The sequence below is a fragment of the Maniola hyperantus genome, chromosome 25 (genome assembly GCF_902806685.2).
Source record: "Maniola hyperantus chromosome 25, iAphHyp1.2, whole genome shotgun sequence".
Classification (NCBI taxonomy): Eukaryota; Metazoa; Arthropoda; class Insecta; order Lepidoptera; family Nymphalidae; genus Maniola; species Maniola hyperantus.
Window position 1 is genome coordinate 2269734 of NC_048560.1, and position 288358 is coordinate 2558091.

The window sequence follows — 288358 nt, forward strand, 5'->3', positions numbered from 1 at the left end:
AGAGACGAGAGAAGTGATGCGACGCGTATTATATAATACACTAAGTATACGAAATTCAATACCTTGAAAAACAACTGAAAAAACCTAGATTCTAAATCCAATTTCCATTAAGTATTTATTTATTTACTATATTATAAGTATTGATTTGTAATCGAAATCCGTACAAAAATGTAAAGGTCCCTCAGACGCTTGTCAAAGTATTACACAGTTACTGAAATATATATACCTTTTCATATGCTTGCAAAACTAATAAATACACGTCATAATAATAGTATATAATGTATTGATTTACTGCACATAGATAAGATTATTTAAACTATGACAAATGTTTACGTTGCAAAATGTAGATGGTAAATTTTGTTATACACAAAACTTTTCTTGATTAAAATTGGGAACTAAAAATGTATTACTATATGTAATATGTGTGTTGTAACATAAAATAATAGACACAAACGCTACGGGCCTTCGCACATTAGAGAACGGGATTTTTAATTATAATTTTAAGTAATCTCTTTTGGCCTTCTGTTATACCTAGATTTAAATTTAAATAATAATTATGTATTTACGCTGTTGATTACTTTCAAATAAACAAAATAAAATATAATAAAATAAAATCAATTGAATTTAATATTTATCCAATAGAAATAAGGTACATATTTCAATACTCGGTTACCTCTGAGCATCGCAGCTCAGTTTTCTCTGGAGCACCGAGCATTGAAATAGGCATATTTTATTTCGATTGTATAAATGTTAAATTAAATTGATAAAATTAAAATCCTCTGCTGCCCCGTCCTCCAATGTGCGCAGGCCCTAAGTTGCTGTTTTATACTATTAATTTGTAGTATAGACAAAGGACGCTCTTAAGCATAAAGACTCCTTAAGAACATTTGCGTACTACGACATTTTTACGCGCGTCATAAGCGTTACAGCTGGATTAATCTAACATAAACAAGTACTTCGTTATCAATTGGATTTATGAACATATGCTAATGCTAACAAGTAGAGGGCTTTTAATTGCTCTAAAATAATTTGAAGTCTTGTGTATAACAGAATAATAAAGCTGTGCGAACATCTTCGTGTGTTGTATTGTAATTTGGGATAACAACCGACCAATCGGAGCGCGTCTCGACAAATAATAGTGTGTAGGTCTTATATATGACTCTGATCACTTTCTGTTGCGTCACGATCCGGACAAAGGGAATGTGTTTGTACCCTAAGTAAAAAATGTGTTGCATGAGAATTAGCACTATACTTTATTGCAATTTGCTGACAACTTAGTTATAAAATCATCTTTCCTTGTATCTAGCCCATGTAGCCGCAATTATTATTATTTATATGTAAATCTAAATTATTGACTAATATTGTATTATTGCAATTACGCGAAATTATCTCAATACTATAACTTAAAAATAATTATTTCATGTAAATATCTGAATAAAGAAAATGGAATTACTTTTTCGTTTTATTTTATGTATAGTCAACGACAGGTCGAGATGGCAATCGGGGTGGGGACGCCCCGCACAGCCCCCACGCTAACCAGGTGCGGGCGAGCGCGAGTGGCGTGCGGGTGTACGGGACGTCCTCCCACCTCATACCCCTATTGCCATCTCGACCTGTCGCGTACTATTGTTATACTTCTGCACAATACTTTTTCATGTAACTGCGCAACGTCATCTGTATGTATCGACTCGAGTGTCATATGGCGTGTCCATCAAGTCAATATTATTCTTGTTTCCCTTGGACCGATTTTGATGATTCTTATAATAATAGGATTGTCTCAATCTTCCAAGTCCACTTAGATCAAGGGCCCCACTAGGTCGACTGCAATCTCACTTGGTGGTAAGTGATGATGCAGTCGAAGATGGAAAGGGCTAACCTGGAAGGGGTATGGCAGTTTTTATTATATGCCCCTTTGGTTTCTACGCGGCATCGTACCGAAACGCTCACTTGGCGGCACGGCTTTGCCGTTAGAGATTGTTAAGCTTTAAGGGTGTCTGGCAGAGAGTTGAAACGACAACGTTGTCTGGCAGAGAGTTGCCACGACAACGTTGTCTGGCAGAGAGTTGCCACGACAACGTTGTCTGGCAATGCATGCCGTGATTTTTAATACTATTCCGAAGATTTTAAAACAACTAGCTGATGCCCGCGACTTCGTCCGCATGGAATTAGTATTCACGCGGACTCTTCAACTATCTATTCAACTATACCCACTATACTAATAATGGGTAAAGTTGAAGACCTGGAGAGTAACATAGGCCCGAAAACCCCGGAGTTCTCGCAGGGTTTTTAAAAACCTAAATTCACGTAGACGAAATCGCGGGCATCAACTAGTGACTAATATTCCCCTTTCCCCTCTCCAACTAAGCGTAAAGCTTGTTCTAGGAGTAGGTGCAAGAATAGTGCAACCGGTGAGGTTTGAACCACCGACCTTTCAGAATTCAGTGGCTGAGGCTTAAATTGTTAAAACTGAAAAATTGAAACAAATATTTACAAATTGAATTTATTTCTTGTAATCAGACTTCTTTTTAGAACTTCTTTTGTCTGGATATAACATTTAACATACACTTTGTACACATTCTTTAGCAAATTATACTTAGGTAGAAGTAACAGCGATTACACACTACACTTCCGTCATCCGTGAGAATACCGATTATCTACGACATAATGTCATAAGCTCCCATACAAAACAAAAAGGAACGTATTTTCACGGACTCGGATCGGATAAGTGCGTAACGGTCGTAAAAGGTTTAACAATATCCGATTCATAAGAATCGTTTTTAATTTTATCCGCTGTAAGGGTACAATCGATAAATACCGTATACCGGTCTCAATATAACTTTATCCGTGTTCACACGGCAATAAAATTATTGACGAGATCAGCCCACCGATTGTATAACAAAAACGTATTCATCGTTATCGTAATCGTCAAAAAATTCCGCCCTTTGATTGGTTGATTCGCTGTTTACATTTTTTCACAGCCAATCAAAGGGCAGAATTTGTTGACGATTAATACGTTTTTCTTACACAATTAGGGGTCTGGCTGGTTTCACACGGCATCGTACGTTAAGGCATTTATGGTTAACTTTTTTTCGTGGATAGACTAGTGCGGAAAACAGGATCGTTTGTGATTAGTTGGTCACTCAAAATGGTTAACGCCCACTGACTTTTTGTCTTTATCATTTGTATGGGATTATGTAACAGAGAGAGCCCTATATTAACTTCTATCTGTGGATAGGGTATAGTAGAGGGTCATACTACGTACGTACATATACATAATATACTCGTAGATACAAGTTAGCCCGTGACTGCAATCTCACCTGGTGGTAAGTGATGATGCAGTCTAAGATGGAAGCGGGCTAACCTGCAAGGGGTATGGCAGTTTTTTATTAAACACACACCCCTTTGGTTTTGCTAAATCGCTTGGCGGCACGGCGGTAACTAGCCACTACCGAAGCCTCCCACTAGACTAGACCAGAAATTTAGAAATTATAAAATTCCAAACCGGGAATCGAACCCGGGGCCTCCCACTAATAAGACAACAGCGCTTACCACTGTGCCAGGGAGGTCGTCAAGCGCCATGTACATACAAAGTTTTATCCGTGCAAAAAAATATACAGTGAAACCAGTCTCACAGATAAAGCTATATTTTATTGACAGTCTAAGGGCGCGTTCTCACTCTGTCGTGACGATAAATAATCGTACAGTTTACAGCGTCATGGGTTGTGTATTTGAATGGAGATGTTCACATATAGGACGACACGACTAACTGTCGTCCATGACTCTTTCATACAAAACGACAACGATAAATTACGGTGACGACATAGTGGGAAGGCGCCGTCAGAATCCAGTTAGAACGGGACAGATTTATGCCAGCAAGATAACGCTATCTCGTTTTAACAGTCCTAAGTGTCTATAGATCTCAACATAAGCACTGACAATGATTTTTATGTGATATTGATAAGATCGAAACGCGTAGAATCTATTCTAATATTGCTCAATGAAAATAACTTATAGCCGAATGGCGAATACTCAAACCTCACTGAATATTTGCGAACACTTTAAAATTGGTGAGTTTTTATTTTATTCTATACTCTATAGCGCTCTCTCTGTTACGTACTCCCATACAAATGACAAAGACAAAGAACTTAGTAGACGTTAACCATTTTGCGAACCAATCTCAAACGAAACTAAACTTTTCTGTGCTACACTATTTAGAGTAACTATGTTTTCGAAACACATTCGAAATTCAATTCGTAAACATATGGTAGTTTCGTTTGTGGTTGGTTGGTGAATCAAAATGGCTAACGCCCACTGAGTTTTCTGTCTTGGTCATGACTAACTTCTCTCCGTGGCTAGATACAGTGGTATGAAAAAAGTCAAACTAATGTGCACTTGTATTTTAAGAAAGGTTTGAATATTCGGGGATAAGTACAGTGCGACAAGGCTTTCTTGGAACTAACGTTGCCGTCAAGTATCCTCTTTGTTCTTGTTTAAATATTCTAAGCCTTTATTCTCCAACAGCGCCCCCCGGCCCGCTGTGAATGTCATTCAAGTGCCAAAAGAGCCTTGTCGCACTGTCAGTGGCACTTGGGCCTTGTCACACTCTTTTATCACTTGAATGACATTGAAAGGGGGCGCTGGGATCATATGACGGCAACGTTAGTTCCGATTTTTGCAACGCGCCAAGATAGCTTTGTCGCACTGTATATGCTTTTTTTTTGACGCAATGATCTAAATTAGAGATGAAATGATTTAGTTATCGATATTAAGCGAATAGTGGTCGAAACTATCGATTATTTGTTTTATTTAAAACAGTTGCAATCGTTATTCATCACTAAAATCTATCGCATACGTAGGTTTACATTTAAAAGTTCAATTTTTGTATTTTAAACAGTATGTAGGTATTTTATAACGAAAAGTTACGTACGCGTGGTGCGTAATAAAAAAATCAAGTTCACACGACAACGAAATTATGAATGACGCTGTACTTTCAGACCGTCTGAACCATCACACATGTTACTTTATAAACATAATAACTATTACGTTAATACGAAATAACGAAAAAAACGAATGCATGCAAAAATACTTCGCCCAGCCTAATTGTAGAATCTTAATTGACATACTGAGAAATGACAAAAAGGATGTTCAATAAAAAAGATTAGAAAGGATATTTTGAAAAAGGCCATATTGAGAAAAGAACATTCTGAGAAAAAGACACTCGTCTGGGCGGGGGCACTCGTGTGCCCCCTGATTCTGGGAAATGACAAAAAGGACGTTATTAGAAAGGATATTTAGAGAAAAGAACTTTATGAGAAACTAGCTGATACCCGCGACTTCGTCCGCGTAGATTTGGGTTTTTAAAACCCCGTGGGAACTCTTTCATTTTCCGGGATAAACAGTAGCCTATGTCTTTCCACAGGATGCAAGCTATCGCTGTACCAAATTTTGTCAAAATCGGTTGAACGGATGGGCTGTGAAAGGCTAGCAGACAGACAGGCACACTTTCGCATTTATAATATTAGTATGGATAGTATATAGTATCTATAATATAAAAATGAATCACCAAATGTGTTGGTCATCGCAAATCTCGAGAACCGCTGAACCGATTTCGCTAATTCTTTTTTAATAATATTCCTTGAAGTACGAGGAAGGTTCTTACGGAGAGAAAAATTTAATTCAACCTCCCCCTCAATTTTCTAAACTCCACCCGAGCGAAGCCGGGGCGGTTCAGCTAGTAATAGAATAGAAGACATTCTGAAAAATGACAAAAGGGACATTTTGAGAAATGCCAATTTTGCGCTGAGACGCCGCGCCGTTCTGCCTGCGGGCAGAATTTGGTTACAGTCATTTGGGCACTCGAATACGGGCTTTTGCTACGATGAGGCTGGGTGAAATATATAATATAGAAAATAAGACTATTCGTATTCCATACACACTAAAAAAACAAAAAAAGAAAAACAAATAACTAATTATTCATTTATTAACCTAACGAACTTATCATACAATATATCTAGACTGGTAAACAACTCAAATGCACGAGGATTTGTTATACAAACAGAAAACGTAAAAATTGAAAAAAAAAATTGGTCAAGTGAGAGTCGAACTCGTACACGAAGGGTTCCGTACCATTGTACAAGAACCACTTTTTAATTTTTTTTAATTTTTATTGGCAATCATTTTGAAATTCTTATTATTTGTTGTTATAGCGGCAATAGAAATAAACATTTTGCGAAAATTTCACCTTTCTACTTTTTTATCTTTATTCAGGTACAAGTTAGCCCTTGACTGCAATCTCACCTGGTGGTAAGTGTGATGCCGTCTAAAATGTATGGCAGTTTGTCAGTGAGATTTTTTATAATATGTTAATAGGTATTTTTTTTTTAAATATATTAACTTCAACATTTTTTAGGTGAACACATACTCAAACGGTTATTAGATGCTTTATTAGATCATGATTTTCAGGGTACCCAAAGGGTAAAAACGGAGCCCTATTACTGTCATTCTGCTGTCTGTCTGTCTGTCTGCGTGTCACAGGCTCGTTGACGAAATGAGTAACAAATCTGAAATTTTGGTTTTTGATGTAGAACATTCACCTGGAACCGAATATTGAATTAGAAATTAAATTAAATTAATTAATTACTTTTTGGGGCTAAATTTCTATAAACTCTGTGGTAATAGCTATTTTTTTTTAAATAAAAATGGCGAGCAAAAGAGCAGGTGAATCACCTGATGTTAAGTGATTACCGCCGCCCATAAGCATTTGCAGCACCAGAAGAACCGCCAATGCGTTGCCGGCCTTTCAGGAATTTGCTGGTCCGCCCCTTGATAACCCCATGTTGTAATCTAATGGGAACACCGCTGAAGCCATTTGGATAACAAATCCCATGCAAACCGTCATACTATAAAACATAGCACAACAACAAAAAAAAAACTAGAATATATACTTACAAAATAATTCAGGTATCATAGTCTTCATCTATCTGTAGGTTCCCTGAATTTAGGTGATCTATATCGACTCTGGGAGGCATTAGGGGTTTAGGTATTTCTATTTTTTTGACTTCAGACTTTTTGGAGTTCTGTCGGTGCAACTTTTTTTCTTCTTTGGGAACGCCTACAATACTAGCTACGGCAGTGTCTAGGACTTTGATCTCAGGCACAGCGAGGTTTTTGGAGAAGTCTATGTTTAGTATGGGTGCTATGTCCTTGCTGGGGGCTACGTAGGTTGCTACGGGGGGGTAGGGTAGCGATTCACTCCTATTCATCACCCTTTTGAAACCTGCGGAAACAGAAATAATTTTCTATATTGCATCATTTTTATAGATATACTAGCTTATGCCCGCGATTTCGTCCGCGTGGAATACACAAATTTCAAACTCCTATTTTACCCTCTTAGGATGTTGAATTTTCAGAAACGAATGTTCGATCCAGTGTTGGGGACAATATGCAAAGAAACTTTCAGCTTTTATAAAATATCGAAGGTCTGGCACGCGCTGGCTCTCTCTCTCTCTCTCTCTCTCTGTAAGCTCTGCGTATGAAATGACAAACGTAAATATGCCAAACATGTCACTTGAACAGCTTGGATTTGGATCCGAGATCATATTAGTGCATAAGCAATATACGAGTTTGGTCGGAGTTTTTAATTTCCGTATTTTCACGGACTGGGATTGGATGAGTGCGTAATCGCTCTAAGGGTTCCATTTTACCATTGTGGTACGGAACCCTAAAATAAGTATTACCTGCGTAATGGGACGTGGAAGGCTGAGGGCTCGCATACGTAGGATTTAGAGTTATGACACTCTTATGTTGCACTTCTACATCCACTGTCTGGGTCTCTTGGTAGAAGTTGGCTGTTACTATTGGCCTGCCTTCCAACTTCTTTGTTAAATCTATAGAAAAAAACCATTAGTAAGTATAAGGTATACGCACGGTTTAGAACAGAATCAGTACCCTTATTATAAATGCGAAAGTGTGTTTGTTTGTTGGTTTGTCCTTCAATTACGTCGCAATGGTGCAACGGATTGACGTGATTTTTTGCATGGGTATCGATAAAGACCTGGAGAGTGACATAGGCTACTTTTTATCCTTGAAAATAAGAGTTCCCACGGGATTTATAAAAAAATCTAATTCCACGCGGACGAAGTCTGATCAGCTAGAACATAATAGTTTTTTATGTATTTGATATTGTAGCTGCAACAGAAATACACATCTGTGGTTTTAAGTTTTCTATAACCTATTATGGTTCACGAGATACAGTCAGCTGACAGACAGACGGACAGACGGACGGAGGCTTAGTAATATGGTCCCGTTGGCACCTATAGGTTACGGAACCCTACAAATCAAATAATTGTTTTACCTATAGCCTCTGACGTGATAGTTTCGTTCTTCGGTCTGTCTGTATCTAGGGAGATAGCTCGGCGGAGGTTGTCTTTGGCCGTCGCTTGCACTCTGACGTCGGAGCTGCTCGAACTGTTCGAGTCTTCTCTGACTACCCTCCGAGGGGCGGTTGTGTCCGAGACCCTGTAAAAAACAATGTCAAAGTGTAACTGCACTACTAGTAATCAGAGTCAGACTCGCGCACTGAGGGTTCCGTATTACAATCGTATTTTATCGACATTTTGCATAATAAATCAAAAACTATTATACCTAAAAATAAATAAAAATCTGTTTTAGAATGTACAAGTAAAGCCCTTTCATATGATACCCCACTTGATATAGTTATCTTACTTCGAAAATTGAAAATACTAATTATTAGTGCATGACCACAATATAATTTTTTTTGTTTGATCTAACCTTAGGGTTATTCACGGTTTTCAGATTTTTCCCCAAATGTCAGCTATAATATATACCTACCTGCCAAATTTCATGATTCTAGGTCACAGGAAGTACCCTGTAGGTTTCTTGACAGACAGACAAACAGAAAGTGATCCTATAAGGGTTCAGTTTTTCCTTTTCAGGTACGGAACCCTAAAAATGCATTAAAAAAGTGGCGTTGGACTTAGTATCCCTTAGCACGAGGGGGGAAGGACATGGGGAAGGGGGAGAAGGGAGTGTCACCTACCCCTCGACACCACTCCCATGACAAGGTAATGCACCGTTTTTTTCTATGATTTTTTAAAAATCTCATTTTGAGGTTATGTTTTTGTATATTTTTTTGATATCATGAACTTCATTTATGGAGGGGGGTGGGGAGGGAAGAATTGAAGGCAAAAGGACTCCAGGTCGCCAAAGGCGCAAATGGTTGGACGATATAAGGGGGTGGACAAAAGCTTTTCGCATGATGACCTCCGAACTTCGTTTCGATGAAGGCACACGATGATGATGATAATGGAGGGACCCCCCCCACCATAGGGGGCGGTCTAGAATTGCCTGTCGTGTAAATCGCAGATTCTTATGTATCTGAAATTAACAAAAAGCGCATGTGAATCCTATGGGTTATGATTACCTCGTAGAATTTGGTGAGCCCTCCCTACTCATCATTTCTTTTTCTTCGGCTGCCGTTACGTCAGGGATGTTTTTCACCTAGAAAGAAAGTGATTGTACAATATGCGGCAGAAAATAATGTCACGATCACAATCATCTCTGTTAACGCTTGCTTACTATTGGCTACAATGCATTGTTGCAAAGAGAATCGCACAAATTCAGCCAATCAGAACAATAGGCTACTTGACAATTTTTTTAAGTTGGTCTTAAATGGTTAATATTTGTCCTATTATATCAAAAAAATTAACACTATATTTTTTTGCGCCCTAAAAACCGTAAAACTAAAAGAAAAATATTTTTTTAAATTAAAGTTTTACGGTTTTTAGGGCGCAAAAAAATATAGTGTTAATTTTTTTGATATAATAGGACAAATATTAACCATTTAAGACCAACTTAAAAAAATTGTCAAGTAGCCTATTGAGATTATAACGATGATTGATGCAGGTTTTAGACAATCGCCCTACAGATTTTAAATTGAGGCTTAGGTACATCAGCGAACTTTAAATCGCGAGCGAAGCAAGCACGTTTTTTCACTTTTTCTTCCATTTTAGTGTACTCACCAGGTCTCTAAGGAAGTCGAACCGCGACTCCGCTAGTATGCACTGCTTGACATGCGAAGGGCTGAGGGTCTTGGCATTGCGCTGCATGGTCACCTGCATGGCCTTCCCCAGGAGAGACTCCACAAACAGCTCCAGAGTACGAGGTGTTGTGGTAAAACCATTGAGTTAAGTTCATATTGAAATATTTAAAGAAATTAATGATTATTGATTACTAGCTGCCCCGGCGAACTTCGTACCGCCTAACAGTCAATTCTTTTTCAGGATTTTTTAAATTTTCTCTCCGTAAGAACCATCCCTGTACTTCAAGGAATATTATGAAAAAAGAATTAGCGAAATCGGTTCAGCTGTTCTCGAGATTTGCGATCAGCAACACATTCAGTGATTCATTTTTATATATAGAGATTATCTATCATTCTAAATTTAAACTTATATTCGCATAGAAGAGTACTAATATTATAAATGCGAAAATGTGTCTGTCCGTCTGTCTGTCTGCTAGCCTTTCACTGCCTACTCCTATGTCACTCTGCAGGTCTTTATCTATACACATGCAAAAAATCACATCTATCTGTTGCACCGTTGCGACGTGATTGAAGGACAAACCAACAAACAAACACACTTTCGCCATTTATAATAAGGGTACTGATCTTAAGGGACAATTTTGACGATGAAAATAATGCCATATCGCGGGTCACTCATTGGTTTACTGTCAACAATTTACTTTTAAATGCAAAGAAAACCAAGTGTGTTATATTTTCTCTGCCCAATACAAAGGCGACCAAGGACATTAACTTAATGATAAATAATGATATGTTAAAAGTGGAGGAGACCACTGTGTTCCTGGGAATCACGTTAGATGCAAAGCTTCAATGGAATGCCCATATATCAACACTTGCTGGTAAACTCAGCTCTGCTGCTTATGCTGTTAGAAAGATTCGACAGGTAACTGAGGTGGAAACTGCAAAAATTGTGTATTTTGCCTATTTCCACAGTATTATGTCTTACGGAGTCTTGCTGTGGGGTAAAGCGGCAGATATTGGGAAAATATTCATATTACAAAAAAGGGCAATACGTGCAATTTATAATTTAAAACCGCGCGATTCCCTACGAGAGATATTTAAGGAAATAGGTATTCTTACAGTAGCTTCCCAATATATTTACAATAATATAATTTTTGTACGACAAAACATTCACAGTTACAAAAAAATCAGTGATCTCCATGATAGGCAAACTAGAAACAAAAATAAGCTAGCTACTCCTGCGCTCCGCCTCTGGAAGGTGCGAAAGTCATTTGTGGGAATGAGTGTAATATTTTATAATAAAATTCCACAAGCAATTTTAGACTTACCTTTACACAAGTTTAAAAAATGTGTTAAAAGTATGCTCCTAAAAAAAGCATATTATACAGTCGCAGACTATGTAAACGATAAAAAAGCTTGGATTTGACTCACTCCAGCAATGCACGGGGCTGCAATGGCTTGTATAGTACGGTATAATAACATTGTAAATTGAAAAATTAAAAAGAGCAACCGCCGAGTTTCTTGCTGGTTCTTCTCGGTAGGAACGGCATTCCGAACCAGTGGTAAATTAAACCTGACTATTCATAAGCACTTTTAAAAAGTTTACATGAATAAAAAACATTCTATTCTATTCTATTCTATTCTAACACCTGCTACTTACTTACCTAATAGGTAAATGATACTTCAGTGATTTGTTATTAGAATAATATAACCGAAATCCAGTAAACAGTGAAGCTACTCATTTGCTAGATAGGTAAAAAGTTAAATTTAATCAACTGATTGAAAGAAACCCCATATACTACTTATGCAGTTTTCATATTAAACAGAATATGATTCTCAGTTAAAAACCTGACAATAGTGTTACCAAAACAAACATTACACATCTATCCAAATATTTTAACTGTAACTGGGTGCGTATTTAAATAACTGCGTCAATAACGTCGAAAAACACAAAGGACAACAAAAGTACCTTGACTATTTATAATAATGTAACCAATTGAGCTCATTGATCCAAGTATTGTTTGTTAAATGCAATCGAGAGTTTTAATTACAATCTCATTAAAAAGGATATAGATTATGATTGGCACGGCCTGAGCCACCTTCCCGACTTCCTCGTCAGTCTGCATTATCTTCTTAATTCGCCCCTAAAAGCAAACAGTGTCATCATAATAGCCAAACGCGTAGAATCCACAAAAACAACACACAATTTCTTGTTTATATCCCAGCTTTTGGCCATTAAAAACTTACGGCTGGGAACCTCGCATTGTATTTTCTCTTCTTCGACGGCATAGTCACAATTTGTACACTTTAACACTGTTTTTAGGATTAAAATAAGCTCACTTTGCCATAGCACTGTAATACTTCTCGCGCATTTTTGAGGTTATAAAAGGGGGACGTTCGCAGTCTACTTCATTTATATACGAATCTGTCAGTTTTCCACCTCTTTTTACAAACAACTTTTCTTTTCGATAGTTAAATATTTGATTAGCAGATTGTTAAAGATTTTCAAATAAGTTTCTTAAGTTATTTGTTCATCAAATAGAATATTTTTTATAAAAAGTAATTGAAATATAATTATGAATTTTTGATTAATTAATATAGGTTGATAAGTGGTACCTAAAATAAAAGTAAATTTTCGAACGATAGTGATCTGTGGTTGGTTGGGATGTCATGATCTGTGGACCAATCTGTGGATGTATTGGTGGATGTCATTTGTCAAACAAAATGGCGACGTTGTCGAGGTGTGTTGTGTTTATTTAGTATTTAATTTTTAATTTTAAGGGCATATGGATAATGAATCGACGAGTTTCAATAACATAATCACTCCGTACTTTTTATTAGATTAAGAATAGTGTTATCCTCAAAACTGTGTCAAACTTTAACGAAGAAGCTTTGTTTTCTTTTCTTTATTTTGAGCTGTTTAGAATTGACTTTGGTGTGAATTATTTACATTATTTAGAAGGTTACACGTCCCTGTATTACTATGTACGATTAATTAACTATATCTTTAAAATTTGTACACTTAAAAACGTATATTTTAATATAACCTTACCACATGCTAAGTGATGGTTTTGTATCGATTTTCTTGAATTTGTAGCTTGCTGCCGGCTCCGGTACAACAAGTATGGGACCGTGATGACGAGCTGAAGGCAAAGCGCGTGGGCAGTGCGCTGGTAGTGTCCCAGACAAGTGTTCCGCCTTACGGTCAGAGGAAAGGATGGGTGCCGAGGGCAGAGGAGGATTTTGGAGGTATTTACAAAATTGCATAATTACAATACAGCGACTTCGTTCGCGTGGAATTAGGTTTTTAAAAACCCTGTGGGAACTCTTTGATTTTCCGGGATAAAAAGTAGGCTATGTCACTCTCCAGGTCTTTATCTATACCCATTCAAAAAATCATGTACCGTTGCGCCATTGCGACGTGATTGAAGGACAAACCAACAAACTAATACACCATCTAACAAACACACTTTCGCACATTGATATAAATGACAAGATATGGTCAAGCAAACAAAATTTTTCACAGTTTAGAAACCAATTAAATCAACGCCACCTCTTAGACACTAATGAACCACATCACTGAGTCGGTGCCATTTTCTTTGTTCAATAGCCCTGTCCATACGAAGTAATATATAAGTTGTAACGTGTACCTAGACGGTCTCGTTACACCTTTATTATAATTGTTTTCCTTTTTATTTTGCAATAGAATTTTGACACTGACAGGCATTTGTTTACATCGGTAACATAACCTCTACCCATTATTATCTTCAAGGAGACCATAGATCAGTGTTTTGACAGTTGTTTTTTTTTTAAACGAAATTTATAGTAATTGATGGAAGACATTTGACATGACTAATGACTTGTCACTTTTCTTCCAAAATTCGTACGTGGTATTCGGCTCTCTCCGGATTTTTATGAAATATGAGACGTTTTGTGGCGAAATGCCTAGAAAGCAGTAATTTCGGCCTTGAAGGCTTCACCTTAATATGGATATTATGAAATAACAGCGCTAATGCGCTGTTCCCCAGTGTTCCCCCTGTGTTCCCCTGTGTTCCCCATGTGTTCCCCTTGTGTTTCCCTATTTATCGCACTATGAGGTGATTTGCTTCAAAAATATGTGTTTGTGGAACCTGATTAGAACATGGTGTTGAAATGTCCTTTCACACAAATCGGCCTGCATCCGAAGATCTAGTGCGTCGGTTTATAAATCTTAATCAGGGAACTCTTTAAAATATCCTCCGGTGCGTGGCGAACGATATATTTTATTAATTTTAGTACAAATTTTTCATAACCCTAGGTCTAATATTTAATAATGTAAAGGGTACCTATATTTCGTAGAATTAAGATAAGGCAAGGAACGTAGGGACGCTATTAATAGTAATTTATTTTAAATAGAAAATTATATTATAATTCAAAAACTTTTACAATTTTTCATTGTTTTGATCCTCCAAAATATTTATCTGACATTTGTCGTCTCGTGAGAGAGTCCACGACGGAGTAGGCCCGAAATCCCTGCCTTGAGATTAAAGGTTCAGGCCTCTGCTCGGCTATCCGTGCGTCGTTCCTCCGGCTGGCTGGCGCCCGAATCTTATCTTATACTGTAGGGGAAGGCCATCCTTCTCCTACCCCTTATTTGCCCGCTGGGAGGAAAAGGTAAGTATTCTCCACCTTACCTCACCATATAAATAAATTTCTTTATTTTTGTAATTTTTTTTAATTTTTCACCTGCGCATTGGGGGTGAAAAATATTTTTTATATGACATTTGGCGCCCGAACAGGGACTTGATTCTTTTTTGGGATCCTAGTCGTGTTGATTCTCATGGTTTGGTGGATCAATATTTTAATTGCCGTCGTTCTTGTCTTACTTAGTGTTTTGTAATATTTTAAGGTGTATTGTATCCGTGTAACCTATTTATTGTATGCCTAGATACTAAGATGTTTGTCCTAGCATAGCTAATTTAAGTGTTCTTTCATGTTAATCAAGCGTAGCTTATTTTGAGGTATATTGTGTATTACTTATTATCTATTACGAGTGAAATTTAATGATAAAGCTTTGTATATCTATAGATTTTGTAAACATTACCATGTTCGGTCAAGATTCTATTAGTATGTCTGGAACGGAGTATAGTTCATCACAAATTGTAAGTAATTATTATGTAAACAAGCATTTCAATCTTCAAAATTTAACTTAACATATTTTCTTGGTAAGTCTTTGTCTTTTAGAGTTCTTAATCGTATTGCCCTTAATGCCAACTACCTAAATAGGTATATTTCCTCTTAGGAAATTTAACCTTAATACTATATAGGAGTCGTCGTGGCCAATTTTCTTGGAAAATGTAAGGTGCACAGCGACAAATAACAACTTTAATATTTTATTGACATCATCCTTGGTTTTGACTTTTATATTATTTTGACATTTTATCCAAATTTAAAAACGGAGAATTTCATTGTTCATTTACAAGAAAATGATTTCTTCCTTTCTAAATTTTATACTTACCTACTTATTTTACTTTTTTTTTTTGAATTTCATTGACTAGACCATGTTTGTAGTCCTAGGTCGTGGTTGTTTGGATTCGTTAGGATGTCATTTGATGTGATAAATGCACCGTCGAATTACAAGACTTTCTGATCGGTTATTTGGACAGATTTTGATAACAAACTGTTTTGTCACATAGATTTTATTATTACAGATGATTTATTTCGAACTTTTTACCCTTAACTAAATTAATTAACGTTCTGATGCAAGATGATGACTCATGTCAATAACATCCTATTGCCTACTTTTCTAAATTATTATCTAAAGCCATACCTTGTATAAATATGTCAAGCCTAAATCTATTTTAAATCAAAATTTAGCTTGGAAAATAGTAATACCTAGAGAAAATATTTTAGAAACTATTAGAAATAATCATGATGATTTAAATTCGGTTCATTTTGGTATTCACTTTGGTATCTTTTAAACACTTTGCTAAAGAATATAACATTCCAAAATTATTTTATAACACTTTGTATACCCCTCAGAATAACCCAGTTGAACGCTTTAATAAGACTATTGAAACTTGTATAGCATGCTATGTTGAGAACGATCATAGAACCTGGTCTAAATATTTGCCCCATATACAGGCAGCTATTAATGGCACTATTAATCTAGTTACCGGATACACACCTAATTTTCTTATGTTTGGTAGGGAAGTTTTCCTCGATGGGTCCCTACATAAATTTAATTCTATCTCTGATCCTTCAGAGTTAGTTATTGGTAGTCGTTCTGATTATTCGGACGCACTTCTTACTTTGAGTAATATTTTTGATAAAACTGTTAGTAATTTGGCTAAATCATATAGACGTAATGCCAAATACTACAATGTGGGAAGAAAAGTCATTTCTTATTGTGTTGGAGACATAGTTTGGAGGCGCAACTTTGTGCAATCCAATGCTGCTTCGTTCTTTTCAGCTAAATTAGCTCCTAGATTTGTTAAATGTAAAATAATAAAGAAAATTTCAGATACTGTTTATATATTGAAAGATTTGGCAAAGAATAGTACAGGTAGATACCATATAAAAGATATTCTTAAAATTTGACAAAATTAAAACTTAAAATTAATTTTATTTTGAAAAGGACTAAACAGAAGCTAACACAATAAGGACTAATCATTTTGAGTAGGATTCTTTGACACTCCTTGTCAGTCCTACTGATTTTATAGGATTTTTGGCTATTTTGTCAATCCTATCCTTTTGTAGCTTGCGGCTATGCAGTTGCCCCGCACTACCTTATGTGTATATATTGTACATTTTTATCTTTGTAGTTCTTTTATAAGGGCTCATTTTGTATAGGATTTTTGGCTCCTTTGTCAATCCTATACTTATTTTTGGTTGCGGTTGTCTTTGTTTGCACCGTATTACCTTATTTTGTTGTAAATATGTACAGTTGTTTTTATGTGGGATTACGGTTTAGCACATGCCCCGTATTATCCTCCTGCTTGTTTCTGTTTTAATCAGTCAAGTAGTTTTGTACATATGTACAGCTCTTTTGTGGGATCATGGTTGGCACATGCTCCATGCTATCCTCCTGCTTGTGTCTGTTTAACGGGCAAGTGGATGTAAATATTTTCTTTTGGATGGGTCTTTAGTACTCATATTCAGCCTTGTCTCACACATGTGGACATGTATGCTATGTCCTTGCTTAGGCAGGACGGTGTTTTGGATGTCGCTCTTTTGTAGTGCATCATTTTGGGTGGTTCGACACTGCGCGGCGAGGGTGCCCAGTGCTTTGTCCAGTTGCAGACCATTCCGAAAACCCTTTAGCTAGGTTAGTTCGTCAATGCGCGGCGAGGGTGCCTCAGCGGGTTGAACGGGTGCAGACTAACTCTAGACTCTTTTTGTTTAGGCTAAGTGTTGTGTTAGATTGGTTTATCATTTCACGGCGTTAGTGCTTAGTGATCTGGTCAGTAGAATGCCAATTCTAATCACACACTCTTTAGAAAGTTTTCTTCTCTTCTTCGCTAGTTTGGCTTACCATTTCACAGCGTTGGTGCTACGTGTCTGGTCAGTTGAATGCCAATACTATGCAATTTTAGTTTAAGATAATTTTTTTTGCTTTGAAGGATTGCTTCTCAATCCGTATTTATTAAAGATTATTTGGTCGTTTTGGCTTGAATGAATTTAGATATTTAATTCTTCTTTTGTTTGGTAGTTCCCTTCGTTTTTGCCTTACAGGATTGTTAAGGGTAAAGAAAAAAAAAAAATTTTTTTTTCTTTTTCTCTAGAAAGGGGAAATTGTAACGTGTACCTAGACGGTCTCGTTACACCTTTATTATAATTGTTTTCCTTTTTATTTTGCAATAGAATTTTGACACTGACAGGCATTTGTTTACATCGGTAACATAACCTCTACCCATTATTATCTTCAAGGAGACCATAGATCAGTGTTTTGACAGTTGTTTTTTTTTTAAACGAAATTTATAGTAATTGATGGAAGACATTTGACATGACTAATGACTTGTCACTTTTCTTCCAAAATTCGTACGTGGTATTCGGCTCTCTCCGGATTTTTATGAAATATGAGACGTTTTGTGGCGAAATGCCTAGAAAGCAGTAATTTCGGCCTTGAAGGCTTCACCTTAATATGGATATTATGAAATAACAGCGCTAATGCGCTGTTCCCCAGTGTTCCCCCTGTGTTCCCCTGTGTTCCCCATGTGTTCCCCTTGTGTTTCCCTATTTATCGCACTATGAGGTGATTTGCTTCAAAAATATGTGTTTGTGGAACCTGATTAGAACATGGTGTTGAAATGTCCTTTCACACAAATCGGCCTGCATCCGAAGATCTAGTGCGTCGGTTTATAAATCTTAATCAGGGAACTCTTTAAAATATCCTCCGGTGCGTGGCGAACGATATATTTTATTAATTTTAGTACAAATTTTTCATAACCCTAGGTCTAATATTTAATAATGTAAAGGGTACCTATATTTCGTAGAATTAAGATAAGGCAAGGAACGTAGGGACGCTATTAATAGTAATTTATTTTAAATAGAAAATTATATTATAATTCAAAAACTTTTACAATTTTTCATTGTTTTGATCCTCCAAAATATTTATCTGACATTTGTCGTCTCGTGAGAGAGTCCACGACGGAGTAGGCCCGAAATCCCTGCCTTGAGATTAAAGGTTCAGGCCTCTGCTCGGCTATCCGTGCGTCGTTCCTCCGGCTGGCTGGCGCCCGAATCTTATCTTATACTGTAGGGGAAGGCCATCCTTCTCCTACCCCTTATTTGCCCGCTGGGAGGAAAAGGTAAGTATTCTCCACCTTACCTCACCATATAAATAAATTTCTTTATTTTTGTAATTTTTTTTAATTTTTCACCTGCGCATTGGGGGTGAAAAATATTTTTTATATGACAAAGTCAATGACTGTAACACATACGATCAAAAGGGACCACCACCATCCCACCACGCTACCATGAATATTCCTGCGCTCATTGAGCCGGCAGGGATTAGTCGGGATGATGGCAGCTGACATGAGTCGGTGCCATTTTGTTTGTTCAATAACCCTGTCCATACAAAGTAATATATAAGTCAATGCTTTCGCATTTATAATAAGGGTACTGATAATGTCTTACCCATAACTCAACAGATGGTGGTGCGTTTCCGGAGATCCATGTTGCCCAATACCCCCTGGGCATGGGGGCACGTGGAAAGGAGAGCACGTCAAATGCCCTGGCTGTCCAGTTAGATGAGTCGGGGAGGGTCAAGTACTCTGCTATTGCTAGACAGGGCCACAGTGCTGATAAGGTATGTAGTTATAATTAAAATAATCACAAAGTATTAATCACCAATCATCTAAATATATAAAAGGAAAAGGTGACTGACTGACTGACTGATCTATCAACGTACAGCTCAAACTACTGGACGGATCGGGCTGAAATTTGGTATGCTGTTAGGTATTATGACGTAAGCATCCGCTAAGAAAGGATTTTTGAATTATTTGAAGGAAATAATTTTAAATACATATCAAAAATTGCGGACTGGCTTCTCCTGGGATCGCGCCCGACGCTCTGACCGCTAAGTTGATGATGATGTGTAAGGTGATTACTACTTTACAATATTTCTTCTTTCCCAGATAATCTACTCAAAACTAACAGACCTACTACCATCAGAAGTCCTAGCAGAAGATGATACAACTCTCCAGAAGCCAACGGAAGATGACATTCAAGACATCACGGAAAAAACCAAACAGGCCCTGGAGAAACTCACGAATGCCAAGATATCTGCTGCTATGCCTGTCAAGGCTGCTCCTAAAGCTGTGAGTTGAACATAATTTTATGTAGATAACGGGTACCATACCACGATTAGGATTTTTGAACTTATTTTGTGCGGACTATACACACGTTTGTGTCTTGGAGCTTGAGGTTGGACCAAGAATATGATACTATGTGTCGCTCTGATAGTACACAATGTTTGCAGGCCCCAGCACAGTACATTCGGTACACGCCAGCGCAGCAGGGAGGTGCCTTTAACTCTGGAGCCAAGCAGAGGGTTATCCGGTGAGTATATTGATGGTTCAATTTTTATTCGGGGGAGGAAAAAATCCCTAAGGACTTCTGCCAGCTGGCAGCGTGTGTCCAACTTGCCCGAACTAAAATAACCTCCCCATGTCTACAAAGGTGAGCACGGAACTGCGTAAGCATTACTTCTTGCTGACCTCCTAAATTTCTATCTTCTTCTTCCCTCTCTTCTCTTCTTATCGTTATTATCTATAGGTGACATAGGCTATATTTTAATTTAAAAAATAGAGATCCACACAACAAGCGAAAATTTATAAGCTACCAGTGCGAAGCCGGGGCGGGTCGCTATTAATTATACAATTTAAAGTCTTCAAAATATAGGAGGCTTTATCTTTTCCATGTAACTAAAGTATGGTGGAAGCGCAATCGGATCCGATGGAGCCGCCGCGGTTCCAGATAAACCGCAAAATCCCCCGCGCGGCGCCCTCTCCCCCCGCACCGGTTTTACACTCCCCTCCGAGACGAGTTTCAGTCAAGCAACAGAGGGACTGGAAGGTGCCACCCTGTGTGTCACATTGGAAGAACGCTAAGGGTAAGACTGAAATTAAATGAAATAAAAGGTAAACGCGGGCACTGAAGTATGGGAACCCACCAAAAGGGGTCCAAAATGGCCAATAACCTTTATTCATTTCATTCATGACATGTCAATCGCGGTTCGTAAAGCAGATTCTATTGAGAATTCTCTATTTCCCCAATTTAATTTACTTTAATAATTTTTGCTAATAAAGAGCTTTATTAATTTTTTTTATTCTGCCATCTTTTTTCTTTAAAGAACCAAAACAGCTGTATTTTATTTTTTATAATTTTTTAGTGTATTTTAGTAAATTTCCATGTCTGCTCTCGGTACGTTTGCTGGAACCTAGAATTTTGCATTTGCGATCTTCGACAATTCACGTTTTTGATTAACAAAAATAAAACTAATTATAAATTAATTTAAACGTCCCCAGGTTACACAATACCTTTGGACAAACGTCTAGCTGCAGACGGCAGGGGCTTGCAACAAGTTCACATTAATGAGAACTTCTCCAAACTGGCTGAGGCTTTGTACATAGCTGACAGGAAGGCGAGAGAAGCAGTGGAAGCCAGGGCTCAGCTGGAGAGGAGATTAGCGCAGAGGGAGAAAGAGAAGAAGGAAGAGCATTTGAGGGTGTTGGCGCAGCGGGCCAGGGACCATCGAGCCGGTGAGTATAGTGTGCATACTACATAGCTAACAGGAAGACGAGAGAGGGAGAGCAGCAGTAGCCAGAGGTAAGCAGGAGAGGGGACTAGCGCAGCCCTAGGGAGAAAGAAGAGGAAAGAGTAGAGTTGAGAGGTCTAAAATTATTTTTGTTAAGTCTGAAATTGTTTCCAGGTATCCGCAACCCTGAGGATGAGGTGGCGGGTGAGGAGGGCTCCGGTCCCGTACCAGAGGGCGAGTTGTCAGCCGCGGAGCGCGAGAGACTGCGCACGGAGAGACATCGTGAGCGGCAACGCGACCGGAACTTAGCGCGCGCTGCTCCTGATAAGAGGTAAGTAACTTCGCATTAACCAACTAGATGGCGCTGTGCGTATTTCAATCGCGCTAACGAAGTCTATTAAGGCTGAAATCTATAGAGCACACTTTGACTTTGCTCAGACTTAAACTCAGATTGAGTTAAAACGAGACAGATTTATTTGAGAGATATTTATAGGTCTGTGTTGTGTTAACTCTGTCTTAAGTCAGAGTGCGCTCTATAGATCTCACCCGAAGAGGTTTTCCAACGCTGTGCCTTCCTGTCGATTACCTGTTATCTCTCAAAGCCACTATGATCCAAACTTCATAGACGCTGATCGTTCCTCCCTGTGTTGGGGACAATACGCAGAGAAACTTTCAGCTTTTATAAAGTAATGAAGGTCTGGTACGCGCTGGCTCTCTCTCTAACACATGTGTTTAGTTATTTATTCTTTGTTTCAGGTCTAAGCTAGTAAAGGACAGAGAGCGAGATATATCAGAACAGATCGCTTTGGGTATGCCCGCGAAGACCACACAAGGGGGTGAAGGGATGTTCGACCAGCGACTCTTTAACAACAGCCGAGGAATGGATAGTGGTAAGTATTATCTGATGCCCGTGACTTCGTACACTTGGAATTAGTTTTTTTTAAATTCCCTTTTGAATTTTTTAATTTTCCGGGACAAAAAGTAGCCTATGTCACTCTCCAGGTCTTTATCTGTACCCATGCAAAAAACCGGCCAAGTGCGAGTCAGGCTCGCGCAATTAGGGTTCCGTACTACAGTCGTATTTTTTCGACGTTTTGCACGATAATTCAAAAACTATAATGCATAAAACCAGCCAAGTGCGAGTCAGGCTCGCGCAATTAGGGTTCCGTACTACAGTCGTATTTTTTCGACGTTTTGCACGATAATTCAAAAACTATAATGCATAAAAATAAATAAAAATCTGTTTAGAATGCACAGGTGAAGACCTTTCATATGATACCCCACTTGATATAGTAATCTCACTTCGAAAGTTGAAAATACTAATTATTAGTTCATGACCACAATTTAATTGTTTTTGTGTGATCTAAGCCTAAATTCACGGTTTTCAGATTTTTTCTCCAAATGTCAGCTATAAGATCTAACTACCTGCCAAATTTAATGATTCTAGGTCAACGGGAAGTACCCTGTAGGTTTCTTGACAGACAGACAACCAGACAACAAAGTGATCCTATAAGGGTTCCGTTTTTCCTTTTGAGGTACGGAACCCTAAAAATCACGTCAATCCGTTGCACTGATGCGACGTGTTTGAAGGATAACCCAACAAACAAACACACTTTCACGTTTATAATAAGGGTACTGATAGCACGTATTGTGTGCAGGTTACGCTGACGATGAAGCCTACAACGTATACGACAAGCCGTGGAGGAACCAAGACACCGTGGGCGCGCACATCTACCGCCCCACCAGGAACGCGGACAAGGACAACTATGGCGGGGACATCGACACCATCGCCAGCACCAAGCGGTGAGTAGATTCCCTACGAGAGATATTTAAGGAAATAGGTATTCTTACAGTAGCTTCCCAATATATATACAATAATATAATTTTTGTACGACAAAACATTCACAGTTACAAAAAAATCAGTGATCTCCATGATAGGCAAACTAGGAACAAAAATAAGCTAGCTACTCCTGCGATCCGCCTCTGGAAGGTGCGAGAGTCATTTGTGGGAATGAGTGTAATATTTTATAATAAAATTCCACAAGCAATTTTAGACTTGCCTTTACACAAGTTTAAAAAATGTGTTAAAAGTATGCTCCTAAAAAAAGCATATTATACAGTCGCAGACTATGTAAACGATAAAAAAGCTTGGATTTGACTCGCTCCAGCAATGCACGGGGCTGCAATGGCTTGTATAGTACGGTATAATAACATTGTAAATTGAAAAATTAAAAAGAGCAACCGCCGAGTTTCTTGCTGGTTCTTCTCGGTAGGAACGGCATTCCGAACCAGTGGTAAATTAAACCTGACTATTCATAAGCACTTTTAAAAAGTTTACATGAATAAAAAAAACATTCTATTCTATTCTATTCTAGACCACGGAATATCCACGGAGAGAAGTTAATATAGGGCTCTCTCTGTTACGTAATCTCATACAAATGACAGAGACAAAAAGTCTCTCTCTCTCTCTCTCTCTCCGTACCGGAGTGCGGTAGCTACCTGCAGCCCACTCCGACACCCAGTCGAGGCCACGAACGCGATAGCCCCTGCAGTCCGTTCTTCCGCCTCCAGCTTAGGTTATTGTTCACCAATTTTATATTGTTACGTGTATTGTGTACTACTGTATAAGTGGAGAATACAGATTTACTACTCATCCTCGAGTTTTACTTCTACCGCACCTTATAAAACTAATTTAGATTTTTTTATTGCAGCTTCGTGGCCGACAAAGGTTTCGCCGGCACCAGCAGCAGCAACACCCGCTCTGGTCCCGTCAACTTCGAGAAAGACGCGCCCAGGGAAGAACCCGTGAGTAACTACTTTTTATAAATACAGGGTGTAACCAGAACGCTAGCAAAAACTTAGTAATGTTATACTAACTACCTAAACACACCCCAATACCAATAACCATTTGCCTCGTTTTGTAATTTTAGTGATTTAGTATTTTTCAAACCCGCAATGTATAGCGTGCAAAACTCGGGTCAATGCCCCGCTTACGACGCGGCATTGCCCTACTGACGTAATGTTCGTTGACCTCTGGCGTCAGTCAGATATTTTATTTGCAATATATCGTAAACTTTTACAAAATAACAGGATTTTTTATTTATTTTTTCGCGTTTTTTTTTGTGGTATCATATCACTAGTCATCAGTACTATCACCTGTTTTCGTTTATTCTAGCGTTCTGGTTACACCCTGTATAAAAGAAAACGCACAAAATGTTTTGCGTCATCATTTCCTAAGGTTTGGAATACTCTTCCACAATCTGTTTCCTACAAATTACAACCCGGGTATCAACAAGAGTGAATAGGCATTTAGACGACTTTTAGAAGGAGATAGCAGATTTGTAGAGCATTGTCTCTGTCGTTGAGACCGACAAACCGTCATATAGGTATGAGTGACAGAGACCACGCTCCACAAAGCCAAAATGTCATTCTAAAGGCCAATGTACAGTGCGACAAGGCTATCTTGCCGCGTGGCGAAAATCGGAACTAACGTTGCCGTCAAGTGTCCCCTTTGTTCTTGTTTGAATATTCTAATTTCTTTGTTCTCCAACAGCGCCCAATGTCATTCAAGTGCCAAGAGAGCCTTGTCGCGATGTACAATTACTTTCTGCCGCGTACTGTAAGGCTGAGATCTATAGAGCGCACTTTGACTTTGCTCAGAAGATTGAGTTAAAAAGAGACAGATTTATGTAAGAGATATAGCTCTGTCTCGTTTTAACTCTGTCTTAAGTCTAAGCTAAGTTACCTCACCCTTAGTTTGTCGTTTGTTTCGTCAGGTCCGTAACACCCAGCCGGAGGCAGACTTCGACCCGTTCGGTCTGGATCGGTTCTTGAGCGAAGCCAAGCGAGCCGACAAGTCCTCGCGCAAGAGAGACCACCACGAGCCTCACGCCAAGAAACGACGCGATTAGAATTATGGTTAGTATCATCATGATCAACCCATCGCCGGCTCACTACAGAGCACAGTAGGGCGATTGTCTAAAACCTGCATCAATCATTATTACAATCTCAATAATTGTTCTGATTGGCTGAATTTGTGCGATTCTTGTTGCAACAATGCATTGTAGCCAATAGTGAGCGAGCGTTTACCAATCAGAGATGATTGCGATCGTGACATTGTAGCTGTCAAACAATCGCGGTAGGGCCACGGGTCTCCTCTCAGGTTGAAATCTATAGTAGAGGACACTTTGACTTTGCTTAGACTTATGTTTTAGTTAAAACGAGACAGATATAAGCCAGCGATATAGCACAGTCTGCTGGCCAAGTGCGGATTAGGGGTGGGTATTAGAGATTATAAGTCCCGCAAATTGCTAATGCGTGTAATGCGCTATTTTAGTGACGTCAGCTCTATACTGAAGTTTCGTGCTGATGGTATATTTTTATTTCGGCTGACCTCAAAATGACATCAATTCGATGTTAATGAGACATCTCAAAACAAGGATTATTAGAAGTAGCCCTATTGTGACACTTACAGTTAGAGCGAGATAGCTAAATGCATTTAAGCTCTTGTTAGAACGTGACTAAATGATTATGTTTTGTCCTTATCACCGTGGCCACTTTTTTTTGTTTGTCAAAATGTATTTGTACGTGAGTATTTGACAAACAACGTGAAGTGTAGAAGGAATGACATTTCACAAGTAAGAAAATCTGCTTGAGCGAGAGGGACTGAGGGGGCCACGCTAGTTGCAAATCTGTCCATATCTGTGATTTTAGTGCTTATTTTGAAGCACAATTGACCCACAAAGTTAAAATAGAAGAACGTGAAGAGTCTTTTTGTACGGACTATGCGAACACCTTTATTGTTATGAGAGCCGTGACCCCATACTTCAAAGTTAATCGTCCTATATAAAACTTTTATGAAAATGAAAAATTATACATTACAGCCAAAATTAAATACAGGCTTAAAATACGGACAAATTGTAGAATGCTTGTCGGCGGGCTGAACGACTTTTCATATCTAGTTGCAAATCTGGACATATCTGTGTGAGACATGGTTCACACACAACATGAGACGTTCGCTTCGGCTATTGTAGCCTAGTATACTGCAACCCACCATTGTACAATAACTTCAAAAACAACAAAACAGATCAATTATTTCTTACTTCGTCAACATAACCTCACTTCACGTTGTTTGTCAAGATCTCACGTACAAAATACATCATGACAAACAAAATAAGTAGCCACGGTGATAAGGACAAAACATAGTCATTTTGTCACGTTCTAATAAGAGCTTAAATGCATTTAGCTATCTCGCTCTAACAGTAAGAGTCACAATGAAATACATGAATTAAAAAATATTTTCTACTGTTGCAGTTCTAACCAAACTTTTTTTTTCAGGTATGTCTGAAGTTTGTGTTCATTCGTTGCCTTTTCAATAGTTATTTAGCAATTAAGTTTTTATACTCCATACACGGAGAGAAGTTAATATCGGGCTCTCTCTTACGTAATCCCATACAAATGACAAAGACAAAAAAGTCAGTGGGCTTAACCATTTTGAGTGACCAACCAATCACAAACAAGACTATGGTTTCTGTACTACTCTTACCACGGAAACAAGTAAGGAAAACATAGGCTCGTTTGTGATTGGTTGGTCACTCAAAATGGTTAACGCCCACTGACTTTTTGTCTTTGTCATTTGTATGGGATTAGCTTATGCTCGCGACTTCGTCCGCGTGGACTACACAAATTTCCACCTATTTCATCCCCTTGGGGGCTCAATTTTCAAAAATCCTTTCTTATAATAGCTATCTGCATGCCAAATTTCAGCCCGATCCGTCCAGTAGTTTGAGCTGTGCGTTGATAGATCAGTCAGTCAGTCAGTCATCTTTTCCTTTTATATATTTAAATTACATAACAGAGAGCCCGATATTAACTTCTCTCCGTGGATAGAGTGTAATGTACGTTATAGATAATAATTAGGTTGGTATAAGTCCCGCAAATTGCTATTACACTGGAACCATGTATCATTAACATCGAAATAAAAATATACCTACATCAGCTCAAAACTTCAGTCTAATGCTGACGTCACTAAAATGGCGGCCTCGCGCATTAGCAATTTGCGGGACTTATACATATAGTATGCTTATGTTTGTGACTATTCCATCAAAGAATTTGTTTCTTTAATATTACCAAGAAACCACTACAATAGGTGTATGACATTTTATTTTGTATATTTTATCAATAACTAGCTGATGCCCGCGACTTAGTCCGCGTGGATTTAGGTTTTTAAAAATCCCGTGGAAATTTTTTGATTTTCCGGGATAAAAAGTAGCCTAATTATGTCACTCTACATGTCTTTAACTATATCCATGCAAACAATCACGTCGGTCCGTTGCTCCGTGATTGAAGGACAAACCAATAAACCAACAAACAACGCAAAATAATGTGGGTAGAGATATTAAATACCTTTTTCTTAATAGGAAACATTAAAACTGTTTTTGTTATAATATAATGAATGAATTGTATTGTAATAATGGCCAAACACGTAGGTAGTATTGTAAGGTTTTTAGTTAATAATTGTAAATTGTAATAAATAAATAGTAATTTGTGTAAATTGTGTTGTTTTATTTATTTCAAACTAACTAGATGATGCCCGCGGAACTCTTCGTGTGCTAGTCCGACACGCACTTGACCGGTTTTTTAAATAAAAGAACACTCAAGGAATCTCTGTACAAAAAATGAGATTTTCTGAACACTCTTTCCTATTTGGTACTAGCTGATGCCCGCGACTTCGTCCGCGTGGATTAGTTTTTTATAAATCCCATGGGAACTCTGATTTTCCGGGATAAATTTGCCATGTCAATTTCCGGGACGTAAGCTATTCGTGTACCAACTTTAATATAAACCGGCTAAACGGATGGGCATTAAGTGGGAACTCTTTGATTTTCCGAAAGTAGATAGATAGATAGAAATACTTTATTGCACACAAAAAATATTACAAAACTATTACAGAAACTAAAACAAAAAATAATTGTATGCAAAGGCGGCCTTATTGCTCACAGCAATCGCCACCAGGCAACCTTTGGTGAAAGGAGAAACTAGGTGTGTTGGATAGTACTTACACACAATACAGAGAAATGAAGTAGTATAATATTATATAATATATAGTAGCCTAGGGATGTAAGCTTACTCTGTACCAAATTTCATCAAAATCGGTTTAACTGTGTGTCCAGCAGTGGACGCAAACAGGCTGATGAATTGGATTTACCAATAGCTCAACAGGTAAAAGGAGTGGACTGAAAACCGAAAGCTCGACGGTTCAAACCCCGCCCGTTGCACTATTGTAGTACCTACTCCTAGCACAAGCTTGACGCTTAGTTGGAGAGGAAAGGGGAATATTAATCAATTAACCCAAAAAATTAAGAATTTAAAAAAAAACCGGCCAAGTGCGAGTCAGGCTCGCGCAATGAGGGTTCCGTACAACAGTCGTATTTTTTCGACATTTTGCACGATAATTCAAAAACTGATGCATAAAAATAAATAAGATTCTGTTTTAGAATGTACAGGTGACCCCATTTGATATAGTCACTCACTTCGAAAGTTGAAAATACTAATTATTAGTTCATGACCACAATTTAATTTTTTTGTGTGATCTAACCCTAAATTCACGGTTTTCAGATTTTTCCCCAAATGTCAGCTATAAGATCTACCTACCTGCCTAATTTCATGATTCTAGGTAAACGGGAAGTACCCTGTAGGTTTCTTGACAGACAGACACAACAAAGTGATCCTATAAGGGTTCCGTTTTTCCTTTTGCGGTACGGAACCCTAAAAATGGCTAATCTTTAAAAAAAAAAACTTTCCGTGGATAGGTAGGTATGTTTAAAATAAAAGAGCAACGATTTAAGTAAGATATTTTATTCAAGTAACAATACTTCAACATACAATACATACAGGGAATAATAGTAATACGAACATTGGTATGTACGCGAAAACTTGTGCACAATGTCTACTATATCTACGTGCTAAATATATTCATTAAAAACTATATTATTATTATCATAGACTAAAAGAGTAGACGGAACCACGCGAAGGCTTAAAATTGAAGCCAGAGTCTGTGGCACGAGACTGACATAGACAAGTATGGAGTTAATTTGGTATACAGAGTCTACAAACTTTTTAGCCTAAGGGCCACACTGATTTCTCCACTAAACCAAAGAACAGTTTAGTTTTATTTGATTTCCCTACATTATTTTAATATAATGTAGTCATAATAAACTATGGCGGACCGGATATCAGGCATTTATAGGTCGCTGTCGCAGAATGGTTTTGGCCCACGGGCCTTTGTTTAGAATCTAAAACTTTAGATGATCTCCATACTAATAAATATTATGAGGACAATGCGTGCCACAAATTCTAGCTTTATCATGAAGCCACTGAAAACACTTTTTATGCATCGGCAAGTTATTGTGCTACTCATCACTTAACATCAGGTGACCCACGTTTGCTCACTATCCCTATTAAAAAAAACTTGTAGATATATCAAACTTTTACAAGCTAGATTATATTATACTGTTTTTACTTTTAAATAAAACCTACAATAATACGAGGATTACGTAAAAAATAAGCAGAACAATAAATAAATTAAATATCTTCTATTTAAAGTGGCTTCATATTTTGTTGATTGTTTACCATCTACATTTTCCCTTTAGTCTGAGATTATTATAAGACACTTTTCGGCTACAAATATATCTCGGTGCAAATATTATTAATTATTATGTTGTTTTATTAATACTTTAGTTGGGGTCTTTTTTCATATTTATATACAAAAGAAAGAAAAAAAAGTTTTCTTCTCATATAGGTACATTTGTTATAGGACTCTTCCAGTGTCTTGTTGAAATAAATAAATAAATTAAATATTGCAAACAAAATCAAATATTATGCCTTGTAAATGCATTAAAAAATTATTAAAGTAATGACAGACTGGTCATATTTTATTTTATTTTGATTTCGACTTTTTTAAACGTTTTTATGAACTCACTTTCCTGTTTAAGTTTCGGATTGACTATGCTGCGTAGGCCCAGCCGTGGATTTCAACACAGACTGGAGGAATATATGTCACAGATAGGATGTGAAAAATCATATGAAAAACTGCTACTTAATATTCACAAACTGCTGCTTCTTCAGGGTTCCAGTACTATTAAAAATCACAGTGAAATCTCAGGTACCTAGTTATTACGCTCCATTCCGTATTTTAAACTTCGCACGTACTATGAATGAAATAGTGTTGACTATCGCAAACTTAGAGCTTACATTGCTGGAACTTGATTTCCTGTAGCAAAGTGTACGAAATTTGAACCGTGAAATCACTGTGACGAAAAAATCATCAAATGAAAATTTTAAAGTAGCAATAATTTTAAATCCAGTCTGAGTTGCTGCATGTACGATCTAAGAACACAATGGCCTCACAGATGACAGAGTACGAACATTGCCTCCATCTTATCATGTCAAAAATATCATATTTCAGTTGCATTACATAAATGTGGCCAGTCTGTCTTCACCTTTATTGTATACAACTTGGACTTTCACTAGAAAGGCGCGAAAGGCTACCTTATAAATATTTTATTATGTAAAGATAGATTTCCATTGGCCAAGGTAGATATAAATATAATATAGCTAACAACTATACCCTATCCGCGGGAAGAAGATAGCACTCTCTACGTAAACCCATACAAATGATAGAGGCTAAACTGTTTTTCCATTTTAGCGTTTAAACTATCGTGAGTGATTTCCATTTTATATCTCACACCCGGCTTTACTCACGTGTTTAGTCGACGTTAGCCCGACTAGTTTCGAACCCATCCGGGGTTCTTTTTCAAAGGGAGTTAAGTCCTTTGAAAAAGGACCCCAGATGGGTTCGAAACTAGTCGGGCTAACGTCGAGTTAACGTCGACTAAAAACGCGAGTAAAGTAGGGTGTGAGATATATATTTTTTTTATTGATTTTCCCATCATTATGCGAGGAATACGATACAGATTTCTTAGTATTGTCGTATCGGCCCATGGAAATCTACCTTTACTCTACATATATTAGCAGATAGTATAAAAAATGCTTATCAAATAAAAAATCCGTCAACATATAATGCACTTGGTAAATCCGCCAGCGGTCGGCGTACATACCGCCCGTACTATGCGACCGAACTAAGAATAGGAACGACTTTCGGCCATATTGTGATGTATAAACTGACAACATACTGCAAATGCATGCGATCTGTCAGCACGACAACTGTAATTTGACACTTATAGGCGTATCTATAGAGTACTTTGACTTTACTCAGACTTAAGACATTGTTAACTTTTTTTAAAAAGAATGCCAAGCATGATGACTAATATTCCCCCTTTCCCCTCCAACTAAGCGTCAAGCTTGTGTTAGGAGTAGGTACGACAATAGTGCAACGGGCGGGGTTTGAACCGTCGACCTTTCGGATTTCAGTGCGCTCCTTTAACTGTTGAGCTATGAAATAAGACAGCGTTATAGGGCTGGCTTCTCGTTTTAACTGAATCTTAAGTCTGAGCAAAGTCAAAGTATGCTCTATAGATACGCCTAAAGTGTCAAATTATAGTCGTTATGTTAGTTCCTAGTACGCTCACATGTCCCACTGCTGTTATCAGCGACAAAATAGCGATAATCAAGTTGGTTTGAGGTGGTTTGATACAACCAGCCGCAAAAATTCAAATTTTAGTTAGTTTTTCGAAAATAGTAGACTAATCAGACATCAAAGACTTATGGTAATGAGTTTTGCGGGCATAACATTTATGCGTCTACATGTTTTTTCATAAAAACTTTAGTAGAAAATACTCATTTACTTCATATTTGTTCCTGACAGAAAATTTTCTGAATTTTCCCAGATTTGCACAAATATGAAGTAAAGAGTATTTTTGACCAAAGTTTTTATGGAAATACATACATGTAGATGCATAAATGTTATGCCCACAAAACTCATTACCATAAGCCTTCGATGTATGATTAGTCTACTATTTTCGAAAAACTAACTAAAATGTGAATTTTCGCAGCTGGATATCAAACCACCTTAAAAAAGGTCCGCAAAATCCAGCGTACTTTTATTATTAGAGGTCAGTGACTCACTCAAAAAACCCAGAGCAGTAAAGCTAGTTGAAAAAAAAAAAACTTTTCCAATGACAGTTGACAGGCCTTTGAGTTTCCTATTCTTAATTCGATCGCATTGTAAGTTTCAAGTGTTTACTTGAGTTTCAAGATGGTGTTCTTCAGTTTCTCCACGTTGGCTCCGGAGAACTCCTCGATCTTCTTGGACGACTTGACGAAGACGAAAGTCGGCATTGCGTTTATGTTGTACTCTGTTGCGATGTCTTCGCACTCATCCACGTCGACCTGGGGATTGAAAAATTAAATAAATAAAAGTTTATTTAGCTCACAAAACAAGAAAAAAAACAAAACATCCGTACCCTTATATAAATGCGAAAGTGATTGTTTGTTGGTTTGTCCTTCAATCACGTCGCAACGGTGCAACGGATTGACGTTATTTTTTGCATGCGTATAGATAAAGACCTGGAGAGTGACATAGGCTACTTTTTATCCCGGAAAATCAAAGAGTTCCCACGAGATTTTTAAAAAACAAATTCCACGAAGGCGAAGCCGCGGGCAACATCAAATATTGAAGCTAAATTAGACATGCTGTGTAGTGTACGCTGGCCTTAATAAAACCATAATATCGTATGCAAGTCATAAAAACAATCCATTTAAGTACTAATCAGTACCAGACACGTACGAACATATATTTATATGCACATATATAATATGTTATCGGTGATTAGAAACATTAGGACCTGTTACAAATCAAAGCCTCTTTGGCCTTGCTATCCTTTATCGCTTTGGACGTGACTTTTTATGTAAACTCCTCCATTAGAGTTAAAGTTTATAAATTAACCAGTAGTATTATAAAAGCTGTGATAGCCTAGTGGTTAGGATGTCCGCCTTCTAATCGGAGGTCGGGAGTTCGATCCCGGGCACGCACCTCTAACTTTTCGGAGTCATGTGCGTTTTAATTAATTAAATATCACTTGCTTTAAAGGTGAAGGAAAACATCGTGAGGAAACCTGCATGCCTGAGAGTTCTCCATAATGTTCTCAAAGGTGTGTGAAGTTTACCAATCCGCACATGGCCAGCGTGGTAGACTAGTCTCACTCTGAGAGGAGACCCGTGCTCTGTTATGAGCCAGCGATGGGTTGATCATGATGATGATTATAAAAGCGGAAGTATAATTGCAAGTCTCCATAATGTTTTCAAAGGTGTGTAAAGTCTACCAATCTGTATATCTATAATCTTGGGACCAATCATCTTGCAGGGCCCGCACCGGGTCGCCATGAAGTCGATGACGACCAACTTCTAGCTGGTTTCTGACAGCCTAGTACCTTACCTTAAGTACAACGATGGAATCAGCCAGCTCATTAGCAAGCTCCTCAAGTTTGGGACCAATCATCTTGCAGGGCCCGCACCAGGTCGCCATGAAGTCGATGATGACCAACTTCTCGCCGGCTTCTGACAGCCTGGTCTTCAGGTCATCCGAGTCTTTGATGTGGATGGCCATTTTGACTGGAATTTTGAAAAATATAGTTATTACTTGAAACTTCAAAAGGTTATTACATTTGTTTTAGGGTTTTTTTTCTCTGGACAAGATATCTCCTGAAAAAAAAGGACTTTGTTGTCTAGACAAATATTATATTCTCTTTGATATTCTCTTGCCGGTACTTCCCGTTGACTAAGGCCGAGATCTATAGAGCGCACTTTGACTTTGCTCAGACTTAAGATAGAGTTAAAACGAAACAGATTTATGTGAGAGATATAGCGCTGTCTCGTTTTAACTGTCCTAAGTCTATGCAAAGTCAGAGTACGCTCTATAGATATCACCCATAGAATCATGTTAGTCAGTCAGTCAGTTATGTCAGACTCCTTTTTATGCGACACCAACTGTACCGCGGTGCGCCGCTTCCGTCGCACGTTGTGTTTATCCAAGTCTTTAATTTCGTGATAGCTCGTTATCAGAATACCTATAACTGTTTATCGTATTTAGTTCAGCTGAGGTTTGTTTTTTGATAAAAATGATTTACAAAAACAACTTTTTATTTGCGGTCTAAAACCACTGCATTCGGGTTGATAAAATTAATAATAAGTAATTATTTTTATCATTTTTAGAGTTCCGCTGTCCGTCCGTCCGTCTGTCAGCGAGCTGTATCACATGAACCATAATCGTTAGAGACTAGAGAGTTGTCAGTGTATTTATTTCCAATGCCGCTATAACAACAAAAAAAATCAAAATGGCCGTAATTTTTTGTACGATGGTGCAGATAACCCTTCGTGTGCGAGTCCGACTCGCACTTGTTTGGATTTTAGGGTTCCAGGACCCTATTACTTACTCAAGATGAAAGCGGGCTATCTTGGAAGGGGTATGGCAGTTTCATTAAACCCACATCCCTGATCGGTTTCTACACGGCATCGTACCGGAACGCTAAATCGCTTGACGTCACGGCTTTGCCGGTAGGGTGGTAACTAGCCAAGGTCGATGTTTCCCACCAACCGAACAGAAGGTTCGACTAAAATCTGAGGCACAGGTAAAAAACTTCATTAAGGTCGATTATGCAATAAAGCGTATAAAAATCGGCCAAGTGCGAGACGGACTAGTACATGAGGGTTCCGTACCATCGTACAAGAAATAACACTTTTTAATTTTCATGACGGCCATTTCGTTACATTCGTTACTATATAACAACAATTATTGTTGTCATAGCGGCAATAGAAATTACACATTCTGTGAAAATTTCACCTCTCTACCTGTTACGGTTCACGAGCTATAAGTCCGCTGACAGACAGACGGACGGATGGGCGGACGAAAAGCTTAGTAATAGGGTCCCGCTAGCACCCTTCGCGTACGGAACCCTAACAAGTATATTCGTAAATCGTAGCGACCTTGTCTCAGGGTCATCATAACACATTATAAGTACCTAACCACTAACTTGTAGCACTTACCTAGTGAACACTAAAAATTAACACTAGAAATCCCAAATTTTCGTCTCGCTGCAGTATCTTTGCACTAAAATATTAACTATTATCAGATTTATGAACAATATCTTTGACGTTTGATATTTTTATTTAATTAAATTAACAAATCGCTCGTGGGACCTCCTTTCGGTATGGCGTCCGGCGATAAACTGAATAGTGAATAGCAAAATACGTATTGTTTGTGTACATACATAGTGACTATTGTATTAATTGTATAGGTACCTACTTGTATAGTATTGAAATAAGATATGGGAAAACTGGCTTATAATATAATTGCCTTCGGTCGTAAAGGCACGCGCACCCTATGGATTTTCATCATTAATATATAAGCAGTCAAAATGAGAACTTACATCTTTCTTGAATTGCAAAAGATCAGAAGTGGGATGAATCGATAATTTAACTAACATTGGGGTGGCTTTTAGGGGAAAACTGGTACCTTATAATAAAGCCCTCAAAGTCCTATGCGAGCGACTTGGCTATCTGAGAGTCGAGTACGAAAAAAAACCGGCCAAGTGCGAGTCAGGCTCGTGCAATAAGGGTTCCGTACTACAGTCGTATTTTTGCGACATTTTGCAGGATAATTCAAAAACTATGATATATAAAAATAAATAAAAATCTGTTTTAGAATGCACAGGTGTCTGTCTGTCTCTCTGTCTGTCTGTCGGTCTGTCAAGAAAACTACAGGGTACTTCCCGTTGACCTAGAATCATGAAATTTGGCAGGTAGGTAGATCTTACAGCTGATATTTGGGGAAAAATCTGAAAACCGTGAATTTGTGGTTACATCACAGAAAAAAAATTAAATTGTGGTCATGAACTAATAATTAGTATTTTCAATTTTCTAAGTAAGATAACTATATCAAGTGGGGTATCATAATATGAAAGGTCTTCACCTGTGCATTCTAAAACAGTATATTTGGCAGCGCAATTTAATGACGGGCATAGTTTTTCTCGCCCTATCTAGTGTGTGCTAGCCTTTATACTTGGCACGGACCTTCGCAAGTGAGTCAGATGGTAGTGACGTCACCGTTGTAAATAATCATGACTATCAATCGATGCTGTAGGAACTTGGGAGGAAGTTAGTGAGAATTATGACCTACGCTTCGCAACTTTTCGATATTGCATCATATAAAAAATATACTAGTCATAAAAGGCAAGTCATCTAATGACTACCTGGTATCTTTTTAGATGGAATCTTAAAAGTTACATGACTAATCCTTTTTCTTTCCTCCTCGGACAGAGTTGTCGTGAGTAGCATTTTATTACAACTACTACTAACTTTAAATTAAGACTACAGTCGAATACACGAGCAAGCGACTAGCTATCGACTATTTTCTCGCTCAAGAAACATACAGAATGTATGATTTTACGTATCATAGCTCGCTAATCGTCGATGATGGGACAAGTGCCTAAGTTTTAAAATACATCTATTCAGTCGTTAGAGCCGCAAAAGGCATGTTTTTAGAGTTCCGTACCTCAAAATGAAAAAAAGAACCCTTATAACTTTGTTGTCTGTCTGTCAAGAAAACCAATAGGGTACTTTCTGTTGACCTAGAATCCTGAAATCTGGCAGGTAGGTAGGTCTTATAGCACAAGTAAAGGAATAAATCCGAAAAACATTAATTTGTGGTTACATCACAGAAAAAAAAATTAAAATGTGTTCATAAACAAATAGTTAGTATTTTCAATTTTCAAAGTAGATAACTATACCAAGTAGAGTATCATATGAAAGGGCTTTACTTGTTCATTCTAAAACGGATTTTTATTTATTTTTACGCATAATAGTTTTTGATTTATCGTGCAAAAATGTCGAAAAAAATACCCGAGTACGGAACCGTCGGTGCGCGATTCAGACTCGCACTTAACCGGTTTTTTCTTTAGTCACGAAACCCAAAAACCAGAATCCACACACAGCTAGAATACAATAGATACTCAAATGACAAACAAACTGGCTTGACCTACATAACAAAGTAGGGCAATTACTACAGAACCAGACATTGGTACCTACTGATTCTGAGCACACCTAAATTTTAGAGTATTTGCATCCTCTTCTTACTAATGTATTATGAAAAGGACAGACACAGTTTGACAGTTTTAAATTCAATTTAGAGCCAGTCGCGAGCCTACTGTTTAAATTTGTAGCATGCACTAAAATTTAGTGTTTAAATGTAAAGTTCATGTTCCGTCCTTTTTTAGCAATATTAAAAAGAGAAAGATGTAGCTATACTATATATTTAGTTTAGAGAAAGACAAGAGAATCGGCGCCATTATAGTCCAATATTAATAAAGACAATTTTCAAACAAAAACTGCAGAACCAGAATACATACTTGTATATCTACTAATGACCTTTTGAAAATCTGTGACAGGATGGAATTTCCAAACCTTGAAACATACTTCATTTTTAACTAAATCCCCAAATATCAATTTTCATAGACATAACTCTAAAAAAACCTGTCAAGTGCGAGTCGGACTTGCACAGGAAGGGTTCTGTACCATCGTACAAGGTATACCCGACACTTTTTATGTAGAACACTGCAAGTTAATGGGCTATCTATGTATATGTGATTTACTAAAGTAAAGTAAAATATTATTTATTGTACATCAAAACCAAAACAAAACAAATATAACAAAGATGTTTGTAGTACAATAGGCGGCCTTATACCAATTTTTTTTTGTGAACACAATTTGATTTTTGATGTGATGGAACTTTTTAGATGGAAATGGAAAATGATGGAAAGATTTTTCCTTTACTTGTGCTATAAATATGCCAAATATCATGAGCCAACAGGAAATACTCTATAGATTTTAATTTCCATGATCCGCCTGACACAACAGACAGACAGACAATGAAATGATCTTATAAGGCAGTGTTTCCCAAACATTGTTCTGCCATGGCCCGGTAATTTTCACATTGCCCCTTCGTGACCCACTTAACACTTCCCAAGCTGGTTCCATTAGGTACCCCGGCGAACTTTGTACCGCCTAACAGTCGATTCTTTTTCAGGATTTTTTTAAAAATTTTCTCTCCATAAGAACCATCCCCGTACCGTACTTCAAGGAATATTATGAAAAAAAAGTTAGCGAAATCGGTTCACCTGTTCAGCTGTGTGAGATTTGCGATCAGCAACACATTCAGCGATTCATTTTTATAGAAAGAGATAATATTATCGATATTTGGTAATATTTTTAAAACAATGCGGGAATGTTGCGACCCGGGATTTTATTTTGATGGCCCGGTACTAGGTCGCGACCCGGCAAATGGGAAACACTGTTATAAGGGATCCTTTTCCCTCTGGAGATATAGAACTGTGAATATCCAGTAATGTCCAATTTAGGAAGTTTTTACAGTAACAAGTCTACATTATAGTTCATCATAGGCTAAAAAAGGCCTGTTCTACTTAATAGTTAAATTGGTTGCCACTCATTCAGTTTAAACAGATCATATTTATCAAACTAACTAGGTGTACCCACCTACTTGACAAGTTATCGTGACACACGTTTAATCTACTCACTTCTTTTAAGTACAAATTAAGTACCTATCTACCTACCTACTATTGTCATATAATTATTATTGTGTAGGAACGATCACTTTCTTAGTTTATCTTACACTTCATTTCAATCTAATCAACTCAGATCAAGTTATCATCTCATTAGAATGCACAGAAAAGGATGCGGAATAAAAAAAATCGATGGAAGTTCTAAGATCTACGATTCAAGGTCATCTATGAAATAACGCTATCGAGGCAAAGTTGTAAGGCTTATAATATGATTTCTAGACTAGATGTACAGTAAATATTATAGCAGAATTAAAGAAAAACATACCTGTTAAAAGTTTTCAAGGAAAATTGATAAAGTATTAACAAGCGGAACACGCTGCTGACAAGAAACGCCAAAATTTTATGATTTTACTTGATTTACGACTGAATCAGTGTTTCCACTTATGATTTTAGTTTTACCCTAGTTTTTGTATTATTTCAAAATAGGTACCCTGATTTAGGGTCTATAATTTTTATTATTTCACATTAACTACATTCATAATACATTCGGTGGGTATAAATTAGTTACAACCTAAAGTTTGACTTTAATCTAAATTACCCCAATTAAATCCTTGTCAACATAAAAAAAAACACCTTAAGCCGTACCTGTTATTAGTCGTTTGCCCTAAAATAGGGCAAAATTGCTAAAGTGAAAACACTGAGCACAATAGAAATAGAAAAATAAAATTGATTAGTTTATGATTTCAAGGACATAGGAGAATAATAAAATTGCTAATAGACTAAAGTGCTACCTATTTCCTTTACAAAGTCCAAATCTATTAATTCAGCAATCATTTATATAATGGCCAATCACATGAGGACAAATATTGTTTCACTGTCAAATAATTTCATTTGAGAACAGCTTATTTTGCAAGTGCAGTGCTGCCATGTATATTGTACACTAACTTTTCACCTGCGAGGTCATCTACTTGGATTTTTGTTTTAAATGTTAAAAGAACTTTTTGATTTTCAAAAAGGTCGGCTTCGAAGACGTAATTTAGTGGGTCAACTTTAAGATTACAGTTCGCGACAGGTCGAGATGGCAATCGGAGTGAGGACGCCCTGCCCATCCGCACATCCGCTGCGCTAGCCCAGTGTGGGATAGCGCTGGTGGTGTGCGGGTGTACAGGGTGTCCCCCCGCCTCATACCCCAATCTGTTGCGATTGATTGAAGTCAACTTTCGTAACCTTGAAGTTTACTGTCAACCTCCGATATCTCGAAGTCAACATCCTTAAGCTTTTCAGCTATAAGTCCCGCAAATTGCTATTGCGCTGGAACCATGTCTCATTAACATCGAAATGATGCCATTTTGACGTCAGCCGAAATAAAAATATACTATCAGCTCGAAACTTCAATCTAGTGATGACGTCACTAAAATGGCGGCCGCGTGCATTAGCAATTTGCGGGACTTATAACGGAGGTCAGCTTCAGGGTGACGGATGTCCACTTCGAATACATAACTACTATATTTATTTTGTGAATTTCTGGGAAAACGTTAATGAGATCTGTCAACCCTGATGAAGATGTCATGTCAATGGGGATAGAAAAAAAAATGGCGATTTAGCGATTTGACGTTTAGTGTCAATGCTGTTCGATTATTGGCTTAGAATCTCAGAATATGTGCTTAGAATATACAGCTATTGGCCACAATCATATCTACGGATTGTTGCAAGAATACCATAGGCTCGAGGAACTGACAGCCATCTGACAGATATAATAAATGACAGATGACATTCACACTTCGCATTTCTGCACAATTTTTGGTTTAGTTTTGAAAATTCTTGTTTGCCGCGTAGTCGTATGAAAATAAAAATTTAAATTCTAACTTATTTTTAAAGTTTTCTTCGACGATAAAATATCAAATAACAAAGTGAAAATGTCGGTTGATCTATCTGTGATCGGTGCACACAAAGTTAAGAGCATACCGTGCGGAGAGGTAAATCTTTTAAATATTTAGTAAATAATCTAGTAATAAAAAAATAGAAAACCGGGAAATAGATAGCAAGTTTCTCTCGATACAAATCGGAAAGTTCTCGTGTAGTGTAATACAAAGTGTTGTGTAAATCTATTTGCGAAATATTTGTTTGTACTGACCTAAAAAATTACGAAGCTTGAAATCTACAAACTAGTTAGAGAGTTCTGTGTTGAAATTCTAATAAATCCATATCCACCTTTTGTCGACCTCCCTGGCGCATTGGTGAGCGTCGGGTACCGGGAAATTAGGAATTTTATAATTTCTAAATTTCCTCTGGTCTGATCTGGTGGGAGGCTTCGGCCGTGGCTAGTTGACCACCCTACCGGCAAAACCGTGCGGCCAAGCGATTTAGCGGTTCGGTACGATGCAGTGTTGAAACTGCCATACCCCTTCCAGATTAGCCTGCATCTACATAATATCTTAGACTGCATCACTCAGTCACCACCAGGTGAGATTGCAGTCAAGGGCTAACTTGTATCTGAATAAAAAAAAATATGGTTCTGTATCTCCAGAGGAAAAAGGAACCCTTATAGGATCACTTCATTGTCTGTCTGTCAGTTGTGTCTGGCAAGTCAGTCATGGAAATCAAATCCTATAGAGTATTTCCCGTTGACCTAGAAAGCGGAAGGGTGTTCCATATCCTAGCGGTTCGGAATAGAAATGAGGAGGCCTATCGCTTGATACGTGTCTGTGAAATTCCGACTAGGCTCGATCCCGGGCATGCACCTCTTACTTTTCAGAGTTATGTGTGATTTAAGTAATTAAATAGCACTTGCTTTAAGGGAAACATTAAGGGTTACCTCACGAGATAACCTGCATGCCTAAGAGTTCTCCATAATGTTCTCAAAGGTGTGTCAAATCGCAGTAGGCCAGTGTGGTGGATCATGGCCTAAACCCTTCTCATTCTGAGAGGAGACTCGTTCTCCGTAGTGGGCTGCGATGGGAAAACTAAAGTATACCCAAATTTAAAAAAAAATCTGATGGTGGTAAGTGATGATGCAATCTAAGATGGATGCGGGCTAAACTGGACGGGGTATGGCAGTTTTTATTAAATCCTTTTAGTTTCTACACGGCATCGTACCGGAACGCTAAATCGCTTGGCGGCACGGCTTTGCCGGTAGGACCAGACCAGAAATTTAGAAATTATAAAATTCTAAACCCCTGCCGGAAATCGAACCCGGGACGTCCTATTAACAAGACCACAGCGCTTACCACTGCGCCAGGGAGGTCGTCAAAATGTAAAAATCCATACAAACAAAGTTGTGGACAAATTTTTTTTTAGGTAGTTCGATGTAATTCAATATGGTATTAATATTGGTTTGGTATTATTTTTTGTTTATTGTATTTTCATTTGCATCTAAAAATAAGTAAAAATTTTAATAAAAAAAAGTTTAATCGAATAAAAAGTATGTTTTATTCAATTAAACTTTTTTTTTGAGGCTAGACTTGGCTAGTAAGTAGAGACAGGGCAAGTCGTTATAAAATTATTTTGTTGGCAATAAAAAGAAGTTGATATGGTATTACACATTACAATATTATCAGATAAAGTAACATACGGATATATTATTTTATCATCCGAGTATCATAGATCAAGGCTCTAAATCTAAATTATCGATCATCGGTTATGCATGGTATCGTAAAAATTGTATGTGCATACCTAACTAATAAGATAAGGAATATTATTTACTTAACTAGCTGATCCGCGTGGATATCAGTTTTTGAAAATCATGAAGGTATCTATTCTTTTTACTTTTCAGGATAAAAAGTATCCTATGTCTGACCCGGATACAAGATATCCAAATTTCCATACCAATAAATTATAAATACGAAAGTTGTTGGTTTGTCCTTCAATCACGCCACAACGGAGCACCTGATCGGCATGATTTTTTGCATGGATATAGTTAAAGACTGGAGCGTGACATATGCTATTTTTATCCCGGAAAATTAGAGTTCCTACGGGATTTTAAAAACCTACATAAATCTACGCGTCGCGGGCATCAGCTAGTTAGCTATATTTATAATAACTAGCTGCCCTGGCGAATTTCGTTCCGGCTAACAGTCGATTCTTTTTCAGCCAATTTTATAAATTTTTCTCTCCGTAAGAACCATCCCCGTACTTCAAGGAATATTATAAAAAAAGAATTAGCTAAATCAGCAACACATTTAGCGATTCATTTTTATATATATGTATAGAGAAGATAGGCATCTCTCACGAGTCTCACGATAGTTTAAACGTTAAAAAAATCATCATTACTCTATTTTCAGGTAGTGGAATTAAAGAGTTTCTGGCAAGACCAGGACGTGGCGATCATTTTCTTCCGCCGCTGGGGGTGCATATTCTGCAGACTGTGGGCTAAGGAGGTATATACATAATTTTTAGGATTCCGTACCCAAAGGGTGTCAACGGGACCCTATTACTAATCTCCGGTGTCCGTCCGTCCGTTTTTTTTTAAATTTATAGACTAGCGCTTGTTGGCGCATCACGCCGGGATTGGAGTGTGTTTTATTTAACTTAAAGACTTGAATACTTGCTTTAATTTAGGGTTAATTACAAAATTGAATGCATTTACATACCTATGCTTTACAGTAGAGCGGAGCGAGACCAATAATTAATCTATGGATTTACATTAATCTTAAATTCTTCCGACAAAACCAAAACGTCAAGGGCACGTCACAGAGCGATGACTTTTTCTACACCATTGACCATGTGCGCCACAGAGCCAGCGACTATAGATGGATTATTGTGCGCGCACAGCGCTTGGCTGCAATCAAACCTGGTGGCAAGTGATGATGCAGCCTAAGATGGAGCGCGCTTGCCTAAAATACCACTTTTGACTTGAAGGTACCCATATTATAATTGGAGGGGAAAACTGGTGCTGGAAGGGTGTTCCAGATCTTAGCGGTTCGAATTAGAAATGAGGAGGCAAATCGCTTCGTTACGTAGGTATCCATGGAATTTCGACTACGTACGGGTGCAGACCTTGGCGATGCCTTTGTCTGTCTGTCAGCGGCTGGTATCTCGTAAACCGTAGTAGGTAGATTGCTGAAATTTTCACAGAATGTATATTTCTGTTGCCGCTATGACAACAAGTACTAAACATTTCAAAATGGCCGCTATGAAAATTAAGAAAAATTTTAAGTTTTATTTATTGTACGATGGTACGGAACCCTTCGGTGCGAGTCCGACGCTCATTTCAACGATTTTTAAGTACAGAGGTCGATTCTCTTGTACACAATCTCTAAACTAAATTATTAACATCTAGTGCTATCCTTTTCCACAAGCAACATTATGAAAGGGATGGCAATAGATTTAGACGTGTAATTTTAGTTTAGAGATTGTGTACAGCGGAATTAGCCATATTACATCGCTTTTTAGGGTAAATTGTGGTCATGAACAAATATTGCAATTTTCAACTTTCAAAGTAAGATTACTATACAAAGTGGGGTATCATATAAAAGGGCTTTACATTCTACATTTCTATTTATTTTTAGGCATAATAGTTTTTGATTTATCGTGCAAAATGTCGATAAAATACGGTTGTAGTACGGAACCCTCAGTGCGCCAGTCTGACTCGCACTTGGCCGGTTTTTTTTAATGTGGAGTGCTCTGAGAAGATAGATCTCACCCTAAGTCACGGTCGCCGTGGATTGTGTCGTAATGGGTCTTACAGAGCCTAGTGGTTAGGACGTCCGCCTTCTAATCGGAGGTCGGGGATTCGATCCCGGGCACGCACCTCTAACTTTTCGGAGTTATGTGCGTTTTAAGTAATTAAATATCACTTGCTTTAACGGTGAAGGAAAACATCGTGAGGAACCCTGCATGCCTGAGAGTTCTCCATAATGTTCTCAAAGGTGTGCGAAGTCTACCAATCTGCACATGCCAGCGTGGTTGACTATGGCCAAACCGCTTCTTACTCTGAGAGGAGACGCATGCTCTGTAGTGAGCCGGCGATGGGTTGATCATGATTATGATGATAATTAATTAACTTACTTATATGTTTCAGCTGGGTGAAATAGCATCCATCCTAAAGAAGAACAACGTAAGATTGGTTGGCATAGGCCTGGAGACGGCTGGTTCAAAGGAATTTATCGATGGCAAATTTTTTGATGGAGGTATGTTCTTTTTCGACTAGTGTCAATTAAACCATGAGTCTTTGACCATATTATCGGTTCATTGGTTTTACCAAAATAATCTAAATATATGAAAGGAAACTGAGACTCATGACTGACTGACCGATCTATCAACACACAGATCAAACTACTGAACGGAACAGGCTGGGCATGCAGATAGCTATTATGACGTAGGCATCCGCTAAGAAAGGATTTTTGAAAATTCAACCCCTAAGGGGGAGAAATAGGGGGTTGAAATTGGTGTCGTCCACGCGGATGAAGTCGTGAACATAAGCTAGTAAATAAATAAATAAATAAAAGTTTATTCAGCTCACGAAACAATACAAGAAAAAAAATATACAGAGGATAATAAAAAACCGGCCAAGTGCGAGTCAGGCTCGCGCAATGAGGGTTCCGTACTACAGTCGTATTTTTTCGACATTTTGCACGATAATTTTATTCAAAAACTATAATGCATAAAAATAAATAAAAATCTGTTTTAGAATGTACAGGCGAAGACCTTTTATATGATACCCCACTTGATATAGTCACTCACTTTGAAAGTTGAAAATACTAATTATTAGTTCATGACCACAATTTAATTTTTTTTGTGTGATCTAACCCTAAATTCACGGTTTTCAGATTTTTCCCCAAATGTCAGCTATAAGATCTACCTACCTGCCAAATTTCATGATTCTAGGTCAACGGGAAGTACCCTGTAGGTTTCTTGACAGACTGACAGACAGACAGACAGACAACAAAGTGATCCTATAAGGGTTCCATTTTTCCTTTTGAGGTACGGAACCCTGACAAAATGCCACACCCCTTCGAGGGCAGCCCGCATCCATCTTAGATTGCATCATCACTTACCACCAGGTGAGATTGCAGTCAAGGGCTAACTTGTATTTGAATAAAAAAAAGACATACTCTAGTATTCATAATATTAACTAGCTGATGCCGGCGACTTCGTCCGCGTGGAATTAGGTTTTTAAAATCCCGTGGGAACTCTTTGATTTTCCGGGATAAAAAGTAGCCTATGCCACTCTCCAGGTCTTTATCTATACACATGCAAAAAATCACGTCAATCCGTTGCACCGTTGCGACGTGATTGAAGGACAATCAACAAACAAACACACTTTCGCATTTATAATAAGGGTACTGATTAAGTATGGATTATCTCAATAACTCGCTTGCGTGTCTCTAATGTATGTAGGTATATTAAATACTAATTGGCTTGTTATTTATTCCTAACCAACATAATTGTAGGAAAAAACTTAGCTTCAGTAGTTCCCATAGAATTAAAAATAAGTCGAGATTGTCGTAATGGACTAACAGCCGTACTCCGAGTCGCTTAATCGTTACTTAAGTTTAGTTAAAATAAGACAGAGCTATCTCTCACATAAATCTGTCTTGTTTTAACTCAATCTTAAGTAACGATTAGCGACTCTGAGTACGGCGGTAAGAGCCAGCGCGTGCCAGACCTTTAACTACATCCATTTAAAAAATCACGTCGAACCGTTGCTCCGTTGCGTCGTGATTGAAGGACAAACCAACAAACCAACGAACAAACACTCTTTCGCATTTATAATATATGTATGTATTGATGGTGAACTATGATTTAAAGTTTAGGCCATAGTTAAAAACTCTTTCGCATTTATAATCTGGGCATTGACGGTGAACTATGGCCTAAACTTTAGGCCCGTTATTTCGATTAGAAAATTGCTCTGACATTGATTTTAATTCTTCAGCATACTGATTACTGAGCATAAGCATTATTATAGAAAATTGATTAGAAAATTTCTCTGGCATTGATTTTAATTCTTTAGCATACTGAGGATAAGAATTATAGATAATAATCGATTAGAAAATTGCTCTGACATTTATTTTAATAATTCTTTAGCATACAGAGCATAAGCAATTTAGAAAATGGATTAGAAAATTGTCCTGACATTTATTTTAATTCTGCAGCATACTTAGGAATATATTTTTCAAGCCACGACCGTTCTATGATATTCAAAAAAAGTAATTGTGGTTTTCAACTTGTTTGTTATTCATTGTATGTATATATACACACCGAAAAATTGTATGTACGAAAAAGTGCTTAAAACAAGCAGTGGACAAGGACATCATCCATACTCCATACTTTACTATACTAATATTATAAATGCGAAAGTGTATCTGTCTGTCTGCTAGATTTTCATGGCCCAACAGTTAAACCGATTTTGGTGAAATTTGGTACAGAGTTAGCTTACTCGTACTTCCCGGGGAAGGACATAGGCTACTTTTTATCTCGGAAAATCAAATAGTTTCCACGGGATTCTTAAAGGTCCATCTGTTTAACCGATTTACATGAAAATTGGTACAGAGGTGGCTTGCATCCCGGAAATTGACACAGGCAAACTTTTATCCCGGAAAATCAAATGGTTCCCACGGGATTTTTAAAAACCTAAATCCACGCGGATGAAGTTGCGGGCATCCTCTAGTAAATCATATGTCACTGGTTATGACGGTGTAATTAGTTATTAGATACCTACTTGGATTCACGATTCGGTGGAGTAATTTGACATATTAAATCGCACGCAAAAATGATGAATCATTTTGACTTTATACATGAACTCGCCAGCGATTGCGATTTGATTTAAAGGTTTTTGTGTATTTTAGTGAGTATTTAGTCCCGTAAATTGCTATTGCGCTGGAACCACGTCTCATTTAGATCGAGATGACGTCATTTTAACGGCAGCCGAAATAAAAATATACCATCAGCTCGAAACTTCAGTCTAGTGCTCACGTCACTAAAATGGCGGCCACGCGCATTACTAATCTGTCTGATTTCTTTTCACGGCCCATCCGCTTAACCGTTTCAGACGTTTGGTTAGATATATAGCTTGCATTCTGGAGATAAACAGAGGCTACTTTTTATCCCGGAAAATCAAAGGGTCCCCTGGGTTTCAAAGAGGGTTTGGGTCAAAGAGACTTTAGGTTTTACAAAAAAAGCCACGCAGACTAAGATAATAATTACTTAGTACAATAAATAATACCCGGCTGAGTTTGTTGTGGGCTCTTCTCAGACCCTGGGCGCGTTTGGAACCCTCGTAGCTTTAGTTGTAAGTTTGCGTAATAATTATCACTACTACATCTTACAAATCCAACAATTGACAATCGAAAAGATAACTTATTTACATTTAAAGATAATTTATTACCTTTTTTAAATGAATCATTTGACTTTGACTCTAAAGTAAGACAAATATAGTTACTAAATAAATAAATAAAAACTAACTGTTGTTTAGTGATATGTATTTGTTATTTGTATATATTTATATTATTTATATTTTGACATGGTCATAAGACATGGTCGCTAACTATGGGCCTCATAAGAAAGCTCAGATTCACTCAGCGGGCGATGGAGAGAGCTATGCTTGGAGTTACTCTACGTGATCAAATCAGAAATGAGGAGATCCGTAGGAGAACTAGAGTAACCGACATAGCTCAACGGGTTGCGAAGCTGAAGTGGCAATGGGCAAGGCACATAGTTTGGAAAACAGGTCCCGAGGTGCTGAAATGGCGACCTTGCCAGCAGTGGACGTCTATCGGTTGATGATGATATTTATATTTTAATTTCCAGATCTGTACTATGTGGAGGATCTGTCAACCTACCAGAGCTTGGGTTTCAAGCGCTTCAACGTGGTGACCATCCTCACATCGCTGCTGTGGAAGCAGTCCAGGGAAGCCATTGTCAAAGGGAAAAGCTTGGGTTCGTTGATTTTTGACTATGATTGACAATGGTACTGATTCTGAGCACAACTAAATTTTAGAGTAATCGCATCTTCTTCTTACTGATGTAATATGAAAAGGACAGACACAGTTTGACAGTTTTGAAATTAATTTAGAGCTGTCAAACCTCGTGACTTTAGATGCCAGTCGCGAGCCATTTGTTTAAGTTTGTAGCGTGCACTAAAATTTAGAGTCTATACTCTCTAAATAAAAAATTCATGTTCTGTCCTTTCCTCTATCTGCATCTTTTCCTTTTTAATATTGCTAAAAAGGACGAAGTGAAATTAAAAAAAAACCGGCGATGTGCGAGTCAGACTCGCGCATCGAGAGTTCCGTACTACAGTCGTATTTTTCGACATTTTGTACGTGAGATTTTGTACAAACAACGTGAAGTGAGGTTATGTTGACTCAAGTATTTTTAAAGAAATATGTAAAGAAATATATAATAATTGATTTGTATTCAAAATTGAATACAATATTTACTTTTGAAGTTATTGTACAATGGTGGGTTGCAGTATACTAGGCTACAATAGCCGAAACGAACGTAAAATAGAAGGAATAACATTTAACAAGTACCTCTGCTTGAGCGAGAGGGACTATAGGGGTGACACTAGTTGCATATCTATTAGGCTAAGCGCGCACAACGAAAATAAATCGCAAATCTTTGAACCATCAAAATACGCACTGCGAAAAAAAACCGCATGCGATTAATATTCGCAATTGCGGTGCGATGCGAATTCGTAAGTGTGTTTGTGATATGGAAAAATTAAGTTCCGCGCACTGCGGAAAAAATAGCAATCTTTTTATGTAATACTAGCTTATGCTCGCGACTTCGTCCGCGTGGACTACAAAATTTCAAACCCCTATTTCACCCCCTTAGGAGTTGAATTTTCAAAAATCCTTTCTTAGCGGATGCCTACGTCATAATAGCTATCTGCATGCCGAATTTCAGCCCGATCCGTCCAGTAGTTTGAGCTGTGCGTTGATAGATCAGTCAGTCAGTCAGTCAGTCAGTCAGTCACCTTTTCCTTTTATATATATAATATAAGATAAGATAAGATTAAGTAGTAAATTATGCATATTTTCTTTTTTGAATCCATATTTAGATGTTCACTCTATTTGGTATTTATTAAATGTTCGTCTAACGTCTTGTTTTCATGGTGGTACAGTATTCACTGATTTCGGCTCCCTGTCTTTCGTGGTGCGAAAATAAATCGTGGTGCGCGTAAGAATAATATTCGCATTGCGATTAAATTTCGCATTGAACATGCGGAAAAAATCGCATCGCAAAAATCATCGCAGTGCACGCTTAGCCTTAGATGTGTGACACTGACAAGGGCAGAATAGAAAATGATATAGCAATAAAACCACATTTTTTAAAAATAATTTTTATGATAGTGTTTTTACCTACACTTCAAGAAAATTGTAATATGGGCCTTTGAAAGTAGTTTCGATAACTGCAAAGTGTCGCTAATAGATGGCATTAAACAGTCGCTTCAGTACTGAGTGAACATACATATCACTAATTTCGTCACTGCAAAGCGAAACCGTGGCCGAGTGGTCAAGGCATCGGGCGCGAACCCAGAAGATGCAGGTTCGATTCCTGCCGGTTACGCAATTTTTGATAATAAAAAAAAAATTTTGGTAATAAAACCACAGGTCTACACAGCGATCTGATTGGTGACGGGTTACAAAATGGCGGCGCGCTGTTAGTAAAACAAAGCGGAGAACTATTCCTACATTATCCACAAGACATACCCGCTGATTGGTTGACTAATATGGAATTATGCAAGGTTTACTTAATTTATACTATGTTGTTTAAGAAAAGCTGTGATAGCCTAGTGGGCAGGACGTCCGCCTCGTAATCGGAAGTCGGGGGTTCGATCCCGGGCACGCACCTCTAACTTTTTTTAATGTGCGTTTTATAGAGCCTCAATAGCTCAATGGTTGAGGAGCGGACTGAATTCCGAACAAAGTTAACGGTTCAAACCTTACTCGTTGCACTATTGTCGTACCTACTCCTAGCACAAGCTTTTCGCTTAGTTGGAGGGGAAAGGGGAATATTAGTCATAATTAACAAGGCTAATATTCTTTAAAAAAAATATCACCTGGCGTTTAAACTATCGTGAGTGATTTCCATTATAAGTAAAGATTATTTCGGCTATACTTACGTATTTCACCTTACGTCCAAGCTGCTGGACTGACGACCTTAAGAAGGTATCGGGAAGTGGGTGGTTTTGGAAGGCGGAGGATCGTGTGTGGTGGCGTGCTCTTGGGAAGGCCTATGTCCAGCAGTGGACGCAAACAGGCTGATTGATTGATTGACTCACGTATTTAGTCGACGTAAGCCCGACTAGTTTCGAACCCATCCGGGGTCCTTTTGCATAGGGACGAAGCTCGCTACGCGTCGCGGTTGAGACTGCGAGCCGCTCGCTAACTACGTGACTAAATACGTGAGTATAGCCGGAATAATCTACACTTATAAATATCACTTGCTTTAACGGTGAAGGAAAACATCGTGAGGAAACCTGCATGCCTGAGAGTTCTCCATATTGTTCTCAAAGGTGTGTAAAGTCTGGTAGATTGTGGCCAAAACCCTTCTCACTCTGAGAGGAGACCCGTGCTTTGTAGTGAGCCGGCGAAGGGTTGATCATGATGATGATGTTGTTTTCTATCGTGATTAGGAGTGGGTGGGGATTTGAAGGGAGACTGGGTGCAGACTGGAGGGGCGCTGCTGGTGGGGCAGGGAGGGGAACTCTTACGACATTTTACTCAGACTGGGCCGAGCGACCATTTGTCTAATAAGGAGATTTTGCAGGTCAGTTTAATATTAACCAATCGATGGGGCTGATTCCCTTGTACAATACGCGGACGAAAGTGATGAACATCGGCCTTTATGACACTAGCTTATGCTCGCGACTTCGTCCGCGTGGACTACATAAATCTCAAACCCATATTTCACCCCCTTAGGGGTTAAATTTTCAAAAATTCTTTCTTAGCGGATGTCTACGTCGTAATAGCTATCTGCATGCCAAATTTCAGCCCGATCCGTCCAGTAGTTTGAGCTGTGTGTTGATAGATCAGTCAGTCAGTCACCTTTTATATATTAAGAAGATTTCAGCTTTGTAGAGCGTTGTCTCTGTCACTCATACCCATATGACGTTTTGTCGGTGTCAACGACCGAGAGAGTGCTCTACAAATCTGCTATCTCCTTCTAAAGACCGATGTTCAACACTTTTGGCCGCGTACCGTACACAATCTCTAAACTAAACTAAATTAACAAGTCTTAAAATCTAGTGCTATCCTTTTCTGCAGGCAAAATTATGAAAGGGATAGCAATAGATTTAGACGTATCGTTTTGCACGCTATACATTGCGGGTTTGAAAATACTAAATCTCAACCAACAAGATAAGGCAAATGGTTATTAGCATTGGATTGTGTTTAGGTGGGTATAGTAATAACTAATAACCCTAAGAGCCAGTTCCCACTAGTCGGTTGTCGGGCCCAGATGTTAATAGGATGTTCCAGTGGTAGAACGTTTTTTATGAAGCTTTTCACACTTGTCTGAAACCGATTTTGTATCAAAATGTTCTGCCAATGGAACATCCGCTGCGCGATTGCGGGAGAATGACGGCTACAATGTCACGATCGCAATCATCTCTGATTGGTTGACCCTCGCTCACTATTGGCTACAATGCATTGTTGCAACAAGAATCGCACAAATTCAGCCAATCAGAACTATTGAGATTGTAATAAATAATGATTGATGCAGGTTTTAGACAATCGCCCTACAAATTAAAATCCGGAACCGACAGTCGACAAGTGGGAACGGATTGTAAGTTTTTGCTAGCATTCTGGTTACACCTTGTTTGACACAGGTCATAAACACAATGAGGCATTGCTTACCAGTGTTTAGTGATATTGAAATTTAATAAAAAACCAGCTATTTCAAAATAAAATTTAATTTTTCAGTTATTCGACTTGGAAAGAGAATACAAGGCTGAAAAAATGGCCAATAGGAGACGAGAGGAGATCGATTGTAATGTAAGTACAGTGAAAATTATACCCTACATACTTCCATCTATCATCATCAACCGATAGGCGTCCACTGCTGGACAAAGGTCTTTTGTAGGGATTTCCACACGCCACGGTCTGAATCCAGCGGCTCCCTGCGACTCGTCTGATGTCGTCCGTCCACCTAGTGGGGGTCTTCCAATGCTGCGCTTTCCGATGTGAGGTCGCCATTCCAGCACCTTGGGACCCCAACGTCTATCGGTTTTACGAACTATATACTTCCATAGTAATACTTTATTATATAAATGCGAAAGTGTATTTGTCTGTCTGTCTGCTAGCTTTTACAGTCCAACAACTTAACCGATTTTGATGTGGTACCCTATAGGATCCTTGACATACACAACAGACAGAGACAACAAAGTAAACCTATAAGGGTTCCTTTTTTCGTTTTGAAGTCATCATCATCATCATCATCATCAACCGATAGACGTCCACTGCTGGACATAGGTCTCTTGTAGGTCTCTGGATCCACGGCCGAAAACTTCCACACGGCACGATCTTGCACCGCCTGAATCCAGCGGCTCCCTGCGATTCGTCTGATGTTATCCGTCTTTTTGAAGTACGGAACCCTAAAAATTGTAAATATTGTGGTTTTTTTTACGCTAAATGTTTCGTAGTTAGTCGGTAACTAATATAAGTATGAAAACCTCCTTGGTTTCCAGACAGAGGCGACGCCCTAAGCCGTGGCTGCAGCGCCTGCACCAGTGTCCTCTGACCCCTATCCACCACATATGGGCCGAGAGGCTGTGCAAGCAAACCCGGCTGTAGACCATAGTCTTATTATACAGGGTGTAACCAGAGCGGTAGCAAAAACTTTGCGTTGTTATTTTACTACCTATACTCGAATTTTTAATTAAACAACACGTTTTGACATTTACTAATGTCAAATCTAAAAATACCATAATATTTTGTAAAAGATCACGATAGATTGCAAATCAACGAACGTTGCGTAAGTAGGCCACTCGTCCCAACTACGACGCGTTTGCGCGTTATACATTGCGGGTTTGAAAAATACTAAATCACAAAAACTACAAAATGAGGCAGATGGTTATTGATATTGGATTGTGTTTAGGTATTATAACAATAAAGCTAAGTTTTTGCTAGCGTTCTGGTTACACCCTGTATACTATATTATATATAGTTGTCGTAGAAAAAGGGTAGCACTATTATTTAGAACTGTTAATTTAGTTTAGAGATTATGTACAACAGAATTAGCCACATGTCTACTATTAAAGGAGATGGTCCACATCCCAAATAACTGGTCAAGTGCGAGTCGGACTCACACATGAAGGGTTCCGTACCATCGTACAAGAAACAACACTTTTTTTTGTAGTGTAACCACAAATTCACGGTTTTCGGATTTTCCTATTTTGCTATAAGACATAGCTACCAGTCAAGTTTTCTTTCTTCCATTTGAGATACGGAATCCTAAAAATGTTACAAATATTGCTAATTCTAAATAATATCTGTCCCGGCTGTACTCACGTGTTTAGTTGACGTTAGCCCGACTAGTTTTGAACCCATCCGGGGTCCTTTTTCAAGGGAGTCCGTTCACGCACGCGCCGCGGTTTTGACTGCGGGCCGCGCGTGCCGCTGCCCGTAGAGCCCTTTGTGAGGGTGGCTGGGGTGGTGGCTAACGTCGACTAAACACGTGAGTAAGCCGGGACAGATATTATTTAGAATGGAAATCACTCACGGTAGTTTAAACGCTAAAATATTGCTAATACCGCTAAAAAAACGCTTAAAAATGTCAGCCACCAAAAAAAGAAATTAAAGATTGCGATGATTACTATTATTTTTACTCTCAACTCGCGACTTCGTTCGCGTGGACTACACAAATTTTAAACCCCTATTTCACAATCTTAGGGGTTGAATTTTCAAAAATCCTTTCTTAGCGGATGCCTACGTCATGATAGCTATCTGCATGCCAAATTTCAGCCCGATCCGTCCAGTAGTTTGAGCTGTGCGTTGATAGATCAGTCAGTCACCTTATATTTAGATAACTATGATATATTTACTTTTCTTTTGCGCCGAGCATGGATGGGTACGTTTTGGGCCATCTCCTTTGCTGACTTTGATTAGAGACCAAAAGACTTTGTAGAGACAAAAAAGACAAAAACGACAAAAAAAAAATAGTTTTAGGTATGCGTTTCAAATTAGAAATGCGTCACCAAAGTAGGTATTTGTTTCGTCACGCTAGATTGATTTAAAATTCGAAATCATAAATACAAAAAGTACGTATACTTAGTATATACTCTATCTGCGCAAGAAGTTAGTATAGCGTTGTCTTTGTTACGCGGTGTGCTATGTGAGCGACGAATACGACGCGACGCGACGCGACACGACGCCACGTAATGCGGCCTATATGGCAGTCTGCGTCTGCCCGCAGACTGCCATATAGGCCGCAAGCACGGTATGCCGTTGAGTTGATCGCGTTCGTCGCGTTCGCAGCGTCGCGTCGCGTATTATTCGTCGCTCACGCAGGACACCGCGTTACGTGATCCCATACAAATGATAGAGGCAAAAATCTCAGTGGGCTCTAACCATTTTGAGGTACCAACCACAAACGAAACTATGCTTTCTAATTGACTTTCGAATGTTTTTTGATTTTCATTTTTTCTAACGTTTTCGAATTGAATTATGAATGTTTTTTGAAAATATGTTTTGTAATTGCTTGGTGTCCCAAAATGGTTAGTGCCCACTGAGATTTTTGCCTCTATCATTTGTAACAGTGAGAGCGCTACACTTACTTCTTTGCGCGGATGGGGTTTAGTTGTAGACCTATACATAAAACATTTTACGTATATCACGATTACTAGTTAGTACACTACAAGCAGAAAGAAGTTAGTATTATAGCACTCTCTTTGTTACGTAATCCTATACAAATGATAGAAGCAAAAATCTCAGTGGGCTCTGACCATTTTGAGTCACCAACCACAAACCAAACTATGTTTTCTAATTGAATTTCGAATGTTTTTTGATTTTCATTTTTTTCAAACGTTTTCGAACTGAATTTTGAATGTCATTTTTAAAACATGTTTGTGATTGGTTGGTGGCCCAAAATGGTTAACACCCACTGATATTTTTGTCTCTATCATTTGTATTGGATTACATCACATAGAGAGTGCTATGCTTCTTTCCGTGGATGGGGTTTAGTTGTAGACCTATACATAAACATTTTACGTATATCACGATTACTAGTTACTACAATGTTATATACATAAGATGTTGTAATTTGTTTTTAAGTTTCTTTAAAATTCAATTATACAAATTAACCGCCAGATTATACAATTTACTTAAACTATTACGAATTAAACTAAATTATGAAAATGTTCGTATTTACTCTTGGCATAATTGCATATACGGTGCTGGTAATTTGAAACTTACCTAATTATACAAATCTGATTCAACGAAATTATACCTACACTGTGCTAAGTTGTTATTTTTATGTTTTCTTATGTTAAAACTTTTGTATAATATAGTACGTTTTTTTCTTCTAATTATATTTGTTATTGATAATGTAGGTATAATTTGCAAATTAAGTAGGTACCTGCCTTTTTATGACAGATTACATTGAAAAAATAAAAAGAAAGTCATAATTATTACGTAGGATAGTGAAAAAAAAAAACAGACAAATGGTTAAAAATATTGTTACTTAATTATAACTTTGAAAAAAAAAATGAAAATCATAATTATTAGGTATCATGAAAAAAGACATTATGGCTAAAAATATTGTTACTTAATTATAACTTATGAAAAAAGAATTAAAATTATGAAAAAAAACCCATTATGACTAAAAAGTTGTTATAAACCTAGGTAAAAAAGGTGTATATAAAAATAAAAACATAAAAATGTATTAAAATTATATTTTAATTGTTATTTATTATTGTTAATATTTAATACAGTGACCTTGATGTTTTAATAAATTTATCTATGCTAAAGCCTGACCAGAAAAATAAAATACGTTGCCATGACTTGTGGAACTAATCTAAACAAGACGTGACCATAGACCATATACTAGTGGCGCCCCCAGACCAAGTTTTGTATATTTCTAGTCAGGCTATATATTATATGTGGCCCACGGCACATGAAGGCACGGCATAATGTAATGCACCGTAGACTAAGAGAGCATTATTAAAGCACGCAATCAAAAAACATCTTTTATTAGTCGGGCGTCACATATTATTTGATTCATCATCATCATCATCATGATCAACCCATCGCCGGCTCACTACAGAGCACGGGTCTCCTCTCAGAGTGAGAAGGGTTTTGGCCTTAGTCTACCACGCTGGCCAAGTGCGGATTGGCAGACTTCACACACCTAGGAGAACATTATGGAGAACTGTCAGGCATGCCGGTTTCCTCACGATGTTTTCCTTCACCGTTAAAGCAAGTGATATTTTAATTACTTAAAAACGCACAAACTCCGAAAAGTTAGAGGTGCGTGCCCGGGATCGAACCCCCGACCTCCGATTGTAAGGTGGACGTCCTAACCACTAGGCTACCACGGCTTTATTTGATTAGGGAGTGGATAATATTTCTGAGTATACACTCTATAAAAAGCTGTGATAGCCTAGTGGTTAGGACGTCCGCCTTCTAATCGGAGGTCGGGGGTTCGATTCCGGGCACGCACCTCTAACTTTTCGGAGCTATGTGCGTTTTAAGTGACTAAATATCACTTGCTTTAACGGTGAAGGAAAACATCGTGAGGAAACCTGCATGCCTGAGAGTTTTCCATAATGTTCTCAGGTGTGTGAAGTCTACCAATCCGCACATGGCCAGCGTGGTGGCGAGCCAGTGATGGGTTAATCATGATGATCATGATACACTCTATATTCTTTCCGCGGATAGAAGTTGGTGTCTCAAAATGGTTATTGGTTAGTGCCCACTGAGATTTTTATCTCTATCTTTTGTATGGGATTACGTAACAGAGAGGGCGCTATATTATGTTCTTTCCGCGGATAGAGTATGTGGAGATGTAGAGTAGGGTGGATGATCGAAATAAATCGTCAAATTAGTTAAGAGATTATATTGTACTAGCGACCCGCCCAGGCTTCGCATGGGTACAATGTAGATACTAAGGTGGTGTCAGTGAGGAGTAATTCTTCCGTCATTTTGTTCAAATATCGTCATATTTCAACAAATTAACACAAACCAATATTAAACTATACCTATAAACCTTCCTCTTGAATCACTCTATCTATTGGTCAAAACCGCATTAAAATCCGTTGCGTAGTTTAAAAGATCTACGCGTTCATACATACAGACAGCGGGAAGCGACTTTATTTTATACTATGTAGAGATGTACAACAGAATTAACCACACTTCGCGACGTATATATAGTATGCGACATGTAGAGATGGACATCAGGTCGGGAATGTCCCGCACACCCGCACAGCCCCCGTGCTAACCCGGTGCGGGCGAGCGCGGGCACTGTGCGGGGCGTTTCCCCGCTTCATACTCCGATTGCCATTTCGACCTGTCGCGTACTTTAGGTATCTGTGTAAATTCTATTGCCTATTTGGTCTAGTAGTCATGTTCAACTGCAGATAACGAGGTCCTGGGTTCGATTGCCGGGTCGAGCCAAAAATAGGTATTGGATTCTTCTGTTAAGAAATTCTTCTAGCGCGGAGTTAGGAAGTTGGTGATGTTTCACCCCCGTGCCTCGGAGGGTACGTACAGCCGCCGGTTCTGCGCCTGATCTCTCTCCAGTCGTGTCGGATTTCCGTCCCATCTGGCTAACTTCTATGGAGATTGGCCGCCGTGGCGGAACCCGATCGGGAGGACATTGTTATCTTACTGGTTTTGTTTGTATAATTCGGTTCTAATATTCCGGTCTGTGAAAACCGAATCACATTATTTCTATTAGATTTTCTCACAACAAATTTTCTACGGGCTTTACCAACTCCTCTAGTAGTCACCGTACATCTACTTAGTACAGGTGATAAGTAGTATAGTATTTTATTGGTAGACTCATAGAAAACTATATGGTTATCCCCGTCAAATACAACTTTGAATGCTAAACCCCTTTTAAAAGCACCAACTTCTTCCAAGTTTTTATTTCTATAATTAATTTTATATATACCCCTAGTGTAAGGTTGGATAAAATACGCTTCCCCATGTTTGTCTGTAGTTAAAAAGTAAATTTCGTCTTGGAAAAGCTCAGCCTTTTTACTACCATTTCTGAATACGTATATCGCAGAATTACTCATGAAATATACATCCCCACGTTTATCAATTATAAAATCATCTATTTGATAGTTATTTAACTCGGATATCTCAACGGATTTTTTCTTATTGACACTGTTCACAGTAAAAAGTCCTTTATGTCTGAATTCTGTATAATAAAATTTGTCTGCATATTGCATGTGCCATATAGTCTTGTCTTTAAGTCCATATAATTCGGTAATATTGTCTAAAGGATTGTATTTATAGACCCCCTTTTCCGCTGATAAATACAAGTCTCGTGTAGATTGATCAACTGTTAGAGCAAAGGTGAAGTTAAGAGGTATAAAAGTTGAATTTGCTCTGTTCAAATCGAATGCTTTAGTGAAATCCCTTCCGTGTTCTTGATAATGGTAGTAGATAGTGTTTACAGTTCTATCTATCGCCAACTGGCCGGATAGCTTTTGGTCTCTGAATATCTTGTCGTAAGGGCTGTAGCACACTGAGTTTAGGCAAGCGTAGCAAGGTAATCGCTTGGCTTGAGCTGTGATGATGGCATATATTGTAAATATGATAAACTTCTCCATTCTGTAATGGTAAAGTAATGTTTTATTATAGAAACCACCATAAACTGTCTAATGGGGGTCTAATTGGGGGTATGGGGTTTAAAAAACCCCGTACCCCCAAACCCCAAACATTTGATTTATCATTTGGACTTAGTCCGCGTAGACTACACAACCCTTTTATCCCCTTAGGGGTTGAATTTTCAAAAATCCTTTCTTTGCGGATGTCTACGTCATCTGCATGCCAAATTTCAGTCCGATCCGTCCAGTAGTTTGAGCTGTGCATTGATAGATCAGTCAGTCAGTCAGTCAGTCACCTTTTCGTTTTATATATTTAGATTTTTATTTGGAAGCTATAGTAAGAACAAACAATTCTATTAATTAACTCAAATCTAAATTAAAAGTACAAAAAAATATTAAATTAAATCTAAAATAAATTAAATTGGGAGAGAAATCTTTCTCTGTTTCAAATTTCTTCAAAATCGGTTAAACGGATGGGCCGTGAAAAGCCAGCCAGACAGATAGACACACTTTCGCATTTATAAGTAAAACGTATTTATTATTTACCTTTATGCGATTCACATATCCCAAATTCCCAATGTCAGCTGTTATAAAAACACTATTAACACTTTTTCATAATACTCGATGTCTGAGAAAACTAAATAAATATATTGTAGCTTATTCGATATTATTTTGTCATAAATATTTACTTAACATTGTGACCCCTAACCTTGTACCGACGGTTTATCTATGTAGGTACAAATACAAATAAATAAAATTGAAGTGTTTGTCTGTGATGCCCTTTATTATCATGCTTTTTAGGATTTCGTTCCCGAAGGGTTTTGACGGGATCCTATTACTAAGCCTCCGCTGTCTGTCTGTCCGTCCGTCTGTCAGCGGGCTGTATCTCATGAACCATAGGTAACAGAGTTAATAATTTCACAGAATGTGTATTCTGAATATTTCCGTAAGCGAACCGTAGCTTAGCGTTCAGAGCGTCGCGATCCCAGGAGACGCGAGTTCTTATCCTACCGGTCCGCAGTTTTTGATATGTGTTTAAAATTCTTTAGAAATTTCCTTGAAGTGGAGGTAAAACACTAAAAATTATAAAAAATAATAAAATATTAAAATGGCCGCCATGATAATAAAAAAACAATTAAAAAGTTATTTCATGTATACGATGGTACGGAATCATTCGTGTGCGAGTCCGACCCGCACTTGAAAGAATTTTAGACGTTATCAAAACTCAACCAGCCATTTTTTATCTGACTAAAATGGCTGAACAGATTTCGGAGAAACTTTTGACCTGATTCCTCCTCCACCTTTGTACTTACTATCGTACCGCAAGGCATCGTCAAGGTCTCTACTCGCAAGTAGTTCAAATTCCACGGACACATCTGAAGCGATTAGCCTCCTCGTTTCTAATCCGAGCCGCTAGGATATAGAACGTCCTTCCGGCATCAGTTTCCCTCATCCATACTTAATATTATAAATGCGAAAGTGTGTCTGTCTGTCTGCTAGCTTTTCACGGCTCAACCTTCATCCGATTTTGACGAAATTTGGTACAGAGGGAAGGACATAGGCTACTTTTTATCCCGGAAAATTTAAGAGTTCCCACAGGATTTTTAAAAACCTTAATCCACGCCTCCCTCCAATCCTCCCTCCATTTCCTATTCCGTGCCTCTTCAGGCCACGTAGGTAACTGTAAACTTATCTAATTCATCACGCCAACGTCGCCTCGGCCTACCACGCTGGCGTTGATGATTCTGGGGAGTCCAGAAAGGAGCAGATTTTGCCCATAACTCATCTGACCTGCCCAGTCCCATTTGAGTTTTTCCCATTTAGAGTTTAGTCTATAAATTAAAAAACCTAGCTTATTCGGTTGGAGTCATGAGGTTTCTGGTTAGAGTTATTACATTTCTGGGAGTAAAAGACAAAATACAAGGTAGGTATATAAAGTTAATTTAAAACACGCAAAGCTAATTGAAATATGCAAAGTTAATTGAATAACAGGCAGGGAGGTTGGTGGTCGGGGTAGAAATACGATTGGAAAAGTTCTACCTTGAAAATATGTGGCTATGTTTAGCGAGAATAGGGTGCGTATGCGTTTGTATTTTATGTCGACGTCTTATTTTTTAAGCGATAATTTCTCTATCGCTTAAATATTATCTTTAAATATATAAAAGGAAAAGGTGACTGACTGACTGATTGATACCAATTGCCTGACTGATCTATCAACGCACAGCTCAAACTACTGGACGAATCGGGCTGAAATTTGGCATGCAGATAGCTATTATGACGTAGACATCCGCTAAGAAAGGATTTTTGAAAATTCAACCCCTAAGGGGGTGAAATGGGGATTTGAAATTTGAGTAGTCCACGCGGACGAAGTTGTGAGTATAAGCTAGTAATATAGATAACTGTCATTCTCTAAAGACAGTTGGTAGGTACCAAAACAAATGCGAGTTATCGAGTGAAGGCCTATTGGAACTCGATATTTTTACTGTTTTTTTCTTTTCCCATTTATTCGGGGTTCCGGGATATTATATTTTGAAGAAAGTACTATGAAAATCGACTAATCGTGACGTTTGATGCTTGCTTTAACGGTGAAGGAAAACACCATATGAGGAAGAGGTCTTCATAATGTTCTCAAAGGTGTGTGAAGTCTGCTAATCCGTAATTGGCAAGTATTGTGGAAAGAGGGTTTTGTACTGTAGTAATAAAATGAAGTGATTTTTGTATAGCGGTAGTTTATGGGGCTAGTAATATATACAAAACATCACGTCATTTTATTACTACGGTCCAAGACCCTATTCTGAGAGCAGATGGATGCAGTAGTGGTACCGGTATTGGGTTCAGAATTCTGATGATGATAATGATGAGACGTACTAATTATTAATATAACTTAGACCTATTCAGTAAAGATTATATTTAATTTAATTTTGTGTAGAGTCGTTGTCTGTCGTCGAGATCGACAAAACGTTACATATGTATTAATAACAGCTACGAAGCTAAAATCTCTTTCTAAAGGTCGATTTTATTTTCTTTAGGTCACCCTACTTCGAGGAAAAGTTTGGCAATCAAATTAATTGGACATTTTCTCTTGGTCTGTACATTTTTACAGTAATATTTTTGGACAGGAAGGTCGGACTTGTACCTATCAAGTGCACTCCATTTTGTGACTTTTAATTAATTTATCCTGTGTTTTTTAGAATTGAAGGAATTTGTAATTGCAAGTGGCTTTAGTAATTGCATTAAAGCTTTTCATAAAAAGCTTAGGAATAGAACATATTATTAAGTACCGACTTAAAATACATTTTTTTCCTTCAAATTAACTTTCACAAAGTGCCATCAAATCATCAAATGAATCGACTACTATGATAGTAGAGAGATACGTTTCTGGCAATGCATGACGTGATTTTATACGTCTGAACTCTTTACCATTAGGTCCCTTCTATTCGGGAGGTCAGACGTTCGATCCCAGGCACGCACTTCTAACTTTTCGGAGTTATGTGCGTTTTAAGAAATTAAAATATCACTTGATTTAACGGTGTAGGAAAATATCGTGAGGAAACCCGCAGAGGCTGAGAGTTCATTATAATGTTCACAAAAGATGTGTGAAGTCTGCCAATCCTTACCGAACCAGCAGCGTGGCCGACTATCGCCTAAACCCTAAACCCGAGGAGACCCGCGCTCAGTAGTGTGTCGACGATGGGGTGATCATGATGACGATGAAGTTTTCTATAACGAAGGCTTTAACTTCGTTGCCTTGGTGATGACACCTTACCATTTTACCTTTCCTTTACCCAAAAATAGAACGCTACCAAAACACAAATATTCAAATCGCGGTGAGTAAGCGACGCTATTGACCTAGACGAGTGCAGAATCAGTAATCGAACCTGCGCCCTCGCACCTTGGCAGCACGCGCCGACCGAATCATGATGTCATGTGCATCTGATGGTGTAAACGAAAATGTTTACGAAAACACCCTGAATTTAAATTTTTATGACCTTTTTGTGTTTAGTACCTACCTACCTACCTTTGTGATTTGAAAGATGAAACGAAAAAATGGCACTAAAGAGATAAACAGATTAGTACGTACGCAACAGGTCGAGATGGTAATCGGGGAGGGAACACCCCGCACACCCGCACAGCCCTCACGCTAACCCAGTCCTGGCGAGCGCGGGTTATGTGCGGGTGTGCGGGGCGTCCCCTCCGTCTCATACCCCGATTGCCATCTCCACCTGTCAGATCTGTGTTCAGTACTGGGTCAGCGATGGGTTGACATGATGATTATGATGAAACGTACCCAACAGGGAGTCAAACTTGGGATACCTATCTCACTAAGCAAATACCTATTCGATACAGCGAGAGATTCTTCCAATATTCCTTTCATTCAAATGTGAAGAAGTATTTGCTGATAAACATTTCGAAAATGTATTATTTTAATCAACGAACGAGACAAAATTAGGGTTGTAAATCGGAGGAAGCAGAAAAAACCGGCCAAGTGCGAGTCATACGCACGTTTGGGTTCCGTACTACAGTTGTATTTTTTCGACATTTTAGACGATAAATCAAAAACTATTATGCATAAAAATAAATAAAAATCGGTTTTAGAATATACAGGTAAAGCCCTTTCATATTAGACCCCATTTGGTATAGTTATCTTAGTATGAAATTTAAAATAGGTAGGTACTAATAATTTGTTTTTCCAAAGTGAGAACTCTAACTTTGCTGCAGAATTGATCGCCATTGATGAGCTAGGAGAGCTGAATGATTAATTAATTTTTTTAACAACTTTCTCTCCTTTTTTAGGCTGAGCGAAAAAAAACAAAACAAACAAAAAAAACCGGCCAAGTGCGAGTCAGGCTCGCGCAATGAGAGTTCCGTACTACAGTCGTATTTTTTCGACATTTTGCACGATAATTCAAAATCTATGATGCATAACAATAAATAAAAATCTGTTTTAGAATGTACAGGTGAAGACCTTTCATATGATACCCCACTTGATATAGTTATCTCACTTCGAAAGTTGAAAATACTAATCATTAGTTCATGACCACAATTTTTTTTTTGTGTGATCTAACCCTAAATTCACGGTTTTCAGATTTTTCCCCAAATGTCAGCTATGAGATGTACCTACCTGCCAAATTTCATGATTCTAGGTCAACGGGAAGTAGGTACTTACCCTGTAGGTTTCTTGACAGACAGAGGGACATACAGACAGACAACTAACTGATCCTATAAGGGTTCCGTTTTTCCTTTTGAGGTACGGATTAAAAACCTAACCTAACCCTAAAGTTGTATGGTTTAATTTACAACAGTACCTACCTAATGAATTTTTGTCCATTAACTATTATGTAGTTTATCCTTAGAACGCTACATTGATATTTTGAACAGGTAGGTTTTAAGTAAATAACCATAATATGTGCGACAACCCTAAACCAGATTCCCTTGGCTATCCTCCAAACTGTCTGGCACTATTCAAGCACTAAATAAATAACATGAAGCCTTTCATGACGAACATTCATTTACTTGACTTACATCAGAGACTCTCACATAGTAAACAACTAGGACCTAAATAAAAGCTTATTAAATACAGTCATATAAGCTGTGATAGCGTAGTGATTAGGACGTCCGCCTTCTAATCGGAGGTCGGGGGTTCGATCCCGGGCACGCACCTCTAAATTTTCGGAGTTATGTGTGTTTTAATTAATTAAATATCACTTGCTTTAACGGTGAAGGAAAACATCGTGAGGAAACCTGCATGAATGAGAGTTCTCCATAATGTTCTCAAAGGTGTGTGAAGTGTACCAATCCGCACTTGGCCAGCGTGGTAGACTATGGCCAAAACCCTCACTCTGAGAGGAGACCCGGTGCTCTGTAGTGAGCTGGTGATGGGTTGATCATGATGATGATGATGGTATACCCCTAGTATGTACTGTATCTACCTATCTAACTGATTAAGGACCGAAATTAATTACTACCCATATCACTATTATGCGAAAGTGTGTTTTTTTTTTTTTGTTTGTTTGTTGGCTTGCTCTTCAATCACGTCGCAACGGATTTACCTGTTTTTTGCATGGGTACCTTTAGTAAAAGATCCTTTTTATCCCGGAAAATCAAAGAATTCCCACGGGATTTTTAAAAACCTAAATCGACGTGGACAAAGTCGCGGGCATCAGCTAGTAATGAATAATTAATCAATCCATCTGTAATGTGTCGATAAAATTTAGTGTACCTACACTAAATTTTACCTATACAGGATTTGAAAGATACTAACTCACTAAAACTACAAAATGAGGCAAATGGTTATTGGTATTGGATTGTGTTTAGGTAGTATAACAATTAACGCTAAGTTTTTGCTAGCGTTCTGGTTACAGTCTGTATATCGGCGGGTGTAAACTAGACAAAATTATTATTTGCAAAAGGTTTCAATTCGCATTATACGACCTGTAAATAATTTCATCGCCCCGTTTTCACATCTCCATTTACCATTTTCTCGTGTGGTTAGTATAAATTCGTGCATGCATTAAACGTCCCATTATAAAAGGAACATCCACTGGGCGGAAATCTGACGTGAAATTCACAGTTTTCAGTTGAGTGGCCGCACATAATGCCCTACGGAGAACGGGACGGGATACATCATGTCACTGTGTACACTACAATAGACAAGAGTGTCCTTTTGTAATCTAAATATATAAAAGGAAAAGGTGACTGACTGACTGATTGACTGACTGACTGACTAACTGATCTATCAACGCACAGCCCAAACTACTGGACGGATCGGGCTGAAATTCGGCATGCAGATAGCTATTATGACGTAGGCATCCGCTAAGAAAGGATTTTTGAAAATTCAACTCCTAAGAGGGTGAAATAGGGTTTTGAAATTTTGTAGTCCACGCGGACGAAGTCGCGAGCATAAGCTAGTCTTCTTCTATATATATAAAAGGAAAAGGTGACTGACTAACTGACTGACTGAATGACTGCCTGACTGACTGACTGACTGATCTATCAACGCACAGCTCAAACTACTGGACGGATCGGGCTGAAATTCGGCATGCAGATAGCTATTATGACGTAGGCATCCGCTAAGAAAGGATTTTTGAAAATTCAACTCCTAAGGGGGTGAAATAGGGGTTTGAAATTTTGTAGTCCACGCGGACGAAGTCGCGAGCATAAGCTAGTCTAAATATATAAAAGGAAAAGGTGACTGACTGACTGACTGATCTATCAACGCACAGCTCAAACTACTGGACGGATCGGGCTGAAATTCGGCATGCAGATAGCTATTATGACGTAGGCATCCGCTAAGAAAGGATTTTTGAAAATTCAACTCCTAAGGGGGTGAAATAGGGGTTTGAAATTTTGTAGTCCACGCGGACGAAGTCGCGAGCATAAGCTAATCTATCTAAATATATAAAAGGAAAAGGTGACGGACTGACTGACTGACTGATCTATCAACGCACAGCCCAAACTACTGGACGGATCGGGCTGAAATTCGGCATGCAGATAGCTATTATGACGTAGGCATCGGCTAAGAAAGATTTATTGAAAATTCAATCCCTAAGGCAGTGAAATAGGGGTTTGAATGTTATGTAGTCCACGCGGACGAAGTCGCGAGCATAAGCTAGTAATCCATATAATGCGTAAAAATTACTTCACACGCGCCATTTTAACTCTATAGATCAACTGTCATGTCTAAAGTACGGTTCACCTAAAACCGTAAATGGCGCGTGAGGTGTCATTTTTTACCGACTATACCAACTTAATATTTTCCTATATGTCCTTCCCTGGGATGTAAGCTAACTCTGTACCAAATTTCAGTGGTAAATTAAAACTACCTGACTATCCATAAGCACTTTTAAAAAGTTTACACGAATAAAAAAACATTCTATTCTATTCTATTCTATTCATCAAAATCGGCTGAAAGGATGGGCCGTGAAAAGCTAGCAGACAGACAGACAGACAGACACACTTTCGCATTTATAATATTATATTATAGATAATGGTAATGTACTTAAATGGATATAGGTAATGTACGTATGGGTTTTATTTTATTAATCTTTTCTAACATAGAAAAATACTTACCTACCACAGAATGAAATATTTTTCACATTATCTGATATGTCTCGTGATTTAGTGCGTAACTTTGATAGAGTCAGTGGAGGTTCCGAGTTTCGATGTTTTTATCTGTTTTTCACTGGGAATTTCTAACAAAAACATATTTTTATCTTTTAAAAGTATTTTTTGTTAAAAAACTATAGTGATTTGTGACTCTACTGATAGAAAAGATTAGTGTACTTTTCAAAAAAACAGACTTCCATAGACACCCCAAAGTAAATAAAAAACCGGTCAAGTGCGTGTCGGACTTACACACGAAGGGTTTTGTACCATTGTACAAGAAATAACAAGTTTTAAATTTTTATTATCAATTGTTGTTATAGCAGCGATAGAAATACACATTCTGTGAAAATTTCAACTCTCTACCTATTACGGTTACCTAAATAAGCACAGCCCGCTGACGGACAGACGGACGGACGGACGGACGGACGGACGTACAGCGGAGGCTTAGTAATAGCTAGGGTCTCGTTGGCACCCTTAGGCCACAGAAGCCTAAAAAGTATGATTAGACGGTACTCAAATATTTAACTTTGTAGTGTAGGTAAACGTACACATAATCAAACTAGCTTATATTATGCTCGCGACTTCGTCCGCCTGGACTACACAAATTTCAAACCCCTATTTGACCACCTTAGGGGTTGAATTTTCAACAATCCTTTCTTAGCGGATGCGGAGCTTTTATTCGAGTCATAATAGCTAACTGAATGCCCAATTTCTTTCCAGTAGTTTGAGCTGTGCGTTGATAGATAGCGTATAGATCAGTCGCTCAGTCAGTTAGTCAGCTTTGTTTTTTTTATTTATAAAGAATATTAGCCATGTTAAATGACTAATATTGCCCTTTCCTCTCCAACTAAGCGTCAAGCTTGTGCTAGGAGTAGGTACGACTATAGTGCAACGGGCGGGGTTTGAACCGTCGACCTTTCGGTTTTCAGTCCACTCCTCTACCCGTTGAGCTATTGAGGCTTAAAGAAGAAGGCTTTTAGAAGAAGATACCTACCGAGTTATTATTTTATTTGTAGTGCAATTTATTCCATACCTGTACAAACATCCTATTGATTGAGGCTTACATTTCAATACGAATCTATATCTACAATAAAGCAACATATCTTTCATGTACATGAATGCATCTAAAATATCCTTATTGTAAGCCTTTGGTTATGACAACTATATTCTTACTGGTACAAAAAATACACCCAGTTCTTATCGTTTAGATAATAAGGTTGGTATTAGCATCATATAATTTTTTAGGCGCCGTTTTCAAAAAGGCAGTAAAGGTCGATAATGCGCGCGTTAGGAATGTCAATTTTCGGACCTATTGTCTATAAAAGCGATGCGCACACGCATGGTACAAGCGAAAGTGAACGAAAATGAAGGTGATTACACGCTTTTTTTGTGTAGTTGGTTAAGTGCTTGTGTGGTGGAAATCGTGTTTTCAAAAAAAAAAAAAATATTTGCGCTTGATTATACGATCTAAGCTGTGATAGCCTAGTGGTTAGGACGTCCTAGCTAGTCCTAGTAGTTAGGCTATCACAGCTTTCTAGGCTATCACAGCTTTCAATCATACCATGGGTTATCCACGTTTTCCAGGAATTTTTAACATTGGTGTCCTTGCTGTTGAGCGGTGTGGTGGCAGAAGGTCCGTACGCACCAAGTGGCTGGAGACCTGATGGACCTGCTTTTGTTATACCGGAGAGGACACAGTTTGTGGTAAGTTTGTTTATTTTTTAAATTTTTTAATAGAAAACTAGCTTAGAAAACCGACTACACAAATTTCAAACCCCTATTTTACCAACTTTGGAGTTGAATTTTTAAATCTTCTTTCTTAGCGGATGTCTACGTCATAACAGCTATCCGCATGCCAAACTTCAGCCTGATCAGTTCAGTAGTTTGAGCTGTGCGTTGATGGATCAGTCAGTCAGTCAGCTTTCCTTCTATCTACACTAATATTATAAAGAGGAAAACTTTGTTTATTTGTTTGTTTGTTTGTTTGTTTGTACTGAATAGGCTCAAAAACTACTGGACCGATTTTAAAAATTCTTTCACCATTCGAAAGCTACATTATCCACGAGTAACATAGGCTATATTTTATTTTGGAAAAAAATAGGGTTCCGTAAGATATTTGTGTTTTTCGGACACAAGGTGTAAAAAATCAACCAGAAAAGTTACTTATTTTGCGTACGCTGCCTAAACTATAAAAGATAGAACCATAAAATGTTCTAATTAATTGTAGATCTTATAAATATCTACAAAAAAGTCCGCGACACACTATACCCATCTATGTCGAGTGAGGCACAGCAACCATTTGTTTATTTAAAAATCTTGAATTTTTTTTGGACTACATTTAAACGCGTTTATTTTACTCATGCTATTAATCCTTATCAAAATAAATGATTTCATCACTAAGAACAGTTTATGGAGATAATATTTGGTCTTTGAATGATTAAAATTGGACGTTTGGTTTTGAAGTTATGGCGAAATTAAAATATTACGATTTCTGCTGCACGGCCCGTGGTAGGGGGTAATCTTTAGAACTACTGAACCGATTTTAAAAATTCTTTCACCAGTAGAAAGCTACATTATTCCTGAGTGACATAGGCTATACGGGATCTTTAAAAACCTAAATCTACGCGGGCGAAGCTGCGGGGATCAGCTAGTATAGTATATAGATAGAGATAGCGAGCAAATGGGTAAGTGGTATCTATAATTTGGCCGCCTGCACAAGCTAACAGATATGCGAACATTATAAATACACACTACCCCTAATCTATTCCACTATTTTGTTTCTCAGAAACACAGTTCACTACCTATAGACGTCTAATAGCCGGACACCCCAGATCGCCAAGCTTAGGCACAAAAGTCGACCCACGCCCGTTTGGTACCCTCATTCCACACAGTGTCTTGATTACGTGACTTTTGAGTCCACCAATCACAACAAAGCATTCTCCCCTGTCCCCGCCAACATTTTACGGTTTTGTTTTTCATGCAAAACCTTGTATATGCGACAAACGTACTCTTGAATTTGAATTCTCTGTGCTCAGAAAATAAGTAACGGCTGGAGGGTTTGGGCTCTAAATATTTGATCACCAGAAGATCAACTTTAAAAATAAGTTCCATTTCAAGCGGATTACAATTTCTTATCATCTGATGGTTAGCTTAGCATCAAGATAGTCGCCTTTTCAGTTACCGTTATGAAGAATTAGTGTTCTTTAACCTGAATTTATCTACTAAATAGCATAAATTTTTTTACAGGCACCCCAACAGCAACAGTATTTACCACCAGTGGACCCGAGAAGACCTCTAACACCGAACAATTTCGACGAAGGCGACGTGTCAGTTCAAGGCCTGCCCAGCATCGAACCTCAGGCAATATTTGAAGTGTCACCAATCAACGGCCAGCAGTACACTGGACCGAGCATCAATGCTGATATTGGAAGGTTAAACCCCAGTTTTCAACAAGCACAGGTATTTATTGACTTTTCTATTATTTGTGTGTTAAACGTTTCTGATACGAACTGTTGAGGTATGGTAAAAATCTTTTAAACAACGAGCTCCTTTCTGTTTTCTATCTAAACACTTATCCATACTAATATTATAAATGCGAAAGTTTGTCTGTCTGTCTGCTTGTCTATATGTCTGTCTGCCTTTCACGGCCCAACCGTTCATCCGATTTTGACGAAATTTGGTACAGAGTTAGCTTGCATCCCGGGGAAGGACATAGGCTACTTTTTATCCCAGAAAATCAAAGAGTTCCCATGGAATGTTTAAAAACCTAAACCCACGCGGATGAAGTAGCGGGCATCATCTAGTAAATCATAAATATTGGTAATAGATTAAAGCACTCGACTAAAATAACTGAAATTTACAGTACCAGCAACAACTAGAAAAGGCACGTCAATTCGCAAGGCAGAGAGAGTTTGAGAACAGGCTAGCCAGGGTCCCAAACAACGGATTACCAAACCAGCAATCACCAAGACAATTCGCTTCACAAACAACTACTACTACAACCTCAAGACCTGAATTTAGAACAACCCAAGCTGAAACAACTACTGAGGCTTTAAATTTGAATGAAGGAGAAATTTCAGACGATGAAAGGAAGGTTGACACAAAATACCAAAAAGACAAAGTCGCTGTAGAAGTTACAAAACAAAACCTGCAAGAATATCCACCTGAGATATTTCTAAATCCTCTGGCTCAGTTGAAATTACAGCCACAGTTCGTACCTTTGCAACAATTTGGCCAACTCAGAGCACCTTTATTTTACCAACCTGCCCAGTTACAAGATGGCCGATCAACAGGCTTTGATGGACCTGCTCATCTAACAGCCTTACCGTCAGTGTTGGCTCAGCGAGAGTTATTGGCGCAACAGGCTCAAAATCAAGGCCAAGGCTTTGCCCAAAATCCTATAATAGTTCAACAAGGACCTGCTTTTGTTCAGGAACCGATTAATCAATATCGACCTGTCCAACGTGTACAACCCGTCCTACCTATCCAACCGGTAGACCCTGCTCAAAACGAGGAACCTGATCAAAATGATGAACGTGATGTTGAACCTCTGGAAAGACAACCTAAACAAGGTCAAAACTTCCCCAAAATTCAAGCGCAGAAGGTCATTTTACAGCGTCAACAAATTAATCAGATTCAATACCAACAGCCCCAATTTCAATTCCAACCTCAACCGATACAACTGCAACCGCAAGCGGTGCAACCAAATCAATTCCCACAACCTCAAGTTCAATATCAACCTCAAGCACAGTTCCAAGTTCAACCACAATCAGCCCAACCTAATCAATACCCACAGCCGCAATTGCAATTCCAACCTCAACCGGCTCAGCCAGATCAATTCCAACAACCACAGTTACAGTTCCAACCTCAGCCTATTCAACCAAATCAATTCCCTCAAACGCAGTTGCAGTTCCAACCTCAACCTGTTCAACCAAATCAATTCCCACAGCCACAATTGCAGTTCCAGCCTCAACCGCAGCCAAAGCAATTCTTACAACCAGAACGACCAAAAGACGTTGAAGAAATCGAACCAACCGATCAACAAGTCGTCTACCAAAACTATCAACCTCAGTTCTACCAAGCGCAGTTCCAACCAAATCAATATCAGAGTCCTGAACAACCTTTATTTGTAGCTCAACCCCAGCAACAAGTTTCTTATCAAAATCAAGAGCAATTTTACCAAAATCAGTATCCTCAGCAGCAATATCCTCAACAAGCTCCTCCTCAAGATGGCCAACCTTTACAAAGTGGTCTAGATATTAACCAACAAGGAAATGACATTGAACAAGCAGAAGAACAAGATAATGATCAAGAGGAAGAAGGTCCTAGGGTTACTGCGGTCGCCACAGCCTTCGGCACAAGGTTAGTTTACTATTTCCTTCTTTCTAACATATTCGTGCCTCCTTTTCGTCAAACAAAGTTTTGATTGTTATAACGCCAATTATTGTTATGATTGCCTGAATTTACAGTGTTCTGCAACTGTATATTTTGTGATATTTTACCAGTGATTTTACCCAACAGTCAACACGTCATAGTGAGAGCGAGTGTCAGTCAATTAAAGGTGATTGCAATCGTCACATTTCTGCTGTCTAACAACGAAGGTAGGCCTTCGCTCTGCTTGTGATTGCTTGTGATATACTCGCATTGCATTGCAGCTTCGTAACCTGATGTATAGGAGAACCAGAGTAACCAAGTGGTTCTTCTACGGATCTCCTCATTTCTGATTTGATTACGTAGGGAAAAACCAAGAGTAGCTACAATTAATCGCCCGCTGGAACTCTGAGCTTTCTTATGAGGCCCATTCTAGTTTGCGCACCCATCCAGTTATTAATTAGGGTAAAAATATTCGTACTAATAAACGTAAATTACGACAAATAGCAAATACGACCTCCGTCAGCTCATGATTCAGGGGAAAATAGGCCGAAAAAGAACATCGTGGCTAAGGAATTTACGCCAGTTCGACGGAAAGAGTACCCGATCTCTTTTCCGCGTAGCAGTGTTCATGGTGCAGATAGCCCTGATGATTGCCAACCTTCGATAGGAGACGGCATTTCAAGAAGAAGAAGAATAAACGTAAACGTCTTTTTGGTTGATATACGCTGTCTCAACTAGGTCACAAACTCTCAAGGTCAGCTTACTCTTCGAATTAAAATTCCTGCGCCGTATTTGGTAATGTTTTGACTGATTAAGTCAGACACATTGTCCCATATTATGCAACGTGTGATACGCATATTGATGCTCAGTTCAATGCTTTGAAATGTGTGATAGGTATATTAAGGGTATTAAGGAAAATAATAGGTACACTCGTAATTATTTGTGTTTATCGTGTGTTGGATCAACCAATAAATGTATTTCTATTCTATTCTATTCTAATCTATACCAATGCGAACATCATTGAAGTAATGTAATCTAATAATCATGATCAACCCATCGCCGGCTCACTACAGAGCAGTCGCCTTTCAGAGTGAGAAGGGTATTGGCCATAGTCTATCACGCTGGCCAAGTGCAGATTGGTTTGCACACACCTATGAGAGAACCATGGAGAACTCTCAGGCATGCAGGTTTCCTCACGATGTTTTCCTTCCTAAAATGGCGCGTGAGGAGTCATTTTTTATGAACTATAAGTATGTAGGTATATTTTGTCACTAGTGATTTTGGAATGTTTTATTTTTAGAACCCAGCCCCGTGTGTTCGCTCAGTACGGAGCTCCGATACCTAAAGTGCAGGAAGATCCTAGGTACCAGACTACCACTGAATCAGCAGCACGGGAAGAAGTAAGTTTCAAAAATTAGACATACCTACCTACTTATTAATTTTATTTTCATTGAGTAATTTTTTTGATTACAAGCTGTAGTAGCCTTGGTTAGGACGTCCGCCTTCCAATCGGAGGTCGGGGGTTCGATCCCGGGCACGCAACTTTTCGGAGTTATGTGCGTTTTTAAGTAATTAAAATATCACTTGCTTAAACGGTGAAGGAAAACATCGTGAGGAAACCTGCATGCCTGAGAGTTCTCCATAATGTTCTCAAAGGTGTGTGAAGTCTGCCAATCCGCACTTGGCCAGCGCGTGATAGACTATGGCCAAAACCCTTCTCACTCTGAGAGGAGACCTGTGCTGTGTAGTGAGCCGGTGATGGGTTGATCATGATGATGATGACTAGATAATGCCCGCGACTTCGTCCGCGTGGATTTAGGTTTTTTTTTAAATCTCGTAACTCTTTAAATCTGTTTTAAGCCTCAAAACGAAGATGCACCAGCAGTGGCCCAAGCAACAGCTGTAGCTACAGGGAGGAGAAACGCAAAACTCAGGTGATTGATAAAAATATACCTAGGTACTTATCGCTGACATAAATCTGTCTCCTTTCAACATTGACTTATATATTACTTCGTATGGACAGGGTTATTGAACAAACAAAATGGCACCAACTCAGTGGTGTTTTAGCACCAATGCAACCTCAGTGACGTCTGGATTTCAAACGGGTCGTTCATTAGTATCTAAGAGGTGGCGCTGATTTATTTGATTCCTAAGGCAATGGTCCGACCGCCGACGATGAAAGAGAAACGAGTAGAACTAGAAACTTAAAACGAGTTGGCGATCAGCGGGAAGCGAGTGTGTAGTTTCATAGTTTTGTCGCTAGGCTATAAGCGAGTATGCAAGTGCGACGAGCAAATTACGCGCGCCATTCGCCCGCGGTTGCTCAGTTCTGTGCAAACCTGCGCGCGCGTTATACGTGTTCAAGCGAGCGAGCATCGCTGAACGAATATCGCTGTGCGAGTTTATTTTTGAAAGCTCGTCGCTCAGCGACAAAACTAGTAAAGCGAGTCGTCGCCGGCACGGCAGTGTGAACAGTTAGAGAGCAACTTTTGATATATGCATATCTTTCGTTACCACGGAATGTAGGTACATTTATTATGCATTTCTTGAGAGAAAATTTTCTCACCGGCGGCGGTCGGACCACTGCCTAAATGTCTCGTTCCAGTCACTGAAACTTAAATCTGAGCAAAGCCAAAGTATAGTCCGTACAAAATGACTCCTCACGCACCATTTTAACTCTATGGGTCAACTGTCATGTGAAAAGTAGTTCACATTTAAAATAAGGACTAAAATTGCACTTTTGACATGAAATGTTAAAATGGCGCGTGAGAAGTTAAATTTTACGCGTTATACGTCTATATTATACCGTTGTTTCAAATATGAATCCGCATCCGTAAAAGCTTCGCATTAATTGATGCGGATGCGAATGTTAGCATTTTCGGATGCGGATGCGAATATCCGTAACAACCCTCTACTGTAAACAGCAAATCTTTTCCACGGGCTCGATGACAGCGGTGGGCGGGGCGGGAGCGCTGCGGCGGCGAGAGCGAAGCGATTATAAGTGCCGTCCAGCGGGGTAGGTGATTCGCTAGCTTTTCTATTAGTGATGATCGCTGTAGACACTAAATGAAACACGGTTTTCGGATTTTCCCCTTTAGGAACTTGTGCTTTGCTACCTGCCAAATTTCGTGATTCTAGGTCAAAGGGGAAAGACGGACGGAAGGGCAGACAGGACAGAACGGAGTGATTCTATAAAGGATCAGTAGGAAAAACGGATTAGAAACACACTAGGATGAAAATTAAGAGAAAATATTGAAAGTTAAAACCCTATGCCTTGTAGGATGGGTCAATCCATATGGCATAATCCTCCTGACATAAACAGAAAAAATCACAGGTTTTTCGCAAAATACATTCAGGAAGATTTAGTGAAATCTTATTTTTGTTTCTTTTCAGGAGCCGCCGAGTTCGACCGATTTTCACGTTGGACCGATCTGGACATTTAGTGCTAGCCCAACAACAATAAATTAAGACTAATATTATAAACCCATGAAATGTCCAAAAATTAGTCAATCTAGAACATATTTCCAGTCAAAATATTTACACATGCCTAATTAAGTATAGCAGCCTTTTTAACAACTTGTCCAAAACAAACATTTATGGTTTCATTGAATGAATGCTAATAGACAAATTAATAATTAATTTAATATAAATATAAAATTCCTTCTAACACTTCTTTTATTATTCCTCTAACTTTGCATGAGACTTTTGCACCTAAGCGGAGCGGGGAGTCGTCGACAGTCGACCAATCAGATTTATAAAAGATGATGTGATATTTTTTCACACCATCTATTAAGAGTCTGATTGGTCGACTGAACACATCTCCCCGTTTCACTTAACTGGAAAGTGTGATGATGCGAGTGAGTGAAAGAAGTTGCGAGCGAGGGTAAGACAAAGGGTAGGTAAAAACAAAAAAACACAAAAGATAACTCGCCAAAATCACATTAATAAAAGAAAAAATCGGTACACAAGAAATATAAAAACAAAAAACGCCGGAACACTTGTAATCACGAGCATGTTTGCCTTAAAGAAATGAATGGGAGCAGACACACACTTCACAAGACGATTTTGTCGTCGAATTTCACTCAATTTTTCCACTCTAACACCTTCAGAAGATGAAGTCAACAAGGAGTCGCCTTTTCCCTTTCCTATAGAAGTACAAGTTCTAACAGGAGACTTGATGATCTCGAAAGAATCATTAACTTTCGTTATTTTTACCCGACTCTTTAATGATTTCAGTGGAAACTCCTCAACAATAACAGCATTCCCTTCAACTTTAATTTTGGACATTAATTCGTCGATAAGTTCGTTCTGCACAAAAACACATTGCATACTTTCATCAAAATGCGTTAAATGCCCTGATTCCATTTTGCTTACATCACTTTCATTTATCTTATTACGCATATTATTGTTTCTTAAAAAATCATGTTGCTCTAATGGGAACGGAAAATATTTGTCAAATTTAGTTAATGATTCTTTTAACTCGTATCTAATTTGTTTCACTAGTGAATCTTCCAATCTTCTAATTCTCATATCTAAGTATTCAATCAACTTTTCCCATATATCTAGGGGCGGAACAAAGTTACGAAACTCTTCGGAGCATGATTTCTTATTTGCGTTCTCTGTTTCTGTTATAATTGATCTGATTGTCTCTTCGTTGGGTAAGTTGATATTTTTTGGGCGATCGCCGTCATTATCTACGCTAATTGATTTTTTAATAACATTTTTTGAATACTTATCTGTTGCCTGTACTTTATTTGGAAATGGAATTTTTCCTAATTCATCGATAATTATGACATTATTTGAATTTCCCGTACTATGTTCATTGTCTGAGCTAGTAATAGGCGTTTTAATAATACCTACGTTAATAATAGTGTCCAATAATGTGGACTTAACTTCTTCTCTGTTGCGAGTTGGTTGGTAATAAATGTTACATGGTTCTGTTTGATTGATTAATTCAGATGAAGGTGTGAGAGTTTGATCTGAGAATACAATTAAAGAATCGGAATTGTCTTTGAAATTTCCTAATTCATTGGTAATTATACCATTATTTGAATTCCCTGTACTATATTCATTCTCCGAGCGAGTAATAGGCATTTTAATCATTCCTACGTTAATAATACTGTCCAATAATGTAGACGTAACTTCTTCTCTGTTGCGAGTTGGTTGGTAATAGATGTTACACGGCTCCGTTTGATTGGTTAATTCCGATGAAGGTGTAAGAGTTTGATTGGAGAATATATCTAAAGAATCGGCATTGTCTTTGGAATATGAACTTGTTTTCGGAATAATGATTGTATCACTACTGATCTTGCCAAAAGTGTTAACCATGTCAGTAAGACCTATACAATTTTTATCATTATTGTTTGCTAACAAATGATTATTTTTTGTATCCTTTTCAGTTATCTGTAGGGATGATGTTATTTTAGCAGTATCTGATGGAGTATTGAAACTTTTAGCACTTGTAAGATTTTCCTTATACAACATTTCTTCTCGACTTTGTTCGTTACTCATATCTGTTTTATATTTTAAAATAGATGTGTCATTAATTTGTGCCACCGCTACGCTAATAATATCAGTTTTGATTATTATTTTATGTTTTGATTCTTTTTTATTGTTATTTATGGGATACATTTTATTTTCATTAATACGAGTTGTTTCGTTAGATGTCTGAGACAACTCTGGAGTCTCATTTTGAGTTTGTATTAAAGTATGTGCTGATGTTGGTTCTTTTGCAGATATTTTAATAGGAATTTCAACAACTGAGGGTATGGTCTTAGTGCTAGTACTATCATTTTGTGATGATTCACTATTTATGCGAGTTAAAGTATCATCGCTAGCATCTATATCCAATGCTTTATCTTGGTTAATGTCTTTGTGAAATGTGTTGCCAGCTTCATCTAAAAGGTTTGCTTTTGATAGAACTTTCTTCAAAATTCTTGTATGAGAGACAACTCTTAAGACGGAATTGGATCGGAGTTTTTGTTGGATTTGCCTTGGATGAGAACAATTTATTTTTGTTCCTTTATAATACGTTTTTAATTTTCTTCTCATATTTTCCTCTGAATGTTTATATTTCAATGGTTTTCTACGTAACTTCTTACATCGTTTGGGCGCAATAAATACTAATTCTTGGGTTTCAGGAATCAATGCATTATTATAACTTTCTTCAATTACATCTTTGAGAAATACAGTTAAGCTGTTTGTAAAAGTTTTATCACTGTTATAGTTACATACGCTTACCATATGCCTTGAACATTGGTTTGAATTTGATAATGTTACATCTGACAATATGACTGACGATTGCATTCCACGATTTCCTTCAAAGTTGGTTATTTGACTTATAATAGGCGTTTCACCGTTTACAGGCTTTTGCTGTGGTATTGAAGTTTTTATATATTCGTCCGAATTTATATTTATCATGCCCGTATTATTGTTTTCAATACCAAAATCCATTTTTAGTTTACTTTGTTAAACTGGTGTTAACTGTCTGGGACTCTAAAACAAATACAGTTCTCGCAATTCACGAAGGCTTCTGAACTTTACTTGTGGTAACGTCGTTTATATGGTCATTGCGTAAGTGTGCGTGCATGTCGGATCAATCAGTCGCGAGCAACGCTGTCAAACGCACACATTTAGTGTATCTTACGTATACCTATACGACTTAAACACAAGAATGAGTCAGTGACCTTCGTGAAATGCAAGAACTATACAAATTAAATATGAGAAGTTCTACAACGTTCCAGGATTTATTGTTATAAGTAGAGTTGGCTATGAATGACATATAGAGTTGAGAAGAAACAGTAAAAAGTTTGGAGCAAAGCTTATCTTGTGATCAGTGGTCACGACAAGTATAATTATGTAAAAAATACATGTTTTATTAATATCTCAGTATGATGGTGTTTAAATATTTAGTCGTTAGTGACATCTATAATCATATACTTTTACTTACATAATGTAAAACTATTGAGAGTATAGAGAGTAAAATAAAAATATGTAACTCTTCTGTATATTTTGATAAATAGAATAGAGCTACTAGTTACAAGAATCACTTTTAACATAATATTAAGCGTTTTTAAATATAAAACACATATATTTTTATCAAAATAATTAAAACCCCAAATCGGCAAGTGTAAGACGTAAATTTGACTCATTAATGTAATCTCTCTTCAATCTTAATAATCTGCGTAGCGAAAACTCTTCTGGTAGATAATGTTTCAAAACATATTCATGGAATAACCATAAAATTGCAAGTATTGGAATCCAAAGCAAAATGCAATAACAACATCCCTCGCAAAATCTTATTCCAGTACGATGTCGAATAGTAATTTTCTTGCCATGTGTTTTTGTTTTTGGTTCGATGTCTATGAAAATAGTTGAGCTTTGCTTCTCGTCATCGTTGCGTTCTACTGATTCTATGTTTTGAGTGCATTCTAGTTGTTGTTCAACTTTTGTGTTACCTTCGTTGCATGGTGGTTTTACATACTGCAAAGTATCTCCATCTGGAGTATGAGGTTTATTTTTACGTTCACAAACATTGTAAACATACTCTTGTAGATTCATCATCTCATCGCAGTTAATAACTGATGAGTTTTCATCACATTTACTACAAGATACTTCGAATAATGATTTTGATTTTGGCAAAGAACAAGTCAAAGCTTTATCTACTCTACTTCTGACATTAGTTTCACCTTGAGCTGCGGAAGTCATATCAGTGACTTTAAGTATAGATTCGCTATCTATAATGTTATATGAAGTACTTCTTTTAATAAGACGGGGATTATATTCTCTGTGTTTCTTTTTGGGGTCTTTTTTCAGTTTTATTCCGGAACCGATTACATCATCTTTTACAAACCTGTTTGAAAATTGTACACCTACAGATGGTTTAGCTAAATTGTTCACATCATTCGTGTTAGCATAATGACTGATAGGAATATTTTTAGTTGTACTTTTTTTAGTTAGATGTTCTTTAACAAGCTTTTCCGTAGTACTTGTTAAAGATTTGATCATCGTTTTGATTTCACTTATTTCTTGAGCTATTTCAGAATTTTTGGCGATATGATTATTAGCTGTATTGTCTCTGGGGATGTTATTCCCAGAACTTCCTGTGGATATTTCTCTATTAATAATATATTTAGCTTGACTAACAGCTCCATCGAGCAATGGTATAATGTTATGTTCATGAGGCACTGAATCACCGTACACAATTTTTGGATTAACCTGTGTATTCAAGTTACCGCTGATGAGTGGATATGAATACTCACAAGTATTAACTGCATCTTTTTCTGTTTTACTATCACTTAAAGGAAAAACATTTACGTGTATGTCTAATTTCACATCTCTACATTTGTGAGAAGAAATAATTTTAAAAATACTTTGAAAATGGTATAACAGATCTTTTTCTCGTTGGGTATGGTATTTTGATTTCCTAAAGTAATATGTAAACTTTTTTGATTTGATATTTTTATATTTACGCAATCTTGAAATGCTTTTCTTAGTCCTTCTAGTAACTTTCTTTACTTTTTTATCAACACTTGCTCTCATTAAGGAATTGGTCTGTTCTGTTTCTTGTATTTGCTTATTTTTAACAAAACCATAAATTTGATTCTTAAAATCACTAGGCACTAATGGTTCACTATTATCATGTTCATGTTCATTCTTTTTATTTCGATTGTTGGTTCTGAATTCATGATGTTCTTTATACCTAAGTTCTTTGTATATATTCTTATAAATACTTGGAATCGTATCAAATGCTGAATTTCCTGCAATTGCTGTAAAACTGTCAAAATTTTCGAAACCATTAAGCTGTTCTCGTGTAACAACACATTTTTGTTGATTTTTATTATTTCCGGAAATGTCTTGTTGGTACGTGGCACAACGTTTTGTCAAACAATTCGTTGGAAGTGTTAAAAAGTTTAAACTTGAAGAAGTAAATAGATACTTGCTTGATCCATTAGTCGAAAGTAAAATCTTTTTATGACGAATTTTGTTCAATTGGCTCCAGGAACGCTTTGTAGGTTTAGGCCTATTTATGTTTTTAGGGACACTCAGGGTGGACAAAATCCTAAAGCCTTTACCAACTAAAGGTACACTTAGACTTCCTTGTTTAGCAGCTTGGGATTTTATGTGATGAGATAATTGATTTTGTTCTTGATCTATTACTTCTATATCTACAGTGTAGGTACGTGAAGAGACTGTATTTTTCATTTGAAGGTCTAACTTATGTAATATTGAATCGAGAACCGTTTCGATTTTTTCTTTTGTCTCGTCATTATCCAACAAGTATTTTTTAACCCAGTCATTCAACAGTTTCTTTAGGTTCCGTACAACGAATGAGGTTAGATTTATATTAAAATATGCATTCTTTAATTTCATACTTCCTTTACTGTCCCCACAAGCACTGCTGTCATATTTAAATTCATCGATAGTATCTATTTCAGTACGATTAACAGAATACTTAGATTTCGTGGAAACGGTTCCATGGTTAATTAATCTATTTCTTCTTTTCTTATAGTATCCTCTCAAAATGCAAATATCTGTTTCTATGCTTAAATCTCGTTTAACTCTGCCATTTTCTTGATAGTATTCTGCGTTGGGTATATTCTGTTTTAGTTGTAGAATTAGACTTTTTGTGTAAGTCTGCGATGCGCCGGAATACGTCTTTGAATATGTATTGATAGTGTTTCTCGAGTTTTTGAATATTAACTTCGCTGTTTTCTCTATGTGATCGTTCTTTGACTTAGGCATTGTGACACGTCGAAGATTGTCTTCTTAGGCGTTCAGAATGTTAGAAGACTCTTTGCTGTAACCAAAAACATCAGTATCTTTCTTCGTTTTCACAGCTTATTTATGTCTACAGTTGGCTTTATTGCACTTTAAATTACTTATCGAACATTAGTAACACATAATTATACACACATTTATATTTTATTAGTTAAAAACTCGGTATATATAAACACTGCTTACATCGCCATACATATTTTAGTGCCGGCTTTTATATAAGTTTTGTACTTATGAATTTGGACCAAGTTAAGAATAATCACTAAGTTGTAGGACTTTTAGGATATCATATAATTAAATTGTAATAACCCCGATTTGTGCAGTATATACGCTATTAACATTTGTGTTAAATATACGATAATATTATTTTTTATATAATAGATTTCAATGAGATTTCGTCACAATAACCAACTCTCGTATGCTCTCATAATATAATATTAATATGAATTATGATTAAGTAAAGGTTTTATAAAGTTCTTCACTTACAGTTTTTGATTGTAGGTACTTTCTCACTTTCCATTTCATTAAAATTTGTAACAAACAAGACAAATTTTACTTAAAATAAAAAATAACAGGATTAAAAATTTACATAGTTTGACAATTATTTTTGATAACTCTTCCATTTATTTTTCGAGCGTGATGGATTTCTGATTGAAGTTGCAACCAAGGTATTACTCGTTTTTAAGGTTCCTTACCCAAAGGGTAGGTACCAACGGGACCCTATTATATGTTCCGCAAATTGCTAATGCCCGTGGCCGCCATATTAGTGAAGTCAGCACTTAAAGGGATTTTTGAAAATTCAACCCCTAAGGGAGGTGTGTAAATTTGTGTGGTCCACGCGGATGAAGTCGCGAGCATAAGCTATTCTACAATATAATAAGTCAATGTTATAAAGAAAGCCAACTTGAAATGAATAATATAGGTGATTTGATTGACATTTTATTTTAAGTTAGTAAAGATGCTATCAGAGCTTACAGTTGTATTTAGTGTAGTTTTGTTGGTAAATGGTAACGGTCTCTTACTTCTCTACCGACCGAAGGATATTACGAACGAATGTGCGTTTTCTAGACAACTACGGTTCGACATATCGTACGGTATGGGCATGTCTGATACTATCACTTTGGTAAGAGATTTACTTTTGAAATTTCAGCCCGACCCGTCCAGTAGTTTGAGTTGTGCGTTGATAGATCAATCAGTCAGTCAGTCAGTCAGTCAGTCACCTTTCCCTTTTATATATATTTTAGACTACGCGGATTATGTGATCAAATCATAAATGAGGAGATCCGTAGGAGAACTAGAGTAACCGACATAGCTCAACGGGTTGCGAAGCTGAAGTGGCAATGGGCAGGGCACATAGTTCGTAATTTATCATCACTAAGCACAGGCTCCTCATTTTTGGATCAAAAAGCTAAGAGTCACTCAGCGGGCGATGGAGAGAGCTATGCTTCGAGTTTCTCTAGTGATCAAACCAGACCTGTGCTTAGTGATAAATTATTCTAGGTAATATATCATTTTAGGTGTTTCGCACCCTAAACGACATAGACTACGAATGCGTAGTCGAAATAGTGACGTCATCCAACCAGTACCTTGTCGTAGTGGTACGGTACCCCACCACCATCGCCAAGAACTGTGGAGTGAACCGAGACGCCTTGACTGTACTGAAGAAATGGAAATGTACCAGATTATGTGATTTGCTCTCCGGAGAGGTGTATACACCGTATTTGACGTTTACCGTCCAAAGCCGGCTGAGATTCTTGTTTAAAAGCAACAGCAGCATCAATTCTGATATAAATGTAAGTTGGCTCATATTTTATCATCCTACATTTTTAGGTATCTATGTCTATACTTCTATACTATCTATATCTATACTTCTATACTATCTATATCTATACTATTATATAAATAATAAGTGGATAATCCGGACACATTGTCGCGGTGTGCGTTGGCGGTACGGTTGCCGGACAAACTACTCCGGTCATGTCGGAAGACGTGGCCTTTCTTCGCGCTAAAGTCGTTCCGCACGCGGTAAGCTGAAAGTGCGCCAACCTTCCGCGCAATTTCCATGCTAAATGAGTTGATTGCTCAGCACCAGAGCCTAGACCTGTTCAATACAAATATAAATAAATTTATTTCATGTGTAGATCACTAAGACTTATAAGAACCTTTGTGTATTTGTTCGAATAGTATAAGTTATTAGTCATAAGTCTAACTTGTAATGCGCTTTGGCACTAGCTGTAAGCATACAAGCATCTATAATAAAAAAAAAAAAAAAAAAGAGGTAATGTCGTTAAGTTTGTTTGTAGGGGGTAATCTTTGGAACTACTGAACCGATTTTAAAAATTCTTTAACCAGTTGAAAGCTACATTTTTCCTGAGTGACATAGGCTATACAGGATCTTTAAAAACCTAAATCCACGCGGGCGAAGTCGCGGGCATCAGCTAGTTTTTTATAAAGGTAATCTTAATTTGAAGGCAAACTTCTATCAAGTAACAGTAACTTCGGCACGGCTGGCACCACTCAAAGGATGTAACAGAAGAAACGAAACCATTTGTACCGTGGATCTGATGAATTTCTGCTTCACCACTGGTGTGGTGTGCGATGGTATCGAGAACTGTGGGGTTGATGATTGGTAACATACCTTCTTCTGTCTAGTGTTTTTAGGGTTCCGTACTCAAAGGAAACCGGAACCCTTATAGGATCACTTTGTTGTCTGTCTGTCTGTTAGTCAGTCAAAAAACCTACAGGTACTTTCCGTTGAGCTAGAATCATGAAATTTGGCAGGTAGGTAGCTCTTATAACAGTCATTATGGGAAAAATCTGAAAACCGTGAATTTGTGGTTACATCACACACAAAAAAAAAATTGTGGTCATGAACTAAAAATTAGTATTTTCAATTTTCGAAGTAAGATAACTATATTAAGTGGGTATCATATGAAAGGGCTTCATTCTGTGCATTCTAAACAGATTTTTATTTATTTCTATATATTATGATTATAGTGCAAAATGTCGAAAAATAACGACTGTAGTACGATATATATTTTGTATAGATAGTTCAATCCATGAGACGCGCCCACTCTTTGTCCAATCGGTTTACAATGCAAATGTACTATGTACTGTTAGAGTGTGAGTTCTATCGTAGTCGTAACGCCCCGATCAGCGATGTGGGCACAGCACAAGAAGATAAAATAGGTAAAAATCACTCCCCGCACCCATGGTTTCCCCGCACGAAAAATAGTGGCGCGCGTTTTCGTGGATTGAACTATCTATACCCGACGGGCGGTCCCGTACACGAATGAACCAGACTAACAGCCAGCAGGGAGAAGTGGCGAAAACTCGTGAGGTGTATAACATCTGCACCCAAAAACTTCATTTCGTGATGACCACGACCACTCTGTCAAAAAGAATTTATGGGAATCCTACTTCACTGGGTGTCTACGTTCTAAAGAGAACCTACATCTAAAATCTCAAGTTGCTAGACTTAATAGTTTGAGCTGTAAATTGGTCATTCGTTAGACAGTGGCTGCTTCAGTCGGTTTACGCTTTTATATTTCCAGGTTTGATGAAAGAAAATCTGAATGCACGTTGCCAGTGCAAAAGGTTATGCTATGGCGCCCATTGTGGCAGTAATGGCAGTGTTCTCCTCTGCGCTGTGTGTGGTTCGGTGGGCATGCCCCTCGTGCGTCTCCTGCCCCCGCATGCGAACTCCTTCTTAGTCCTTCAATGAGAATGAGGACAATTGTAATCGTTAAATCTGTTAAGGGAACTTACTTTGCTGATGCCGGATATATAATACGAACACTGATATAGAAAGGGATAATTCTTATTACATTAAGAATTAGTACTTAAAATTCTTTGATCTCAGCCTAAGCCTTCCACTAGAATAGACTTGAACCAAGTTAAAAAAGACGTTTCCGATACAGACAGCAGGAACGCAAGACTGTTCCATCTTGCTTGCAAGGGCTACCGCCCATATGTAACAAAGTGGCCATCAGAATTATTAACTAACCCACCCCGGACTTCGTTTGAGGTGGAATTCATAGGAATCCTACTTCAGTGGGTCTGCGTTGTAGAGAGAAACTATGTACATCAAAAATCTAACTATGTACAAAAAAAAAGTTGCTAGACTTCTTCGCTCTGGGCTGTTTCCGCACTTAAACGTTTCCTGTTGTTGTGCGTGTAGAGAGGACTTCCGTCTGTTTGTGATTGCTAGACTTAATAGCAGATTCAGTCGGTTTATCCTTCTAAGTATATTTCCAGTTTGATGTAAAGAAAAATTCTGAATGTACGTTGCCAGTGCAAAGATTAAGCTATGCGCCCAGCGTGGCAGTGATGGTCGATGGTTCCTCTGCGCTGTGGATGGCCGCAGGGCAGCCTCGTGCGTCCTTCTGCCCGCCACTGGCTAATTGCGAAACGTCCATTCTGTGGGTCTGCAACGAGAATGAGGACAACCGCCTATTGCATCGACCCTGTGCTGGTGGCCCTCGATGGCAATGCGCCTTGTATGAAGCGGTTAGCGTGTTTCCATTATTCCGGTAAATTATACTGCTTAACTGACAGGCGGTAAGCTGTGATAGCCACGGCCCGGGTTAGGACGTCCGCCTCTAGTCGGAGCTCGGGGGTTCGATCCCGGGCACGCACCTCTAACTTTTCGGAGTTATGTGTGTTTTAAGTAATTAAATATCACTTGCTTTAACGGTAAAGGAAAACATCGTGAGGAAACCTGCATGCCTGAGAGTTCTCCATAATGTTCTCAAAGGTGTGTGAAGTCTACCAATCCGCACATGGTCAGCGTGGTAGACTATGGCCAAAATCCTTCTCACTTTGAGAGGAGACTCGTGCTCTGTAGTGAGCCGGCGATGGGTTGATCATGATGATGATACTGCTTAACTTATCTATTAGCTTGACGACTTGCCTGGCCCAATGGCAGAGTGAACTAGGGTGAGGGAACTCTCGGTTTGATCCTCGACGATGTCAAATATTAGGCTATGGGAAATCAAAGAAATCTCAAACGACTACGGAAAAAGAACAAAGTTCAGTGCGTGTTCTTTTTGTAAAGCACGACTCTTCCAGCATACTTATATACGTCCATTTCAGTCAAAGTCAGAGTCATAGTCAAAATTCCCTTTACTAGGCTGCTCGATTGCGGTAGAATGACGGCTACAATGTCACGATCGCAATCACCTCTGATTGGTTGACGCTCGGTCACCATTGGCTACAATGCATTGTTGCAACAAGAGTAGCACAAATTCAGCCAATCACAACAATTGAGATTGCAATAATGATTGATGCAAGTTTTACGAAATCGCCCTACAGGTATTGGACAGTATAACTGAATCAGACAATGATTCAAACACAGAAGAATCTCAAATGGCTACGGAAAAAGAAGAAAAGCTTCACGATTTAGAAGAAGAACAGAATAAAGAAGCGCCAGAAATTATTCAGTCGCTGGTTGTTGAGGTATTGTATTGGTGACTATTAGGTTTTTTAGGGCTCCGTACCTCAAAAGGAAAAACGGAACTCTTAAAGGATCACTTTGTTGTCTGTCTGTCTGTCAGTCAAGAAACCTACAGCGTACTTCCCGTTGATCTAGAATTATGAAATTTGGCAGGTAGGTAGATTTTATAGCAGACATTCGGGGAAAATCTGAAAACCATGAATTTGTGGTTATATCACACAAAAAAAATTAAATTGTGTTCATGAACAAATATTGCTATTTTCGACTTTCAAAGTAAGATTGCTATATCAAGTGGGGTATCATAAATTGTGAAAGGGCTACAGTGTATATTCTAAAACAGATTTTTATTTATTTTTAGGCATAATAGTTTTTGTTTTATCGTGCAAAATGTCGATAAAATACGATTGTAATACAGAACCCTCAGTGCGCGAGTCTGACTCGCACTTGGCCGGTTTTTTTTTATTTAGATGTCTCGGTTGGTCATTTGATTGTCATTGGTTCCAGGAGAAACCTCTACCCGTAAGAAAAGGCACATTGAAGAGTTTGACGGAGAAGTTTCAGAAACTGATGAGTTCTGCGTCGGGTGCTGGATCTAGTCGGAAAAATAAAGATTACATTGCATAGATAATCACTATTCACTACCCATATTATAAATGCGAAAGTGTGTTTGTTTATGGTTTACGAACTGATGCCCGCGACTTCGTACGCGTGGATTTAGGTATTTAAAATCTCTTTAAAAACTCTTTGATTTTCCGTGATAAAAAGTAGCCTATGTCACTCTGCAGGTCTTAATCTATACCCTATACAAAAAATCACGCCGATCCGTTGCTCCGTTGCGACGTGATTGAAGGACAAACCAACAAACCAACAAATCAATAAACCAACAAACCAATAAACCAACAAACCAACAAACAAACACACTTTCGCATTTATAATATTATGGATACTGATTTATAAGTTTGTTGGTTTGCCCTTCAATCACATCACAACACAGCAACGGATCGGCGTGATAGTTAAAGACCAGGAGAGTGACCATAGGCTACTATTTATCCTGGAAAACAAGGAGTTCCCACGGGGTTTTTAAAAAACCCGGCTTTACTTCGGTTCTTTTTGACTGGTACCGCCAAAGCCGTACCGCCAAGCGATTTAGCGTTTTATTTTTATTTATATTTATTCGGATCAACAAACAGTAGCACGCAGTGCTTGGATAAAAAACAGTAATAATATAACATAGTATTAATATACGTGCTACCCACTACGTCAACCACATAGTTATTATTATTAATTAATATACTTACATGTATAAAAATATATAAATGTAGAATAAAATATAAAGTTACATGTATAAAATATAAATAAAGAATATATTAGTACCATACCATTTATCTAAATTCTAATTATCCTACAGGCTTAGTGTAATATAGCAATATTATTCCTAAGATAATTCATGACCAGCTTCTTGAAAGAGCGTTCCCAAACCAAAGGGGCATGGGTTTATTAAAAACTGCCATACCCCTTCTAGGTTAGCCCGCTTCCATCTTAGGCTGCATTGTCACTTACTACCAGGTGAAATTGCAGTCAAGGGGTTGTATCTGAATAATAAAAAAACCTAAATCCACGCGAACGAAGTCGCGGGCGGGAGTCAATTCAAAATATTATGATGGCCTGTATGACGCCATTTTCAAATATGAAAATACTAGCTGATTTTCATATTTGAAAATGGCGCCATACAGGCCGTCATAATATTTTGAATTGACTCCGTCTGCGTGTGTGTGTTGGCCCTTATATTAGGAGATTTTTTTTAAATTCTTATACAAGATAGCCCTTGACTGCAACCTCACCTGATGGTAACCTCTCCTCTGTTGAGCACCCCAAGGTTTTTGGGGGCTAATTTGGCCTTTTTTTTGTCCCGACCCGGGAACCGAACCCAGAACCTAGGCATCCGCAGTCGAATATGCTAAACACTAGACCAACGAGGCAGAGATTTAAAAAAAATGGAGAGTTGTAGCACAAAATTTTGTGGTAGTAGGTAAAGAAAGTTTCTCTACGTGATCAAATCAGAAATGAGGAGATCCGTGGGAGAACTAGAGTAACCGACATAGCTCAACGGATTGCGAAGCTGAAGCGGCAATGGGCAGGGCACATAGTTCGTAAAAACGATAGAAGTTGGGGTCTCAAGGTGCTGGAATGGCGACCTCGCACCGGAAGACGCAGCGTTGGAAGACCCATACTTGTCGGACGGATGACATCAGACGAGTCGCAGGGAGCCGACTGGATTCAGGCATGGCAAGACCGTGGCGTGTGGAAGTCCCTACAAGAGACCTATGTCTATGTGGATGTCTATAGGTTGATGATGATGCGGGCGAAAGGGCTATACTAACTTCTTTCCGCAGATAGGGTATAGAATAGATGATGCTCGCGACTTCATCCGCGTCATGTCCAGCAGTGGACGTCTATCGGTTGTTGATGATGTTGATGACGTAAAACAAGTGTCCAGGTGGGACCGATGAAATTTGTTTTCGCGAACAATCGATTTGAACTATTCGAACACAATATCAAAGGCTTGTTTATTACGCTCTACGCTGATCACACAAACCGTATTACAGACAACAGCTTTATTGATGTTACGGGCCAAGTTCATTGAATGGACAATCTTCAAACTTCCCGGGTATTCATTATTTAATCAAAGCCGCAACGGAAATGAAATTGCGTCTTGTTTTGAACTGCGTCCTTGCTCTAGTAGCTAGCCAAAGATACACATTATAAATACTATCCAGATAGGCAAAGCTTATACAATTGTATTTTAAAAAAAGATGGCAAATTTGTTCGCTTGTGTGTATAACATTGTAATAGAGATACAGATTCATACAGATTACAGACTACATATAAATTGGCACGGAGTTTACGAGCTTAGGTACTTCAAAAAATGGCGGCCCGTTACAAGCGTTCCGTCATTAGATTAAACAACACGAAGATCATTTGACACAGTGTCAATTTTAATTTCCAGTACGCTCGGTAGGGCACTTAGAATCGACTCAGAAAATATCTGTCACTTGCGGATACCCAGCATGTGCAACTACACCAAAAGACCCTCTAAAACCATCTTCGCATGGCCTTTCTGATGAAACCGACTTGGAGCACATCGGTTGGATGGTTTCTAAGTCTATAACTGACATAGGTAGAAATTACTTACCACCAGGTGAGATTGTAGTCAAGGGCTACTTGTATCTGAATAAATAAAAAAATGTGTTTTATATGTAGGTATGTCATTATAAGGAAGTTGCTTCAAAAACATATTGGCAATAGCAAGCCCAGCGTATTGATAACAGTATAGAGGTCTGTGGATTGCAGCCAAGATTGCAGCCAACTGCTGACTTTCATAAAAAAAACCCTGGCACTTTCATCATTACACTCTGTTCGTATTTCGCCTGTAACATAGTTATGTTAGGCTTATTGCAAACAGCTGTGGTTTTCATTTCCATATTGGCGAGCTTAAATGACAACATATTCAGTTTATCGGCATTGGTTCAGGAAATTCGGCTGAACTAACAGAATAGGCTTCAAATATAGGTAGGTACAAACAATCCAATAAATCATAATTATTGGCTTTTTTTAGAGTTCCGTACCCAAAGGGTTAGTCCTATTAAAATATAATTATGTCACTCTGCTGGCGGTCTTGTCGTAATACGGAACTCACGGTTCACGATTCTGACTCGCACTTTTCCAGTTTTTTTATTTATTATTATTGGTAACATGTTTTTTACAACTACGGCGCGTGGCGTAGCAAATCTCTATTCTATCGCTATACGACGAATAAGAAATCCTAAGTAAATGATTTGCAAATGATCCAACTCCTTACAAGCAGAACCAATAAATTCAAGTGAGTAAACTATTCGTTTTCCAGTTCGTTACACGAGCGTCTCCGTAAACAAGTCGGCTTGTGATTTACTAAAAAGATACCCAGCATCCTATCCTTCGAGAAAAAAACAAGGAAAAAGTTTAATGGGAGTTGTTTATTCCAATATAAGTGCAAATCTTAATGGATAGACAACGGAATATCTCTATATATAAAAATGAATCGCTAAACGTGTTGCTGATCACAAATCTCGAGAACAGCTGAATCGATTTCGCTAATTCTTTTTTTTATAATATTCCTTGAAGTACGAGGATAGTTCTTACGGAGACAAAAATTTAAAGAATTAGAATCGACTGTTAGGCGGTACGAATTTCGCCGGGGTCAGCTAGTTTAGAATAAAATCCCTATTTAATATCACTACCAGGCCAGACAGGACGAGATGGCAATCGGGGTTTGTGGCGGAGGGACGCCCTGCACACCCTCACGTCGCCCGCGCTATCCCGCACCGAATTAGCACGGGGGCTGCGCGGGTATGCGGGCCGTCCCCATCCCGATTGCCATGTCGACCTGTCGCGCATTATGCTATTATCTTCTACTATGATCTATCTAATCTTCTTCTTCTTCATCTTCCTCTTCTTCTACGTGTTCATCAACTGTGACCTGTCAACAAATAATCTATCTATAAAAGGAAAAGCTGACTGACTGACCGACTGATCTATCAACGCACAGCTCAAACTAGGACTGATCGGGCTGAAACTTGGCATGCTGATAACTATTATGATGTAGGCGTCCGCTAAAAGAAGGACTTTTGAAAATTCAATCCCTAAAGGGGTAAAACAGGGTTTTGAAATTTGTGTAGTCCAAGCGGACGAAGTCACGGCCATAAGTTGACTTTTTATGAAGATTGTTGTTTGATTGACTATTTCCGGCTTGGGCGGTACGGCTAGGGCGGCTACGGTCGGGCGCACTTGGTCACATGGAATGGCCGTGAAAAGTTAGCAGACAGACAGACAAACGGACAGACAGACAGACACACTTTGCATTTATAATATTAGTATGGATATGGATTATAGTAACGGTCATAGAGCTCAAAAAAATAAATGATGTCTCAATTTTACCTCAAGCTCCGGTTCAGGTTCAGCAAAGACTTCCTATAAAATTAAAATGAATGTTATTAAGTTTGAACCAAATTATTATCTTGGCAAGTTTCAAGCAATAAGACAACGAAATTGGTGTCACTAAGACCAGCCATACACGGACAGCTTGAAGGCTCTCTCTCTATAAAACCAATTTAGTATTACATCACTTCCCTTGTCTTGTTGCTTGAAACTTGCAAGCTAAAGAATTACAAAGTCTCCAGGTTGTATGAGCGTGAATAGAAAGAGACAGAGAGTGGGAGAAAGAGCGATTTTTGTGCGAGATGATACTTGGACTTCTGGACAATCTCCTTTAAAAACATGTAAGGCTTAGGATTTCTGGGAGCGTCTGTACCTGGACTTCCTCCTCCTCAACGCTCTCCTCCTCCTCGTACTCATCACCGTAGCCCACGGGGAACAGCGTGAGGCAGTCGCGCTCGCCAGCATCCCTGTCCAGGCTGATATAGCACGGGTTTAGACCAGCCAGTTGGAGCAATGGGAGACTCCGTTTTCGGGATACCATGAGGGCCAGTCGGTCCTTGCTGATATAGGAAAATGCTATCATAAAGTAAAAGATAATAAATATGCAGTTAAATACAAAAACTTTTTTTTATTCCATTACAAAGTAGCCTTGAATTTCAGATTTTTACTTAGCAACATCGCATATAAGGCGTACCCATGACATTTGACAAGATGGCGGCGTTAGTTCCAATTTTCACCACGCGCCAAAAGAGCCTTGTCGCACTGTAGCTGTCAAACGCCATAATATTAAATATATGAGCTTCTAGGTATCATAATATATTTTTTAATTCACGAAACAATTGTTTATAGTGTATCGATATCAACAATTCTTAGCAAAGCTAGCAAACAAACATTTATGGTTGATTTTAATATGACATTGACCGGACCTCTTGTGGCGCCCTCTGAGATCAGTTTTGCCTGTGGATACCCATTACACCTTGTATAATTTTGAAATTTGGATACCTATTTTGTTTGTTAGATTAAAAGTACTCACTGCTTTTTGTATCTCGTCATCTTGTCATACTGTTTTATGGTGAACGCAACATGCTCAGCAAATGTGGGGTCGTCTCCGACAAAAAATCCATACTGTAAAGATTTTTTTTTATTCATTATAGGCGCACGCTTGACCACGATCACACCTGATGTGAAGTGATGTGGGACGCGTTTGCCTAGAAGGTGCCTATTCACTCTTGTTTTAAAGATACCCGGATTATAATTGGCAGGAAACACTGATCTCGGAAGAGTATTCCAGACCCTGGCCATGCGTATATGGAATGATGACGCAATGATTGATGACGCAAAGCGTTTCGTATGCGTAGATGGAATGTTGACGACATAGGGGTGGAAACTAGCCCGGCGCCTTGCGGTACGGTGGTAGAAAGGTGAAAGGTTTATGATAGAAGTAGGCGTTAATTTTGATAATCCACGATACACAAGGAACAATGAGCCTCATCAACATCATCATGATCGACAACCGTTTGCATAAGAACAGATTCTCACAAAGACAGATTCTCAAAAGGACAGCATTCCAATTGTGTAAGAATAACGATTTCATCGTTATCGTAATCGTCAATGTCGTAATCATCATGTCTCTTGATTTCGAAGATGAAGTTTTACTGTTGTTAGCAGTAGCAGAAGAAGAATCACAAGATTCAAGGTAAGTAATACACATTCTCTTTCACTTTTTGTCAAAAATAGTTCCATATTGAACGGCACTGCGAGATCAAAAAATCCCGCCGGGCGTCCCGCTTTAGTTTCGCTTCAACTTGAGCGACTACTCGCGTCAATTTGAACACGTCCATACAAGTTAGCTAACACAATCGGCGCGAGCGACTTCCGTCCCGCGTCCCGCGCGTTATTCGCCTCAGTTTGAACAGAGCTTTACAGATTTGATCTGATTCAGCGGATTATAGCAAATAAAGTTTTCGGTTCATCACTTACGTTAATCACTTCACCGGGGAACTGGTTCATGATCTCCTTCACATCGTATCGTTTGTCGACAGAGAACATCACTAGTACGTGCGCCGGTAAATGCTCAGACTCTATTGGAGCTATCCGACTCACCACCTTACAATGAATTACAACACAGAGAATGTGATAAACTTATTAAAACTTTTCACGATACAGTAGGTATAAGAGTAAACTTAATATCGTAGAATCAGTACCCTTTTTATAAATGCGAAAGTGTGTTTGTTGGTTTATTGGTTTGTTGGTGTGCTGGTATGTTGGTTTGTTGGTTTGTCCTTCAATCACGTCGCAACCGGTGCAACGGATTGATGTGATTTTTTGCATGGGTTTAGATAAAGACCTGGAGAGTGACATAGGTAACTTTTTATCCTGGAAAATCAATGAGTTCCCACGGGATTTTTAAAAACCTAATTCCAAGTGAGAGGCGGACTCGCACACGAAGGGTTCCGTACTATCGTAGAAGAAATAACACTATCAGTATAATTTTTTTTTGATGATGTAACCAGAAATTCACGGTTTTCGGATTTTTACCTCTATAGTCTATACCTACCTACTTTTGCTATAAGACATTGCGCGGTATCTGCCAAATCTCATGATTCTATCGATTCAAGCCAGCAACACTCAATTTCATCTATCCTAACTTCTAACTTTAAACTTCTAATGAAATTGACTACGATTCCTACATCATCATCATCATCATCATCGCCGGCTAACTACTGAGCACAAGTCTCCTCTCAGAATGAGAAAGGGTTTGGCCATACTCTACCACGCTAACCATGTGCAGATTGGCAGATTTCACACAACTTTGAGAACATTATGGAGAACTCTCAGGCATGCAGGTTTCCTCGCGATGTTTTCCTTCACCGTTAAAGCAAGTGATATTTAATCCATACTTAATATTATAAATGCGAAAGTGTGTCTGTCTGTCTGCTAGCTTTTCACGGCTTAACGGTTTAACCGATTTTGATGAAATTTGGTACAGAGGTAGCTTACATCCCGGGGAAGGACATAGGCTACATTTTATCCTGGAAAATCAAAGAGTTCCCACGGGATTTTTAAAAAACCTAAATCCACGCGGACGAAGTCTTGGGCATGATCTAGTAATTGCTTATAAGGCACATAACTGCGAAAAGCCCGGGATCTGAGTGCCCGGAGCGGGATAGCACGGGTGACGTGCGGGTACGCGGGGCGTCCCACCGCCTCATACCCCGATTGCCATCTCGAGTTTGTACTACACCTAATTATTACCAGGTGTAGACATACCTTGGGAAAAAAGAAAGCCAATCCGTTAGCTTTCGCCAATTCGTTAGGCGGTGTGTACAATCCCGGCACGAAGAGACCCCCAGGTGGTATGTACTCCTCATCTTCTATGGAGACGTCCGAATGGAACTCTTCCTCTACCTCGACTTGCTCTTCTTCTAACCTTTCAGGCTGAATATTACCATAATCTATATGTAAATATATAAACTGTGGTTATGGACCGACCAAATTAAGTCTGCTGTGGGCGGTCCTTTGCACGAGTGTACCAGGCTGTCAGCCAGCAGGGAGAAATGGCGAATGCTCGTGAGGCATATAACATCTGCCCTCAAAGACGTTGCTTCGTGATGACCACGACCGCTCTGCCAAGAGTGATACGACAAAGAAGAAGAAGAAACTGTGGTAGCCTAGTGGTTAGGACGTCCGCCTTCCAATCGGAGGTCGGGGGTTCGATCCCGGACACGCATAATTAACTTTTCGGAGTTATGTGCGTTTTTAAGTAATTAAAATATCACTTGCTTTAACGGTGAAGGAAAAGATCGTGAGGAAACCTGCATGCCTGAGAGTTCTCCATAATGTTCTCAAAGGTGTGTGAAGTCTGCCAATCCGCACTTGGCCAGTGTGGTAGACTCTGGCCAAAACCTTTCTCACTCTGAGAGGAGACCTGTGCTCTGTAGTGAGCCGGTGATGGGTTGATCATGATGAAATATAACATATAAGGAACAGCTCAAACTACTGAACGGTGCGGGCTGAAATTTGGCATGGAGATAGCTATTATGACGTAGGCATCCGCTAAGAAAGGATTTTTGAAAATTCAACCCCTAAGGGGGTGAAATAGGGGTTTGAAATTTGTGTAGTCCACGCGTACGAAATTGCGGGAATATAGCTTATTCCGCTTATCTTGCTCTTATTCATTAAAAATGAAAAGTGAAGTGAAAGGAGAACAAACTTTTTTAAGTAATAAGTAACTAAAATTAGTTACTTACTTAAAAAGTTTGTTCTTATTTCACTTATGATGGGTAAAATAACTGGAAAAAGAGGGGTGGGAAGAAGGAAGAAGTCATGGCTACGTAACATCAGGGAGTGGACTGGCATAAAAACAGTCGGAGAACTATTCCGCCTAGCCATGGACAAGGAGAAGTTTAAACAACTAACTGCTGACCTTCAGTAATGGAGAGGCCCTGGAAGAAGAAGAAGGAGAACTAATTTACCTCATCAGTAGTTTCGGTTACTTCCGTTGTGGCTTCTGTTTCAGCTTGTTCCCCTTCTAACGCCTCTTCGCCTTCGACTGCTTCTTCTACAGTTTCAGGTTCTGGCTCAGCTGGCAACTATGAAACAATTTTTATCACTAAAATCACTCTAAACAAGGTTTTTATGATGTTTCTTCTCTATATATAAAAATGAATCGCTGAATGTGTTGCTGATCGCAAATGTCGGGAACAGCTGAACCGATTTCGCTAATTTTTTTTAATAATATTCCTTGAAGTACGAGGATGGTTCTTACGGAGAGAGAAATTAAAAAAAAAAACCTGAATAAGAATCGACTGTGAGGCGGTACGAAGTTCGCCGGGGCAGCTAGTGACTAATAAAATATGGCGGATGTGACAAGTAATACATGAAAAAACTTGAATAAATGCAATGAGTTTGATGCCAAAATAAATTTCTTTGCGTGAAATCCGAAAATATATAATTTGTTTTTGTAATTTTTATAGTGTTTTACCTACACACAAGGAAATTTTTAAATAATTTTAAATACATATTAAAAATTGCGGAAAGGAATCGAACCCGCGGCTCCTGTGATCGCGCCCGACGCTCTGACTACTAAGTACTTAGAAAAACTTACTCCAGCTTGAATTCTTGCCATTCTTTCTTCTTCTTGCCTTTGTTTCTCTTGCCTTTGTCTCTCTTCTTCAGCTTCTCTTGCCAGGCGCGCCTGTTCAGCTTGTAAACGCTCTCTTTCTTCTCTTTCTTCACGCTTTTTAAACATTCAGTAGAAAATTTACTAGTTAGAGGTGCGTGTTCGAAATTAAACCCCCGACCCCCTGTATAAGAGGCCAACTTCATTCCCGCGACTTCGGGTAATCACTTAACATCAAGTGACCCGACTGCTCGTTTGCTTGCCATTTTTATTTAAAAAAACCGGTTGAACTGTTGGGCCGTGAAAAGCTGGCAGACAGCCAGACACAATTTCGCATTTACAATACTAGTATGGAGTATGGATATACATAAAGCTGTGATAGCCTAGTGGTTAAGACGTCCGCCTTCTAATCGGAGGTCGGGGTTCGATCCCGGGCACGCACCTCTAACTTTTCGGAGCTATGTGCGTTTTAAGTAATTAAATATCACTTGCTTTAACGGTGAAGGAAAACATCGTGAGGAAACCTGCATGCCTGAGAGTTTCCATAATGTTCTCAAAGGTGTGTGAAGTCTGCCAATCCACATATGGCCAGGGTGGTAGACTACGGTCAAACCCTTCTCACTCTGAGAGGAGACCCGTGCTCTGTAGTGAGCCGGCGATGGGTTGATCATGATGATGACCGGTATACATACCAACTTCTGCATTCTGGCTTCATATCTCTCCCTGCGAACTTCTCTAGCGGTTTTGCTTATAGTAGCATATCGCTCGAACGGTGGAATGGGAGGCAGCTGCTTCTCTGGCGGTAGGTCCTCCTTCGGCATTGGGATCTCTTCGTATATAGTGTGACGCATCAATTCTGAAATAAATTTAAACTGTACAATCCATACTTCTTACTTCCTGTGGCAGGAGCGGCGATCTGCGGAGATTTGGGGTGACGAATTGCGACGCTTTTTCCCGGACGTATCCGGCAGGCTCGGGGCCACATGGGCTACGAGACCTCACAGATCCTCGTCGGACACGCCTGTTTCCGGGCGCGCCTGCATGGGATGACGTTGTGCGAGATCCCGGCGTGCCTGTGCGGCTTTGGTGACGAGGATAGGCACCATGTGCTGTGGCAGTGTCCCCTTTATGAGGATTTGCGGGTGACGATGTTAGATCGAGACGAAGCGAGACCGGTCTTCTAGACGAACCTCGTCGTAGTGCTAGTGGCGTCTAGCCCCCAAAAGGAGGAATGAGCATAAGGGACAAGGAGGAGACATAAAATAATTTGTAAGGAGTCAAGAAGGCGAGTAAAAGTTAAAGAGTTCCTGCGGGATTCAAAAACCTTTATCCACGCAGGCCGTCGAGGTTGGATGTGAAATCCAAGAACCGAGTATAAGCATATCCGCATATACACACACATACACTCATCGGATCAAAAAGATTACGAACTGACAAAGTCCCTTGTATCACTCTCTTGAATCTTGAACAGCACAACTAACGCCTCCCCTTTCATGAGGGCGTAGAGACAAGCCTCATTCGGCTCCACGTCACTCATATAGAGAGCTTCTTTGATTGCCTCCTCTGTCATTTGGTAGGTCTCTTTGGCGGCCACTTGGATACCTGAAAATTATACATGTTTTCAATAATAAACCTTTTAAAGATAATGACATGGTATGAAAAGCCATGAAGAAGACATTAAACATGGATTTCATTAAATCAATCCTCATTATCATACCAATACCAATATTGCCATATAAATGATCAATTTGTGCTACGGTATGAACAGCGTACCAGCACCAATGATCATAATGGGAATACTAGCTTATGCCCGCGACTTCGTTCGCGTAGGCTACACAAATGCGATCCCCTCAAAAAATCTTCTCTTATGTGGACTTTCACACACCACTTTCTTGCGCCGCCCGAAGCGGCTCCTTAGAACTTATCCATCCAGTGGGTGGGTGGGGGGTTTGAGTAGGGGGGGGGGGGTCTTCCAAAGCTGCTCTTTCCAGTATGACGTCGCCATTCTTGGGACTCCAATGTCTATCGGTTTTTCAAACTATGTCCCCTGCCACTCCAACTTCGCAACCTGATGAACTATGCCAGTTGCTCAGCTCCTTCTCAACAGGTCACCTCGTTTCTGATTTGATCACGTAGAGAAACTCCAAGCATAGGTTTCTCCATATACATTTTTTAAATAGAAATAGCGAGCAAACGAGCAAGGGAGTCACCTGATGTTAAGTGATTACCACCGCCCATGAACATTTGCAGCACCAGAGGAACTGCCAATGCGTTGCCAGCCTTTCAGGCGTTTGTTACATATACTTAGTGGGAATATGTATAAAAGGATAGTATCAAAACTCTTACTGATCTGATCCCACTTTTCATACAAATCCAAGTGAGCCTGATGACAATGCGGCCAGTAGAGAATAAAGTTCAAGTGTCTGACGCTTCTCGCTAGGCGCTCGCAGATGCGCTTCTTCCGCGCTGCGATGGTTAACACCCTAAGTCTTCCTTGAGCTTCCCTTGTTTCCTCTTCCATCTTATACTCTTGTTCTATTTTAGCCTGTAAATCAAGTTTTCATTTAGTCTTTACCTGCTGTTGTGACTTCACTTCATCATAATGTCAATGGCAATGGAATCTGCATTCAAAACGATGGTAGAGTCTTTATCTTTAGTGGTACCCTGATGTCCTAACTAATATTATAAATGCGAGAACCGCAAGACGTTGGGCGAGTTTCCATCCTTATGTCGTCAACATCCCATCTACACGGACGAAACGTTTTGCGTCATCATTCCTTATACGCATGGCTAAGGTTTGGAATACTCTTCCACGATCTGTGTTTCCTACCAATTACAACCCGGGTATCTTTGAAACAAGAGTGAATAGGCATCTTCTAGGTAAACGCGTCCCATCTTAGGCCTCTCTTTCCATCAGGTGTGATTGTGGTCAAGCGTTTGCCTATGATAAAAAAAATGTTGTAAGTTTACATACTTAGTTACATGTGCGAGAAAAGGATTCATTCAGACCTCCTAGTCTGATAACCGAGAACCTTGGAGATGATGACGATATGGAAAGGGAACGCAGCCACCATATTCGCTCGGACTGACAATTTGTCAGTCCGAGCGAATATGGTGGCCCGCTGGTTTGCCCGATGTACAGATGCTGTGAAAGTCACGCTGTTCAAAGCATACTGTACTTCCTTATACTCGTCAAGCTTGTGGTTTCAGTACACGCAAAGGGCTTACAATGCGCTGCGAGTCCAATATAATAATGCGTTCAGGATTTTGTTGCGGCAACCTCGGTTCTGTAGTGCATCAGCTATGTTTGCTGAGGCGCGGACAGATGGCTTCGATGCCATCTGGCGCAAGAAAACAGCCTCACTATTGTCTAGAGTCCGAGGAAGCAGCAACGGGATCCTGCGCATGATCGCGGACAAAATGGATAGTCCTCTGATGGGGAAACTCGTGCAGGGTACTAAACCCCTTTTATTTATTATTAGCGACCCGCCCCGGCTTCGCATGGGTGCAATGTAGATACTAACGTGGTGTCATTGAGGTGTATTTGCCTCGGAAACTCTCAAATGAGAGGATTTTTGTCCGACCTAATTCACATTACTTCAATTTCTCTAGGGATCTCTAATTTTTTGAGAATTGAACTATAGCTATAAACCTTCCTCTTGAATCACTCTATCTGTTGGTGAAAACCGCATCAAAATCCGTTGCGTAGTTTAAAAGATCTACGCGTTCATACATACATACAGACAGCGGGGAGCGACTTTATTTTATACTATGTAGAGATAGAGAAGTACTAACATAGTTATTAAGTATTTGTTGTTACTAACACATAATGGATCTATTGTTGTCCTATTTAATAAATGAATTGAATTGATAAAGACTTACGGCTTCTTCTGGCAATAACTCGCTTATCTCCTGCTTGGGTCGCTCAACCCCCGTCTCTGTCTCTTGTTTCATCAACCCAAGCTCCTCTTCTATAATACGACACAGTTCCAGACCGTTTGCGCCGAACATAGCACGCACTAGTTTGCCTTTCTAGAAATTGCAAGTTTTTTTTAAATGACATTTTTACCTGCTGCTATTTACATTGCAACATCTTTAACTCTAATTTACAATAATCTAATCTAACCTTAACTTATATCTATTTTTGAAGTTTTTTAGAAATTGCAAGTTAAAAAAACATTATAGGCAAACTTCGCACCGGAAAGCGCAGCCCTGGAAGACCCTCACTAGGTGGACGGACGTAATTAGACGAGTTGCAGGGAGCCGCTGGATTCAGGAGACTCAAGGCCGTCTATCGGTTGTTGATGATGATGATGATTTTTATACTCCAATGCCAATAACCATTTTGCCTTATCTTGTTTTAGTTTTAGTGATTTAGTATTTTTCAAACACGCAATCATGGCATGCATAACTCGGCTCCTACGCCGCGGCATTGAATCCGAGTGGCCTATTTACGCATCGTTCGTTGACCTTTAGCATCAGTTAGATGAACGCTTGACCACAATCACATCTAATGGAAAGTTTTTTCATTTCAATAAAGTTTGTACGGCCATCCTCTTAATCGAATTCGACGAAATTTTGTGTAGAAATATATTGCATCTCGTAGACAGACATAGGCTACTTTTTATCCCAAAATATCAAAGGGTTCACTAGGGATTTTTTAAAACCTAGATCCAGGCAGACGAAGATGCGTGAATCATCTAGTAGGTAATGTAATTACTAATTAGGTAAGTATTAAGGTGAACGCACACTTGTCCGAGCCGAACGCATCAAACGAATCGAAGTCAAGGAGGGCTCGCACACATATCCGCACCAGAAAAATCGACCGCGCCGAAAAAATCGACTCAAATCAATGATATTAGAAGAAAAAGAGGTAGATAGGTTACTTATATCAAATTCGATGTTTATTAATGGCACGCTGCGTCAGCGCCGAAAGACTCAACACACATAAACGCATAGATAGTATTTTAACCTCACACAACAGAGAGTAAAGGACGGTGAACTAATAACCTCAGCTTCAGTTGCGCACGAAAAAGAGACGGTTATATTTTGCACTACCTCGTCCTGCACAGAAGAGTGGAAGAAGGACGGATATATGCCTAATAATGCGAGCGTAAAAGAGACGGGACGAGACGGTATACTAGAAACTCCAAAGAAAAAATAATCCGTAAAGTCTTTTCGGCTAATGCCGATTTATGCCTACACTGTAGTTGTATAGTAAAATAAAAATCTTATACTGTGGTATTTAATATATTACGAACTAGCTTTTTCCCGCGGTTCCGCTCGTTTTTAGGGTTCCGTGCCCAAGGGGTGCCAACGGGACCCTATTACTAAGCCTCCGCTGTCTGTACGTCCATCTGTCAGCGGGCTGTATCTCGTAAGTAGACAGTTGAAATTTTCACAGAATGTATTTCTATTGCCGCTATAACAAAAATAATAAAAATTAAATTAAATTAAATCCTTCCCTAAAACAGGAAATATGCACACTATTTGAATTGTCAATACTCAGAAGAGACCTATCTGTTTATTTTATATTCTTTGATCGGAAACTTTAAAATACGTACAACGACAACTTGATACGTACTTATGGCATGTGACATAAGGTCGAAATTGCAATGAGTTGCATTTTACACGAACGTGCACGAGTTTGTTATTGTTAAATAAGTGAAAAATACGAATTATATAAAAGAAATAGTTTTACTTACGAATGAAATGTGATTCCTTGACTTTTGGAAACCGTGCGGAATCTCATCACACACGACGGCATTTTCGGTTGTTTTGGGAGACGAAAACAAAATACACATTACTATCAACGACGTCGGCGATAGCGCGACGCCAGCGGGCGACTGAGCTCAGGTTTGCTAATTAGCTTAGTTTTAACGTGCCACTTGCGGTCCGCGTATAACGTATCTACCTATTTTCTTCTAATATCATTGACTCAAATAAGTATCACTCATTTTTTTAAACAATGAAGAAATAGTACTCGCGCGTTACTCTGTCGTTCTGTGTACGCAACTGATAGAATGCGAGCGCATCGGTCGAGTCAACCGCATTCGCGTGCTCGGTAGTGAGCGGCGACGAGTAGAGGTGAGCTACTCACCATCTGCACGTCGTCCAGGATGCCCTGCGGCGCGGAGCCGGCCAGCACCTTGCTGCAGATGAAGTCCACGAGCGTGGGCTCCGGCTCAACCGCGCCGAATCTGATGACGTCATCCGAATTCGTCTAGGATTTCTGGGGTTCTTGCAGATTCGGACGATTCGACGTGGAGAAGTGTGCGAGGTTTCATGAGATTTCAGGTACAGAATTCCAAAATTCGTTTCGTTCAACTCGGTCGACGCGTTCGGCTCGGATAAGTGTGCCTTTACCTTTATAATTTACTCCTTTTATAAAAGTCTTACCGATATAAATAGAAAAATTGGTTCACTTTTGTTTCTGAATCTGGATAATACATCAATATTATCAGCTGCGGCCTGTGAAAGAATAAAAACCCCATTTTGTTACATTGCCATTGTACATTTGTACATTGCTGCTTTAATGAGTGATATTAAAATAATTTTTGGTAGATAACCTTCAATGGATTCAAAATAAATGTCAAATGAGCTTGGTGAGTTGATGGCTATCATTCAGTGTCAGACACTGAGTTAGCGAATCAGTCTTTCAGAAGATAATAACGACGATCTCCCTGGCGCAGTGGTGAAGCGCTGTGGTCTTATTAGTGGGAGGTCCCGGGTTCGATTCATGGCAGGGGTTTGGAATTTTATAATTTCTAAATTTCTGGTCTGGTCTGGTGGGAGGCTTCGGCCGTGGATAGTTACCACCCTACCGGCAAAGCAGTGCCGCCAAGCGATTTAGCGTTCCGGTTCCGGTATGATGCCGTGTAGAAACCAAAGGGGTTTGGGTTTAATAAAAACTGCCATACGCCTTCCAGGTTAGCCCGCTATCATCTTAGACTGCATCATCACTTACCATCAGGTGAGATAGCAGTCAAGGGCTAACTTGTATCTGAATAAAATAAAATAAACGAGTTACCTTAACCATATAGATACGGTCCTGACCGATTTCCAGTTTCCCCTTTCTGATTGCATTTGAGGTTGCTAGACAATATCCACAGAACTCTGAATACACTTCCATGCCTGAAATGAATCACGAAAATTAGCGTATACGGATGAGTGCACAAACGCCCTTAGACAGCATTATTTCGATGAAAGAAAGAAAGAAAGAAAACTTTTATTTGATCACTACACTACAATAAACCTTAAAGCTAATTAAATCAATCTAAATAATTAAACTGAAAGCTCTCAATCGGCTTGATTTCTTCCGACATCTTGAACAATAATTGAGCCTCAATAGCTCAACGGGTAAAGGAGTGGACTGAAAACCGAATAGTCGACGGTTCAAACACTGCCCGTTGCACTATTGTCGTACCTACTCCTAGCACAAGCTTGACGCTTAGTTGGAGAGGAATGGGGAATATTAGTCATTATAGAGGCGAGGCAAGCTATCCAACGAGCCGGTTAGTTTGGGATCGTCCAAAGGTCGAACAGCCCGCCTTCTGAGAAGAAGAATAATTTACGTACATATTAGCACGTTATAGTAGCTCGTTAAAGCTTCCTCAAATTCCTCGTTGGTTTTCACGGTCTCTTGTATCGTAACCTGTCCTTTTCGAGCCATGTCCTTAACTGCTTTTAAACAAACTTATTTAATAAGAGATTTCTTGCTAATTAATTTGAAAGTCTGAAAGATATCACGATATCACGGAAGTTGCGATTCAAGCACTAGAATGGACATATACAAGTAGGTACACTGGAAGAGGTGTGCCATACAATGACAGCTATTAATTTCATGCCAATCCGAAGGGACCCACCGAGCGTACCGGGAATTAAAATTGAGACTTGATGACAAACATAATGAGTTGCAAGTCCATGGCCTATAAATGGTTTTTATTATTCTTTCTCGATTTGGAAACACGGACGGCTTTCCCAATTTCTCATTCAGTTAAAAGTAAATAAAACTTTTTAGCGTTTAAACTACCGTGAGTGATTTCCATTATAAATACTATCTGTCCCGGCTTGTCCCGTATGGGTTCGAAACTAGTCGGGCTAACGTCGACTACACACGTGAGTAAGCCGGGACAGATAGTATTTATAATAAATAAAACTTACTCGATTTTCGGAATTGTGATTTTTAATATATTCTGTAAAATTGAGGAGATTCTGTGGATTCTATATGCTGGCAGCCTTTGTTCTACAACTACGCCCCCCTGTCAATGTCGTTCAACTGCCAAAGGAGCCTTGTCGTACTGTAAATATCGTGGGGAACGGCTGATGTTCCCGCTTCGTAGTCGCTTTGATCGCGGAGGTTTGGGTATGGCAAAAATCAAGTTGCTTCGAAACAGGTTGGCAAAAGCAAGTCTAGCGTATTTAAATTAACGAGGTCATTGGCTGTAGTTCTTATTTTAAAATGCCTGTATATATGACATTGATGACATAATTTGTAATAGAATAATTATTATTTTAATAATAGTGTTCATAACTCAATTTCATAGATTAATTATTGGTCTCGCTCCGCTCTCCAAAGCATAGATTAATTATGCTCAATTTATTAGCTTCAAAAATAATTTACTTTGAACTAATAAGGTAGGTAATAGTCCGTAAAAACTGACTCCTCCCGCGCCATTTTAACTCTATGGGTCAAATGCGTTCACGCATCCCCCCTCCTGGAAGCCAGCCAGCTAACCAGCCAGCCAACCAACTAGAGGGAAGGTAAGTATGTGGGTCTCGGCGGCCGAGAGGCAACCATTTATCCGGTTGCCACTAAACCCACCCAATTACGACTACCCACTAAAACCCAGGGGCGCTCCTGCGCGTCACCTGGCGACTGGGTCACCTGAACACCGAAGCAATCAACCGTGACCCAGCCAGCGACGTCCGCTGAGGCGGACCCACTGACGAGGTCCCCTCACCGCACGTCCGAGGCGCACCGACTAAGAGTGTGCGCCTCCCGACCCGGAGACCCAAGTTCAAGAGACAGTCCAATATACCCTATTCAGTTCAACTTATATTGTACAACAGAATTAGCCATAATTATAATAAACTAGCTTATGCTCGCGACTTCGTCCGCGTGGACTACAAAATTTCAAAACCCTATTTCACCCCCTTAGGAGTTGAATTTTCAAAAATCCTTTCTTAGCGGATGCCTACGTCATAATAGCTATCTGCATGCCAAATTTCAGCCCGATCCGTCCAGTAGTTTGAGCTGTGCGTTGATAGATCAGTCAGTCAGTCAGTCAGTCATTCAGTCAGTCAGTCAGTGAGTCACCTTTTCCTTTTATATATATAGATTGGTAATAATAAAGATCGTTGTTAATATAACAACAAAATTGCTATGAAACGAAAACATTTTCCATCATCAAAATATATTTTTCTAGAAGGCTGTAAAAGTAAATTAGGAGCCATGTACAAAAATTTTTTCGTTGTGAACAACACGGCGCATTAAAGGCTATTCCAAACTGGTGCGTTGTTTAGACGCGAAGAAATCCTAGAATACCGACAAGTATCATCATCATCATCATCATCATCCTGACAGAGATCCTGTGGTTTCCTGGCAGAGATCGCTTCAAAGCAATAAGGATGCCAACTGGATTTCTATTTTTGCTGTTGTTTATTGTTTTAATTTTATGTCTTTTTAGGGTTCCGTACCTCAAAAGGAAAAACGGAACCCTTATAGGATCACTTTGTTGTCTGTCTGTCTGCATGTCTGTCTGTCAAGAAACCTACAGGGTACTTCCTGACCTAGGACCATGAAATTTGGCAGGTAGGTAGATCTTATTGCTGACATTTGGGGAAAAATCTCAAAACCGTGAATTTAGGGTTAGATCACACAAAAAAATTAAATTGTGGTCATGAACTAATAATTAGTATTTTCAACTTTCAAAGTTTGAATTATCGTGCAAAATGTCGAAAAAATACGACTGTAGTACGGAACCCTCATTGCGCGAGCCTGACTCGCACTTGGCCGGTTTTTTGTGTATACTAAAACTAACGTTGTAGATAGACGGACAGGCAACGAAGTGATTCTATAAGGGTTCTTTTTCCTCTGGAGGTACGTCACTCTAAAAATATAGATCTTTATGGCAGAGCCTTTATTTTAGTTATATTTTATTTAGTTTTTATGGCTTCATCGACATAGCGAAATCTCAACGTCAGCTATTACAGACATGTTCCTATTTGTAACTATTTGCCGTTGTTTTGTCTTACGTTTTACTATGTTTTATGGTTATTCCGTTCTACGGCGACGCATAAAATGAAAATGGGGAGTACCGTGCGAGGTTTGTAAGGGAGCATTTTCACTGGAGGTGAAAATTCTCCCACCGCACGCGTTCATAGAAGCAATAACATTTTTGAAGCGATGAAGAACTGTTGATTGCGATAGCAATGACTAGAACCATATAGACCGAAAAAAAGTTCTAAGTATTATTTACACCTACACCATAATGAATGAATATGCAGGGTGTAACCAGAACGCTAGCAAAAACTTAGCGTTTGTTATACTACCTAAACACAATCCAATACCAATAACCATTTGCTTTATTTTGTAGTTTTAGTGATTTTTCAAACCCGCAAAACCCAAGTCAATGCCCCACCTACGACGCGGAATTGACTCCGAGTATTGCATAAGTAGGCCACTACTTATGCAACGTTCGTTGACCTCTAGCGCCAGGCATATGTTTTAATTGCAATATAGGCGAATCCTTCCGCATATGAAAAATCGGCCAAGTGCGAGTCGAACTCGCACACGAAGGGTTGCGTATAATCGTGGAAAAAATTTCACTTTTTTTTAAATTTTCATGGCGGTTATTTTGAATTTTTTATTATTTGTTGTTATAGCGGCAACAGAAATATAAATTCTGTGAAAATTTCAACTCTACCTATTACGATTCACGATATACAGCCCGCTGACAGACAGACGGACGGACAGCGGAGGTTTAGTAATAGGGTCCCGTTGGCACCCGGCGGGTACGGTCTACGGAACCCTGAAACGAGCCTTAAACTGCAGTTAAGTGTAAAAGCTCCCTAAAAACTTAAACCTTATATTTACGTGTCACGTGATATATTTACGTGATTTATGACGTGGAATAATAAGTTTGTAAGAGAAATAAAATTTACGGTTGGTTTTCTCCACCAAGGTCGATAAACATGATGTTTTTATTAACAACATAAAGGTAAGGCATCCAAAAGTAAGAAGGCAATTTATATGGAAACTAAATGAAGCCTGCGAATTTCCAAATCCCGTGGAAATGATTTGATTTTCCGGCATAAAAATCCGCTTTTGCCAAAATTTGGTAGGCACATAATATGGATAGCTTGTACTTATTCCGGAGACGGACATAGGCTACTTTTTATCCTAGAAAAACAAACAGTTCTCTCAGAGTTTTAATAATCTTATTTCAACAAATAAATAGATATTAATGAACAAAAAGCTTAATTTGCTATTATCCGCTGAAACAGGTCGAATCTGTATGGTGCAACATGCAGCATGCGAAATGCACCGCCCGCCCTCCCACCGTGGGAGGGCGGGCGTTGCATTTGCGGATTATAGCAAATTAAACTTTTGGTTCATTGTATATCATGGACTTCCGCAAAGTAACGCCTGCTTCTATACAACAAATAAATAGATTTTGATTTTGGTCCACGCGGACGAAGTGGCGCAGGCGATCAAATGAGGGTTCTTTTTCATTTTGGTACGGAACCCTGAAATGAAAAGCTTTCTAGTTCACAAAATAACGATTCAGTAACGGTGCCAAAAATTTAAACAATTTCGTGTAGGTAGGTACCTAAGCAAAGGCATTCCTTGATACGCTACACTTATAATGCTGGTACAAGGCAATGACTTACGCGATTTTTAATTGATAAAAAAGTTGAAATGATAAAGTATAATATGTCGGCAGAGCCATCTTTAGTTGTAAACAGATTGCTCATTGAACATCACGTCATCGTCCCCACCGTTGTTGTGAGACTTAAAATCGAACACGCTGTGCGTAGTGATTCATTATTCGTCTGGCTCTGGCCAGAGGCGGTTCTCAGTAGACACGGGCTGTAATACTGTAGGTTTTATAATTGTTGTTGTAACCTACTGTGGTTTCAGTTGTTTGAGGTTATAGTAAGGACTAGGTTGTGGTGTGCTAGGTTAGCTGGTTGGTCTGGGACCGGTATGGGGATAGAGGAGCCGGTGTTGGTAGGGATATAGGTAGTGTTACTTAGGGTTGTCTAGTCATAGGAGACGTTGTTGTCATGACTCATAAATGAGGGTTGCTATAGTTATTGTTGAGGGTAGTTAGTGTTGTCTCTCGTAGTGCGAGAATATTGTTAGTGCGCCTACGAAGGCTCGGTTAATCTAATATGTTGTAATTCTGACTTATCCGATTAATCATCATCATCATCATCTTTATGAAGGCAGCAGGCCTTTTATCCCGACATATACGTGCTTTTGGTAATAGTATGAGATCCAGTATTAGAAATATACACCCTCATCTTTTACTTAATGACTAGATGATGCCCGCGACTTCGTCCGCGTGGAATTAGATTTTTTTAAATCTCGTGAGAACTCTTTGATTTTCCGGGATAAAAAGTAGTTTAAGTATGTCGTTTCCCGATATGCAAACTAATTTTTTTCAATCAATTTGTGATTAGTTATACCGAATTCCTTTTTTAGGTATGGTAAGCCCCTATGAAAATTAACTTAATTGATTTTTAACTAATAGGCTTGCGCTTGAATGCAATCACAATAATTTGTAATTCAATAATATTCAGTTTTTGGTCAACATTAGAACTTTGACCTAAAACTGAATATTTAGGACTGGTGTAGGCACCAAATACCAAAATTTCAGAATTGTAACTCATTTTGTCTACGAGCTGGAGATCTGTGACACGCGGACACAGACAGACAGACAGACAGACAGCAGAGTGACATTAATAATGCTCCGCTTTTATCCTTTGTGTATGGAACCCTAAAAAAGTTGTCTCTTATAACTTGGATCCATGCATGCACGTGACACGTTTTCGGTAGAGCAGTTACAAGGAAATGTGTTTCTACCTTGCATATGCACATTTGCACTGTTGCATAAAATACAAAACATTTGACTCCATATTCTATTTTCCAAGGTGTAAAACAGGTTTTTTAAATACTGCAATAAAATCTATAGAATATTATTTTGAAGAATAAAAAGTAGGTACCCTAGGTCACTCTCCAGATCATCAGTTCCCGTATTATAAATGCGAAAGTGTGTTTGTTTGTTTGTTGGTTTGTCCTCCAATCACGCTGCAACAGATATATAGATTGAAGTGATTTTTTGCATGGGTATAGTTGACAACCTGGAGAGTGACATAGGAAACTTTCAGCTTTTATTAAATAACGAAGGTCTAGCACGCGCTGGATCTTATTCTATTATGAATTAGGGGCGGGTAGTGATGTTCAAACTCTTGTAAGCGAAAATATTTGGAACACTTTTTACGAAGAAAGCGGCTAACTTAGCTAAAACTTATGAATAAATTTCTCGGTAATCCGTCAAAGTTTCCAGATGCGATAGTGCGGACAACCGCTTTAAAACTGAGCAACTTTGGAGATTTCCAACTTATAGTCTTTGCCTTCTTTGCCAAGTTTGGAATTGAGTTGAGATACCTACCAGTTTTATTTCTTTTCTTTTTTGTTTTTTTTACATCGTTTATCGAGTTTTTCTATTTATATTCGAACTAGCTGATGACCACGACTTCGTCCACCTGGATTTAGATTTAAAATATTTTATAGAAACTCTTTGATTTTCCGGAATAAAAAGTAGCCTATGTCACTCTTGGGTCTTTATCTATACCCATGCAAAAAATCACGTCAATCCGTTGCACCGTTGCGACGTGATTGAAGGACAAACCGACAAACCAAGAAACAAACACACTTTCGCATTTATAATAAGGGTACTGATGTATTCCCTAAAGTTAAAACCCCAAAACTTATAATATAATTAAACAACAAAAACAAACAATAAATTATTTAACCCAAACGCAGTGGTATAATTAATATAACTTTTATGGGCCTTTTATGGCCATTGGTCGACCATTACATCTAATTAATTAATATTTTGCAGTGCAGTAATAAGGTGGGTGATATGCTATTTGTTTTAATACGAATAATGTGAACTTTTGTTGAACCCGATGTCTCTTCTAAATCAGTATCCATATTATAAATGCGAAAGTGTGTTTGTTTGTTGGTTTATTGGTTTGTTGGTTTGTCCTTCAATCACGTCGTTTGACAATTATCGCCATTTCTCTATATATATAAAAATGAATCGCTAAATGTGTTGATGATGCAAATCTCGAGAACAGCTGAACCGATTTCGCTAATTCTTTTTTTATAATATTCCTTGAAGTACGAGGATGGTTCTTACGGAGAGAATTTTTTTAAAAATTGCCTGAAAAAGAATCGACTGTTAGGCGGTACGAAGTTCGCCGGGTCAGCTAGTTGTTAATAAATGAAATAAAAATATGAATTGAATTTTTTAATAATAATAATTGTATATTTAATGAGCAGAAACTTAAACATACATTACTAATGTTTGTATTAATAATCAAGTGCACAGAACAAAGCGACGCCACGTTTGATCCAATGCGCCTGCGGTTTATGCGTGACCAGTTCTACTGTCATCACGTAGTTGGTGGAATGCCCAGTTGTGGACAGTGTCCCAGCTCGAACCAAAGTCTTGTATGTCGGGCATTCGTAGAGGCCGGATGCCAGACGATGGTTCTGTTCTGGCTTCATGTAGATTATCGCCATTTCTGTGAGAAAATATTAAAGGTAAATTTTTGGTAATGTGGCAGCGTCTCAGAACAAGGACTATTAGAAGTAGCCCTATTGTGACACTTACTGTAAGAGCGAGATAGCTAAATGCATTTAAGCTCTTTTTAGAACGTGACAAAATGATTATGTTTCGTCCTTATCACCGTGGTCACTTTTTTTGTTTGCCAAAATGTATTTGTACGTGAGAATTTGGCAAACAACGTGAAGTGAGGTTACGTTGACGTGGTATTGTAAATAAATAATTGATTCGTTTTGTTGTTTTTTGTTTTTGAAGTTATTGTACAATGGTGGGTTGCAGTATACTAGGGTACAATAGCCGAAGCGAACGTAAAATAGACGGAATAACATTTCACAAGTACCTCTGCTTCAGCGAGAGGGACTGAGGGGGCCACGCTAGTTGCATATCTGACATATCTGTGGGCAGCGTGGTGCGTGAATGAAAGGCTGCTGTGCTGACATTTACATTATATATTTACAATATATTTACATTGGCTGTATGTATTTACGTTAAAGGCTGAGAGCGGGGGCACACGATGCGTTGCGGCGGCGCTGCGGCGCCGGAGCGGTGTCGCCACACGAGTCGATATTATAGATCTATATATCTACTCGTGTGGTGTCGCTGCGTCGATAAACTTGAGCATTCACTTGTAACAGAACATCGAGCATAAGCCGTTTTTATTTTAGTCGAACTGAAGAACGAGCCGAGCCAAGCATAGAGCCAAATATTGCTACGAAAATTTTGAGCGTTCTACTGAATGCTCTAATTCTATTCTTCATGAAAATGTCAGACTTGACGGTCGCGTGTGCTCGCTAGAATGCTCGCCAGAATGCTCGATAGAATGCTCGCTAAAATGTTCTCGTATTTTTGTGTGAATGAGCATTCCCAAGAATGCTCATTACAAGTGAATCCTCAAGTTTATCAGCACCTTTACATAGAAATATCTGTGGCATGTCACACGATGCGCTCCGGCGCCGCACCGGACTTGCAACCACCGAGACGAGGCGGGGAGGGGTGAATGCGTGATTTCCGCAAAGTAACACCTGCTACTGTACAAGATGGTGATGATAATATAATATGTCATACCTGTGTGAAGCTCCTTAGGTCGACTTTCTTCCAGAGCCATATCAGCGCTGTTCCACCGAGCGCCTTCCAAGAACAGGCCGCTCACACAACACCCGTCATCTGGTTTCTTTTGCGGTGGCAGTTGAAGAGCCTGTTCAATAAAATTAATCATTATCATCATCATCAACCGATAGACGTACACTGCTGGACATAGGTCTCTTGTAGGGACTTCCATACGCCACGGTCTTGCGCCGCCTGAATCTAACGGCTCCCTGCGACTCGTCTGATGTCGTCCGTCCAACTAGTAGGGGGTCTTTCAACACTGCGTCTTCCAGTGAGAGGTCGCCATTCCAGCGCCTTGGGACCCCTACGCCTATCGGTTGTACGAACTTTGTGCCCTGCCCATTATTGCTGCCAAATAAAATTAATAAATAATATAAACTGATGAGATGTCTTCTCGTGCTTTTCTTAGTGTTTAAAGATCAACGTCTTAACAGCGCGTGTTGTGATGGTATAATATGGATCCGAGACAATATGGTCGTTAGCTATCGGCCTTATAAGAGAGCTCAGAGTAATTCAGCGGGCGATGGAAACTAAATAATTAACAGCAGGATAAACCATAATGTTTGACACTTTTCTAAAGTTACCCGTAGCTACTGTACCAACTGGAATTTGGTTCATACCAATATGTTGTTGCCCCCAGCAGTATTTATTTTTCATAAAAATCTGATACCACTGGAAACGTCAAAAAATGTTGTTTAATTAAAAATTCGAGTATAGATAATTTTTAGTACCTCGAAAGCATACGAAATAGTGTCAATGGCAATAACATGCTTCCTTGCATAGTTCTGCAGCGCGCCAGTCAGGAACGCTTGAGGGAAGTAGAACCCAGATATCCAGAACACCTTGGGGATCCCACGGTCAGCCCAGCTCTGCATGAATTGGACCCGCAAGCACAGGTCTTTGACCCATGCCGCTGTGCAACGTAATCTCTTATCAGTACCCTTATCATAAATGCGAAAGTGTTTGTTTGTTTGTTTATTGGTTTGTCCTTCACTCACGTCGCAACGGTGCAATAGATTGACGTGATTTTTTGCATGGGTATAGATAACCTGGAGACTGACATAGGCTACTTTTATCCCGGAAAATCAAAGAGTTCCTACGGGATTTTTGAAAACCTAACTCCACGCAGACGAAGTCCCGCGACTTCGTCTGCGTGGAGTTCATCAGCTAGTAAATATATAAAAGGAAAAAGTGACTGACTGACTGATCTACCAACGCACAGCTTAAACTACTGGACGGATCAGGCTGTTTGGCATGCAGATATCTATTATGATGTACACATCCGTTGAGAAAGGATATGTAAAAATTCAACCCTTAAAGGCATAATAAAATAGGGGTTTGTAATTTGTGTAGTCTACCAAGTATACCTATAACGGCTATGGGCCATCGAGGGGTTGATCGTGATGATAAAAAATATACTCGCTTAGTATAAGATTTTACGTCTCACCAAACGTTGCTAGAATTCGAGAGTCGAAACACATTATACCGTCAAAATAAAATGGACCTAAAGAGCCTTGAGTTGAAGTCAAAAATTCAATGCCACTGATTTTAATTTCGCAACGTTTCCGCTTGGAGCGCTGGCTGTGGATGTGTAGACAAACTTGAGCTTTAAAACAAGGCACTTAAGATCCAGTTTACTATAACGTGGAAGGTTTTCGATACTCGAATTCCATCTACGTTGGTGAGACATAAAATCTTGTATGTACTAACCGTGCAGAATTATATCTTACCAAGGGGTTTGAGCGAGGGGTACGCCCGTGCGCTCCACATAGCCGGCACAGCGTTACGGGCCAGGCTGTTGGACATACTCTCCAATGCTTCTGACATTACCACCAGTCCCTTCAACGCTTTCCGGAGATCCCTAAACCCGAAATACAGAAGATCTAAGAAATTGTATTTTGCTAACTACATTAGTCATGAAGTTTCTTGCAGATTTGAGAGTTCCATAACCTGCATCATCTGTTTTAGGGTTCCGTACCTCAAAAGGAAAAAGGAACCCTTTTTCCTGCTGCCGCGTCGCCGTCACAGGACTTAGGCTGAGACCATAACACTACGGCTGAGATCTATAGAGCGTACTTTGACTTTGCTCAGTCTTAAGAGTGAGTTAGAACGAGTCGGATTTATGCGAGAGATATCGCTCTGTCTCTTTTTAACTCTATCTTAAGAATAAGGTAAATCAGAGTGCGCTCTAAAGATCTCACCCTTAGATACGACATCGTCGGGTCGTAAGAATCTACGACGTCGCATAATGCACTGTGCAAATTTCCGATGCGGTGCCGCAACGTACAAACTTGCGATGCGACGACGTATTCCCGTTCAGCCGGGGTCCACACCTCTCTGTGTGCCATTCTGTGCTGTGTGTTTTTCTTTGCGTCTAGAAGTAGGATACGTGTAGTGCGGTCCATGGCTCACTAGAAATTTATGGCCAGAGTTTTCTCATACGACGCCGTAAGCGATAGAATTTTGCGTTGCGTCAACGCATTGCGATGCGGCTTTGTTTTTGCGATGCGATGTCGCACCGCAGTGTTGCGGCCTCGCTCTTAGCGATGCGATGGTCGCATCGCTTACTTGCGCGATGAACGCGTCATCGCTTTGTATCTGGACGACGCAACGCCTCAGAATTGCACGGAATTAAAAAAAGGGGCTACTCATAGACTAACAAGGCTATTGCAGCTGATTGGTTTCCTCAGATAATAAACGTACCTCAGAGAAGTGTTGATGACAGTCAGTAGTTTGTTGTATCTGATGGCTTCCTGTATAAGCACGGTGTTCAGCGACTCCTTGTACGATACAGGGTACCTGGTAAACCAACATTTTTTTAATTTACTCAGATACAAGTTGGACGACGGCACTAGAGGTGGATGGACGACATCAGACAAGCCTCAGGGAGCCGTTGGATTCAAGCGGCGCAAGACCGTGGCGTGTGGAAGTCCATATATGAGACCTATGTCCAGCGGTGGACGTCTATCGTTTGATGATGATGACATGAGATACAAGTTAGCCCGTAATTGCAATCTCACCTGGTGGTAAGTGGATAAGCTAAGATGGATGCGGGCTAACCTGGAAGGGTTACGGCAGTTTTTATTAACCCATAGCTCTTTGGTTTCTACACGGCATCGTACCGGAACGCTGAATGGCTTGGTGGTACGGCTTAGCCGGTAAGGTGATAACTAGCCACGGCCAACGCCTCGCACCAGTCTAGACCAGAAATTTGGAAATTATAAAATTCCAAACCTCTGCCGGGAATCGCAAGCAACTCATTCCCAAGCTTTCTTATAATTCGGTTTTAGCCTCGTGTACGGAACCCTCAAATTCATCATCATGATGAAGTAAGTGGTGGGACAAGACTCACGTAGTGGCAATAAACTTGGTGTCCAGCATTGGTGGTAGAACATTCAGAATGTCTTTAGCAGCCAGTTCCGTCATCTCCTCAGCCGATAGTCCACCTTCACCGCTGACTTCCTTTGGTTGCAAGTTGCTTAGAGTACCTGTTGTATAACAATGCCGAAAATTAGTCGACTACAGTGCGACAAGGCTCTTTTAGGCTCTAACTAGCCATGGCCAAAGCTTCCCACTATACCAGACCAGAAAAGAAATTATGAAATTACAAACCCCTGCCGGGAATCGAACCCGGGACCTCCCACTAACAAGACCACAGCGCTTACCACTGCGCCAGGGTAGATTAGTGAGGATTAGATCAGTATAAAATGAACCGGAAGTACCCTACAGGTTTTGATTCCCTTGACGAATCTTAACAAACACAACAGACAGACAGACAACGAAGTGATCTTATAAGGGTTCCTTTTTGTCTGGTGTTACAGAACCCTAAGAAAACTGAACCTGAAGCTTTAAAACCAAATATATAAAGGAAAAGGTGACTGACTGACTCACTGACTGATCTATCAACGCATAGCTCAAAGTACTGGACGGATTGGGCTGAACTTTGGCATGCAGATAGCTATTAATGAGGATAACGTAGGCATCCGCTACGAAAGAATTTTTGAAAATTCAACCCCTAAGGGGGTGAACTAGGGGTTTGAAATTTGTGTAGTCCACGCGGACGAAGTATCGAGCATAAGCTAGTCTAAAATAAGTATACAATACTAACTGATGCATGTCCTTGTTTCGGACGTGGCGTAACTGATGTTAGCATTGCCATGAAGTCCGAATAGAGATGGGTCGTCGTTCAGGGGCAAAGTGCGGATGTATTTTGTGTAGTCATCGATTGTTGACGAGGATGGTTGCTGCAATGTAAACGATGTTATGGTATTATACTGTGGCGGTTGCCACGGTTGAAACTAGATGGCGCAATTCAATCGATAACGTTTCATGACGTAGTCCCGAACAAATGTACCGCCGACAGTACTCGCACTAACAGAACACTGCAATCTGGACTATATCATAAAGTTTCAAGACACAACTTCCCTAACAGACAGAAATTTCCCTATTGCTACGGTCGAGTACACAGAAACCGCTCCGTACAAAACTTAACAATGTTATGTTATTATACTTTTCAACCTGGTTCTTCTTCTACTATCGTACCTCTAAGGTCTGCATCCATACGTAGTCGAAACTCCACAAATCCGTACGAAGTGATTTGCCTCCTCATCTCTAATCCGAACCGCTAAGATTTGGAACACCCTTCCAGCATCAGTTTTCCTCTCCAATATGGGTACCTTCAAGTCGTGAGTGAATAGGCATCTTCTAGGCAAGCGCGCTCCATCTTAGGCTGCATCGTACCTTGCCACCAGGTCTGATTGCAGCCAAGCGCTAAACTATAAATTAAAAAAAAAATCAAAGGAGCTTAAATAGAAAGCTATCATGACCATCATCACCTTTTTGGTTTCTACGCGGTATCGTACCGGAACACTAAATCGCTTGGTGGTACGTCTTTTGCTACATTTAACATTGTGGATTGTAAGGTCTACATCTCCTGAGGATGCTTCGGTGTCGGGGCGAAACATGCGTCGAGTGTGTTTTGGGATTTGTGTGGTGCTGCGTGGTGGTGGTGCGTATTTTTCATTTCATTTCATTTCATTTATTATTCATGCATTCCAATATTGATAAATTATTAAACAATTATATTTATTACAATATTGAAGCCCCGTTGGGGCACAGCAATTTTAGCAGGGAGACGGCGCTTATTAATCGTCAAGTAGATAGTCATTAATCTTGTAATAAGCTGCTTCGATTAAGAATTTTTTTAATGTATTCATGAACGCTATATTATTCTCAATTTTTTTTTATGGGGTCTGGAATTTTATTATAAATTTTCGAACACATGGAGTTGGAACCTATTGCTTGCCTAGTGGCTGCTTTTTCCTGCATGGTTAGCAGTGGGAGGGCGGGCGGTGCATATCGCATGCTGCATGTTGCATCATACAGATTCGACCTGTTTCAGCGGATTATACCTAGCAAATTAAGCTTTTGGTTCATTATATAGGCATCATGGACTTCTATCAAGTAACGACTGCTTGATGCTTCTATACAACATTTAATAAATCTACTTACCTGCTTGTAAGCGCCACTCTCGTCAAAGAGCCAGCGATCGTTGAGTACAGCTGTGGTGTAATAGTCAGATAGCAGACACAGCAAGCACCGTCGGTCCCAGTCGTCTGTCACACGGCCACCGTAGTTGATGTGTCCCGCTGTATAGGTCAGCATCTATATCCATATCGACAACATGAGTTTATGGAGAAGGCTGGTGAGTTTGAGAAACAGTTGGTGGTAACAACGACATAACGTCTGAGCCTCAATAGCTCAACCGGTAAAGGAGTGGACTGAAAACCGAAAGGTCGACGGTTCAAACCCCGCTCGGCGCACTATTGTCGTACCTACTCCTAGCACAAGCCTGACGCTTAGTTGGAGAGGAAAGGGGAATATTAGTCATTTAACATAGCTAATATTCTTAAAAAAAAAAACATGACCCCTCGACATAGCGAGGGGGTCAATAGATTGCCCTGAATTACTTACGAAGCTTAAACTATTTGTACCCTCACGTGTTAATACGTGCATCCAGACACAAATTTTTTTACATTTACCAGTGTCTAGAACTAACATCAGATCAAATTCCTTCGTTGTTGGTAGACTTTCATGACTACACTTGTGGTTACTAACAATAGTAAATGAAACTGCATTCCCAAATATATTAGCAGTATAGGTAGATAATGTCTAAATTCTAAATTCAAAATAAATTATTCTTATTCTTAAAAAAAAAAAAAAATGTTAGCAGTAAATAGAATTTATCGTTCTCTTCTTTTTCTATGTCAGCCAGTGATTTGCGATCGCTGGACGTAGGACTCCTCATTGGCATGCCACTCTTTACGGAAACATTTTAAATTACAGTTAAATATATGGAAAATATAAAGAGGAAAGAGGGTAGTTCGGTGCTGCTCATCACGGCTCGAGCTTCATCTCTTTCGTTATGACCACGACCTATTCAACTGGATCGAAATATCGACAAACATAATCACCAAATTAATCGTGAGATGTACCCGTCATCTACATACATTATAATATGGAAAATATAATACCTACCAAAAAGGGTAAAGATAAAGAATGGCGGATTCTAACCCTCAAAGGCACTTCAGTGTATTCGGTAAGGAACATGTGCAGCTGTGAGATGCAGATGCGGAGGTCCCCATCAGTAAACTCGTAGGGTATGTTGAAGCCGAGCGGACCAAACTTACGGCGTTCCAGTACCACGCCGTGGAACAGACAGAGGGAGAAAAGTAGCCACTGAAAAAGTATCATCAACATAATCATCACTTCAACCCATCGCCGGTCCACAACTGAGCATAAGTGCCATCTCAGAATGAGAAGGGTCTTAGACCATAATATACAGGGTGTAACCAGAACGCTAGCAAAAATTTAGCGTTATTGTTGTACTACCTAAACACAATCCAATACCAATAACCATTTGCCACATTTTTTAGTTTTAGTGATTTTTCAAACCCGCAATGTGAAAAACTCGGGTCAATGACCCGCCTACGACGCGGCATTGACTCCAAGTGGCCTACTTACGTAACGTAGGTTCGAATCCTGCCGGTCCGCAATTTTGATATGTTTTTAAAATTATGTTGAAATTTCCTTGAAGGTAAAAACATTATAATTTTTTTTAATATCTTTAATTGAGTAAAAACAGAAAGAAAAGGAGGGACCAATTAAAAAAACATGCGCATACTATGCGGGCCCCGCTGATATACTACATATCTAGTTAGTTAAACAAATTAAAAAGGGTTGTTGTAAAACATACCTTAAAGTTCGGAACTCTGCTCTCCGAAGAATTAAAGTAGTCCGAGAAATCTGGGACTTGATTCATGTATGCCTTTAGAAGGTTTGCTTTGATGCCTCTAGGAGGTTCCACTGTCATTTTGTATCCTGAAAGTTGTAGAATAAAATAATACTAAAATCAAATAACGTGAATGAGATTATCCAAAAATGTTGCAAAATAGAGAAGCTATTTATAAAATAGTCTCGGCTGATATAATAAAGTCTGTTTTAGTATGTGCAGGTATACTGTATAGTTCCCGGCAAACAACTTGAGTATTGACGCGATTGGCTGGCGAATGGTGGCTCCACGCGATTGGTTGATCAGTCGGCGCGAGTGCACGTGATTTGTTGATATGTCGACTTTCGCTTCCCAGATTCGCCAACTTTCTCCCACTACGCTACTTCATGCCCAAGTTGTTTGCCGGGTACTATAAAGCCCTTCCATATGATACCCCACTTGGTATAGTTATCTTACTTTGAAAATTAAAAATACATCTTTTTGTGATAATATAACCACAAATTCATGGTTTTCGGATTTTTTCCTTTATTTGTGCTATAAGAGCTACCTATCAAATTTCATGATTCTTGGTCAACTGGAAGTACCCTAGAGGGTTTCTTGACAGACACGTCGGACAGACGGACAGACAACGAAGTGATCCTATAAGGGTTCCTCTTTTCCTTTTGAGGTATGGAATCCTAAAAATATGGCCTTGTTTGTTTTTCGTATACGAAAACAAAATTGTGGAGCTGATGAAGCCCTCTAGGGCTGTATGTTGAAGCTTGATGATGGAAATGCTTTATATCCAGCATTGAGAAAGAACTGACTAATAATAACACTGATGATTATGATGCTGATAATGAAAATAATAATCGCAGTTATGATTTTAAAGGGGAATATATTATACCATTTTGTAATAAAGCAACTGGGAAAAATGGCGAAGGCGTCGAGGTCAACCATAGACGGAAATCCTTATGCACCGCTTCTGGTATAATTTGCTCTACATTTAATTCCAGCACTGGCATCCAGGATGGTGACAGATGACAATTCTAAGGAAAAAATACGAAAATAGTCATTGTAAGTGCCATCATCATCTCAACCCATCGCCGACCCATAATTGAGCACGGGTCTCCTCTCAGAATGAAAAGGGTTATCGGTCATAGTCCAACACGCTGGCCAAGTGTAGATTTGCAGACTTCACACACCTTTGAGAATATTTATGGAGAACTCTCAGGCATGCATATTTCCTTACGCTATTTTCATTCACCGTCAAAGCAAGTGATATTTAATTTCTTAAAATAGGTATTTAGCTCCAAAAAGTTATAGAATCTCGGGATCGAATTCTAGACTCCGTGAAAGGACTAGGACGATGCCTCTTAGGGACGTTATTTAAAATAACTTTTTTATTGCGAACAAATATTTTAATAGTGTCATCGTCACCTGGAAGAAGACCCAATTTCCAAAATCACAACCAACTCTCATCATAGCCTCGGCTATAGGCCCTTGACCTTGGCCTAGTGAAATACTTTCGAATCGCTTTCCCATTTTCATCTTATCGGCAAATTTTAATAGATCTAAAAGGATTGAAATAATATTAGTCGATTTGCTTACTAATAAAGAAAAGAAGAAATTATTTAAAAAAAAGTTGGTAAATCGAAAGATTCAATCAAAAGTATCAAAGATGATACTTACAACTAAATAATTAAAAAACACAAAGAGCCTCGGATGGGTTCGAAACTAATCGGGCTAACGTCGACTAAAGACGTGAGTATAGCCGGGTGAGAGATATTATATTATAAATAATTACTATCAGAAATGTAGAAGACAGAAAATACAACGCCGAAGTTTCTTATCAAATCGTTTAAAAATAATAAGCCGACCATAGTTAACCACGAACGCTAAGACGAAATTAAAGACAGAATAGAGTAAAAAATGAAAAAGTAAAATCAAATTGAACAGAATACCTGCTGCAGGGTCAGTACCAGTTGAAAGAACAAATATGATAGGCGCTAAAGGATCCGACTCGGCATATAGTGCAGCTAAATCAGCCGGCTGTGGTTCCACGAACCTTGCTCCTAAACCTGTCACTACGTAATCCTGCAATCATAACATTACAATCAAAAGTTCAAAACAAGTTTAAAAGTAACTTGCTAAAATAGAAGCTTAGAACACACTCTTCAGAGATTTTTGTGATCTAACCTGATGGCAAATGACGATGTAGTCAAAGATGAAAGCGAGGAAGCTTGGAATTGGTAAAGCAGTTTTTATTAAACTCATATTACTCCTGATCTGTTCGTGGTATCGTAACGGAACGCTAAATTGTTTCTCAGCGCGGCTTTACCAGTAACGGCAATTACGCACTGCACTCCGTCATCCGAGTTCTATCCGTCATCCGTGAGAATACCAGCGATTATCTACGACATATGTCATAAGCTCCCATACAAAAACAAAAAGAACGTATTTTCACAGACTCGGATTGGATGACTGCGTAACCGCCGTAAGGTGGGGACTGAGAAAGGAAGAAGCCTTCCGCCAGACAAGACCTGAATCAATTTTGAAATTGCTCAAATGTCTCAGCAAGGCATATTATTGGTCCACAACGCTTACCGTTGCGTAAGCCCGGTTAGGCGAGTCATTAAAGTTTTGAGACAATTACGTCTAAGAATTGTTAAACAGGTGAAATAAAATTTATTTTTGATAGCATTTTTACCTGAAGTCCAGGAATTAGTTTATCTGGTCTCAGACACTTTAATACAAGTAGCTTCTGAAAAGCGTCCAGTTGTGAATCCAATGGTTTCGGATATGGTAACCTAAAATTATTGCTTTTACAATATGGAATAAACTAATGACAATTACCTATTCTATATTAGTGCCTATGGGTAATCTCATCAGTACCATCACCAGTCATCATCAGTTTGTTGGTATGTCCTTCAATCAAGTCGCAACGGAGCAACGGAGGGTATAGTTAAATACCTGGAGAGTGACATAGGCTACTTTTATCCGGGCAAATCAGTGGATTCCCACGGGATTTAAAAAAACCTAAATCCACGGGTACAAAGTCGCGGGCATCAGCTAGTTTATTAAAGGACATGATGAGGTTTTCAGGCTGACAATGCCTACTGTACATGTCGATCAAGTCGGTAATTAGATGGGTGATCAAATCTGGCCTTTATCAGTCTTCTGTGCCTCGGAGAGCACGTTAATCCATTGGTCATGGTTACTGTCGTTGACATGGGTAAAATACATTCCAGAAAAAGAGCGTACAAACGTTTTGTTCAACTGCTCGGTCTATCAGATTGGAAACATTTAGGTATTCCGTTGTTAGATTGTTAGTGCTGCTGAATAATCGGGAAAAAAATCAATCCTTTCTCATCTTCTTGGTCGATTATGCTACAGTTCACGATTAGAATTAACTTATTTTAGAATTAACAGAGAGAGGGAGAGAGAGGGGGGGAGGAGAGAGAGGGGGGAGAGGGAGAGAGGAGGGGGAGAGAGGGGAGAAGAGAGGGAGAGGGGGAGGAGAGAGAGGGGGAGAGAGAGGGAGAGATAGAGGGAGAGAGAGAGGGGAGGAGAGAGTGTGTGAGAGAGGTCATATCGTCACCACGTATCTAAAACAAACTAAAGTGATATACTTATGAGGGTTCCAAGCATCGTAGTACATCTTGAAGAACTTGGTCTGGTTCGGGAAGTCAATAACAAACTGGTGCATAGTCGGCAACGATGCGAGCTCTTTCATGTCTAACCACATTCGCGTTGAGATCCATTTGGGTTCTGGGTTCTCCAGTTCCTAACAACAATTCAAGTCATCATCAACAACTGATAGACGCTTGTAGGGACTTCCACACGCCTCAGTCTTGCGCTGCCTGAATCCAACGGCTCCCTGTGATTGCTTTGTGAATGATTTGCCTGATGCCGTCGGGGGTCTCAAAATGCTGCGCTTTCCGGTACGACGTCGTGGTTCCAGCGCCTTGGGACCCCAACGTCTATCAGTTTTTTAACAGACTTCCAAAAAGGAGGTGGTTCTCAATTCAGCCCGTTTTTAGGGTTCCGTACCTCAAAAGGAAAAACGGAACCCTTATAGGATCACTTTGTTGTCTGTCTGTCTGTCTGTCAAGAAACCTACAGGGTACTTCCCGTTGACCTAGAATCATGAAATTTGACAGGTAGGTAGATCTTATAGCTGACATTTGAGGAAAAATCTAAAAACCGCGAATTTAGGGTTAGATCACACAAAAAAATTTAAACTATGGTCATGAACTAATAATTAGTATTTTCAACTTTCGAAGTGAGTGACTATATCAAGTGGGGTATCATATGAAAGGTCTTCACCTGTACATTCTAAAACAGATTTTTATTTATTTTTATGCATCATAGTTTTTGAATTATCGTGCAAAATGTCGAAAAAATACGACTGTAGTACGGAACCCTCATTGCGCGAGCCTGACTCGCACTTGGCCGGTTTTTTGAACATGTGCTCTGTCCATTGCCACTTCAGTCTCGCCTTAAATTAACAAGTACTTAGACGCTAAATGAAGAAGCAAGCTATCTCTGTATGAAATTTCGTCAAAATCGGCTCAATGGATAGGCCCTGAAAAGCTAGCAGACACACTTTTTTTTATTATACGAGTATTAAAAGTAGTATGGATTACAGAAAGTGTTTGGCAACTACGAGTAGATGTGGCCAAATCAATCCAGTGGAATCAATCAGGGATTGATTTCGGGATCTGGCACTTACTGGCAGCAAATAGGCATAACTTGCCAGAAAGACCGTAAAATCCTCCATATTAATATTATAATTGCGAAAGTGTGTCTGTCTGTCTGCTAGCCTTTCACGGCCCAACCGTTCAACCGATTTTGACGAAATTTGGTACAGCGATAGCTTACATCCCGGGGAAGGACATAGGCTATTTTGCGTAGGCATCTCTAATTTTTTTTAAATAAAATGTCACTGAAGAATAATGTAGCTTTCTGCTGGTGAAAGAATTTCCCAAATGGGTTCAGTAGTTCCAGAGATTACCCCCTACAAACAAACTAACAAACTTTACCTCTTTATAATATTAATATAGATTACATCTGTAGAAATCCATACCTCTTCAATCTTGCCTCCTTTCAATAAGAAGTTGAACTCCTGAAACTTTATGGTCCCTTTGTCGAGTAAAATTCGAGCGCATAGCAGAAACGCGAATAGAAGTTTGTGTCTCTCAAAGAGACTTCTGCATACGTTCTGGTACAGAAGGAACGTGAAATGGTCGATGATGGTCTCAACACGTTCGAATATATCCTCTGCAATTAAGAACAAGAAGCTGTGATTACCTAGTGGTTAAGACGTCCGCTTTCTAATCGGAGGTCGGGGTTCGATCCCGGGCACGGGATAGGGTACTTCCCGTTGATCTAAAATCATAAAATTTGGCAAGTAGGTAGGTCACACATAAGGGGAAAAATCCGAACACCGTGAATTTGTGGTTACATCACACAAAAAAAATGTGTTCATAAACAAATAATTAGGATATTCAACTTTTGAAGTAAGATTACTATAAACAAGTAGGGTATCCATACGAAAGGGCCTTACCTGTACATTCTAAAACAAATTTTTAATTTATTTTTATGCATAATAGTTTTTGATTTATCGTGCAAAATGTCGAAAAATACGACTGTAATACGGAACCCTCGGTGCGAGAGTCTGACTCGTACTGGGCCGGTTTTTATTTATAGACTAGCGTTTGGCTACAATCAAATCTGCTGACAAGTGATGATGCAGTGATGAGTCTTAGAAAGAAATTACCATTTGGTTCAGTCTCCGCCATGCTTCTCACGAACAATTTGACAAACCATTCTAACGAGTATTGATACATGGGGTCCACGGTGGCCATGCCGGACAGACAGAAGAACAGTATCTGACCGCGATTAGCGACTGGCACGTAACCCTGACGAGCTTCGTCTATTTCTGCGGATGTACGCTCTATGTCCTCTACTTTTATCTGAAAGATTTTTGGGGGTTTGAAGATATTTGATATACAGGGAACACTAGTAAAAACAGAGGCAGGTACTGAAAATCTAAATATATATAAAAGGAAAAGGTGACTGACTTACTGATCTATCAACGCACAGCTCAAACTACTGGACGGATCGAGCTGAAATTTGGCATGCAGATAGCTATTATGACGTAGGCATCCAGTCAGTCAGTCAGTCAGTCAGTCACCTTTTCGTTTTATATATTTAGATAATATAAGTAACGTACCGTTGTGTTACTGGAGGGGGTTTACAAATACTAAACATCAGCTGAGTACAAGCCTGTCGTTATTGTTTTAAATCATGAACTAAAATCTTACCAATATTTCAGCACTCTTTATTTTGATAGCTTCAAGCGTTAGAATCAGCGGTAAGTCATCTACTGGAGATCCTTCACTATTGGATAGACCATACAGGATATCAGCCTGCATCTCAGCAAGCTGTGTTGCTAACTGAGCTCGTGAGACGATTAGTTGTGCTCTTAATTCTCGAAAGCTAGTCATAAACTAAAATCATACCAATATTTCAGCACTCTTTATTTTGATAGCTTCAAGCGTTAGAATCAGCGGTAAGTCATCTACTGGAGATCCTTCACTATTGGACAGGCCATACAGGATATCAGCCTGCATCTCAGCCAGCTGTGTTGCTAACTGAGCTCGTGAGACGATTAGTTGTCCTCTTAATTCTTCTAAGTCGGGTCTTTCTTGTGCTACTACTGTTGACAGTAGCTGTTCTGCCAGACCGCTATTAACATTATTTTTATGGTTAGTTTTATTACGTTCAACGTACTATAAGTCCCGCAAATTACTAATGCGCTGGAACCATGTCTCGTTAACATCGAACAGCCGAAATAAAAATATACCATCAGCTTGAAACTTCAGTCTAGTGCAGCTGACGTCACTAAAATGGCGGCCACGCCATTAACAATTTGCAGGACTTATACCTGAATAATTTTAGGAATAAGTCTTAAAGGATAAGAAGATTCAATATGATAGCATTCAATGATAGGTCACTCTGAGTCAATGCCGCGTCGTAAGAAAGAAAGAAAGAAAGCTTTTATTTGATCACACCACAATGAACATTACAATAAACCTGAAAACGAATTAAATATACAATTAATAATACTAATAATAATACTAATTATCGTTTGTTGTTTCTGTTACTTTATATTCTGTTATTTATTTAATGTATAAATAATTATTATAAAAATAATAATTATTTATATAATGTTATTAATTTTTTGTTGCTCCTGTTATTTGATTTTCTGTTACTGTTACTTCAATTTTTTTGGTGTTTCTGTTATTTTATTGTTTGTTTTAAAAAAATTTAAATATGATAAAAATGAGAAAAATAAATAAATGAAAGTGAAATACTAATAATATATGTATTATAATCTACGTAAGCGGGGGCATTGACCGAAGTTTTGCACGCTATACATTGCGGGTTTGAAAAATACCAAATCACTAAAACTACAAAATGAGGCAAATGGTTATTGGTATTGGATTGTGTTTAGGTACGCTAAGTTTTTACTAACGTTCTGGTTACACCCTGTATACTTACCTTGGTACTAGAGCAAAGTTGACAATTTGCACTTTTACGGAGGTCTCAGGCGTATATTTGGGGTTTGGGAGCTTGGTTGTGATGTACAGTCGGAAGCCTTTCGTAAAGGGTATCAGTGAATCTCCCAGTTTTAGTACCAACTGTCCAGCTTGACGGAAATATTGCCGCTTGAAATTTTGAAAGGATAAAATATATAATAATTATCAACTCCATGTAATTTTTTTTTCAGGGTTCTGTACCTCAAGAGGAAAAAAGGAACCCTTATAGGATCACTTCGTTGTCTGTGTCTGTCTTTCTGTCCGTCTGTCTGTCGTGCCTGTCAAGAAAACCTATATGGTACTTCCCGTTGACCTAGAATCATGAAATTTGGTAGGTAGGTAGGTCTTATAATTTTGATAGTCATGAAAATGTAGCCATTTTCATTGATGTCGTTGTAACCAAATTAATTCAAGATTGGTATTTTTTTTCCAGTTCCGTGGGAACGGTTTTTTTATCCACGAATATCATCCAGGATAAAAAGTAGCCTATGTCACTCTCCACGTCTTTAACTATAGTACCCATGCAAACAATCAAACAATATTTTTGATCACAGATTTCCAATCTTCTTTAGAAAAATATTTAAATTAATTTTGTAACATATTTGTACTTACATAATTAATTACTAGGCTATTATTTATTTTTATTGTTATTTACAATTTGCGTGCTTTTTAACTCTGGTTATGCTGTTCAACCATTTAGGATTACAATAAGGACGAAAATTTTGTATTATGGAATTAGGTTATAATTATTATTGTAATCTGTTTTGGATGCCAATAGATAAATATATAAATATAAATATAAAATCACATTAATCCGTCGCTCCGTTGTGACGTGATTGAAGGACAAACCATCAAACAAGCACATTTTCGCATTTATAGTAAGTATGGGTAGGGATAATCGAACCTTCAAAACGGGGTCCAATGCAGGATCAAGTTCTTGTCCAACATTTTCCAACAGAACCGGTTTTCCAAAACGTAAAGCAGATTCAAAATTCCTTAACAGATCTCTGTCATTTGGCTTGCAAACTACTAAGCCTTTGATTTTGTCCTGAAAATGGCTTTCAATGTGGAAAAAAGTTTTGGAATACATTTCAAGATTTTTTTTAAATAGAGATAGCGAGCAAACTAGCAGGCCACCTGATGTTAAGTGATTACCGCCGCCCATGAACATTTGCAGCACCAGAGGAATCGCCGGTGCGTTGCCTGCCTTTTAGGAATTTGTTGGTCCGCCCCTTGAATAACCCCATGTTGTAATCTAGTGGGAACACCGCCGATGGGAGTTGGTTCCACAGTTTGCATGTGCGTGGAAAGAAGGATCTGGCACAGCGGACGGTCGAAGTGCACCAGACATCCAGGTGGTTAGGGTGAAATTCCTTACGGTGGCGCGTGGTGCGGTTGTAGAAAAATGAGGGTGAAATGGGGTCAAAACGTTCATCAGAACATTTCCCATTATAAAGGCGATAGAACACGCATAGAGAGCTGACGTCTCTGCGGCTCTGTGAGTTTATGATGAAGTTGTTTAAATAATTTGATTTTCGTTGTTGTTAATTCGTCGTAGGGGAAGTCAGTCCACTGTAATACAGTATTTATTTGTACAGGGGTTGTCACGCAGCCTATTCTTACGTTCTTACTATGTAACATTGTATATTTCTAAGGGTACATTTATTGTTAAGATTTAAATAAATAAATTGAAATTGAAAAAGAATATGCTTGCTTTACAGATAAGAAAAACATCGTGAGGAAATTTGCATGACAGTTCTCCACAATGTTTCCAAAGGTGTGGTAAATCGGCCAATCCGCACTTGGCCAGCTTAGTAGATTATGGCCATACCCTTCTCATTTCTCCTGTCTGTAAGTTCTGCAAGGAGACCTATGCTCAGTAGTCAGCCAGCGATGGGTTGTTGATGATGATGATGTTTTTTTTTTTAAATTCAGATACCTAAAAGTTAGCCTATAACTGCAATCTTACCTGGTGGTAAGTGATGATGCAGTCTAAAGATGGAAGGGGGCTAACCTGGAAGGGGTATGGCAGTTTTTATTAAGCCCATGCCCCTTTGGTTTCTACACGGCATCGTACCGGAACGCTAAATCGCCTGGCGGCACGGTTTTGCCGGTAGCAAGCAGCCTCCCACCAGACAAATGATGCGATATGGTTACCATTGCTCGAATCCATTTGTTAGCCTGCGTCTGAGGGTCAATGATGAGAGGCCAGCGTCTTGAGTTGGACATCAGCACGGCGGATTCCACTGATAGCGGGTCACGTGGTAGACCATACATTTGCCAGTTCCTTCCGAAAACATTTTAATAGAGATTATATAAATTTTCTGGAACTATGTGATTATGATATACGATATGAGTTTCTCTACGTGATCAAATCAGAAATGAGCATCCGTAGGAGAACTAGAGTAACCGACAAAGCTCAACGTGTTGGGAAGCCGAAGTGGCAATGGGCAGGAAAACCGATAGACGTTGGGGTCCCAAGGTACTGAAAAAAGCTCAGCGTTGGGAGGCCCCCCCACTAGGTGCACGGACGACACCAGGCGCTGGATTTAAGCGGCGGAAGACCGTGGAGTGTGGAAGTCCCAAAGAGACCTATGTCCAGCAGTGGACGTCTTTCGGTTGATGATGATGATGATGATATGATTTAGAGGATTTCACGGTCCTTGTGTGTCATGGATTTCCACAAAGTAATGCCAGTTTTTAACCATAGTTACCATAGTTACCTTATAACAACTGCATCACCGAGAATCGTAAGTGGGGTTCCACCTTCAGTGTGTGGTACTTCAACTTCCTGGGGAAATTTTTCAGAATAAAGTAACAAACGTGTATAAAGGTATGATTCCGAACCACGCTGCACGCAGCAGTGCGGCCGCAACAGTGCTGTCACCAGCTGTCACAGTCCTGTCGCGGCACTACTGGTCCCCATACAATCTCTACACAGATCTGAATGAGGAGCTACTAAACAAGTTGGAGCGGTTGCAAAACCTTTGCATTCGATTTATTTATGGACTAAGGAAATTTGACCACATCACCGAATACCGTACGCGTCTTAAGTGGTTGACAATTAGACGGCGTCGGGGTTTCCACGCACTCACCTTACTCTTCTCTATCCTCTATGCTCCCCACACTCCTTCGTACCTTAAAGATCGCTTCACTTTTCTTGGTGCTGCCTATCGCGACAGGAAGTTGCGCTCATCCACAGATAACAAACTCCAAACCCCACGTAACTGCACAAAATTCTACGGGAAATCTTTTACAGTATATGTTGTACAACTGTGGAATGCTCTGCCCAAAAATATCCGGGATTCGAAATCCTTGCCCATATTCAAAAATCGTCTTCAAGAACTATACTTATCGATGCCATAATAGTTAATTTATTCGATCATAGGTATAATATGTATGTCTTTTATAATATATGTAGGTATGTAGTTATATATATATATATATATATGTATTACTATTATGGATTGTATATATATTGATATTTATAATAGTTATGTATATGTATGATAGTTATGTATGTATTACTGAAATAGTTAATTATATTATATAATATTTTACTACTTCATTTTTCTGTATTGCGTGTAAGTACTATCCTACACACCTAGTTTCTCCTTTCACCAAAGGTTGCCTGGTAGAGATTGCTGTGAGCAATAAGGCCGCCTTTGCATACAATTATTTTTTAGTTTTAGTTTTTTGTAATAGTTATGTAATATTTTTTGTGTGCAATAAAGTATTTCTATCTATCTATCTATCTCTATAAGCTTATAATATGACATTACATTCCGAGCTAGGCAGCAATGTAATGCTCGGAAATCTCCTCTAGCTCTAGCTCTAGCTAGCTCGGAATGTAATGTCATATTATAAGCTTATAGAGATTGTATGGGGACCAGTAGTGCCGCGACAGGACTGTGACAGCTGGTGACAGCAATGTTGCGGCAGCGCTGCTGCGTGCAGCGTGGTTCGAAATCATACCTTAAGGCACAAAGAGTAGGAATAATAATATTTTGAGAACACAATTGACACAATATAGCAAAAAATGGCGAGTGAGTTCTCAAAATGTAAGCGGATTTTACCAAAGAATATAGGAAAGTAATAGAAGATGATCTAGTGCTCTAAATAATTTTATCGAGTCCTATTCCTATGATTGTAATGCATCAATTACCACAATGTGATTCATCCATTGGTCCAGCAATTCCCTCCGAAATTCATCGGTGAATGGCGTCACATATCCTACAGCACCTTGAATTAAAAATAATAAAGAATGATAAAAAGAAAGAAAGAGACAACTTGAATATTGTAAACGGGTCTAATCTTGTAATGTAATTTGGCAAATAAAGATTTGATTTTAAAGAAAGAAAGATAGAAAGATATATTTTATTGAATAATGATGTCACAGACAAAATACTTTTACGAGAGCGGTGTCTGTGTGCTCGACCGCAGCAACGGGGAAATTTCCCTCCGAGCGGTGTTGTGCTCGGTAGCGCCAGCTGGGCCGACGGATGTATCATTAAACTTCTTAATATAGTCCAGATTGCAGAAAACTCCGTTAGTGCGAGTACTGTCGACAGTACGTTTTGTTCGGGAAACGTCAAGAAACGTTATCGATTGAATAGCGCCATCTAGTTGCATCTGTGGCAACCGCCACACACTTGAGTAAACAATCATTAATGTAACATTTTCACCTGTAACACCACCCAGAACGGGAATGGAAATGAAAATAAGGACCCTGAATGGAAAATAATTAGTTAATACTAACAAAAATATGAATTGTATTTGGTGGAAATAAATGATTTTTATTTATTTTTTATTTATTTATTTATTGTCGTAGCCCGGGTTCTTTGGTGAGTATAAACAAAACCCATTATTTATGTAACAAATTAAGTAAGTTTCTTACAAGCACTTAACATGATGTCTCCAATAAGATTGACTTGGGCTGTATCCAATTCTTTGATAGTCTTAATCCATCTGACACGTTCACTGGATAGTCCATTAAGCAACCTAAACGAGAATACAATATTTTAGCGTTTAAACTATCGTGAGTGATTTCCATTACATATAATACTTATATTTCTACGGCTATACTCATGTATCCAGTCGACGTTAGGCCGACTAGTTTCGAACCCATCCGGGGTCCTTTATCAAGGGGGTACTGGAGAACTGACCCCCTTGATAAAGGACCCCGGACCGGATATTATATAAAACGAGAATAAAATAAATATTAATATAATATTGCACACATTATAATAAATCTAAATGTATTGGTAACAACTACCCATGTTATAAATGCGAAATTTGTTTGTTGGTTTGATCTTTAATCATGCCACAACAAAGCAGCGGATTGACGTGATTTTTGGGATAAATAGAGTGACATGGGCATCTCTTTATCCCAGAAAATCAAAGAGAAAAATAAGATTTTCAAAACAAATCCACGCGGATGAAGTCGTGGATAGTCTAATCCAGACTAATTGGAAAAAAATTGACAGTGGAAGAATTATAGGGAAAAAATAACAATACGGGAAGTTGAAAATGGTGACAGCATACAAATAGACTGAAAAAAATATACAAACAGAAAATTTTTCGGCCTAGTTTCGAATTTAGTACTGACTAGCTTATGCTCGCGACTTCGTCCGCGTGGACTACACAAATTTCAAACCCCTATTTCACCCCCTTAGGAGCTCAATTTTCAAAAATTCCTTTCTTAGCGGATGCCTACGTCATCAGTCAGTCAGTCAGTCAATCAGTCAGTCAGTCAATCAGTCAGTCAGTCAGTCAGTCAATCAGTCAGTCAGTTAGTCAGTCAGTCAGTCAGTCACCTTTTCCTTTTATATATATAGATACTCGAAATTCTAGCGTATCACCTGTTAGCACGATCCATTCTCGCTAAACACTGGTTGATATCTTCCTCCATTTTTCTTTTTTCCTCTTCTTTTTCTTGAAGATAAGCGTTCAGTTTGGCAATGCCTTCGAGGAGAGCTTGCATCTTTGCCTTGGCGTTTGCCAACATTGCTAGAAAATAAGTACTAGTTTCATATTTGGCCACCAGGCCACCACAAACCGAAACGTGCGTCGAGTGGTTTTGGGGTTTGTGTGGTGCTGCGTGGTGGTGGTGAGTATTGCTTGCCTGGTGGCTGCTTTTTCCTGCATGTTTAGCAGTGGGAGGGCGGGCGGTGCATTTCGCATGCTGCATGTTGCACTATACAGAGTCGACCTGTTTCAGCGGATTATAGCAAATTAAGCTTTTGGTTCATTGTATATCATGGACTTCCGCAAAATAACGCCTGCTTCAATACAACACCTAATCAACTGGTTAGACTAAAACAATATTAAAAATGAAAAACCTTCGACTGCAGCCAGTTCCGTCATTGCTCGTTCAAGGGCTGCCTTTTTAGGCGCAACAGCCTTATTCACGTGATAAAATTTGTACATGGCATGCACCCACATGCATAAAGACATGCATGCTTTTGAGACCTGATTATCAAAATAAAAACATGAAAGATTAAAAGGAAACGAAAGTCAATGTGTGCACTGTGCAGTAAAATACAGGATTATGTTTAGGAAAGGCAAAAGCAAAATACTAGGTTGTGGTGCGCGCAACCGCTAAGTTTGTTGGAGTCATGGCGAATGACTGGGGCTCGCGGAGCTCTCTGCATCGATTGACCTCGCGTACAGGTTCACGGAGGTCCGTACAGGAGCTGTACGCGTATCCCATGTACGCGTGAACAGTGTTTCCCCACTACGCGTAACACAGGAGGCGTCCTCATTTACGGAGACGCGGGGCGTTGCGCGTCGCGGGTGGCGTGGCGTCTCCCGGCGCGTCATACATTTTTTTTGTTTACGGTGAGGCGGAGCGTGAAGCGGCACTGATCATCGCACGCGTAATCACAAACATATGGCAATATACGATGTTGTTCATAGAGATGCGAGGCGGGAAGAGTGGCGGTGCCCGCCGCTGTGCCCGCGGCGTTGCACGCGGCGGGCGCGTCAGCGTTATGCGATTTCCAAATAAAGACTGGCAGAAGGTTTTTTGGGAGGAGAATTGCCGCCGCGTGCGCCTCCACGATGAACGCCGTGTGGGACGCGTCGATGCCATCCGCGGGCTCGGCCGCAAAAAACGCTTCATCACAAACAATCGCGTATAAAATTGCTTCTCCGTAAATGCACTCATACAACGCCATATGTTTACTCCAAACTCAGTGCGGGCCGCGCCGCCCATCGCAACGCGCGACGCCCCGCGTCTCCGTAAATGAGGCCTAATAGTTGGTTGTCCCTCCACTTGAGCATTAAGGCAAAATGCCTCTTGAGGCATTTTGCCTTAATGCTCAAGTGGAAGTAGAAGAAGCGTGAATAAAGTGTGTCGTCACCTTTACAATTTTCATAGGATCATAGTTAGGGTCTTGTATGAACTTCTTGAGTTTCTTGATCATGTCTTCAGTGATGGATTCCTTGTCATACTTCATGAGGGAGTCCAAGAAAGCGGTAGGGTCTGACAGCATTTGTGAACCCGGCTTCCAGTAGTTCAAGATCTTCTGACCGATACCTGGTCCTGGCTCCTGGTAAACCATCACACATACAAAAGGTAAGGTTAGCCGACAATACCGTAAAGTTATAGGAGACCATTGGTGCTTAAGAAGAAAAAAATATCATTCTCTTGTGTATACCACCACATGACTTTTCATGTTTTCCAAACTAGTTATCCTATATTACAGCGCGACAAGGCTCTCTTGGCACTAAACAGTTGACAGGGGGGCGGTGTTGGAGAACAAAGGCTTAGAATATTGAAAAGTTTAAAAGTAGTTTCTATAACTGCAAAGTGTCGCTACTAGATGGCATTAAACAGTCGCTTCAGCACTGAGTAAACATACATATCACAAATTTCGTCACTGGCAGCAAGCGAAACCGTGGCCTAGCGGTCGAGGCGTCGAGCGCAAATCCAGAAGACGCAGGTTCGAATCCTGCCGGTTACGCGATTTTTGATATGACGTATTTAAAATTATTAGTAATTTCCTTGAAGTGTACGTAAAAAAACTATCATCTATATCTATAAAATTCAAAGTCCTGTCTGACTGACATATATATCAACGCACAGCCTAAACCGCTGGTCCTAAAGACATGAAATTTGGAGGGTCTATTCTTTGTAAAGAGTAGGTATCCACTAAGAAAGGATTTTTTGAAATTCTACCCCTAAATGGGTTAAATGGGGGATGGAAGTTTGTATGAAAGTCCGTCATTTTTCAAGTTATTTGCATGAAAATTGGTATTTGGGTTTTCGGTCACAAATGAAGAAATACGTGTTTCAGGATTTTCGGAAAATTCGCCCATAAGGGTGGTAAAATAGGGGATGAAAGTTTGTATGGGAAAGTTTTATCATTGTTAATTAACTTGTGGAAAGTAGGTTCTTGAAAATCTTACGGGTCTAAAGGGGTAAAATGAGGGTTGAAAGGTTATAAAAAAGTCCTATGTTTTAGAAAAAAATGCCATTTGTTTCCTGTAGGCCACGCGGGCGAAGCCGCGAGCAGAAGCTAGTAAAAATTATAAAAACGCCCGTTCCGATTTTCGCCACGCGCCATGATAGCCTTGTTGCACTGTACTTCAGATTTGTTATTATTCTAACCTTGATTGGTTTGATATCGAAGACCACGCACAGAGACTCAATGACCAGTACAACGCCTGCAGGTGGCTTCTTCATAGCTTTCACTTCAACCACGTCATTACGGTTTAGTTCTTGTAGAGCCTTCTCAGCAGCTCTTAGTGCTGGCATTGCTTCGTCTAGTAACAAAAGCAAGGGATTACAATCACTACCCATATCACTACTCATCACTACAAATCCGAAAGTGTGTTTGTTTGTTGGTTTATCCTTCAATTACGTCGCGATGGAGCAAGGGATCAATATGATGTTAAGGGTTCCTAAGGGTAGTAGGTACCTCAAAAGGAAAAAAGGAACCCTTATAGGATCACTTCGTTGTCTGTCTGCCTGTCTGTCTGACCGTCTATTCGTCGTGTCTATCAAGAAAACGTATAGGATACTTCCCGTTGACCTAAAATCATGAAATTTGATAAGTAGGTAGGTCTTAAAGCAAAAGTAAAGGAATAAATCCAAATACCGTCAATTCAAAAAAACAAAATTAAATGTGGTTAGGAACAAATAATTAGATTTTTTAACTTTCAAAGTAAGATTATTATTAATATCATATTATGAAGGGGCTTTACCTGTGAATTCTAAAACATATTTTTATTTATTTCTCATTGCTGATTGTTTTTTCTAAGCCCCGTAATTACAGATGGAGATGACTCAAAATGGTGTAAGTACATGAATTTTTTTCTGTAGCTACAGCAACGGTCTAAATTGTGAGCACTTAAACGTTTTGAATTGGGTATTTGCTTACTTTTGAATTTGATAAATATTATTACTTTATTATAAACTAGGATAACAATAATGACGTACGCTGAAAACCATATTAAAATCCAACAAAGATTTACAAAGTTACAGGCATTTTAATTTTGGAGTCGGTCTTCTATCCCTTTCTCGCAAAACGAAAATTTGTATGAAACCGCACGAAGCTACTATGGCATTAGTAAGTTGTGACGTCAAAATGCTGTATCGCTATCTCTGTCTAATCAGAAATATTTAAATGCTTTAAATAACTTTTTTGTTATTTGATCGATTTAATTAGTTTTTTCAGTTTACGTCCTTATTTTTATTCTAGTTTATAATAAAGTAATAAAAAAGTTGGAGTCAAATACCCAATTTAATGCGCCTGAGAAATTGGCTAGGGACTTGCCTAGGTCTCGCTGGGCATCCTCAGCCATTGCAGTCGTCTCTTTAGCCATCAATTCGGCTATGGCTTGTTCCTTTTCCACTTTTATTCTGGCGTCTTCCGCTATTTCCTGAAATGTTTTACGTATTCAGTAAGTAATTTTTTAAACCCTAATGTTGTCAGTTGCAAAGGAAGTTTTAACTAACTAACTTTAAAGGGGTCAGAGTTATCATTCATACTTTCATTATAAATGTGAAAGTGTGTTTGTCCGTTGGTTTGTTACAATGAACCAAAAGCTTAATTTGCTATAATCCGCTGAAACAGGTCAAATCTGCATATGATGTAACATGCAGCATGCGAAATGCACCGCCCGCCCTCCCACTGCTAAACATGCAGGAAAAAAGCAGCCACCACGCAAGTAATACGCACCACTACTACGCAGCACCACACAAATCCCAAAACACACTCGACGCACGTTTCCGACGCCCGAAGCAATTCTGGATTGTAAGGTCTACATCTCCTGCCTAGTGCCTAGTGGCTGCTTTTTCCTGCATGTTTAGCAGTGGGAGGGCGGGCGGTGCATTTCGCATGCTGCATGTTACGTCATATACAGATTCGACCTGTTTCAGCGGATTATAGCAAATTAAGCTTTTGGTTCATTGTATATCATGGACTTCTGCAAAGTAACGCCTGCTTCTATACAACATGTTGGTTTGTTGGTTTGTCTTTCAATCACGGCGCAAGGAGCATCGCATCGAGCGACGTGATTTTTCGCATGGGTATATTTAATGACCTGGAGAGTGACATAAAGGCTACTATTTTTCCCGAAAAATCAAAGAGTTCCCACGGCATTTTTAAAAACCTAATTTCACGCGGACGAAGTCGCGGGCATCAGCTAGTTATAAAATAAATCTCTGCCGCAATGTGCCTCGAGTCAGGGTGAGATCTATTGAGCGAATTCTGACTTTGCTCAGAATTAAGACACGGTTAAAACTTAAAACGAGACAGCGTTATACATATAGCTGGCACAAATCTGTCTCGTTTTAACAGTGACTTAAGTCTATAATCAAAGCACGCTCTAAAGATTTCAGTCTTACTCCTTCTTTAGAAATAAAAGCCACTTACAGTATCAACAGCGATTTGCTCAATGACTTTTCTTGTTTCCTCCGCTGCCTTTTCCATTAACGGTTTCAGTTCAGCCAATTCGATTTGTAGTTGTTTAACTTCAACCTCTGTCTGATTCAGTTTGTTCAAACCTTTTTAAACCAAAAAAAAAAACCAAATAAATATAAAGCTTTCGTTCTGAGAGGAGATCCATGCTCAGTAGTAAACCAGTCCAAGGGTTGATAATAATGATGATCATAATGATTAGCTTCTTGAGACTAAGGCGCCATCGCCACGGAGGAGAGAATCGCTGCGATAGTCTCAAAATTCGAGCCCTTAGGGGTTGTATTTTCAAAAATCCTTCCTTAGCGGATGCCTAGCCTACGTCATAATAGCTATCTGCATGCCAAATTTCAGTCCGATCCGTCCAGTAGTTTGAGCTGTGCGTTGATAGATCAGAGAGTAAATACACCCTTTTTTTCGCTGGGGAAAATGCACTTAGGTACGCATCCCGCACAAAAGCGGGTATGTGAGACTCACTGGCACTGCCACAGGGTATCCACTAAAAACCCTGCGGCACAGACTGCGTCAGGAATGATGTGTCTCAGGATCCCGGATATCGGATGCGATTGAGACGAAGTACCTAAATAACTACATTCTTTTTTTCGCACTTGCGCATCCCGCACAGAAGCAGTTAAAATGTGGGACTCACTGGAACTACTACAGGATAGCAGTGGCGTGCACAGGGTACAAAGCCAGGGTAGGCATTTAAGTTGGTACTTATTTATTGGCAGGTCATAATGAAGAATAAGCACTGAGCTAGTTCTACTAGGGTAAGCAGTGATTTTATGCCTCTATGACCTGCACGCCACTGCAGGATACCCACTAAAAACCCAGATGACCGCGTCCGGAATGAAGTGTCTCAGGATCCCGGAAATCCGACTAAATACACCCTTTTCTATAATATTGCTATTGATCTGTTGATTCGCTTGCTGAAATTAATAACGGTCAGTCGAAACCATCAAAGTGCTTAGTTCTATCGAACTTGGAACCATATTGAAATCTGAAATACATTTTGTAACAAAACCTCCTTCCAAGGACTAGTACAAAGGACCTTTGGTTATTTGATCCTGCGGTCTTTCGGAATTTAGCCTTTCACTGATGATGGTCAAAGAACACAAGAACATAAGTGTCTTTCAATAAGGTATCTTAACTATAAACTAATCTAAGTCAGTGGACCGATTCTTAGGTATATATGTACGTTTATAAGTTTAGGTTAATATAATATTGCTTATTAGCCTCCCTCATAGGCTAGATTGTAATGTCAGTGCTTTACGACAAAAAGAAACTGATGATCTAAGGGTAATCAGTACCCTTATTATAAATGCGAAAGTGTGTTTGTTTGTTGGTTTATTGGTTTGTTAATTTGTTGGTTTGTTCTTCAATCACGTCGCAACGGATTGACGTGATTTTTTGTATGGGTCCTGGGTTTTTTGTATAAAGACCTGGAGAGTGACATAGGCTACTTTTTATCCCGGAAAATCAAAGAGTTCCCACGGGATTTTTAAAAACCTAATTCTACGCGGATGAAGTCGCGGGCATCAGCTAGTAGTGAATAATATCATTATTCATTAAATAATCTAAGAAACTGAACTCATACTTACCAGTTTTAAGTGCATTGGACTCAGTGAGTATGGACGTTTGTTTGTTTTTAAACATTTCCGCGTAAGCGCCCAGCGTCTCCATATACGACATCGGCGTCACGTAGTTGAGGCGATTGAGTTGCGCGAGGAACTTGGCGCTTGCCTCCACCACGCTTTGGTGAGCGAAACAGCACACAGACTGACGCAAGAAAACAATACAATTTAGAGCCTCAATAGCTCTACGGGTAAAGGAGTGAACTGAAAACTGAAAGGTCGACAGCTCAAACTTTATCGGTTTCTATAGCATCGTACCGGATCACTAAATCGCTTGGCGCACGGCTTTGCTTGTAAGATGGTAACTAGCTATTGCCCTAGCTTCTTAAGACTTCTTCCTTACCTTATCCCACGCTACGTGGGGTCGGCCCTGTCTGTCTGTCGTTCGTCAACGTATTATCCACTCCTTTTTTACGCATATCCTCTTTCACGCACCTCTTCACCTTTTCTTTGGTCGTCCTCCCCTCTTTTTTCCTTCCACATGCATACTTAACATTCTTCTTGTGACATGGCTTTCTTCCCTCCGCATTATATGTCCATACCATGCCAGCCTATTACCCCTAGTCTTTTCTACCACTGCGCCTACTTTTAGACTTCCCCTTATATACTCATTCCTTATCTTATCCATCCTTGTCACACCACACATCCATCTCAACATTCGCATTTCAGTCGCATGTACTCGCCTTTCATCCGTCCCTTTTACCGCCCAACATTCTGAACCATACAATGTGACAAATATATGTAGGTATAAATGTTTTATAAATTTTCCCCTTAAGTTTAAGGGGCATTGCCCTAGCCTCCTACCAAAAAACCTCAACTTACGACTAAAGACTCTATAACTTCATCAGAGGTCCGCAACTCCGGCATATTGTACAAGAAATGCCTGGCCACAGACTCCAGGGCGGATTTGGGCCACTCGCTGAACCAATCGATGGTGCAGCAGTTGACCAGGGAAGGGAACTGGCGGAGACGGGCTCGGAAGATCTGTAATATTTGAAAACAACTTATTACTTCGAAAGTTCCTCCTATAACGTTGACTCCCACTAACAACTCACGAAATACAAAGCCTCGATAGCTTAAAGGAGCGGACTGAAAACAGAAGGTCGCCGGTTCAAACCCCACCCGTTCCACTATTGTCGTACCTACTCCTAGCACAAGCTTTACGCTTAATTGGAGGGGAAAGGGGGATTTTAGTCAGCAATTAACTTGGCTAATATTCTTTACCGAAACCGAAATCTATCAGGTTGAAGGCACGGGAAATAGCTGATTCATTATTAACAGCAAGAAAAATCATGACATTTCGAAACATCATAATACACCGTGATAATGTTTCAAGAGTTACTGAGAGAGATTTTCAGGTTGACTTGGAGAGTGATATAGGCTACTTTTTATCCCGAAAAGTCAAAGAGTTCCCACGGGATTTTTAAAAAACGCGGACACGGAAGTCGCGGGCATCAGCTAGTTTATAATATGGGTAGTGATAGTTACCAACCTCTCCAACAGGGCTCATAACAACAACCATATGGAGATTGCTCCTCACACGTTTCTGGTAGCACGCAAACAGATTTGCCTTAGTAGGTGGCAGATTCATCTCCATAACAGCGTGTCTAGCTGACATGTAGATCCCGTCTAGGTCCTCCGCTTCGTATATGTTTGGGACGTCTCCTGAACTTAATATGTTGTTCAGGTCCTCAAGGAATGACTCCATTTTTATCTGGAAGAAGATCATCCTGATCAACCCGCCACCGGCTCACTACAGAGAACGGGTCTCCTCTCAGAGTGAGAAGGGTTTTGGCCACGCGCGGATTGACAGACTTCACACACCTTTGAGAACATTATGGAGAACTCTCAGGCATGCAGGTTTCCTCACGATGTTTTCCTTCACCGTTAAAGCAAGTGATATTTACTTAATTAATTAAAATGCACGTAACTCCGAAAAGTTAGAGGTGCGTGCCTAGGCTCGAACCTCCGACCTCCGTCCTAGAAGGCGGACGTCCTAACCACTAGGCTATCATAGCTGGAATAAGATATCCATGAACAATTGGAGCACCAGAGGAATACCTTGCCGGCATATTAAAAATTGGTTAATCCGCCCTTTAAATAATCCCATATCCCAAAATTTTTGGCAACATCGCTAATAGATGTAAGTTCCAACTGTATTTAAGTTCAATGAATGATCTGGCACAACGTATAATAGTAGATTATTCAACGTGGGGGTAATGTCCTACGTCACGCCGGGATAAATCCCAAGCGTAACGAGGGATTCTGGAGCAACTCCCGAGCGTAGCGTAGCTATATAAATCCTGTTGTGTGTGTGTGTAGCCTATGTCCATCCCCGGCATGTAAAGTTAACTCTGTACCAAATTTCATCAAAATCGGTTAAACTGTTGGGCCGTGAAAAGCTAGCAGACCGACAAACAGACAGACACATTTTCGCATTTATAATACTACTATGGATTGCTTTAACCTTACCTGAGCATCAGTAAATAGAAAGACAATGCCTCGGTTCTCAGCGCCAGCCTTCATCATGGTCTTCTTGAGGTCATCTCGCCACTCCGCCTGTCCGTACGCCTTGGTGATCTCAATCTGCATACACTGCAGCTCTGCCATGTTTGCCGCAAGCCGGGATAATGATTGTCGACCTGTCAATGATTTAAATGTTAGTCAAAGTCAAAGTCAAAGTCATTTTTTTTTAAAGAATATTAGCCATGTTAAATGACTAACATTCCCCATTCCTCTCCAACTAAGCGTCAAGCTTGTGCTAGGAGTAGGTACGACAATAGTGCAACGGGCGGGGTTTGAACCGTCGACCTTTCGGTTTTCAGTCCACTCCTTTACCAATTAAGCTATTGAGGCTCTAAAGGCTATTCAGAATAGGTGTAAGAATTTTTTATCTATCCTGCGACATTAAATGCCCTGTAATAATCTTGTTAAGGGTAACTAATTTCCATCCTTTAATAGGGAATAGCGACCCGCCCCGGCTTCGCATGGGTGCAATGTAGATACTAATGTGGTGTCAGTGAGGAGATTATACCCGCGCCGGCTAAATCTTAATATATAAAAGGAAAAGGCAAATGACCGACTGACTGACTGACTGACTGACTGCGACTGACTGATCTATCATTGCACAGCTCAAACTACTGGACGGATCGGCCTGAAATTTGGCATGCAGATAGGTATTATGACGTAGGCATCTGCTAAGAAAGGATTTTTGAAAATTCAACCCCTAAGGGGGTGAAATAGGGCTTTGAAATTTGTGCAGTCCACGCGGAGGAAGTCGCGGGAATAAGGTAGTGTACATTATGAAATGTAAACATACCTGATCCTCCCATACCAAGCAGCAAAGCGTTGGCCATTGGTTGCCTCATGATTCGCGATAAGCGACACAGATGCGCCACAGCATCCTCGAACAAGACCAGGTCCAATGGAGCCGTTGTGGAGAGGTTGTACTCGTTCAGATGGTGTGCTAGAACCTCATCCAGCTGTTACAAAATTTTTATAAGTCAGTAGCTGCCCCGGCGAACTTCGTACCGCCTAACAGTCGATTCTTTTTCAGGATTTTTTTTTAATTTTTCTCTTCATAAGAACCATCCTCGTACGTCAAGGAATATTATAAAAAAAGAATTAGCGAAATCGGTTCAGCTGTTCTCGAGATTTGCGACTTTTTTTTTTGTCGTAAAGTACTGACACCAGTACTTTACTACCATTACAACCTAGCTTATGAGAGAGGCTAATAACTTGGACGATTTAACCTAGGTTAAATCGTCCAAGGCTAATAAGCAATATTATATTATTAACCTAAACTTATAAACGTACATATTATACCTAAGAATCGGTCCATTGACTTAGCTTAGTTTATAGTTAGGATACCTTATTGGAAGACACTTTGTTCTTGTGTTCTTTAAATTGCACTAGCACTATATGCTTTCACTTTGTTCGTGTGATCTTTGATTTGCACTAGCACTACACTTTCATTATAACTACACTAGCTCAAAAGGCTTAGTCCTCTTAAGTCTGTGTTGTCGAGGAGCTGGATAGCCTCGACGTTAACATGTTCATGGAGCCTACGTTCGTGGGATTTAGCGTGTTTGTGCGTGCGTGGGATTTACGATGAGCAACATATTTAGCGATTCATTTTTATATATATAGAGATGTAGATTTTTTTATTAATTTGAGCAGTCCATAACCTCTGCCTGATCAGTAATCTCGATATACTTCCGTTCATCAGCCCCGATATCCATAAAATCCCCAAACAACATCAGTCTTCCGCCAATCACGTCCGCAGATTTCCTCTTGAATTCAGTTTGAATCTTTTTATTCAGCAAACTATACGACAAGAAAAATATTATACCTACTTACTTATTATTTTAACTCTATTTAACTCTAATGCACGGTTTCTGTCTGTCTGCTCGCTTTTCACAGCCCATCCGTTCAACCGATTTTGACGAAATTTGGTAGAGCGATAGCTTGTATCCCGGGGAAGGACATAGGCTTTTTTTATCCCGGGAAATCAAAGAGTTCCCACGGGATTTTCATAAACCTAAATCCACGCGTACAAATTCGCATCAGCTGACAGCTAGTATTCCGTTGTCTTGCTCTAAACTAAATTTAGAGTATCTGCATCCTTTTCATTTTAACAATGCTAAAAAGGGACAGAACATAAAGTTTACATTTAAAGACTCTAAATTTTAGTGCACGCTACAAATTTAAACAGTAGGCTCGCGACTGTGCGCTAAAATCACGGGTTTTAGTATCTAAAAATTAAATTTAAAACTGTCAAACTGCGTCTGTCCTTTTCATATTACATTAGTAAGAAGAGGATGCGAATACTCTAAAATTAGGTTGTGCTCAGAATCAGTAGGTACCATTGTAACTATAACTAGTAATTGGTAGTATTATTGTTAGTAGTTGATAGTCTATGACTCCGTGGCGTCACCCGGTTCAGGGTACTAGCTGAAAATCAGCGCTGAATGTTATTGTGCGTCAAGTCATACAACATAATGCTGAGCTGGGACGCTTTTTCGGGTTGTACCACACATTACAGTTTGTTCCGGCGCTTCTTTTGCTTGAAGCACGTTGGGCTTAATGCTCAGGTGGAAGAAGCGTCGGAATAACCAGCTCTTAGTTATAAGATACCTACATCTTGCCATCCACCTGTGCCACACATGATGTGTGACACATCACAATGTGTGGCACAGATTGGAAAATAAACTTCTTTTCTTTCTTTCTTTCTTCCTTTCTTTTTCGACTAATTTTCGGCCACGGAGCCCAACTTTTAGATTATAGCCATTTGCGCGGGAGATATTATAGTGCACAAGTAGGTATGACGTTACCTACTCTTTATTCCCTTACTAGGTCGACCTCTCTGGCGCAGTGGTAAGCCCTATGGTCTTATTATTGGGAGGTCCCAGGTTCGATTCCTGGCAGGGGTTTGGTATTTTATAATTTCTAAATTTTTGGTTTGGTCTGGTGGGAGACTTCGGCCGTCGCCATTTACCACCCTACCCACAAAGCCGTGCAGCCAAGCGATTTAGCGGGGGTTTTTCCAACACTGCGTCTTCCGGTGCGAGGTCGAAGGGGTCAAAGGAGTGTGGGTTTAATAAAAACTACCATACTGCCATACCCCTTCCAGGTTAGCCCGCTCCATCTTAGACTGCATCATCACTTACCATCAGATGAGATCGCAGTGAAGGGCTAACTTGTATCCGAATTAAAAAAAGGTATGTACTACTAGCCTGATGAGAAGGCAATTCGACACGACAGGAGAGAGATCGGAAAGATTTTAATACTGTAAGGGTGGTAAATTGGGCGGAATAGAAATATACCCGGATACGGAATAATCTACCACCTTACAAAGATTAGAGGAAAAAAATAATTTACTTTACTTGATCTATCTACCTAGTAAAGAATAGAAGCTAGCCGTCGACTCCCTTGTAATGTATATGAGGTGTTATAAATGAAATTTGCTAGATGTTAGGCAAAATTGTTTTTAATGTAACTTTTACCGGGGTCGCTTAATACATAGTGATGGCTAATAATGCTTAGTTATTCTAGCTTAATGCCAAGACTTAATTTAGATACATTAGAATGCCTTAGGTAGATAGTACATAAAATCTATGTTTTAAATTTAAGATGCCATTGGCATGGAATAGACAATGACACAGTAAAATTCATAAAATTGTTTCAAAATAAAGCTCAGTAGTAAAGACAGGGTTCTTACTGTACACATACACTAAGAAGGTTCACTAAACTGTTCCAGGATACAAACATTTGCTTACTTGTAGGTGCGAAGACTGCAAGGTAGCTGGACGGCATCGGCCAAGCTCCCAAAACTCGATTTAACTTGATTCTTCACAACCGAAATGTTTCATTACAAAGATTTTCACCAAGTCTTATCCATAGAATTAAGTTGCCAACGTGAATGTGCAAAAGAAATAAATACGGAAAACGAAAGCGAAATACGAAAACCGAAAACTAAAACGGAAACGCAAACGGAAACTAAAACGGAAACGCAAACGGAAACCCTGCAACAAAGAAAAACAAGATTATAATTGGTGCTGTGTGAAAATTTCGACACGTGGAATTTTCCCGATCAAACACAACTCACCTATTGAACTCCTGGCCACCAATGGTTTTCAGGAGTCCACCCACAACCCATTATCCTCATTTATTTGGGAAGGTAAAATAACTGGAACTGAAAGGGAAAATCATGAAATTAGGATTTTCTCTAACCAAACCGCCATTTTGTCGAATCCACATTACTTGATTTTTCACTCACCATAATTGATGAAACATTGAAATACGTTAGGATGACTAAATTTATAACTATTGTATTTTCCCAGGCGAAGCCATGGGCGAAAAGGAGTGAGATTTTCCTGGAACGAAAAAATTCGTCTTCACATGTTGACTCCAGAAAAATTCTAAATCTCACCAATCGGTGTTGCCAGACGCAACCCGAGTGTGGCCGCTCTCAGTTAGTTTGATCATGAAGCCAATTCATTTTTGAATATTTGCGGAACCTAAGGATATATTATAAGAACCGTTTTGTTAATGACTTAACAATAAACAAATGATATTATGGTTTTATTTAATTATTTTTGTTTTATTTTTACGACAATTGACAACGAAGCAAACGCCATCTATTGTGGCTCGAATGAACTCTGAACATCGACCCACGCGTAGTTCTGCACCTTGATGCTAGGTGGCACCAACATACTTTGAACAAAATTGGTTTTTATTAAAAACGAAACGCTAGTTAGTAGTTCAAAATTTACAACGTCACAATACTTCCCCTCCTACGAAAAGGTTCAACAGGTTGAACCACGCTGCCCTCAGCGTCATCCAACAACTACTAACAATTTGCCTGAAACAAACAAACAAAAAAAACACAGAAGTTACGCGTGAACGCACATCTACTACTAACAAGGAAAATTGTCTAACAAAATAAATATACTGAAAACAGTGTAAGGTTTTATACATTATACTTAACTACACAACCCTAACTTCTAAAAAGAATATATACAAAAAAACTTCATGGTGTCTAAGACACTTGAGTGGAAACATCTTGGCATCATTCTTCAGCTGACTGATAGAATGCGTCTAGGCCTACGGTGGTTCACTCTTTTAAACTACCATCGTAATATTTGTTACTCAACAAATACGGAAAATCTGGTTGTGAACGGGTCCATCTGATATGGCAACCGTTCTCTATCCCATTCGGAAAAATAAAACCGAATCAAAATCGGAATATGAGAAAAAAAACGAAATAACTCTCCTAGAAAATAGATCTCGGAACAGAATCGGAAAAATAACAGAAATGATCCATTATCTAGAAGGAAAACGAAAACAAAACACAAAACCCCCCCTTTTCGTTATCCCCAAAGTACGATATTTGCATTTTTACTTTCTCAACCGGTTGGTCTACCACAAGCATTCCAATCATCACATATTCATCCCTACATACATCCACTACATTCCTCCTCAACTGAACCATGGTAATGTAACTGTTAACTCAGAACATCACTACACTCATTCAAATTCCTAATTGAATATTGATAACTTAAATATTCAAACAGTTTAGACCAAACTAAGTAATGGCAAATATCTACTTCTTAATATCCTTAATATGCCAAGTGCCTATTGGGTGGTTGTCAGCTACTCTAACTAGTTCGTAAACCAAAGGTGACAAAACCTTGACAACCCTGCACTTTTCATACTTAGGTGCCAGCTTAGCTGCGAAAAAATTTGTAGCGTCGCTTTGTGGATAGGTCTTTTTCCACACTATATCCCCAACAGAATAGCTTGCAGACCTACGCCTTAAGTTGTAATGCGTTGCATACTCTGCATGAGCCTGAAACAAATTTCTCCTAACCTGACCAAATATGTCCTCCAAAGTTCCAAACTTTCCTGCGTATTCCTCCCTTGGAATTCCGGCCTCGTACTCCTTATCCGTGTCCTTATAGAAGGAACCATTTAAAACCGGTTCTCTAGCGTGGACAAGGAAGAACGGGGAGAATCCAGTGGATTCATTAACCGCACTGTTTATGGCGAACTGGACCTTGTACAGGTTTTCGTCCCAGGACTTGTGGTTATCTTTCACAAAAGCGGCTACAGCAGTCATAACAACCTTATTGTACCTCTCAACAAGGTTAACTTGCGGAGTGTACAGTGGTGTGTAGTGTAATTTCGGAATATTATAACGCTTAATGAGATTACGGAATTCAGATCCTGTAAATTGGGACCCATTGTCCACAATCACAGTCTCTGGAACACTATGGTTCAAAAATACAAAATTCTCTAGCGCTTTAACAACAGCGGCACCTGTGGCACGCCGTAACGGAAACAACATTGTATATTTCGAAAAACAACACGTCACCACAAAAAGAAATGTAAATCCTGATTTAGACCTAGGCAAAGGTCCGACTAAATCAGCCGAAATGACCTGAAAAGGTCTCTCGCAGACTTTAGGCTTCCCTAGCAGACCTGGAGTGGCTGATGTCGTGTGTTTATACGCAGAGCAAGTATCACAATTCTTAACGTACTCAACCACGTCCTTATACATACTTAGTGTCAGAACACTTTTTTAATAAATCTTCTAAGTCTTGAAGTTTTTTAGTAATAACCCCTAACTCACTTTCAGAAGAGAAATCCGTCTCTAAAATTGATTCAGAAGGAATTTCCTGAATTAATTGTTTTAACTGTTTCTTTAAACCTAGCACTGTAGGTGCTGGAGTTTCGGAACGAATGGATACCTCATAACACAATTCGTCCTTCAAAAGTGAATGAAACTGGGCAAAAGTCTGTTCCATTGTGTTAAGTCAAAACACATTTAACAAAATATCGAGCTTGTGTAACTGTCTATGTTTAGCCTTATACCAATTGGTTAAACACAAACACAAAAGAAGTTATTTAAACTATTAAATATACACAAGCAAAATACACAACAAAAACAATATTCTTAAGTCTATCCTAACCTATTTTATCAATTATGTTCCTATTCCAAAATATCGTTAATAATACAAGCACATATTATTACTATAGTAAACAAAATATAACAAAATAAAACTTCCCAAAATTGAATAAATGATTGTAAGGTGCAGTATCACCTTTATGAGTACACAGTGTGTTACAACCTTTACAATTACAAAAGTAAACAGGCAACAAAGTTGCAATGACTCTGACTAGCATATTATCTTTCAAAAAAAAACAAAGAGATTGTGCAATGGTTTGATGGCTGTTACTTTACACTTTTAACACATAACCTAAAATACAACAAAATCTGTTTCTAAATGTCACTTTAAACTACCAGCATTCAATTAAACTTAACATGTTTTGTGTGTGAAGTAGCTTTTATCATAACCTTAACACAGCTCTAAACAAAATTTCAACAAAATAATGAAGTATCAAGTCACTGACAAAAAATTGTTCATAACTTCATACTTGAACTTAATGTAATCTCTGAATATAGTTTATATATTTAGTTTCACAAGTTGTAACTCTTAGTATTTATAAATGTATGTGTGTAACTAGTTAACGGTACATAGCGTTTCAAAACTTTAATTATACTAAGTTACCGGAATTTTCAAACATAAGATGTACTTACTATTGAAAGCAATACCCAACAACAACTCAGTTAAGCAATGTTTATTACTAAACTGAAGGCAAACATTCACTTATACACCTCAAAGGTAAGTCAAATAACATAATTGAACGGCATAAGCACCATTTATAATGTGTTAATTAAATAAGAAAAAAAAACCAATGTTGGACTATACTCAGAAAATTACTTACACTATCAGACAAAATTTCTAACTATTAGTTATTATTTAGTTAGTTAACCATAAAAAACAGCTTAGAGCTCTTTGCAATGTGTCACCACTTAGAAAATTGTACAATCAGCGGAGTACATTTCATAAAATTCACAAAATTTCTCAAAATATACTGAAATAACTATATAAAAAAACGTTCGGGCGCCATTTGTAAGGGTGGTAAATTGGGCGGAATAGAAATATACCCGGATACGGAATAATCTACCACCTTACAAAGATTAGAGGAAAAAAATAATTTACTTTACTTGATCTATCTACCTAGTAAAGAATAGAAGCTAGCCGTCGACTCCCTTGTAATGTATATGAGGTGTTATAAATGAAATTTGCTAGATGTTAGGCAAAATTGTTTTTAATGTAACTTTTACCGGGGTCGCTTAATACATAGTGATGGCTAATAATGCTTAGTTATTCTAGCTTAATGCCAAGACTTAATTTAGATACATTAGAATGCCTTAGGTAGATAGTACATAAAATCTATGTTTTAAATTTAAGATGCCATTGGCATGGAATAGACAATGACACAGTAAAATTCATAAAATTGTTTCAAAATAAAGCTCAGTAGTAAAGACAGGGTTCTTACTGTACACATACACTAAGAAGGTTCACTAAACTGTTCCAGGATACAAACATTTGCTTACTTGTAGGTGCGAAGACTGCAAGGTAGCTGGACGGCATCGGCCAAGCTCCCAAAACTCGATTTAACTTGATTCTTCACAACCGAAATGTTTCATTACAAAGATTTTCACCAAGTCTTATCCATAGAATTAAGTTGCCAACGTGAATGTGCAAAAGAAATAAATACGAAAACCGAAAACTAAAACGGAAACGCAAACGGAAACTAAAACGGAAACGCAAACGGAAACCCTGCAACAAAGAAAAACAAGATTATAATTGGTGCTGTGTGAAAATTTCGACACGTGGAATTTTCCCGATCAAACACAACTCACCTATTGAACTCCTGGCCACCAATGGTTTTCAGGAGTCCACCCACAACCCATTATCCTCATTTATTTGGGAAGGTAAAATAACTGGAACTGAAAGGGAAAATCATGAAATTAGGATTTTCTCTAACCAAACCGCCATTTTGTCGAATCCACATTACTTGATTTTTCACTCACCATAATTGATGAAACATTGAAATACGTTAGGATGACTAAATTTATAACTATTGTATTTTCCCAGGCGAAGCCATGGGCGAAAAGGAGTGAGATTTTCCTGGAACGAAAAAATTCGTCTTCACATGTTGACTCCAGAAAAATTCTAAATCTCACCAATCGGTGTTGCCAGACGCAACCCGAGTGTGGCCGCTCTCAGTTAGTTTGATCATGAAGCCAATTCATTTTTGAATATTTGCGGAACCTAAGGATATATTATAAGAACCGTTTTGTTAATGACTTAACAATAAACAAATGATATTATGGTTTTATTTAATTATTTTTGTTTTATTTTTACGACAATTGACAACGAAGCAAACGCCATCTATTGTGGCTCGAATGAACTCTGAACATCGACCCACGCGTAGTTCTGCACCTTGATGCTAGGTGGCACCAACATACTTTGAACAAAATTGGTTTTTATTAAAAACGAAACGCTAGTTAGTAGTTCAAAATTTACAACGTCACAATACTTACGTTACAAACCACTTCCGGTCTTCATCACTGACTAATCTGTCCTGATACACTCGTTGATGCTCATGATACCACAGCCTTATCACATCATCCTCATTCTAAAACAATTTTTTATAGATCTATAATTATATATAATTCAAAGTCCTGACTGACTGACTGACATATATATCAACGCACAGCCTAAGCCGCTGGCCCTAGAGACATGAAATTTTGAGGGTGTGTTCTTTGTAAAAAGTAGGTTACCATTAAAAAAGGATTTTTTGAAATATTACCCCTAAGTGGGTTAAATGGGAGATGGAAGTTTGTATGAAAGTCCGTCAGTTTTGAAGTTACATTGATGAAAATTGGTAAGTATTTAAGCTTTCGGTTAAAAATAAAAAAATATATACTTCACGATTTTTGGAAATTCTACTACAAGGGGGTTGAATAGGGGATGAAAGTTTGTATGAAAGTCCGTCATAGAAATATGTATTTCAGGAGTTTTGGAAATTCAACCCCCACCTCGATTTTCTAAATTACACTCGAGCGAAGCCGGGGCGGGTCAGCTAGTCTTTTAAAAAAATCGTTGAAAAACATTAAGTTGGTACCGCCTAAACTGAGAATTGAGACTCTTGCTGGGTAAGACCCACTTCGAATCATGTCGATCGGTAGCTCCGTTGCGGTGGCCAGCGTGGTGGACTATGGTCAAAATCTTTCTCATACTGATAGGAGACCCGTGCACTGTAGTGAGCTGGCAATTAGGATATTTATTTGTAGTCCAAAAAATAATCATGGGGTTATTCAAGGGGCGGACCAACAAATTCCTAAAAGGCCGGCAACGCATCGGCGGTTCCTCTGGTGCTGCAAATGTTCATGGGCGGCGGTAATCACTTAACATCAAGTGACCCACCTGCTCGATTGCTCGCTATCTCTTATTAAAAAAAAACCATCAGCTCCATACCGTGATGTTTTGCGTGGGATCGACCATCAAAATGCCCTGGAACACTTTGCTCAAATCCCGCAGGTTGAAAGTGTAGTGCGATTTGGTAGGCGTAGGCAGTAGTTCTTCTACCAGGGAATTAAATACTTCAATGGAACTCTTGAGAAACGCGTTTTCGCGGATGGCCACTCCGGTTTTGAAGTTACGCGTCCAAGATTTTAATATTGTGTTGAAGATTGCGTACTGTAAAAGTTTTTTTAAACAAATAAAACGTATATTTTCAATTATCTTGTTACACATATACATGGATTTGATCTCGAACAATTCGTGTGCTTATTGGTAAGCATATACAATTTCAAAAAATGTTGCAAGATCAAGAACTGATCTGAATTACTGAAGAAGATTTTTATATCTGTTTCAAGGATAAGCAGGACATAAGGTAACCATGGATAAATAAGTAGATAGAAAACTTTATTGCATACGAAATAAGAAAAAACCTAGCCAAGTGCGAGTCAGTTCCGTACCTACTACATAATTCAAAAACTATGATGTATAAAAATAAATAAAAATCTGTTTTAGAATGCCTTTCATATGATACCCCCACTTAATATAGTTATCTTACTTCGAAAATTGAAAATACTAATTATTAGTTCATGACCACAGTTTAATTTTTTTTGAGTGATGTAACCACAAATTCACGGTTTTCAGATTTTTCCCCGAATGTCTGCTATAAGACCTACCTACCTGCCAAATTTCGTGATTCTAGGTCAACGGGAAGTACCCTGTAGGTTTCTTGACAGACAGACAGACAGACAGACAGACAGACAACAAAGTGATCCTATAAGGTTTCCGTTTTTCCTTTTGAGGTACGGAACCCTAAAAATAATATACCTTGCTATTATACTCCATTTCTGTGAAAGAAATATAGTGAAAATGCCGCATGAGACGCATGGTCACCGGATTCCGTCCACCACCAGGTGGTCCCATCGCCGCTACCAGTCCAACGTCGATCAGCGTCTTAAATTCTCCGATGTTGGTCCGGTCATACCAACCTATGATATAACAAGTTCATGTCACCTCCAGGCACAGTTTATGACAGTCAAGACCACAGAAAATTCAACTCCTAGAGTTCGCATATACAAGGTTTTCCATGAAACAAAATCGTAAATTCAGAGCCTCAATAGCTCAACCGGTAAAGGAGTGGACTGAAAACCGAAAGGTCGACGGTTCAAACCCCAAAAAAAAAGTTGCAATGCAATGTTGGCGGGGGACAGGGGAGAATGCTTTGTTGTGATTGGTGGACTTAAAAGTCACGTAATCAAAACAATGTGCGGAATGAGGGTACCGAACGGGCGTGGGCCGACTTTTATGCTAAGCAAGTGCCTAAGCTTGGTGAGCGGGGGTGTTCGGCTATTAGGCGTCTATAGGTGGTGGTCTGTGGTTAAGACACACTAACAAAACGCCGAGGCTTCACCTACACTAGCAGACGTCGAATATTGGGGTGCCAGACAGGTAACCTCCCAGTGTGCCTGGGTGCTGCTGGTCCCTTCTGGATGCATTGGGCGTCCGAGATTCTCCGCATGTCCATCTGACTAGTAGAGGTCACAGTTGATGAAGCGGAGGATGGGACGCGGGTGACGTGTGCGGAGTCTGCAGTTGTCGCCCGTTGGGTCCCCGGGTCGGGAGGCGCACGCACTTTGTCGTTGGCCTCGGACGTGCGGTGTGGGGACCTCGTGAGCGGGGTTCCCGGTGGAGGGTCCGCCTCGGCGGATGTCGCTGGCTGGGTCGCGGTGGTTTGCTTCGGTGTTCCCGTGACCCAGTTACCAGACGACACGCAGGAGCGCCGCTAGGTTTTAGTGGGTATTCCGGTTGCCTCTCGGCCGGCAAGTCCCACATACCTTCCCTCCAGTTGGTTGGCTGGCTGGTTAAGGTTTGGAATGCCCTTCCAGCGTCTGGTTCCTGGCATGTATGACTTAAGTACCTTCAAGGCATGAAGCATCTTCTAGGCAAGCGCATTCTAACTTAGACCACATCATTGCTTTACCATGATAATTGTCAAGCGCACACCTATCCTGAAAAAAACCGGCCAAGTGCGAATCAGACCGTATTATAATCGTATTTTATCGACATTTTTCACGATAAATCAAACATTACTTACTAGATCTCGTTCAAAACAAGTTTCGGTGGAAGTTTGCATGGTAATGCATTGTTGCAATGTTTGCATAATCATATATTTTTTTACGCTATTTGGCTACGGAACCCTAAAAAAGGGGCGACTAGCAGCAATTAATTACCAGAGAAGTCCATAAACTGACGTAACAGTTCGATAGGCGGTTGCGCACCGTACACCTCCAGTGCTGGCATGTTGAGATCGTCAATGAAGAACACTTGACGCTTGGTTGGCGGAGGACCGAACACTCCTCTGCGTCGTCTCTCCAACTTGCTGTCTATAACGTCCTATATCAGACCAATATTTTTAAAAGTGAAAAAAAAATTTTTTTTTCCCTTTATTTTTTTGAGGTTTGAGTAAGTGAAAAATTTAAAAGTGAAAACTTCATATCTAAGGTGGCGCTGATTTATTTGGTTCCAAAACCGTGAAAAATTTTGTTTGCTTTAGCATATCTTGTCATTTTTATCGATGATAACAGCATAATCTAATACCTGAGTCTGATTGGCAGAAGTCCGGGCGGAGAAGACCAGAAACTCGCATATGAACTTCTTGTGCAAGCCTCTTGAGAGCTTCGACGTTATTGTGACAGTCTTGCCCGTGCCAGTGGGGCCGACGCATATGACGTGGTTGTAATTGACGATCTTGTAGCCGAGGAGAGCTGCGCTGCGGACGTTGTCTAATGTTGGCACTTCGATATCTGTAGCAGTCGTTGACTTATATATTACTTTGTATGGACAGGGTTATTGAACAAACAAAATGGCACCGACTCATTAGTGCTTATGCGCCAATGTGGCACCACTGCAACCTCAGTGACGTCTGGATTTCAAACGGGTTCGTTAGTATCTAAGAGGTGGCGCCGATTTATTTGGTTCCTAAACCGTGAAAAATTTTGTTCAATTGAAATTTTCTTGAAATCAACGCACAGCTGAAACTACGTGATTTTTCCGTGGGTATGATCTTGTTCAGAACATTATTTTTTGGCAATATACCTAATAGAGAGAGATCCAGCGCGTGCCAGACCTTTCTTTAAGGGGTCTAAATAAGCTCTAAAGAGGAAGAAGAAAGGCGAAGAGAAAAACAAGTTAAATAGGAATTATATTATAGACAATAATGTTACTGTGTTTAGGCTGAAAGGCGGGCACACGGCAAACAGGGCGACAGAAGGGGTTTTTTAGCCGGTAAGAGTCCGGCTCTACCTTCGGGTGTCCATGAGGATTTTCCCCTTCTGTATTAAAAAAAGAAAAAAAAAGAAAAAGGGGTCAAAATTTAGTTAAGAGAAAGACAACAGAATCGGCTCCATTACCTGCATATTGCCATTCAGGATCTACTTCGTACTCTTCGAGGTTGTTCATCCAGTTGTACCAGTATGGGGTTGCCGGTTCACCATCGTCTGTTGGATCAGTAAATCCTCCGTCGTGCAGTCTGAGAGAAAACACCACAATGCTAGATAATCCAAGTGTATTGCTATATTTGATCAAGTATAATAATGCATAAGTAATTCAAAGCCTGCCTTTAGAAATTTACCTGAAGTGTAGGTAAAACAATATAATAAAAAAACCGGCCAAGTGCGAGTCAGGCTCGCGCAACGAGGGTTCCGTACTACAATCGTAATTTTCGATCTGTATTAAAATGCTCAGGTGAAGCCCTTTCATATGATACCCCACTTGATACAGTTATCTTACTTCGAAAATTGAAAATACTAATTATTAGTTCATGACCAAAAATTTTTTTTGTGTGATGTAACCACAAATTCATGGTTTTCAGATTTTTCCCCTTATGTCTGCTATAAGATCTACCTATATGCCAAATTTCATGATTCTAGGTCAACGGGAAGTACCCTGTAGGTTTTTTGATAGACACGACAGACAGACAAAAAGTGATCCTATAAGGGTTCCTTTTACTTTTTTGAGATACAGAATCACTTACGTGTAATCATACACTCTTCCTTCTTTAGGAAATAGTGGCTTAGCCTCATTCTTATCCATGAGGTCCCGCATGAAATCGGAGAACTTGGCTCGACCGTTATGGTCGCATGTTGCACCCACGGACCAGATCACCGACCAGATCACCCAGCAGGGTGCTAATCTTGCTGTGGAAATGAGAATGTAATTTACCAACTGTACGGTTTTAAAGCGCTGATAGCCTAGTGGTTAGGACGTCAGCCTGATTTTCGTGAGGTTTGACCTCTGGGACACACCCCTTTTTTTTGTTCACACCCTCCTGGAAGCCAGCCAGCTACCCAACCAGCCAGCCAACTGGAAATAAGGTATGTGGGACTCGCCAGCCGAGAGGCAACCGGAATATCCACTAAAACCCAGCGGCGCTCCTGCGCATCGCCTGGCGACTGGGTCACGGGAACACCGAAGCAATCAACCGCGACCCAGGAAGTGAAGTCCGCCGAGGCGGACCCTCGACCGGGGACCCACTCGCGAGGTCCCCCACCACACGTCCGAGGCGCACCAATACTTTTGAATTCACCAGCCATTGCTAATGACGGTGTCAAGTGGAATCACGCCAGTTAATATTGAATGCACTATAGGTACGTTATTGAGCGCATAGTCCAAGATCACTTACGCATCATGGCCAAGAAGGGAGCACCTGGTGGTGGTCTATCATCTTTTCCAGTGAGAGGTCTCAGCCTATAGTCTAAGAGCTCAAGAAACTTTAGCACAAGAGATGAATCTATGGAGGTCACGATTTCAGTACAACTTGAACGCAGAAGCTGCAGTGCTGGATACAAGTATGTTGTGATAAGACCGGGGAAGATCTTGCGTATGTTATCAGCAATCTGAAACGAATGGAGCCTCATAAGAAAGCTCAGAGTCACTCAGCGGAAGATGGAGAGAGCTATGCTTGGAGTTTCTCTACGTGATCAAATCAGAAATGAGGAGATCCGTAGGAGAACTAGAGTAACCGACATAGCTCAACGGGTTGCGAAGCTGAAGTGGTAATGGGCCTTGGGACCCCAACGTCTAACGGTACCGTTGGGGTCCCAAGGTGCTGGAATGGCGATCTTGCACTGGAAGAAAATAAAATAAAAATCTGCCACTTCCAAGATCATCTGCTGTCACTCTGTTCTGTTTGGGCCATCCAATTATAAATGTATAGACTAGCGCAGGGCTGCAATCAGACCTACTATCAAGTGCTGATGCAGCCTAAGACATAGCGCGCTTGCCTAGCTAGAAGACCTGAATTCCGAACAGCGCAGTACAAGCATAAGTGGAAACTTCTACTGTTGGAAGCCAAGATCTGTTTTGGCTCACTGAGCCAGCGAAATAAGTATAGAGCTATAAGCTACCGACTTTAGCGGGGAGGGGCAATGCACGCACAACAGACGGAAACGTTTAAGTGCGGAAACCAGCCCAGAGAGAGAAGAAGAAGATAATGATATACCGGTGGAAGGTTACTCTTCATCCAAGCGTTGACCAGCGGTGGTAAACCAACCACCTGTGTGTCCAGATACACCATACCACATCTTGATACCGTGGCAGGGGATGCCACTGCCAAATCTGCTACTTCGAAGATCATCCGTTGTCTTTCAGTTAGTTTCATTATCTCACCGCTTGATAGACATAGCTTCTTATTGTCATCTAATACCTGTTTGAGATCAGGAAGCATGATTATTTTATTTACTAGGTTATACCCGCAACTTCGTCCGCGTGGACTACACAAATTTCAAACCCCTATTTCATCCCCTTAAGGGTTGAATTTTTTAAAATCAATGCCTACGTTATACAATGATAGTTTTAGTTAACGCAAAAACCGACATACGTGTCGAATATTATTACATAAAGAATATGTGTGCAAAATTTCGAAAATATTGAATGAAAATTTACGAAGTTATAAGCTTGTTGAGTCGTTGTCATCGCAAAAACATGGTCACCCCAAGCGTGCAGCTGTGAGTGAACGAGACGGCTGGCGTTGATCATGCGCGCTCCCGCTCACGCAGCTCAAATTAGCTGGTGCATGCGGTCATTCAACCTGGTGTCCGAACTTGCAAGATTGTAAAGTATTTTTTGGTCAAAATATAACACGTTGTAAAAATGATTGCAATCGTTTCGGTTACTGATTCGAACAAACTACTTTCAGGTTTTGCGTATACTAAAACTGACGTTGTATAGCTATCTGCACGTCAAATTTCAGTCCGATCCGTCTAGCAGTTTTGTTCTGATATGTCACTAAATTAGCGATCTCTTCCAAGCAACCTTAGGGCAGATGATTTTTTTCAGAAGAAAAACTAAAATTCCAAACTAACAAGAGGAATAAACTAAAATCTTTCTGGCAAGGCAAAAAAGCAAAGGTTTACTTACAGTGTTCATGTTCTCAATCCATACAGCATCCACTGGACCATCGAAGACGTACCAACGCTTGTCCATGTCCTCCACCGCTATGCCAGCTCGGACTAAACTCGATAGTATACCGTCAGTCCTGACAAAAATAAAATATTCTAAAGTTCAACATCATCCACAATCAATAGACGTCCACTGCTGGACATAGGTCTTTTGTAGGGACTTCCATACGCCACGGTCTGAGAAGAACAGCATTAACTCCACCTAAAAAAGTACCTGATATTTTATTTAAAAAAAATGGAATACTAAATTATAAATAGAGGAGAATGAAGAAGTCTACTCAGCTTCATCATCCACGTCCACTGCTGGACATAGGTCTCTTGTGGGGACTTCCACACATCACGGTCTTGCGCCACCTGAAACCAGCGGCTCTCTGCGAATCGCCTGATGTCATCAATCCTCCTAGTGTGGAGGTTTCCAACGCTGCGCTTTCCGGTAGGTCGCCATTCCAGCACCTTGGGACCCCAACGTCTATCGGTTTTTCGAACTATGTGTCCTGCCCATTGCCACTTCAGCTTCGCCACCCGCTGAGCTATGTCAGTTACTCTAGTTCTCCTACAGATCTCCTCATTTCTGATTTGATCACGTAGAGAAACTCCAAGCATAGCTCTTTCCATCGCCCGCTGAGTGACTCTGAGCTTTCTTATGAGGCCCATAGTAAGCGACCATGTCTCGGATACATATTATGTCACCATTGGCAACACGCACTGTTGAATTAATAGAAAAAAATTAAGGAAGTTCACAAAATGCTGACAAACCATTCATGAGTATTCACATCAAATTCCCCATAGAGCTGTCCCATGGTGATAGACTTGGGGTTTACCACGAATGTGTGGACAGGGGTGAAGGGAAATCCATCCGGTGCCAGCTTCCCTTTGATGGCTGTTAGAGCATCACGAAGGATCTCATAGCACTGTAACCATAAAAAACCGGTCAAGTGCGAGTCGTACTCGCTTATGAAAGGTTGCATACTATCGAACATTGTAACAACTAGCTTATGCACGCGACTTCGTCTGCGTGGACTACACAAATTTCAAACCCCTATTTCACACCTTTAGAGAAGAATTTTCAAAAATCCTTTCTTAGCGGATGCCTACGTTATAATAGCTATCGGCATGCCAAATTTCAGCCCGATCTGTACAGTAGTTTGAGCTGTGCGTTGATAGATCAGTCAGTCAACTTTTCCTTTTATATATTTGGATTGTTATAGCGGCAATAATACAACACGCACACTGAAAATTTCAACTCTGTATCTACTACGGTTCGTGAGATACAGCCCGCTGACAGACCGACGGACGGACAGCAAAGGCTTGGTAACAGAATCCCATTGGACGATAAATAGGGAAAGCAAGGGGAATACCTTTGTTTTGCCAGCTCCGGCAGGTCCTACCAACATCAAACCATGTCGCACCACCGTCGTCTCATACAGTTGTATGATCTTAAATATAAATGCTGTAAGAAATCATAATAATATGTTGTAGAAGAGACAAACTGGGAAATCGTGATAGTAGACAAATCCAAAAATAAGAATAAGGTAAATTATTAATGAAAGAATATAATATACAACCTTAGTTTTATTATACGCAAAAACCGACACACTTGTCAAATATTTTTACATAAAGAATGAATATACAAAATTTCTTAAACATTTAATGAAAACTTAGTTATAAGCTTGTTGTGTTGAGCTTAACACACACACACACACAGCCATGCCCGTTGAGCCGTTGAGCCGTTGTCCCGCAAAAACATGGTCACCCCAAGAAAGCGGCTGTGAGCGAACGGGACGGCTGGCGTCGATCGTGCGCCCTCCCGCTCACGCGGCTTGAATCAGCTGGTGCATGCGATCATTCAACTAGGTGTCCAAGCTTGCAGGATTTTAAAGTATTTTTTGGTCACAATATATCCCGTTGTAAAAATGATTGCAATTGATTCTGTTACTGATTATGAACAAACTACTTTCAGGTTTTGCGTATACCAAAACTAACGTTGTATACAGGGTGTAGTTAGAATGCTAGCAAAAATGAAGACATGTGATATAAGGCGACATCGTCCGCGTGGACTACACAAATTTCGAACCCCTATTTCACCCCATTAGGGGTGAGTTATCAATAATAGCTATCTGTATGTCGAATTTCAGCCCAATCCGTCCAGTAGTTTGAGCTATGCGTTGAAAGATCAGTCAATCGGTCAGTCAGTCAGTTAGCTTTTCGTTTTATGTATGTAGATTATACTTTAATACTTACTGTACAAATCATCGTACCCTCTTTTGACAAGTATATTTCTGATAGATTGTTCCATGATGCCATAATCAACTACCGGGATCTCCACACGCGGGAACAGATCTGATATTATGCCTGAATATGGAATACGAGAACTTAGGTATACTTTTTTATAAGAAGATATATTATTATATTCTGTTTATATTCCAATTTTAATGACTTATTAACACAATCCATTATTTTGACACTTATATTCATTCATTATATGAAGTACCCTCAACAGGTTGGTATAGAAATTATTCGATCGTCTAAAATAGGTCCAACAAATTCTCAACTAAATCAGGCATCAAACTTATTCGTCCGTCTAAATTACGTCAACAAAGCCTCAATTAAATCAGGTATCGAATTTGTTAGTTCGTCTAAACTAAGTCTAACCACTAGATTATCACAGCTTCACTAGGCTAGGTTTAGGTATACATTTTATGTAAGCCTTTATTTCAGAAACATTACAATATTATTAGGTACAATTTATAAAAAATATTAAATTACGCTTATAATTTAATTTCATTAGGTACTACTAAAAACACTCATTTATAAAATAACAATATTTGTATAATATAATAACAACCGTCGAGTTTCTTGCTGGTTCTTCTCGGTAGGAACGTCATTCCGAACCAGTGGTAAATTAAACTAGTTGACGATTCAAAAGCACTTGTAAAAGTTTACTTGAATAAAAATCTATTATATTATATTATATTATATTATATTATATTATATTATATTATATTATATTATATTATATTATATTATATTATATTATATTATATTATATTATATTCTAATATCCGCCTGGTTTGTGTCTGTTTGCCCTCTGGCAAAGGCCTCCTCTAACCCTTTCCATACTTCTCTATCCCTTGTCTTTAGGTATAGGTACCTACTTACCATTAAAAAGCTGAAGATCGTCCGCAAGAAACTTGGGCACGTTAACATCGCGCAAAGCGCGCAGCACGATCTGTCTCTCGTCACCGTCTGGCATCTGACGTATCAGGTTACCAGCTACCAGGATTACTGTCTTCACCGCTCGCATTCCAAAATCGTAATGTTCCTGAGAAATTATAAAATACTAGAGGTCCACGACTTCGTCCGCGTAGATTTAGGTTTTTAAAAATCCTGTCGGAACTCTTTGATTTTCCGGGATAAAAAGTATGTCCTTCCCTGGGATACAAGCTATCTCGATCTCTGTCTCGACGATTAGAAGGCGGAAGTCCTAACCACTAGGCTATCACAGCTTTTTATGATTGAATAACTTATCCTACTATCGCGTGGACTACACAAATTTCAAACCCCTATTTCCCCCCTTAGGGGCTGAATTTTCAAAAATCCTTTCTTAGCGGATGCCTACATGCATGAGAGGAAAGGGGAATATTAGTCATTTAACATGGCTATTAATATTCTTTAAAAAAACAATTCACCTGAGATGATAGCTGTTCAGAGCTCAGCCTGAACGTAGTGGTTATTTTCCCAGCCAGGATCTTGGCTTCGTAGAAACCGTAAGAGAAGAGCGATATTTCGGCTATCAAAGCGTAGTCCGGCACCATCATGGCGATTGGGCGGAAAAGCGCTTTCAGATTATCCGGTAATTCCGTGCGACCTGCAAAAAAAACTTTTCAGTAAACTTTTATTGATGTAAGTATATACAATTTTTATCCTTTGTTACCCGTAGTTCCTGGAGTATTTTTAGGGTTCCGTACCTCAAAAGGAAAAACGGAACCCTTATAAGTTCACTTTACTGTCTGTCTGTCTGTCAAGAAACCTACAGGGTACTTCCCGATGACCTAGAATCATGAAATTTGGCAGGTAGGTAGGTCTTATAACAGATTTTTTTTTTTTTTTTACTCAGATAAAAGTTAGCCCTTGACTGCAATCTCACCTGGTGGTAAGTGATGATGCAGTCTAAGATGATAGCGGGCTAACCTGGAAGGGGTATGGCAGTTTTTATTAAACCCATACCCCTTTGGTTTCTACACGGCATCGTACCGGAACGCTAAATCGCTTGGCGGCACGGCTTGGCCGGTAGGGTGGTAACTAGCCACGGCCGAAGCCTCCCACCAGACCAGATCAGAAATTTAGAAATTATAAAATTCCAAACCCCTGCCAGGAATCGAACCCGGGACCTCCCACTATTAAGACCACAGCGCTCACCACTGCGCCAGTGAGGTCGTCAAAATATTCAGGGAAAAATCTGCGCACCGTGAATTTGTGGTTTCAGGGTGAAGTATGATACCAAAATTTACATGGTGTTACGGATTTGCTGAAACTAAAACACTTTACCTGCATACCCAGGATTCATGGTAATGAAAACTGAGCAAGACGCTTTCAAAGGTAACTCCACGCCCTCAAACATGAACCTCTCCTGGCGAGCTATTTGAGCCTTTTGAATTGTGACCACCTGGATTTAAATGTTTTTTTTAGTTGAAGTATTGATAGTGGCAATGGGCAAGGCACATAGTTCGTACAACCGATAGACGTTGGGGTCCCAAGGTGCTGGAATGGCGACCTCACACCGGAAGACGCAGCGTTGGGAGACCCCCCACTAGGTGGACGGACGACATCAGACGGGTCGCAGGGAGTCGCTGGATTCAGGCAGCGCAAGGCCGTGGCGTGTGGAAGTCCCTACAAGAGACCTATGTCCAGCAGTGGGCGTCTATCGATTGATGATGATGATGATGTTGAAACAAGGAAGTACGGCTTCTAGGATTCCGTTCCCGAAGAGTACCAGCGGACTCTTTTTTTTTTTTTTATTATTCGTTATAGGCGCACGCTTGACCACGATCACACCTGATGGGAAGTGATGATGTGGCCTAAGATGGGACGCGTTTGCCTAGCTAGTTTTACTCTATTACTAACAAACACAATAACTATTACTAATATTATTACTAAATAAGCCTCCGCTGGCCGTTCATTCGTCCGTCTGTCTGTCTGCCTGTCAGTGGGCTGTATACCATGAACCGTAATAGGTAGCTCAGAGTTGAAATTTTCACAGAATATGTATTTCTATGGCCGCTGTACTTAGCCCATTTTGAATTTTTATTAGGTTTGTTATCTAATAAAAATTTCAAAATGGGCGCAATGCACATCAATAAAAATATATTATGGTGTTATATTTTGTACGATAGTACGGAATGAAATGAAATGAAATAATGAAATGAAATGAAATAATTTATTTTTATGAATATGGGAAGACTAGGTGTTTACAATAGAGAGTTAAACCAACATATCCATTCAACCCTTCGAGTGCAAGTCCGACTCTCACTTAACTTTTTTTTTTAAATTATTGTGACCTAAAAGGTAATAAATACTGGCAGGCATTGGAGGCCCATACCTAGGGTACATCTTTGACGAATCACAAAATACTGGTAAGAATTCGATTATTGGAATTGCCGAGTTGAGAGTATTTATAAATCAAGACACACGAGAGTATGTCCGCCATGTTCGTGTAAGATTCTAACAAGAACGGCGACGCACTGACAGTGTGTATATTACACGAACTATTTCGACCCCCTCATAAATAAGAAACTATTTAACTTAGATATTTAAAATTTTGCATATTATCTATTAAGACCCCTCTAAACGCTAAGAATCCTAAATTTCATGAAAAAACTTTTATAGTTCTTGAGTTATTAAGGTCTGAAAATGTACTGGAAACTAAGGTTTTATTGACCTTGCTTATTGTGATATCTTTACCTGTTGAGCAACTACGGACAGAACCTCAATATCAATTCGATTGAACTCGTCAAAACAAGCCCATGCTCCGGATCTGAGGATGAGAATTTCAATTTATTTTTTGTAGACTATTTAGGGCTTTTTTAAATTATCAAATTGTAATGACTTCTTTCTAGATTTCCAGCAAGTATAAAAAAACTAATATAAACGTCTAATCTAAAGTTAAATATCCAGCGATTTATAAGTAATTCGTACAAAAAATAAACTTAATTGACAGGATTAAAGCAAGCACCATTATATTATACTAGCTTATGCTCGCGACCTCGTCCGCGTGGACTACACAAATTTCAAACCCCTATTTCACCCCCTTAGGGGTTAAATTTTTAAAAATCCTTCTTAGCGGATGCTTACATCATAGCTATCTGTATGCCAAATTTCAGCCCGATCCGTCCAATAGTTTGAGCAGTCAGTGAGTCAGTCAGTCACCTTTTCGTTTTATATATTTAGATTATCTGTATAGGTACCTATATAAAATTCAAAGTCCTGACTGACTGACTGACATATATATCAACGCACAGCCTAAACCACTTGCCCTAGAGACATGAAATTAGGAGGGTGTGTTTTTTGTAAAGAGTAGGTATCCACTAAGAAAGGATTTTTCTAAATTCTACCCCTAAGTGGGTTAAATAGGGGATGAAAGTTTGTATGAAAGTCCGTCATTTTTCAAGTTATTTGCATGAAAATTGGTATTTGGGTTTCCGGTCACAAATGAAGAAATACGTGTTCCAGGATTTTTGAAAATTCAACCCCCACCTCTATTTACTAAATTCCACTCGAGCGAAGCTGGGGCGGATCAGCTAGTGTATTATAACGAACCGGTGGTAGAATAGAAAGAATAGAATAAGACTTAAGAGACTAGTTTTTTGTCTCTTAAAGTAAGGTAACTTACGCAGCAAGCCCTTTGAAGAATTTCCCCATAGCCATAAAGTCGAGTTGGTCTGAGCAGTTGAACACCACGCACTGCACTGCCAAAGCTTTTGCCAGATCCTTCGTAGTCTCCGTCTTGCCAGTACCAGCTGGTCCGGCTGGGGCGCCACCGAACTTGAGGTGCATCGCACACATGAGTGTCAGGTAGCAACGGTCAGTCAATGGTGTGATTACTAGCCGACCACTAAAATTCAAATACATTAATATGACTAGGTACCAAAGAGAGAGAAAGAGAAGAGAGAGGGAGAAGAGAGAGAGAGAAGAAAGAGAGAGTGAATCAGAGTGATTGACATAGCTCGAGGAATTAGCCAGCTGAATTGGCAGTGGGCAGGTCACGTCACCCCTAGCCATAAAGTCCAATTGGTCTGAGCAGGTGAACACCACGCATTGCACTGCCAAAGCTTTTGCCAGATCCTTCGTAGTCTCAGTCTTGCCAGTACCAGCTGGGCCGGCTGGGGCGCCACCGAACTTGAGGTGCATCGCACACATGAGTGTTAGGTAGCAACGGTCAGTCAATGGTGTGATTACTAGCCGACCATTACAATTCTACAGACTACAGCCACAGGTTTTTTTTTAAACAGAATATTAGCCATGTTAAGTGACTAATATTCCCCTTTCCTCTCCAACTAAGCGTCAAGCTTGTGCTAGGTGTAGGTACGACAATAGTGCAACGGGCGGGGTTTGAACCGTCGACCTTTCGGTTTTCAGTTCACTCCTTTACCGGTTGAGCTATTGAGGCTATTTTGATCATCATCGTCATCATGACCAACCCGCGACAAATTGTACAGTAGCCGGCAAAAATTTTGCACATAGAATGAGACTACGGTTTTGTAGAGCGTTGTCTCTGTTACTCATACCTATGTGATGTTTTGTCGGTCTCAGCGACAGAGACAACATAGTGTTTTAATGTAGATAACGGGTACATACCACGATTAATTTGGCGTTTTTTATTTGTCGATATTTCAGCCCAATTTTACGGGTCTGCGGTGCTGCGAGAGATGAAGTTCGAGCTGTCAAGGGCAATAGCGAACTACCCTCCGATCTCACCTGGTGGTAAGTGATGATGCAGTCGAAGATGGTAGCGGGCTAACCTGGAAGGGGTATGGCAGTTTCATTAAAGCCCATACCCCTCGCCGGTGTGCACCGGAACCATACCGGAACGCTTAATCACTTGGCAGTACAGCTTTGCCGGTAGGGGTGAAGGCGGCCGAACCCTCCCACCAGACATACCTGTTTCCCAAATATTCGTTTTGGTACGTGAAAACCGAGTTGAGCGCTCGCACGTCACAGTGGTTCTGACTGAACTGTCGGTAATACTTGGACGTGTCCAGCCGATTCTCATCCTGATATATCTCTGGCAGTTCATCGGGCTCCAGTGGGATCATATCCTTTACTATTTGGTAGTATCTAAAAATTGAATTATGATGTAGATGACCTTAGCTTAGCATAAAATTCCACGAAACCCTACATATTTTATTCATCGATTGACTATCGTTTTTTTAAATAAAAATAGCGAGCAAACGAGCAAGCGGGTCATCTCATCATCATCATCATCATGAACCAATAGACGTCCACTGCTGGACATAGGTCTCTTGTAGGGACTTCCAGACGCCACGTTCTTGCGCCGGCTGAATACAGCAGCTAACTGCGACTCGTCTGATGTCGTCCATCTACCTAGTGGGGGGGGGTCTTCCAACGCTGCGTCTCCGGAAGACGAGGTTACCATTCCACCACCTTGGGACCCCAACGTCTATCGGTTTTACGAACTATGTGCCCTGCCTATTGCCACTTCAGCTTCGCAACCCGTTGAGCTATGTCGGTTATTCTAGTTCTCCTACGGATCTCCACATTTCTGATTTGATCACGTAGAGAAACTCCAAGCATAGCTCTCTCCATCGCCCGCTGAGTGACTCTGAGCTTTCTTATGAGGCCCATAGTTAGCGACCATATCTCGGATACATATCATGTCATCACTAGCGGGTCACCTGATGTTAAGTAATTACAGGCCGCCCAAGAACATTTGCAGCACCAGAGGAAACACCAATGCGTTGCCGGCTTTTCAGGAATTTGTTGATCCGTTGAACAACCCCATGTCGAAACCTCTAAGTTTTCGGAGTCATGTGGGTTTGAAGCAATTAAGAATTACTTGCTTTAACGGTGAAGAAAAACATGAGGAATCCTGACAGTTCTTCACAATGAATGAAAATGTTCTCAAAGCTGTGTGAAGTCTGCTAATCCACACTTGGCTAGCGTGGTGGCATATGACCCAACCCTTCTCATTCTGAGATGAGACCCGTGATCACTTATAAACTGGTGATGGTTGATGGCTGATGAGCTGATGATAAGTCCCAGACCTTAATTGACAGATCCACTGGAAATCAGATACGTTCTTAACATTTTCATCGACAAGGGTCCTTGTGACGTCACGAGCGTGGACTTCAATAACGATAAGGGCACATAGAACTTCCCTTTGAAAGTACGTGAGTTCTCCTTTTACTAAAGCTCGAAGACTGTCCAACTGATGATCATAAAAGGATTTCAATGAATGCATGCTCATGGCTGTGATAGCCTAGAGGTTAGGACGTCCGCCTTCTAATCGGAGGTCGGGGGTTCGATCCTGGGCACGGACCTCTAACTTCTCGGAGTTATGTGCGTTTTAAGTAATTAAATATCACTTGCTTTAACGGTGAAGGAAAATATCGTGAGGAAACTTGTTGTGTGAAGTCTACCAATCCACACATGGTCAGCGTGGTAGACTATGGCCAAAACCCTTCTCAGTCTGAAAGGAGACCCGTGGTCTGTAGTCGGCGATGGGTTCATCATGATGATGATGAAAGGACTCAAAGAAAACATTTAAAGGAAACTGAATGCCTGAGGGTCCTTCCTACTGTACTGTATATCTATCAAACCACGAGGGAGAGGATAACTCCCAGCCACATGGTCTTCCAATGTCAAGAAGGATGTTAAAGGCCTTAACATCTCGCCGATGACAGCCAGAAAGTCCTGGCACTCACGCACCAGGAGATCCGACCCCAAATATAATGGCACAAGAACAAAAGAAAGACAAAGGGGCATAATGTTCTTAAAAAAGTGTGTGAAGTCTGTCAATTCAAATATGATCAGCTTGGTGGACTTTTCGCATTCTGAAGGGAGACATGTTCAGTAGTTTACCGGCGATAGTCTGTACCCGTAGTACAAGATTTTACGTCTCACCAAACGAAACCAAATTCGAGAGTCGAAATACTTCCGCGTTACAGTAAACTGGATCTTAAATGCCTGGTTTTAAAGTTCACGTTTGTCTACACTTCTACAGCCAGCGCTCCAAGCGGAAACATTGCGAAATTAAAATCAGTGGCATTGAATATTTGACTTCAATTCAAGGCTGTTTAGGTCCATTTTACTGTAACGCGGAAGTATTTCGACTCTCGAATTTGGTTTGGTTTGGTGAGACGTAAAATCTTGTACTACGGGTACTGAGGTGATTATGGTGATAATGGGCCTGAATATCTAGCAAGCCTTTCTTGTAACAAATCTTCTAACCTGCTGCAAATTTTCTTCATAGAACAAATCCATTTTGTAATCGATAATGGCGGCTTCGACCCCAGCAGTCCAAGCAGTTTGCGAGCCTGCGATCACGACCTGGCCTGGCCACCGCAACACCCACTCGGCACGCTTGAGCGCATATATTTCTTCCATTGCTGCTACTAATGTTAGGCGAACTAGAGAAAAAAGGCATTCGTATTTCATTGTTTTGCAGATTTTTAGGGTTCCGTACCTCAAAAGGAAAAACGGAACCCTTATAGGATCACTTTGTTATCTGGCTGTCTGTCTGTCTGTCTGTCAAGAAACCTACAGGGTAGAGGCCAGGCTCGCGCAATGAGGGTTCCGTACTACAATCGTATTTTTTGACATTTTGCACGATAATTCAAAAACAATGATGCATAAAAATAAATAAAAATCTGTTTTAGAATGTACAGGTGAAGACCTTTCATATGATACCTCATTTGATATAGTTATTTTACTTCGAAAATTGAAAATGCTACCTAATTATCATTAATTTATGATCACAATTTTTTTTGTGTGATGTAACCACAAATTCACGGTTTTCAGATTTTCCCCCGAATGACAGCAGGTCAACGGGAAGTACCCTGTAGGTTTCTTGACAGACCGACAGACAGACAAACAGACAGACAGACAGACAGACAGACAGACAGAAAGACAGACAGACGTACAGACAGACAGACAGACAGACAACAAAGTGATCCTATAAGGGTTCCGTTTTTCCTTTGAGGTACGGAACCCTAAAAACAGTGAATTTCAGATTTTTTACTTAGCAACACCGTGACACTTCCCAAGATGGCGGTGTTAGTTCCAATTTTGGCCACGCGCCAAAAGAGCCTTGTCGCACTGTAACGGTATCATGGAGCCATATAGAGACGAATGATCAGAAGAAGATATTATTGTATACAAACTAGTATGTCTCATGGTATCTTCTAGAAGCAAAAGCCATTGTTCCACGTTCGCTGTTGGGTAGAATTTGTACTTGAGCTCAACTACTTCTCCCTCACTGGAGTGCATTTGTGTTATCTTCAGATCAGGTTCAAAGGTGACCTGACAAAGATAATAAATATTATTGTGAGTAGTTCACTTTAATCACGCTTTACTGAACTTTTAAGGTGGAAGACACGGGTCTGCCCGCGAAATTCAAACTTAATTTGGTTTTTCGCAATTTGTAAACGAATACGACAAAGAATGGCATTAAAATTGAGCCCAATATCATTTTCACGGGCTTATATAAAAATCTTTACTTGAAAGTGTCCAGTTTATGAAATTAGTCAAAATAATGAGTTTGACGTGAGCTACTCACAAAATAGTCATTATTTTGATTAATTTCTTAAACTGCACACTTTCAAGTAAAGATTTTTATATAAACCTATGAAGATGATATTTCTAGGGGCAAAATTTGAATGCCATAAGTCTACTTTGCAAGCGTTCTGTAGGGCGATTGTCTAAAACCTGCATCAATCATTATTACAATCTCAATTGTTCTGATTGGCTGAATTTGTGCGATTCTTGTTGCAACAATGCACTGTAGCCAATAGACAGCGAGCGTTAACCAATCAGAGATGATTGCGATCGTGACATTGTAGCTGTCATTCTTTTTTTTTTTTTTTTTTTTTTTATTTATTAGGAACACACACAATACATTAATTTAACACAAACTACGACACTTATAAACAAACACAGGCTGATAAATGTATCTATAAAATTCTCTCGCAATCGCGAAGCTGGTCCTTGTATAATGGAAAAGAGATAGAGAAAGAGAGAGAACCTTGGCAATATTCTCGAAGCACTTCCTCAGATGGGGTTGCACAGCCTTCGGATTGCGTGATTGGGATAAAATCTCTAACAACTCGTCATCGCTGAGGAAGAACAGCCTCGGGAAGCGGAGCCGCTTCAGCTCCATGTACTCGTTCAGTCCACGGGACACTACAGCGAGGAGGTGACGAGCTTCTATCAGACTGTCGTACAGTCTGCTGTCCGGGCATATTATCATTATCTGTGGGAACGTAATTTATAAATGACTATTCATCATCAACATCTATAATATTATTATAAATAAACGTATGATTTAAAGTTTATGATTACACCTAAACTTGTTGTAAAATCTACATATTCTTCCTAAATAAATAAATTATTTATTTATTTATTTAAAAATGCGAAAGTGTGTCTGTCTGTCCGTCTGTCTGTCTGTCTATCTGTCTGCTAGCTTTCCACGGCCCAACCATTCAACCGATTTTGATGAAATTTGGTATAGAGTTACTTTACGTCCCGGAGATAGACATAAGCGACTTTCAACTCCACGTGTCAACTGTCATGTCAAAAGTAGATACGATTGACCTTTAATAAAAACTAAAATCGTACTTTTTACTACTGACAGTTGACTCAAAGGTAATAATGTGGCTAATTCCGTTGTTTACAAACTCTAAACTAAACTAAAATGACACGTCTAAATCTATTGCTATCCCTTTCATAATGTTGCTTGCGGAAAAGGATAGCACTAGATTTAGACCTGTAAATAAGTTTAGTTTAGAAATTGTGTACCAGTGAATCGGCCCCAATGGCGCGTGAGTACTTAAAATTTATGCATTAGTTACTATTACGCGAATTCGTCCGCGTGGATTTAGGTTTTAAAAAATCCCGTGGGAACTCTTTGATTTTCCGGAATAAAAAGTACCTTATGTCAATCTCCAGGTCTTAAACTATACCTACCCATGCCAAAAATCATGTCGATCCGTTGCTCCGTTGCGACGTGATTGAAGGACAAACCAACAAACCAATAAACCAACAAACAAACACACTTTTGCATTTATGAGTATGATTTCATTTAAAGGCTAAATTCCGAAAGGTTCAAATAACTAAAGGTCTAACTAAAGGTCAAACTATACCCATGCAAAGAATTATGTAGATCCGTTGCTCCGTTGCGACGTGATTGAAGGACAAACCAACAAACAAACACACTCGCATTTATAATATGGGTAATTTATGCATTATAATTTCTCCATGTTTGAGCAAACCTTTGGGCAAGCTTGGGCCGCAGACATGATCCTCCTCCATATCCTCTCCATGGTGTTGTATTTCTTAGTTTCCATGGGAAGTTGTCGTGATATGTCTTCGGATGTGAAAATGGGCTCTAAATACATCCATTCCCTGAGGAAGAACCACTTCTATTTTTTTTTATTCATTATAGGCGCACACTTGACCACGATCACACCTGATGGGAAGTGATGATGTGGCCTAAGATGGGACGCGTTTGCCTAGAAAGTGCCTCTTCACTCTTGTTCTAAAGATACCCGGTTTATAATTGTCAGGAAACACTGATCTAGGAAGAGTATTCCAGACCCTGGCCATGCGTATAAGGAATGATGACGCAAAGCGTTTCGTACGCGAAGAAGGGATGTTGATGAAATAGGGATGGAAACTCGCCCGGTGTCGGTTATGAATTAAATCGATCAAATAACAAAAAAGTTATACGCATTTAAATATTTCTGATTAGACAGAGATAGCGATATAGCATTTTGACGTCACACCTTACTAATGCCATAGGTAGCGTCGCGCGGTTTCATACAAATTTTCGTTTTGCGAGAAAGGGATAGAAGACCCTCCCACTCCAAAATTAAAATGCCTGTAACTTTGTGAATCTTTGTTGGATTTTAATATTTTTTCGGCGTAGGTAGGTACGTCATTATTTTTATCCTAGTTTATAATAAAGTAATAATATTTATCAAATTCAAAAGTAGGAAAACACCCAATTGCAGCAGACACCTAGGTGGCGAGGGTGGAATTGCTTACTTTTGGCATTCCATCCATTCTTCAACAACTTTTTGCGTGAGACGTAATTTGTCATCCCATTCTTGAATGCGGAGCTCAAACGCTGCTTTGAAAGGACTGAAACCAAGCTGTTGAGTGGCTAGTAGATGCTCGTCCAACAACTGCAGTGTGTCATCAGGTATCTTCATGATGAAAGTTCCTGCAATCGATTGATATTGAAGGCAGGCCATATTTCTCAGAACTTCTCGACAAGAAATGAAGTAAATTTATATTAAATCGAATTAAGGCGGTTACGCACTCATCCGATCCGAGTCCGTGAAAATACGTTCCTTTTTGTTTTGTATGGGAGCTTCTGACATAATGTCGTAGATAATCGCTCCCTCAGTCCCTCTCGCTCAAGCAGAGGTACTTACTTGTGAAATGTTATTCCGTCTATTTTACGTTCGCTTCGGCTATTGTAGCCTAGTATACAGCAACCCACCATTGTACAATAACTTCAAAAACAAAAAACAACAAAACGAATCAATTATTTATTTACAATACTTGAGTCAACATAACCTCACTTCACGTTGTTTGCCAAAACCTGAATAAATACATTTTGGCAAACAAATTAAAGTGGCCACAGTGATAAGGACAAAACATAATCATTTCATAGCGTGGCCCCCTCAGTCCCTCTCGCTGAAGCAGATTTTCTTACTTGTGAAATGTCATTCCTTCTACAATTCACGTTGTTTGCAAAATACTCACATACAAATAAGTACATCATTTTGGCAAACAAAAAAAAGTGGCTACGGTGATAAGGACAAAACATAATCATTTTGTCACGTTCTAATAAGAGCTTAAATGCATTTAGCTGTCTCGCTCTAACAGTAAGTGTCACAATAGGGCTACTTCTAATAGTCCTTGTTCTGAGTAAGGTAAGATACAAACCAGTGGTTTTATAAGGAGTGACTTCCATAGTCCTAGTGACCCAGTCGTTCAGCATCTTGTCCAGCGACTGTTCGATGACGTACTCCTTACTCGCCAGCTCGCCGATCTCGGAGATTAGCTCTGCATGCTGAGCGACCCCTTGCTTTAGACACATTGCGAATGTCTGTTTGTCATTCATTGTTACCGTGATACCTATTTAAATAATGAATACCAAAATGAATACTTATCTATATTTTTATTGACTAAATTTTTTTTTATTTTCAGGACTGACTTGTACTTAACTAGATCATGCCCACGACTTCGTCCGCGTGGATTTAAGTTTTTAAAAATCCCAAAGGAACTCTTTGATTTTCCGGGATAAAAGTAGCCTATGTCCTAGCCTAAAGTTGCCTGGAAGAGACCGCTATTTTAGCGATAAGGCCGCCTATTGTACATGCTATCTTTGTTATTTATGTCTATTGTTTTGGTTTTGGTGTACAATAAAGCATATTTTACTTTACTTTACTTTACTATGTCACTGTCCAGGTCTTTGACTATACCCATGCAAAAAATCACGCTGATCCGTTGCTCCATTGCGACGTGATTGAAGGATAAACCAACAAACCAGCAAACCAATAAACCAACGAACAAACACACTTTCTCATGTATAATAGGGGTAGTGATGCTAAATGACTAATATCCCCCTTTCCTTTCCAATTAAGCGTAAAGCTTGTGCTAGGAGTAGGTACGACAATAGTGCAACGGGCGGGGTTTGAACCGTCGACCTTCCGGTTTTCAGTCCACTCCTTTACCCGTTGAGCTATTGTGGTTCACCAACAATCTTTCCTCAAACTCACCAGCCTTCTCCATAAACTCGTTCCAATGGCGTTCTTTCATTCCTGGATTTCTCACAGCTTGTATCACAGGTATGAGTGGCCTGAACTCATCTATGTCATCCTAAAAGGTCATTGTTTATGCTGCTGACAGTAGGTGATACAGTATAGTCCGCGACGGGTCATGATGGCAATCGGGGAATGAGGCGGGGCGTTCCCTCCCCAATTGCTATCTCGACCTGTCACGTACTATACATGAATTTTAATACTGTATTAGAATATTAAGGTTTTTTGCACTGAACCCATGAGCATAACATCTATTGTACCCTAATCTATGCAAATAACTAAATGAAATGAAATATACATAAAACTAACATAATATTTTCACTTATAGTTATCATAAACATAACGATTAAAATACTCAAGGAAGAATAAGCTTGTGGCGGTTGCCACAATTGCTACTAGATGGCGCTGTTCAATCGATAACATTTCATGACGTAGTCCCGAACAAATATATCGCTGACAGTACTCGCACTAACGGAGTTTTCTGCAATCTGGACTATACATATATAGAAGTTTTAAGACACAACCGTCGGGCCTGCTGGCGCTATCGAGCAAACCAACCACTCGGAGGGAGATCTCCCTTTAGTACGGCCGAGCCTGCACCTCCCCCCCCCCCCCCGATCCGTGCTCTGCAGTAAGCAGGTGATGGCTTATCATGATGACGATGGAGGACTGTACCAACCCGAATCGTTAGTGCAACATGCTGTACTTTCGGCAAATCAGCAAAAGTGCGGACACACTTGCCGATGGTCTTGTAAAACTCGTTGATGGCGGGTTCTATGGCATCCGCATCCACATACATGAGGGGGTTGTCGAACCAGACTTCTTTTGATTTTAGGAAATCTGTGTAAAGGGCAAAAAAATAGTATTTATTTTTTGTTTCGTTTTAGAATAATAGGCAATCTTTGTGGGACATAAAAAAGGTGGGACATTTATATAAAAGTAAAAGGTGACTGACTGACTGACTGATCTATTAACGCACAGCTCAAACTACTGGACGGATCGGGCTGAAATTGACATGCAGATAGCTATTATGACGTAGACATTCGCTAAGAAAAATCAAATCCCAATGGCGATTACGCACTGCACTTCCGTCATCCGAGTTATATCCGTCATCCCTATCACTTTTTATTCCGGAAAAATCAAAAAGTTCCCACGGAATTAAAAAAAAACATAAATTCACGCGGGCATCATCTTGTGTTCTATAAACTAAAATAGTTAATCCACATACCAGACGCGGTGACCCACAAATTCCTATAAGGTTCAAATTCTTTGACCAATTTGTTTAGATCTGCAAACGGAACCACTGGTTGTCCGAACAGCTTTTGCCTCTGATTGAGGATACGTCCCCAATCTTGCGAGTCCTTCATACCTTTCCAGGCTTTCTTGATATCGTTGGCTATTTCGTGTACCTGAATATTTTCAATACATTAACAGCGCTTATACCTTTTTGCATCGAAAACTAAATGTTTAAGGCTCAGAACAAGGACTATTAGAAGTAGCCCTATTGTGACACTTACTGTTAGAGCGAGATAGCTACATGCATTTAAGCTCTTATTAGAACGTGACAAGATGATTATGTTTTGTCCTTATCACCGTGACCACTTTTTTTTGTTTGCCAAAATGATGTATTTGTATGTGAGTATTTGGCAAACAACGTGAAGTGTAGAAGGCATTTCACAAGTAAGAAAATCTGCTTCAGCGAGAGGGACTGAGGGGGCCACGCTAGTTGCATATCTGGACATATCTGTGGTTTAAGGGTTTTCCAAGGGCAATGACGAGCAGATAATTTAAAGGAAAATTGTGGAGCTCTATACAACCTTGACTTGACTTTCTTGACTTGCAACTTGACTTGTTGAAAAACTTGCATCCCCCATTTAACCCACTTAGGGGTGGAATTTTGAAAAATCCTTTCTTATTGGATACCTACTCTTTACAAAGAACACACCCTCCAAAATTCATGTATCTAGGACCAGCGGTTTAAGCTGTGCGTTGATATATAAGTCAGTCAGTCAGTCAGGACTTCTAATTTTATATATAGAGATTTTTTGTGTCATCCGTATGTCATTCTGACAGATTCTTACTTACCTATAAACACTTTTTACGCACAAGAGCATGAAAAGCAAGTCTGCTTACTTCCAGCATAAAAATGAACTTTACGAAAATAATTTTAAATACATATCAAAAATTGCGTAACCGGCAGGAATCGAACCTGCATCTTCGCGGGTTCGCGCCCGATGCCTTGACCAACTCGGCCACGGTTTCGCTTACCGCCAGTGACGAAATTCGTGATACGTATGTTCTCTCAGTACTGAAGCGACTGTTTAATGCCATCTAGTAGCGACACTTTGCAGTTATCACATATAGTTAGTTAGTTAGGTATAGTTGAACTTTACGAGCATGAGAAGTGAAAAAAAAAATCAATTACCCTGCTGAAGTCGGATTGTAAAGTGAGCGCCATACATTGAGCGGTGAACATGTCAATCTTGTCGAACAGAGTCTGTTCATCTTGCTGGTGAAGCTTCCAGAACTTCTCCTGTTCCTCTTCCAGGAAATCTGTCGTTGCTACTACCTAAAACAGATCTTTTTTGGGTTCCGTACCGCAAAAGGACAAAACGGAACCCTTATAGGATCACTTTCTTGTCTGTCTGTCTGTCTGTCTGTCTGTCGGTCTGTCGGTCTGTCAAGAAACTTACAGGGTACTTCCCGTTGACCTAGGACCATGAAATTTGGCAGGTAGGTAGGTCTTATACAAGACATTAGGGGGGAAAATCTGAAAACTTTGTATTTGTGGTAACATCACAAAAAAAAAATTAAATTGTGGTCATGAACCAATAATTATTAGTATTTTCAATTTTCGAAGTAAGATAACTACATAATATACCTACACGCTGAAATTTTAATGGTTGTTTTCCGGAAGCGAAATGATTTTGTCGTGGTATTACAATCGATTTATAAATATAAAGAAATATTAGAGTCAAAAATGTCACAATCGAGAAAAACAAAAATCGAATGAGACCTCGAACCAATAGTGAAACCGCGTGCGCGCAGGCTAGTTTATGCCGTATCACTACGCGCGAGAGCTTATTTTGCTCTAAACTTTTTCACTTTATAGGCAGCGCGGTTCGAGAGGATGTACCTACCTACTATTCACGTTACGTCTAGGGAGTTACTGTTGTTTCTCACACTTTCGAGTTGTCGATTTTTTTTAAATTATTTCAAAACAAAAACATTTTTATTTTTAAGTTTAGCTCACTTGTCACTGTAGTACTGCGGGAAAATCGTTCTGCCGCGGGAAGACAACCACTAAAATTTCCCCGTGTATTTAGTGGGGTAGCAAAAGAGTCGTACATAAGAAAATATACAAACCTGCTTGGTAATATTTAATGGCCAACCTATAGCTTCCCATAGCGCTCTGAAATCCTCGTTTTCGAGAGGAGTGAAGAAAACGTCCAATACTTCATAATCCTTAAAATAAAGTTTAATATTAATCGGTTTTTAATTGTTACCCAATAATAAAATTATTCTTCTTTGTTTACTTAACAAAAACATCTCCAAAAAAAGATTTTGAAACCGTTTTTTAATTCTGGCCTAGTTGTGGCAATTTGCGATTGCGCTTCAGATGAGAGATGCAAAAAGAAAGAGAGAGAGCCATCATCATCATCAACCGATAGACGTCCACTGCTGGACATAGGTCTCTTCTGATGTCGTCCGTCCACCGCCGGGGGTTGGAAGACCACCCAGAAAAAGAGAGCAGAAAGAGAGAGCAATTCTGTGAAACTTACGGTATGAACTTTTTTCATAATGTCATCTTGCGTCTTCAGAGCAAATGGAATGGACTCCATCCATTCCCTTAACTCGAAGACGTGTTCTATAGAATTCGGTTTCTCCCCAAGTTTCCTCATGATGTTCTTGTAGGCTTGGAGAACATCGTCCACTACAAGGCGTACCTCTTCCGCCCACATTGTTAATAGCGCTTTCATTATGTCCGAGCGTTTAGTTACTAGTATTTGCTGAAATTGTAATCTAAATATAGAAAAGGAAAAGGTGACTGACTGACTGATCTATCAACGCACAGCTCAAATTACTGGACGGATCTGGCTGAAATTTGGAATGCAGATAGCTATTATGACGTAGGCATCCGCTAAGAAAGTATTTATATTTTATTTATAATATTTTGTTCTCGAGCAGCGTAAATTCCTCACTACGCCCAAGATTCTACGTTAGACTTCCTCGCTGCGCTCGGGATTCTACTATGTAAATTTTTCGCTTCGCTCTGAATTCAAAATAACGCCCTCGAGGAACAAAATATCACTTTGGCCCCTTGCAACATAAAAATGTTTGACAAAATCACGCTCCGTCACGAATGAAACTACTAAAATAAAGGATTTTCTACACAAAAACCTTTAACTTGTCGACATTGATTGCATATGGTCCAATGTTAATGTACTGCGGTAGACGCCAGATCAAATCTTGCTTGGCATCATAATGCATCTGGATTTCTTCCCGCGTTTCCGATGCTGAATGCTTCTCTTCACGGAATGCCCTTTAAAATACAAAAGAATAATACATCACTCGGGCCATTAATATTATAGACCAGCGATTGTCTTCAATCAGACCTGCTGGCAAGTGAGAAGTGCTGGCCGAGTGATGCAGCCTATGATGGAGCGCGCTTGCCTAGAAGATCAGCCCGATCCGCCCAGTAGTTTGAGCTGTGCGTTGATAGATCAGTCAGTCAGTCAGTCAGTCAGTCACCTTTTCCTTTTATACATTTAGTTTTTTATTGACTTCTGTAATAATATGGGTACATTTTGCCTGAAATAAAGAACATTATCCGACTAATCTGACTAATATTTATATTTATTACGGATAAAGGCGAAAGTTTGTATGTGTGTGTGTGTGTGTGTGTGTATGTTTGTTACTCCTTCACACAAAAACTACTGGACGGATTTGGTTGAAATTTGGAATGAAGATAGATTATAAATAAATAATAATGGCACTGGCACGCGCTGGCTCTCTCTCTATAAGATGTTTATTTTTATTTTTAATAGAGATAGCGAGCAAATGAGCAGGCGGGTCACCTCATGTTAAGTGATTACCGCCACCCATGAACATTTGTAGCACCAGAGAAACTGCCGATGCGTTGCCGGCCTTTTAAGAATTTGTTGGTACGCCTCGTGAATAGCCCCATGTTGTAATCTAGTAGGAACAGCGCCGATGGGAGTGATGTAATGAAATTATTGACTTACTCAACATATGGCTCGATGTCCAACACGTAAATATCTCTATAGCAATCATATTCGTGCATGTACGCGATCAGAGGTATGATGGATTTCCTGTAAGCTTTCAGCAACCTCTCTCTGTAGTCCACTACATTTGGCTCCATGAGACCTAAAATTTATTCATAATCCACACAAATAATAGGAAAGTGTGTCGGTCTGCCTGTCTGTTACATTTTCACGTAACAAAATTCTATAAGTTTTAATTTATAGACTAGCGCTTGGCTGCAATCAGACCTGGTGGCAAGTTATGATGCAGCCTAAGATGGAACGCGCTTGCCTAGAAGATGCCTATTCACGCTTGATTTGAAGGTACCTATATTTTAATTTGAGGGGAAAACTGATGTTGGAAGGGTGTTCCAAATCTTAGCGGTTCGAATCAGAAATGAGAAGGCAAATCGCTTCGTACGTATCCGTGGAATTTCGTCTACGTACGCATGCAGACCTTGGCGATGCCTTGCGGTACGATAGAAGAAACGTGAAGGAGGAACCAGGTTGAAAAGCTCTTCGGCACACAATCCGAAATACGCGACAGGTCATGATAGCAATCAGGGTGGAGACGTCACGCATACCCGCACGTCACCCGCGTCATCCCGCATCGGGTCAGCGTATGCCTTGCTCATTACCACTTCAGATTCTCAACCCATAGAGCTTGGTTTCTCCTACGGATCTCCTCATTTCTGATTTGATTTTATATCCCTACTACTAGGTGATAAACTTAGAGGGAATTGACTTACCGATAGATGTAAGAAATAACTCCTTATCAAAGACAAGGCCAGTCATGATCATCGGATGGACTTGCGGTATGAAGTGACAGCGGTATAGCATTTCCCGAAAGAGCCTCTGGATCACTATCTGTATTGTAACAAAGACCATCAGGTGGAAGTAGAACAGGATGACGGCGGGGGAACGGAAGGGGGAGTTGATCAGATCCTTCGAGTCCCACTTGTAGTCATCTTGACACCAGTACGTCCAGAGGCAGGTGGTCTCGGTTAAAGCAACGAACATTGCCATGGGTTGTTCAATGGAATACCGTAAGCAAAACCGTATCGCATATCGCAATAAAAACGCACCACCCGAACTTTGGTATGAGATCTCGCTCAGTGGACAGAAGAAAAACGTGAAAGTGCGGTAAAATAAACAGTGTTTGTGGTTATTTCAACTAACTGTGAGTATCACCTTCTGCTTTCCTATTTCATAGTCCATCTCCTGCCTAATGGTCTTCTGTACAGTCTGAGATTCCTTACCAGCTATCGAAGAATTTATTTGAATTACGCTTTTGAATCGTACCAATGATGTTGGTGAAGTTTTCAATTATGATGAAGATGATGATTACCTCAAACTGATCTGGTGGCGTGGTGTAGTAGGGGCCATCGGCGGACATCATCAGGTGGAAGTAAAACAGAGTGATAGTGGGGGAACGGAAGGGAGAGTTGATCAGATCCGTCGAGTCCCACTTGTAGTCATCTTGACACCAGTACGTGCAGAGGCAGGGGGTCTCGGTTAAAGCGACGAACATTGCCATGGATTGTTCAATGGAGTACCGTAAAGCGTACTGAAAGGGCCGGAAATGTTATGATTTATATTCAGTTTTTCCTCGTAGGGTTCGACAATCCATACTAATTCCATACTATTCCAAACTGATTTTATAAATGCGAAAGTGTGTCTGACTGGTCTGTCTGCTAGCTTTTTACGGTTCAACCGATTTTAAATTTGGTACAGAGTTAGCTTACATCCCGGGGAAGGACATTGGCTAGGTACTTTGATCCCAGAAAATTAAAGAGTTCCCACGGGATTTTTAAAGAACCTAAATCCACGCGAACCAAGTCGCAGGCATCAGCTAGTGAATGATAGAAAATTACCTGCATTCGGAATCTGACAAGTTGCATAAACCTGCATAGCTTACTGATACCATAGTACTCCCACTTCTTTTCGTAGATGTTGAACCATCTGCAATAACATAAAATAACACTACTATTTTTGTAAAAACAACATCTTGATTAAGTAAGTTCTAAGTTACCTAGTTTTAATTTTATTTAATCTGTAATATTTGGTTTTTTTTTTTTTTCGTTTTTTCTTGTTTTGTGAGCTGAATAAACTTTTATATATTTATTTATTTATTTATTTATGTATGTTACTAGAAAGTCAGTCAGTCACCTTTTCCTTTAGATACATTTAGATATGATGTGTGGCACAATTTAAGAAATAAGCGTTTTCTTTCTTTTTCCTTTCTTTCTTAAATATATAGAAATAGAAAGAATGTTACCCTTTGCCAACGTCTCTGTACGACATTCGGATCGCATGAGCAGTATTATTTAACCACGTTATGTTCAGGTATTTGAGCATCTGCAGGAACAAAGAAGTCGGTTAAAAATAGAATTAGTGAAAACAACAAAAGAGATATTTTTTGTTTAAAAAATTGATTGCAAAAATATTTGGAACGCCCTTCCAGCATCAGTTTTCCCCTCCAATTATAATATGGGTATAGTTTAATGTATAAAACGGGTACAATGTACATACCACGATAAATTTTTGTTTTTATTTGTCGATATTTCAACCCAATTGCACGGGTCGTGGTCACGACGGGACTGCGGTGCTGCGAGAGATGAAGTTCGATCTGTCAAGGGTAGTAACGAACTACCCTCTTTCTTGTTCTTTTCGCTGGAACTTCACGAGCTGTCCGGCAAAATACACTCACAACGTCACTATTAACTTTCGATGTCGTACGATGCTGTCTTGGTTTTTATAATTCTACCACTGGATTCCACATACTTGCTAGTTTAAAACCATCCTCACGATTGAAATTCTGGTGTTTGCGAATTTCAATCGCTTCGCGCACTAGTCTAGGCATATAGTGGCGGACTGTGGAGAGAACTCCAGGATTGTGGAGTTCAATCCAATGTTTTGTGCCTGGCTGTAGGATATGCTCCGCGATCGCAGACTTCTGAGGATCGTTGTTTCGCACCGCTTTAATGTGTTCTGATACCCCAGTTGCTATGGGTCTCTTCGTTTGACCGTACCCGTTTTATACATTAAAATATGTCGTTAAACCACGAAATAAGCTTAAAATCATGGGTATAGTTCTTGCATTTCACGAGGGCGAGTGGCTCATGCTTGTGTTTAAGTCGTCAGTAAGGTATACTAAATGTGTGCGTTTGACAGCGCTTGCTCGCGACTGATTGGTCCGACATGCACGCACACTTACGCAATGCCCATGTAAACGACGTAACCACAAGTAAAGTTCACTCGCCTTCGTGAATTGCAAGAACTGTACCATCAAGTCAAGAGTGAATATGGGTCGTAATTTCAAGACCATTCCTTACCATAGAGGTACAGTGCTGTTGTGCAGCATCGAACTCTGCGAGGCTCACATTCCTGCCGTAGTTTGCTGTGAAGAACAGCATTGACTCCACCTAAAAATGTACCTGGAGTCAGGCTCGCGCAACGAGGGTTCCTTGCTAAAATCGTATTTTTTCGACATTTTGCACGATAATTCAAAAACTATGATGTATAAAAATAAATAAAAATTTGTTTTAGAATGTACAAGTAAAGCCCTTTCATATGATACCCCACTCGATATAGTAATCTTACTTTGAAAGTTGAAAATACCGATATTTGTTTATGAACTTTTCAATTTTTTCTTGTGATGTAAACACAAATTCACGGTTTTCGGATTTATTCCTTTACTTGTGCTATAAGACCTACATACCAGCCAAATTTCATGATTTTGGTCAACGGGAAGTACCCTATAGGTTTTCTTGACAGACACGACAGGCAGAAGGACAGACGGACAGACAGACAGACAACAAAATTGAGTCAAACATTATTCTATTCTATTCTATTCTATCCTGTAAGGGATCATTTTTCCTTTTGAGGTGCGGACCCTAAAAAACGAAAAAACTTTTTATTTTTTATTTTGTTGTAAGATTTTTATTTTTGTTAGATTATATTATCAAGAATAGACATTACCTGATCAGCTGTGATAGCCTAGTGGTTAGGACGTCCGCCTCCTAATCGGAGGTCGTGGGTTCGATCCCCGGCACGCACCTCTAACTTTTCGAAGTTATGGGCGTTTTAAGTAATTACATATCACTTGCTTTAACGGTGAAGGAAAACATCGTGAGGTAACCTGCATGCCTGAGAGTTCTCCATAATGTTCTCAAAGGTGTGTGAAGCCTACCAATCCGCACATGGCCAGCGTGGAGACTATGGCCAAAACCCTTCTCACTCCGAGAGGAGACCCGTGCTCTGTAGTGAGCCGGCGATGGGTTGATGATGATGATGAGACGTTACCTTTAGGCATTCATCCACCACCATGTGTATGCAAGAGGCGGATTCCGTGAGTACATAAAGAGAAAACCACCGGTTATGTTTTAATCTTCCAGCGAAGTCCACCATATCGCATGGATAGCGACCTGTGGTAGAAAATTGGTTAACCAGGTGAACCGCCCCGGTTTCACTCGGGTAGAATTTTTAAAAATCTTTCCTTAGGCTGGAGATTGACATTTTGGTGTAATGTATCAAGTTTTTAACAGACTTCAAGAAAGGAGAAGGTCCTCAATTCATCGGAATCTTTGTTTTTTTTTAATGTATGTTCCCCGATTACTCGAAGACGCCTGGACCGACTTGGAAAGTTCTTTTTTGTTTGAAAGGGTATACCTACTTCCGAAGTGGAAGATATGATGAACATCTTCGAATATAGATAATGGAACTCCTCAACGGATAAGAGTAAATTGCTAGCGATCAGTGTAATAGCTCAGTGAACAGTAGGTTTTTAATCAGGTTTTTTTAAACGCGAGTCTGACTCGTACTTGGTCGATTTTTTTTCGTTAAGGTATTGCCGGTTTGGATTTTGTTTTTGTAAAAAAAAAATATTTTACAATTTTAATTAATAAAAATTTAATTTATTTAATAAAATAATTAATAAAATTAATAAAATATTTTTTTTACAAAAACAAAAATAATATGGTAATATTTTAATACATAGGACCACTAATAATTGTAAAATATTTTTTTTTTACAAAAACAAAATAAAAACCGACAATACATTAACGAAAAAAAATCGAACAAGTACGAGTCAGACTCGCGCACCGAGGGTTCCGTACTACAGTCGTATTTTTTTCGACATTTTGCACGATAAATCAGAAACTATTATACATAAAAATACTTTTTCCTTTTGAGGTACGAAACCCTAAAAAGAGGAGATGATGATGACGTCACTCTATAATATCAGATACACTCACCATAATCAGGTACAGGCGGAACATAGTCCTTACTTGGTGGGTTAATGAAGCTATACAGAGATGGATACTTTAGAATCGTGTTGATTATTTTCATTTTACCCTCTATTTTCCTGTAGTTGGTTTTTGCCTGTTGAAATGGTAAAGGATTAACCGCTAGCTTATGCTCGCGTCTTCGTCCGCGTGGTCTACACCAAACCCCTATTTCACCCCCTTAGGGGTGGACTTTCAAAAATCCTTTTTTAGCGGATGCCTACGTCATAATAGCTATCTGCATGCCCAGCCCGATCCGTCCAGTAGTTTGAGCTGCGCGTTGATAGATCAGTCAGTCAGTCAATCCTTTTATATATTTAGATTCTGTGGTCTAGTTGTATTTCAGTCATCATCATCATCATCAACCGATATACGTCCACTGCTGGACATAGGATCTCACCTGGTGGTAAGTGATGATGCAGTCAAAGATGGAAGCGGGCTAACCTGGAAAGGGATAAATATATTCTGATAGGAGATCCGTGTCCAGCTGGTGACGATGGGTTGATAGTTCCTTTTCACCAGGGTCCGTATTCAAAAGACCCGTACCCTTACAAAGTGAAGTCATTTAAATGTGCGTACAGTACGCAGCAGAAAATAATGAACATCGACCTTTAGAAGGAAATAGCGGGTATGTAGAGCATTGTCTCTGTCGTTGAGACCGACAAAACTTCATAATATAGGTATGCGTGACAGAGACAACGCTTTACATAGCCGAAATGTCATTTTAAAGGCCGATGTACATTATTTTCTGCCGCGTACTGTACGCGACACGTCGAGATGGCAAGCGGGATGGGGACGTTCCCGCACACCCGCACAGACCCCGCCCTAACCCGGTGCGCGGGTGATATGCGGGTGTGCCCCCCTCCTTCCCCCCTTCCCCGCCTTATACCCCGATTGTCATCTCGATCTATCGCATATTATACCAACTTACCTCTTGTTTAAGGCCATTAAGATGGTCTTGGTTCACTTCTTGGGCCTGATGGTGAATTAACACCATCTTCAATATCGACTGCATGAAATGTGGCGGCATTCTTGGCAGACCATCGAGGATCAAACAATCCAAATATAAATAGAATCTGTAACACAAAATTATTGGCATAGAATGATACGTATTGCAATAAGGTCTCCTTCTTCTTCTTTGTTAGCCCTTATCCTCCTCACGTGCATACCTAGGTACTTATGCCATTCTTCCCAGTGCTGGACAAGCCTCCTCCAAGTTTCAAAAATGCAGGGTGTAACCAGAATCCATAAAAAGGTGTTAATCTAGGGTATAATCTATCTCCATACCAAATTTCATGCAAATCCATTCAGCCGTTTTTGCGTGATTGAGTAACAAACATCAAAACATCCACACTTTCACATTTATAATATTAAGTAGTAGGATTGATTTTACCTGAAATTGTTTTCCACCTCGTTCCTCAAGTTGACTGCAAACTTGACTCGTTCAGCGAACGTTTCAGGATCATCGGCTTTGAATATCAACCGAATGCGGGGGACACTGGAATTTGTTTAGTTTTGTAGCTCCGAGTTAGTTAAGTACACCCTAAACCTATAACTGTTATTTGTCATCAGAGATGGTTACCGTTAGTCAAAGGCAAATGCCCATTCCTGGCCAAGGTTTTTTTTATTCAGATACAAGTTAGCCTTATGATTTTTTTTTAAAAAGAATATTAGTCAAACACGATGATTAATATTCCCCTTTCCTCTTTAACTAAGCGTTTAGCTTGTGCTAGGAGTAGGTACGACAATTATATAGTGCAAAGGGTGGGATTTGAACCGGCGACCTTTCGGTTTTCAGTCCACTCCTTTAACCGTTGAGCTATTGAGGCTTCGCACGAGTAGCTTATAATGTTATAAGCTACTCGTGCGAAGCCGGGGTGGGTCGCTAGTGTGTTATAAGTTTAACGTGTGTATATTTATGTGTATTTATGTATCTATGTGTCTGTCTTTTTTATTAGCTATTATTCAGATACTAGTTAGCCCTTGACTGCAATCTCACCTAGTGGTAAGTGATGATGCAGCCTAAGACGGAAGCAGGCTAACCTGGAAGGGGTATGGCAGTTTTTTATTAAACCCACGCCCCTTTGGTTTCTACACGGCATCGTACCTGAATGCTAAATCGCTTGGCGGCACGGCTTTGGCGGTAGGGTGGTAACTAGCCACGGCCGAAGCCTCCCATCAGGCCAAGTTAGAGGTGCTAGGCCGTGATCGTATCCCTGACATCCCGAATAGGAGACCTCATCTCTTCTTTATGTAAAAAGTGGATTTTCTTTATGTAAAAGACGGATCTTACTTAAATCGGCGCTTCGATCCATCCAAGGCCATTATTTCCCATTTATCCGTTTTTTTGTCAAAATTGAAGGCCGCAACGTTAGTCCACTAGAAAGTTAAAGTTTTAAGTTCAAAATGTTGAAAGAAAAGCCAGTTAAGTGCGAGTTGAATCGCACACGAAGGGTTCCGTACAATCGTCACACACTTTTCTTTATTATTTTTTGTTGTAGCGGCAATAGAAATCCACATTCTGTGAAAATTTCAACTCTCTGCCTATTATGGTTCACGTGATACAACCCGCTAACAGGCAGACGGATGGACAGAAGGACGGACGGATGGACGGACGGACGGGTGGACAGCGGAGGCATTAGGGTCCCGTCGGAGATAGCTATTATGACGTAGACATCCGCTAAGAAGGGTTTCGAAAATTCAAACCCTGAGGGGGCAATATAGGGGTTTGAAATTTGTGTAGTCCACGCGGACGAAGTCGCGAGCATAAGCTAGTAACCTTATAAGAATTGTTGAGGTTTTGCAGCATCTCCGACTGATGTTTCGCTGCTTTTCCCTCTAGTTTCGGTATAAAAGCTAATCCTGGGCAAGGGTACTGCTCGCCTTCGATGACACCCAGGCTTAGCCATTCTTCTGGGATCCTGGCAAGGAAAAGAACAATTTTAAGTCTTTTTAAGGTTCCGTACCTCAAAAGGAAAAAGAAACCCTTCACACACAAAGGATCACTTTGATGTCTGTCTGTTTGTCCGTCTGTCTGTCCGTCGTGTCTGTCAAGAAAACATATAGGGAACCTACTTCCCGTTGACCTAGAATCATGAAATTTGTAAAGCAGTAAGTAAAGAAAGTTGTGATAGCCTAGTGGTTAGGACGTCCGCCTTCTAATCGGAGGTCGGGGTTTCAATCCCGGGCACGCACCTCTAACTTTTCGGAGTTATGTGCGCTTTAATTAATCAAATATCACTTGCTTTAACGATTAAGGAAAACATCATTAAGGCAACCTGCATGCCTGAGAGTTTTCCATAATGTTCTCATAGGTGTGTGAAGTCTACCAATCCGCAAATGGCCAGCGTGGTAGACTATGGCCAAAACCCTTCTCACTCTGAGAGGAGTGCTCTGTAGTGAGCCGGTGATGGGTTGATCATGATGAAGTAAAGGAAACTTACTACTATTGGTGGCAAGCAAATACCTGCAGTCATAATCAGTATTATCGAATAGCTCCAGATCCATCTTTGGGAAGATGCTGTAAAGGCTGTAGTACTCTTCATCAGTCAGAGGATACTCAGCTGGTGGTATCAACAGATATGGCTGTATGCCTCGCTCCCGTAACATCTTCTGCAAAAACAGAAACAGATCTAGAAATAGTCCGAAATTCCTCAGTGCTTGAAAACCAGTCTTCAACCAGTGCGTGCAGATCTATCAATGCACAGCTCAAACTACTGGACGGATCGGGCTTTATGCAGATAGCTGTTAAGACGTAGGCATCCGCTAAGAAAGGATTTTCGAAAATTCAACGCCTGAGGGGACAGGTGGACGAAGTCGTGAGCATAAGCTAGTTAGATCTATAAAGTAGAAGGTCGTCTTAAAAAAGGATTTTCAGAAAATCCCGTATGAAAAACGTGATCCTAATCATAATATCCTAATCTAATATTATAAATATGAAAGTGTGGGTGTTTGGATGTTTGTTACTCAATCACGCAAAAACTACTGGACGGATTTGGCTGAAATTTGGAATGGAGATAGATTATACCTTGAATTAGCACATAGGCTACTTTTTATCCCGGAAAATCAAAGGATTTCCGCGTTATTTTGCAAAATGTAAATCTACGCGGATCAATACGGTATTTGACAACTAGTCAAATCAGTAACTTTTTATCAAACGTCAAAACGCGCGTTTAGTATGCGACATTCTATGAAATACCGGTATGTGACGTAACAATCATTTGACGTGCTTTTCTAGTTTAATCGATAATTACAAATGGTTATTACACTTAAAACCAACAAAGGACGTGGATTTTACGTATTTTGGAAGACCCTCTATTTAATAAACACTGAGAAATAATTTATTTTTGATGTAGTCAAATACCCAATTCGCGGGCATCAGCTGGTAGAAAATAAAATCTAGCGCGAGTGTATCGAAGTTGAACTAACCTTGATATTTGCAGCCAGAAATTTCCGTCGCAGCCTTTCTATTTTGACGAGTCGTGGTATTTCTTTGGGCAAAACCACGCTCAGAAACTGGAGCTTCGGCACGAACGTTTCGAACGGGAATTGCTAAAAATATTTGAAAATAGAAGTTTTTTTTTTAAAGAATGTTAGCCAAGTTTATCATGCTGACTAATATTCACTTTCCCCGTCAATTAAGCATATTTATATACTAGTAGGGTGCGTGGGTGCGCGGACCACTAAAGTGGTCCGCGAGCATGCAGCGTTGGTTTTTTAAAATGTGGACTTTATTTGCCATACATTTTCTATGGAAAAATAAATTCCGCCATCTTGATTTTTTTTCTATTCATCGAGTAGACCTTTGGATCCTGATCATCTTTTGCGTAAAAGTGCTCTTCTATCTTTTATACTCTCCGAGATAGACACCGACGAAATTTGTATGGCAGCCATCTTTTTTTCGCCATTTCGAATTTTTTTTCAGCTCATTGGCAAATTGGATGACGTTTCGAATGACATTTGCTCGAGCACCTCCCACCTATCTTCAATACCTTAAGCGTGCTCTTCACCCGTCTCCGAAATCCTCAATCATCAGCTCTCTCCTTATTTCTCCTCCGAATGAATTTTTGTCTTCTATACGAAACCATGTCAAAAAAAAATTTTTCATACAAAAATGTTCAGGAGAGGTGATCAATGAGTGAGTCAGTCAGTCAATCAGTGAATCAGCACGAACAGCTATATATACATAGCTTGTGCTACGAGCAGGTACGATAATAGTGCGACGGGTGGGGTTTGAGCCCCTGACCTTTCGGATTTCAGTCCGCTCCTAGAGAGGGGGGGGGGGGGGGGGGGGGGGGAAATGAAATGATTAATTTGTTTTAAAAGGTCTTTTTAAAATTGTGCCAGGGACCCTGAAGTAAGTTTGCAAAACCTGTATCTCAGGGTCCCCGCTCTCCCTCTTTTAGTGATGCTAAAAACGAATTCGAGATCCCGCAGCAGGAAAGTATGACAACTTACGATACTGTCATCTTCACTATAAGTCGTCCATCTTCCAGGTGGTAACAGGAGCTTAGGTTTCTGTGGCTTTGGCAGGGAGAGCAACATGGGTGCTAGTTTGTCAGTTTTGGCCTAAAATTATACAAGACCTTAAGGTTTAGTAGGTCTCAAGCAGTGGCGTGCAGGTCATATAGGCATAAATGCACTGCTTACCCCAGTTGTAATGGCTCAATGCATATTTTTCATTATGACCTGCCAGTAAATAGGTTCCTACCTAACTAATGCTTACCCTGGCTTCAAACACTATGCACGCCACTGGTCTCAAGGTGCTATGGCGATCTTACACATTCGTAGCTTTAGTTTTAAGTATGTAATTAATTATCACCACTATCATCATCATCATCATGATTAACCCATCGCCGGCTCACTACAGAGCACGGGTCTCCTCTCAGAGTGAGAAGGGTTTCTGCCATAGTCTACCACGCTGGCCAAGTGCGGATTGGCAGACTTCACACACCTTTGAGTACACTACGGAGAGCTCTCAGGTATGCAGGTTTCCTCACGATGTTTTCCTTCACCGTTAAAGCAAGTGATAAACTCTGAAAAGTTAGAGGTGCGTGCCCGGGATCGAACCCCCGACCTCCGATTGGAAGGCGGACGTCCTAACCACGAGGCTACCACAGCATACAAACGACGTTACCATAAGTAAAGTTCACTAGCCTTCGTGAATTGCAAGAACTGTACCTGTAATAGAAGTTTCATGCGTCTCTTAGCGAAGACCTGTTTGGGTCCCTCGTCCTTTGCCAAGTTAGAGACCAGCTCGGAGTAATATCCTCTCTTAGGAATGGCATCACGATCGACGTTGTCGTATACGATATCGTGTCGTTTGATTTTCTTCTTTCTACTGTGCATTATTTATTTTATTTTAAAGAAAACTTTCCTTGTGAATAAATTAAATATTATTTTCAAGGAAATCGGAAAATATGTCACACGAAAATTGACATTGTCAATTTTTTTTATCGTTATTATGATAGCCAGTAGTGCCAATGTGCCAGTGGACCACAAAGTAAGGATAAGTCCCGCAAATTGCTATTGCGCTGGAACCATGTCTCATGAACACAAAAATGACGTCATTTTGACGTCAGCCGAAATAAAAATATACCATCAGCTCGAAACTTCAGTCTAGTTGTCACGCGCATTAGCAATTTGCGGGACTTATATAGTGAATTTTTAATCTGTGTGATTTAAAAACTTTATGGCTGTTTAGTAAGAAAATTCTTTAAGAATTATCATGGACTAAGAGCCAGCGTGCGCCAGACCTTCGTTATTTTATAAAAGCTGAAAGTTTATCTGCCTGTTGCCCTCAACACTGGGAAGAACGTTTGTTTGCATCATGGTGGCTTTACCTATAACAGGTAGGTAATAAAGGTGTAAAAAATCTATTTTTGAAAACCTAAATCCTCGCGAATGAAGTCGCGGGCTTACCCAGCTTACCTATGTAAAACCCCTAAGCTAAGCTGCTATGCTATGAAAATCAAGCTATCGTATTTCTCTTACGAAATCGATATAGCTTTATATTTATGACTTTCCTATGAGGAGAACGCAGTCTATTTTCCAATTCAAAACTGGAATATTCCCTTATGCTGCAGCCCAAACTAGACCGCATGCAATTACTGGCAACACCGTAGGTTACAGCAAATCTTGTATATTCATAAACGTACAGTCAGCAAAAAAAATAACAATACCTGTTTTCGTATTGAAAATGAAATCTTCTATCTTCTTCTATATATATAAAAGGAAAGGTGACTGACTGACTGACTGACTGATCTATCAACGCACAGCTAAAACTATACTGGATGGATCGGGCTGAAATTTGGCATGCAGATAGCTATTATGACGTAGGCATCCGCTAAATGTTTTTACAAAATTCAACCCCTAAAGGGGTAAAATAGTGGTTTGAAATTCGTATGAAAGCTTGTCAGTTTTGAAGTAAGAATCGTGAAATTGTGTATTTACACTAATTGTCATAAACTTAGAAAACATGTATCATGGTTTTGAAAAAATTAGCCCTTAAGTAGAAAAATAAGGGATTTGAAATTTGTATGAAAGTCTGTCGGTTTAAAAAAAATAAAAGGGGTAAAATAGGGGTTCGAAATTTGTGTAGTCCACGCGGACGAAGTCGCGGGCATAAGCTAGTAAAAAGTTAAAAATTTTAGGCCACTAACAATTGCAAGCGGCTGTTTGAAGACAAAGATAACAAATAAAATAAGACTAAGAGATCTAATGAATTCATAGATGTCAAAAGTGTGTTGCTATTAAAAAAGAAACGGTTGAAAAATAATAATAGTCTCATTTCGTTCTTTACTAATTTATAGGTAGACCAGCGAAGTGATTAGCTAGCTAACTAAAAAGTGTTTAGCTCTGAATGATAGCTACGGAGCTCATTTATTTTATTTTTAATCCATTGAAGGTTTTCTACGAATAAATATTTTGATGTCACTCAGTGGAGCTGCAATGTAAAACCAACCAATGTCAAATGAGCACAATGGTTATAATTCAGTGTTAGACTGAGTAAGCGAATCAACCCTCAGGTCATTATGGGACCACTCATATAGTTCGTCTCTTTCTTTTAAGCGTATCTAATGATTTTTCTTAATAGCAAACTTATTAATCATAATCGTCATCCAGCGCAAGCTTGTCTTGTAATAAAAAAAAACTATAGAATCTTTTTTGTTGATGGTACTTATTATGCTGGTTTCCCCCACAATACGCTTGCATGTGTGGCGTCCGCTGAAGATTCTAATCTGTGAAAACCACTAATTTGTACGCGACAGTCCGTTTACAAATACAATAAAACTAGATGATGCCCGCGACTTCGCCTGCGTGGATATATGCTTAAAAATCCTGCAGGAAACATGGATTTTTACGATATAAAAAGTAGCCTACCTATGTAATCTCAGTCAAATCTCAGTCTTTCAAATTTCAGCCAAATCTGTCCAGTAGTTTGCGTGAAAGAGTAGCGCACACACACACACACACTCACACACACACACACACACACACACACACACACACACACACACACACACACAACATACACACGTTCTCGTTTATAATATTAATGTCATATGAACTATTGGCCACCTTTTGGCTAAAGCTTTCATTGCAAAGTTAGGAACAAAATGGCTAGTTTTAGAACAAATTATGTTTAACCTCAGTAATAAAATGGTCCAATTTATTCCACCTCGGGGAAACCGACCAAAAATGGTGGACCAAATTGCTTCCAAGTTTTCACACCTGCTTAATGTTAAGGCAGTCTAGGGGTTAGATCGAGTTCAGTTAGGTTTTAAAGTTCTTTAGAATGTTAGAAAAATTACTAGGAGTGCTTTAGATGGGAGAAATAAATCAAAAAAATTAAGCGTACAAATAAATGAAAATCTGTTTCAGATGTATACAGGTAAAGCCCTTTCATATGAAACCCCACTTAGTATAGTTATCTTACTTTGAAAATTGAAAATACTAATAATTATTTCACAAATTCACGGTTTTCGGATTTATTCCATTACTTAACTTACCTACCTACCAAATTTCATGATTCTAGGTCAGCGGGAAATACCCTATACCTAGGTTTTCTTGAAAGACGACGAATAGACAGACAGACAGACAATAAAGTGATCCTATAAGGGTTCCTTTTTAGGGTTCCGTACCTCAAAAAGAAAAACGGAACTTTCTGAATAGTACTTACCAAGATGGGCTGTGAAATGGTAACCAATAGACAGACAGACAAATACACAGTCGCATTTATAATATTAAAGAATAACATACATACCTAGATTATTTTGTACTAAATATTACATCAAAAAATTATGATGTCTGCAATATCCAAATATTTTTATTTTTATCTGTCCCGAAAGGTCCAGGAAATGTTATTGAAAGTTACAAGAGCCCAAAAAGGACCCTTACAAGCAATAAAACCTTATAAAACAATTCTTTTGATGGCGGAAATAAGGAAGGGCACCGGATATCGGGAATATAATTTGTCTATCCTTTTTTTTTTTCTCGTGAAGAAAATCCATCATGGATACCACCGGCCACAGGCACAGTGGTTAATGGTTATGTCAGACTCCTAGCGACTAAAAACCTCACGAAGTTCCACCCCACCGCTAACGACGGAGCACAAGGGACCAACAACGCCTCGTTACTCCGCCAGCGGATGTCCGCCACGGCAAACCCACCACTGGGGCACTACGTGTCCCCAAACACCGTTAGAGGCATGCCGGAACCACAGCACGCCAACCAACCCGAGGACCACACTGTGAGCGACGGACCGCCCCGTGTCGATCATCCACAGATCCTCACGAGGGCTAGGGCTCGCGGGGAGGGCCCTTCCCTCTCCACGTTCCCCATCCTCACCATCTCCCTCGCCCTTCACCAAATTGGACGAGCGGTGAGCGGGTGAGACCGGTGGTGCAGCCAGTGTTTGGATGTATGATGAAACACTCATCACCAATCACCCACCACAGCCACACCCTCCGTCCTCCATCCTCCGTCTACTGCAGAGGGACGCGCGGACAACACCCTCTCCCTGCCAGGTCAATTAGCCATGGCTAACAATATCCCATGAGGAGAAATAGTTAACCATGTTACCAGGGTACACCGACCCAAGCGCTGCTCTTCCCCCGGAAGGGACCCGCAACACTCAGGCACACGGGGAGGTTACCTGGCTGGTACCCCAATCTGTCTATACCTACTCCAAGTTAGAGACGTGATAACCCAGTGGTTATGATATCCGCCTCCGAGTCGGGAGTTCGGGGTATCAATCCTGGGCCTCCACCTCTAACTTTATCTTTATTTTGAACTAGCTTATGCTCGCGACTTCGTCCGCGTGGACTACACAAATTTCAAAACTCTTTTTCACCCCCTTAGGAGTTGAATTTTCAAAAATCCTTTCTTAGCGGATGCCTACGTCATAATAGCTATCTGCATGCCAAATTTCAGCCGGATCCGTCCAGTAGTTTGAGCTGTGCGTTGATAGATCAGTCAGTCAGTCAGTCACCTTTCCCTTTTATATATTTATAGAGGTTTTTTATTCAGATACAAGTTAGCCCTTAACTGCAATCTCAGTGGTAAGTGATGATGCATTCTAAGATAGATGCGGGCGACCTGAAAGCGGTATGCGAGTTTATTTTATACTAGCTGATCCCCGCGGCTTCGCCCGCGTAGATTTAGGTTTTTAAAGATCCCGTATAGCCTATGTCACTCAGGAATAATGTAGCTTTCTACTGGTGAAAGAATTTTTAAAATCGGTTCAGTAGTTCTAAAGATTACCCCTACAAACAAACTTAACGACATTACCTCTTTATATAATACAACGGGCCGTGCAGCAGAAATCGTAATATTTTAATTTCGCCATAACTTCAAAACCAAACGTCCAATTTTAATCATTCAAAGACCAAATATTATCTCCATAAACTGTTCTTAGTGATGAAATCATTTATTTTGATAAGGATTAATAGCATGAGTAAAATAAACGCGTTTAAATGTAGTCCAAAAAAATTCAAGATTTTTAAATAAAAAAATGGTTGCTGTGCCTCACTCGACATAGATGGGTATAGTGTGTCGCGGACTTTTTTGTAGATATTTATAAGATCTACAATTAATTAGAACATTTTATGGTTCTATCTTTTATAGTTTAGGCAGCGTACGCAAAATAAGTAACTTTTCTGGTTGATTTTTTACACCTTGTGTCCGAAAAACCCAAATATCTTACGGAACCCTATTTTTTTCCAAAATAAAATATAGCCTATGTTACTCGTGGATAATGTAGCTTTCGAATGGTGAAAGAATTTTTAAAATCGGTCCAGTAGTTTTTGAGCCTATTCAGTACAAACAAACAAACAAACAAACAAAGTTTTCCTCTTTATAATATTAGTGTAGAAGTGTAGATGTAGAAATACCCCTTTGATTTCTCCACAGCATCGTACCGGAACGCTAAATCGTTTGGTGGCATGGCTTTGCCGGTAGGGTGGTAACTAGCCACGGCCGAAGTTCCCACCAGACGAAACTTTACGAAGTAACTTACTTTACGGTGAAGGAAAACGTCGTATGGAAACCTGCATGCCTGAGAGTTCTCCATATTGTCCTCAAAGGTGTGTGAAGTCTGCCAATCCCACTAGGCCAGCGCGTGACGGTTTATGGTCTAAACCTTTCTCATGAAGAGAGGAGACCTGTTCTCGGTCGTGGACCGGTGAGGGATTGACATGATGATACTCAAAGTTGTCTAGCGGGAGGCTTCGGCCGTGGCTAGTTAGTACCCTACCGGCAAAGCCGTGCCGCCAAGCGATTTAGCGTTCCACTACGATGCCGTGTAGAAACCAAAGGGGTGTGGGTTTAATAATTAAAAGAAAAAGCTGCCATACCCCTTACAGGTTAGCCTGCTTCCATCTTAGGTGAGATTACTTGTATCTGAATTAAAAAAAAAGTTTTCAGTCACCTTTTCTTTTATACATATTATATTTAGATATACCTTCTCATGAAGTTCAGAACTTCGTTGCGTTCATTAGAGTAATTAGTTCTCATGCGGGCGGTATTGAATTACTTGCAGCAAGGCATCGTTATAAGAGAGAATATTTAGTAAGTTTATAAAGCAAAAACATGCCCACATAATATGATCTTTTTCGAAGGCATAATATTATACGAATACTGGGCTCTAGGTATAGACTAGGATTCAAGATTTCCGAGTAAAGGCTAAATATATAAAGCTAGACAGTGGCTAGAGTAAACAAGTGGAATTTATATAATCTGCAACCGGCGAGTAGCGTCCGCAGCTGTGCTCTATTTATCTCACGGGGAAAACAACTGGGGCTAACATGTGAAACTAGGTTTTCTTTTCAAATACAGAATGTTACCAGAACGCTAGCAAACCATAAAATTCAAAGTCCTGACTGACTGACTGACTGACTTATATATCAACGCCCAGCTGGTCCAATACAAACAATATCAAATCAATACAACATGGACAACATGGATAACATGGAACAATGTGGACAATATCAAATTTTGAGAGTGTGTTCTTTGTAAAAAGTAAGTATCCACTAAAATGGATTTTTCGAAATTCCACCCCTTAGTGGGTTAAATAGGGGATGAAAGTTTGTATGAAAGTCCGTCATTTTTCAAGTTATTTGCATGAAAATTGGTATTTGGGTTGTCGGTCACTGGGCGATGAAGAGAGTGCTTGGAGTTTCTCTACGTGATCAAATCAGAAATGAGCACTAGAGTAACCGACATAGCTCAACGGGTTGCGAAGCTGAAGTGGCAATGGGCAGGACACATAGCTCGTAAAACCGATAGACGTTGGGGTCTCAAGGTGCTGGAATGGTGACCTCGCACCGAAAGACGCAGCGTTGGAAGACCCCCACTAGGTGGACGGACGACATCAGACGAGTCGCATGGAGCCGCAAAATAAAAGGTAGCTAAGTACTAAGTATCTGTACAAAAAGGCCTAAACCTAACATAATCCCCGCATTCTCAACGCGTCCCAAATATACTTTGGCATTATCTCGGAGTGCCGATTTACTGAAGAGCCTGATATACTCGCACTCTTAAGCCTGACTAATTCGGCCCAATTCCTCTTCAAAGATAAGAGCGATTGTTCTAGGTTCATGATGCGAGCCTAAGTTGTTTTTCTGTGCTAAGTAAATAGGCTTTCACGTAACGTTTCCACGATATATTGAAGTAACAGTACGCAGCCGAAAGTTATTTACATTGACCTTTAGAATGACATGTCGGCTGTGTAGAGCGTTGTCTCTGTCACTCATACCTATATGACGTTATGTCGGTCTCAACGACAGAGACAGTCCTCCCACCCAGTTGTGGCAGGTGGTTGCAACGTCACTAAGTGTCTGGCAATGCATGACGTGATTTTAAAATACTATTCCGGTTAAATTTTGTTTTTTTTTTTTTTTTTTTTAATACAATAAAACTTAAAGCTAGCCTTATCTAATTACTATATAAATCATGACCGCGTGGAATGGTGCCAAGAATACTGGCTGCATTTCCGCGCTGGACAGCCAGGCTGATCCGCTGCGCAAAAAATGAGCCAGCCCTTCTGTCACCGGTTAAAATATATAATTTCGGACAAAATATTCTTAGTTACAAGAAAATTGGTGATCTACACAATAGGCTAACTAGAAACAGAGACAAACTTGCAGCTCCTGCCTTCCGCCTCAGGAAAGTCCAAAAGTCATTTGTGGGTATGGGTATTACCTTTTATAATAAAATCCCGCAAACTATTTTGGACTTACCTTTGCACAAGTTTAAAAAATCTATTAAAAATATGCCCCTGAAAAAAGCATATTACACAATTGAAGATTATCTAAATGATAAAAGAGCGTGGATTTGACCTGCAGCTCGTTCCAGCAACGCACAAGACTGCAAATACTATTTTATACATGGCATAATCTTGTACCTATATCAAATATTTGAAAAGAGCAACCGCCGAGTTTCTTGCTGGTTCTTCTCGGCAGGAAAGGCATTCCGAACCAGTGGTAGATGCATCCGACTATTCGTAAGTACTTGTAAAAGTTTATACGAATAAAAAAGATTTTCAGTTTTTCATTTTAATTTTCATAAAAAATTGACTTTGTACTTTGACGTAAGATTCTATATGTCTTTATTACCTTTCATCTCCCAAAGCCACCATGATTCAAACTTAACAGTCGCTTACCGTTCCTACCTGTGTTGGGGACGATACGCAGATAAACTTTCAGCTTTTATAAAATAACGAATGTCTGGCACGCGCTGGCTCTCTCTGTACCTATTATGATAGCAGAAATTATCAACTTGCTCTAGGGGCTTAAAACACGGCACTGCAGCTTTTATTTCTGTATTGTTGTAAGAAAATCGTTTGTAATTTGTTTTGTTAAGGGAAACATAACAATTTTAGAGCTAACGCGCACCACGGTGCTGCGAGTTGCGGTGCGTTTTAAAATCCGTTAAATTTAAATGTATGAAAATCTGGTGCGGAATTAATTCCGCAGTGCGCGGGTTTCTATGTAGTTCTATAATTCACAGATTTTGCGGAGAAAAAACGTACGGAAATTTCCCGTGATGCGCGCTAGCTCTTACCGTATATTTCTGTAGTGATACTTCCTTACAAAGAGATAAATTAATACAAATTAGAAATAAATACAAATTAGAACAAAACTGCGTTTGTATGGAGAACGCCGGGAAGCGGGCTACTTGCATATCATCATCATCATGATCAACCCATCGCCGGCTCACTACAGAGCACGGGTCTCCCCTCAGAGTGAGAAGGGTTTTGACCATAGTCTACCACGCTGGCCACATGCGGATTGGTAGACTTATGCAGAACTCTCATTCATGCAGGTTTCCTAACGATGTTTTCCTTCACATTTAAAGCAAGTGATATTTAATTACTTAGAACGCACATAACTCCGAAAAGTTAGAGGTGCGTGCCCGGGATCGAACCCCCGACCTCCGATTAGAAGGCGGACGTCCTAACCACTAGGCTATCACAGCTTCCTGCATAATATGCAATATTGCATGATAATATATCATATTGATTGAAGTCACGAAACGGTGAACATAATTAAAACGTTTCAAGAGCAAAATGAGATACGTTAATTAAATTTTCATAAATAACTATGGGATTTCGTTTTCAATTAATAAGTAACTAGGTAGGTATAGGTACACTATCAGTACCCATATTATTATACCTAAATGTGAAAGTGTGTTTGTTTGTTGGTTTATTAGTTTGTTGGTTTGTTGGTTTGTCCTTCAATCACGTCGCAACGGATTGATGTCATTTTTTGTGGGTTGGCATCTCGATCTGTCGTGGACTGTATGCGGCCGAAAGTGATGATCATCGGCCTTTAGAATGACATTTCATCTTTGTAGAGCGTTGTCTCTGTCACTTATACCCATATGACGCCTTGACGGTCTCAACGACCGAGACTACAAATCTGCTGTCTCCTTCCAAAGATCGACTATCGATTAAATAAATAAATAAATAAATGTTTTATTTGCAAAATTAGATTCCAAAGTTCGTCAATTTTTGGGCACATACTGAACCTACGTGTTTCATTTCAGGATTTTTGAAAATTCCACATTCTTTTCGATTTCCAAAAATCATACTCAAGCTAATGTGAGGCGGGTCATTTAGTCTCAAACCCTTGTTCGCACTATTTATTCGGACCCCTATTTGTAAAAATAATTGTGTAGGCCGTAGACAACAATTTAGTAATTCGGCGACAAATTACAAACTTTACCTATTAGCCGCCTTCACGGCTCTGCAGTATAAATATTTTAGGATCACTGTACTGAATGTGTTTAGCTTTTAAACATTTTTAGTACATCTTATAGCTGACATTTGGGGAAAATTCTGAAAACCGTGAATTTAGGGTTAGATCACACAAAAAAATTAAATTGTGGTCATGAACTAACAATTAGTATTTTGAACTTTCGAGGTGAGATAACATGGGGTATCAAGTGGGGTATCATATGAAAGGTATTCACCTGTGCATTCTAAAACAGATTTTTATTTATTTGTATACATAATAGTTTTTGAATTATCGTGCAAAATGTCGAAAAAATACGACTGTAGTACGGAGCCCTCATTGCGCGAACCTGACTCGCACTTGGTTGGTTGCCAAATTTCATGATTCTAGGTCAACGGGAAGTACCCTGTAGGTTTCTTGACAGGCAGACGGACAGACAGACAGACAGACAGACAGACAGACATACAACAAATTGATCCTATAAGGGTTCGTTTTTCCTTTTGAGGTACGGAACCCTAAAAACCACGAAGGTTTAGATGAAGTGTGTCATTCCGAATACTTATTAATACATAATAATTTTCTATAAATAATTTACATTGTTTATAGAAGCACTTATTAAGATACGATAAATATAATATAGTGGATCTATGTAAAACGGACACCAGAGAGACCAGAGAGTCTGCTAGCTGCTAGCAAATACAACACATTTGAATTTAGGTTACCAATCTGTGTATGAGGGAGATTGTTTGTTTAGGATCTGATTGGTATTTGCCACATATCTACAGACATCTTGCTTAATGTTACATGTTATTTTATGTGTGTTTACACATAGCTGATGCCTTTGTCCGCGTGGAATTAGGTTTTTTTAAAAGTCCCGTGGGAACTCTTTAAATTTTTCCGGGATAAAAGTAGCCTATGAGTTAATCTAGGGTAGGTACTAGCAGAGATTATATATACTTGTTAATATATTATCTCTGGTACTAGGTATATCCTCATTCCAAACAGCCAAATCCGTCCAGTGGTTTTTGCGTGAAAGAGTAACAAACATACACACACGCACACACTCATACAAGCTTTCGCCTTTAAATAAATCCATACTAATATTATAAATGCGAAAGTGTGTCTGTCTGTCTGTCTGCTAGCTTTTCACGGCCCATCCGTTTAACTGATTTTGATGAAATTTGGTACAGAGATAGCTTGCATATCGGGGAAGGACATAGGCTACTTTTTATCCGGGAAAATCAAAGAGTTCCCACGGGATTCTAAAATACCTAATTCCACGCGGACGAAGTCGCGGGCATCATCTAGTAATAAATAAATAAATAATCATTTATTTGCAAGAACGTTGGTACAAAAAAGATGAAAGTATACAATATAAAGAGCCCTAAACATTGGACTAAATTAATAGTGTGCAAATATTTTAAGAAATATAGATAAAAAATTAAGTTATTAAACATTATATCAAACGAAATTATTAGTCTTACAGCATGCAATCAATAAAATGTCAGAGCATATTAAAAGAATACAATACAATGAAAATTAAGTAGATGTCAGTAATTAAATTTATCCACACTTACTACCGTACTCTGAGTCGCTTAATCTAAATATATAAAAGGAAAAGGTGACTGACTGACTGACTGACTGACTGACTGAATGACTGACTGACTGACTGATCTATCAACGCACAGCTCAAACTACTGGACGGATCGGGCTGAAATTTGGCATGCAGATAGCTATTATGACGTAGGCATCCGCTAAGAAAGGATTTTTGAAAATTCAACCCCTAAAGGGGTGAAACAGGGGATTGAAATTTGTGTAGTCCACGCGGACGAAGTCGCGAGCATTAGCTAGTCGTTACTTAAGTTTAGTTAAAACGATGCAGAGCTATATCTCTCACATAAATCTGTCTCGTTTTAACTCAATCTTAAGTAACGATTAGCGACTCTGAGTGCGGCTGTTACTAAGTCAACAGTTATTGCATTAAATATTTTTGGACGTAGTAGCATTTTTCTAAAAGTAACTTATTAAGTTTATTTAGTGTAATATATCTGCTCTTTTTTATAATATTATGGGTAGTGTTATACATACAATGTACATATATTCTTGTTTTTATCAAAGAAGTAATTAAACTATTAGGTAATAAACTTAAATCTAAAAAAAAAAAAAAAACATTAGGTAAATTAAAACTAAAATAAATTAAATTAAATCTGTGTATAAAATTAATATATAAAATAATAGGATAACTAGCACAAGCATTTACAATGCAAAAAGTGTGAAAATAGTTGGAAAACAGTGGAACCTGCCTCACCTGAAGCTTTAATTAATCCCCAAGCGTTGACTGCCAGACTCCGTGAGAGCATTTTATTTAGGGATACCATGATTTTGTAAGGATAGTTATTTCAAAAATTCAAAATTCAAATCATTTATTCAAAATAGGCTTAAGAGGCGCAAGCTCAGAGTCACTCAGCGGGCGATGGAGAGAGAGCCTATGCTTGGAGTTTCTCTACGTGATCAAATCAGAAATGAGGAGATCCGTGGGAGAACTAGAGTAACCGACATAGCTCAACGAGTTGCGAAGCTGAAGCGGCAATGGACAGGGCACATAGTTCGTAATACCGATAGACGTGGGGGTCCCAAGGTGCTGGAATGGCGACCTCGCACCGCAAGACGCAGTTTTGGCAGACCCCCCACTAGGTGGACGGCCGACATCAGACGAGTCGCAGGGAGGCATTGGATTCAGACGGCGGAAGACCGTGGCGTGTGGAAGTCCCTACAAGAGACCTATGTCCAGCAGTGGACGCCTATCGGTTGATGATTCAGAAAAGGTACCATAGGTCTTTCACGGCCCATACGTTGAACCGATTTTGACAAAATTTGGTACAGAGATAGCTTGCATACCGGGGAAGGACATAGGCTACTTTTTATCACGGAAAATCAAAGAGTTCCCACGTGATTTTTAAAATAACCTAATTCCACGCGGATGAATCAGCTAGTCATATATTAATATCGATACTACGAAAGGTGTTTTATTAAACTACTCTAAAAATGAAAGAACTACAAGAGCTGGGCCACCCTATTTTCCTTGGCTCTACGCCAGGCGCTTTGTATGACGAGCCTCATTGTGAATTGCGTGAATTGTGAACTACGTTGTCCTTGTTAGTTTTCATAATTCCGTTTATTCGCTGCTGAGCCAATTTACAAGTAGAAGAAGTACCTAGTAGCTGGATTGTTTGCTTTTCCTGTAGGTCTAGTAGTGGCATATTACATTGTTGGAGAAACGTTGATAGATCAGTTAGTCAGTCAGTCACCTTTCCTTTTATATATTTAGAAGATATTATAAACTGCCACCTAATGCATGTTTAACCTTTAAATATCAAAATTTGCAAAAAAGTCTTTATTCCGAAGCACTTTAGTCCTGAACTAGTTTCAACTGGGTCGAACCGGTTGAAAGCTGAATTGTGGAACGCAGCACTTGTTTGACTCCTCTTAATATTTATTCGTGAAGTTCGCGCGACTCTGTGTATTTTATCTACTACCGTTTTAGTAGATAAAACTATAGTTATAAATCAGTAACATCGCACTTGAACAATCCCGTAGGTATTCAATGAGCAGAGTGTATTAGGAGTACGTATCGTACCTACCTACTATAGGATGCAATCTAAATATATAAAAGGAAAAGGTGACTGACTGACTGACTGACTGATCTATCAACGCACAGCTCAAACTACTGGAAGGATCGGGCTGAAATTTGGCATGCAAATAGCTATTATGACGTACGCATCCGCTAAGAAAATATTTTTGAAAATTCAACCCGTAATGGGGTAAAATAGGAGCTCGAAATTTGTGTAGTCCACACGGACGAATTCGCGAGCTTGAGCTAGTTATAAAAAAAACTATTGCAGTAACACATATTATAAATGTTACCAAATTATAATTTCAAATTGCATAAAATCATGATTTCAAATTTATAGCAAATTTAATTCCACCGATTACCGGCCAAAATGATAATAATTGTGTTTCAAACGTCGAATCCTATCGATAATGTTTTAATGCAATTATCAAAGTCGACGAAAATGATTAAAATGAACGAGGTTTAAACCCGTAATTAGAATGCAAAGCTGACATTTATCGTTGTTATTTTCCAAATGGAACAAAATATCACTTAATTATTTTATGGAAATTCAGGGAAAATAAACTTAACGAGTACTGAAATCATGAAATGTAGTCTGTTTTAATTGAAAACTTACACATGGTTATATTTTCATAATATCATCATCATCATCAGACAATAGACGTCCACAGCTGAACATAGGTCTCTTGTAGGGACATCCACACGCCACGGTCTTGCGCCGCTTGAATCCAGCGGTTCCCTGCGACTCGTCTGATATCGTTCGTCCACCTAGTGGGGGCTCTTCCAACACTGCGATTTCCGATGCGAGGTCGCCATTCCAGCCCCATGGCACCCCAACGTCTGTCGGTTTTACGAAATATGCGCCCTGCCCATTGCTACATATAAATGTTACCATTATAATTTCAAATTGCATTAAGTACTTATTAAAATCATGATTTCAAATTTATAGCACATTTAATTCCACCGATTACCGGTCAAAATAATAATTATTGTGTTTCAAACGTTGCTTCCTATCGATAATGTTTTAATGCAATTATCATAGTCGACGAAAATGATGAAAATGAATGAGGTTTAAACCCGTAATTAGAATGCAAAGCTGACATTTATCGTTGTTATTTTCCAAATGGAACAAAATATCACTTAATTATTTTATCGAAATTCAGGGAAAATAAACCTAACGAGTACTGAAATGTAGTCTGTTTTAATTGAAAACTTACACATGGTTATATTTTCATAATATCATCATCAACCAATAGACGTCCACTGCTGGACATAGGTCTCTTGTAGGGACTTCCACGCGCCACGGTCTTGCGCCGCATGAATCCAGCGGCTCGTCTGATATCGTATACATATAATATAACATATACAATATACATATATACAATGGAACAGCAGTTGTTCTTGTCCGTAATAAATGAACCAATCGGACGGGCAGCGGAGCGCACTTTTAATCCCGGATCGTTGAAATTGTTTTGTGACATTCCCGGGTTGTTCCGAATTGGTCCGGGTAAAATAGGATCAAATACTTAAAACTCTTTCCGTACGGGGCTTAAAATATTTGGATAGGCAGGCTTTTCAATTTATTGAATTTATTCAAATTTTATGTATAATAAAATAAATTCAATATTTATTCAATTTTATTCACTCTTGATTTAAAGGTAACCTGAGCATCAAGTTTTTATCTATATAGGTACATAAAAGGAAAACTGACTGACTGACTGATCTATCAAAGCACAGCTCAAACTACTGGACAGACAGCTAGCATGCAGATAGCGTATTATGACGTAGCCATCCGCTTAGAAAGGATTTTGGAAAATTCAATCCCTAAAAGGTAAAACCCCTTTAGGGATTGAATTTTCCAAAATTTTCGTAACTCACGCGAACGAAGTGGCGGGCATAAGCTAGTTACTACATATTTATTATCTTCACATCATCATCATCATCATGATCAACCCATCACCGGCTCACTACAGAGCGCGGATCTCCTCTCAGAGTGAGAAGGGTTTTTGGCCATAGTCTACCTCGCTGGCCATGTGCTGATTGGTAAACTTCACACACCTTGGAGAACATTACGGAGAACTCTCAGGCATGCAGGTTTCCTCACGATGTTTTCCTTCACCGTTAAAGCAAATGATATTTAATTAATTAAAACGCACATAACTCCGAAAAGTTAGAGGTGCGTGCCAGGGATCGAACCCCCGACCTCCGATTAGAAGGCGAACGTCCTAACCACTAGGCTATCACAGCTTATCTTCACATGCCATCTGCGAAATCGTTCATGTCTAACTCTTATATCTGAATAAAAAAATAGTCAAGTGCGAGCCAGACTCGTTCACTAAGGGTTCCGTAACATCCTGTCAAGAAATAACACTTTATATTTATTTGAAATTTTTATTATTTTAATGCGAAAGTGCGTCTGTGTGTCTGTCTGTCTGCTAGCTTTTCACGGCCCAACAGTTTAACCAATTTCGATGAAATTTGGTATAAAGTTAGCTTATATCCCCGGGAAGGACATCGGCTACTTTTTGTCCCGGAAAATTAAAGATGAAAATCCCGTGAGGATTTTCATAAACCAAAATCCACGCAGACGAAGTCGTGGGCATCATCTACTCATACATATTTAAGGAAACCGTAAAGCGATTTATTAAAGCAATACAGAGAAACACAAAGTCGAGCAAGCCCCGAGTCGCGATAACGTCAATTACGTAAGAAATACGGCGTTTGTGCACAATACTGTGACATAATTATGCTCGAATTTGCATTAATAACTTCTTTCTTAATACATTTGTTTTTGAGAGAGAGCCAGCGCGTGCTTCGTCATTTTATAAAAGCTGAAAGTTTCTCTGCGTATTGTTCCCAAGGTTGATATACATTACACAAGTGAGAGCGCCAGGAACTCACCACTGCGCCAGGGGGGTTGTCAAATCGTACTCCGCCTATCTCTATCGCCTTTCTACTATCGTATACCGCAAGCAGAAGGCTTGAGGGCTTATTCCACCTTCCTAAACAAAACGTTCTAAATGCTATAGTTACCGTCAAACTAGCCAACTTTGCCATTCAATGATAGTTTTCCCAAAAAGCAATTTATAAGCAAAATGTAATTTTGGTGGTTTGATAGATCCAGCCGCGAAAATTCAAATTTTAGTTAGTTTTTAGAAAATAGTAGACTAATCATACATCGAAGGCTTATGGTAATGAGTTTTGCGGGCATAACATTTATGGATCTACATGTTTTTCTAAAAAACTTTGGTCAAAAATACTCATTTACTTCATATTTGTGCAAATGTGGAAAAATTCAGAAAATTGACTTTCAGGAATAAATATAAAGTAAATGAGTATTTTTGACCAAAGTTTTATGGAAAAAACATGTAGATGCATAAATGTTACGCCCGCAAAACTCATTACCATAAGCTTTCTATGTATGATTAGTCTACTATTTTCGAAAAACTAACTAAAATTTGAATTTTGATGTATCAAACCACCTTAAGTCAAAATTTGTTCGTTTTTCATGGCGGGAAAAGTAATCCGGACTTTTAGCCAACATTACCCACAACACAAGTGAAAGTTTTAAATGAGAAAGAATTGGAAAATTGCGTGATAGAAATTAGAAATGCTACTTATATAGAAAAAGGAGAGATGCGTATCTACAGGATTGACAAATTAATTGCTTCGTAAAACACAAAGCACAAACAGGTCTTTATCACGCTTCGTTTACACGCTTTATAATTTAATGAATGCGTCAATCAATCCGAAGCAAAATACCGAAGCACAATTCCGAAGCGACAGAATGAAGCGAAAATTCAATACAGTTGCGCACACATCGAGTGTAAATGAAATTTCGATCATCAGTTTAAAACCTGATCACGGGCTTCGTATAAGTCCCGCAAATTTCTATTGCGCTGGAACCATGTCTCATTAACATCGAAATAACGTCATTTTGACGTCAGCCGAAATAAAAATATACCATCAGCTCGAAACTTTAGTCTAGTGCTGACGTCAATTTATTAGCAATTTGCGGGACTTATATCTTGTGTTGAAATTGAAAATATACATCACTGCCCATATTATTGTAAATTGCAAAAGTGTGTTTGTTTGTTGGTTTATTGGTTATTATTTTTGACTATAAAACATAAGGCTAGATTATTGAAACGAGGTACGTTTGATACGTCTACCACTGACATCTTATTCTGAAAATTTCAGCATTCTCGCGACATAATTTACAGATATGGGGTATACGAGGGGTTGGAGGGGAATAATTTCCGATTTTTTAGTTTTTCTGTTGTTTATATGCAATTCCTAGCCTACATACGTCTTCTAGGACTTCTGGAAATACCCTAACATTTTTGACTATGAGTTATGATAATCATCAGTGAGTCACAAAATCAATGTATTTCAGGTATCACTAAATCTGAAACTATAAAAGCTAGATAATTGATACTTAGTATGTTTAATAAATTTGCTGAGAACATCTTATGCTGAAAGTTTCAACTTTCTTACGTCATCCAGACCGAAGCTATGACTGCTGGAAAATACGACGAAACGCTTCGAGAAAAGGTACGTAGTGCCCCGTCCTTTAGTTTGGCTCGTCTTTTTTGGCTGACTTTTTCTTTTCTCAACAAAAGATGGGGTATCAATGTGCTGTAATATCGAAGCCTCACATTTCGATATTATAGTAAGTCAGTATACCGAACCACTAAAACAGCTTTTGGTACGGTTGTTAACTTATAAGATGCAGTAAAGAGAATTGACGACTCATTGAAGCCGCGATTCCATCTCCAAGTTATATTGGACTATAATTCTCTAACGGATTTCCGTTAAATTTCACGAGCTCCGGGAATCTTCGGAAACTTCATGGTTTCCTTATTTTATATTGGAGAGTGTAAAAATCTTCGATGTGGCTTCCGTCGTATTTTTTTGGAAAAAGAAGATAATTATACAGTGATCACATGAGTAGATATAAAGTCCCGCAAATTGCTAATGCGCGTGACCGCCATTTTAGTGACGTCAGCACTAGACCGAAGTGTCGAACAACCAGTACCGTTGACAAAACTGTCGGTAGAGTACGCGTAACGTGTCTTGAATAATTACAAATTCAAACAATTTGTTTCGTTTTCGTTTGTTATTGTTGTTAAGTTTATTGTTAATTTGTTTTAGTTGTTGTTTCCTTTTTGGGTTAAATATGAGTAGGAAAATGATTAATAGTCGTGCCCGTGAGATTATTATTAAAGTAGACAATTATTTTGTAAAAGATACGATTCAATTCGAACGAGAGAGATTTCAATTTCAAAGAATTCAAAGAAAGAAAGAGGATTCAAAAATATTACTTCAGAATATTAAAAAAATAAAAAACTCAAACGCATCAAAATGACTCTGACACAAGTCACGACGTGGTTAATGGAAATGTTACAACTTCTTCAAAATAAAACCAAGCTCACAGAGCGTGTACTGATTGCCACAGGGGTAGCTAAAATACTGTACAAAGGTACACAAATATGTACTACTTAATATAAAGTGTTTTAAAAGGAAAATATTAATAAAACTGACATATATCAAAAATAAGTAATAAATTGTACTTAATAATAAAATATATTCATAGGGACCTTCAAATTGAATACGTCCATAAAGTTATCACCAAATCTGCCAAAGCCCACGACTATAGGCTTCACCACCACGTTAACGTTGAAGCAATCCAGCTGCTTGACGTAACGGAGACAGTGAGAAGACTAAAAAGGACCAAACCTTTTGAGTTAGTGTGTAGTGATTAGTGATAGTGTACATAGTGTAAGTGCTGAAAGAACACGTGAACAAAGTGTCATATCTCAAATCAAGAAAGACTAAGATGCGTCAGCGTCTTAGTATATAAGATAATTTATAAGTTTAGGTTAAAATAAAATTACTTATTAATCATACATTAGGCTAGATCGTAATATAATTGAGTAGCTAATTGGCACTCAACAATAAGGAAAAAAAATAAAAATATTAATATTACTGCTAGGTTTATAAATTATTACAATAATTCTAAAAAAAAATTTTTGCCGACGGCATGTTTTTATTTCAGCTGACGTCACGTCGATGTTAATGATACGTGGTTCCAGCGCAATAGCAATTTGCGGGACTAATATCCCGTGATACTGCCAACTCTAAGCCTTTAAGCATTAAAGGAATTTTCATGGACAAAGGTATTTTAATATAACCAAAAGGATTTCTCCTTAAGATCTCGTGCTTTTATATGACCAAATTCCCACTTTCCACTACTAAGCTTAAAGTAGGTATAATATAACACGTTGTGCTGGCATTTTAAAATTCCGTTCGTACTATGCGGTCATTGAGTATAGATCATGGAGCAGCAAACTTCATACAAAACGCGTCAAAAAAGCGCCCTTACAAAATCAATACAAAGACGTAACTTTGAAGTAATAAACGTTAAACAGATTAGAAATAAAACCGGTCAAGTGTACCGGACATGCACATGAGGGGTTCCGTACCATCGTTCAAGAACACTTTTTTATGATGTTTTTAAGCCTTATTTATGTATATTAACAACCTGATGGAATTCCGAAAAAAAAAACAGATTTATTTCTTGTATACAATAAAAGAAAACAAAATTTCGGCTTTCGGCTGATTCTAAGAAACTCCGCTTATGAGGCTGGTCGGCAGAATCAGGTCTTTTCTTTCACCTGTGTGAGATAATTGCAGTATTAAGGCTGCCATGGCATGTTTGCCTTTTTTCTAATTTTTTTGTTTTTCTATAATGAGAACTAAAGTTTTTTTTTTTTAAATTGTTCTTGACGCCGTTTTATAGTTACTCTAGTTATACGAAAACTTCCAGTTTGCGGGAAGGAAGGAATTTACATTTTTAGCTGGAATTTCGTTCCAGTCCAATACCGTAGTCATAGAGGAAGATCTTTGAATACATTTTTTCGAGCTCAGTGCGGTGTACCTATCGTGTCGGAATTCTGTGATACGTAACGATGACGGTAGAGATGACGAGTCCCGCTCCAAAAATTGAAAAAATCTGTGAAAAGTATTTGAATTTTTTTTTGAGTAGGTAGGGCTTGCAATTTCAATTTGGAATAATGTAGGTTATCCATAGCGCACAAAATAGTCACTATTTTCTCCCAAATACCCATACATATATACTTGTACTTATCGAAAAAAAGCTGTATGTTTTAAATATTATTAAAAGTTCCTTTAATTATTAATAATTTAAAATTAAAATACGTAAGAGATTATTTTTAGTTTAAATAGACTGCTGAATGCAAAGCCGACCGTTTCTATGCAACCATTTGCAACCTTTCCAAGCAATCATTTTTAGTTTTTACTTAGTTTCTTTGTTTTGTCATGATTATTTCATGTTTTGTGTGAAATAAAGTTTATCTATGTATCTTGCCATTAAGAAATTCGTCAACTGTGCTAACTTAATTTTAACACAGTGTTTAAAATGCAATGGAAACCCTGAGAGAACTCTTTCATTCAATAATGCAAATCTGTTGTCAGACAAAAGAAGCCATGAATCCCGCAATATATTCAAGGAATGTGTTATTGGATGGCCACAAAGGCTGATCGTGGAGCGACACTGATCGATCGAGACTGAGCGTCAAGGAAGTTTTGCATTTGAAGGGTACAAGGGAAGAACATGCAATTTCACTTACAGCCGTACTCAGAGTCGCTAATCGTTACTTAAGATTGAGTTAAAACGAGACAGATTTATGTGAGAGATATAGCTCTGTCTCGTTTTAACTAAACTTAAGTAACGACTAAGCGACTCTGAGTACGGCTGATAGACAATGAACTGAGAAATAGCTATATTAATTAATCTTTTAATCAAATGTAAAGCTTGAAATTAAAAAGTGTATATGCTAAATATATAAAAAGAAAAGTGACTGACTGGTGATTTGACTGACTGACTGACTGACTGACTGATGTATCAACGCACAGCTCAAACTACTGGACGGATCGGGCTGAAATTTAGCATGTAGATACCTATTATGACGTTGACATCCGCTAAGAAAGGATTTTTGAACATTAAACCCCTAAGGGGGTAAAATAGAGGTTTAAAATTTGTGTAGTCCTCGCGAGCATAAGCTAGTTTTTACTAAGTATAATGTTGTTATAGCGAGAATAGAAATATACATTCTGTAAAAAATTCAACTCTCTACCTAATTACGGTTTACGGGATGCAGCCCGCTGACAGACAGACGGACGGACAGACAGCGGAGGCTTAGTAATAGGGTCCCATTGCCACTCTTTTTTTTTAAAGAATATGTATTAGCCATTAAATGATTAATATTCCCCTTTCCTCTCCAACTAAGCGTCAAGCTTGTGCTAGGAGTAGGTACGACAATACTGCAACGGGCGGGGTTTGAACCGTCGACCTTTCGGTTTTCAGTCCACTCCTTTACCCGTTGAGCTATTGACTCTTCCCGTACGGTACCCTAAAAAATTTAATTCTTTTACTCTTTACAAACTAAAAGCAAAAATAAAGTAAATAGCTTAATCACAATACCTACAGTCTCCGTTTGGAGTCGTGCCAAGTGAAATTTTCTCACGTTACAGTTAAAGCAGCTCGGGAAATAATTACAATTTTCCAGGTATGCCGTGATTTCGCTCGCTAAATTAAGTCTTTTTTATGTTTATTGCCAAATTAAAAGATGTGGAGTAAACACGAAATGAAATTTTTTAACTCCCAACATAATATTTTAAGTTACACGAAAACAATGTTCTGTGGAATTGTTCCTCTTATATAGCTCTAAAAAAAAGTCTGCGATAGCATATATATCTATCTTTTACGGTAGGCTCACAATAACCATTTTTATGATTTTCAAATGTGGTCTAAAATTGTCATTTGTTTCAGTTTATTATTATTTGTAAAATATTTAATTTTAATTATAAGGCAAGATATTAAGTTTAAAAACTGGTCAACTCCCACAAAAAATAACATATGAAGGAAAAAAAGAACCCTTATAGGATCACTTCGTTGTCTGTCTGTCTGTTCGTCTGTCGTGTCTGTCAAGAAAACCTAAACCGTTGACCTAGAATCATAAAATTTGGCAGGTAGGTAGCACAAGTAAAGGAAAAATACGAAAACTGTGAATTTGTGGTTAACACACAAAAAAAATGTGTTCACGAACAAAGTCACATGTTTAGTTCCCAACAAGTCGAGATGGCAATCGGGGTATGAGGCGGGGGGACGCCCCACACATCGGTACGTCACCCGCGCTCGCCCGGACCGGACTAGCAGTGTTGCATATAAAAGTGAAATAATAATATCCTGTACGATCGTACGGAACCCTTCGTGTGTGAGCCCGACTCGCACTTGGCTTATTTTTACGTCAAAACAGCTTTATAAGAGAGCCCTGAAGAGTAAATCAATACGGGGCTATGAGCGACCATTATCAGTAGACAAAGGATCAGGGATGTGAGGGGAAATCTTATCTGGACCTTTCCGGCTTAGGCCGAGTGCGCATTACGCGTTTTATCGCGCAAGCTTAGTCTTAATTAAACTCATTCTTCGACAAGAATACATCTCAAAGCTTCCCGAACGGTGCCCAGCCGAGTTGGATTCGGCGGCTAACCTTACAAAAAAAAAAAACTTTTTTATTCAAATAAACTTTTACAAAAACTTTCGAATAGTCGGATGCGTCTACCACTGGTTCGGAATGACTTTCCCTACCGAGAAGAACCAGCAAGAAACTCGGCGGTTGCTCTTTTCAAATATTTGATATAGGTACACGATTATGCCATGTATAAAATAGTATTTGCAGTCTTGTGCGTACAGACCTATACAAGCTTTATTTTTCAGCAAAAAACATACAAAATGAACTAGCTTGTGCTCGCGACTTCGTCCGCGTGGACTGCATATATTTTAAACCCTATTTCACCCCCTTAGGCGTTGAATTTCCAAAAATCCTTCCTTAGCGGATGCCTACGTCATAATAGCTATCTGCATGCCTTTCAGCCCGATCCATCCAGTAGTTTGAGCTGTGCATGATAGATTAGTCAGTCAGTCAGCCAGTCAGTCACCTTTTCCTTTTATATATTTAGATTTAGATTAGGAATAAGGTGTTATCGTCTCGTAAACCACGAACAAAAGGGTTTATACTTTTGGGTACATCTTTAAACTACCAAATATAGAGCCCTAGTGAGAGGACCTACAGACTAGCTACGAACAGAGCTTTGTACCTCCTATATCGCACAAAAACAAACACAAACAAACAAAAACCGTCCAAATGAGATTCAGTCTGATGAAAATCATTTATGATCCAGTTCGCACGTTCGCAATGGCCTTAGTATAATGGGTTGTGGCACTGTATGCTCTTGAGTACCAAGCCTTTTTTGGGGTTGGCTCAGTTTATTCCGGCGCTTCTTCTGCTTCTTGGCTGGAGGAAGCGCCGGGATAACCAATCTTAGTTATAAGATGTGATTTGTGTCGCACATTTTAATAAATAAACGTTATTTCTCTTTATTGTTATTATTCTTTCTTTTACTAGAATGAATTCGACCATGATGAGGATATTATATTGTTCATAGCCTTTATTGATTGACATCTATATCTATGACACAATATTATAACCTATCTAATCAAATAGTTGTATGAAAAACTAGCTGCCCGGCGAACTTCGTACCGCCTAACAGTCGATTCTTTTTCAGGATTTTTTTAAATTTTTCTCTCCGTAAGAACCATAGTATTTTTTTTTACAAAAAGAATATTAGCCATATTAAATAACTAATATTCCCCTTTCCTCTCCAATTAAGCGTCAGGCTTGTGAGTAGGTACGACACACGACAATAGTGCAACAGGCGGGATTTGAACCGTCGACCTTATGGTTTTCAGTCCACTCCTATACCGGTTGAGCTATTGAGGCTCTATTTGGTTTAACTCCGTATTGTAAACACCTTGTCTTCCCATATTCAGACAAATAAACTATTTCATTTCATTTCTTTCTTTCACTAAAGTGAATTACTCTGCGATGAATCTGCTCTGTCCGATAAGCGTATGGAACCCTTGTACGGGTAATTTAACACATAGAATGTGGAGAGCATTTATTTTGTAACCCTAAGAGTACTTCGCTAATGAGGTCAGAGTTTTCATTAACTTACATGGGAAGAAAGTAATTAATTCTATGTTTCTGGAAAATTTCTAGCTGACTCGCCCCGGCTTCGTTCGAATAGAATTTTAAAAATCGCCGAGGAGGTGCAATCCCCAAATATCCTCATCTTTAGCGATAAGTCCGCCTTCGCATGCTACATCTATTAGATTAAAATCCTTGTACCTAATACCTATGTTTTTTTATTTGTGCAATAAAGTATCACTACCCCTATTATAAATGCGAAAGTGTGTTTGTTTGTTGGTTTGTTCTTCAATCACGTTGCAAGGGAGCAACGGATCGACGTGATTTTTTGCATGGGTATAGTAAAAGACCGGGAGTGGCATAGACTCCTTTGTATCTCGGAAATTTAAAGAGTTCCCACGGGATTTTTAATAATATGGATTTACAAAACAGCGCGGCCTCCGCGCGAAACTTTGTGGCTAATTTAAAGGCGTCCTAATGAGTAGGTTATAAATAGAGTTTAGAGATAGTAGAGATTAGAATCCCGCCCGCCCACAACGCCAGAACAGCAATCTGTTGGCGCTAAAGAAACACATTCATCGCACTTCACGGTAGCCGCTGTACCAGATTTATTGACCCACTACGTGCTTGCCTGTAAATCTTACTAGTTTTCAAGTGAATATGAATTCACTACACTACATAACTACTTAATGAAACTTGAAATTTACAGGTCAATACAACAAAAAAAAACTACATAATATAGTATATATACATTCAGAAAAACTTATAACTAAAAAATTTATATTTACAAAAAATATACGCCGTCCAAATGGTCATTTATGGGCATTGTGCCCAAAACACTGGCGCTATTACCTCGCTGAACGGCAAGGCTCAACCGTTGAGCGAAATAAGCACCAGCTCTTGGGTCACCAGACGCGTGGATCAGCTTTTGGGACACGACGTTTATAAAAGCTTTCGTGTCCGATGACCATGGGCCCAGAGTCTCAAACGCAAGCGCCGCAAATACATAGTCCTTACTAATGACTGAGTATTTACGGCGCTTAAGCTCTTGAGCTGACTCGCCTGCTGCAGCCGCTTTTTGGCACGTGCCCGATAAATGGGACGCTGCCAACGTGTCGACGCAGGTCGCATCCCACACCAGCGCACGCCCCATCGACCATGGTACTATATAGTCATCCCATCTGGCCTCTTGCCGTCATCCCTGAACAATTACTTAATTAATTTCTGAGAACATCCCAATATACATACCTATAACACACGAGTAGATATCCCTAACAGGTCGATTATTAGAATCCCAATTGTTGTGATTGGCTGAATTTGTGCTATTCTTGTTGCAACAATGCATTGTAGCCAATAGCGAGCGAGCGTCAACCAATCAGAGGTGATTGCGATCGTGACATTGTAGCTGTCATTCTACCGCAATCGAGCAGTCTATTGCATCATGCGTGGTGAATAGAAGTCTTTGCGATTTACCTACACTTTAATTCGGCATTCGCAGTAAATACCAAAGCAGCTTTTCATTCAAATTCAGTGTATTTTATTGGCTATTCAATAGTTTATCAGAGTTAGTGCAGAGAGCCCATTTAGTACGGAGCGTATTTCTGAGTACATAATCGGATAACGCTTTGAGTGAAATATCTCTTCAGCACGCTTTAATTCCAATTTAGTTCGTTCAATTGAATTAATTGGTAATGGTAGCGCTTTATATTCCATCAGTACTCATATTATAAATTCCTCCTCCTCCTCCTCCTCCTTCAATTACGTCGCAACGGAGCAATGGATTGACGTGATTTTTTGCATGGGTATAGATAAAGATCTGGAGAGTGACATAGGCTACTTTTTATCCCGGAAAATCAAAGAGTTCCCGTGAGATTTAAAAAAAACCTAATTCCAAGCAGAAGAAGGTCGCGGGCATGCTAACTTAAAAAAATATCCTAAATTAAAAATCATAAAACCTTAGGGTTACACAAAAAATAGTAAATAGGCTACTTGACAATTTTTTTAAGTTGGTCTTAAATGGTTAATATTTGTCCTATTATATCAAAAAAATTAACACTATATTTTTTTGCGCCCTAAAAACCGTAAACTTTAATTTAAAAAAATATTTTTCTTAGACAGGTGAAAACACTGTCGGCCATGTTTGGTCGATAGATTATCTGTGCTACAGTATAACCCTCAGGGTTATACTGTTGTTTACAAATGCATGACGTCAGAGCACAGATAATCTATCGGCCAAACATGGCCGACAGTGTTTTCACCAGTCTAAGAAAAATATTTTTTTAAATTAAAGTTTTACGGTTTTTAGGGCGCAAAAAAATATAGTGTTAATTTTTTTGATATAATAGGACAAATATTAACCATTTAAGACCAACTTAAAAAAATTGTCAAGTAGCCTATTGTGGTCAAGAACTAATAATTAGTATTTTCAAATTTCGAAATAAGATAACTATATCAAGTGGGATATCATAATATGAAAGAACTTTACCTGTGCATTCTAAAACAGATTTTTATTTATTTTTATGCATCATAGTTTTTGAATTATCGTGTAAAATGTGAAAAAAATACGACTGTAGTACGGAACCTTCGGTGCGCGAGCCTGACGCGCATTTTGCTGGTTTTTTTTAAAGCACTCAAGTGCCCCAAAAGGCCCATTGTCATCCGCAATACGAATGCACTGGCAATAAATAACAAACTGAATTTTCATGAGAGGCCATTTTGGTTTCCTTAATTGCTTTTTGCTATTTGTAAAGCTCTTTATTGTGGAATAATTTTAAAGGATAATTCAGTTAATTTGGTAGTTTTATATTCAACTAGCTGCCCCGGCGAACTTCGTTCCACCTAACCACAGTTTAACGAAATACTACCAGTTGTTCGGCGCTTTGAAGTCGAGCGATGCCGCCGCTCGTGTAGGTATATACGTGTTCCTACGCAAATATGCAAGGGTTGTCACAAAATTGGGATTAAAATCGCGGGGAAATCGGTGAAATTTTAGACGCTTAGAACTTAGCCTAACAGTCGATTCAAATTTTTTAAATTTTTCTCTCCGTAAGAACCATCCTCGTACTTCAAGAAAAGTTATAAAAAAAAGAATTAGCGAAATCGGTTCAGCTGTTCTCGAGATTTGCGATGAGCAACACATTTAGTGATTCATTTTTATATTATAGACTAGATGATGCCCGCGGCTTCACACGCGTGGATTGAGGTTTTTCGGGATAAAAAGTAGCCTTATGTCCTTCCCTGGGATGAAAGCTATCCCTGTACCAAATTTTGTCAAAATCGGTTGAACGGATGGGTAGTGAAAATCTAGCAGACAGACAAACATACTTTCGCGTTTATGATATTAGTACGGAAATGAAAACGATGTATTCTAAATATATAAAAGGAAAAGCTGACTGACTGACCAACTGATCTAAACTACTCACAAAGCTCAAACTACTAGACGGGTCGGGCTGAAATTCAGCATGCAGATAGCTATTATGAAGTAGAGATTCAATAAGAAAACATTTTTGAATATTCAACCGCTAAGGGGGGTAAAATAGGGATTTGAAATTACGAAGTCCCAAGCATAAGCTAGTTTTATGTATAATTTCTTACACTTATGGTGTGCATGTTTATTTTAATTTTTAGCGTTCTACGGAACCCTCAGTCGAAAATAAATTATATTATTAAATTTAGAATTTCAGTTACTAACAACGATAATAATTCTAAACACTGTGCCATTCTAGAACAAATTAAACCAAATAGGTATCCTAGAATAGTATTGAATTATTTGATTACTCCACAACTTAGTGAAATGCCCGTCCGCAGTGCCGCCGCTTCGGCAATAAATAACAACTCCAATTTGTATGAAATTGTATGGATTTGTATGAAAGGCCATTGTTATCACGTACTGGCATTGGTTTGGTCTTGGTACTATCTATAAATTGCTCTCTACCCCTTGAATAGCTAATGGTCTACGCCCACTATGTATCTGTACCTACCAACGTTCTATAGCGATACATCCTGTATAATTATAGATTCTAAACATCATACAGGCTGTAACTAGAACGCTAGCAAAAACTTAGCGTTGTAGTTATATTACCTAAACACAATCCAATCCCAATAACCATTTGCCTCATTTTGTAGATTTAGTGATTTAGGTAATATTTTTCAAAACCGCAATGTTGTATAGCATGCAAAACTGGGGTCAATGCCCCGCCCGGCTTACGGCGCGGCATCGACTCCGAGTGGCCTACTTACGCAACGTTCGTTGACCTCTAGCGTCAGTCAGATGTTTTATTTGCAATATATCGTAAACTTTTACAAAATTATAAGTTTTTTTTGTGGTATAATATTAGTAATCGTCAGTACTATCACCTGTCTTCGTTTTTGCCAGCGTTCTGCTTACATCCCGTAGATATAAAAGGAAAAGATGACTGACAGACTGACTGATCTATTAACGCACAGCTCAAACTACTGGATCGGGCTGACATTTGGCATGCAGATAGCTATTATGACGTAGATATCCGCTACGAAAAGATTTTTTGAAAATTAAACCCCGAAAGGGGTATAATAGGGGTTTTATTGTGTAGTCCACGCGGACGAAGCCGCAAGCATAAGCTAGTAGAATATATTTTTATTCAAGTAAACTTTAAAAGTGCTTTTGAATCGTCGTTGAAGTGAGCCGACAGTGGGTTTTTTTAATTCATTATAGGCGCACGCTTGACCACGATCACACCTGATGGGAAGTGATGACGTGGCCTAAGATGGGACGCGTTTGCCTAGAAAGTGCTTATTCACTCTTGTTTTAAAGATACCCGGATTATAATTGGCAGGAAACACTTATCTAGGAAGAGTATTCCAGACCCTAGCCATGCGTATAAGGAATAATGACGCAAAGCGTTTCGTACGCGAAGAAGGGATGTTGATGAAATAGGGGTGGACACTCACCCGGTGTCTTGCGGTACGGTGGTAGAAAGGTGAGGTGAGGGTTGATCATGATGATGCTCATCATCACAGAGCATACGTCAATATTTCACTCAAAGCTCACAAATGAAAGTGCAACGAAGCGGCGAACTAAAAGCGCACCTCTCCCTTTGTAAAGACCAAAATTATGTCAAATTCAGAAAATTTCTCATCAACATTTTCATCATAGAACTCGCCATTCCCAGGGGCGTTTTCATTAAATCGTTAAAATGCTGCGACCTTATCGTATGACCTAAAGCTGTGATCCAAGAACTGGAAAAATCTTTTCAGCTTAACTTAAAAACATCGTCGTCAGCTTATGCTCGCGACTTCGTCCGCGTGGACTACACAAATTTCAAACTCCTATTTCACCCCCTTAAGTGCTGAATTTTCAAAAATCCTTTCTTAGAGGATGCCTACGTCATAATACCTATCTGCATGCCAAATTTCAGCCTGATCCGTCCAGTAGTTTGAGCTGTGCCTTGATAGATCAGTCAATCAGTCAGTCATCTTTTCCTTTTATATTATGCTAGCTTATGCTCGCGACTTCGTCCGCGTGGACTACACAAATTTCAAACTACTATTTCACCCCCTAAGAGGTTGAATTATCAAAAATCCTTTCTTAGCGGATGCGTACGTAGGATAGCTATCTGCATGCCAAATTTCAGCCCGATCCGTCCAGTAGTTTGAGCTGTGCGTTGATAGATCAGTCAATCAGTCAGTCAGTCAGCCACCTTATCCTTTTATATATTTAGATTTAGATAAGTCCTGAAATCTGTCTATCCATCGATGGCTACAGTCTATGCAATGATCAGATAGCGTAAAGAGAAATGTTTTCACTAAGCCGCAATATGTTAGACTCCAGAGATCGACAGCTGTTTACTTGTAATACATCACGTCAATACGGATATTGTTTTCATTAATCTCTGGTATCTTTGTGTTATGGCGAGGCGATGTATCTGTGATCTTTATGGTCCAAGATCTCGGTGTCGCCAGACGTTAGGTACTTATTTTCTGAAAAACTAAATGTGTGTGATAGTGCTAGAGAGGTTACGGCGTTTACGCACTCATTCAATCCGTCCGTGTCAAATACGTTCCGAAGTTGTCATAGAACTATTTGTATGGTAGCTTATATGACATAATATGACGTAGATATTTTTATATCCGTATTTTCACGGATTCGGATTGAGTGCGTGATCGCTCTTAGAGTGTTTGCGCATTCATCCGTGATTTTACGGATCCGTGAAAAAATACGAATTGAATGTACATGTATATTTGTATGATGGCCACTTCGAATAATCACGCATACGAACCGAATACGGATGAGTGCACAAACACCCTTACGCACTACGTCCGATCTGAATTCGTATAAATACGTTACATTGAATTATTTGTTTGGTAGTTTAGATCCGACTTCCGTCATCCGATTACTCTCCGTCATCCGTGAATAAAAATGTTCGGACTGAAATAGACGTACTTTTTGTATGAACGCTTTCACAAAAGCGGTTCAATTAAATCGGCTGCAGCCGAAAACCGATTCCGATTGTTGAATTAAAATCGCACCTCTAGTTGGTGAAAGCACGGATCCTGTAATGTGCCATATATTCAGATAAAGGCCTTTCCAGGTGATAACGCGCGAAATAAAAGAAATGTTAAAGTTAAATCTACCGGAACAGAATAATGAGATTCGAAATCCTTTTTCTTTTGATAAGAAAGTGTACTGCTAAAGTGTTTAGATAATATATCTACGCTATGTATAAGCTATACAAAGTTAGTTTTAGTTTGGTTTTAGTATACCTACGCAAAAACCAAATCACCTGTAGAATATTTTTACAAAAAGAATAATTTTTTATTTATGAATTATTACCAGAATTTATTACCAGAATTTATTACCAGAATTTTTACAATATATATACAACATACTAAAAAAACATTTAATGAAAATTCACGAAGTTATTAGCTTTGTTGTGTTGAGTCGTTGTCCTCGAAAAACATGGTCACCCTCAATCAAGCGGCTGTGAGCGAACGGGACGGCTAGCGTCGATCGTGCGCGCTCCCACTCGGGCGGCTTGAATCAGCTGGTGCATGCGGTCATTCAACTAGGTGTTCAAACTGGCAGCATTTTAAAGTATATTTTGGTCAAAATATAACCCGTTGCAAAAATGATTGCAATCGATTCTGTTACTGATTCCGAACAAACTACTTTCAGGTTTTGCGTATATTAAAACTAAAGTTGTATATCTAAATTCTAATATCACCATGATGAACCCATAGCTGGATCACTACGGAGCACGGGTCTCCTCTCAGTATGAAAAGGGTTTGGCCATAGTCCACCACGCTGGCCAAGTGCGGATTGGCGGACTTCATACACCTATAAGAACATTATGGAGAAATCTCAGGCATGCAGGTCTCCTCACGATGTTTTCCTTCACCGATAAAGCGAGTGATATTTAATTTCAATTAAAACACACATATTTCTGAAAAGTTAGAGGTGCGTGCGCGGGAGCGAACACCCGACCTCGCGAATAGGAGGCGGGTGTAGTAACCACTAGGCTGTCACGGCTAACAGATAATTAAATCATCATCATCATCATCATCATCAACCGATATACGTCCACTGCTGGACATAGGTCTCTTGTAGGGATACTTGGACCTCCTATAAGAGAATATAATTAAATACACGCAATTAATTAAAGTGATCGCCAGTGTAACGGGGTGCAAAAGTGTTATTAAAATGGTAATTTGCGACCCTTGACTTATTATATTACTTCGTAAGGACAGGGCCATTGAACAAGCAAAATCACTCAAGCAAAGACTCATTGGCCCTAAAATGTTTATTTAGCACCAATGCAACCCCAGTGACGTCTGGATTTCAAACGGGTCGTTCATTAGTATCTAAGGGGTGGCGCTGATTTATTTGGTTCCAAAACCGCGAAAAATTTTGTTCGCTTGGGCATATCTTGTCATTTATATCGATGTTTGCGACCCTCTTTGCCATTCTATTCAGGTCGGTGAAAGGAAAATTAATTATCTAGTTATAGTTAATTTTATGAGTTTTATGGTATAGTTCAATAAGCTTTTCATCTTTTTAGGGTTCCGTATCTTCATAGAAAAAAGGAACCCTTATAGGATCACTTCGTCGTCTGTCTATCTGTCGTGCCTGTCAAGATCCGTCAAGGGTATCAAAACCTACTACTTCCCGTTGACTTAGAATCATGAAATTTGGCAGGTAGCATACGCCTTATACTATGTATCTTCCATATACCTTCTTGTAAATAAATAAAAATAAAATAAAAATCTTTTTTTTTCGAATAAACTTTTACAAGTACTTACGAATAGTCGGATGCATCTACCACTGGTTCGGAATGCCTTTCCTACCGAGAAGAACCAGCAAGAAACTCGGCGGTTGCTCTTTTCAAATATCTGATATAGATAGGTACAAGATTATGCCATGTATAAAATAGTATTTGCAGTCTTGTGCGTCGCCGGAACGAGCTGCAGGTCAAATCCACGCTCTTTTATCATTTAGATAATCTTCAATTGTGTAATATGCTTTTTTTAGGAGCAATCATCTCGAGTAATAAAACGATTTATGTACATTAAAATATAACTTACCTACCTAATTAGCAAATTTCAATCGGAGAAAGCATCTAGACTCTAGAATCTAGATTGATAACAATGCTTCCTCCGATAGCCTAAAACATTTTTTTTTTAAATTTTTGTCTGTCTGTCTGTTCGTGCACACTTCACCCTAAAACTGCTCAATGGATTTGAACCACTACCATAGGTACCGGCTATGCCGGTCGCCCCCACCCCGATTGCCATCTCGACCTGTCGCGTACTATACAAGCAATATACCCACAGTAATAATCCCTCTTTCAAAAAAAGGGGGTGTTCCTGTCCTAATTTAAGTCCATTACTAAAATTGCTACGCTTTACTAATTATAGTCTGAAATGCTTCAAAGTCTGAAGCGTTAGGACTTGAGGTGGGACCATTTCACAGGTAGCATGTGAAAAATCATATTATGATGGCCTTTTCATATGAAATGAAATGAAATAGTTTATTTGTGTATATATATGGTATAATATTCTCTGTTTAGTCTCTGATACTAGTATCAGAGACTAAACAGAGACAATAACCAATGTATAATATGTTACAAACACTTTTTAAGGTTTGCGTGCCCGAAGGGTGCCAACGGGACCCTAAGCTTCAAGCAGCTGTGCATCCGTCCGTCCGTCCGTCCATCCATCCGTCCATTCGTCTGTCAGTGGGCTGTATCTCGTGAACCGTAATAGGTAGAGAGCTGAAATTTTCACAGAATGTGTATTTTAATTGCCGCTATAACAACAAATAATAAAAATTTCAAAATGGCCGCCATGAAAATGAAAAAAAAGTGTTGTTTCTTGTACGATAAGTACGACACCCTTTGCATGCGAGGCCGACTCGCACTTGTCTGATTTATTGTTTTAGATAGATAGATAGGTAGATAGAAATACTTTATTGCACACAAAAAATATTACATAACATGACGAAAACAAAGAACTAAAAATAAAAAAAATAAAAATTGTTTTATCGAGTTTCAAACCACAACGGTACTAAAAAAGTTTTTACTTCAATAATAATTTCGCTAAATGAAAACTATCTAAAAGAAGCTGTAATTCCCATCACTATTTGGGACTGAAATTTACGATGAAATTAGGTTAAAATGTAACCTAGTAGGTATTCACTAAGGTACCCGAGTTGAGGTTTAATTATCACGATGTATTTTACATTGGACTAACTTAATTTTAACTTGAGTCTGTTTTATTCCATCATCATCATCAAGATCAACCCATCGCCGATTCACTATAGAGCACGGGTCTCCTCGCAGAGTGAGAAGGGTTTTGGCCATAGTGTACCACACTGGCCGTGTGCGGATTGGTAGACTACACACACCTTTGAGAACATTATGGAGAACTCTCAGGCATGCAGGTTTCCTCACGATGTTTTCCTTCACCGTTAAAGCAAATGAAATTTAATTACTTAAAACGCACATAACATTGAAAAGTGAGAGGTGTGTGCCCGGGATCGAACCCCCGACCTCCGATTAGAAGGCGGACGTCCTAACCACTAGGCTATCACAGCTTTCTTATTTAAGGCCGTAAAAATTTCACTTACCGCCGTACTCAGAGTCGCTAAATCGTTACTTAAGTTTAGTTAAAACGAGACAGAGCTCTATCTCTCACATAAATCTGTCACGTTTGAACTCAATCTTATTAAGTAACGATTAGCTACTCTGAGTACGGCGGTTAGTAACTTTTAGTATTTTCAATTTTCAAAGTAAGATAACTATACTTACCAAGTGGGGTGTCATATATTATTATGAAAGGGGTTTACTTGTATATTCTAAAACAGGTTTTTATTTATTTTTATGCATCATCGTTTTTGATTTATATCATGCAAAATGTCGAAAAAAAATCCCGAGTACGGAACCCTCGGTGCGCGAGTCTGATGCGCGCTTGGCCGGATTTTTTTTAAAATATGCACAACGTGCATGGATGTGGCTGGATGAGGAAGGCTGAGGACCGGGTGAGGTGGCGCTCTATAGGGAAGGCCTATGTCCAACAGTGGACTTCCACAGGCTGATGATGATGTATGTATGTATGTATGTATGTATATACTTTATTGCACCACAGAAACACAAATGACAGGTTACAAAAAGAAATCTTAATAAGTAGGTACAAAAAGGCGGTCTTATCGCTAAATAGCGATCTCTTCCAGACAACCTTAACGCTAGGGAAAAAACGAACAAATGGACAATGGGAGGTGGTGTAAAATAAACCTAAATACCAATAGGTAAATAAACTAAACCATATAATAAGAATATAAAATACATATTGTTAATACACTAATACATACAAATAAAATATAATAGACATACATAAGACTACATAGATATATACACACATATAGATTTAAATAATAAACTATGCCGTTACTGATGATAGCAAAGAGATAGGTCATGATCTTTGACGTCAATTTTAAATTTGTTAAGGGATTCAGCACGATGGATTTGCGAGGGAAGCTCGTTCCATAAACAGATAGCAGTGACCGTGAAGGAATTCCTAAAGTATTTGATGATGATGATGAAGCACAACGTGCGACATGTACGTAAAAAATCTTTGCTGCAAAGGGAATATTAATTTATTGGAATGGTGCCAAGACAGGCAGGCCGGACGTGTAAGTCCCTGTCCGTCAACATAAGGACAGAAATGGCTGCAAGCCAGGCAAGGCACTGAATGTTTTTAAAAACCTTTTTTGACGTCCAATTAATCTAGCAAGTTGTTTTTTTATTTTATTTTATTAATAACTAGCTTTTGCTCGTGACTTCGTCCGCGTGGACTACACAAACAAACCTCTATTTCATCCCCTTAGGAGTTGAATTTTCAAAAATCCTTTCTTAGCGGATGCCTACGTCATAATAGCTGCATGCCAAATTTCAGTCCGATCCATCCAGTAGTTTGAGCTGTGCGTTGATAGATCAGTCAGTCAGTCATTCAGTCAGTCAGTCATTCAGTCAGTCACCCTTTTCCATTTATATATTATTTAGATTTTTAAATTAAATGAGAGCACCACTTTTAGAGAGAGAGCCAGCTCGTGCCAGACCTTCGTTATTTTATAAAAGCTAAAAGTGTATCTGCGTATTGTCCCCAGCACTGGGAGGAACGTTTGCTTGGATGTTTGTTTGAATCATGGTGGCTTTGGGAGATAACAGGTTAATATACAAGTAGGTAGATGCATTTGACGATTCAAAAGTACTTTACTAAATTTGCACTCGTATATTGTAAGGTCTCCAAACGTGCCACTAAACAGATTTAGGTACCTATAGTACGCGACAGGTCGAGATGGCAATCGGGGTATGAGGGACGCTCTGTACACCCACATAGCGCCGGCGCTATCCCGCACCTGGTTAGCTTGGGGGCTGTGCGGGTGTGCACTGTGCACTGTGCAGGGCGTCCCACCACAATTGGGTATTTTAGTACTTTTGAATTTGATAAATATTATCACTTTATTATAAACTAGGATAAAAATAATGACGTACGCCGAAAAAAATATTAAAATCCAACAAAGATTTACAAAGTTATAGGTATTTTAATTTTGGAGTGGGAGGGTCTTCTATTCCTTTCTCGCAAAACGAAAAGTATGAAACCGCACGAAGCTACTATGGCATTAGTAAGGTGTGACGTCAAAATTCTATATCGCTATCTCTGTCTAACCAGAAATATTTAAATGCTTATAACTTTTTGTTACTTGATCGATTTAATTCGTTTTTTCAGTTAACGTCATTGTTTTTATCCTAGTTTATAATAAAGTAATAAAAAAATTGGAGTCAAATACCCAATAACCATCTCGACCTGTCGCGTATATACATATTATGTTTTAGCGGATGATAGCAAAGTATGCTTATGGTTCCTTGTAAATCATGGACTTCCGCAAAGTACCGCCTGCTTCTATACATACAGACATATTATGGACGATCAAATATTTCTCAAAAGAGGTAAAGAACCAGGGCCGGCTTAAGAATATTCGGCGCCGGGGTGCGAAAGTCAGCCTGCGCTCTGCGCCCCCCCCCCGTTCTTTTGTCAAAAAAAGAAAGAATAGATCTGTTTGCGTAATGGACAGCCGCGGTTACAGTTTTTGTGAGGTCTTTGGCTCATGGTACAGTTCCTAGGGTCAACAGTAATATCAGAGCTAGTCCGCTCGCATGGCCTCAGTGTAGTAGGTACCTATGGAAGTTTATGGCGGTCGCCTTGCGCCCCTTAGGACTCTGCGCCCGGGTGCACCGCACCCCTTGAACCCCCGGGTAAAGACGGCCCTTCTTCTTCTTCTTCGTTCTGGGCTGGTTTCCGCACTTAAACGTTTCCGTCTGTTGTGCGTGCATTGCCCCTCCCCGCCGAAGTCTTCACTCCAGCCATCCAAGCTCGCTCCAGAAGCCAAATAGACCGCCCAGGTTGCCGAGGGCTTCATGGAGTGAGGTCGGGGAACCTAAATGGCGCTCGCGTTGATCTGCTACGCCCGTGCACTCTAGGAGTACGTGCGTCGGTGTTTCATCGACCTCCATGCAGGCGACGGGCCAAAGACGGCCCTGTAAAGAACCCTAAGTGCTTAATTGAAATCCACAAATCGTCCGTCCATTAAGCCTTGATTAATGTTGAAGCCTCGTCAAGCGGTTGGACGCGACGTGTCATTGCTTTTAATTGAGCTTAATTGGCTTGCGGACGTCACTTCGGTGCTGTAATATATTACGTTTTACGTCATTTACATTAATATTTATTTTGGAACGCTTAATGTAAGCACAGACCACAGTACGACCTAATTCCGTCAACGTGTGAAATTTTAATGGATACACTGTATATGTACCTACACTATCCATCCATACTAATATTATAAATGCGAAACTGTGTCTGCTGTCTGTCTGCTAGCTTTTCACGGCTCATCCCTTCAACCGATTTGGACGAAATTTAGTATAGAGATAACTTACATCCCGGGGATGGACATAGGCTACTTTTTATCCCGGAAAAAAAAATAGTTCCCACGGGATTTAAAAAAAAACCTTAATCCACGCGGGCTATCAGGGACGCGGGATTTTCGTTCGGGAAGCATGCAAAATGTCTTCTTGTTCTAAATTCCTCAGTACTTGAAGACCGAAGTCTTACATATAGCCTGTATGCCTTGACACACAATAGCTTAAAAAAGATTATAAAAATAAGCTACTTACCTTCCTTGCGTTACCGTACCTATTTACAGAAGTCGTTGAAAAGGTTCCGCTCACAGATGCGAGCGGCAAATGTAGGAATAATGCTCAATTGGCATCGATTTTACATTATTCTGTGCAGAGTTCCCCGAAACACGTGTACCCAAGCACTTGGAGCCATTTGGTGAGAGATTTTCAAACGATTCTTTAGATTTACGAGTATAACTCTTCGGTCTAAGTTTAGGAACTTACGACTGTAATAAGTCTGTATGATCTTGGGCGATTCATGAATTAAATTTTAAATTTTTCCAAATACGTTTAGGAATTTTAAGCGAGTCGTGGATTCAGGCGTCGGAAGACCGCAGCGTGTTTAAGTCCCTTCAGGACACTTACTATGTCCAACAGTAGACGTCTATCGGTTGATGATGATGATGAGGTTTTGGAATTTTACTGAGCTAAGATTTTCGTTCGGGAATCATTCAGATGTCTTCTTGTTCTAAATTCCTCAGTACTTGAAGACCGAAGTCTTCAAACAGCGCATGTTGCCAGTGATAACATATGGATCCGAGACATGGTCGCTGGCTATGGCTCACATAAGTAGGCTCACAGTTACGCAGCGGGCGATGGAGAGTGCTATATGGATTTGTGTGATGTGTATTGCTTGCTTTTCCTATGTTATTAGTAGTGGGAGGGCGTGTAGCTTTCGCAGATTATAGCGAATTAAGCTTGCAGTTTCTTGTTTCTCTCATCGTTATCACAATCTAACTTAAAAATCTCTTTTTTTATCGCTACGAAATGCGTTTGACGCTCTCCCCTGGAAGTCAGCCAGCTACCCAACTAGCCAGCCAACTGGAGGAAGGTATGTGGGACTCGCCGGCCAAGAGGTGATCGGAATACCCACTAAAACCCAGTGTCGCTCCCCGGGGGACCCAACGAGCGAAAACGTGATCCCGCGCATGTCACCTCCGTCCCATCCTTCGCCTCGAGAAACCACCCCCTGCCACGTCATTAGCAGTGGCGTGCAGGTCATAGAGGCATAAAAGCACTGCTTACCCAAGTTGAAATAGCTCAATGGTCTATTATCATCATGACAGCCTCTAAATAGGTAACCTAACTGACTAATGCCTACCCTAGCTTGGAACCCATAGCACGCCACTGGTCATTAGCCCAACAATATCCCCGAAGAGAAATTACTAGCCATGCTACCGGGGTGCACCGGTCCGAATACTGCTCTTCCCTTGGACGTATCCGAAAGGGACCAGCAGCACCCAGGCACACTATTAGGTTACCTGGCTGGCAACCCAACGTAAAAATCTCTAAATAATGCTATGTTAAGTACTTATACTTTATTATGTCTGTTATTAGGATTTCGTACCTCAAAAGGAAAAACGGAACCCTTATAGGATCACTTTGTTGTCTGTCTGTCTGTCAAGAAACCTACAGGGTACTTCCCGTTGACCTAGAATCATGAAATTTGGCAGGTAGGTAGGTCTTATAGGTGACATTTGGGGAAAAATCTGAAAACCGTGAATTTGTGGTTACATGATACAAAAAAAAAATGTGTCCATGAACTATAATTAGTATTTTCAATTTTCTAAGTAAGATAACTATATCAAGTGGGGTATTTTATGAAAGAACTTCACCTGTGCATTCTAAAACAGATTTTTATTTATTTTTATGTATCATAGTTTTTGAATTATCGTGCAAAATGTCGAAAAAATACGACTGTAGTACGGAACCCTCATTGCGCGAGCCTGACTCGCACTTGGCCGGTTTTTTTTATTATTATGCGTCTCAGGCGTGAGAATCTTGTAGATTCGAAAAAAGATACTACCGAAAAATACAAGCTAATATTCATAAGTGACTATAAATTTTCATGACTTGCTGCCGCATTAGCATTTTTATTAACACGCGTACAGAGCTACACATAACTCTGTAAGCTCTAAATAATGTCCCATGACGAAACATTTGTGTATCCTGTAGAGATGGATAGATAGATTATTGCTACAGTGCGCGGCAGAAAGTAATGTACATCGGCCTTTAGAAGGAGATAGCAGGTTTGTAGAGCGTGGTCCCTGTCGTTGAGACCGACAAAACGTCACATAGGTATGAGTGACAGAGACAACGCTCTACAAAGCCGAAATGTCATTCTAAAGGCCGAAGGAAATACATCACTTAAGGCCAAATATTGTACGTAAGTTGAGACACAATGTGAAAGCGCACTAGTGTATGGTACGCGACAGGTCGAGATGGCAATCGGGGTGGGGACATCCCGCACACCTACACACTCATTGCCATCTCGACCTGTCGCGAACTATAGTTATGCCAATAGAGAACTCAGCAAAATTTCGCTAACCTCTAAATAACGTTGAGCCTAAGTAAATTTATTCAGGGCTCGCACGGCAAATATGAAGGTAACCCTATTTTTAGGGTTCCGTACCCCAAAAGGAAAAACGGAACCCTTATAAGATCACTTTGTTGTCTGTCTGTCTGTCTGTCTGTCAAGAAACCAAGAGGGTACTTCTCTCTTGGTTTCTTGGGGGTAGAGTTTAAACGCTAAAAAAGGGTACTTCCCGTTGACCTAGAATCATGAAATTTGGCAGGTAGGTAGGTCTTATAGCAGACATAAGAGGAAAAATCTGAAAATCGTGAATTTGTGGTTACACCACACAAAAAAAATTCAAATTTCGAAGTAAGATAACTATTTCAAGTGGGGTATCATATGAAAGGGCTTGACTTGTGCATTCTAAAACAGATTTTTATTTATTTTTATGCATCATAGTTTTTGAATTATCGTGCAAAATGTCGAATAAATACGACTGTAGTACGGAACCCTCGGTGCGCGAGCCTGACTCGCACTTGGCCGGTTTTTCATTACACAGGTCGGTTTATTATGTATATTTACAATTTGGTTTACTGGAAACATTTGGAAAGCAGGGGTCATGTCGAAGTTCAAATATTTTACGAGGGCTCCAAAGGTAAAGTGATTATGAAAAATGAAAAATTGCCAGTCCTCTTTGATAAAAGTAAAATTGACATTGTTTTAATAACAAAGCATATAAGTCCCGCAAATTGCTAATGCGCGTGACCGCCATTTTAGTGGTCAGCACTAGACTGAGGTTTAGAGCTGATGGTAAATTTTTATTTAAATATACGTCAAATAACGTCAAAATGACGTCATTTTTATGTTAATGAGACATGGTTCCAGTTATACTTCAAGATCTTTGCTTAGCCCAGCTTAGCCCATATAGCCTTTGTAGTTCAGTTGCATTTTTGACACGCTGTACCCAAGATATTCTCAACATTCTTCTGTATACTAACATAGTGATGAGCAATTAATTTTATTACTAACAAAATGGATGTAATATCAGCTGAAATAAGGATGATTATTATAATTGAAATTTTCAAAAGAATAATTACAATGAAAAGCAGTTTGTCATCGAAAACAGTTGTTTTTTCGTCATTTGCAGCTCATATTATTTTCTACTTACATCACGCAAGCCAAGAGGGAAATCACTGAAAGTGCTACGAGCATTCGAATCACGCGTGAAGCCTTCTAGCTTTTAGTGTGATTGTAGATGAATATATTTTATGAAAACGGCTCTAATTCTGTTAAAGAAAGCACCAAAGTACAGGACCGATTTCGTTGTACGTATTAACTATTTAAAACCAACGATCTCCGTGCTCTACATAGCTTTAACTTTAATAAAATATTATACCAAGAAGGGGCGGGTGGTACAAAAGAACAATCTGTAGGTACAGAATTGAGAACCACCCCCTTTTTGGAAGTCGGTTAAAAAGGATTGCTTGGTTCACATTTATTTGATAATTTTATTTCATGATATTACTATATTATTTACACCCTGTATTTACTATCTAAAGACCACTGTCCTTGGATAGTAAATACAGGGTGTAACCAGAACGCTGGCAAAAACGAAAACAGATGATAGTACTGATGATTACTGATATGATACCACAAAAAAAAACGCGAAGAAAACAGTAAAAAACCCTATAGTTTTGTAAATGTTTACGATATATTGCAAGTAAAACATCTGATTGACGCTAGAGGTCTACGAACGTTACGCAAGTAGGATATTCGTAGTCAATGCCGCTTCGTAGCCGGGGCGTTGACCCGAGTTTAGCATGCTATACATTGCGGGTTTGAAAAATACTAAATCACTAAAACTACGAAATGAGGTAAATAAGCTTTTGCTAGCGTTTTGGTTACACCATGTAATGCAATATTTATCATGAATTGTGATTATTATTTATCTTGATAATTTTTTAGAACCTTTTTGTAGAGCTCTATCTCTTCTACTCTCGTGCGTATTGTATCTTCTTACTCATGCCAGATCACTAATGACATGTAATGTCAACGCATAGAGATAGCATTTCTAAAATTATATACCTACCTACCTAGCACAATATTTTGAACTTTATAATAATTAGGTTTTATCATCTTTTGTAAACACACATTATGCAAATAAAGAATTTCTATTTAATTAACGTAACATATTTATAAAATTACTGTAGAGAGAATTATTTTAGGTACAAATTAGTCTCTAATCTAGTATTTCCATTTTGGTAAACTGTTGATACGAGCAGAAAAAAATTAAGCCGCACTACCCAATTTCTACTTGTCAGCTATGAAAAATTCCGATTCAAATTGGAATGAAAGAGTGTCAGTCATCAACGCAATTAAAAACGGATTATTCGGAACACCAGTTCAGTGATTGCTTTTCATGTTTAAGTTGCGTGAACGTGCATTTCAAAATCTAACGCAGCTCAAAAGCATATTCGGTCAGACTAAGAGCCCTCGCCCACGGCGACTTTTTGTAGTGATGCTGTCGCGCGTTTACTAAACGCACGCCAGCATCACTACTAACGCGTGTTAGTCGCATTTGCAACGTGCTACTGCATCGCGACTGTATCGATGCAAACGCGCGACTTTGTCGGATGACATCGGGGGAAGAACGGAGGGAGGGTGGCGCGTGAATAGAGAACCGAGCATCAGTGCAACATTTTTTCTCGTTTGCATCGACACAGAAGCGTAACAATATCGCGTTTGCATCGCGACTGAATCTGAGACCGTGGGCGAGGGCACACAGCTAGCGACTGCTTCGCGACTGTATCGATGCGGACGCGCGACAGCATCGCTACTGTATCGCTACAAAAAGTCGCCGTGGGCAAGGGCTCTAAGGCGCAACGCACACGCACACAGTGCGGACCAGTCTCAGGGTGAGATCTATAGAGCACACTCTGACTTAGCTTAGACTTAAGACAGAGTTAAAACGAGACAGATGTATATCTCTCACATAAATCTGTCCCGTTTTAACTCAATCTTAAGTCTGAGCAAAGTCAAAGTGCGCTCCATAGATCTCAGCTTAAGGCGTAACGCACAACCACAGAGTAGAGACCAGTCGCAGTGTCTTCTAAGTCTAAATATATAAAAGGAAAAGGTGACTGACTGATTGATCTATCAACGCACAGCTGAAACCACTGGACGGACGAGAATTCATTGAATTCACTGAAATTTAGCATGCAGATAGATATACTCACGTAGACATCCGCTTAGAAAGAATTTTTAAAAATTCAACCCCTAAGGAAGTAAAATAGGGGTTTGAAATTTGTGTAGGTAGTCCACGCGGACGAAGTCGCGAGCATTACATAGTTTTATATAATGTATAAAAATAAAATGTGCGATATGCTTGAAGTTTCTCTACGTGATCAAATCAGAAATCAGGAGATCTGTTTCTGTAGGTGAACCAAAGCAACCGTCAGCACAACAGATTGCGAAACTGAAGTAGATGTGAAAAAACCAATAGATGTTGGGGTCCCAAGGTGCTAAAATGGCGACCTCGCACCGGATAGCGTATGGGCCGACTCCGTATTAGGTGGATTCAGGCTGGGCCGCGCTAGATCGTGGTGTGTAGAAGTCCCTACAAGAGACCTATACCCAGTTGTGGACGTCTATTCACGATGATGATGACAAATATTACCACTAACGGCGATGACGCACTGCACTTCCGTCATCCGAGTTCTATCCGTCATCCGTGAAAATAATAAATAATAATAAATAAATAAATAAATAAATCGTTTATTTCTCAAAAGTATTGGTACAAGTACATATAAGTATTAATTACAATTACAGATTACAAGTGGTGATAATAATATGTAACTAAGTGTAGGTATATTATACTTGCTTGCACATTTCATAAACTTTTACCAGTAAGTATAAATACCAGCGATTATCTACGACATATGTCATAAGCTACCATACAAAACAAAAAGGAACGTATTTTCACGGACTCTGATCGGATGAGTGCGAACTGCCATAAAAGATCGTGATCAACGATTTTTATCGACAAAAGACATAGATTACTTTCTACTAACGTTTAAAAAACAGTAAGCTACAAAGAAGTCTCATAATATCCGGCCCGTTCCCCTTATTCTTTTGTTTTACAGAAATAAGGAGAATTTACATAAATCGATATCAACTCAAACGCGAAAGGTTGGACTCGACACGAAGGTCAACATTATGAGGTCTCTACACACGTAACCAACTTCCAAAATCATTTTACGCTCCAACTTAGAGTGAAGCGACACAATGTGTTGCGTTGCCGCCTCAACGGTGCCGCTGCGTCATCAGTACTCTTATTATAAATGCGAAAGTATGTTCGTTTGTTGGTCTGTTGGTTAATTGATTTGTTGGTTTGTTTGTTTGTTTGTTGGTTTGTTGGTTTATTGGTTTGTTGGTTTGTCCTTCAATCACGTTGCAACGGTGCAACGGATTGACGTGATTTTTTGCATGGGTATAGATAAAGATCTGGAGAGTGACATAGGCTACTTTTATTCCGGAAAAGCAAGGAGTTCCCACGGGATTTTTAAAAACCTAATTCACGCGGACGAAGTCGCGCGCATCAGCTAGTTCTACATAAAACTGCTGTACCATACCACACGATGCGTTACGACGTCGTGCGGTAAGTACCGCACAGTACGCGCAACGGACTTTGGACCAGAGAGACGAACGAGGCGGGGAGGGGTGTTGCGGTGCAACGCCCTGCTCACCCGCATGTTATCTGCAATATCCCTCACCGGCAGTGGCGTGCAGATCATAGAGGCATAAATGCGCTGCTTACCCCAGTTGTAATAGCTCAATGCATATTTTTCATTATGACCTGCCAGTAAACAGGTTCCTACTTAACTAATGCATACCCTGGCTTCAAACCCTGTGCACGCCATTGCTCACCGAGTTAGTGCGGGAGCTGTGCGGGTGTGCGAAGCATCCCCACCTCGATTGCTATCTCGACCTGTCGCGTACTAGGTTTGTTGAAGGCAAACTACTGATTTTGTTTTAGGCTCTTCTCAGACCTGGGTGCGTTAGGAACCCTCGTAGCTTTAGTTTTAAGTTCGTGTAATAATTATCACCACTATATCTTACAAATCCAACAACCGACCATCAAAAACCGTAATTTATTACCTATTTTGAATAAATTATTTGAATTTTGAATTTTTAGGTTGGAATGTTAGTTTGAATAGAAGTTGGGCCTGTGTGTAGACCCTTTATTACATCATGCCCTTTGACCTTTTTCGTTATCGTGTAATAGGGAAGTTTTAATTTAAAATTCCTTTATTTTTCAATACCCCATTTAAATATAGATTGCAGATTGTTAATCAAGATTATTGTAAAATTTTGCAAACGATAATTAATTGTGCATCATTATCATTGTCTTAACCCGTTATAACATCATAATATCATAATATAATATATCTCAGAATAAATATATACCTATTAGCAGGGGCGTGCATTTCATGGAGGCATTAAAGCACTGCTTACCCCACTTATAATGGAGCAGTCATCAATGCTTATTTTCCTTTAGGCTTTGCTAGTAAGTAGGTTCCTGTCTAACAAGTGCTTACACTGCATATAAACCCTATGCACGCCACTGCCTATTAGGTTTAGGCTATTATCCAAATACCTTCAAGGAAAGGAGTGAAAAGGCATCTTCTAGGCAAGCCATTGCTTTTTATTGCATATGCAACCACAAACACCCCACCTTACTTATCGTATAGAACTAGATAGTAGAACACATAAACACTGTAGCTAAAGCCCAAGCGAGTGTGTGCAAAAGCCGTGAGCTGAATCGCGGCAGATTACCAATTAGATGCGGATTACCTTTGACGGCATTCCCACATTTCATCAGCATGAGGTGTAGTCTAGAGATGAACCAATTCACAGCTAGCATGTGAGAAATCACGTAAAAAGCCTTTTCATATGTTACACTAGCTAATTACCTAACTTATTGTATATAGAACTCAATAGTAGAACACATAAACACTGTAGCCCAAGCGAGTCTGTAAAAGCCGTGAGCTGAATCGCGGCAGATTGCCAATTAGATGCGGATTACCTTTGACGGCATTCCCACATTTCATCAGCATGAGGTGTAGTCTAGAGATGAACCAATTCACAGCTAGCATGTGAGAAATCACGTAAAAAGCCTTTTCATATGTTACACTAGCTAATTACCTAACTTATTGTATATAGAACTCAATAGTAGAACACATAAACACTGTAGCCCAAGCGAGTCTGTAAAAGCCGTGAGCTGAATCGCGGCAGATTGCCAATTAGATGCGGATTACCTTTGACGGCATTCCTACATTTCATCAGCGTGAGGTGTAGTCTAGAGATGGACCAATTCACAGCTAGCATGTGAGAAATCACGTAAAAAGCCTTTTCCTATGTTACACTAGCTAATTACCTAACTTATTGTATATAGAACTCAATAGTAGAACACATTAACACTGTAGCTAAAGCCCAAGCGAGTGTGTGCAAAAGCCGTGAGCTGAATCGCGGCAGATTGCCAATTAGATGCGGATTACCTTTGACGGCATTCCCACATTTCATCAGCGTGAGGTGTAGTCTAGAGATGGACCAATTCACAGCTAGCATGTGAAATATCACGTGAAAAGCCTTTTCATATGTTACACTAGCTAATTACCTAACTTATTGTATATAGAACTCAATAGTAGAACACTGTAGCTAAAGCCCAAGCGAGTGTGTGCAAAAGCCGTGAGCTGAATTGCGGCAGATTGCCAATTAGATGCGGATTACCTTTGACGGCATTCCCACATTTCATCAGCGTGAGGTGTAGTCTAGAGATGAACCAATTCACAGCTAGCATGTGAAATATCACGTGAAAAGCCTTTTCATATGTTACACTTTTTTTTTTTTTTTTAATTCAGATACAAGTTAGCCCTTGACTGCAATCTCACCTGGTGGTAAGTGATGAAGCAGTCTAAGATGATAGCGGGCTAACCTGGAAGGGGTATGGCAGTTTTTATTAAACCCATACCCCTTTGGTTTCTACACGGCATCGTACCGGAACTCTAAATCGCTTGGCGGCACGGCTTTGCCGGTAGGGTGGTAACTAGCCACGGCCGAAGCCTCCCACCAGACCAGACCAGAAATTTAGAAATTATAAAATTCCAAACCCCTGCCAGGAATCAAACCCGGGACCTCCCACTATTAAGACCATAGCGCTCACCACTGCGCCAGGGCAGTCGTCAAAACACTAGCTAATTACCTAACTTATTGTATATAGAACTCAATAGTAGAACACATAAACACTGTAGCCCAAGCGAGTCTGTAAAAGCCGTGAGCTGAATCGCGGCAGATTGCCAATTAGATGCGGATTACCTTTGACGGCATTCCCACATTTCATCAGCGTGAGGTGTAGTCTAGAGATGGACCAATTCACAGCTAGCATGTCAAAAATCACGTGAAAAGCCTTTTCATATGTTACACTAGCTAATTACCTAACTTATTGTATATAGAACTCAATAGTAGAACACTGTAGCTAAAGCCCAAGCGAGTGTGTGCAAAAGCCGTGAGCTGAATCGCGGCAGATTGCCAATAAGATGCGGATTACCTTTGACGGCATTCCCACATTTCATCAGCGTGAGGTGTAGTCTAGAGATGAACCAATTCACAGCTAGCATGTCAAAAATCACGTGAAAAGCCTTTTCCTATGTTACACTAGCTAATTACCTAACTTATTGTATATAGAACTCAATAGTAGAACACATAAACACTGTAGCTAAAGCCCAAGCGAGTGTGTGCAAAAGCCGTGAGCTGAATCGCGGCAGATTGCCAATTAGATGCGGATTACCTTTGACGGCATTCCCACATTTCATCAGCGTGAGGTGTAGTCTAGAGATGTACCAATTCACAGCTAGCATGTGAGAAATCACGTAAAAAGCCTTTTCATATGTTACACTAGCTAATTACCTAACTTATTGTATATAGAACTCAATAGTAGAACACATTAACACTGTAGCTAATGCCCAAGCGAGTGTGTGCAAAAGCCGTGAGCTGAATCGCGGCAGATTGCCAATTAGATGCGGATTACCTTTGACGGCATTCCCACATTTCATCAGCATGAGGTGTAGTCTAGAGATGAACCAATTCACAGCTAGCATGTCAAAAATCACGTGAAAAGCCTTTTCCTATGTTACACTAGCTAATTACCTAACTTATTGTATATAGAACTCAATAGTAGAACACATTAACACTGTAGCTAAAGCCCAAGCGAGTGTGTGCAAAAGCCGTGAGCTGAATCGCGGCAGATTGCCAATTAGATGCGGATTACCTTTGACGGCATTCCCACATTTCATCAGCGTGAGGTGTAGTCTAGAGATGTACCAATTCACAGCTAGCATGTGAGAAATCACGTAAAAAGCCTTTTCATATGTTACACTAGCTAATTACCTAACTTATTGTATATAGAACTCAATAGTAGAACACATTAACACTGTAGCTAATGCCCAAGCGAGTGTGTGCAAAAGCCGTGAGCTGAATCGCGGCAGATTGCCAATTAGATGCGGATTACCTTTGACGGCATTCCCACATTTCATCAGCATGAGGTGTAGTCTAGAGATGAACCAATTCACAGCTAGCATGTCAAAAATCACGTGAAAAGCCTTTTCCTATGTTACACTAGCTAATTACCTAACTTATTGTATATAGAACTCAATAGTAGAACACATTAACACTGTAGCTAAAGCCCAAGCGAGTGTGTGCAAAAGCCGTGAGCTGAATCGCGGCAGATTGCCAATTAGATGCGGATTACCTTTGACGGCATTCCCACATTTCATCAGCGTGAGGTGTAGTCTAGAGATGGACCAATTTACAGCTAGCATGTGAGAAATCACGTAAAAAGCCTTTTCATATGTTACACTAGCTAATTACCTAACTTATTGTGTATAGAACTCAATAGTAGAACACATAAACACTGTAGCCCAAGCGAGTCTGTAAAAGCCGTGAGCCGGATGGCGGCAGATTGCCAATTAGATGCGGATTACCTTTGACGGCATTCCTACATTTCATCAGCGTGAGTTGTAGTTTAGAGATGAACCAATTCACAGCTAGCATGTCAAAAATCACGTGAAAAGCCTTTTCATATGTTACACTAGCTAATTACCTAACTTATTGTATATAGAACTCAATAGTAGAACACATAAACACTGTAGCTAAAGCCCAAGCGAGTGTGTGCAAAAGCCGTGAGCTGAATCGCGGCAGATTGCCAATTAGATGCGGATTACCTTTGACGGCATTCCTACATTTCATCAGCGTGAGGTGTAGTCTAGAGATGAACCAATTCACAGCTAGCATGTGAAATATCACGTGAAAAGCCTTTTCATATGTTACACTTTTTTTTTTTTTTAATTCAGATACAAGTTAGCCCTTGACTGCAATCTCACCTGGTGGTAAGTGATGAAGCAGTCTAAGATGATAGCGGGCTAACCTGGAAGGGGTATGGCAGTTTTTATTAAACCCATACCCCTTTGGTTTCTACACGGCATCGTACCGGAACTCTAAATCGCTTGGCGGCACGGCTTTGCCGGTAGGGTGGTAACTAGCCACGGCCGAAGCCTCCCACCAGACCAGACCAGAAATTTAGAAATTATAAAATTCCAAACCCCTGCCAGGAATCAAACCCGGGACCTCCCACTATTAAGACCATAGCGCTCACCACTGCGCCAGGGAGGTCGTCAAAACACTAGCTAATTACCTAACTTATTGTATATAGAACTCAATAGTAGAACACATAAACACTGTAGCCCAAGCGAGTCTGTAAAAGCCGTGAGCTGGATGGCGGCAGATTGCCAATTAGATGCGGATTACCTTTGACGGCATTCCTACATTTCATCAGCGTGAGTTGTAGTTTAGAGATGAACCAATTCACAGCTAGCATGTCAAAAATCACGTGAAAAGCCTTTTCATATGTTACACTAGCTAATTACCTAACTTATTGTATATAGAACTCAATAGTAGAACACATTAACACTGTAGCTAAAGCCCAAGCGAGTGTGTGCAAAAGCCGTGAGCTGAATGGCGGCAGGTTGCCAATTAGATGCGGATTACCTTTGACGGCATTCCCACATTTCATCAGCGTGAGGTGTAGTCTAGAGATGAACCAATTCACAGCTAGCATGTCAAAAATCACGTGAAAAGCCTTTTCATATGTTACACTAGCTAATTACCTAACTTATTGTATATAGAACTCAATAGTAGAACACATTAACACTGTAGCTAAAGCCCAAGCGAGTGTGTGCAAAAGCCGTGAGCTGAATCGCGGCAGATTGCCAATTAGATGCGGATTACCTTTGACGGCATTCCCACATTTCATCAGCGTGAGGTGTAGTCTAGAGATGGACCAATTCACAGCTAGCATGTGAAATATCACGTGAAAAGCCTTTTCATATGTTACACTAGCTAATTACCTAACTTATTGTATATAGAACTCAATAGTAGAACACTGTAGCTAAAGCCCAAGCGAGTGTGTGCAAAAGCCGTGAGCTGAATTGCGGCAGATTGCCAATTAGATGCGGATTACCTTTGACGGCATTCCCACATTTCATCAGCGTGAGGTGTAGTCTAGAGATGAACCAATTCACAGCTAGCATGTGAAATATCACGTGAAAAGCCTTTTCATATGTTACACTTTTTTTTTTTTTTTTAATTCAGATACAAGTTAGCCCTTGACTGCAATCTCACCTGGTGGTAAGTGATGAAGCAGTCTAAGATGATAGCGGGCTAACCTGGAAGGGGTATGGCAGTTTTTATTAAACCCATACCCCTTTGGTTTCTACACGGCATCGTACCGGAACTCTAAATCGCTTGGCGGCACGGCTTTGCCGGTAGGGTGGTAACTAGCCACGGCCGAAGCCTCCCACCAGACCAGACCAGAAATTTAGAAATTATAAAATTCCAAACCCCTGCCAGGAATCAAACCCGGGACCTCCCACTATTAAGACCATAGCGCTCACCACTGCGCCAGGGAGGTCGTCAAAACACTAGCTAATTACCTAACTTATTGTATATAGAACTCAATAGTAGAACACATAAACACTGTAGCCCAAGCGAGTCTGTAAAAGCCGTGAGCTGGATGGCGGCAGATTGCCAATTAGATGCGGATTACCTTTGACGGCATTCCTACATTTCATCAGCGTGAGTTGTAGTTTAGAGATGAACCAATTCACAGCTAGCATGTCAAAAATCACGTGAAAAGCCTTTTCATATGTTACACTAGCTAATTACCTAACTTATTGTATATAGAACTCAATAGTAGAACACATTAACACTGTAGCTAAAGCCCAAGCGAGTGTGTGCAAAAGCCGTGAGCTGAATGGCGGCAGGTTGCCAATTAGATGCGGATTACCTTTGACGGCATTCCTACATTTCATCAGCGTGAGTTGTAGTTTAGAGATGAACCAATTCACAGCTAGCATGTCAAAAATCACGTGAAAAGCCTTTTCATATGTTACACTAGCTAATTACCTAACTTATTGTATATAGAACTCAATAGTAGAACACATTAACACTGTAGCTAAAGCCCAAGCGAGTGTGTGCAAAAGCCGTGAGCTGAATGGCGGCAGGTTGCCAATTAGATGCGGATTACCTTTGACGGCATTCCCACATTTCATCAGCGTGAGGTGTAGTCTAGAGATGAACCAATTCACAGCTAGCATGTGAGAAATCACGTGAAAAGCCTTTTCATATGTTACACTAGCTAATTACCTAACTTATTGTATATAGAACTCAATAGTAGAACACATAAACACTGTAGCCCAAGCGAGTCTGTAAAAGCCGTGAGCCGGATGGCGGCAGATTGCCAATTAGATGCGGATTACCTTTGACGGCATTGCTACATTTCATCAGCGTGAGTTGTAGTTTAGAGATGAACCAATTCACAGCTAGCATGTCAAAAATCACGTGAAAAGCCTTTTCATATGTTACACTAGCTAATTACCTAACTTATTGTATATAGAACTCAATAGTAGAACACATTAACACTGTAGCTAAAGCCCAAGCGAGTGTGTGCAAAAGCCGTGAGCTGAATGGCGGCAGGTTGCCAATTAGATGCGGATTACCTTTGACGGCATTCCCACATTTCATCAGCGTGAGGTGTAGTCTAGAGATGAACCAATTCACAGCTAGCATGTGAAATATCACGTGAAAAGCCTTTTCATATGTTACACTAGCTAATTACCTAACTTATTGTATATAGAACTCAATAGTAGAACACATTAACACTGTAGCTAAAGCCCAAGCGAGTGTGTGCAAAAGCCGTGAGCTGAATGGCGGCAGGTTGCCAATTAGATGCGGATTACCTTTGACGGCATTCCCACATTTCATCAGCGTGAGGTGTAGTCTAGAGATGAACCAATTCACAGCTAGCATGTGAGAAATCACGTGAAAAGCCTTTTCATATGTTACACTAGCTAATTACCTAACTTATTGTATATAGAACTCAATAGTAGAACACATAAACACTGTAGCCCAAGCGAGTCTGTAAAAGCCGTGAGCCGGATGGCGGCAGATTGCCAATTAGATGCGGATTACCTTTGACGGCATTCCTACATTTCATCAGCGTGAGTTGTAGTTTAGAGATGAACCAATTCACAGCTAGCATGTCAAAAATCACGTGAAAAGCCTTTTCATATGTTACACTAGCTAATTACCTAACTTATTGTATATAGAACTCAATAGTAGAACACATTAACACTGTAGCTAAAGCCCAAGCGAGTGTGTGCAAAAGCCGTGAGCTGAATGGCGGCAGGTTGCCAATTAGATGCGGATTACCTTTGACGGCATTCCCACATTTCATCAGCGTGAGGTGTAGTCTAGAGATGAACCAATTCACAGCTAGCATGTGAAATATCACGTGAAAAGCCTTTTCATATGTTACACTAGCTAATTACCTAACTTATTGTATATAGAACTCAATAGTAGAACACATAAACACTGTAGCCCAAGCGAGTCTGTAAAAGCCGTGAGCCGGATGGCGGCAGATTGCCAATTAGATGCGGATTACCTTTGACGGCATTCCTTCATTTCATCAGCGTGAGGTGTAGTCTAGAGATGGACCAATTCACAGCTAGCATGTGAGAAATCACGTAAAAAGCCTTTTCATATGTTACACTAGCTAATTACCTAACTTATTGTATATAGAACTCAATAGTAGAACACATAAACACTGTAGCTAAAGCCCAAGCGAGTGTGTGCAAAAGCCGTGAGCTGAATCGCGGCAGATTGCCAATTAGATGCGGATTACCTTTGACGGCATTCCCACATTTCATCAGCGTGAGGTGTAGTCTAGAGATGTACCAATTCACAGCTAGCATGTGAAATATCACGTGAAAAGCTTTTCCTATGTTACACTAGCTAATTACTTAACTTATTGTATATAGAACTCAATAGTAGAACACATTAACACTGTAGCTAAAGCCCAAGCGAGTGTGTGCAAAAGCCGTGAGCTGAATCGCGGCAGATTGCCAATTAGATGCGGATTACCTTTGACGGCATTCCCACATTTCATCAGCGTGAGGTGTAGTCTAGAGATGAACCAATTCACAGCTAGCATGTGAAATATCACGTGAAAAGCCTTTTCATATGTTACACTAGCTAATTACCTAACTTATTGTATATAGAACTCAATAGTAGAACACATTAACACTGTAGCTAAAGCCCAAGCGATTGTGTGCAAAAGCCGTGAGCTGAATGGCGGCAGGTTGCCAATTAGATGCGGATTACCTTTGACGGCATTCCCACATTTCATCCGCGTGAGGTGTAGTCTAGAGATGAACCAATTCACAGCTAGCATGTGAAATATCACGTGAAAAGCCTTTTCATATGTTACACTAGCTAATTACCTAACTTATTGTATATAGAACTCAATAGTAGAACACATAAACACTGTAGCCCAAGCGAGTCTGTAAAAGCCGTGAGCCGGATGGCGGCAGATTGCCAATTAGATGCGGATTACCTTTGACGGCATTCCCACATTTCATCAGCGTGAGGTGTAGTCTAGAGATGAACCAATTCACAGCTAGCATGTGAAATATCACGTGAAAAGCCTTTTCATATGTTACACTAGCTAATTACCTAACTTATTGTATATAGAACTCAATAGTAGAACACATAAACACTGTAGCTAAAGCCCAAGCGAGTGTGTGCAAAAGCCGTGAGCTGAATCGCGGCAGATTGCCAATTAGATGCGGATTACCTTTGACGGCATTCCCACATTTCATCAGCGTGAGGTGTAGTCTAGAGATGTACCAATTCACAGCTAGCATGTGAAATATCACGTGAAAAGCTTTTCCTATGTTACACTAGCTAATTACTTAACTTATTGTGTATAGAACTCAATAGTAGAACACATTAACACTGTAGCTAAAGCCCAAGCGAGTGTGTGCAAAAGCCGTGAGCTGAATCGCGGCAGATTGCCAATTAGATGCGGATTACCTTTGACGGCATTCCCACATTTCATCAGCGTGAGACTAAAGATGTACCAATTCATAGGTAGCATGTGAAAAAACACGTGTAAAGCCTTTTCATAGCTGCCCTACTTTTTTTCCACAAAAAAAAATTACAGTTGATTTCTTCGTGCTCGTAAGCGCTTGGCGGCTTGTCTGAGCACTGCGCATTCCTCTGTCGTTAGGTTAACATTCAACCCCTAAGGGGGGTAAAATAAGGGTTTGAAATTTATGTAGTCCACGTGTAGTCACGGGCATAAACTAGTAAACAGGTAGATTACTAGACAGATGTGTTTCTCTATAATATATTACACAGTAAAGTACTGCGATGGCATTCTCCCAGCGGAGAAATTACGACCACGGATCGCGCACCACGGCACAGATAAATCCAACAATTTGGGGAGATTTGCGACATTATTACATAATATTACTTTATTATTAAAATAAGTATACTGCAATAACGGTAGCAACAAGTTACTGTGTTCTTCTATATCTAAATATATAAAAGGATTGACTGACTGACTGATCTATCAACGCACAGCTCAAACTACTGGACGGATCGGACTGAAATTTGGCATACAGATAGCTATTATGACGTAGGCATCCGCTAAGAATGATTTTTGAAAATTCAACCCCTAACGGGGGGAAATAGGGGTTCGCAATTTGTGTACTCCACGCGGACGAAGTCGCGAGCATAAGCTAGTCTTCTAATCTATATATAAAAGGAAAAGGTGACTGACTGACTGACTGACTGATTGACTGACTGACTGACTGATATATCAACGCACAGCTCAAACTACTGAACGGATCGGGCTGAAATATGGCATGCCGATAGCTATTATGACGTAGGCATCCACTAAGAAAGGATTTTTGAAAATTCAACCCCTAAAGGGGTGTAATAGAGATTTAAAATTTGTGTAGTCCACGCGGACGAAGTCGCGAGCATAAGCTAGTTTACATATAAATACCGAGCAAACTAGCAAGCGGGTCACCTGATGTAAAGTGATGACCGCCGCCCATGAAAATTTGCAGCATGCGTTGCCGGCTATGCAGCGATATCTTCTAGTTCTACATTACTTGCTTTGAGAAGGGTTTAGGCCACAGTCCACCACGCTAGCCTAGTGCGGATTGGCAGACTTCACACAACTTTCAGAACATTATCTTTCTCATATAGTCAGGATTGAGCTAATGATGGTGATGAAAAAATGTGTTCATTTATTAATTCATTATTATATACTGTGAATTTACATCTACCATTACAAAGTCTGTGATAGCCTAGTGGTTAGGACGTCCGCCTTCTAATCGGAGGTCGGGGGTTCGATCCCGGGCATGCACCTCTAACTTTTCGGAGTTATGTGCGTTTTAATTAATTAAATATCACTTGCTTTAAGGGTGAAGGAAAACATCGTGAGGAAACCTGCATGCCTGAGAGTTCTCCATAATGTTCTCAAAGGTGTTACCAATCTGCACATGGACTATGGTCAAAACCTTTCTCACTCTGAGAGGAGACCCGTGCTCTGTAGTGAGCCGGTTATGGGTGATGATGATGATGATGATTACAAAATACATTAGGTATTGGGTACGTTTGCAAAGAAAACCGCAACAATATTTCACTTACACGTTTAGGCAATTTCCTCTAATGCAATGTATGTTACCAAGCCACAGATCTCCCAAAATTGTTGGATTTATTCGGCGTATAGAGGGGGAGTATAGATCTCCTTAGGGAGGCAGCCGTGGCACCGAAATACTGACGTATTCATCAATAGACAATCTCAATCATCAATAGATATCTCTCTATACAGAGTTTATACAACCACTATACAGCTTTTATACAGCACTAAAGGATGCCCGCGACTTCGTCCGCGTGGATTTAGTTTTTTGAAAATCCCGTGGGAACTCTAACAAAGTAGCCTATGTCGTTCCCCGGGATACAAGCTATCTCTGTACCAAATTTCATCAAAATCGGTTAAACTGTTGGGCCGTGAAAGGCTAGCAGACAGACAGACAGACAGACACACTTTCGCATTTATAATATTAGTATGGATATGGACTAGCTGACCCGCCACGGCTTCACTCGGGTGGAATTTAGAAAATCGAGGTGGGGTTGAATTTCCAAAAATCCTGAAACACGTATTTCTTCATTTGTAACCGAGAACCCAAATACCAATTTTCATGCAAATAACTTGAGAAATGACGGACTTTCATACAAACTTTCATCCCCTATTTAAAACCCTTGGTAGTAAAATTTTCAAAAATCGTGAAGTTACGTATTTTTTATTTAAAACTGAAATCTTAAATACCAATTTTCATTGATGTTATTTCAAAAATGATGGACTATCATACAAACTTCCATCCCCCATTTTACTCACTTAGGGGTGGAATTTCGAAAAATCCTTTCTTATTGAATACTTATTCTTTACAAAGAACACACCCTCAAAATTTCATGTCTCTAGCAGCAGCGGTGTAGGCAGTGCGTTGATATATAAGTTAGTCAGTCAGTCAGTCAGTCAGGACTTTGAATTTTATATAATATACAGATTAAGCTTGTTGCAAACACAAAGCCGCACGAGCCGACCACACTTTAAGCTGCGTTTATCATTGACGTCATCATTTTGTCCAATTTCAGTATTTGTTTTATCTATCCTACAATTTAAAACATTGCGAGGAAACCTGCCTGATGCCTGAGAGTTCTCCATCATCACCATCATCATCATCAACTGATAGACGTCCACTGCTGGACATAGGTCTCTTGTAGGGACTTCCACACGCCACGGTCTTGCGCCACCTGAATCCAGCGGCTCCCTGCGACTTATCTGTCTCGTCGCGACCTGTCGCGTCCTATAGATATTATAGACTCTACAACGCAGAATTGCAAAGCAAAAATTGCAATCCACGCGGACGTAATCGCGCGTTGTTTTCGTTTAGTTTGCTTCCTTTACAGTTTACTTACACCATAAAGTATAGACTTGTTTTTAAAATGCAGTAACCAAAATACTTCATGAAACAAGTTTCGGGTAGCATGAGAAATAGAGCAGTGTGAGCAAAAATCCGTTGACACCATAGATCGACACGATCGTTCTATTGAAGGAGACCGGCCTTACCTTACGCAGAAGTCAATTCTGCCGGGAAAATTGATCAAGTGATCAATTTTTTTTATCCAGATACAACTTAGCCCTTGATTGCAATGACACCTGGTGGTATGTGATGATGCAGTCTAAAATGGTAGCGGGCTAACCTGGAGGGGATATCGCAGTTTTTATTATACCCCTTTGGTTTCTACCGAATTCTAAGGCATCGTACCGAAACGCTTAATCGCTTGGCAGCACGGCTTTGCTTGTAGGGTGGTAACTAGCCACGGCCAAAGCCTTCCACCAGACCAGACCAGCTTATTCCCGCGACTTCGTCCGCGTGGGCTGCTCAAATTCTATAAACCCCCTATTTCACCCCCGTAGGGGTTGAGTTTTCAAAAATTCTTTCTTAGCGGATGTCTACGTCTTAATAGTACGTTATAATAATTACCACCATAGGCGTAATAAATGCTAAGTGGTATCCATTTTGGTACCTCAAACCACGCATCTTAGTTTGTATGCTTATTTTATTTATTTTTATGACGTATACTTTCTGTTGCACTAAATAAACACTTTTTCTTTCTTTTTTTCTTTCAATAGTTATCTGTATGCAATATTTCAGCCCGATTCTTCCAGTAGTTTGAGCTGTGCGTTGATAGATCAGCCAGCCAGTAAGTCATACAGTCAGCTTTTCTTTTTATATTATACTAGCTGATGCCTGCGACTTCGTCCGCGTGGATTTACATTTTTCAAAAGTTCACGGGAACTCTTTAATTTTCCGGGATAAAAAGTGATCTATGTATTAATCCAGGGTATAACCATCTCCATTCCAAATTTCAGCCAAAGCCGTCTAGCAGTTTTTGTGTGATTCAGTAACAAACATCCAAATATCTACACTTTGACGTTTATAATATTATTAGGATTAGGATCAGGATAGATATGGCAATAATTTGGCAATATTTTTTAAAAGAAAACTTTATGATCTCCATATAGGTTGAGCCGCCATTTTCCCACATTTAGGTTGACACAGTGTATGTAACGGTTTGTGTTGTCGGCGAGTTTGCATGCAGATTTATGCCGCGCGCTCCATACAGGGGCTTTTCATTTAAATTTTTGGATTCAGATGTTTCTTATTCACTGCGAAATTCTGGTTGTTAGAGCTAGAGTCGGTTTACTAAAAGGTAGCTGATCAGATTACCGGTAGATGGCCTCAATTTTAGACTTGCATTTACACAAGTAAAGTTGAAGAGTTGTTTGATCTCATTCCACCCTTCTTTTTCTACAGACGATGTGCGATGCACGCCACCGCAAACAATTTTACTCTCACTACCTGGGTATCTGGTGCACTTCGACCGCCCGTTGTGCCATATCCTTTTTTCCACGCACATGCAAACTGTGGAATCAACTTTCTTCGGCGGTATACCCATTAGATTACAACATGTAAGTACTTTATTTAGTGTTCGATTTTTAACAAATTTTTAGTTCTATGTTCTTTTATTATAGTATAGGTATTGTTTAATAGTGAGTCCGTTACTAACTACGTACACGTCCATTACTAATAACTGCATTTGTACACACTTTTTTTTGGAGAGTGACTAGTTTTATTCATGGCTTGTATTACTTTATCAATTATTGTCATAATCTGTTTTGTGTGTCCAATAAATAAAAATAAAATAACATGGGGTTATTCAAGGGGCGGACCAACAAATTCCTGAAAGGCCGGCAAAGCATTAGTAGTTTCTTTGGCACTGCAAATGTTCATAGGCGGCGGTAATCACTTAACATCAGGTAACGCGCCTGCTCGTTTGCTCGCTATTTTTATTTTAAAAAAAGTATTATAAATCTTCTAAAAGTATGCTCCAGGGTATTCAAATATATACTAATCAGTATACTGGAATTAAGTGCACATGCAAAAGTGTGTTTTTTTGTCCTTCAATCCGCAATAGAGCAATGGATCGGCGTGATTTGTATAGTTATAGTTAAAGACCTGGAGAGTGACATAGGCTTTTTATCGTGGAAAATCAAAGAGTTCCCAAGGGAATTTTGAAAACTAAATCCACGCGAACGAAGTCACTGACATCATCTAGTATCTTATAAGTAGGTACGAATATGTATTACTCGTAACGAATTTTAAATAGATAAGTTAGTACATTCCGAACGCAATCGCCTGAGGCCAAGTATGAAATAAACTAATCCTTTTACAAGTTTCACATATCTATCTACCTTTTCAATTTACTTTATTCTTAAAGAACGTGCTTTAGAATTCTACTACATGCAGTTATTGGTTTCGGTTAGTAACTTATATTTTACATACTTAAATATAGATTTTATTCATGTGTTATTGAGAATCCTGACTGAATAGAAATTCGATATTGTCTTGGGGTGAAATATATAAAGCGCACTCTGACTTTGCTTAGACTTAACTCTCTGCGGACTTAAGACAGGGTTAAAACGAGACAGATTTATATCTCTCACATAAATCTGTCTCGTTTTAACTCAAACTTAACTCATGAGCAAAGTCAAAGTGCGCTCTATAGATCTTTGCACCCTTAGAAATCCACTTGCTTATTCTATCCTACAGCATTGAAACGTAGGGTCATAGATATTTAAATCCTCCATACCTACTAATATTATAAATGTGAAATTGTCTGTCTGTATGTTTGCAAGCTGCGTTTGAAAACCCGAAATCCATGCCGAAAGCGCGGGCATCATCTGTTTAGTATTTGGTACGATGAAGATACAAGTATCTCTTGCATCCAGGAGCATAATGAAGCTACATTTTATCCCAAAAAACCGGCCAAGTGCGATTTAAGTATGCGCACCGAGGGTTCCGTGCTACAGTCGTATTTTTTCGACATTTTGCACGATAAATCAAAACTATGATGCACAAAAATACAATTTAATTTTGCTTGTGTGCTGTAACGGTTTTTCAGATTTTTACCCTTATGTCTGCTATAAGACCTACCTATCTGCCAAATTTCATGATTATAGGTCAACGGGAAGTACCCTGCAAGTTTTTTTGACAGACAGACAGGGCATGATCTAGTATAGATAATAGTTAAAATCACCTGGTTATTGACTGATCCATCAATAAAATATAATAACTCATGGAATGCATAACCTCTAGCGTCTACGCTACGGGCGTAGTGAGTCTACGAAAAAACGTAGCAATATATTAAAATCGTAGCAAACATTCGTGTATTTTCGTATCAAAGTAGTTCATAAATCAATGAAATCGCTCGGAAAACAATTCAGGAACGCTTTCGGGCGCTTCGCAACACGTGTTCCGAGTTCCCGTGCAATTTCCTGAATTCCCCTTTCCTTTGTTACGTTACTTTAACCATTATTTTCAGTTTATAGCTGAACCTTGACTATTACTTTAGTTAAAAGAACTAGCTCACTTGAGGTAACTTGGTAACTTGAGGTTATGTGCTCCCGCCAAGTCCAACTTGAACATCTTCAAAGCAAGAGTGAGTAGGCATCTTCTAGGCAAGCGTTTGTTTGTTTGTTTTGTTTGTTTGCATGTGCAGTAGGAGAGCCGAAGATGCTAAATAGCGATTTACTCGAGCGTCGTGGGGACCTATTGGATTGTGAAGATTAGGTGCTAAACAGGAAAAAGTTTATATGATGTAACCCCTTCCCCTATTGGGGGGAGCGCGTATAGGTTTACAAAAATGTAAATAAAATATAGTCACAAAGAAATACTTCTGCGCTTTAGATAATAATAGTGTATAAATCCGCCCACGTGTTTTTTTTATCGCAAAAATATTTATTTGCCGGTATGCATGGTGGGGGTGGTCGAACGAACGGGTAGAATGGGGCGCTCCATCTTAGGCTGCATTATCACTTCCCACCAGGTCTATCTGCAGCCAAGCGCGAGTCTATAAATTTTAAAAAAGGAAAAGAAAAGAGAAAATAGAGCCAAAAATATTTATCGAGCGCATCAGATATTGAGAAGGAATGTAAGGTGTACACTCAACTAGCTCCTATTCAAAAAACTGACGATTTGGACGCAACCAAAAGTCATAGCTGATTTTGGAAACTTTGTGACTCTCCCATTTCCTTATGTCACGCTCAAATTGTCAGATAAATGAAATGCACACTTTTCTGCATCTAATTAACTTGTCTTATCTTAATCTGACGCGCTCGAGTAAATCCCAAAATCCCGTCTTGGGCTCCCCTACCGTAAAGTTAAGTAAGAGTATTAACATAGTATAATTACCTACAGGCAGGTAATTAGCTGTAAGTAAGCTTCAGCGCTTGTTCCATTAATAATAATTAGCAATAAATTAAACACGAGTGAGGAATGTGAAACTGTTAATTTTGCTCGTCACCTAGTGAATATCTCAAGTTAGATATTCCATATTTACCTTTGTCAGTGAGGCATTATTGCTCTAATAATTGATACTAGGTATATAATAGAATATGCATTGCTTATATATTATGTAAATCATCCCAGCGACAGTACAAAGCTGAGAACAGACAGACGATACGATTCAATGATATCATACCATAGATATATTAGGTACGTTCATGGCGTAAAAATTCAAGCTCGATGATGAGTAAGACAGAAGATATTAAAATGCATGAGAATTATGTAACGCAAAAGAGATAGTTAGATGATAATGATGATTGCTTACTAACTAGCTTACTTGCTAACTTGATTAGTAACTTTAATATATAGATAAAACATTTATTATTTAATAATTACTTGAAGATGGAAACAAATAAACTATTAATAAACTTAAATCTAAAAAAAAAGAAAACAATATTAAATTAAAACTAAAATAAATTAAATTAAATCTAAAACCTCATCGAGACCACCGCAGCGAGGCATTGTACCCAAGATGCTGGCAGCATTACCCCTTTGGATGGCCAAACTAATTCTTTGGCCAAGGTAGCTGCCAGCTCTCGGGTCCCCGGTTGACTCGATAACTCTTTTCGCAATTTCTTCAAAAAGAGCTCGAGCCCCCGGGCCCCACGGCCCCAAGGTCTCCACACCAAAAGGCACGAATACGAAGCTCCCATCGAGGTTTTCATATTTGCGCCTTTTGGCCTGTTCGGCGCTGATGGCCGCTGCACCCGCCATAGAGGAGGTCGCCTGAATGTGGGATGCAGCTAAAGTGTCTACACAAGTTGCATCCCAAACAAGCGACCTGCCCATCTTCCACGGTACGAGCGTCATACCATCAGGTCTCTTGCCATCGCCACGTGCCAAACCAATAGGTTCTAGTACAGCTGGCACATGGGCGGTGGCAAGGGACCTCCGGATGATGTCGTTAAGGGTACTATGGCGGGAGAAGCGACCAGCGCTTCTCGAACAGGAGAGCCCATGGTGGCCGAAGGCGTCAACGCAGTCACCGCAGTGGCAACGGTGAGGCTGGTTTATTGTGGCGCCAAGCCTAAGACCAATCAAAACAGAAAGTGTCGTATGGTCTAACAGAGTGCCCAGGTTGGCAGAGGGAAGAGCATGTAGCCAGAAGCCGGACTCTTTTGCAGAGACAGCGAGAAGACGAGCGCGGTCTTTTTTAGAATTTGCGTTTGCTAGTAAAGTGTCAAATGTCGTTTTGCAAATAATGTCGTCCCACTGTCTCTGGGAAGAAAGAGAAACCGGCACTTGACTGGGACTATGCATGGACCATTCATTTCTTGCCTCTGTTAAGCCAGACACCTCTATGGAACCCAAAGAATTGGATATAATAGATATATGTATGTATATGCCGGGTTGCTTCGGGGATATCCCCTCGGCTCCTGTCGTGACGATATCATTGTCGCGCGTTTAACACATAAATAATAATGTCACCTATAAAAAATAAAAAATAATAATAATATATATGTGTGTATGTGGATGTGTGTATGTATATGTATTGTCGGTTCTTTGTTTTTTTTAAATACTTAGTTATACGCTTCTCCCGCCATAGTACCCTTAACGACATCATCCGGAGGTCCCTTGCCACCGCCCATGTGCCAGCTGTACTAGAACCTATTGGTTTGGCACGTAGCGATGGCAAGAGACCTGATGGTATGACGCTCGTACCGTGGAAGATGGGCAGGTCGCTTGTTTGGGATGCAACTTGTGTAGACACTTTAGCTGCATCCCACATTCAGGCGACCTCCTCTATGGCGGGTGCAGCGGCCATCAGCGCCGAACAGGCCAAGAGGCGCAAATATGAAAACCTCGATGGGAGCTTCGTATTCGTGCCTTTTGGTGTGGGGACCTTGGGGCCGTGGGGCCCGGGGGCTCGAGCTCTTTTTGAAGAAATTGCGAAAAGAGTTATCGAGTCAACCGGGGACCCGAGAGCTGGCAGCTACCTTGGTCAAAGAATTAGTTTGGCCATCCAAAGGGGTAATGCTGCCAGCATCTGGGGTACAATGCCTCGCTGCGGTGGTCTCGACGAGGTTTTAGATTTAATTTAATTTATTTTAGTTTTAATTTAATGTTGTTGTTTTTTTAGATTTAAGATTATTAATAGTTTATTTGTTAACCATTGATAAATAAATAATATTCCTAATTAAAAAATAAATAAATATAGTAATATTATTTATTGATATATGATCTTTTTTAATGATATAAGGAGGCATGATAATGCGCAGACGTACGCATTGAGGGCGTTTGAAGTTTTGTAATTTTCTCTTGTATGTTAATAATAAATTTTAAAAAAATGTGTATAAATAGGTATGTATGTAATACCCTATATTACTCCACTATTTATTACTCTTACTAATACTTTAGTTTTTTATTTCAGTTGACTTTTATTTTATAGAGAACAGTGTTTCGTTGTCGGGTCGTGACACTAGGGGGTCTGCCTGAAAATCAGCACTGCAGTAGTTAAATACTGCAGCATCATGCAGAGGCAGTAGCCCTTTAAGCTCAAACAAGACATCATTTTTGTTTTTAGTACTTTCGAGCTCGTAGTTTTAAGTTTACCTAGTTTTAATTTTGTAATTTTTAACATTTGGTTATATATACCAAATGTTAAAAATTACAGTACGAAACGCTTTGCGTCATCATTCCTTATACGCATGGCTAGAGTCTGGAATACTCTTCCTAGATCAGTGTTTCCTGTCAATTATAATCCGGGTATCTTTAAAACAAGAGTGAATAGGCACCTTCTAGGCAAACGCGTCCCATCTTAGGCCACATCATCACTTCCCATCAGGTGTGATCGTGGTCAAGCGTGCGCCTATAACGAATTAAAAAAAAATTGTGTCAAAAAAAAAGCTGAATAAAGTTTTATTTATTCATTTATTATTTAATATACAGTGCATAGCTAACATTATATCTTTTCTTTTGCTTTACAGGAGAGGAGTTAAAGCTTTGCCCAGCTTGTGACATCATAACTAAGCTATTGGACAGTGATGTATCGGTAGGGTTGTCATACGTCCCGTATATACGGGACTGTTACCGTATTTGACCACCCCGTCCCGTATTAGTATTAATACGTGACGGGGTGCCCCGTATTAATAATTTATAATTTTGCTTTTTAAAATTTATAATCTTAACAATTTTTTGTAAATATATTTATGTTAGTTAGTACTCGTAGTTTAATTAGTGTAATTGGGCTTTATGGCCGTTCTTATTAAATAATAAATAAATAAATAATAATAACAATAATAATAATGCTCCGGTTTTGTCCCGTATTTCGACAAAATACGAAAATACAGGTGAGTGGCGCGGGCGCCCGTCTTCGGCAGTGGCGATGTGCGGGGGCGTACGCATGAGAGGCATACGGGCCGATCATCGCTCACACAATTTTTAAATAACATACGATTATACATATAAAAAAGAAAAAGAATTTATTGCAAAAGTAGAATCAACTTCTAAATATGACTTGGCGAAAAAATAAATTTACAATAAATACACAAAAAAAATTGATTCAATAATTTTTATTTTTTTATTTTATACTTTTGATACGATGTAGATTACTTACACATGCATGATATGTGTACATGGTGTAGTTGAAAAGCCGCATGTCGGGTTTTGGGCATTGGAGGAGAAAACGTCCCGTATTGGTACCTAGAAGTTATGGCAACCCTACGTATCGGAAACACGTGCGGGGAAGAAAGGAGGGATTACAGGCGGGTGTGTTATTAATACTGAAAGGGTTTGAAGCGGGAACTTTATTTATTGTATTTCCGATAGAATTATAAATCAAACAAATCCAGGGATCTGATTGTAATTAAAGTTTTATTTAGATTGAATAATAAAGTTTTATTGCCAAATATGTAATCAAGATAAGGATTATTGGAATAGAATTGAATTAACGATTATTATTTACTAGATGATGCCCGCGACTTCGTCCGCGTGGATTTAGGTTTTTTGAATCCCGTGGGAACTGTCCGAATTTCCGGGATAAAAAGTAGCTTATGTCCTTCCCCGGGATGTAAGCTAGCTCTGAACCAAATTTCATCGAAATCGGTTAAACTGTTGGGCCGTGAAAAGCTAGCAGACAGACAGACAGACAGACACACTTTCGCATTTATAATATTAGTATGGATTGAGTAAGTATATAAAAAGGTTCACTAATGAATGACAAAAAACGTATGACAAATTATCAGTTCACCAAAAACTTTTGAAAAACTAATCAAATCACAAACGTCGTATACCGCAAACATATCATTTTACAAAAGATCATTTGACAAATATTCTATTCACAAATGTTTAACTTTCCAAATTTTTAAAAATTTATTATTTCACCAAATAATTTGTTTTTCAAATTCGCGATTTTACAAAATAATAGATGATAAATTTGTTATTTGATAAAATAACTAATTAACAAAAAACATACAAAAAGTCTGTTTTGCATACATATGCAAACCCCTATGCAACGCATCAATAATATCATGGGGCTCCTTTTTTCTGGGTGCGAAAAAAAGAAATAACCCACGAAGGGGATGGCGGGGTCTCAGACCCCGCCATCCTCTTCTAACCTAACCGTTCCGAGTCGGAGTGGCCCAAGTCCCGAGCTCGCTTCGCTTGCTCTTGATGGTGGGAGCGGGGGTGGATGAGAGAGACCCCCCACCATAGTGGTGGTCTCTTCTCGTCGACCGGGGCCCGTCGACGGAGCCCCGCTGCGCGGGGCTCCTTTTTTCTGGGTGGTAAAAAAAGAAATAACCCACGAAGGGGATGGCGGGGTCTTACAGACCCCGCCATCCCCTTCTAACCTAACCGTTCCGAGTCGGAGTGCCCCAAGTCCCGAGCTCGCTTCGCTCGCTCTTGATGGTGGGAGCGGGGGGGATGAGAGAGACCCCCCCACCATAGTGGTGGTCTCTTCTCGTCGACCGGGGCCCATCGACGGAGCGGAGGAGGGGCTCCGTTTTTCTGGGTTGAAAGAGACCCCCCATTATAGTAAGCGGTCTCTTCCGTCGGCCCGGTCGACATATAAAAGATTTGAGTGAATTCTTAAAGTATTTATCAAACAGTTCATTTTATCAAACAATTCATTTTATCAAAAAAAAAGTGCGATATGTTGTTTTACTAATTAACACGATTAAAGAAATCAATTGTTTCTCAAATGATATTTTATGAAATAACAATTTGTCTGGTAATTTGTTTTATCAAATGAATTATTTGTAGAAACATAAGTTTTATAACGATCATAAAACGATTCATAATTTTGCCAAAATTTGTTTGGGAAATGAAACTTTGTCATTTGTTTTTTGTCAATTGATCGGTCACCATATAAAAAAGTTGTCATAGCCTAGTGCTCCGTCGACGTCCGTCTCGCATAAAACGGTCAGGGGCTCGATCCCTGGCACGCACAGTATTTACAAGGTGCTGGAATGGCGACCTCGCACCGGAAGTCGCAGGGTTGGAAAACCCCCCACTAGGTGGACGGACGACATCAGACGAGTCACAGGGAGCCGCTGGATTTAGGCGGCGCAAGACCGAGGCTTGTGGAAGTCCCTACAAGAGACCTATGTCCAGCAGCGGACTTCTATAGGTTGATGATAATGATGATGAATTAAGTATTATTTGCTTTAATGGTGACGAAAAACAAGGTATTTGATCTCGGGTACGCACCTCTAAATAAAATTAGAGATTAAACCTCTGATTTCCTGAATATGGAGCCGAAGTCTTAGGCCTCACCGCAATTCTCTGGTGGGAGGCCTCGGCCGTGGCTAGATTAAAAAAAAATAATCTTTTTTATTCGTATAAACTTTTACAAGTACTTACGAATAGTCGGATGCATCTACCACTAGTTACCACCCTACCGGCAAAGCCGTGCCGCCAAGCGATTTAGCGTTCCGGCACGATGCCGTGTAGAAACCAAAGGTGTATGGGTTTAATAAAAACTGCCATACTCCTTCCAGGTTAGCCCGCTCCCACCTTAGACTGCATCGTCACTTACCATCAGTTGAGATTGCAGTCAAGGGCTAACTTGTATCTGAATTTTTAAAAAATGATGTATGATGAATGAATGCAAACGTTTTTCATTATAAATTTAAAACGTAGTTATTTTGCACAACAGTGTTACAAGTATTGATCAATTAATGTCCATCCGTAATCCCACTTTCCGACCACACGTGTTCCCAATACGTCACACCCTCGCAACTTTATGGATGGTCTCAAATACCCAAAGGTAACAGAGGCCAAGTTTTGACCACCTCTACTAAGTGTGAATTTGTAGTAGTATTTTTTGTACTTATTTTGTATTTTTTAGACGATATCCGGCTTTACTTTGCGTAAATCCATGATACATAAGGAACAACAGTCTTAATCGACGCGTATTAATATTATAATTGCGAAAGAGTGTCTAGCTGTTTGTCCGTCTGCCTATCTGTTTGCTAGCTTTTCAAGGACCATCTGTTTAACTGTGCATCCCGGGGAAGGATATAGCTACATTTTGTCCTGGAAAATTAAAGAATTCCTACAGAATTTTTAAACAAACAATAACGCGTACACCAGTGTAACAAGTATTAATCAATTAATGTCCATCCGTAATCCCACCTTCCGACCACACATGTTCCCAATACGTCAAACCCTCGCAACTTTAGGGATGGTCTCAAATACCCAAAGGTAATAGAGGCCAAGTTTTGCACACCTGTACTAAGTGTGAATTTGTAGTAGTATTACTACTTATTTTGTATTTTTTTAGACGAAATCAGGCTTTACTTTGCGTAAATCCATGATACACAAGGAACAACGCATCAATATTATAATTGCAACAGTGTGTCTATCAGTTTGTCCGTCTGCCTACCTGTTTGCTAGCTTTTCATGGACCATCTGTTTAACTGTGCATCCCGGAGAAGGATATGGCTACATTTTGTGCTGGAAAATTAAAGAATTCCTAAAGAATTTTAAACAAACAATAACGCGTACCCCAGTGTAACAAGTATTAATCAATTAATGTCCATCCGTAATCCCACCTTCCGACCACATGTTCCCAATACGTCAAACCCTCGCAACTTTAGGGGTGGTCTCAAATACCCAAAGGTAATAGAGGCCAAGTTTTGCACACCTCTACTAAGTGTGAATTTGTAGTAGTACAACTACTTTTTTAGTATTTTTAGACGAAATCAGACAAAACTTTGCGTAAATCCATGTGAACAACCATCTTAATCCACCCGCATTAATATTAGAATTGCGAAAGTGTGTCTATCTGTTTGTCCGTCTGCCTATCTGCTTGCAAGCTTTTCCTGGACCATCCATTTAGCGGTGCATCCCGGGAAAAAATAGGGCTACTTTTTGTCCGGGAAAATTAATTTGTAAGTTAAAATGAAAGGAAATAATATAGCAGTTTTTCCTAAACCTGGGCTATCAAAGACCCCGTGCGACTGATCTCGGTTTAAAATTTGATCCTAAAATCTGCTTAACCCCCATGGATATACGCGCTGAAATTTTAATGGTTGTTTTCCCGAAGCGAAATGATTTTGTCGTGGTATAACAATCGATTTATAAATATAAAAAAATATTGGAATCAAAAATGTCAAATTTACAATCGAGAAAAACAAAAATCGAATGAGACCTCGTACCAATAGTGATACCGCGTGCGCGCAGGCTAGTTTATGCCGTATCACTACGCGCGAGAGCTTATATTGCTCTAAAATTTTACTTTATTGGCAGCGCGGTTCGAGGGGATGTACCTACCTACTATTCACGTTACGTCTAGGGAGTTACTATTGTTTCCCACACTTTCGAGTTGTCGATTTTTTTTTTAATTATTTCAAAACAAAAACATTTTATTTTTTTAAGTTCAACTCAAAATTTCGATAGTACTACTGAGGGCAAATCGTTCTGCCGCGGGAAGACAACCACTAAAACTTCACAATGTATAATACTCGTAACCCCACTCAACTTTAAAAGTTCAACATTATATTTTACTGTTTTTGATCAAACTTGTCCCAACATGTTCCGCCCGGGTATTTGCGGTTATCCCCCAAGTTGGCAGACATTGACATATTGGGCACGTTTGCGTGTGGGGGGCAAAAGAGGGAAAGGGGGACTGTGTGGAATTAAACAGGGACATGCGATGTGATTAATATCGAAAAGATTGCCGCGTTGTTTATTACATTTCGTTTCAAATACAGTATTGGAAAAATGGTGGATTAAAAGAGGCACCTGATTTATTTGAAAGGTCGCTTTTGTGCTTCATAATATATTCGTCCGTGATAGCCTAGTGGTTAGGAAGTCCGCCTTCTAATCGGAGGTCGGTTCGATCCCGGCCACGCACCTCTAACTTTTCAAAGTTATGTGCATCTTAAGCAATTAAATATCATTTACATGAAACTTGAGTTCTCCATAATGTTCTCAAAGGTGTGTGAAGTCTTCAAATTCTACTGGGCCAGCAGCGTAGCAGCACTGTGGTCTAAACCCTTCTCATTCTGAGAGAAGACCCGTGCTCAGTAGTGAGCCGGCGATGGGTTGATCATGATAATGATGATGAACATTTTTACACCCTCCATTGAAACTTTCTTATCCATATTATAAAGTGCTGCGAATAAAATGGAAAATTGGAAGGAGCGGTTTAAAGTTTCCCGAAAGAAAATTCGTCAAGTGGTCTCGTACGCTCTACACTCGACTCGATAAGGCTTCGGTAAAAGTTTTTAGCTTTTCTAAGTTAGGAAAATCTTTTTAAGTCCAAAAGTTGAGTTGGTACTGTATGTGGCTTATGTAGAGATTAGCTTAATGCTAAGTGTAGGTACATTAGCAATAAAAACCGGCCAAGTGCGAGTCAGGCTCGCGCAACAAGGGTTCCGTATTACAGTCGTATTTTTTCGACATTTCATAATTCAAAAACTATGATGCATAAAAATAAATAAAAATCTGTTTTAGAATGCACAGGTGAAGAACTTTCATACGATACCCCACTTGATATAGTTATCTTACTTCGAATATTGGAAATACTGATTATTCGTTCATGACCACAATTTAATTTTTTTTGTGTGATATAACCACAAATTCACGCTTTTCAAAATTTTCCCCGAATGTCTACTATAAGATCTACCTACCTGCCAAATTTCATGATTCTAGGTCAACGGGAAGTACCATGTAGGTTTCTTGACAGACCGACAGACAGACACAAAGTGATATTGAAGATAGGTGCTTGAGCAAATGTCACTCGAAACGTCATCCAATTGCCAGTGAGCTGAAAAAAAATTCAAAATGGCGAAAAAAAGATGGCCGCCATACAAATTTCGTCGGTGTCTATCTCGGAGAGTATAAAAGATGGAAGAGTGGTTTCTTAGCAAAAGATGATCAGGACCTTGAAGATCTACTCGATGATCAAAAACAAAATTCAAGATGGCGGAATTTATTTTTCCATACAAAATATATGACGACCAAACTATTAAAAAATATCTAATTTAGACAAGGTCCGCTTTTTGAAAAGCCAACGCTGCATGCTCGCGGACCACTTCAGAGGTCCGTGCACCCACGCGCCCCACTAGTTTATAATAAGGGTACTGATTAACTCTAAACTACAATTTGAGCAAATTTTCATACGCTTTGTTTGCTATAGTACGGTAATTCTCAAACAAACAATTCACCGGCGCACAGAGTGTTTCACATTTCACAGATTTATGAAGCCACTGCATCGCGGTGCGGTGAACGTTTTCAACCAGCGTGAATTATTTCTAGACAAGTAACAGAATATATGGATCTTGTTTAGAACATTGTATTACTTCCAGACATTTATACTTACCTGTTATATTCGGGGTTATATCTGCTTACTAGCTAATGCTCGCGACTTCGTCCGCGTGGACTACACAAATTTCAAACCCCTATTTCACCCCCTTAGGGATTGAATTTTCAAAAATCCTTTCTTAGCGGATGCCTACGTCATAGTAGCTATCTGTATGCCAAATTTCAGCCCGATCCGTTCAGTAGTTTGAGCTGTGCGTTGATAGATCAGTCAGTCAGTCAGTCACCTATTCCTTTTATATATTTAGATTACTTCAAAACGAAAATACTGGCAGCCGGGCTTTCACTAAGCCATTTTTATGAAACTTCTTCATTTACTTAAGGATCAGGAGTACTTAGTTCATATTTAGACTGTTTTCTTAAAAAGGACAATCAACAGGTTACAAATAAACTATTTCGTAGACCCAATTAGTGATTGCCACAGCTTGCGATGAGAAACTAGACAGAAGAAGAAAGATCCATAAAGGGAATAGGGACAAGAGCTAAAATTAAATTAGTGCTAAAATTAGATCTAGCAAATTGAGGCAATCAATTAACTGGATTCAGTGCCACGATAAAAAATACAATATAAAGCAAAATTAACAATAAAACCAAAAGTTTAAAAATTAAATATGAAAGTGCAGAAAGACATGTAGAAAATCGAGCAAGAACTGTCTAATGACTACCACCTAAGAAAGACAAGAAGAAAACGAAAGTAAAACAACTGCATCACATAAGGCGTATAAAATACCTCAATAGCTCAACCGGTATAGGAGTCGACTGAAAACCGAAAGGTCGACGGTTCAAATCCCGCCCGTTGCACTATTGTCGTACCTACTCCTAGCACAAGCCTGACGCTTAATTGGAGAGGAAAGGGGAATATTAGTAATTTAATATGGCTAATATTCTTTAAAAAAAAATACAGATTAGACACACAAATAGACACTTTGCTATTAATATTAATAGTAGTAATAATATAACATAAACTCTTGATTTGTAGCAGGAACTCCAATATGTAAATGTAGCAGGAAATCCGCGCGCCGGAAGCGGGCGCACCTCAGCGGTTGGAATGCATTAGCTAGTTAGAAATGAGGATTGGCACAGTTGAGTGATATTAATAATAATATTGTTTGTAGAGGCGGAATCCTGACTTACTGAATACTTATAACAATAATAATATGTGTGTGGCGCAACACACGCGCAACACATATGCCATACCACACACGCACGAATCACGCGCGACTCACGGGCCAGGCACGGTGAACACACGTGCCATACACAAACAACACACGCACGACACATGTGCCGCACACGCAGGACACACGCGCGACTCACGCGTCACTCACGGTGAACACACGCACCAATGGCGCGCAACACACTCGCAACACACATGCTACTCACAATCAACACACGCGCCACTCTCTCGCCACATACGCGCAACACACCCACACCACATCAACTGTACGTCATGGTAAGAGTTAGCTAACTCATCTAAAGAAAAAGATTCGATCAACTAAATAATAGACCAAAAAATAGGTTCATGTGAAAATAATATGATAGATTTATAAGTCAATGTGATAGATAGATAGCCTGGCTAGTAGTTAAAACATCGGCCTCCTATTCAGGTAGTCTGGGGTTCGATCAAGTCGGTGATGCGACCACGAAGTTTTTACCCATCCCAAAATCGCTCAGCGCGCCTAAAGACATTTTCACTTCAAAAACAATTTTTTTACAAGTGTTAGCATAATACAAAATTTTAATCGGAAAACTTAGGTACGTGTTTTTCGAAGCATGGAAGTAGAAACAAAAGGAAGTGACTAACACCTTTTTACGAAAGGCTTGTGTGCTACACGTAATCTGACATTTGCACTTTCCACCCTAGAAAATTGTAGGTATTATTAGTTAGCATGCCGGGCTTACTTGGTCACGTGACCTGAGGAATATATCTACCTATCTATAGTACATACGTGACAGGTGGAAATGGCAATCGGAATATGAGACGGGGGGACGCCCCGCACCCCACACGTCACACGCGCTATCCTGCACCGGGTTGGCGCGGAGGCTGTGCGGGTGTGCAAGGCATCCCCACCCGGCTATCTCGACCTGTCGCGTACTATATCTACCCGCGATGACTCTTCAACCAATCGCCGACTCACCACGGGCAATTATTGGCGATTGTTGCAAAAAACAGTCGAATGAATCGAATAATCGAACAATCAAACAATCGATTGTCAATTTATTCGTCTTCCCAAAACATCACCGAATAAAAATCGACAGTCAATTGTTCGATTAATTCATTGCTGAGTCTGTGAATGCGGAGCAGAGCGTTCTGGAATGAATAAATCGAAAATTTAAATCAATTGCATAATATTAAGTTTACTTGGCACAATAATTGAAAATGTTGTGTACACTTGATTGTTGTATAGAAGCAGGCGTTACTTTGCGGAAGTCCATGACATACAATAAACCATAAGCTTAATTTGCCGCAATTCGCTGAAATAGGTCGAATCTGTTTGATGCAACATGCAACATGCGAAATGCACCGCCCGCCCTCCCACTGCTAACCATCCAGGAAAAGCAGCCACTCGGCAAGCAATACGCACCAACACCACGCAGCACCACACAAATCCCAAAACACACTCGACGCACGTTTCGCCTCGACACCGGAGCATCCTCAGGAAATGTAGACCTTACAATGCACAATTGCAAAGTGCATTGTAAGGTCTACAATTGCAATTATCGATAGGTACACATATCAGTGTTTGTTAGTAAGTAAGTGATGTAATAAATATAAAATATGTGTATTGTAAGTGTTCCTAATTAATAAAATAAATAAATAAATAATAATTGCATTGATTGTTTTTTGATTACTTCGTCCCAGACCCGCGCGCTAAGTGACAATCGATTCAATAATAACATCAATCGAATAATTCGATTGTGATTCGAATAAATCGCCCATCGCTATTCACCACGGAGCACGGGTCTTCTCTCAGAAAGAGAAGTATGATATAAGTCCCGCAAATCGCTAATGAGCGTGGCCGCCATTTTAGTAACGTCAGCACCAGACTGAAGTTTCGAGCTGATGGTATATTTTAAAATGACGTCATTTCGATGTTAATGAGATATGGTTCCAGCGCAATAGCAATTTGCGGGACTTATACTTAAACAGCAAATAACAAAACATCCGAAACGCCTTTGGAAATGGCCCGTCATTTGCTTTGAGCGGGAACGCAATTCGCTCACCCAATTTGTCGTGTAATGGACCCAATTACACCCCAATTGACGAAGTTCGGTAATGTATCGTTGACGATTTACACCTCGTTCACTGGAGTGGTGCTATTTCTCGTGTTAATTACTGTCTACATGTATAGAAGATGTTAAGTGGCTGGTAAAAGGGGCGCCGAAATTGCATCCCACCAATATTCTCTCTCTGCATAGTATTCCTTATTGCTGAGAGAGCTTTGCTGTGACATTTGAAACAATATTATGTGAAAACAATTTTATTCCATCGGACATGACAAAAGTTCACCTTATTTTTTACTCCTCACTCACATTATTATTTAGTACTCACTCACTCACATTATTACTTATTACACCTCACTCTTTCGTTTAAAAAATTTAAATTTAAACTCACTGACTGATAGACGCAAACGTCGGCGTGCATGGGCGGCGGTAATCACTTAACATCAGGTGACCCGCCTGCTCGTTTGCTCGCTATATCTATTAAAAAAAAAAAAAAAAAAAAACTACATGACATGGTATTCTAACACAAATTCGTAAACGGTACTATGGACGCAGATTGCAGATAGATCGCAAGAATGACGTAGGCATCCGCAAAGTATTTTGAAAAATTCAACCCCTTCCAGCGGTTACGCACTCATCCGATCCGAGTCCGTGAAAATACGTTCCTTTTTATTTTGTATGGTATCTTATGAGTTATGACATATATCGTAGTTTTTTTATATATCTGTATTTTCACGGATTCGGATCAGATGAGTGCGTGATCGCTGTTACAGCCAATAAAAAAATATGTACGACATTTATATCATTGTGTCACAAGCTCCCATACAAAATAAAAAGGAACGTATTTTCACGGACTCGGATTCGATGAGTGCGTAAACGCCGAGGGGGTAAAATAGGGATTCGAAATTTGTGTAGTCCAGGCGGACGAAGCCGCGGGAATATCTAAGGTTGGGACAAGGTGTCGGAAATGAGCGTACGACCCGAGCGTTGCTTTTAGACTGATTTTTTAAAGGAATGCATTGAGATACAATATGTATGTGTACTTATGGGCTATTATATAGATATTACTTATATGGTTAGGTCACACTGTACAAATAAGCTAGTATACAATATGTATACAAGAACTAGCTTATGCTCGCGACTTCGTCCGCGTGGACTACACAAATTTCAAACCCCTATTTTACCCTTTTAGAGGTTGAATTTTCAAAAATCCTGTCTTAATGGATGTCTACGTCATAATAGCTATGCATGCCAAATTTTAGCCCGATCCGTCCAGTAGTTTGAGCTGTGCATTGATAGATCAGTCAGTCAGTCAGTCAGTCACCTTTTCCTTTTATATATTTAGAAGATTGCTCACTTAATGTGGTAGGTGATAGGAAGGTAGATTTAGGAATAGGACTCAGGATTTCAGGACTTGAACTAGTGAACTAGGTGTCGATTCACAGTTTCTTACCAATATGCTCTTAGAGATTCAGCATCATTATCATCACGATCAACCCATCGCCGGCTCACTACAGAGCACAGGTCTCTTCTTAGAGTGAGAATGGTTTTGGCCACAGTCTACCACGCTGGCCGTGTGTGGATTGGTAGCACACCTTTGAGAACATTATGGAGAACTCTCAGGCATGCAGGTTTCTTCACGATGTTTTCCTTCACCGTTAAAGCAAGTGATATTAAAACGCACATAACTCCGAAAAGTTAGAGGTGCGTGCCCGGGATCGAACCGACGACCTCCTAAAGAAGGCGGACGTCCTTACCATTACCTAACCTAGGCTATCACAGCTTTGAGATTAAACATAAATCCGAGAATTGAATCGCAGCCCGAATACTAAGCGCGGAGCATCGATATTTAAATGACAAGATATGGTCAAGAGAACAAAATTTTTCACGGTTTTGGAACCAAATAAATCAGCGCCACCTCTTAGATACTATAATGAACGGCCCGTTTGAAATCCAGACGTCAACGTCCAATGAGTTGGTGCCATTTTGTTTGTTCAATGGCCCTGTCCATACGAAGTAATATATAAGTCAATGGCGCAGTGCCTCCGTCTAGTATTGCCCGAATACTAAGCGTAGGCATACTTCGACGATGTATTAAGAAATACCAAGTATGGAAATGAAATTCTGGGCGGAATGTAAATATGAACACGGCTTTCCAGAAAGCAATGATGCGAGAACCTGGTAAGCAACGGCTTGCGTGCTATCCATATTTTATTTTTATATCCAATTTTTTTTTAGTTTTTTAAATCAAAATTTTACAATAGGACTAATAAACCAATAATTAAATATAACCCACAAACCAATAAACCAACAAACAAACACACTTTCGCATTTATAATCATCATCATCATCATCTTCAACCAATAGACGTCCACTGCTGGACATAGGTCTCTTGTAGGGACTTTCACAGTCCATACGCCACGGTCTTGCACCGCCTGAATTCAGCGGCTCCCTGCGACTCGCCTATAATAAGCATTTATAATAAGGGTACTGATTAAGTTTGGAAAATCAGCCCTCAGAACAATCTGTACGTCATATAAAACAGTCCTGACTGACTGACTGACTCAACGCACAGTCAAGCCGCTGGTCCTAGATACATGAAATTTGGAGGTTATGTTCTTTGTTAAAACTAGGTATCCACTAAGAAAGGATTTTTCAAAATTCCACCCTTAAGGTGACGCAGTACGCTCGACCGGAATTAGTTACCCTGTTTGCTTTTCACTTGACATTGTATGTATGAGAAAGGTGAGAGGCACGATGATTTTCACCAAAATCAAGCACCGCGAAAAGGGTTTAGGAAAAGTGTTTTTGAGAAAAAAACTACTGAATTTATGTTTGCAAAGTAAGTATAGTTATTTCAACTAATGAATAAATAAACTATGTCTAATGTTAAATTCTTTTAGAATTTTCATACCCCTAATCTTATTTATTTACGCCCAAAGTTGTCATAAATTTACTGTTAAAATAGGAATCTTTTGAGGCTCGTATCTTTAAAATAATTTTTTTTTAAATGTTTTATTTATATCAATAAACCTAGATAATGACGAGATAAATCGATTTAATATTTCGTTTTGAGCGTACAGTTTCAATTAATGTAGTAATTACCTTCCTACATTTGTATGAAGAAAGCACCGACCTGAGCCCTCTTAAGTGGGTTAAATGGGGGTTTGAAATTTATGTAGTCCACGCGGACGAAGCCGCGAGCATAAGCTAGCAAAATATAACTTTCCTACGGAAATAACGGGAGATCAAAGGAATAGATACTCGATAGTTCACAACCTAGATCCCTAAGAATGCTTAGCCGAAGCCATTCCGACGATTTCCATGTCAATGAATAAAACCGCAGGCATCTGAACTTTCAAACGAGATTGGATTCTATCTTATTTCATCTATTTTCTAGTCGAGAAATAAATCACAATAGACGCAGTTTTAGAATCAGTACCCTTATTTATTATAAACGAGCTAACACGCCCCGGCTTCGCTCGGGTGGAGTTTAGAAAATTGAGGGGGAGGTTGAATTAAATTTTTCTCTCCGTAAGAACCATCCTCGTACTTCAAGGAATATTATAAAAAAAGAATTAGCGAAATCGGTTCAGCTGTTCTCGAGATTTGCGATGAGCAACACTTTTAGTGATTCGTTTTTATATTATAGAAGATGCGAAAGTGTTTGTTTGTTGGTTTATTGGTTTGTTAGTTTGATGGTTTGTTCTTCAATCACGTCGCAACGGTGCAACGGATTGACGTGATTTTTTGCATGGGTATAGATAAAGACCTGGAGAGTGACATAGACTACTTTTTATTCTGGAAAATCAAAGAGTCCCCACGGGATTTTTAAAACCACGCGGACGAAGTCGCGGTCATCAGCTAGTTCGTAATAACTGTCTGTTCGTAATAACTTTGTCTGGTAGGAGGCTTCAGCCGTGGCCAGTTACCTCCCTACCGGCAAAGCCGTGCCGCCAAGCGATTTCGCGTTCCGGTACGATGTAGAAACCAAAGGGGCATGGGTTTATTAAAAACTGCCATACCCATTCCAGGTTAGCTCGCATTCAATCAAATACCTAAAAATATAGGAGAGTGTTGTGAAATCATTTATTTACTAAAAATATTCGACTTTACCAACCAATTTGAAAACTTGAAAGTGTAGTTGTTAAAAATTCAAAACCAAATGGGAATTGGTATTCGGGCGTCAGTGCAATTAAAAATAGGCAGAAAAAATAGGCAGACAAAATGGCCGATTTTTGGTACATTGCTCTTTTGCCATGTAGGTATTTATTTATTTACTTATTTGCTCAGTAGAATCGGGATTGATATTTATTTTTAATCCGGCGACATAAAAGAACATTGGATATCGACTCTTTACTAAAATAATATGCATCACGTAGTTTTAGCTGAATAGTTTCATAATATATTTAGAACTAGCTGATGCCCACGACTTCATCCGTGTGGAATTAGGTTTTTAAAAATCCCGTGCAAACTCTTTGATTTTGCGGGATAAAAAGTAGCCTATGTCACTTTCCAGGTATTTATCTATCTATACCCATGCAAAAAATCACGTCAATCCGTTGCACCGTTGCGACGTGATTGAAGGACAAACCAACAAACCAACGAACAAACACACTTTCGCATTTGTAATAAGGGTACCGATTCCGCGGTAATTGACTGATTTTTAGTACATTGATATTTAGCCATTTATTTATTTATTTAAGAGGAAACGCAGTTGGTCTTTTCTCCGTACAAACGTTCTCGTCTGTTTTCTTTCTGGTTAGTAACAGGGAAGTACCTTTTAGGTTTTCTTGACAGACGGACAGACAGACAGACTACAAAGTGATCGTATAAGGGTCCCTTTTTCCTTTTGAGGTACGGAACTCCTTAAAATTGTACAAATTTTTCATCATGTTTTACAAAAACTCCGCGTTAAAACTCTTAAATAAAGCAAAAGAGTTAAAAAGTATTTTTAGGGTTCCATACCTCAAAATGAAAAAGTTGTCTGTCTGTCTGTCGATCTGTCAAGAAACCTACAGGGTACTTCCCGTTGACTTAGAATCATGAAATTTGACAGGTAGGTAGGTCTTATAGCAGACATAAGGGGGAAAATCTGAAAACCGTGAATTTGTGCTTACATCACACAAAAGAAATTAAATTGTGGACATGAACTAATAATTAGTATTTTTAATTTTCGAAGTAAAATGACTATATCAAGTGAGGTATCATATGAAAGGTCATCGCCTGTACATTCTAAAACAGATTTTTTTATGCATCATAGTGTTTGAATTATCGTGCAAAATGTCGAAAAACTACGACTGTAGTACGGAACCCTCGTTGCACGAGCCTGACTCGCACTTGGCCGGTTTTTCCTTTTCAGGTACGGAACCCCAATTTTTCACCATGTTGTACAAAAACTCAAGCGTTAAAACTCTCAAATAAAGCAAAAGTGTTAAAAAGTATTATTTTATTCGTGCTTGTTTAATCGAATCCACCTAATTGGTAAATTCGAAATAGGCACGAAGAACAGTGAAAATGTTTTTCAACGAAAGAGGAAATTACATCAAAACAACATGCCGACACGAAAACATGATATTTTTTTACTGATTGATTTTTAAAAACAGGGAATTATTATGCTATCCATGGTTTTACCCAATGTGTCTAATATTATAAATGTGTATCTGTCTGTCTGCTAGCTTTTCACGGCCCAACTGTTCAACCGATTTAGATGAAATTTGGTTCAGAGTTAGCTTATATCCCGGGGGGACATAGGCTACTTTTTATGCCGGAAAATTGAAGAGTTCCGACGGGATTTAAAAAAAACATAAATCCACGCGGACGAAGTCGCGGGCATCATCTAGTACTTAATAAAATAGACCTTAATTGTACCTATTCAGTTGTAAAGATTTGTTTATTGAATAAAAGTATTAATACATAGAGTTATTTTGGTATTTTCCTGTTTAACAACAGACGTATATCACAAGGAGCAAGAAATAAATAAAAAAATCTCATAAATCCTCGTTAAATTAATTAATTCTTGTTCAAACAATTAAACAAAGAGTCTCATTGTTTCGACAGATATTGTTACATTTGATAAATTACTTTGGGTAACTAGGCTTTGTTCGGGGCTTTCTCAGATTTGTATTTTCTTCCATGGCCCCTTGACACTTGCTAATGATTTTTGGTGAACAGGCCCAGTTGGATAGTTTAATGACATTTTAAACACTTCTAAGTACCTATATCCTGAAATTAAAAGAAATTGACTTGGGCAACTTTTTATCCCGGAAAATCAATGAGTTCCCATCGGATTTTTAAAAAACCTAAATCTTAAGATAAACATTAAAATGAAAACCGGTGGCGACCTAGTGACCTAGTGATTAAATAAAGGCCCAATGTTGTTTACTTTTATAAGAATACTAAAATTAACATGGACAGAAATTGTATGATTCTGTTCCTTTCATCTTGCATAAAATGACACTTCTGTCAATAAATTAGGTAAAATAAGTATAAGAAATGAAATAAAATTAAGTAAATTGTAACAAATTATTGTAATTCTGAAAATTAAATAATGTCTAAAAAAGTCTCTGACATCTTGTCAGGGGTGGGGTGACACTTGTCATAGCGACAAGTAATATTAAAAAAAAAACCTAGTGATTAAGAAGAAAACAAAGCTGGACGGTTTACCTACTCAGCATTGAGTAGCAAATAGGAAATCAATATATCAACAAGTTTGTACCTACCCATGATGATAAAATGTGGTCAAAAACCAATGGTTGATTTATTTTATTCCAACATTGGCTTTCAGAATGCCTTTTAAATAATTGAAAAAAACCACAGGCAATGTACCACATGCAGCCAGGGGTTGTACACGGGAATTGGATGACTACTGACTAGTGTATAAAAATATAAAATGTAAATTTTTTTTTTAAGGCTGTACCACACATTACCAGCTAGACCTGGTTAGGTTATCCCGGCGCCTCTAATACTTGAGTAGTAAAGTCAAAAGACCTCAAGTAGAAGAAGCGCCGGAATAAAGTAGGTATAACCCGAAAAAAAAAATATATACCTTTTATTACCTAGATTAGTTCAGTAGATTATATAGTTAACTATCTATAAGAAGAATATAAAAAAAAAAAAAAAAAAAAAAAAAAAAAAAATGTGCAACATCCACATAAACTCAACAGAGTTTCAGGATGTGAAGCGGAAAAATGTACAATTGTATTATTTGGTTGAAACTATATGGCGCTGTTCAATCGATAACATTTCATAACGTAGTCCCGAACAAATGTTCGCACTAACGGAGTTTTCCGCAATCTGGACTATATATAGAAGTTTCAAGATACAACCGTTGCCCAGCGGGCGCTACCGAGCACAAGCAACCGCTCGGTGGGAGATCTCCCTTTGGTACGGTCGAGCCTGCATACCGCTCCCGTACAAAAGTAAAAAACAATATCATGAAAATATTACAATATAAAAACTTAAAGGTAGCCTAATTTAATTACTATTACAAATCATACCCGCGTGGAATGGGGCCAAGAATACTGGTTGCATTTTCACGTTGGACAGCCAGACTTATCCGTTGCGCAAAAAATGAGCCAGCCCTTCTGTCACCAGATGAGGTTTCGAGGGTTCGATCCCGGGCACGCACCTCTAACTATTCAGAATTTTGTGCATTTTAAGTAATTAAATATCACTTGCTCTAACGGTGAAGGAAAACATCGTGTGGCAACCTGCATGCTTGACAGTTCTCCATAATGTTCTCAAAGGTGTGTCTCAAAGTCTGCCAAACCGCAATTGGCGAGCGTGGTAGACTATGGCCAAATCTCTTCTCACTCTGAGAGGAGACTCCGGCGATGGGTTGATCATTATCAATATTTTTTGTTTTTTGCGAGTAAATTACCCTTCTATGCCTATTTATTCTAAGCTCACTCTGTCGAAATGGGACCATGTCTCGCTTGAAATATGGCGCCATAAACCTAACGATATATTGACATTTTTATGCTTACAGATGGCTTATAGTATTTCAGGATGCGTGAGATAGATTCCGGAATTTACCTGTGATCTTTCAATATTTCTTTATTTTAATATCGCAAATAATGACGTCATAATTTTGTCCAAGTAGATCAATACCAGTATTTGTTTTATCTACCCTACTAGCTTATGCTCGCGACTTCGTCCGCGTGTACTACACAAATTTCAAACCCCTATTTCACCCCCTTAGGGGTTGAATTTTCAAAAATTCTTTCTTAGCGGATGCCTACGTCATAATAGCTATCTGCATTCCAAATTTCAGCCCGATCCGTCCAGTAGTTAGGGCTGTGCGTTGATAGATCAGTCAGTCAGTCACCTTTTCCTTTCATATTTAAAATGATATAGTTTTATGAGCTTAGAACAACGCGAGCGCCATTTGAGATCTGCAACCTCACTCCATGAAGCCTTCGACAACCTGGGTGGCCTCCTTGGCTTCTGGAGCTAGTTTGGATGACTGGAGTGAAGACTGCAGAAGATAGATAAGACGGCGGGGAGGGGCAATGCACGCACAACAGACGGAAACTTTTAAGTGCAGAAACCAGTCCAGAGAGAAGAAAATGAACCTAAAACTTTTTCACTTCCGGACCTTTCTCTTTATATCTCTTGCAGTCATAATTTGGCAACCAGCAACAAATGTTAAAGTGACTGAGATAGCTCATCATCATCGTCAACCGATAGACGTCCACTGCTGAACATAGGTCTCTTGTAGGGACTTCCACACGCCACGGTCTTGCGCCGCCTGAATCCAGCGGCTCCCTGCAACTCGGCTGATGTCGTCCGTCCACCTGGTGGGGGTCTTCGAACTCTGCGCCTTCCAGTGCGAGGTCGCCATTTTAGCACCTTGACACCCCAACGTCTTTCGGTTTTCCGAACTATGTGCCCTGCCCATTGCCACTTCAGCTTCGCAACTCGTTGAGCTATGTCGGTGACTCTAGTTCTCCTACGGATCTCCTCATTTCTGATTTACTCACGTAGAGAAACTCTGAGCATAGCTGTCTCCATCGCCTGCTGGGTGATTCTAATCGTAGTTATCTTCTTTACATTTTAAAAGGATAAACTGACTGACAGACTGACATTATAAAATCCCTACAGCTACAGCTGGGCATGAAAACATGTAGTTTTACTGCGGAGTTGTTCTGTAACGTAGACCCTGCCTAAGAAAGGATTTCCAGAAGTTGCACCCGAGTGAAGCCAGGGCGGGCGGGGCATCAATAAGTTCTCAATGCCATTCGCACGATCGTTTTGTAATGTGTCTTCTACGTTATGGCGCTGTCGGGGAAACATATTGAAATTCTATTTGTAAAGTGCAATTTCCTTTTCTAAGCAATTTCGAAGTGAGATTTTATATGCCAACTAGCTTATCTCCGCGGCTTCGTCCGCGTGGACTACACAAAGTACAAACCGCTATTTTACTCCCTTACCAAGGCCGTCTTGGGCCATGCCGGGGCCCTTGGGCACACAAGAATTTGGAGCCCTGTTGTAAAGTAAAAAAGTGAATGACAAACATCGATATAAATGACAACATAATATGGTCAAGCGAACCAAATTTTTTACTTTCATATATATATAGTTTTGGAACCAAATAAATCAGCGCCACCTCTTAGATACTAATGAACGCGTTTAAAATCCAGACGTCCGCGTCACCGAGATTGCATTGGTGCTAAAGCACCACTGAGTCGGTGCCATTTTGTTTGTTCAATAGCCCTGTCCATACGAAGTAATATGTCAATGATGACAAAAAAATTAACAAATTTTTCTTCTGTAAAAAATACAAATTACAAAATACAATTCGCTAATTTACTCTAAAAACTTTTTTTCGAGTTTGATGTGCCTAAAATAGAAAAAAAAGTAAAATGTAGGTGAATGTGTTGGCCTTTCGGGGCCCCCTTGACAAAGGGGGCCCTGGGCACGGGCCCCGTGTGCCGTTATGGTAAAGACGGTACTGCCCCTTACCTTGAGACCCGAACATTTATCGGTTTTTTGAACTATGTGTCCTTCCCATTGCCACTTCAGCTTTGCAACCCGTTGAGCTACGTCGGTTAGTCTGTTTCTCCTACGGATCTCTTCATTTCTGATTTGATCGTATAGAGAAACTCTAAGCAAAGCTCTCTCCATCGCCCGCTGAGTGACTCTGGGGCTGCATGATGCATCATTACTTACCATCTGTTGAGTTCACAATTAATGGCTGAATTGTATCTAAATAACTAAAACAGAAAAAGTTTCAAAATCTAGACTTTAAATGAGAAAAAACTAATTAGTGAGAGATAGCGGTGGGACGTTGGATGCCCCAGTGAATGTAAAAGTTAAATATTATACTTGCCCTAGTTAAGACGGCCTTTTTAATGAGAAAGGTATTCGTTAGTTTTTAGGGTTCCGTACCTCAGGAAAAAAGGAACCCTTATAGGATCACTTTGTTGCCTGTCTGTCTGTCCGTCCGTCGTGTCTGTCAAGAAAACCTATACGGTAGGTAGGCACTTCCCGTTGACCTAGAATCATGAAATTTGTTAAATAGGTAGGTTTTATAACACAAGTAAAGGAATAAATCCGGAAATAGTGAAGTTGTGGTGACATCACAGAAAAAAAATGTGTTCGTGAAAAAATAATTAGTATTTTCAATTTAGAAAGTAAAGTAACTATACCAAGTGGGGGATGATATGAAAGGGGGTTACCTGTACAATCTAAAACAGATTTTTATTTATTTTTATGCATAATAGTTTTTGATTTGTCGTGCAAAATGTCGAAAAATACGAGTTTAGTACGGAACCCTAGGTTCGCGAGTCTGTCTCACACTTGGCCGGGTTTTATTGTAGAGAGCAAAGAATTCGACTGTGAAAATCGTTTAAAAAGAAAGGCTTAAGGTTAAACGACCTCCCTGGCGCAGTGGTGAGCGCTGTGGTCTTATTGGTGGGAGGTCCCGCGTACGATTCCTGGCAGGGATTTGGAATTTTATCATTTCTAAATTTCTGGTCTGGTCTGGGTGGGAGGCCTCGGCCTTGGCTAGTTACCACCCTACCGGCAAAACCGTGCCATACTCCATCCAGGTTAACCCGCTCCCACCTTAGACTGCACCTGCGCTGGACAGCCAGGCTGATCCGTTGTGCAAAAAATGAGCCAGCCCTTCAGTCAATAGATAAATATTAATCGCGGTGAAATGTCTCCTAAATTTTTTTTGCACTAAGACTCCATGGCCCCAGGGTCTCCACGGCCAAAGGAACAAAAAGGTAACTCTCGATAAGAGAGGCATATTTACGCCGCTTACTGTTTTCAGCCATTTCTGCTGCGGCTCCCGGTCTTGATGTTGTCTCCCTGATATGACACGGGGCCAATGTGTCAACGCACGTTACGTCCCACATTAGCGCCCGTCTCCGTTCCCAGGGAACCAGCGTCAATCCATCAGGTCTCTTGGCATCAACCCGACTAATCCCTGCCGGCTCAATGAGCGCAGGAATATTCATGGTAGCATGGTGGGATGGTGGTGGTCCCTTTTGATCGTATTGGTTACAGTCATTGACTTATATTATATTACTTCGTATGGACAGGGCTATTGAACAAAGAAAATGGCACCGACTCAGTGATGATTTAGCACAAATGCAACCTCAGTGACGTCTGTATTTCAAACGGGTCGTTCATTAGTATCTAAGAGGTGGCGCTGATTTATTTAGTTCCAAAACCGTGAAAAATTTTGTTCGCTTGACCATATCTTGTCATTTATGTCCATAGAGCAGAAACAAAGAGGAGTTGGCCTAAGCAACTGTGCACTGTGATTTTCAACTAGGTCCTGACGTCATCACTGTGGGCGGGGCCTTAGTTAGTATGCTGTCTGCGTTCGTCAGGTTCACATATATTGAGACTCGTATTATCGGTGTGTTTTCGCGTTTTTAAGAACAAAAGGATGAAGTGTTGTGTTTTATCGTGTCAAAGTTATTCAGACAGACGTTCTGATGCTATGAATGGTATCACATTTCATTTGTAAGTAATTTTATACGTAATTATTAAAATAGTTCTAGATTATTGACATCTAGTGTGAGATAGCTGAACTATGTAGTGACATCGATGTTAGGTCGCTAAGCGAGTAGTTTTGCTACTAACCCGCAGATGGAAAATTGAGAAGTGGGCGGCGTTCCACAACCCCTCACCCCGCAAAATGTCACTCGATATTTCATAGGGAAATCTTAATACAACATCTCCTCTTTGTTTCTGCTCTATGTTTATATCGATGGTTACAGTTAAAAGTTTTAAAATAGATACAACTTTTGAGTATATTGTATTGAGAAGTAAAACATCACAGTACCATGAATTATTGAAACTATTTCAAACAAAGTTGGAAAGCTCCCTCATACCTTATGAATCGTCGGTTGACATATTTATGGTTACTCCACACGATTACATTAGAAATTGTGATTTGTGTTGACTTTGATAAGGAAAACGAATTCCTTTAGTTTTGTTGCTATTCGTTCTGCGATGACATGTTATTTATAACTTACTAGCTGATGCCCGCGACTTCGTCCACGTGGATTTACGTTTTTCAAAATCCCGCGGGAACTCTTTGATTTTCCGGGATAAAAAGTAGCCTATGTCTTAATCCAGGGTATAATGTATCTCCACTCCAAATTTCAGCCAAATCCGTCCAGTAGTTTTTGCGTGAAGGAGTAACAAACATACACACACACACACACATACAAACTTTCGCCTTTATAATATTAGTCGGGACTACTTTGCTACGAACTTACAACTGAAGGTAGATATTGTACACGACAGGTCGCGATGGCAATCGGGGTATAAGGCGGGGGGACGCCCCGCATACCCGCACGTCACCCGCACTGTTCCCCACCGGGTTAGCGCGGGGGCTGTGCGGGTGTGCGGGGACATTGCTACCTGCCAAATTTCATACTTCTAGGTCAAGTACCCTGTAGGTTCTGATTCCCTTGACGGTTTTTGACAGACACGACAGACAGACAGACGTACAACCCAGTTATTCCCTTTTTTCTGGAGATACGAAACCCTAAAAACATTATAAAATATAAAAAAAACCAGCTAAGTGCGAGTCCGACTCGCGCACTGAGGGTTCCGTACTACAATCGTATTTTATCGTTATTTTTGCCTAAAAATAAATAAAAAGCTGTTTTAGAATGTACAAGTAAAGCCCTTCCATCGATACGCACTTGGCATAGTAATCTTACTTTGAAAATAGCAATATTTGTTCATGAACACATTTAAATTTTTTTCTTGTGACGTAACCACAAATTCACGGTTTTCAGATTTTTTCCCCTAATGTCTGCTATAAGAACTACCTACCTGCCAAATTTCATGATTCCAAGTCAACGGGAAGTACCCTGTAGGTTTCTTGACAGACCGACAGACAACAATGTGATCCTATAAGGATTCAGTTTTTTCTTTTGAGATACGGAACCCTAAAAACACTACCCATCTACTCTATTATGCACCGGGGTAAATCGCAGTCCTAGAATGGAGACGGGGGTCCACAATCTAAGACTATAATTTCAAGTACGGCCATAATCCCTAGATTTCAGATCCCAGCTTATACGTGACCTGAAACAAGAGTGTCTCGTCTGTAAATTATATTATACACAAGCGGACCCGCCCCAGCTTTGGTTGAATGGAATTACTGTAAATCCTTTCTTAGTTTACGCTATAGAGAGACTGCATGCTTGAAATCTCAAGCTTCTATAGTTCCTTTTTTTTCATGACTAATATTACGTTAGTGCTATTATATATTCTGTGCTAATATTTCTCTTTACCAAGCCACCTAATGCGATGTCCTGCGTAAGCGACGAATACTACGCGACGCGACGACGCTGCGAACGCGACGAACGCGATCAACTCAACGGCATACCGTGCTTGCGGCCAATATGGCAGTCTGCGGCGAGACGCAGACTGCCATATACACATTACATCGCGTCGTCGTGTTGCGTCGCGTCGCGTCGAATTCTTCGCTCACGCAGGACACAGCGTAAACTTAAAGCTTGTGCTAGGACTAGGTATGACAATAGTGCAACGGGTGGGGTTTGAACCGGCGACCTTTCGGATTTCAGTCTGCTCCTTTATCCGTTGAGCTACTGAGTCTATTAAAACCGTATGTCAATGAATGAATTAGTAAACTTTTATTAACAACACGAAATTAGTACACAAAAATATAGCCTATATTTAATTTGGCATAAATGCCAAAATAAATATACGATAGAATTAAGTGAATTGTTATCAAGAAAATCATGGCGCACATTTTACTCCACACTACTTCTACTAGTGTGCACTGCACCTAATAGGTAGGTACGTTTGTATATCTAGATTCTAGAAGCGCGTGTAACCTGAAACTTTGAGCAAGTTCTACGAATACCTACTAGTCTCTAAAGTTACCGATCTGGGCACGAATTGTTCTTAGAACTTCGGAAACCTTAGACTTTATCAAAGTTTTGATTTTCAGCAAAGGTAAAATCATTTCTTGTTAAGATAGGTATATAAGTAAAAATAGTGATATTGTGTAGTTTTATAATATGAACTAGCTGACCTGCCCCGGCTTTGCTCAAGTGGAATTTTAAAAAATCCTGAAACACATACTTCTTTAATTCTGCCTAAAATACCAAATACCTACCAATTTTCATACCAATATGTATAACTTGAAAAATGAAGGACTTTCGTACGGACTTTTATGCCCAATTTAACCCCTTTAGAGCACAAGCTTTAGGTAGGTGGAGAGGAAAGGGGAATATCTTCTATTATAACGAAAAATATGATGATGACTTCTATTGTCCGCACAGCTTATTGCAGGTAAATTAGTAGCAGATACCATATGCATATCGCTAAGTAAGAATTTATAAAAAACGAAAAGGTTCTACTGACTGACTGATCTAGCAACGACGAGCTCAAACTACTGGACGGATCGGGCGGAAATTTGGCATGCAGATAGCTATTATGGCGTAGGCATCCGCTAAGAAAGGATTTTTGAAAATTCAACCCCTAAAGGGGTGAAATAGTGGTTTGAAATTAGTGTTGTCCACGCGGACGAAGTCGCGAGTATAAGCTAGTTAGTCATATTATTTTACATCCAGTATCAACCTGTTTTTAAGATCCAGAAACCAATTATAATTAAATTTGGAAAAGAAAAGGAAAATATTTCTTTTTCCATCTTACCTATATTTTCCGAGTTCGCAAAAACCGACCACAGGTGTGAAAACATTGTGAAAATGTAGGAAACGAAACCCCTCTCGAGACACACTCGTCAAGATCTGACGCGAAACCGTTGATATTATCTAAATATATAAAACGAAAAGGTGACTGACTGACTGACTTATCTATCAACGCATAGCTCAAACTACTGGATGAATCGGGCTGAAATTTAGTATTTACATAGCTTGTATGACGTAGACAGCCGCTAAGAAAGGATTTTTAAAAATTCAACTCCTAAGGCGGAAAAATTATTAGGAGTTGAATTTTTCAGTCAGTCAGTCACCTTTTCGTTTTATATATAACTAGCTTATGCTCGCGACTTCGTCCGCGTGGACTACACAAATTTCAAACCCCTATTTCCCCCCCTTAAGGGTTGAATTTTCAAAAATCCTTTCTTAGCGGATGCCTACGTCATAATAGCTATCTGCATGCCAAATTTCAGCCCGATCCGTCCAGTAGTTTGAGCTGTGCGTTGATAGATCAGTCAGTCAGTCAGTCAGTCACCTTTTCGTTTTATATATTTGGTAAAAACCCGGTGACGAGCGGGTGTGCGGGGCGTCCCCTCGCCTCATATCCCAATTGCCATCTCGCACTGTCGCGTACTATAAATACATATCATTCCTATACGTCTTCAGCTGCTCGATTGCAGTAGAATGACAGCTACAATGTCACGATCGCAATCACCTCTGGTTTGTTGACGCTCGCTCACTATTGGCTATTCATCGCTATGAATCGCACAAATTCAGCCAATCACAACAATTGTGATTGTAAAAATGATTTACAATGAACCAAAAGCTTAATTTGCTGTAATCCGCTGAAACAGGTCGAATTTGTATGATGCAACATGCAGCATGCGAAATGCACCGCCCGCCCTCCCACTGTTAACCATGCAGGAAAAGCAGCCACTCGGCAAGCAATACGCACCACCACCACGCAGCACCACATAAATCCCAAAACACACTCGACGCACGTTTCTCCCCGACACCGGAGCATCCTCAGAAGATGTAGACCTTACAATGCAATTGTGCAAGTAACGCCTGCTTCTATACAACATGTAAAAATGATTGATGCAGGTTTTACGAAACCGAGCTGCAGGTGAAACTGCTTATCTAGAGCTTTGTATATCAATGGACGTGATGAGGGAATTCGGGAAAGCGTTGCTGTAAATAGAAAAGTGATTCGGAATGTGATAAATGTTGTATGAGACTTTTTCGGATAGAATTTTGCGATAGCGTAACAAGGTTTTATAGAAATACTAAAAGCTGTGGTAGCCTAGTGGTTAGGACGTCCGCCTTCCAATCGGAGGTCGGGGGTTCGATCCCGGGCAAGCACCTCTAACTTTTCGGAGTTATATGCGTTTTTAAGTAATTAAAATATCACTTTTTTTTTTTTTTTTTATAATATTTTTTTTTTTTTTTTTTAATACAATAAAACTTAAAGCTAGCCTTATCTAATTACTATATAAATCATGACCGCGTGGAATGGTGCCAAGAATACTGGCTGCATTTCCGCGCTGGACAGCCAGGCTGATCCGCTGCGCAAAAAATGAGCCAGCCCTTCTGTCACCAGTTGAGGCTATTAATCGCGGTGAAATGTCTCGTAAAAAATTTTTAGCACTAAGACTCCATGGCCCCAGGGTCTCCACGGCAAACGGCACAAAAATGTAACTCTCTATAAGAGAGGCATACTTGCGCCGCTTGCCGTTTTCATAATTAATCAAATATCACTTGCTTTAACGGTGAAGGAAAATATCGTGAGGAAACCTGCATGCCTGAGAGTTCTCCATAATGTTCTCAAAGATGTGTGAAGTCTGCCAATCCGCACTTGGCCAGCGTGGTAGACTACGGCCAAAACCCTTCTCACTCTGAGAGGAGAACTGTGCTCTGTAGTGAGCCGGTGATGGGTTGATCATGATGAACAAGGTTACAATTTACTAGGGTTTGACCATTCTTTAATACCTCAGAACAAATGGACTAGGAGCCAACGCGTGCCAGACCTTCGCTATTTTATAAATGCTGAAAGTTTCTCTGCGTATTGTCCCCATCACAGAGAGAAACGATCAGCGACTATGAAGTTTGGATCATAATGGCTTTGGGACGTGTAAAAATCTTATGTCAAAGTATAAAGTCATTTGTTTTATACATATACTAGCTTCTGCCCGCGGCTTCGCCCGCGTGGCCTACAGGAAACAAATGGCATTTTTTTCAGAAACAAACATTATAACATCCGGACGCGCACTCTGAACAGCACCGAATAACACATATAACCTTCCAACCCCCATTTCACCCCTTTTGGGGTGATTTTCTCATAGTCGTTTCTTAGCTTAATTTCAAGCAAATAATATCAATAATTAAAACTTTCCCATACAATCCTTCATCCCCTATTTTACCACCCTTATGGGCAAATTTTGCAAAAATCCTGAAACACGTATTTCTTCATTTGTGACCGAAAACCCAAATACCAATTTTCATGCAAATAACTTGAAAAATGACCGACTTTCATACAAACTTCCATCCCCCATTTAGCCCACTTAGGGGTGGAAATTCGAAAAATCCTTTCTTAGTGGATACCTACTCTTTACAAAGAATATACCCTTCAAATTTCATGTCTTTAGGACCAGCGGCAGCGGTTTAGGCTGTGCGTTGATATATATGTCAGTCAGTCAGTCAGGACTTTGAATTTTATATATATAGATTCTTCGAAATAGTATTAGAAAACACTTCATGCATTGCCAGACACTTAGTATCATGGCAACCCCCAATTTCAAGGGCGATTACACTCTTTTTTTTTGGGTAGTCGTGTAGAAAAGGGATCTTACATAATATAGTCACACAGTAAACAAGTAAATTTTATTTTATTTTTTTATTTTATTCAGATACAAGTTAGCCCTTGACTGCAATCTCACCTGATGGTAAGTGATGATGCAGTCTAAGATGATAGCGGGCTAACCTGGAAGGGGTATGGCAGTTTTTATTAAACCCATACCCCTTTGGTTTCTACATGGCATCGTACCGGAACGCTAAATCGCTGGGCGGCACGGCTTTGCCGGTAGGGTGGTAACTAGCCACGGCCGAAGCCTCCCACCAGACCAGACCAGAAATTTAGAAATTATAAAATTCCAAACCCCTGCCAGGAATCGAACCCGGGACCTCCCACTAATAAGACCACAGCGCTCACCACTGCGCCAGGGAGGTCGTCAAAATTAAATTAATTTAGTTCCTGTTAAAGGGATGACCCTTTTAACAGGAATTAAAGGACCTCATGCAAAGGAAAGAGGTCAAACAGAGGTCGTGACATCTATTAAATTAGTAATCAGATCGTATAAGGTCAAAAACAAATAGAATTTTAATGTCGCATCCCACAGTCTGCGGTGAGATAGCTTTGCGAGTGAAAATTAAGTTTTGTACCATTGATATACTTACCATAACCAAAGATATGCACAACGAGCTGACCAGGCGAACTTCGTACCGCCTAACACGTCACTCAATTGTTTTGCCTTCCCGGAACCCCTCCACTAACACTTAAACTTTATGGTATGGTATAAAAGTTCAAGTTGACTTTTAAGTATTATCACGAATCTTTTGTATGGGAATATAGAAAAGTATTGTTTAGACTTTTTCAGGCAATTTTTTAAATTTTTCTCTCCGTAAGAACCGTCCTCCTACTTTAAGGAATATTATGAAAAAAAAATTAGCGAACTCGGTTCAGCTGTTCTCGAGTTTTGCGCTAAGCAACACATTCAGCGATTCATTTTTATATATAGAGAGACAAGACTTTTGTCTGGTGGGAGGCTGTGGCCCTGGCTAGTTACCACCCTACCGGTAAAACCATTTGAAACCGATAACGGGTATGTATGGGTTTAATTAAAAAACTGCCCTACCCCTTCCAAGTTAGCCCGTTTCCATCTTAGGCAGCATCATCACTTACCACCAGGTGAGATCGCAGAATAGGGCTTACTTGTAATGGGATAAAAATAATACATTCTTGGAGATGTGAATCTAAAAGTGTACCTACACTCTAC

At 39.5% G+C, this 288358-nt stretch overlaps 10 protein-coding genes across 12 annotated transcripts; 4 read left to right on the forward strand and 6 right to left on the reverse strand.

Annotated features, from left to right (window-relative positions):
- Positions 1-2484: 2484 nt before the first annotated feature.
- On the reverse strand, positions 2485-12446 carry NC2alpha (negative cofactor 2 alpha). The gene is made up of 7 exons (XM_069507240.1): positions 12305-12446; positions 12131-12201; positions 10041-10185; positions 9443-9519; positions 8354-8517; positions 7737-7886; positions 2485-7276 (listed from the first exon to the last, which is right to left on the reverse strand). The coding sequence occupies exons 1-7, from the start codon at positions 12344-12346 to the stop codon at positions 6957-6959; spliced, it is 969 nt and encodes a 322-aa protein (XP_069363341.1). The 5' UTR covers positions 12347-12446; the 3' UTR covers positions 2485-6956.
- A 314-nt stretch (positions 12447-12760) lies between these two features.
- On the forward strand, positions 12761-27849 carry Bx42 (Puff-specific protein Bx42). The gene is made up of 13 exons (XM_034981741.2): positions 12761-12798; positions 13155-13306; positions 19189-19346; positions 19675-19857; positions 20019-20098; positions 20470-20651; positions 21067-21300; positions 21471-21627; positions 22053-22186; positions 22955-23099; positions 24008-24101; positions 25073-25214; positions 26634-27849. The coding sequence occupies exons 1-12, from the start codon at positions 12782-12784 to the stop codon at positions 25205-25207; spliced, it is 1671 nt and encodes a 556-aa protein (XP_034837632.1). The 5' UTR covers positions 12761-12781; the 3' UTR covers positions 25208-25214; positions 26634-27849.
- A 1288-nt stretch (positions 27850-29137) lies between these two features.
- Positions 29138-39298, reverse strand: Trx2 (Thioredoxin 2). Of its 2 annotated transcripts, none has more exons than XM_034981745.2 (3): positions 39153-39298; positions 33691-33866; positions 29138-32645 (listed from the first exon to the last, which is right to left on the reverse strand). In XM_034981745.2, exons 2-3 carry the CDS (start codon positions 33859-33861, stop codon positions 32496-32498), a joined length of 321 nt encoding a protein of 106 aa, XP_034837636.1. In that variant the 5' UTR covers positions 33862-33866; positions 39153-39298; the 3' UTR covers positions 29138-32495. The 2 variants fall into 2 exon arrangements, with proteins under 2 accessions (XP_034837636.1, XP_034837637.1); XM_034981746.2 differs by lacking the exon at positions 39153-39298 and adding an exon at positions 35298-35489.
- Positions 39299-40605: 1307 nt separating this feature from the next.
- LOC117993871 (prostamide/prostaglandin F synthase-like) lies at positions 40606-54916 on the forward strand. 2 transcript variants are annotated; one of them, XM_069507268.1, is made up of 7 exons: positions 40606-40803; positions 43108-43203; positions 44847-44955; positions 48575-48703; positions 50383-50516; positions 52696-52767; positions 53460-54916. In XM_069507268.1, exons 1-7 carry the CDS (start codon positions 40744-40746, stop codon positions 53475-53477), a joined length of 618 nt encoding a protein of 205 aa, XP_069363369.1. In that variant the 5' UTR covers positions 40606-40743; the 3' UTR covers positions 53478-54916. The 2 variants fall into 2 exon arrangements, with proteins under 2 accessions (XP_069363369.1, XP_034837635.1); XM_034981744.2 differs by lacking the exon at positions 50383-50516 and adding an exon at positions 51408-51541.
- A 2528-nt stretch (positions 54917-57444) lies between these two features.
- LOC117993869 (ommochrome-binding protein-like) lies at positions 57445-60164 on the reverse strand. Its single transcript, XM_034981742.2, has 2 exons — positions 60093-60164; positions 57445-59550 (listed from the first exon to the last, which is right to left on the reverse strand). The coding sequence occupies exon 2, from the start codon at positions 59547-59549 to the stop codon at positions 58536-58538; it is 1014 nt and encodes a 337-aa protein (XP_034837633.1). The 5' UTR covers position 59550; positions 60093-60164; the 3' UTR covers positions 57445-58535.
- Positions 60165-68936: 8772 nt separating this feature from the next.
- On the forward strand, positions 68937-76644 carry LOC117993866 (putative uncharacterized protein DDB_G0271606). Its single transcript, XM_034981739.2, has 7 exons — positions 68937-69022; positions 69237-69356; positions 70899-71111; positions 71515-73013; positions 74326-74425; positions 74886-74959; positions 76419-76644. The coding sequence occupies exons 1-7, from the start codon at positions 69017-69019 to the stop codon at positions 76486-76488; spliced, it is 2082 nt and encodes a 693-aa protein (XP_034837630.1). The 5' UTR covers positions 68937-69016; the 3' UTR covers positions 76489-76644.
- Positions 76528-82868, reverse strand: LOC117993961 (uncharacterized). The gene is made up of 5 exons (XM_069507334.1): positions 80360-82868; positions 78674-78922; positions 77886-78004; positions 77193-77333; positions 76528-76536 (listed from the first exon to the last, which is right to left on the reverse strand). The coding sequence occupies exons 1-5, from the start codon at positions 82767-82769 to the stop codon at positions 76528-76530; spliced, it is 2928 nt and encodes a 975-aa protein (XP_069363435.1). The 5' UTR covers positions 82770-82868.
- An 892-nt stretch (positions 82869-83760) lies between these two features.
- Positions 83761-86429, forward strand: LOC117993799 (uncharacterized). The gene is made up of 4 exons (XM_034981663.2): positions 83761-83925; positions 84320-84595; positions 85274-85431; positions 86357-86429. Exons 1-4 carry the CDS (start codon positions 83761-83763, stop codon positions 86427-86429), a joined length of 672 nt encoding a protein of 223 aa, XP_034837554.1.
- A 6232-nt stretch (positions 86430-92661) lies between these two features.
- On the reverse strand, positions 92662-106025 carry LOC117993962 (thioredoxin domain-containing protein 3 homolog). The gene is made up of 15 exons (XM_034981841.2): positions 105932-106025; positions 105384-105487; positions 104753-104824; positions 102236-102385; positions 100700-100898; positions 99785-99955; positions 99046-99209; positions 98339-98470; positions 97707-97823; positions 96502-96669; positions 95212-95337; positions 94265-94356; positions 93605-93791; positions 93232-93264; positions 92662-92773 (listed from the first exon to the last, which is right to left on the reverse strand). Exons 1-15 carry the CDS (start codon positions 106023-106025, stop codon positions 92720-92722), a joined length of 1863 nt encoding a protein of 620 aa, XP_034837732.1. The 3' UTR covers positions 92662-92719.
- Positions 106026-112908: 6883 nt separating this feature from the next.
- On the reverse strand, positions 112909-194145 carry LOC117993800 (dynein axonemal heavy chain 1-like). Its single transcript, XM_034981664.2, has 85 exons — positions 193953-194145; positions 193230-193340; positions 192201-192323; positions 191239-191384; positions 190552-190693; positions 190066-190151; positions 189166-189270; positions 188704-188848; positions 187743-187869; positions 186793-186914; positions 185823-185912; positions 184766-184845; positions 184362-184449; positions 183836-184054; positions 183237-183354; positions 182470-182611; positions 181625-181766; positions 181006-181233; positions 180590-180688; positions 179649-179792; positions 178452-178632; positions 177903-178063; positions 177182-177281; positions 176346-176537; positions 175437-175614; positions 174662-174794; positions 173416-173643; positions 172556-172694; positions 171624-171802; positions 170438-170601; positions 169314-169490; positions 168046-168267; positions 167118-167190; positions 165705-165822; positions 164846-165024; positions 164316-164478; positions 163398-163508; positions 162515-162606; positions 161913-162067; positions 161116-161233; positions 160199-160402; positions 159380-159593; positions 158732-158894; positions 158109-158227; positions 157297-157502; positions 156930-157092; positions 155527-155687; positions 154657-154878; positions 153720-153814; positions 145948-146086; positions 145080-145242; positions 144233-144402; positions 143253-143474; positions 142583-142744; positions 141728-141905; positions 140085-140215; positions 138984-139089; positions 137816-137970; positions 136566-136754; positions 135543-135672; positions 135063-135210; positions 134099-134202; positions 133367-133443; positions 131925-131992; positions 131359-131488; positions 130106-130249; positions 129164-129330; positions 128122-128347; positions 127377-127572; positions 126684-126877; positions 125227-125381; positions 124305-124404; positions 123559-123691; positions 123035-123168; positions 122502-122643; positions 121580-121704; positions 120898-121062; positions 119836-119988; positions 118433-118568; positions 117677-117812; positions 117028-117123; positions 116055-116185; positions 115056-115237; positions 114283-114412; positions 112909-113176 (listed from the first exon to the last, which is right to left on the reverse strand). The coding sequence occupies exons 1-85, from the start codon at positions 194118-194120 to the stop codon at positions 112962-112964; spliced, it is 12567 nt and encodes a 4188-aa protein (XP_034837555.1). The 5' UTR covers positions 194121-194145; the 3' UTR covers positions 112909-112961.
- Between the last annotated feature and the right edge of the window lie 94213 nt (positions 194146-288358).

Coding starts and splice junctions, on each gene's coding strand:
- Trx2 (XM_034981745.2), bottom strand. CDS start 33,861: ATGGCCATCCACATCAAAGACTCGGATGACCTGAAGACCAGGCTGTCA. Junction 32,646..33,690: donor ATTCCATCGTTGTACTTAAG/GTAAGGTACTAG, acceptor TTCAATCCCCAG/GTCGACGTGGATGAGTGCGA.
- LOC117993871 (XM_069507268.1), top strand. CDS start 40,744: ATGTCGGTTGATCTATCTGTGATCGGTGCACACAAAGTTAAGAGCATA. Junction 43,204..44,846: donor GCAGACTGTGGGCTAAGGAG/GTATATACATAA, acceptor TATATGTTTCAG/CTGGGTGAAATAGCATCCAT. Junction 50,517..52,695: donor CTAATATGGAATTATGCAAG/GTTTACTTAATT, acceptor TTAATTTTTCAG/TTATTCGACTTGGAAAGAGA.
- LOC117993869 (XM_034981742.2), bottom strand. CDS start 59,549: ATGGAGAAGTTTATCATATTTACAATATATGCCATCATCACAGCTCAA.
- LOC117993961 (XM_069507334.1), bottom strand. CDS start 82,769: ATGCCTAAGTCAAAGAACGATCACATAGAGAAAACAGCGAAGTTAATA. Junction 78,005..78,673: donor GACATCTAACGAAACAACTC/GTATTAATGAAA, acceptor TTGTATTCTCAG/ATCAAACTCTCACACCTTCA. Junction 77,334..77,885: donor TATTGGACACTATTATTAAC/GTAGGTATTATT, acceptor GTTTTTGTGCAG/AACGAACTTATCGACGAATT.
- Bx42 (XM_034981741.2), top strand. Junction 21,628..22,052: donor CGCGCTGCTCCTGATAAGAG/GTAAGTAACTTC, acceptor TCTTTGTTTCAG/GTCTAAGCTAGTAAAGGACA. Junction 22,187..22,954: donor CAGCCGAGGAATGGATAGTG/GTAAGTATTATC, acceptor TATTGTGTGCAG/GTTACGCTGACGATGAAGCC.
- LOC117993962 (XM_034981841.2), bottom strand. CDS start 106,025: ATGGCTCGAAAAGGACAGGTTACGATACAAGAGACCGTGAAAACCAAC. Junction 99,210..99,784: donor TGATACAAGGGACTTTGTCA/GTTCGTAATCTT, acceptor AATTTATTTCAG/AATTGATGCGTCACACTATA. Junction 96,670..97,706: donor TAACCGAAACTACTGATGAG/GTAAATTAGTTC, acceptor GGTAATATTCAG/CCTGAAAGGTTAGAAGAAGA.
- NC2alpha (XM_069507240.1), bottom strand. CDS start 12,346: ATGCCGTCGAAGAAGAGAAAATACAATGCGAGGTTCCCAGCC. Junction 9,520..10,040: donor TCGACTTCCTTAGAGACCTG/GTGAGTACACTA, acceptor CTTTCTTTCTAG/GTGAAAAACATCCCTGACGT. Junction 8,518..9,442: donor GGCTCACCAAATTCTACGAG/GTAATCATAACC, acceptor TGTTTTTTACAG/GGTCTCGGACACAACCGCCC.
- LOC117993799 (XM_034981663.2), top strand. CDS start 83,761: ATGCTATCAGAGCTTACAGTTGTATTTAGTGTAGTTTTGTTGGTAAAT. Junction 84,596..85,273: donor GCATCAATTCTGATATAAAT/GTAAGTTGGCTC, acceptor CTTAATTTGAAG/GCAAACTTCTATCAAGTAAC. Junction 85,432..86,356: donor AACTGTGGGGTTGATGATTG/GTAACATACCTT, acceptor TTATATTTCCAG/GTTTGATGAAAGAAAATCTG.
- LOC117993800 (XM_034981664.2), bottom strand. CDS start 194,120: ATGCACAGTAGAAAGAAGAAAATCAAACGACACGATATCGTATACGAC. Junction 173,644..174,661: donor CGGCCCAAGCTTGCCCAAAG/GTTTGCTCAAAC, acceptor ACGTTCCCACAG/ATAATGATAATATGCCCGGA. Junction 167,191..168,045: donor TTCTTCAAAGGGCTTGCTGC/GTAAGTTACCTT, acceptor TCTCATCCTCAG/ATCCGGAGCATGGGCTTGTT.
- LOC117993866 (XM_034981739.2), top strand. Junction 71,112..71,514: donor CCAGTTTTCAACAAGCACAG/GTATTTATTGAC, acceptor TGAAATTTACAG/TACCAGCAACAACTAGAAAA. Junction 74,960..76,418: donor AGGAGAAACGCAAAACTCAG/GTGATTGATAAA, acceptor GTTTCTTTTCAG/GAGCCGCCGAGTTCGACCGA.